Source organism: Spermophilus citellus, assembly GCF_964194105.1.
Source record: "Spermophilus citellus genome assembly, chromosome: 12".
Classification (NCBI taxonomy): Eukaryota; Metazoa; Chordata; class Mammalia; order Rodentia; family Sciuridae; genus Spermophilus; species Spermophilus citellus.
This window is the reverse complement of record NC_138198.1, coordinates 7,813,958-8,102,315: the sequence shown is the minus strand read 5'-3', so window position 1 is coordinate 8,102,315 and position 288,358 is coordinate 7,813,958. Positions and strand designations below refer to the sequence as shown.

The 288,358-nt window shown below is 47.6% G+C and overlaps 3 protein-coding genes across 12 annotated transcripts; 1 reads left to right on the top strand and 2 right to left on the bottom strand.

The window, feature by feature from the left end:
* Positions 1–74,511: 74,511 nt before the first annotated feature.
* Positions 74,512–168,790, bottom strand: PHF2 (PHD finger protein 2). Of its 2 annotated transcripts, XM_081263244.1 has the most exons (23): positions 168,657–168,790; positions 117,737–117,822; positions 113,792–113,906; positions 102,934–103,094; positions 99,112–99,253; positions 95,545–95,731; positions 94,552–94,714; positions 93,417–93,504; positions 92,885–92,991; positions 92,320–92,411; positions 91,123–91,212; positions 90,218–90,586; positions 89,231–89,350; positions 88,749–88,864; positions 86,650–86,828; positions 86,468–86,538; positions 85,559–85,719; positions 84,728–84,841; positions 80,839–81,113; positions 79,132–79,227; positions 78,524–78,633; positions 77,362–77,740; positions 74,512–76,550 (listed from the first exon to the last, which is right to left on the bottom strand). In XM_081263244.1, the coding sequence occupies exons 1-23, from the start codon at positions 168,752–168,754 to the stop codon at positions 76,462–76,464; spliced, it is 3,408 nt and encodes a 1,135-aa protein (XP_081119370.1). In that variant the 5' UTR covers positions 168,755–168,790; the 3' UTR covers positions 74,512–76,461. The 2 variants fall into 2 exon arrangements, with proteins under 2 accessions (XP_081119370.1, XP_081119371.1); XM_081263245.1 differs by lacking the exon at positions 84,728–84,841.
* LOC308631772 (uncharacterized protein) lies at positions 167,743–176,640 on the top strand (the record flags this gene model as incomplete). 8 transcript variants are annotated; one of them, XM_081263248.1, is made up of 6 exons in its annotated part: positions 168,753–169,231; positions 170,790–170,973; positions 171,859–172,012; positions 172,223–172,322; positions 174,804–174,965; positions 175,652–176,640. In XM_081263248.1, the coding sequence occupies 2 exons, from the start codon at positions 168,753–168,755 to the stop codon at positions 170,791–170,793; spliced, it is 483 nt and encodes a 160-aa protein (XP_081119374.1). In that variant the 3' UTR covers positions 170,794–170,973; positions 171,859–172,012; positions 172,223–172,322; positions 174,804–174,965; positions 175,652–176,640. The 8 variants fall into 8 exon arrangements, 7 of the variants coding, with proteins under 7 accessions (XP_081119374.1, XP_081119378.1, XP_081119372.1 ...); XR_014018333.1 differs by lacking the exons at positions 168,753–169,231; positions 171,859–172,012 and adding an exon at positions 167,743–168,092 and having other exon boundaries at positions 170,790–170,966; XM_081263252.1 differs by lacking the exon at positions 171,859–172,012 and having other exon boundaries at positions 168,753–169,204; positions 170,790–170,966.
* A 3,957-nt stretch (positions 176,641–180,597) lies between these two features.
* Positions 180,598–284,640, bottom strand: FAM120A (family with sequence similarity 120 member A). Of its 2 annotated transcripts, XM_081263047.1 has the most exons (18): positions 284,032–284,640; positions 268,065–268,311; positions 265,007–265,089; positions 246,011–246,139; positions 245,141–245,237; positions 230,100–230,197; positions 229,612–229,895; positions 219,437–219,524; positions 216,456–216,683; positions 213,713–213,887; positions 203,282–203,531; positions 197,299–197,413; positions 191,949–192,158; positions 190,517–190,700; positions 189,800–189,937; positions 187,613–187,754; positions 186,770–186,866; positions 180,598–182,479 (listed from the first exon to the last, which is right to left on the bottom strand). In XM_081263047.1, exons 1-18 carry the CDS (start codon positions 284,503–284,505, stop codon positions 182,168–182,170), a joined length of 3,351 nt encoding a protein of 1,116 aa, XP_081119173.1. In that variant the 5' UTR covers positions 284,506–284,640; the 3' UTR covers positions 180,598–182,167. The 2 variants fall into 2 exon arrangements, with proteins under 2 accessions (XP_081119173.1, XP_081119174.1); XM_081263048.1 differs by lacking the exons at positions 180,598–182,479; positions 186,770–186,866; positions 187,613–187,754; ... (1 more) ...; positions 190,517–190,700; positions 191,949–192,158 and adding an exon at positions 195,823–196,004.
* Between the last annotated feature and the right edge of the window lie 3,718 nt (positions 284,641–288,358).

The window sequence follows — 288,358 nt, the reverse complement described above, 5'->3', positions numbered from 1 at the left end:
TTGTTCTGTAGGGTATCAGGTGGCTTGCTCTTACCAACAGCACCATTTCCCACAACAATCTACTTAATTGTATTGTGGAAATAGTTTTATCCACTTTAAATATTTCAGATTTGGTGTTGACTTCAGCTTCTCCACTGGGGTGTTGACAGCACTTGCCCCGTTTCTTAAAGTACCTTTTAATTTTAGAACAGTTTTAGGTTTGCAGAATTATTGTAAAGATGAGTGTTCTCATATATCCCACACTCAATTTTCCCTATTACTAACATTTTGCATTGATGTCACATTCATCATAATTAACGAGTATCAACATTGATACATTATTATTAGCTAAAGTCCACAATTCATTCATATTCCTCATTTCCTCCTAATCTTTTTAATTCCAGAATCCCATGCAGGACGCCCTGTTAAATTTGGTTGTCATGTCTCCTTAAGATCCCCTGAGTTGTGACAGTCTTGTTTTCGATGACCTTAACTGTTTTTGACTGGCCCTGTGTTTTATAAAATATCCTCAAATGGGATTTAGCTGATGATTTTTCTCATAAGTACACTGGGGTAGTGTATTTTTGGGAGGATACCAAAAAATACCATTCTTATCACATTATGTCAAGTGCACATTCTCTGAATGAGTTATCCTGTGGATGATAACCTTGGTCACTTGCTCAAGATAGAGTTGGCCAGCTTTCCCCAATGAACCATTGCTCTTTCCCCCTCCCCTTCTGTATTGCATGCTCTGGAGGAAAGTTACATGTACAACCAACGGGTGTGGAGTGTTTTACCTCCCTGATGTCAAAGTACCCACACAAATTATTTTCAATTCTTCTGCACTATAGACTTGTCTAATCCTTCTATTTTAAATCATTCAACCATCTATTTTACATCAGCATGGTCTTGTGGACACTTATTTTTATACTTTGGGCTATAATTCAATTCTGTTATTTGATTTCTTGCCCAAAGTGTTCCAACTGTGGCCTTTGGGAGCTCCCAGCTGGCTCTGAGTGACATACCCTGTGAGATAAAGATGGTCCCTGACTTGTGATGTGACTTAAAGATTCTCTACTTTACAATGGTGCAAAATCCATTTGAATCCAGTAGAAACTATACTTTGAGTTTTGATCTTTTTATGGGGAAGCAGTATGTGTGACAGTACTCTCAAAATGCTGGGCAGTGGTGGTGAGCCACAGTTCCCAAACCAGTCATGGTGTCACAGGATAAGCAACTGATACTCCATAGTGTACTGTGTGCCAAGCCATGGTGTTTGGTAGGTTATGTGTGTTAAATGTTTCAGAATTAATGATATTTTCAATATAGAATGGGTTTACCAGGAACATAGATCAAGGGGCATCCAAACCTCTACCATAGATTTTTTTGGTAGAGGGCTTCGGAGGATTGAACTCAGGGGCACTTGACCACTGAGCTACATCCCCAGCCCTATTTTGTATTCTATTTAGAGACAAGGTCTCACTGAGTTGCTTAGCACCTTGCTTTTGCTGAGGCTGGCTCAGCCTCCTGAGCTACTGGGATTACAGGTGTGCACCATCGCACCCAGCTTATCATAGATTTTTTTAAAAAATATTTTTTTACTTGTAGTTGGACACAATACCTTTATTTTATTTATTTATTTTTATGTGGTGCTGAGGATCAAACCCAGCACCTTGCATGTGCTAGGTAAGCATTCTACCGCTGATCCACAACCCCAGCCCCTCATCATAGATTTTTTAAAAGCACTTCCTTACTTTCTGATACTACATAATACTCCAGGATAGTCTTGTGTATTTTCCTGCCCCAGTCCTAGAATCAACCATATCTCCAAGGATGCCTAGTTCTTTTCATTAGAGAATGGATTTAGTACACAATCTGAAATTATTCTAGGGTGTCAATTCTTCTAGGTTCTCTAAGGTGACAGAGTAAGGAAATTATGTGTGTATAGGCTAACCTGTATTTTTGCAAATCTATAAATATGTCTATATTTATATACATGTATCTCTGTATTAAGTTAAATGTATTCATACTAATGTCCTCAACTTTAGGTCATTTCCATATGGATCATTTTAGCTTCCTCCCCTCACTCACCCATAACCTCCCCCTCCAACAGTAAGAAACCTGGCACTCTGGGTTGGCCAATCCTTTTATTTAATTGTCCAATTCAAAAGGTGTTGTTTAACCCGTGCCCGTATGGTATCAATGAGATACCTGTACTTAGATTCAGTTCCTTTTGCATTTAATCTTAATTTCTGATAATTTCCAAAGTTACTTATTTATGCCAACACCGTCTTCATAAGGTTGTTTTCTATATTTTTTAAACATATTTAGCTCCTTTGGTCACATTTTACCCTCCATCCAAGGAACCCCCAATCTATTACAAGATTTTTTCTACTTTGCATGCATTTGATTTACGCTTGTAGCTGTCAAGTTCTGGGAGTTTGGGCAATTGCTTCATGTCCTGTATTCAGCTGATACAAAATAGATTAAATGCCCTAAAATATTTCCTATGCTTCACCTAATCATCCCTCATACCCTGAATCAACTTGAAACCATTGATCTGTTTACTATCTCTATATTGTTTTGCCTTTTCCAGAGTTTGATATAATTGCAGTCATACAGTGTATGCTCCTTTCAGACTGGCCTCTCACTTAGCAACATGTATTAAGGATTCACCCATGGCTTTTATGGCCCCATAGCTCATTTCTTCTTTTCTTTTATGAACAATATTCCTCTGTGGATGTGCCAATTTGCCTATGGAAGGACTTCTTGGTTGCTTCCCTTCCAGTTTGGGGTTATTACAAATAAAGCTGTTACAAGCAGACACAGGCAGGTTTTTGTGCAGACGTAAGTTTCCATCTTATTTAGGTAAAACCTGGGAGGGATTGCTGGATTACATAGTAAAAATATTTTTAGTTTCATAAGAAGCTGCCAAATTGTTTCCAAAGTGGGGATGTACCGTTTTGTGTTTTCTCCAATAACGAAGGAGATTCCTGTTGACCCACATTCTCACCAGTGGCTGGACCATCAGGTTTTTTGTTTATTCATTCCAACAGGCCTGAGGTGATAGCTCATTGGAGTTTCGATTTGCATTTCCTGATTGGGTGTGTGGAGCATCTTTTCATATGTTTACTTGCTATCTGTATATTTTCTTTGATGAGGTCTCTGCTTGGATCTCTTCCCCACATTTAAACTGAGGAGTTTGTTATGGTTGAGTTTTAAGAGATCTTTTTTTGTATGTTGTGTTTACAAGCCTTTCATCAGATACACGTTTTACATATATTTTCTCCTGGTCTATGCTTTCTCTATGTCAATAGGGTTTTCTACAGTAGTTTTAAAGTTTAATAAAACCCAACTTATCATTTCTTTTCATTCAACATGCTATGGGTGTTCTATTTAAACTCATCACAAAACCAAAGGTTTTATGGATTTTCTCCAAGATGTTTTGTAGGTTTGCACATTACACTTCTAGTCTATTTGGAGTCAAATTTTGTGTACAGTATAGTGGTGTCCAGGTTCTTTTTTTCTTCTTTATATAATGACAACTGTTCCAACAACATATGTTGAAAAGACCATCCTTTCTCCATTGAACTACCGTTGCTTATTCTCAATAATCACTGGACTGTATTTTGGCGGGTCTATTTCTGGGCAGTCTATTCTGTTGCATTTATCCATGCATTTATTTTTTCACCAGTGTTGTTATGTATTAATCTGCTTGGGCTGCCATAACAAAATATCCCGGACTGAGTGGCTTAAACAACAGAAACATGGCCTCCCACATTCTAGAGACCTGTGGTCTAAGATCAAGTTGCCTTCAGGGTTGGTTTCTGGGAAGCCTCTCTTTCCTGGCTTGTCAATGGCCACCTTTTGCTGTGACCACGTAAGTCTCTCTGGACCATCTACCTCTTCTTAAAAGAACACCAGCCCTACCTGGGAATTAGAGCAGAAACAGTGCCAGAAGAAGACATGGGCAAAACACTCCAACACATGGCCCAGGTACCAGCAACCCTGAAAAGACTCCTAGAGTTCAGTCAATGGGATAATATTAAATTTAAAAAGCTTCTGCAAGTCAAAAGAAAAAAGAGCATGAAGAGAGAGCCTACAGAATGGACAAAAATCTTTGCCAGGTACTCTTCTGACAGGGGATTAGTGACAAGAATATATGGGAACTCAAAAAATACCAAAACAAATGAACAAACCAACAAACCACCCACACACACAACTCAATAAACAGGCAAAAGTTCTAAAGAGAAATTTCTCAAAAAAGAAGAAATACAAATAAATGGCCAACAAATATATAAAGAATGCTCAACATCTGTAGCAATCAGGCAAATGGAAATCAAAACTACATTGAGATTTCATCTCGCCCGTTAGAACGGCAATCATCAAGAATACAAATAACAATAATTTCTGACAAGGATATGGGGAAAAAAGTATACTTACACATTGTTGATGGGACTGCAAATTAATACAACAACTTTGGAAAGCAAAAAGGAGAGTCCTTAAAAGACTAGAATTAGAACTACCATATGACTCGGCTATCCCACTCCGTGATATTTATCCAAAAGAATTAAAATCAGCATTCTACAAGGATGTGCACATACCAATATTTATGGCAGCATGATTCACAATAGCCAAGTTATGGAACCAGTCTAGATGCCTGTCAATGGATGAATGGATAAAGAAAATGTGGTATATACACAATGAACCTCTGCTCAGAAATAAAGAAGAATGAATTATGGCATTTGTGGTACATAGATAAAAATAGAGAATATTGTGCTAAGTGAAATAAGCCAGACTCAGAAAGCCAAGGGTTGAATGCCTTCTCTCATATGCGGATGCCAGAGGGAAAAAGGAATTTATAAAGGGATCTCATAAAAACAGAAGGGAGATCAGAGGAGCAGAAGCAGAGGACCAAGGGTGAGGGAGGAGGGGAGGGAAAGGGGAAGAATTTGGGAATGAAGTTGACCAAATTATGTTATGTGTATGAATGCGAATGTGCCACAATTCATTCAATTTTATATGTAACTATCAGGTATCAATTCAAACCACCAGAGGAAAGGGATCAGGATGAAAGAGGAGGGGAGGTGGAGGGAAAGTACTGGGGGTTGGAATGAAGAGAACTGTTATATGCATTTATGAATACGTCAAAATAAACCCCACTATTTTATATAACTGTCATGCACTAATAAATAAATTAGTAAAATAAAATAAAGGGCACGAGCCTTATCAGATTAGGCCCCCACTTGTATGTATGACCTCAGTTAACCCTAATAACCCTCCTCAGAATGCTATCTCCAAACATAATCACACTGGGGACCCAGGCTTTGACATAAATTGAAGTTGGGGGGGCACACAATTCAGTCCACAAGCTTGTGCCTTTTGTGCCCTGAATATTCACATCCTCCTCGTATGCAAAATACTTTCACCTCATGCCAAAGGCCTCCAAATTTCAACCCATTCCAGCTTCAATTTCAAGTCCAAAGTCCCATCTAAAAATCACTAAATGAGGCATGGGCGAGACCTGAAGTTTCATTCTGGGACAGAACTCCTCTGTGGGCGTGGATCTCTGAAACCAGACAGGTCATGTGCTTCCCAACTCCAAAGGCAGAAAATCCCATTGCAAAATAGAGAACTAGGAAATATGGAAGAGGTCCTGGGTCCCACCAAGTCCAAAACCTAGCAAGGAGAATTCCATTAGATCTTAAAAAAAGGATCAAGAGAAGTCCTCTTTGCTAAATACTCAGCTTTCTGGGCTCACTGAGGCAGCAACATCACCCCTACTTATACAGGCTTGTTCCCACTTCCTTGTCTCTGGGTGGGAACTCTGCTTCCAGGGGTCTTTGGTAGTCCACCCTCTGAGGCATTGAGCAGGGTTTTCTGTCCTGTTGACATTGAAGAAAGCCCGTCTCCCCATCCCTGAAACCAAGAAGGAACAGGCTCCATTCCAGGGCTCGTGGTGGGAGTGGTGACCCTGATGTTCTCTGAATCAAGTTTGGGATCATTCCTCCTTTATCTAATAGGAAATATCAGGTTCATGACCAGTAGCTCCATAATCCCATCCTGTACAATCCTGGAATTCCTAAAGCCTGCCTTTATTCATCATGTGTTCACTCTGGTGTGACCTGGCAGCGTCTCTCCTGGTATAATCCCTTCTCGATTCCTGGTTGCTGCTGGGGTGTTTCACTCCATGGGTTGATCTCAAGGCATGTTTGTTCACCGACACCTTTAATGTTCTCTTCCAAAAGCTTTTCAGGTTTAGCAATGTGGGTAGGCTGCAAGGTTTTGAAGTGTACAAGTTCTGGATCCTTTTTACTAAATGTTATCTCTCTCTCCCGACAGATGTTAGATAGATAATAAATGATAGATAGATAGATAGATAGATAGATAGATAGATAGATAGATAGATAGATAGAAAGAAGACATATATACATATTTGGGGAGCTTTCTTATAAGGAATTGATCTTGGCAATTTTGAAAGAAGGAAAGGCCCAAGATCTGCAGGGGGAATGGGCAAACTGAAGACCTAGAACCTGTGGTTTAGTTTCAATTTGAGTCTAAAGGCCTGAGAACCAAAAGAATTGAGTTTGTACCTTTTAACCAGAGACTGACAGGCTTGAGACCCAGAAAGAGCCTTTATTTCAGTTTAAATCCAAAAGCAGAGGGGGGAAAAACCCTGATGACCCATTCAGACAGTCAGGCAGGAAGCATTTTCTCTTATTTGGGAAAGGGTCAACCTTTTGTTCTATTCAGACCTGCAATTGAGTGGACAGGGCCCACCACATTTGGGAGGGTGATCTGCAGTACTCCATCTAATGATTTAAATGCTAAACTCATCTGAACATCCTCACAGAAACACTCAGAATAATGTGTGAACAAACATGTGGTTGCTCCATGGCCTGGTCAAGTTGACTCATAATTTTAATCATCACACATGACATTTTGATTATCGTAGTCTTATAGTCAGTCCTGAAATAAAGTAACATGAGTCCTGATCTTAGGGAGAAAGCATCTGGCTTTTCCCCATTGAGTGTGATGTTGGCTGTGGGTGTTTTGCATGTATTATTTATCATGTGGAGGAACTTCCTCTCTATTCCCAATTGGCTGCTAAATACTTTTTCTACTCCAATTGCTATGATCATATGATTTTCTTTTTTAGTTTGTTGATATAGTGGACTCATTGGTTTCTTTCTTTGATGTTGAACTAGAGTTGTGCCCCTTGGTCTTTTTTTTGGGGGGGTGCTATTGGGGATTGAACTCAGGGGCACTTAACCACTGAGCCACCTCCCCAGCCCTTTTTACTTTGAGACAGGGTCTTGCTGAGTTACTTAGGGCCTTGCTGAGTTGCTAAGGCTGGCTTTGAATTTGTGATCCTCCTGCCTCCACCTCCCGAGTTGCCGGGATTGCAGGTGTGCATTGTTGGATTTGATTTGCCAATGTGTTGTTGAGGATTTCTGCCTCTGTATTCATGAAAGATACTGGTCTGTGGTTTTTCTTTCATGTATTGATCTAATTTTAGTATTTGAGCAAACGCTGACCTCATAGAATGAGTTAGGAATTGTTCTTTCTCCTCTTCCTCCTCTTCCTCTTCTTGGGGAAAAGTTGTATGAAATTAGTATCATTTCTTAATTATTTAGTGGAATTCACCAGATAACTCATCTGCACCAGGTACTTTTTGTTTTGAAAGTTACAATTAATCATTCAAGTTTGTTAATAGATAGGGGAATGTTCAGATTGTCTATTTCTCCTTGTGTGAGTTTTGGTAGTTCATTGCCTTTCAAGGAACTGGTACATCTCATCCAGGTTATTAAATGTGTGGACATAGAATAGTTCTCATTGTTTTTATTATCCTTTTAGTGTCCACAAGATGAGTCATCTTATGATATTGGCAATTTATGTCTTCTTTCATGTTTTCTTGGTTAGCTTGGTTAGAAGTTTGTCAATTTTATTGATATTTTCACAGAACCAGCTTTTGTTTTATAGGTTTTTTTCCCTATCTTTTCCTGCTTTCAATTTCATTTATTTCTGCTCTGACTTGCATTATTACTTTTCTGTGCTTGCTTCAGACTTAAATTGCTTTTCTTTCCTCTATTATCCTGAAGTGAAAGTATAGGTTATTGATTTGGGGGAAGGGTACTGAGGATTCAACCCAGGGGCAATTTAACACTGAGCCACATCCCCCAACACCTTTTTATTATTTATTTATTATTTATTTGTAAACTTAGAGACAAGGTCTCACTAAGTTCCTTAGAGCACCCTAAGTTGCTGAGGCTGGCCTTGAACTTCCAATCTTCCTGCCTCAGTCTCCTGAGCTGCTGGGATTACAGGCATGCATCACCATGTCCAGCAGGTTATTGATTTTTTTAATCCTCCTTCTTTTGTAAATACAAAATTAATATTATAAATTTCCCTCTAGGCACTCTTTTTTCGGCATTGCATATATTTTTATGAGTTCAAAATACTTTGAAATTTTCTCTAGACTTCTTTTTCAACTCATGTATTATTTAGAAAGATATTGTTTTATTTCCAAACAGCAGGAATTTTCTAGCTATCTCTGTGTTATTGACCTATAGTTTAATTCTGTTGAAGTCAATTTGAGAACGAACTTTGGAGTGATTTCTGTTCTTTTAATTTGTAAGACATATTTTGTGGCCCCAAATGTGGTTTAATTTGATAGGTATTACATGTGAGATTTAAAACAGTATGCTATGATTGAAAGAAGTAGTCTGAAACATCAATTATATCTAGTTGATTGATAGTTCTATTTGAGTGAACTCATTATTTTTGCCAGTGTGATCTGTCCATGACTGACAGAGGGGTGTCCAACTTCAGTAATAGATTTATCTACATCTCCTGCTGTTCTATCATTATTTTACTCATGAATTTTGATTATCTATTGTTACACACTTACCTGTTTAGGACTGTTAAATCTTCCTGGAGACTCATTATGTATTAACCCTCTTCACCTCTCAATGTTTCCCTTGCTCTGAAGTTTTCTCTGTCTTAAATTAATGTATTCACTCCACATTTCTTTTGATTATTGTTAGCATGGTATATCTTTCTTCATCACTTTACTTTTAATTGATCAGCATCAGTATGATTAAAGCAGGTCACTTCTACATACAGTTGGGTCTTGTCTTTTTACTCACTCTGACAGTCACTGAGTTTGATTGGTGTTCTTAGACCACTAGCATTTAAAGTGATTATTGATGTGTATGGATTAATATCTATTATAGTTTGGATGTGAGGTATCCCCCAAAAGCTCATGTGTGAGACAATACAAGAAGGTTTGGAGTAGAAATGATTGGGTTATGAGAGCCTTAACCTAATCAGTGAATCAATCACCTGATGGGATTAATTGAGTGGTAACTGAAGGCAGGTGGGTGTGGCTGGAGGAGGTGGTGCACTGGGGGCGTGGTTTTGGGGTATGTATTTGTATCTGGCAAATGCAGATCACTCTCTCTCCCACCCCTTTCTGAGTATCATGTGAGCCGCTTCCTTCTGCCACACTCTTGTGCCATGATGTTCAGCCTCCCTTTGAGCCCTGAGGAATGGAGCCTGCTGTCTATGGGCTGAGATCTCTGAAACCCTGAGCCCTCACATCAACTTTTTCTCCTCTACAATTGTTCTGATTGGGTCTTTTAATCACAATGGGGGAAAAGGCTGACTTAAACAATATCAACCATGGTTGTAACTGTTTTTAATTCATCACCAAAGGCCTCTTTTCAACTTCCTCTGGTTCTAATTGAGTGTTTTATGATTTCACTCTTTCTCCTTTTTCAGTGCACTTTAAACGAATTTAGTGGTTGCCCCAGAGTTTACAATATATATTTGTAGCCGGGTGTGGTGGCACACACCTGTAATCCCAGGCTTGGGCTCAGGAGGTTGAGGCGGAGGATCACAAGTTCAAAGCCAGCCTCAGCAAATAGCCATAAGCAACTCAGTGAGCCCCTGTCTCTAAACAAAATACAAAAAAGAGTTGGGGATGTGGCTCAGTGGCCGAGTCCCTTTGAGTTCAATCCCTGGTACCAGATATATATATATATATATTTTTTTTTTTTTCTAACTAAGCCTACCTTTAAATAACACTAATCTTCTACCACTATGAACAGTGCTCGGGTTTACTGCAGGATGCTTGTAACAGCATATTATCAATCCTTTCTCCTGTCTCTTGTGACATTCTTACTCTTTGTTAACCCATTGTATATTGGGTTAACAAAGAGTAAGAAAAGTAAAAGATTTTATTTTACTTTTATTTATTCCATCTTTAACTCTTTCTTTTCCTATACCTGCACATATGAACACAAATGGAAAGATTTCTATGAAAACAACCAATAGTATGCTTTATTAAATTTAAGATAATCAGCAGAGTTCTCATCTCTTCAATCTGTTGCCTGCAGCTCCATTAACGTTTAGAAAGCAAACCTAACCCATGATCCAAGCATCCCTGGTTGTCTGGAATTTGGCCTTTTGAAAAAACACTATTTATTTTGCTTTTTCTAGATTGTTTAGATTTTACAGGAAAATCTTGCACACAGTAGAATACCATGCCCCCTTCTCCTCCAAACAGTTTCCCCTATGGTTAGTACCCTGCATTGGTGGGACCTAAGTATAAACACAAAATTCACTTGTTTCATACGGACCTTATACACATAAGCTGAAGGTAATGTTCTACATTATTTTTAGTGTGCCTGTGTTTTGAATGCAACTATTCACTTTAAGTCAGGTGTGGAATTTTCTACTTGTGACATCATGTCAAAGGGTTTAGAATTTTGGAGCATTTCAGATTTCAGAATGCAGCCTGCAGACTTTTCAATTGCCTTTGTTCACTTAGTGCATTGTTCTCCCTTTTTTATGGCTTCCTAGACTCATTGTTTTAGCACTAAGAAATATCCCACCGTGGCACATTATTCTGTACTGCAATTTGTTCACCCTCTCACCTATTGATGGGAAGCCTAGTAGCTTCTAACTTTTGGCAATTTATGAATAAATTTTATGCAAATATTTGTGTGCAAGTTTTGTGTGGGCATGTTTTCAACTCCTCTGAGTGAACGCCAAGAAGAATAATTGCCGGCTGTATGGCAAGAGTATGGCTAGTCCCAGAGGATGATACTGCCTTCCAAAGTGGCTGGATGAGAGTTCCTGTGGCTTTGCATCCTCACCAGTACAGTGACGTGCATCCACCTTTACAGTGTCCCACAGAACCATTTCACTGCTGTGGGTGTTGTCTGGGCTCTGGACTCCAGCCATTCTGATAGATGAGTAGTGATGACTCATTTCTGTTTTAATTTGCATTTCTCTGATGCCATTCAAAGTGCGTTATATTTTCGTGTGCTTATTTTTGTCTACATATTTTTGGTGATGTGTCTCTTAAGGTCTTTGGAATCATTTTCCAAACGATTTTTTTTTTCAATTGGTGAGTTTTAAGAGGCTTTTGAAAAACAGTTCTTTATCAAATATGTCCTTTGCAAATATTTCTTCCAGTCTGTGTCTTGTCTTCTTATTCTCTTGATCATGTCTTTCACAGAGGAAGTTTTAAAAATTACAGTGCAGTCCAATTTATCCATTCTCTTTCATGCTTTTGGTTTTGTATGTTAAAAACCTGTTATGTCCAGGGTCATTCTAGTTTGCTCTTATGTTATCTTCAAGGAGTCCTAAAGGTTTGTATTTTACATTTATGTCCATGATCCATTTTGAGTTAATTTTTGTGAAAGTTATAGTTTGTGTCTGTATATACTTTCTGCATGTTTATATTTTATTAGTGTGACATAGTTTTCTTTAGATAGATCATACATACATACATAGATGATAGAGGATAGATATCAGATAAAGAAATGAACATGTTTATACACGTATGTGAATATGTATGTTGACATATACGTAAGTAAGCATGAGTCCACTTATATAACATTTAAGAAAAGGCAATGATTATCCATGATAATAGAAGGCAGAATTTTGGTTATCTGTCCAGGGAAAGGTGTTGGTTTGGAAGTGGCATGAGGGAGCTTTCTGGGGTGCTGGAGGTATTTTATAACCTGTTTACACAGATGTATGAAAAAGTAAAAATTGAATTCCACCCTGTTGTATATAGGAGTTATCACTCATTTTTAAAGTTAAACTATTTGCACACATAACACAAAGGACTTTTCCTTTATACCAATTAAATTTTCATGTCACGGATTCAATTTCAAAGCATTCAACCCATGTTTCTTACCACTAAGAAAATGTTGAATCTGATTCTGACATCACTGGCATTAGTTATATACGATCTCAATGAAATAGCAATTGAACCTTGTAGACTTTTGGTGCTAAAGAGCTTACACCAAGACCTTGAGTTTTTTCATTCACTGAAATCTTCCTAACTTTACATGCCACAACCAGTGCGGCCAAACAGGTTCCCATGAGGGTCAAAGGGGATAAGAAAAATAAAGACGAACGCAGATTGTGAAGATATAGTTGGGGTCAGGTGGAACGCTGCTCTCTGATGGAGAAGCAGGTCTAAAGAATTACACCAGAATTTCTTTATTTATATATGTCTCATCATCAGGTTAAAGACTATGTGAGCATTATTCTTTGTATTCAGGAAAGTTACAAAGTTAGCAACATTATGCAACTTATTCTGCAGTTACAGTCTACAGTTACAATGTGCAATGTTAGGAGCTTTTTTCATTAAAAAAAAATTTTAGTTGTAGATTGACTCAATGCCTTTATTTGTTTTTAGGTGGGGCTAGGATTGAACTCAATGCCCACACTTGCAAGGCAAGTGCTCTACCACTGAGCAATGTTAGGAGCTTTGTGCAGCTCTCAAGAAAGTCCGTTGTTTAAAGTTACTGTTATGTGGTTCAGGAGCAGCAGAGCTGGTGGAACATTGTGGTTGTCTAGCAGGAGAGTTCCTCTATTCCCTGGAGCTGTGTGCCTGCGATCAAGGTCGAGGCTTGATCTAATTGCTTTGGCTAACATTTGAAGTACTATATTGAATAGGATAGGTCATAGTAGACATCCTTATCTTGATTTTAGATGAAACCAAAGAACTTATTCATGATGCACAATCTTTTAAATATGTTTTTGAATGTGGATTTTAGATGAAATGCTTTTGGTTCATTCAGTCTGATTTTGATTTGGGTTTTTCATATACATCCTTTATAATGTTGAAGCAAGATCCTTCTATCCCTAGTTCTGCAGTGTTTTTAACATGAATGGGTACTGAATTTAATTGAAGGCTTTTTCTTTATCTATTGAGATAATAATGAGATTTTTGTCCTTAATTCTGTTTATGTGATGGATTATGTTTATTGATGTGTGCATGTTGAACCAACCTTGTATCCCTGAAGTGAAAGAACTTAATTATGGTGTCCAATCTTCTTAATGTTTTTGAACATGGATTGCTAATATTTTATTAAAGATTTTTGCATTTATTTCCTCAGGAATGTTGACCTGTAATTTCCTTTGAAAATACGACTTTGTTTAGAAGAACCAAATACTCTAGATTTTATTTCAAGATGGTTATTTTTCCTCTTTCTCTGTTATAAGAACAAAGGTGTTTTCCTTTGATCTTCACCCTAAGAACTTGGTGTAGTTCTTGGAAGCAAAACTCATGCAAGTATGAACCCCTTAACTCTGGACCCCATGAGCTTTTATCTACAAAGCTGCTCTATTCTAAGTCTCTAGAATTATTCCGTTAATTACCCAAGGTGTTCCTACAGTGGCTGACTTCAACAGTGGCTGCAGTTCACAGTGAGCCAATGCTAGGCATCTTCCTGACTCTGGGTTTCAGGGCAGGAATCTGCCCTCTGAATTCAATCTTCTGACATGGTTATGAAGAATTGTTGATGGGTCCCTTTTGTGTGTGTGAGGACAGAAGTCATGACTTTCAAGCTTCTTGTTGGAAAATCTTTGCATTCATTCTTTTAAGTTGATTATGTTTTTTAGAGAACTTTTAGGTTTACAGAAGAACAGAACAGAAAGCAGAGTTTCCCAATACCCACTTCATCTTTCAAATGCTGGTTCCCCATTATTAGCAACTTACTATGTGATACATATATTTGATGAGTCAATATTGACACATTATTCATTAAATTACCTTAAGCTTCTTGACCCATGTATAACGACCTGTATTCACCATCATGGCGGCATGTGGAATAGCTTCATGTCTTGAATGTCCCCTGGTCTCCACCTAGTGATTTCCCTCTCCCCTTCCCCAGGTTATTACTGATCTTTTTACTGTTTCTATGGTTTCACCTTTTCTAGAATGCTATGTAATTGGAATCGTGCAGTGTGTTTCCTTTCTAGATTGGCTTCTTTCACACAGCATCATGCATATAAGTTTGCTCCTTGTGTTTTGTGCTACGGTGACTTATTCCCTTGGAGTGTCAAACAAAATTCCATTTCATGGGTGCATCATTGTTTTTTTACCCATTTACCTACTAAAGGATATCTTGATTTCTTCCAGTTTGGGGCAGTTATGAATAAAGCTTCTATAAACATTTGTGTGCAAAATTTTGTGTGAATTAAAGTTTTCAACTCATTTGGATAAATGTCACAGTCTGGCTGCAGCAAAATAACCGGGGGCTGACGAACAACTTGTATACATTGATACAGCAGGAGTGGGAGCCGTTTACTGTAGGACAGGAGGGGTATTTATACATTCTACACAGCTTATCTTAATTAGCATAAAATAGATACAGCAGTCAACCAATAAGGAATCTCCACACTTAGTGGCTCGCTGGAGTTACTTCACAAACCACTCCCTCTGGCAAAATGCCAGGCGCCATCCTGACTTGTTTACAGACTCTAACAGATAAATACTTAAGGAAGTGACTGCAGGATCATATTGCAGGAGTATGTTCAACTTTCTAAGAAGCTATCATGTTTTTTCCAAAGTGACTAAACTATTTTGCATTCCCACCAGCTATGTCTGAGACTTTTTGTTGCTCCACATGCTTGTTTATGATTGGTGTGGTCTCCACCTTCATTTTTTAAAGCACTTTTGCTAGAGCTGGATCAGTGGCACACGCCTGCCATCCCAGTGGCTTGGGAGAAGGATCCTTCTGAGGCAGAAGGATCTCAACTTCAAAGCCAGCCTCAGCAACTTACTGAGGCCCTAAGCAACTTAGTGAGATCCTGCCTCAAAATAAAAAATTTAAAAAAGCTGTGCTCCTCCCGAAGCCTCTACACAAGGGTTACAATGAATGTGGTTTATTTGAGGGGTAATTCCAGGAAGCACCAAAAGGGGAGTAGGCACAAGAGTCAGAAAGAGAGGCAAAGAAAGGGAAGGTGCGTTGTCAAGAAAGTGACCGCAGGAGTCTAATGGAGCTCAACCCACGAAAGAACTCTGGGAACCAGGGCAGAACAGGCCCCTCAGAAAGACCCAACCCGAGGGACAAGGGGGCTGCAGGATTCCCCCTTAGTTCTCACCATTCATTGCTTGAGGGTGGTCCTCAGGGCCATGCACTCTTAGATGCTCTGGTCTGCCTCCCACAGGCAGAACCAGCTCTGGAGGCCAGGAAGCCTCAAGTAGAGATTCGAGTACTGGCGTTGGATGTAGGTTGGTGAGGTCCAGAGGACATGGGCAGTAATAGGACGGCAGACCAGAGGGTGGTCACAAGTCAGCACTCACTATCCAGGGGTGGCCAAATTTTATAAATTTTTTTTGTACTAGAGATCGAACCCAGGGGTGTTCAACCACTAAACTACACCCCCAGCCCTTTTTATTTATTTATTTATTTATTTATTTATTTATTTATTTATTTATTTTATTATTATTAATTTTTTTGAGACAGGGCTTGCTAAATTGCTTAGGGCCTCAGAAAGTGGCTGAGGCTGGCTTTGAACTTGAAATCCTCCTGCCTCAGCCTCCTGAGTCACGAGGATGACAGGCGTGTGCCACCACACCCAGCTATGGCCAGATTTTAGAGTGAAAGAGAACACAAATAATACCTCCAAATTGGTTTGCTGTTTGTCTGGAAGCTTCTGCACTCCCTGATTTAACCTTTGGTGGGGCAGGGTAGCTGTCTGCCAGGACCCCCGTAGCAAGTAAAGGGAACACATATCATCTATGTCCCATAGGGCCAAACGGAAGACCCCCAGGGAGAGAGAGGCCCACACTTCCCATTATTACAGGCCGTCTTTACCCTCCACCTGAGAATTGGCATTTTCTTCTGCATTTCACAGAAGACACAGGCTCCGACGCTGAAGTGACTTACATAAGGTCACAAGGCAAGGAAACTGGAGCCAGGATTAAAACCTCATCCTGCCAGACACCAAAGCCTTTTCCCACCTCTCATCCCCACAGGCTCCCGCTCAGGAGCCCAGCCCCCAGCCCCCACTGTCCATAAATGAGTGTTGGGAAGGCCACGGCTCCTATTCATCACCGTGTCTTGTGAATTAAAAACAATGTCCATGAGGTCATTTCCATGGGGCTCTAGGGTGGGTTGTGTAAATATTTGGCCTTCGGGGCTCTTCTCAGCCAAGCTCCTCAGGGTGCTGACGTTAAACACACTCCTTCAGGAAAAATGCAGTTGGTTTCAGGAAGCCCCCCGAGCCGGGCGCTCAGAGGGTGTCTGCTCAGGCTAATGTTTGACAACACAAAGCCCATTTTTCCTCTGACTTTTTCTCATTTAAGACAAGAAGGATCACCCTCGGCTTGCCAACGCACATACTCACCAGTCATTAATACGCAGGCATTTAAAAACATTTGTGATCAGAAAGGTCTGTGTTTTCTCATTTCTTTAAAGAGTCAGGGAGGTTGGAGAGCGAGAGCCAGAGGGGCGTGGAGAAGGAGCGCGAACCAGGAAGGAAGAAAGAGGGAGGGAGGGAGGAAAGAAACAGCCTCCCCATCCACCAAGTGTGGCTCTGTGACCATGTTGTATCCACAGTGGAAAGCCGCATACCCACTCAAGCCACCCTACGAACCCATGTGGAAATGTCCACAGTGCGTCCATGAGTGGGAAAGGAGGTAGGTCTCCGCACAGCCCACGTAGCCCGCCTCAGGGCAAGGGCCATGCACACAGGCACTGCCAATCAGGAGCAGCCGCTTCCTCTGGGTGACAGAATTGGGGCTGTTTTAACTTAATTCCATGACGAGAGACTCACTACGTTAGTTTCCTGGGGCAACTGGAACAAAGGACCAAAAACCTGGTGGCTAAAAAAGATAGAAATGTATTCTCACAGTTCTGGAGGCTGCCAGCCTCATCCTGCTTCTGTGGTGGCTGGAAACCCTTGGTGTTCCTTAGCTGGTGGCTGCAGAGTGTCACTCTCTGCCTGTGCAGTCACAGGGACATTCCCCCCTTTGTGTGTTTCCGTGTCACCTCCTCTTCTATAAGGACCTCAGTCGGGTTGGATGAGGCCCTGCTCCAATATGGTCTCATCCTGGGGATCAGGATTTCAGCAGAACTTTTTGGAAGGGCACAATCCAACCCATAATACTCCATGATAAGAAAGTGGCCATTTGTAGATGGTGAGTGGAGGTGAAGGTGCCCACCATCTGGAGTATGGAACCTCTGTGTTTCTGGGGAATCACAGGTTTCCCCCAGATTTATGCCATTCCCAGCTCCAGGCACTGTGTCCCTACCAGACAGGCTGGGGTCCCTCTCAAGACCAGGCTGAGGGCTCCAGATGAAGGAGCCAAGGTCAGACTGTCCCCACTATTAACTGTGAACCTTGGAGAGCATTTTCCTGGTTTACGGGGAGGGGCACAGGGAGTGGGACATCCAGGATGAACTGATGGGACACTGCATCTGAGTATCTTATCACAACCCCTGCTGCTTCAGAGAGCAGAACTGGGCTCACAGGCCTTCCCCAGGCCGGGTGGGCAGGATTCAGGTGGATCCCAAGGAAGAGCAACACCATCAACTCTTGCTGGTGTGGGTGGGGGGGATGGGGGTGGGGTGACTGAAGAAAAGAGAGACCCAGGGCCCAGGGCAGGGGGCTGTGTCTCAGGAGGGCAGGAAAAAAAGAGGAGCCACGGACTCCTTCTTAATAACACTGGATTCACAGGAGTGATGATCTAGAGCACGTGTGTAGGGCATGAAGCATGCCAGGAAATGAGCACCTTCAAGCTACCTCACAGTGGCCCCTCCCACAGGGCGGCAGCTGCACCCACACCCTGTTCACGGTTCCCTTGTGCATTCAGAGCTCCTCTCACCACACACCTGGGTGCCTCCCTCAGTGATGGAGGGTGCATGTTGCTTATTTCCAGACTTTGTAGAGTTGGAACCACAGGCTAGAGATCCCTCTGTGAGCGTGCGTGGTCGTGAGATCCATGCACGGTTAAATACGTATCTGTAATTTTCCTCAGTGTTTGTGCTGTTGCCGTTGATGGTTTTGTTGCAGGAGTTCACAGTTTGTCCACTCTACGGCCAAGGGCCCTCACTCCCTTGCTGTTATGAGCAAAGTTCCTAGGAACATTCTTTGCCTGTCTCCTGGTGCCTGTGAGTAGGGACTTGCTAAGGAGTGGGAATGGGGTAGCTCTGCCAACTGATGCCAGACTGGCTTCCAAATCCCGAGGCCACCTCACGTGCCCACGGTGTCAGCTTTCTGTTGCTATAATGAAATATTGGAGGCAATTAACTTATAAAGAGGAAAGGCTTATTGGGGCTTCTGCTTTTGGAGGTTGCCACCCAAGATTGAGTGACTTCAGGCCTCTGGCCAAGGCCGCGCATCATAGCAGGAGGGTGTGGGGAGCAAACTCCACCTCATGATCCAAGAAGGAGAGGAAACAAGGCACATTTTTTTAACCTTTGTTCCTTCTCTCAAATCCATGGCCACAACCTTTATATACAGTCACAACCTTTCTTCTTTGTGACTCCCGCAGCTCCTAGGCTGGTGCAGCCACCGCCTACAGCCTGGGCCCCAGAGGACCCTGCCTGAGTGCCAGCTTCCCTGTTGTCCCTGAGCTCTGCCCAGCCGGCCACCCCATTTTGCAGAAGGAAGCAGGGTCTCAGGAGATGACATTGGATCCTGGGGAAACAGGATTGGCACCTGGGTGACAAATCTGGAAATTGAAGGTCTCTCTACCCCAGGAGGCTGTGTGCAGAGCAGGGTGGGCGATGGCTTTGGATGGAGTGCCAGGATGGAGGGCAAGATGAGGCTCTGCGTCCTTGTCCCACGGAAGAGCCAGTGTCCTAGAGCTCAGCACAGTGGCTGGCACAGAGCCACGCTGATGACCCAGGAAATCAGATCCTCTGTGGTCCTGGCTTGGTACCAAGGAGCCACCACTGTCACCATCTGGCCATGTGCCCTGGACACCCATCTGTGTAGTAGGTGGGTAATCCCATGTTCTGAGGGACAGGGCCTTGACCTTACAGCCATCATGGCTCAGCTGGGCAACTGAGAAACTCTGGTCCTGGTTGCTAGAAGGGGGTCAGTGATCCCCCCAGGGACCTGGCCCCTCCCAGGGCTCACTCTACTGGCTCTGGAAATGGCAGTAAGAGAAGAAATCCACCTGCAGGTGTGCAGGTGTGAAGATGTGCAGGAGTTAGCAGGGACCTGGGCACGAGGACCTGGAGTCGGTGTTCACCGGGTGGCTGTGCCCTTAGAAGCAGGGGCATGCAGGGCCTGGAGGAGGGCAGGTCACCAACCTCAGACCACACCTGCGAGAGGTGAAGGAAGGAGCAGGAGAGGACGGGAGCCTCGGAAAGCTGCCGTCCAAACCCGCAGAGCCCTCGGGACCCACCAGGAGCCCTGTCCCTGCTGCAGACTGTGGGGTAAGGATGACCCCACGGTAAGGTAAGGAGGAGGTGGCCAGTGGCTCCCCACAGTGTCCCCAGGGGCCTAGAGCTGCCACCGCACACGGGGGTTCACCTTGTAGCTCTGTGCTCTCTCCCAGGGCCAGCTGGCCTGGGTCCTGCACGCCACTACCCACCTCAGCCACTGGAGTTCACCCAAGCCTCTCAGCTACCAGAGCGTGGACTCAGCACAGAGGAGCGGCCTCTCCGTCCCCAGCTCTGTTCCTCTCGAGGCCTCTACCTTGGCCACAGGTCCCCTCGGTACATCAGTGCTGCCATCTGCAGAGGGGGTCCCCATACCCTCCCTCCTGTCAGCAATGTGTTCAGAGGGGACAGGGATGGACAGCTGGACAGTTGGAAGGACCTGCTAGGCCTCCAATGCTAGGTCCCTGCAGCACAGCCTGGGGACTTGTGCAATGCAGAGGGGTGGCAGCCCAAACCTCAGCCTGCCAGGTCAGACCCAGCGTCCCCAAGACTGTGGGATGCTGTGAATGGAGGTGTCGGGCTGTCTGCTGCCCCCAGGACCCTCCCATCCAGATGCAGCTGTCCTTTCCAGTTCTGTCTCAGATGCTTTCTAATCTGTGATCCCCAGCTTGAAACTGAGTGCTCCCCATGGGCCAAGCTGCACCTATCAGCTCTGGACTCTCTGATGCTCTGCTCCGAGGAGGATGAGGCACAAAAGAAGCATCACATGTCTTTCCACTCTCCGCTCAAACCACACAAGTCAAGCCTGGTCCCTGGATGCCAGTGGCGCAGGAGCTGGCCTCTCCCACTTGCTGGCTCTGGAAATGGCAGTAAGGGAAGGGCCAGGCCTGGGCACAGCCGCCCTCCCTTCCTCCTGGCTCCCTGGAGGTGCTACCTGGGTGCCCCAGGCCTGGCCCTATTAACCCATCTAAGCCTCCTGGGAGGGGCCATGATCCATTGAAGAGGGCTCTGCCCAATGTCCATGAGCAAGGAAGGATAGATCCCCAGGGAAGGAGACAGGGCCCAGCGCCTTGGGCTGCAGGAGAGAGGAGGAGGGGACCACTCCCTCTTGGCCCAGGGGTCTGGCTCAACCTTCCAGGGGTCGGAACTAAGTCCAGCTAGGCCAGGGTCACCCCTGTCCCCAGAATGAGATGCCATGCTCCCGGGAAGTGCTCCTCCTCCAGGACTCCAACCTGCTTCCGGAGTCAGACCCTCCGATGGAGCAGCACGCTCTGAACAAGAGGACTGCTGGGAAAGCAAAGGAGAGAAGGCGCCCGGCTAGCACCTTCCAAGAGCCACAACACTCAGCCCTGGTGCCTGGGAGCCCCAGTCCGGCACCATTTTCTGGGTGACTTCCGTGGTTCATCAAGCCTTTCTGCTCCTAACACGTCCCAACCCGGCTCCTAACTGCTTATCCTCAGTCGCACGAATAAGTCATAAACTCTGGAGCCTGCCCAGGTATTTATTTTAGTTAGGAAAAAAAATGCCTTGGACTTTGCCAAGAGCCATTTGCCTTTAATTGGAAACTTTTGAGGCATTAAGAATGTGCCGAGGTTCAAAACGTGTCCGAAGGCCGTGGAATCATCGATCATTCGAGCGATGTGCTGGACCAGGTGGGAAGAAGGCAACCTTTTAGCAAATCCACCTCCGTTAATGGACTCATTTATAACTCTCAGTAACGCCAGGCCGAATTTCTCCTCCAGAGCTGTATGAACGCCAGCAAGCACGACTGAAAGATGTTAACATCTGGTGACTGTAAATGAGGCACCCAGAAAAACAAAACATGACCTAAACAAAAGGCAGCGAGGAGGGCAACAGGTCCTACACTGTGGCAGGGCGGTCATTTGCCTGCAGTGAGTAGGAGACTAGAGGAGAGGCGCCATCTGCAGCTCACTCCAGAAACCTGTGCCATTAGCTTTGTTTAGAGACTCTCTGGGGGCCAGTCCTGGCCAGGTGGTCTCCAGGGACATGACCAATCCTGCCACCTCATCTCCAGACTGTTCCCACCTGCCTCTCTCAGACCCCATCCCATGTAAGGTCTCTGCTCAGAGTCTTCCTTATGCCTGAAGCAACCCTTGTTCCTCCCCTTATCTGTCGTGGTTAGCTACAGCTGTGTAACAAGTTACCCAAAGCTTAGCAACTGAGAACAACACCTATTATCACAAAATTTCTGTGAATCAGGAAGGCAGAGGCAGCTTACCTACATGGTTCTGGCTCAGGGTCCATCCTAAGGCTGTGGTCAAGCTATCAGCTGGTCTCATCTCTCTGAAGGTTTGGCTGTGACTGGAGGATCTGCTTTGAGCTTGCTCTGTGGCTGTTGGCTGGAGGCTGTTGGCTGGAGGCTGTGGCTCCTCACCCTAGGGACCAATCCACAGGCTGCCTGAGGAGACTTCAACATGGAAACTCACCTACCGCAGAGCAAGTGATCCAAGAATGTGGAGTGGGAGAGAAGGTGTGGGCAGTGAAGGCATGGTCTTTCATGACCTAATTTTGGAAGTGATATGTCATCACCGTCATCATATTCTGTTGTATGTTGGGTTAAATAATGTCAAATTTTAGGTGTACCCAGAAGCTCAGAATGGGAACTGATTTGAAAATCAAGTCTTTGCAGATATAGTTAAAATGAGCTTAGGATAGGCTAGGTTGGGCCTTAAATCTAATTTCTGGCATCCTTACAAGAAAGCCACATCTTCATATATCTGAAGATGGGGCAGAGGTTGGAGTGGTGTATCTATAAGCCAAGTGCTACGTTTCGGCCTAAACCATGCCCTGAAGAACCATGTGTTTAAGAGTTGGCCCCAGGGGGCATTGTTGGGTGGTAGTGGATCCTTTAAGAGGTGGGGCCTATTGGAAGGAAGTTAGGTCTTTGGAGGTGTGTCCTTGAAGAGGATATTCTGACCCTAGCTTTTTCCCATCTCTCTCTCTCTTTGCCTGCTGACTGGCATGAAGAGAATAGGCCTCCTCCACCATGTGTTCCCACCATGATCTGTGCTGCCACAAGGTCAAATGACCATAGACTGAAACCATGAGCCAAAATAAACCTTTCTTCTTTTAAGTTGTTTATCTCAGGCCTTTTGTCATAGTGATGGAAAGCTGACAAACATTTCAAGGATGGCTGACCACACCAGAAGCTGGGAGATAGGCCTGGAAAGGGCTTTCTCTCAGAGCCTCCAGAAGGAACCAACTTGGCTGACTTCTTGATTTCAGGGTCCTGGACCCCAGAGCTGGGGGCAAATAAACTCCTGTTACTTTAAGCCATCCAGTTTGCAGTGTTTTGTTCTGACAGCCCTAGGAGACTCAGACATTTGGTCACATACAACCCTGAGCCATGTAGGAGAATATTAAGGGGTTGGTTGGTTATGAGGCATCCAACCACATGCCTAAGCTTTCTCCCTTTGTTTTTCAGATCTCGGGGACCACAGCTTCATAATGCACTTCCACTTGGAGCCATTTTCACCGTCTTTCCACCCTACTGGACTGGAAGGCCCACAGGCAAGGGTAGGTTCTATCTGGTTCATTTGCCACCTCCTTGCTCTTATCCTGGGTGACCAGAAAATGTCTGATGTACTTAGGTTCTTCCTAAGTACCTGAGTGGCCAGGTGAATGTGCTGTCCATCTGCTGCCTATACCCCTGCACTGTCGAGGATCCTTCTTCCACTTTACAGACTAAGACTGAGCTGGTGGAAACTCCTCCCCTCCCGGCCCCCAGCAGGTGGGCGTCACAGTTGGGGCTCCACCCTGAGTCTGGCTGGTGGGAGTCCTGGGATCTCCCTGCTGCAGGAACACAGACTCCTGGGTCACAAAAGCTGTCAGTGGTGGGTGAGGCCTCAGCATGAGTGTGGGCCTTGAGGAAAGGGTGACTATGGACAGGGACCAGCTCCTATGGAACCAGCTCATATTCTATGGGATACGGCCATGAGCCTTGTACCCCGAGAGTATTCTGCTATGTACTTCTGCTATCAGCCACTAGCAGATACAGTCACACTGAGTGGCCCATCTGGGTCACAGGACATGTCCTTGGCTCTCCTAAGCACAGTGGAGAAAAGACCAAAACAATGAGAATGAATTCAGCAATGGCTCAGAAATGAAAATGGACACACACACACACACACACACACACACACACACCAGCTGTCTCTGCTGCCTCCCTCTGGGACTCAGTGTCCTTTTGTGTGTCTGGGGACAAGGAGCTCACACTTATTTGAGCACCGACTGTGTGAGAGTCCAGGGTTCAGGTCCCTTGTATCAGTTATCTCATGTAGCTCTCACCAATACACCCCAAGATGACTGTACAATTTACAGATGAGGAAGAGGAGGGTCAGAGATGTCACTTACCACTTCACCCATGTTCCCATGGTGAGTGTGTAGCACAGGTGATAGAAACCTGACTAACCTTTGCCCAGTGTGGTGGGGATGTGCCCGGTGAAGGCACCTGGGCAGAAAGGCAGAGAGAAGCTCTCTGCACCGGCCCACATCCCCTGGCTCACTCTGATTGGACAGCTGAGATCACCTACTCCCCTGGCTCACTCTGATTGGACAGCTGAGATCCCTGTACTCCCCATGCTCACTCTGATTGGACAGCTGAGATCCCTGTACTCCCCATGCTCACTCTGATTGGACAGCTGGGATCCCCTACTTCCCTGGCTCACTCTGATTGGACAGCTGAGATCCCCTACTCCCCTGGCTCACTCTGATTGGACAGCTGAGATCCCCTACTTCCCTGGCTCACTCTGACTGGACAGCTGAGATCACCTACTCCCCTGGCTCACTCTGATTGGACAGTTGAGATCCCTGTACTCCCCATGCTCACTCTGATTGGACAGCTGAGATCCCCTACTTCCCTGGCTCACTCTGATTGGACAGCTGAGATCACCTACTCCCCTGGCTCACTCTGATTGGACAGCTGAGATCCCTGTACTCCCCATGCTCACTCTGATTGGACAGCTGAGATCCCCTACTTCCCTGGCTCACTCTGATTGGACAGCTGAGGTCACCTACTCCCCTGGCTCACTCTGATTGGACAGCTGAGATCACCTACTCCCCTGGCTCACTCTGATTGGACAGCTGAGATCACCTACTCCCCTGGCTCACTCTGATTGGACAGCTGAGGTCACCTTCTCAGAGCCAATCCCTCAGGGTCATGCCATGGATGAGGGCCCCAGGTTGGGTGAACGTTTCTACCTCAGTGGGAAAAGTGAGCCCCAGAAGAAAATGGGCACCATGGCCAGAAGAGGGGGGCAGGAGCCAGGGGTGAGGCCAGCGTTGTGGTAATGAGGACCACAGAGCTTGCTTCCTCCCCAACAGCTCTTCCTCCGGAGGAGTCCTGGCTGAGGGCTCAGGTTCCTGAGAAGCCGTGAGGCTTCGGTGAAAGTGCTGGCCTCCAAGATGGCTAGGTGGCTGGGAGCCGGTTTTACAGATGAATGAATATATTTATATTTATACTTGCTTATATATCACATTATTATAATACTGTCAATCTAAACAAAATTAGAGAGAGATTCTCCCCAAAATACTGATTTGGGGGAGAATATCAGAGTATTGCAATGGAAATTTGCAGAGATTGAGGCAAAGAGAAGGTTTTAAAGACAAAGATGAGGATCACACAGATGCTTTGAGACAATAAGCTTTGGTTAATTAACCAATGATTAGTAACAAGGTGGCATCCGTCTGAGGTTGAACAGATCATTGTTGGCAGATTTTTCTTATAAAAGCACATGTTGTATGAGGTTGCGCTGGCCTCTGTCCAAGCTTGTGGTTCTGGAAGAGTCTTTTGTGAAAGTTATTATAAGGTGATCACATGTAAGAACCCTTCTTGCATAACCTCCTGGCTCTATCTACATTTTTTCATAGGGCTGACACAAAGATTCCATTTTGATTTTTTTTTGAGGTGCTGGGGATTGAACCTATGGCTTTGTGCATTCAAGGCAAGCATTCTACCAAGAGAAGGTTTTAAAGACAAAAACTGAGCTACATCCCCAGCCCTCCATTTTTATTCTGACAACTTTCACAATGTGTAATATATTATCACGTAATAATAATTATATTCCTTATAATGATATTCTGTATTATTCTATCATATATCATCTGCATTATACTATTGTATATTATGTAGTCTCTCTTTTTCATAGAGGACACATTCCAGGATCCCCAATGAGTGCCTGAAAGCTTTACTGAACCCTACACACAAGCCCTGCAGTACCAAGACCATTGATCTGATAACTGAGATGGCTAGTAAGTGACTAATGGCTGGGTAGAGTATCAGCAAGGACAGGCTGAACAAAGGGATGATTCACATCCTGGGTGGGAGAGAATGGGACACTTCAAGATTTTGTGTCATTTAAAACTTATTTCTGGAACTTTCTACCTCATATTTTCTGACTGCTGTTGACTGCCTGTGACTGAGAGTGAGCCCACACAGAAGGGAGGCTACAGTGTGATTCAGCAGCAGATCCTTCTATGACTGCAGTCCATGTAGACTCTGTGCACACGAGCTTCTATCAGATTTCTGTTCAGCAATTTGTACATAAAGACCACAGTCCAGTTCCATAGAAGGAAGACATGTACAGTGGTTTGTGCTATGGAATAGTGCAGGAGCTCTGTGCGTGGTGGTTCATATCTTAATTTTTTTTCCTTTTTCCTTTTTTATTTTTATTTCTTTTATATAATTTTTTTTATTGGTTCATATCTTAATATTGCCAAAGGCCCAAGTACCAGAGGTTGGGTTGGCAGCCTGTACCACGGTTGGGAGGTGGAGCACCTTTACAAGGTGGAGCCTAATGGAAGGAAGTTAGTCCATTTCAGGTGTGCCCTTGAAAGGTATATTGGGACTCTGGCTTTTTCCATCTCTCTCTTTGCTTCCTGCCATGAGGTAGGAAGTCCGCTGCCCACATGTTCTTGCCATGATTTACTGCGCCATCACAGACCCAAGCAACTGTGGACTGAAACCTCTGAAATTATGAGCCGGAATAAACCTTTCCTCATTTTAAGTGGTTTATCTCAGGTACTTTGTCACAGGGATGGAAAGCTGACAAATACCAGTTCCTACCAGCCTTGGAAGCTGGGATAGTGTGTGAGGGGAAGATTGAGTGATAGTCTGTTTAATGCCTATCTTTGGTCAAAAGTCATCCAAAATACATGTCTTCTCTAGGTCCCAGCCTCATCTTCCAGAAGCAGATCCTGGAACAAGGACACCTATTCAGAGAGCAGGAAGGCAAGTGGCCCCAGGAGGCACTCAGCAGAGAAGGGTGGCTGCACACCTCCATATGGTGGCCCTTCCTGGCCCTGCAGCTGGGTCAACCAGCTCCTCAGTGTCCCTTTCCCTGCAGTGAGGATGTTGGGAGTTTAGCTTCCCAGTCCCAAGAGATATTGATTCAGTATTGCTGGAGTGTGAGTGTGAGTGTGAGTGTGTGTGGGGGGGTCATCCTTAGCACTCTGACACCCTGTGCAAGTGGCAAAACAGACTCTAGAGCCAGAGGGACCCCTCAGCTGAGAAATCAGGGTCTGGCATGGAAGTTTCCAGCAATCACTGATGTGGAAGGCAAGGGGATTCAGGAGAGCGTCTGTAGCATGTGCCCTAGAACAGGAAGTGGCTCTGCTTTACAGACACTGGGAAGAACCTTTCCCAAGGGATGCAGTTTGGCTCAGTGGCCGCAGCTGCCCAGTGTCCCCTCCTGACCATAAAGCCAGCTCCACACTGCCTGGGAAATAGCTCCTGGGGCTTTTCCGAGGTTAACCTGGCATCTACCCCTCTACCCCCAGTTCTCTTTTCTTGGCCTGGGGTCAACCCTCTAGGACCTCAGACCCCACTGCCCCTTTGCCCTGCCAGGACCTCCAAAGAGAGGACAGGAAGGCTAAACACAGCAGTCTCACTCCTGAGGTGTGCCTGACAGACACTTGGGGAGGCCACCACCAGACACCCTCAGAGCAAGAACACCACAACGTCTTCCCTCACTCTCGCCCGAACACAGGAGCATTCCCTGCAAGGCAGCCAACTCATCAGATGGAATGGGACACCCACCACAAGAGAAAGAGCCAAGTCTTGGCCTGGGCAATAACATGGGAGAATCTAAATGACACCGTGTTGAGCATAAAGTAACCTGACACAGAAGCGTGTACCCTGGCCATTCTACCCACACAAGGTCAAAAGCTCTGATTGAGAGCACAGACGGCATTCTGGAGAACCTTGCCCCAGCCGTACAAGGTACTGCCTCCCAACTGGTGCCATGCCAGGGCTGGGGCTACAGCTCAGTGGGTAAGGTGCTTGCCTTTGCATGCACAAGGCCCTGGGTTCTAATTCTCAATAACACACACACACACACACACACACACACACACACACACACACAAGGCCATTCCACCATTTTGTGAATCAGCTGCTTCAGGGTGGTGGGGAACATGGTAAGATCAGTGAAGCCCATGGGCAGGGCTCACTGCTGCACATTCTGGGCTCTGCAGGGCATTCCCTGGTCGGAAGCAATGCTGTGTGGAGCACCGTGACTGTGGGTAAGGACTGACGTGTCCACAAATGGTAGTCTTGGTGGAGGCAGTCTACACAAGGTAGGCAAATCCCAGTGCTGATCATAGTCCCGAAAGACACAATCCTGAATGCCATAATCCCCAAGAAATTTGTAAAAAAGAATACTAGCAATTTAAAATAGTGTGGAGGGGGGGGGACCAAAAAGAGGGGAAAACAAGAAAAATCTAAAAAGAAAACGTGCAAAAAAAAGTGTATTACCAGGGTAGATTACAGACAATTGAAAGGAGGGAGCTCATAGAGGAGCTGGCCAACACTCATGCTCATGAACTGTATTTTAAAATCTTGCATCATGATGACGGGGTGCTTCTTTTTCTTTTAGGGCATGGTTTACCTCGGAGAATACACTCACATTCATTTTCTCCCTGATCCTCCTTGCTTCAAATTCATTCCATGATGTGACAGACACCGACAGGAGACTTGCCTATTAAATCTTCCCACCTTCTGTGCCCCGCTTCTGTGTTGCTTGGGGTATGTGGAAATGCGTGCCCTCATATGCAGACCCCAGAAGCAGTTCTGGTGATCAAACAGCAAAACCACTGCATGAACGTCTTCTTGTCCTACCAGGAACGTAACATTCAGCAACTTCACTGACTTCTTCAGGCAAACGCATCTTTAACTCATTAAACGCCCCCTGGAATTCCATCAGCTGGAGGGAAAGCTAGCGCATTTTTAAGCTGATGTTTTCATCATTGCTGAATCATGTGGCCAATCTCTTTCCCCAGAATTTAGTTTTCTACCCTCTTACATAACCTTTTCTTCTTTCTTGGGAGTTGCAGTTGTTTGGATTTTGGCTTTCAGTTTCAACCTTTGGGGGTTTAATCTTTTGGAATTGTGATGGGGGAGGGGGTTAGATGTTAGGGATTTCCATTTTTCAGGACTTCACTATTCAGAATTAAGGTTTTGGGGACTGTGATTGGTGCCATATGGGGCACTGCTGTGCACACCCAGCTTTAGGGCTTGGAGGGACAGATAAGGCTTGGTTTGTGGTGAGCATCTCAAATGGCATGGTGACTTGGTGGTCCATGGTCAATCATTCAGGTTATACTAAGACCCAGGAGCAGGCCCAAAGCAGTCCCCCAAAAGGAGAATAGTTATTTGCAGATGTCATTAGGGCCTTGCTCTGAAATCATGATGACATGCACTGGGATTCACCTGACAAAGGCTGCAAACAGCATCTCTATCTGCTAGTCACACTTGAAGCACAAGTGGATCTGCTGGACAATATGGCCCAAGGGATAGCAGCTTGCATAGCAGCCCGGACCTATTGCAGAGACACAACCAAAATCTAGCAGTTGGCCAGGCATCATGGTCTATGCCTATAATCCCAGCAACTCAGGAGGCTGAGGCAGAAGAATTGCAAGTTCAAGGCCAGCCTCAGCAACTTAATGAGGCCTGTCTCAAAATAAAAAAATAAAGGAACTATGGATTTAGCTCAGTGGGAAAGTGCTCTGGGTTTAATCCCCAGTACCAAAAAAAAAAAAAAAAAAGTTAGTAGCTTTTTAGGTCACTCATAAAATGGGCTGGCAGAAAGAACACTGACCTCTAGAAAGTTGACTGGGGTAGAAGTCCCCTGGAATTTTGTGGAATTTTGTCACACTTATTTTCTACCCTCTGGTGTATTAACATCTTACCAAGATGTTTAGAGTAATGCTACTTCACACCCAGTGGGTGCAGTTAACACGATGACATCATGTGCTAGACCAGTATGATGAGCTGTGGTAGGAAAGGCTATCAAGATCCTGTGAGCAGCTGGGGCTGAGGCTCAGTGCACTTGCCTGGCATGTGTGAGGCACTGGGTTCAAATCTCAGCACCACATATAAATAAATAAAATAAAGGTCCATTGATAACTAAAAAATATTTTTTAAAAAATCCTGTGAGCCAAATTATGACACCAGGCTGGATGGGGGGACCATAAAGGTGTATTGCTGGCCTTCCCAGCCAAAAGCAAGCTTCTTCTGGTGGTCCTAATGGACAGGAATGTTGGAAGAGGTGTTTTCCACACCAACAGCCACATGCCAGTACCAGGGAAGGATTCATTTGCTCTAACAATCAAACCACATCTGGAATGGCAGCTGCAGTTGGAGTCACCGCTTGGCTAAGCTTCTGATAATATACAGTCCTTCTCCAAGACCCTTCTGCCTCCTGCACAGACCAAACAGGAGACCAACAGGGATGTGTTAGGAATCATCAGTCCTTGACGGTGGCACTGTATCTGGGCAATCTATCAAAGGATTGCTTTTGGTTTGCTACTTTGAAGATAGAGGCAATTCTAGTGGCTTCTGCTCAGTTTGTTTGTTTTTTTTTTTTTTTTTTTTACATAATATCTCTCACTTAAGGAAGCAGGGAACAGATGTGGGGATTCTACCAATGACTGAGTATGTCTATTCTAATTATATATTCTGGAACTGGAGAATGAATAACAGGATGGATGTGGAAACTCACTGGACCCTCTGTAAGACAGTGAGCTACAACTATTGATCACCTGACTTCCATGAGACCCTTCTCTGATGGACCAAAGTGATCAGGGAGTTGTTGTTTTATAGTGCTGGGGATCAAACCCAGGACCTCATGCTTACTTGGTAAGCACTCTACCACTGAGCTACATCCCCAGTCCCAAAGTGATGTGTTGAGTCTCCTGGAATCACCATCAGTTCAAAGTCAGTGTCCAAGAATCTCCCTAAAATCTGATTTACTTCCTTTCCCCAATCCACCCAATGGCATTAAATGCATTTTACCTGCTGCACACTGTGGTGATTGAGAAAGCTTATAACTATACTAATAGTATAAATTCTTGGCAGTGTACAGGATTCTTCCTCAAAGGAACAAGGTCTCCCCTTCCTTTAAGGAGTTCTGGGTTTGTAAACTGGCTCCAGTCTGGGAATTAATGGAGAAGCTGTGATTCTGTGACGATTCCAGTTGTAAATCTGTTCACTTGACCTAGAACTTTCTACTTGTACAGATCAAGTAAGAATTTGGTAAATTTCCTCATCTATCTCACCTCCATAAAGCACATTTCTAAAATCACCATGGTCAATTAGACATGCCTATGGCATTTCAAGCCAGACTACTGTGATTGCTTCTTTGACTCCCCCCGCCCCCCAGTCCATTGAAGTAACCATGTCCACTTGCCTTCAGTGAATAAGCTTCAGCCACTTGGTTTCTGGGATCTAATCACCCTCATTGCATTTCAGCAGTTCCCACTGTGACTTCTGACTGACAGAACAATCACAGAGCTCTTCAAAGATGCTAGGCCTCTCTTCATAAATTTATTTCTCACAATCATGGTGAAAGACGTGTCCTCTGGACCCCTGTAGGGTCTTACATGAACGATCCACTCTAACACTGCAATCTGCCTAAGTCTTTGGTGGCTTTCCCATAGGATGTACCAAGGAGTTCTTTAGTGTAGTGTTTTAATTCTGTTTCAGCTGACCAGTCATGGTCTGGCTGACATCCTGTTGGAGCTCTTTTTATCCCTTCAATCTGAAATATTAAACCCAGAATATCTGCTTAGTGGACTCATCTCAATAAATTCCTTCTGATCCCACCTATGATCCTCCCACCGTTATTCCACACCCTTAATCTCCATTCATTCCCATATATTTTTCACAGATTTATAGATAGAAAAATCATGGCTTTTTTTTGTTATTGTTGGCTTGTGGGTTGGTTGGTTTTAAACTTTATTTTATTTACTTATTATTATTATTTTTTAGTAGATCCTTGGAGATCATACTTTGTACCTTACCTTTGGGGCCTGCTGTGATTTGAATACAGTTACAGTTTATAAGCAAAGATGAGGAAAATTAGTGTCCTGCAGAACAGCTTCCTGGGGTTAGTGGGAGGGAGCTACAGGTTCTGTAGGCAAAGGAGGGCTAACCTTTTTAGGCAGGTAAAAGGGCTATTTCTACTGGAAAAGAAACTCATCAGACTTTAGAGGTTTGATGTTCCCAGTTTCATCAAGATCTTTCCATACGTCCCCATTCCAATTTTCAGGATTCCTTCCTAATCGATGCCCTCACTTTAGTCCCCAAGACAGCAAAAAGTTAGGAGTTCAATTTGCATTGTAATTCAGCCACTCACAAAATGAAATTCTGGGTTGGATTTTCAGGAACCCCAGTCCTATGGCTCTAGGAGATACGGATTTCAGGATAGATATAGAAGATAGAAGGTCATGAATGCAGAATTTGAGTTGGAAATTTGAAGCCTGATATTATTTTCTTTCCTTTACCTTCTCCAGCACATTAAGGAGAGACCACACAATGTCATTCTTTAATTGACTAAAATGTTCTAAGGTAGCAAATACTACCTAATGTTTGGCTACCTAGACACTCTCAGAGTAATCAATCTTATTAGTTTAATTTTCACTCATTTGTGTGTGTGTGCGTGTGTGTGTTGTGCAGTGTTGTGTGTGTGTGTGGTAGCACAGTTTTACCACGTGTAGGTTCATGAATCTTCCAACACCATCAAGACCCAGAACTGTCCTGTCCCAAAGCTCCCTCCCACTGTCCTCTGTGTTCACCGCCCATCCCCACCTGGCCTTTAGCCCCTGGCAATTACTAATCGGTTTCCCATTTCTACAGTTTTGCCATTTTAATAAAAACATGTAAACGCAATCACACAGTACGTGACCTTTGTGTTGGCTTTCCTTTCGCTTAGCGTGATTCCCCAGAGATTCATCCAAGCTGTAGGAGGGATTGAGAGTTCATTCCCTTTCACGGCTGAGAAGGATGCCCTGGTATGCTGCTGGTGCCAGTGTGGTTAGCCATTGGCTTGTGGAAGGCCTCCTTCAGTGAGCTGGAAAATGTTCCCTCTTCTTCTATTTTCTGCAAGAGAGTAGAGGGAATTTATAGGATTTGTGATCATTCTTCTTTTAATATTTGGAAGAATTTTCTAGTGAAACCATCCGGGCTGGGACATTTCTAGTTCAGGAGACTTTTTAATTGCAGGTTCAACTTGTTCGTGATTATTAGACTTTTGATGTTATTTATTTATCCTTGATTGAGTTTTCATGGTTTGTGGTGTTCAAGAAACTAAATCGTTGGACTTATGAGCATAAAGTTGTTCCCAGCATTCCTTTATCAGCCTCTGAAGGACTGAAGAAAGGTCTCTCGAGATGTCCCCTGATTCATTAACGTTGGTGATTGTCTTATCTCTTTCATTTTGTCAACCTCCCTACAGGTTTATTAGTTCAATTGATTTTTTTCATAGAATTAGACTTCTGTCCCTGGTTTTTCTCTATTGTTTACATCTTCAATTTTATTAAATTCTCCTCTTAGGGGGCTGGGGTTGTGGCTCAGTGGTGGACCGTTTGCTTGAAATGTGTGAGGCACTGGGTTCGATTCTCAGCATCACTTATAAATAAATGAATAAAACAAAGATCCATCAACATCTTTAAAAAATTCTTTTAAAAATTCTCCTCTTACTATCTCCTTGATGTTGAAACATGTTTTATTGACTTGAGACCTTTTTTTCCTTTCTAATGTAAGCACTTAGTACTATAAACTTCCCTTCAGCACATTTGAATCACACATATTTTTATCTTTTCCTTTGAAACTTCCTCTTTGATCCATAAATTATTTAAAAGTGTGGTTTTTAATTTCTAACAGTCTAAATATTTCCTGTTGTCTTTTTCTTGCAATTACACATCATTTAATTAACAACAGGGATGCATCCTGTGAAATTCACCATTAAGTGAATTTCGTCCACCTTTTGTTCTTTTGTGTGAACATCACAGAGTTCTTGCCAAAACTAGGTGATACGGGTCAATCATCCAGTGTGGCCTCTTGATACAATCAAGTGACAATAAACATGAGCTGTATGAAGCCACTGGCAGGATAACATGGCACAGTGTTTTACAGTTAGCTTTTTTATGAATAGAATGGTACCCTCAGAAATGATGACAAACAGTAGAGTGTAGTACAGTAAATAAATACATCCCAGTAACATAATCGTTGATCGTTATCAAGTATTAGGCACTGAACATAATTCTGTGTGTTACAGTTGTATACAACTGATAGAACAGTAAGCGTGTTTATTCAAATATGACCACCAACATGTGAGCAGAAAGTGGCCCTAATGTGTTATGACAGCTGCATTATCACTAGGCAATAGGAGACTTCCAGCACATTATCATCTCTTAAGACCACTTGGGTATATGCAGTCTGTGATTGATGTGTCATTACATGGCACAAGAATGTATTGACTTCTAGTCTTATGCCATTTTGGCTAGAGAACCCACTCAGTATGAATTTGATTTTTAGAAACTTGTTAAAAGTAGTTTTAAGCTCAAGGTGTGTCTCTTTTTAGTGACTGCCCTAAGGGCCCTTGAAAAGCCTGTGTGTTCTGCTGTCTTGGTTGGACTCCTCTATAAATGTCGACTGGATTCTGCTGGTTGGTTGGGTCTGGTTTCTCTACATGCTGCTGATTTGCCGTTTGGTAGTTCCACCCGTTGCTGAGTTAGGGGTGTTGACATCTCTTGAATTGCAGATTAAGATGCAATGTGACGTTCGTCTGCATTGTCAACTTGTCTGGATGAAGAGACACCTGAGATTAAAAGACTTCAGTGTGTGTGGATGGGGCTGTTTCCCGAGATGTTTGGCGTGTAAGACAGCAAACTGAGGGGGAGGCAGAGATACCCATCCTGACCGTGGGCAGCACTGTCCAAAAGACCGGGAGAGGGTGGAAGAGGCAGGAAGCCAACACGGATGCAGCTCTATTCTTGAATTGCTGCTGCAGTGGCCTGAGGACATGGGACTCCAGCTCCTTCACCCTGGCAGAGCTGACTCTGACCAGCAGGAGTTTCCAGGCCTCCCGTCTAGACTGGGACTGCATCGTGGGTCCCTCCTCGGAGGTTCCCACCTGTTGGGATGAGCGGCTACTGGTTCCTCCAGTTCTCAGCCTGCAGACAGCCATTGTGGGGCTCTGGCTTCCGATCCTGTAAGCCAATCTAATAAATCCCTTGTTTATAATCACATAAAGCATATAATCACATAAACTATATAATCCTGTTTGTTCTGTTCCTCTAGAAAAACCTCACTAATACAGTTTAATATTTCTCCTTGAAGCTGTACCAATTTTTCTTCAAGTTTTTTGAGATTCTGCTGTCTAGTTGAAACCATTAAGTTTTCCTGGGAATTCTGTTTTTGTTTTTTGGTACTGGGAATTGAACCCAGGGGCACCTTACCACTGAGCTACAGCCCTATTCCTTTTTATTTTGTCTTGCTGAGTTGCTGAGGGTCTCACTAAGATGCTAAGGCTGGCCTCAAATTTGCCATCCTCCTGTCTCAGCCTCCCAAGTCACTGAAATTACAGGTTTGTGCCACTAAGCCTAGCTGTTGAATGAATCTTTTTCTCATTATATATCATTTCTCTTTGTCTCCAGTATTTATCTTTGCTCTAAAGTCTTTTTTATCTGATATTTATTTATTTATTTATTTGAGAGAGAGAGAGAGAGAGAGAGAGAGAGAGAGAGAGAGAGAGAGAATTTTTAATATTTATTTTTTAGTTCTCGGCGGACACAACATCTTTGTTGGTATGTGGTGCTGAGGATCGAACCCCGGCCGCACGCATGCCAGGCAAGCGCGCTACTGCTTGAGCCACATCTCCAGCCCTTTATCTGATATTTATATAGAAATTCCTGCTTTTAAAAAAATTAATGTTGATGGTTTTATCTTTTCCAATCTTTTACTTTCAACCTCCTTATGCCATTGAAGTTGAAGGAAGGGGCTTGGAAGCAGAATACAGTTGTGTGGTGTGTTTTTATCCACTTTGCCAAGCTCTGATCCAATCTTATGTTCCTCGTGGCAGCTAGGGCATGCCACGACTGGTGCTAGGTCCCAGGGTTGGCTCCACCCAAACCATTTAGATGAGGAGAGTGAGAGATTCGATCTCCAAAGAACGGCAGGAGATGGCAAGATGGAAGTAGACAGCAGAAACCTCTATGGCTGCCACTCCTTCTTCACCAATCAGGGTGCTGGGGGGTGGGCAGGCAATCCTATCCTTTTGCCCCACCTCCCTTCCTCTTGAAGATGAAACGTGGGTACGAGAGGCATCCTCAGAGGATTCTGAATCTGCCCTGTGCCTTCCTGCAGGTCCAGCTTCCATCAAGCCTCAGGACTTGGCAGGTGACCATGTCTGAGAGCCGGGCAGGAGCAGAGGAGGTAGACCTACCTGAAGGCACCTGAGATCATGCACCTGTGCCAAATGATCAGATGGATGCAGAAGGGCAGCCAGTATTCTGAGAAAGGCCAAGTCAGGGGGCTCTGTGCCCCTCATAAAGGAGCAGGAATACCTTCCAGAGGGGAGAGAGCCAGAGCACTGCACATGCGTCAGCCAGGCCTCCTCTTCACACAGCTGGGTGCCTTCAAATCCCCGACCCACAGAATGTGTCCGGAACCCTTCTTCCACCTGGGGTCTACCAGATGCAGGCGTGGCAGCCAAAGGGGGTTTTCAGGAGTGCATGGCTGCTCGGAGTAGGGCCAGGACTTGGGTCAGGTCTGTCTGGCCCCAAAGTTTGGGCTTGGCAGGGGAACTGGCTGTGGGTTCTCCAAGGAAAAACAAAAATGAGGAGCACATTCATGATTCTTACAGGGGGCAGGGGTTGAAGCCCCTCACAGTTGATGGTCAGCTTGAGGGCCTGACCACCCATCTCCTCACCTGCAAGATCTGGGAGCATTTTACCCATCCAGGCCTATGGAAGGTGGCAGGAGATCATGGCCAGGCACTGAACTCAGCCCTCGGTGGGGCTTGTCATAGGAAGGAAGAAAGGAAGGTGTCCTTCCTCCTCCAGGTCTGGTTAGAACCCCCACCTCAGTCTCTCTCCATCCTCTCCCTCTGCTCTATCCAGCTCCATCCTGGAAGGCACAAGAGAACCCTCGGAATCTTAGCAGGGCCTTGAGCCTCCCCAGAGGTTTCAAAGACCCAGTTGGCAAGAGAACCATGTTCTTCGAGCTGGGGAGAGTTTAGACGCAGGACTCAGGTGTTGATAAGAGTTGCTGGGGCCACTGCCCTCTGCCCTGGCTTCCAAAGACCTAATAGAAAGGCAAGGAGAAGAGAGGATAAGGGCAAGTCCTGAGAAAGAATAAGGAAATTCCTTGCATAGTCTTGAGGACTGGTCTTCAAGGTAAATAGAGAAAAACAAAGAAATCAAAGCACATTTGTATGCCCCAAAAGTAAATATTTTAAAATTAAGTAATAGAGAGAGAAAATGCTTATCTGGAAATTCTGGAAGGAAATGCAAAAAGCCATGATGGAGGGACAGGACTGCACAAAGAGGGAAGGAGTATCCCATGCGCCCTTTTTATCTACTGAATTTTGAATAATAGAAAAGAGATTACTGGGGCTGGGGCTGTAGCTCAGTGGTAAAGTGCTTGCCTCGCATGTGTGAGGCACTGGGTTCAGTCCTCAGCACCACATAAAAATAAATAACGATACTGTGTGTTCATCTACAACTAAATCAATATTTTTTAAAAAGAGATTACTGTTTTAAAAATAAAAATAAATGATATTTAAGATGTAAAGCTTTTCATGTTTTGTTTGAAGCCATCTTTGATGAGCACATTGGTGATTCTGCTTCTCCCAGAGTTAAACCTCTGTGGAATTTGACCCCGATCAATTATCTGGATGGCAAGTATCATTCCCAAACTGTTCATCCATTTATCCGTGCATTATTACCTCTAGGTGTCTTAAATTCTAGTGGGCAGATAACTGCCATGAAATTCTACACTTAGAATTTTATGTACATAATAGATAGTTTACTGCATCGCTCCAGATTAACTAGGCTTTCTGATAGCATGGGTCTGTTTCTTTAAATTGAGGTCACGGAGCTACACACACTCACACTGGGCTACCTCCCATCATCCCGTTACTCTGGAGACCAGCAGCCAAGTCTCCATATCACGTGTCTGAAAGATCATGAGGCTCCCCCGCTGCCACCCATGGCCCCACCACCTATAGAAGAAATGGCCTGAAGCAAATCAGCCCCCCTGAGCCCCAGCAGTGGTCTGTGTAAATGAGAATAGTCGTGTAATCAACCTCAAAGGGACACCAACAGGCGCACACGCAAAAGCCTCTTCTCACAAGCAACAAGAAAAAATTGGTCTTTATCAAAATTAAATACTTTTATGCACCAAAGGACACTTTCAAGAAAGTTATAGAGTCATCCTGGATCTGACTAGGGGCTAATATTCATAATAAACAAAGAATTCTTACAACTCAACAGCAAAAATACAAAAAAAAAAAAATGGGTAAAAGACTTGAATAGGCAACGTCTCTGAAAAAGATAGTCTAACAGCCAACAAACATCCACACCACTAGCCATAAGGAAAATGCAAGTTGAAACCACTGTGCGATATCACGCCACAGGCCTCCGTATGACTAGAATTAAGGGAAAACACAGAAATTAATATGCACTGTCAAGGGTGTGGAGAAACTGGAACTCTTGTTGCCAGCGGAATTGAAAATAGTGCAATTGCGATTTAAAACAATGTGTTGCTTCTTCAAAAAGTTAAACATAGAATTACCATGTGACCCAGAAATCTCAATCCTGGCTACAACCTGAGAAGAACTGAGAAGCGTTCAGACAAAACCTTGTAGATGAGCATTATCAGCAGCATCGTTCCCAATAGCAAGAAACTGACACATCCCAACATTCATCAACTGACGAGCGGATACATACAATGTGGTATACGCAGACAAGGGACTATCACTCATCCACAAGTAGGAATGAAGCCCTGCTACACTGATGGTCCCTTAAAAACATTCCCAGACACAAAAAGTCACCTACTGCATGATTTCATTTGTGTGAAACATCCAGAAGAGATACATCCATTAAGACCTAAGGGTGACGAATGCTTGACAGGGAAGGAAGAGGAGAGATGGGGACTAATTGCTTAAGGCGGGTAGGGTCTTCTTTTAGGGTCAGTGAAAATGTTCTAAATTGTATAGTACCACTGGTTTTACAATGTTGCACACATACTAAATGTCATTAATAGTAGATTGTATCATATGTATTTTATATGCACACACACACACACACACACACACACACACACACACATATATGCTTTTGGCTAGAGAGACTTTTTTTCAGCCTGGGTGACTCTTTAACACATTGCTAAGTAAGAGAAACCAGACACAAAGACCAAATTGTTCATCCATTTAGTCGTGCATTATTTACCTCTAGGTGTCTTAAATGTTTTTTGATTCCATGCAAGTGAGATGTGCAACATAGAGAGATCTGGAGAGACAGTAGAGGGGGATTCCCAAGGTCCTATCTGCCTTGTGGATGTGCAGTCCCTCTGGGGCGATGCAAATGTTCTGGAACTAGACAGAGGTGAGGTTTCACAACATTGCAGATGCACTAAATGCCACTGAATTGGTTCATTTCTGAATGGTTGATTTTATGTTGTGAATTCCACGTCGACTCTGTTTTAAAAGGTGAGTTGATCATAAAGTATTGCAGACAAGGTGCAAAGATGTAGGTGCAAGGATAGAAAACACAAAAGGACAGGCGTTTGAAAAGCTCTGCCGGAATCCCTGCCTCTTGAGGGAATGGGGATGTGGATCCCGAGGGACCTGACTGCTCAAGGCCTTTCCTCAGCAGCTGTATCAACGGCCTTGCTCCTGTCCCACTATCAGGAAGGCCACTGATGTCATCTGTAGCTCCACATTTATACCTGGCTCAGGGGAGCTCCCCCCGCCCCCTGCAGAAAACTCAGCCCTGTGGTGCCTGATTCTCCCATAGACAAATCCACCCACGAAACTGAGTCCCCTTGGGACAGGCTCAACTATTTTCAAGATGAAAGGAAATTATGTATCCACCTCACCTCAGTGGTATTAGCAGATCTGAACAGAAGATTGATCTTTGGTTCTCCCTCTAGGAGAAGCAGGTGATACTGATCTAATTTTCTTATCAGACTAGTTTGGATTTGGTATCAAGTGGGCTGCTCATTTTCCATCCCCTGCTCAGAAGAAGCAGGTGATCTCTATCCTCCTGCCAACAGTGTTGGTGTGGTCCAATGACATGCTGAGTCTATATCATCTCCAGGATCAATGGGACTGAACACAGTGATCTGTCAGGGCTCCAAGTATCACTGAGGCCTTTGGGGTGGTAAGCTTGCAACCCTGCCTATAGCAACGAAGCCACTTAAGTCTACCCTCATTCTCTCCATCCCTGATAGAAGTGGGAACCATCAGGGAAGTGGTCTTCTATCTCCACTGAGTCAATGAGGAGCCAGGCATAGTAGCACATGCCTGTAATCCCAGAGACTGGGGGTGCTCAGGAAGGAGATATACAAACTCAATGCCAACCTTAGCAATTTAGCAAGAGCTTGTCTAAAAATAAAAAGACCTGGAGATGTAGATGAGTGGTAAGCCACCCTGGGTTCAATTACTAGTACTTAAAAAAAAAAAGGTAGTTTGAGTTGGTGCCAAGAAGGATCAGCCAGGCCTATATCTAGTAGGTGCAGAGTCTCTGTCTAATGCCTAGGTCCTTGATTAACTTTGAGTTATGTTTTGTGCACGGTGAGAGATAGGGGTTAAATTTCATTCTACTACATATGGATTTCCAGTTTTCCCAGCACCATTTGTTAAGAGGCTATATCCTCCATTGTATGTTTTTGGAGCTTTTGTCAAGTATGAGGTAACTGTATTTTTGTGGATTTGTCTCTATGTCTTCTATTCTGTTCCATTGGTCTTCTTGTCTGTCTGGGTGCCAATACCATGATGCTTTTGTAACTATAGCTGTGTAGTATAATTTAAGGTCTGGTATTGTGATAACTGCTGCTTTGCTTTTCTAAGGATTTCTTTATTTATTCTGGACCTCTTATTTTCCAAAATGAATTTCATGACTGCTTTTTCTATTTCTATGAAGAATGTCATTGGAATTTTGATGGGAATTGCATTGAATCTATATAGCACTTTTAGTGGTATGGCCTTTTTGACAATATTAATTCCACCTATCCAAGAACATGGGAGGTCTTTCCACCTTATAAGGTCTTCCTCAATTCTATTATTATTATTATTATTAATTATTATTATTATTATTATTATTATTATTATTGGGATTGAACCCATGGCCTTGTGGTGCATGCAAGGCAAGCACTCTACCAACTGAGCTATATCCCCATCCCTCAATTTCTTTCTTTAGTGTTCTGTAGTCTTCATTGTAGAGGTCCGTCACCTCTTCTGTTAGACTGATTGCCAAGAATTTTATTTTTTAAAGGCTACTGTGAATAGGATCGTTTTCCTAATTTCTCTATCAGCTGATTCGTCACTGGAGAATAGGAATACAATTGATTTACGAGTGTTAATTTTGTATCCTGCTACTTGGCTTAATCCATTTATGAGTTCTAGAAGTTTTCTGGTGGAGTTTCTAAAATATAAAGGATAACCAGAAGCTATTTTGAAAATTTATACTCAGATAAGTTAGAAAATCTTGAAGATATCATCAATTCCTACAGGAATTTGAACAAGGAGGAGATAGAAACTTTAAATAGAACAATTTCAAGTAACGAAACTGAAGAAGCCATTAAAAGCTTACAAACAAAGAAAAGCCCAGGACCAGATGGATTCTCAGCCAAGTTCTACCAGACCTTTAAAGAAGAACTAATACCAATCTTCCTCAAATTATTCCATGAAATAGAAAAGAAGGGAACTCATTCAAATACATTCTATGAAGGTAGTATCACCTTGACACCAAAATGAGACAAAGATCCATCAAGGAAAGAAAACTTCAGATCAATATTCCTGATAAACACATTTGCAAAATTATCAGCAAAATGCTGGCAAATTGCATACAAAAACACATTAAGAAGATAGCATTCCATGATCAAGTGGGGTTCATCCCAGGGATGCAAGGTTGGTTCAACACACAGAAATCAATAAACATAATTCATCACATAAATAGACTTAAAGACAAGAATCACATGATTATCTCAATAGATGTAGAAAAAAACATCTGACAAAATACAGCATTCATTCATGATTAAAACACTAAAAAAAAAAAAAAATAGGAGGGCTTGAGCTATAGCTCAGTGGCAGAGCACTTGCTTTGCATATGTGAGGCACTGGGTTTGATCCTCAGCACCACATTAAAAAAATAAACAGGGCTGGGGATGTGGCTCAAGCGGTAGCACGCTTGCCTGGCAAGCGCGGGACGCTGGGTTCTATCCTCAGCACCATATAAAGATGTTGTGTCCACCGAAAACTAAAAAAATAAATAAATATTAAGAAGTTCTCTTTCTCTCTCTCTCTCTCTCAAATAAATAAATAAATAAACAAACAAACAAACAAACAAACAAAATAAAGGCATGCTGTTCAACTACAAAACATAAAATAATTTTTTTTTAAAAATCAGGATATAAGGAACATACCTCAACATTGTAAAAGTTACATACAACAAACCCAAGGCCAACATCATTCTCAATGGAGAAAAACTGAAAGCATTCCCTCTAAAAATAGAAATAAGACAAGGATGCCCATTTTTACCACTTCTATTCAACATGGTCCTTGAACCTCTAGCCAGAGCAATTAGGCAAAAGAAACAAATTAAAGCAATACAGATAGGAAAAGAAGAGCTAAAATTATCTTTCTTTGCCAACAACATGAGTCTATATTTGGAAGACCAAAAAACTTCACCAGCCCAGCCAAAGGGGAAACTAAACCTACACACTCACCTGATCTTTGTATTACATATGAACAAAACAGGCCTTGCCAGGCTAAAGCACCGTGAACAAAGGAATAGAGTGGAAGGAATCACTGACTCAATATGAAGGCCTATTCCACAGCTACTGGGAGGAAGACATCGCAGCGCTGCTAGAGGCATGGGACAAAGAACCCAGAAAGAGATCTGCACTAGGATGGCCAAGTGGCTTTGACAAAAGTGCAAAAGCCATTTGATGGAGGAATTATATTTTTTTCAATTGATAGTGTTGGAGCAATTACACATCCATAGGCAAAAATGAATCTTGATCTGAACTTCACTTTGTATGCAAAAATCATCATCAAAATGCTGGCAAATTGCATACAAAAACACATTAAGAAGATAGTGTACCATGATCAAGTGGGTCACTAAATTAAAGGTTAAAACTAAAAATACTTATAAAAACTAAGAGGGGAAAATTTGACAAGTGGCCTGGCGATTGTTGCAGAGGTCAAGACATTCCATGATGTAAGCTTGGAGAAAAAAGGGTCAAGGCTGCTCCAAGTCCTAATAGGATAGGATCTAAACACACAGGGGTCCCAGGCTCTTGTAGGACTATGATGGCCCATGATCTAGATGCGTAGTCAGAAAACAAGACCACAGACAACCACAGCAGGAAAGGAGGGGAGTGGCTGGGTATCTCCAAACCACTCACCATGGAGGGGAGGGCCTCTCCAGAGTGAGGGCTGCGTCCTGGTTTTTTAAACAGAGGGACGACATGGCTTGGCTAGAGGTAGAAATCACCTGGGACCCACTAAGGATGGCATTGCTCTTCTGTTCTCTCCCGGACAGCCAGGCACCCAGGAGCTTTGGGGGACAAACAAACAAATGGCAGGCTTTACCCCAGATATCCTGAAGCAGAATATTGAATTGGGGTCCAGTCGCATTTAGATGGTAGGTAGGTATAGGTAGGTAGATAGATAGATGGTAGATTATAAATAAATGATAAATGATAGGAATAGAGAGAGAGAGGCAGATAGATGATAAACACAAAGTCAGATGACTGAAGATAGATGATAGATGGGCACCATGAGGAGGGGACTCAGGGTCCCCTCTTCTGATCCTGAACTAGGACATCCATAGGCATCATGGAGGGTGGTGCCATCCACTGAAAACAGAGAGGAACAGCAACATGAGAAGGTCACACAGCAAGCTCATGACTGAACCTGGTTCCCCACCTCAGAGGAGGGTTTCCTTCATTCTGAGCAAATTTCTTCACAGTCCCCATCCTGATTCATGGACCCAAAAGCAATGGCAGGTGCAGACACTCATGGTCCTGTCCTGGCTTGAGCCCAAGCCATCTCCCCTGAATACCCTGATTTTCTGTCAGGAAGGGCAGTTGGAGCAGGAGTGGGGACCCCATGCACAGCCTGTGTCCTGGCCTCCGTCCCATTTGGCTCACCGGGTGCAGGCAGGCAGTTTGCTTCTGAGAATGCACGAGGCTTTGGACCTACTGCAGCTCAGCCTGGCTGGATTCCATTCTTAGATCCCCCAGGAGGTTTTGTCAGGAGAGACAGACACAGAGACAAAGAAGTCCAAAATAACCACGCAGCACTCTTCCCAGAGGCTGCAGGGCCACTGTTGGGGACACAGCAGCGTCTGGTTTCCAAGTGGAAAGACACAGAAATCACCAAAAGCCCCTCTATGCTCAGATGATGAAACTGAGGCCCTGAGAGGTAAAGTGGGTTCCAAGATTCACCAGAAGAAAAGGGAAGGGCCACCTCCACCCCCAGCAGCCTCCCAGCTCCAAAGGCAGCAGGAGTTGACAGGGGCATCAGTCAGGGAAACCAAGGCCCAGAGAGAAGATGGAGCTAATCATTGAAGTAACTGTCCCACAAGATGTGGAGCAGTGGCCTTGACATGCAGAGGGCATTGGGAACACTATTTTCTCTCTTGGGAACCCTTCTGGGGTAAGTGATCTATAGGGCTTTCATAAAGCAATAATGACAATAATTCTAATAATAAGCACTCCTGTACCCTGATTCTGTTCTGTTTCCAATACGCTGTGATGCCCTCCTCCAGGCTGGGCATAGCTATTTGGCACATGGTAGATGCTTAATAATCAAGAGAGCATCTCCTTTTCCCTCTGCGGTGATCATTGGCTCAGAACTGCTTCCCAACCACCAGCCCAGGCTCACTTATTCTGTGATGTCTTGCAGGAGGCTGTTGCCCAAATAAGAGTGGTCCTTGTCACTGCTCCAAATTTCCTGGTGTCCTTAAAGCACAGTTGGGACTGTCACCACACACTTTCCTCTTTGGAACCCAGGTAGGTCCATCAGAAAGCTGGTACCAGTACAAAGAACATGACTTTAGGAACAGGTATGTGTTTTTTAAATATGACCACAAACTACCTAATATTGCACAACTGAGAGCCCTCTTTGAGTCGGGGTGGGCTGTACTTACTTTGACCAATGAGAAGGAGAAGTGACACTATAAATTATAAAGGTCCCAGAAGATAGTGCAGCTTTCATACCCACACATGGAGCTCTGGCTCTATGTAAAAAGTTCCACTAGTCTGGGGCCACCATAATGTAAGGAAGCCCAATCCATTCTGAGAGGCATCAGTAGACACTCCAGTCAATAGTCACCCCCAGCCTTTCCCTTGGCCACCCCAGCCCTGCTGACAGAGTCAAAATGCCACTTTAAAGTGGACCTGCTTGCTTAGCAATTCCAGCTCCCAACTGTTGGGGTCACACACGATCCTTTGGTGTAGAATAAACATAAGCTGTCTCTATTGTGCCCTTTCCAATTTCTTATACACAGACTCTATGAGAAAAATTAAATTATTGTTATTTTAAGCTACAAAGTTTTGGTGTTGTTTGTTATGCAGCAATAGATAATCACAACATAGGATCAGTGGGCACTGAATTCTGGTGAACCAGTTTTGTGAATCTCTCTGAGTTTAGTTTCCTTACATTTAAAGGTCAAAGGTGGTCCTAGAACTTGGATGTGTGTGTGTGTCAAATGCGAAAGAACTTCCTGAAAATAGAGCAAATCACTATCAAAATATTAACTGAATATGAGCTAAAGGAACAGAGGCTTCCGTGATCACACATGACAAGGAATAGTATTAACTATTTGGAAAAGCATCAAGACAAACATACTACTATAGCCCTCAGCAATAAAAGCAAAACAAAACAGGAAACCCTAGGGAAGAAAGAGAATATTATTTCCAAAGTTAACATCATAGTAGTCAAATTCCCATTTTTCAAAACAAAAACAACAAAAAAAATCACAAAACATACAAAGAAACAGCAAATGTGGCCCACTTGAAGAAAAAAAATTAAACCAATAGAAACCAAATATGATTTGAGCTCAGAAGTTAGACTTACTAGGTGAAGACTTTAAAACAACTGTTTTAAAAATGCACCAATAGCTAAAGAAAAGCAGAGAAAAAATGACTACAGGAGATCAAGACCAGACAGAGGAACAAAATGAGAAAATCAATAAAGAGAAATTATAAAAGGAAACTAAACAGAAATCCTGTAAAAAAAAATAACCAAAATTAGAAAAATCCACTAGAGGGTTCAATGGCAAATTTGAATGTGCAAAACAAAGAATTAGTGAGCTTGAATATAGAGCAACTGAAATTATTGAATATGAGGAACAGAAAGAAAAACAATGAAGAAAGTAAACATACCCTGAGTAACATGTGAGATGCTATCAAGCAGATCAATAGTTTCATTGTAAGGATTCCAAACAGGAAAAGTCAAAGGGTCCCACACCAAAACTCATTACAGTTAAAGCATCAAAACCCAAAGACAAAGAATCTTCAAAGCAGGAAGAGAGAACAACATGCCAAATGTTATAAGGAATTCATAATATGATTATAAATCAACTTCTCACCATACACCTTGGAGACCAGAACACAATGGGATGCTTATATTTAAGTGCTGGATAAAAAACACTGTCAACCAAGAATTCTATAATCAGAAAAAAACAGGTAGAGAGAGTCTGTTATCACTAGACCTTGTGTAAGAAATGCTAAAGGGAGTCCTCAGGCTGAAATAAAAAGATCCAGTGACCTAACTTCTTCCCACTAGACTCCTCCTAAAGGTTCTATAACCTCCCAATAGCATTGCAGGCTGGGAGCCAAGCCTTTAGCGTATGAACCTTTGAGGACAATTATCCAAACTATAGCAATGTACAAATATCAATAACTTAAAAGGGTAGACAAAGCGGTATAGAAGCACAGAGTGGTATACTACGGAAGTTAAATTCCCATCAAATTGAATTATATTGTTACAATGTTGGGATGTTAAAGATAAACCCCATGTGGAGTAATCGCAAAGTAAATATCTACAAAATATACTAAAAACAAATAGGGAATTAAAGCATTTCACTGTAAAAGAAAAAAAGTTACCTAAACACAAAATAAAGTAGGAATGAAGGCATGAGAAACACAAAGCTGTAAGCTGTACAGAAAACAGAAAACAAAATGGCAAGAGCAAGTCCTTCCTCATCAGTAATTACTTAGACATAAGTGGATTAAATTCTCTAATCAAAAGGAAGATTGAAACTGGGCCCAGTGGCACACACCTGTAATCCCAGTTACTTCGGCAACTGAGGCAAAAGGATCACAAGTTCACAGCCAACCTAGGCAATATAGTGAGACCTGTCTCCAAAAAAAAGTCAGAATGAATAAAAATGATTCAACGGGAGTCTCACTTTAGATCTAAAGAGATAAATAGATCCAATGAAAAAAATACTCCATGAAAATAGTGAGAAATGGATAGCTATGTTTGACCTTATCTTTTTTTGTAACTAGTTGACATTTCACTAGCTGTCCATACTGACCTTATCTTACAACGTCACACAAATAGTCTAAGTCAAAAATTGTTATAAGAGACAAAGAAAGACATTCTATATTGCTAAAAGGATCAATTCATCAAGAATATATAACAAATGTAAACATATATGCACCAAACAACCAAAGCCAAAGATATATAAAGCATGAGAAGAAGTTGTCAAAAAAAAAACAATCCTGACCCCTGAATTTCTCTCTTTCTGACATATCATGTGATTTCTCTCTCTCATACATACTCCTGCCATGATGCCATACGCAAGAGAAAAAAATAAATTGAAAAGAAAAAATGTAAAATTTCTATTCAAAGATGACATGATCTTTTATGTAGAGATGCTAAATTTTGCACACCAAAAAAATTTAAGAAACTATCATAGTTAATAAATGAATTCAACAAAGTTGCAGGGTGCAAAATCAATATGCCAAAACTAATTGCATTTCTATATATGCACAATGAAAAGGAAAGTAAGAAAATAATTTTATTTACAATAGCATCAAAAAGAATAAAGTTCTTAGGGACAAATTTAATGAAGGACATAAAAGACCTGTACACTCAAAATTATAAAACATTGCCAAAAAAAAAAAAAAACTAGAGAATACATAAATGCAAAGGCATCCCATGCTTATTAAGCTTTTTGGAAGACCTGAGATTGCCAAGATTTCAGTTTTAACAAAAGCAATCTATTAATTTGTATAAACCCTATGGTACTTTTTATAGAAATGGAAAAAAAAAAACCTTCTAAAATTCTTACGGAATCTCAAGGAACCCCAAACAGTCAAAACACTTTGAAAAAGATCAAAGTTGGAGGATCCAGACTTCCTAATTTCAAAACTACTACAAAGCTACAGTAATCAAAACAGTGTTGTCTGGTATAAAAACAGACATACAGACCAATGGAATTCAATAGAAGGCCGAGAAATAAATTCTCACATACATGGCCAAGTGATTTTCCACAGAGTGTCAAGACCATTTAATGGGGAAAGAGCCATCTTTTCTTATAAGGTGTTGCTTTAACTGGATATCCTCATGCAAAAGAATGATGTTTGACCTTATCTTTTTTGTAACCAGTTGACATTTCACTAGCTGTCCATATTGACCTTATCTTACATACAAAAATTAACTCAAAATGAATCAAAGGCCTCAACTTAACAGCTAAAACTGTAAAACTCTTAGAAGGAAATAAGGGATAATCTTCATGACATTGGATTTAATGATGTTTTTTATAACACCAAAAGCCCAGGCAACAAAAATAAAAATAGACACATTTGTAGTATATAAAATTTTAAAAAACTTTGTGTATGAACCAGCATTATCAAAAGAATGAAAAGATAACACACATAATGGAAGAAAATATTTGTAAATCATATATCTAATAAAGAATTAATATCCAAAATACATTAAAAATCTACTAGCACTTAAGAACAGAAAATCAAACAAGCCAATTAAAAAATGAGCAAAGGGTTGAATAGATATTTTGTCCAAAGAATATACATAAATGGTCAATGAACACATGAAAAGATGCCCCAACCGTTAATCATTAAGGAAATGTAAATCAAAACTACAATGAGATGCCACTTCACATCCATTAGGACAGATATTATTTTAAAACATGGAAAATAACAAGTGTTGGCCAAGATGGAGAGAAATTGAATACTCTGTGCATTGCTGTTAGAAATATAAATAGGAAAGCTGGTAAAGAATACAGCATGGTGGTTCCTCAAAAAGTTAAAGGCTGAATTACCATCGGACCCAGCAAATCCACTTCTGGTCCTATCTCCCAAAGATTTGAAAACAGAAATTTGAAGAGATATTTCATAGCAACATTATTCTTAAGAGTCAAGAAGTAGAAGAAAACTCAAGAATACACAATAAGTGAATGGATCAATTAAACATGGTATTATGGTTTAGATATGAGGTGTCCTTCAAAGGCTTATGTGTGAGACAAGGCAAGAATTTTCAGAGTCAAGGTGATTAGGTTAATGAGAGTCATAATCTAGTCAGTGGATTAATCCACTGATATGGATTAACTGGGTAATAAGTAGACAGCTAGGGTATGGCTGAGGGAGGAAGGTCACAGAGGACAGGCCTTTGGGGTTTATATTTTGTCCCTTGTGAGTGTAGAGAGTAAAGATTCATTCATATTCTCATATTCTCTCTCTCTCCCTCTCCCTCCCTCTCCCTCTCCTCCTCCCCCTTTCCCTCCCTCCCCTCTCCCTCTCCCTCCCCCCTCCCTCTCCCTCTCTCTCCTTTCCTCTCCCTCTCCCCTCCTCCTCTCCACCTCCACCTCTCCCCCTCCACCTCTCCCCCCATCCTGATTGCCATGTTCTAAGCTGCTTTCCTCCACCATGCCCTTCTGCCATGATGTTCTGCCCCACCTCAGACTGATCCTCTGAAACTATGAGAGAAAATAAACTTCTCCTCTTCTACATTGTTCTTGTCAAGTATTTTGGTCACAGTGATAAAAAGCTATCTAAAACATGGTATAGATATAGAATGTAATATTATTCAGCATAAAAAGGAAGGAAATTCTACCACAGGGATGAACTTTGAAGGCATTAAGCTAAGTGAAATAAGCCAGGCACAAAAGGCCCAATCCCAAAGGCACAGACGGCCCTCTGTGACCTATCTCCTCTAGTCACACCCTACCTGCCTACAGTCACCACCCAGTTAATCCATATCAGTGGATTAATCCACTGATTCAGTTACGACTCTCACAACCTAATTGTCTCACCTGAAAATCCTTACCTGGTCTCACACATGAGCTTTTGGGGGACACTCCATATGTATGCTACAGGATTTTAGTTATATGAAGTAGCGTAAGTAGGTGAATTCACAGACAGAGAGGAGAGTGGTGGTTACCAGGGACTGGGGAGTAGTTTCAGTTTGGGACAGTGAAAACGTTCTGGGGAAGGATGGTGGCAGTGGTCACACAACATTGTGACGTGCTTAATGGCACTGAACTACACACTTAAAAATGGTTAAGATGGTAAGTTTTATTGTGCATAATTGGCCACACCAAAAAAAAAATGGGGGTGGTGGTGAGAGGGACAAACTAAAGAAAGAAATGAGGGGAGAAGAGGAAGGCAGGGCCAGGCCAGCCTGACAGCCCACCAGTGCCAGGTGACTGGGTTTCTGCCTTTCCGGACACAGTTTCCACACACATGGTGCTCTCAGACCAGGCATATATTCACTTCCAAAGTAAACAGAAGGATATTTTAATTCCCAAAGAAGGAAAAGGCGGAGGGGAAAGTTTCTTCAATTCTCATCATCTTAATTCTTCAAGTGCATGGAAAACCCTCATTCTGCTTCCGGATGGGAATCCTAGGGTTTCACCCAGGGAAAACCCACTCTCTGAGTAGCTCTAGGAATCACCTGGGTGGTGAGTGGGTAGCACAACCAACCTTCTCTGCATGAGCCTCACACAGTCTAATTAACTAGCTCCCAGGCACCATGAGAGGGGTGCGCTTGCCCCACATCACAAAGAACCCACGTTTCTGGAACACCTGGACTTGCTCATAATTACAAGACAAGGCACAGTCTAGCTCGGAAGCCAGATCTGCCTGGGGATTCCCTACCGACTTTCAGGCACGGCAAAGAAGCTTCTCCAGGCACAGAAATACTGGATTTGGAAGCAGAAGGTTTGCTCAGAAGGTTTGTCCCAGCAGAAGGTTTGTCCCAGCGCACCGCTCCCCTTAGACCCAGTCGTCCTTCTCAGCCTGGTTTTCCTCATGGGCAAAAGGAAGGTCCAGCTCTTCTCACAGACGATGTCACTGAACTCGGCTCCAGGCAACAGCTTGATCAGCCATGGCACATGGCCTTCTGTGCTCATTGGAGAAGGACTTTACAGTGACTGGCCTATTTCCTTCCACGTTCTTGAGGTGAGTACCCTGAGAGAGGTCATTTCTCTGGGTCTGCGTTTTCCCTCCAAAAATGGGTGACGGAAGTGTAATGAAGGGGCCTCCTGCCCCAACTCTGACCCAAGGTGAAGTGATCACCCTAGGGAAAGTGTGACACCAACAGCCAGCCGGTGGCAGTGTACAGAGGGGATGGCTCTTCTGGAAAGGGGTCAGATTGATTATCCTTTGAAAACCTTAGGAGAAGCAGGAGCACTTTGAGGTGCCCCGGGGGACCCACATGAAAGAGACCCCCGTGAGCAATTGCTTTGGGCCTGTCGCATTCTCTTCTCACTAGCTATGTGACCTCCTCCTGTCTCTGGGTCTCACTGTCCTTTTACTCCAAATGCCTGCTACCTTCTCCTGAGTGCTTAGAATAAAATCTTCCTGATCTGAAAGACGTGGAGTACACGGCTGTGAGTGTAGTCAGACACCTCCACCCATCACCGTGGCTAGGAATTCCACTATTGGAGTGTTTTTCTTCAGTGTAAGGGTTTGTCATGCACAAGTGTTTTTGCACACCTCCGATGCCCCAAGTTCATCTGTAAGCATTGGACACAAACATCCTGAGGACATAACAGTATTCAGGCACCAGGAGTCCCGTATAGATCAGGGTGACTGAGTTTGGGCCTAGGAGTTCTCAGTAGTGAGATGACTCAGAGTGGCACAGCCCTGGGGGAAGCCAAACAAGGACAGTAATGTGCCAACTTTGCTGGAGTGGTAGCTGAGTGAGTGAATGAGCCAGATGGAGGTTGAGGCAAAGTGGAGACACCTTGCCCCCAAATTAAGCTGTTACTCAGCTCTGACACTTATTGTCATGTGGGATATGGGCTTTTCAGGAGCCAGATCTAACTTTTTTCTACAAAATCCAGAGATCCAAACTCTTATGTCCAATGTCCATATTAGTATCATCTTGGTTCACTGCACGAACAAACAACCCTTATGTGGCTTAAAACAACAGAGACTTTTTTGTGTGTTCTGGATAGGCTGCAGGAACTTCTGACCATCATAATCATTTGCCAAATTTATGTCCTATGTGATTCGTTTTGGAGGAGGGAAGTTTGGAGATCTGACCTAGTTCAACTCTTGCTGGAAGAGTGGCCCCCATTTCCAATGCCTTCACATCAAAGTGGGGATTTTCCCCTCGCTGTCAAAAGTTCCATCCCCAAAGGGACACAACACTCTTTCCCACCTTGCCCATTGGTCAGAAAAACAATAACTTACAGTGTCTGAGTCTCTGCCTTGAATTCTTTGGCTTATATACCCAGAAGTGGAATTAGTAGATCACATGGTAATTATACACTTATGCTTCTGAGAAATAGAAATATTTTTAAATCATCTTTTTAGTAATTTATATTCATTGCAGAAAAGTGGAAAAACAGGATCAAGAGAAAAAAAAAATGATTATTTTCCCAACTTCCGGGAAGAAAATTTCTATTAACACATGTCGAGTTCCCTCCCAAGGCATCCCACCATCCCCCACCCCCACCCCTCAGGCTCCAGGGCCACCTGTGTTCTGTTAGATCTGGTACTGGACTCACCCTGTGCACCCTGGAGGGGCACCCCATGGCTGCAGGGTGCCATACTAGTGACTTGCATGGATGTCACTAGTGTCCCCAGCACTCTCCATCCACCACCCCAGGCCTGCCTTGTGGGTGCTGGGGCTGAGCCTGCCTGCCTGCCTTGCAGCAGCTCCTGAGTCAACTGCAGCACAGACTTGGGCTGTCGTGGGGAGTTGAGTTTCTTTTGGCAAACGCTAGAGACTGACAAAAATATTCACGTCAAAACATTTCTAGTGCAAAATTTATGAAAGCATTTGAATTTGGCTTGAGCATTTTTTCCCCTTTTTCCCTCTCCCCACCCCCTCCCTGTCCTGACTTGGGGGTGGGGAGAAGAGATAGAGTCCAGATGTTGGTGGGAATTATTCCCTTCTCCCCCTCCCCCCACCCCTCTGGCCAGAAGGACCTTGGAATCAATGGCCGCTGTGTGCCACACAGCACAAAGGCCCTGTCCAGAGCCCTGGGCCACTCGGGGCTGGTGAGCTCCGAGGAAGTGTGCCTGCCTGCAGCCTGCCCCCTAACCCCAGGGTCTGGGGTAATTGTGTGCAGAGGCGGCCTGAGGCCGGGCAGGCCATAATGATTTAGGCAGGATCGATTTCACTTCAAGCCTTTTCTACTCCGAAGAGGCCTAATCGAAAGTAATCTGAAAATTAGGGAAAATAAAAACCATGCCCACCGTTACATAAATACCCATTTCCTCGCATCGGCTGCTCGAAATCACCTCATTCCAGAGCAGCGTGGTGTTTCCCTCATGGGCAAGCTGGGCCCTGGGGGGGCCGTTTGATCTGCCGCCTGCTGCTCCCTGACAGGGACCAGTGACCGAGGAGGGGAGGGTACAGAGGGAGGGGGAAGCCGGGAGACTGGCCTTGGTACTGGCTGGCCCAGCCTGGTCCCTGTGGGAGCTGGGCCCTCAGCTTGTGGCCTGGGGGTAGGGGAGGGGAGAGAACTAGGTTTGAGGTGGCCTCCATGAGTCCTTCATGAGTCCTTCTCATGTCCTCTCAAGACCCCCAGGGCCCACAGAACGGCTCCAGGTGTCCTGTCTACTACCCTAGCCCTGACTTCCTACGTCCTTGCTTTGACTCTCAGACACTCCCACCTCAGTGGATCCCAGGACCTTTGCACATTCCATGCCCACTGCCTCATGGCCCCCCCCCCCCCGAGTTCTGGGGTAACAACATCCGACTCACAGGCATGGGGGGGATGGGCGGGGCTCTGGCCCTGTGCCAGCTCCTGAATGGCCGTTATCATTACTGCTCTTTCTGTTGGTGTGAAATTTGAATGAGAGTTCTCTGACATGCCTCCCCTGTGGAAGCAGGCTTAATGTCCATCCCCTGGACCTGGCCTGGGCTTGTGATGGTCCATTCCAGAGGTGGAAGAAGCAGCTCTGGGTCTTCCTCCCCAGGCAACAGAAGGAAATTCGCTTTCTCTAGGTTCGCTGGAAATGCTCCTTATAAAAGTCCCACTACCCAGCAGCCACCATGCTGTGGGCAAGCCCAACCCACAGAGAGTCATCTCAGCCCCCCCAGCCAGACATGTGAGCCAAGAAGCTTCTGGAAGATTCCAGAAGTCCCCAGCTGTCTGCATCCTCCAAGTCTGTTCCCAGCTAACACATTTGGACTGCCGCTCTGGAACTGTGATGAGGAACAGATCCCAGGGCTCACCAGGGCCCAGCCTGCCACAGTGGCAGAGTTCAGAGGTGAGCTAGGGGATAGTTCAGATGGGGCTGCCAGCACCTGGCCGGCTGTCCTTCCCTTGCCTTTCAAGGCAGACAGAAGGACGCCCTCCCCAAGTCTGATCTAAGTGATGAGATCTTTGATAGGCAGGGGCTGAGAGCTCAGGGGGTATTTCTGGGACCTACGATTGCTATTTTGTAGAGTCTGCAGTGCTAGGGATCAAACCAGGGCCTCGCACAAGCTCGCCAGAGCTCCACCACCAAGCTACCTAGAACCAGTGACTCTAGCGCTAACTGGTGTGCGTCACTTCCCCAGCAGAAGCTGAGTCTCACACCTGTCACCATGCCCACCCCCACTGCGGCCCTGCAGGTTCAAGCACTGTGCCCCCATGAGAAGACCGAGCATAACGAGGTCAAGTGATGGCCCAGGGTCAGCCTCTGGTGGAGTCCGGTTTCAGGCCTCCATGACTGACCAGAGCTCAGCATCCCACTTCCCCAGCCACTCAGACCTCCCTGAGATGAGGCTTCCCTCCTCTAAGCAGTCTGCTCCATTTCCCCTGCAGCTTGATGGGACCACAGAGGAACGTGACATGTAGCAAAGGAGCTCGACAGTCCCAGCCGGGCAGCCCTGACCCACCCCTGGTGTCTCATGAGGACCCCTGGCATCTCTGCGCACAGGATGACGTCTCCCTAGTGAGAGCTCAGCCAGGGTGGAGGAGACACCGGGAGGGTTGAGGGCCTGTGGCCAGAGAGTGGCAGAGGAGGCAGCCTTGGGCAGAAGGACAGCACCTAGGCTTGGGCCAACCCAGGCCCAGGGGCCCTCAAGCCCTCCAAACCCCAGGTTCTATGGGCCTGTGTGCTACAGGGAGGTGGGGTAGATTTGGAGGCCTCCCCAGCCCCACGCAGCACCACGATCCTGACCACTGTCACAGCCAGGCCTTTCTGTGATGGTCTGGTTAGGGTCATCAGTGTCTATCCCAGCAGTGTCACCTGGTCCCCTTGCAGCTCCCCAGGTCTCAGCCACATGGGAACCTAGGCCAGGGTTCCTCTGGGTGCCACAGCTGACTTCTTTGAGCAGAGCCTGTGTTGGGAACTTTGAAGCATCCATTGCCACGTCCAGTTGTTCAGGCCAGTGCTGGGCCAGACCAACCCTGAGCACTTGGAGATGGGGGCAGCTGGGTGTCGGTGGGACCTGGAGAAGATTCAAGAAATCCCCAAAGCAAGACAAAGGTGTCCCTGCAGGAGATGTGGGGTGTGGCAGGAGCCTGAGTTGGAAGGCACGTGTCGACTCCCACACAAACTCTCCCCAGGAGAGAGGACGGGAAGAGTTTAAGATGGTGGATGTCCCCGGAGCAGAGGGCCCCTGTCAATGGAGCCAAGAACAGCAGATGTGGCCGAGAAGGAGCAGCCAGGGCCAGCTGGGCAGGAAGAAGTGGGCCAGAGATCAAAAGAGTGGAAGCCACTCAGCCAGAAGCTGGGGTAGGGAGGCTACCTGAGGACCTGGCTTGAGAGACCATAGCAGAAGGGTGACCAGGGGACTCACCATGAAAGACAGGACCCCAAAGACCAGAGGCCTGAGGAAGCTGCGAGTTCCCTTTCCCCCAGAGAAAGTCCCTTCCAGAAGGCCTGGCCTCTGTCTGGGGTGGGGGCTCAACTGGCACATTTTAGGCCTTGAAGCTTGGGTACATATTCCATGGGGGCTCCCAAGGCCAAGGCAGCTGTAGCCGCAGTAGTCCGGGCGGGGGTGCCATGCGGGGGCTCCCCAGGCAGAGCTAGTGTTCTGTTGCAATTACCCGTAAGCCTGGTGTTTACACGGGGTTTACAGGGAATTCAAAGCATATCTTCCTGTTGCTTTGGCAATGAAGGCATATCAAGTGAGTGTTCAAAAGGGCTGAGCCGCATTCACAAAAATAAAAACCAAATGGCTGAGTAATTTCCACCAGAGAAGAACTTATTCTCGCAATTGCACGGTCTATTTAGCATGCTTTCATAAAACCTTTTAACGAATCAGCCCTGAACCCCCGACAGCAGGGCCCACCCCACCTGTCAGGCTTGGATTTCCAAACACAGGTATGGCCCTCGCTCGGAAGATTGGATGCAGGTTTCCTTTCCTGCATGGAGCAGAGCAGAGCAGGAACCCCAGTGGGCCGGGCCTCAAGGCTCTGGGCTGGAGATGGAGATCCCTGTCCTGGAGGAAACCCCAGCAAGAGCCGAGTCAGGCTTTCTAGAATCACGAAACACCAGCTCAGCACTGTGACACCCAGGGACTGGAAGGACACACAGGAGGCCCTGCTCAGCCTGGGGAATCCAGGAAAACTTCCTGGAGGGGGAAGTGCCTGGCACAGAAAGGGACAAGGCAGAACCGGAGCACAGGGAAGGGCCTCTGGGTGGACAGCAGCCAACGGCGGGCGGCCAAGGCTCTGCCCAAAGGAGACATGAGGGAGAATGCTTTCATGTCGGATTTTGTTCTGGAAGAGAACGGCCCAGACCATGCCCCCACGCACAGCTATTGCTGCTGATTAACAGACTGAGCTGCAGGCGTGCTAATGAATGCGCAGTGAGTGGACCTCATCAGGGCTTCAATTTGCATTTCCCCTGATGAATAACCCTAAACACCTCTGTATGTGCAGACTGGCCATTTCCATGTCTTCTTGAAAGGGCTTTCAGATCTTTTATTGAATTTTATTGTATGTCTTCTTGTTGAGTTCTGAGGGTTCCTTTTATATTCTGAGTCTATACATCCTGTTTAGTTTTGTTTTCCTCCCAAATGTGGATTGCCTTTAAATTTTTTTTTTTGAATACTGATAGAGTCAAAGCAATTTGCAAAAACAAAATGTCCAGGAGGTCCAACGTCACCCTTCATGTTGCATAATGATGGTAAGATAGTAAAATGAGAAGATTGGCATTGGTCGATGTATCCAGTTAAACATGTATTCATTTGTGCATGTGTGTGTGTGGGGGGGGTGCGCCTGCACACAGTTCTATGCAGTGTTACCATGGATAGATCAACATCACCATCCTTGGAATCAAAATCCTTAACTATACCATCTCCAAAGACCACCTCATGCTCTCCTTTTCTTAGCCATTCCTAACCCCACCTCTAACCCCCACAACCTTGAATCTGTTCTCCATCTCTATAATTATAAAATTTAATGTTATATGACAGGAATCCCACAGGACATGTCCTGTAGAAACTGGCTTTTGTCATTAGCATAGTTCCCTGGGTTCCTGCACATTTCTGGGTGTGTCAATACTCATTCCTTTTTATCTCTGAGTAGCATCCATGCTGAGAGTATACCACAGTGCATTTTGACATTCACTTGCTGAAGGTCACCTGGATTGTTTCCAGACTATGATTATTACAAAGAAAGTTGATAAAATATTCCCGCACAATTTTGGGGGGATGTGTTCTGGGGATTGAACCCAGGGCCTCAGGCAGGACAAACCAGTGCTTGACTACTATCTGTAGTCCTTCCTGCACAAATTTTGACATGCAAATAAATGTTCATTTCCCTGTGATAAATGCCCAGGAGCGCGATCTCTGGATCTCCTGATGATTCCATTCTTAGGTTTAAATGGAACTGCCAAAATTTTCTCCAGAGTAGAAATATCACTGTACACTCCCACCTGTGAGTGGCCCAGTTTCTCTGCATCCTCACAGTATTTAGTGTGGTTGCTATTTCTCATTCTAGCTGTTCTGATAGGTGTGTAGTAGTGTTACTGTATTAGTCAGGATTCTCTAGAGGAACAGAACCAACAGGACATATGATTATAAAAAAGGAATTTATTAGACTGGCTTATGCGACCAGAAGCCGGATAGTCCACAGTAGCCGTCTGCAGACTGGAGAGCTGGAGGAACCCTTAGCCATGCAGTCCAAGAGGCTGAAGCCCCAGAACAAGAGGGATTAGCGGTGCTACCTTAGTTCAAGATAGAAGACTTCTGGAAACTCCCTGGAGAATCAATGGCAGAGTCCACTTTGGAAGAATGAAGAAGCAAGAGTCCCATATCCTCAGATGATCACAGCAGCAATCAAGAACCCAATCAAGAATCTAGCTTGCATCTGTGGCTGCTTCCTTGTTCTTCCAACTTTTATTTCATCCAAGCCACCATCCTATTGGATGGTGCTGCCCACGCTTAGGGAGGGTCTCCACTTCAGGTGGCTATCCCACATGTCAATCATTCCTAGACACACCCCATTAACACACCCAGAAGCCTCTTAGTCTTAGGCATCTGTTAATCCTGTCAAGAAGTTGGCAGTTCAAATTTACCATTACAGTCACAGTCTGGGCTTCATTTGCATTTCTCCAATGGCGAGGGATGCTGAGCACTCTATCATATGGTTATCTGCCATTTGCTTATCATCTTCAGCAAAGCGTCTGTTCAGGGAGGGGAGTGTTGCTCAGTGGTAGAATCCTTGCCTCATATTTGTGGGGTGGCCCTGGGTTCAATTCCCCCCATATACACCAAACATACATGCACAGTTCATTCATGAATTTTGCCTATTTTCTAATGGAACTGGGTTTTACTGCTGGACTTTAAGAGGTCATGATATATTCTCGATCCTTGTCCTTGTCAGCTCTTTGCAAACTGTCTCCCAGGCTGTAGATTGTTTTTCATCCTTTTAATTCCATCTTTCACAGAGAAGCAAAAGTATTTATTTTTGATCAATTTTCATTTTATGGATTGTTCTTTTGACACCAAGTATAAGAACTCTTTCACTACTCTAAAACCTGAAGATTTCCATCTGCATCTTTTTTCCTGAAAGTAATTGTTGATTTTTGTGTGAGGTTTGGGTTGAGGTTCATTGGTTTGCTGAGGAACAACATCAATTGTTGAATTAACCTACCTTTCCTCCATTGAACTGCTTTTGCATTTTTTTTTTCCAAAAACCAGTTGGCCATACTTGTGTGGGTCTCTTTTTTGGGTTGTCTATTGTAACATCCCTAAAGCAAATCGAGACAGTAAAAGACCATGTCCCTGAATACCCCCTTTCTCTTCCCAGAAACATGGTTAAGGGCACGATGACAGCAAGCCTGGGTCGGAGCATCCAGATGCATGCTACCTTACAGGACACCGGCTCTCTCTTATGCACACTGGGAACCAGGGCAAATGGGTGGCACCTGTGAAAAGCTTCTCTCTTGCATGTACACCTGGACAGGTGCTCCTTGGGATGCTGGTCGGAAAAGCAAACTAAGTAAGCAAACGCTGAGGATGTCACTGTCTCTGTAGTCTCACTCTGAAACCCCTCTCTGAGTAGGGACAAGCGTGGAATTGAAGGCACCATGGAAGGGCTACTTGTCACTCATCCAGCCAGCCACCCCCAGACAAAGCACCATGTGGAAGAGGAGGCACTGTCTGCCTGTCACCTCTGAACTCTGAGTCCTGTGTTCTGTGCTATCCATCTGAATGTCCATACCCCCAGCAGGACCTCCTGTCTTTTCCTCATAGTAGCTATGGAATGAACTTGCATATGGAGTCCAGTGGCTCCTCCCACAATGTTCTTCTTTTTCAAAATTGTTTTAACTAATTGTATGAGTTTTCTAGGACCACCATCACAAAGCATCTCAAAGGCGGTGACTTAAAAGACAGAGCTTTTTGTCTCCCAGTTCTGCAGACTCAGTTCTAAGTCAAGGTGTGGGCAGGGTTCCTTCCTTCTGAGGGCTGTGAGGGAGGGATCCGTTCCAGGCCTCTCTCCCTGGTGTGTAGATGGCAGCCTTCACGTTCACAAGGTATTCTCCCTGTGCCTATGTACCTTTCCCCTTTTTATAAGGGTATTGGTCATGCTGGATGAGGATCCTCCCCAATCACCTCTTTTTAACTTGATTACCTCTGTAAAGACCATACTTCCTAATAAGTTTCCATTCCAAGGTCACTGGGGGTTAAGATGTCAACGTATGAATTTGACGCAGTTCTGCCCATAACACTAACTGAAGACCTGTTCTTTTCCACGAACACTTCATAGTGTGCTTTTCTACACCTACTAAAAACCTTGGGATGTTGATAGAAATTGCATGACACCTATAGATCCATTTGGGGAGAACGACATCTTTACTATATTGGGTCTTCTAGTTCATGAACATGGTATGGCTCTCCATTTATTCAGGTCTTCTTTGATTTTTTTCATCAATGTTTTATAATTGTCAGTATCCTGTACAAGTTTTCTTACACTTAGCACTAAATATTAGTGTTTCATTTTCTTTGGAGTGAGTGTAAGTCATAGTGTTGTTTTAGTTTCGATTTTCAAATGTTTATTTTTAGTTATGTAGAAATCCAATCAACAGTAGTGTGTTAATCTGCTATCCTTCAACCTTGCTGAACTCACTGATTCCTTTGGATGCAATCAAGTCATCTGCAAATGGGACACTTTCATTTTTCCTTTATAAACTGTGTGACTTTTTCCCTTTGTCTCATCACAATAGCTAGACTATCCAGTACTGTGTAGAAATAACCCTGATGTTAACATCTTCTCCTTGTTCCCAAACTCAAGGGGAAGCAAAAGCTGTGGGCTTCTTGTACATGTTCTTTAGCAAATCAAAGGAGTCCCCCTCCAGTCCAAGTCTGCAGAATATTTTTCATGAATGCTCTTTGGATTTTGTCAAAATTTTTTCTTTATCGATTGATATGATCATATGATTTTTTTCTTCACTGACCTGTTGATATAGTGGATTGTATTGATTGACTTTAAAATATTGGATTGGCCTTGCATTCCTAGAATAAATCCCAGTTGGTCAATGTGTATACTTTTTGTTGTTTAATAACCAAATTTTTGTTGGTTCACATTTTGTTGAGGAATGTAGGATCTAAGTTCATAAGAGATTTTGACCTATAGTTGTCTACGTTGAACTACATTGAACTAATTTTGTCTGGCCTTGGAATCAGGGTAACAAGTCCCCATGAAATGAGTATGAAAATGTCCCTTCTCTTCTGTTTCCTGAAAGAGATTGTGTAGCAATGATGCTAATTCTTTATTAATTGTTTGGTGCATTTTTTTCCAGTGAAGTTATTTTGGCCTGAGATTTTTTTTTTAAGAGATGTAAGTGACCAATTCATTTTATTTGGTGGTGGATTGTTCTATTGTCTCATTCATCTTGGTTGAATTTCAGTCACTTGTGGTATTTGAGGAATTAGTCCATTATTTTCAGTTGTCAAATTTGTTAACACAAATTTGTTCTGTAGGATAACCTTACTAATTTTAAATGGCTATAGAATCACTCTTGACATTGATGCTTTGGATCTTCTATCTTAATTTTGTTAGAAGATTTAGTGATTTTTTTTCATTAATTTTCTAATTGATTTTTCTCTTCTCAATTTCATAGATTCTTGTTCTTTATTATTTCCTTCCTTCAAATTGTTTTGGAGATATTTTGCACTTCTTTTGCTGATTTCTAAAGGTATGAACATTGTCTCAATGTGAAAGGGTTGCTATAACAAAAAAATACCATAGACTGAAATTTATTTCTCAAAGTTCTGGAAGTCCAAGGTCAAGGTGGATTTGTTGTCTAGTGAGGGTTCATTCCCTGGTTCTTAGACTGTTGACTTCTCGTTATATCTTCGCATGATGCAAAGAGGTGAGACTCCCTGCAGTCTCTTTCATAAGGACTTAGTTCCATTAATGCAGTGTCCACCATTATGACCCAATCACCTCCTGTTGTGATTTGGATATGTGGTGTCCCCCCAAAGCTCATGCATGAAACTATGCAAGAACTGCTCAGAGGTGAAATGATTAGATTGTGAGAGTTGTAACTTTATCCATGAATTAACCGGGTGGTAATTTGGATATGGCTGGGGGAGGTAGGCCACTAGGGGCATGCCTGTAGGGCTTATATTTTGTCCCTGGTGAGCAGAAGAGTTCTCTCTCTTCTTCCTGATTGCCATGTCCCGAGCTGCTTTCCTCCTCCATGCCCTTCTGCCATGAAGTTCTGCCTCACTTGGAGTCCATGTCTATGAAGTCAGCTGATCATGGACTGAACCTCTGAAACTATGAAACAAAATGAACTTTTCCTCTTCTAATTGTTCTTGTAGGTCTTTTGTCACAACAATGCAAAACCTGACTAAAACACCTCCCAACCCACCTCCAAATGCCATCATATTAGAGTTTAGGATGACAACATACGAATCTGGGAAGAACAGCATTCAGTCCATAAACAAATGTATATTATGGACTTAAAAACTAGTCCCACTTCTAATGCAAACATTTAATGTTATATATTTCCCTCTCAGTATGGTTTTCACTGAGCCCTAATATTTTGACATGCCACGTTTTAATTTCTACTGTTCTGCTTATTATCTAACTTTCTTTGAGACCTACTTTTTGTTCCATGGATTACATATAAATGTGTTATTTACTTTCCAAGTGTTTAGGGATGTTCCTTTTGACTTTACATTGTTAATTCCTAAGTTAAATCCATATGGTCAGAGGACATTGTTAATTCCTAAGTTAAATCCATATGGTCAGAGGACATTCTTTTCATAATTTCAATTTTTAGAAAATTTGCTAAAATTTGTTAAATGGCCCATGCCTTCTTGAAAAGAATGTGTGTTCTGTTGCTATTCAGTGGAGTGGTTAATGTCCTCTCAGTTGCTGAGAGTCAGGTGTTGAAGCGCCATTCATAACTGTGGATTTGTCTCTTCATTCAACTTGATCAGTCTTTGCTTCATGAACTTGGAAGCTGTGATGTTCATTACACAAACACCTAGGCTTGCTATGTTTTTCTGATGGATTTATGCTTCTGTTATTATCTTATGACCCTTTTTGTCCCTAGTAATTTTCTTCACTCTTAATTCATTTTTTTTAAATTTTATTTATTTTTTAGGTGTAGATGGACAAAACACAATGCCTTTATTTTTATGTGGTGCTGAGGATCGAACCCGGGTCCCGCCCATGCTAGGCGAGCACTCTACCGCTGAGCCACAATCCAAGCCCCTTCACTCTTAATTCTACTTTATGTTATGTTGACATAGCCACTTATTCTTTTTTTAATTAATGCTTGCCATGCATACATCTCTCTGTCCTTTGACTTTCAACCTATCTTTGTCATTATGTTTGAAATACATTCTTGAGAATCACATATAGTGGGAAGAATTTTATCCAGACTCTCAATCTTTGTCTATTAATTGATATATTCATGTTATGTACATTTAAAGCAATTATTGACATGTTAGAGCATAGATCTGACATTTTATTATTTTGTACTGTACTTTTTTTCCTCGTTTCATTTTTGTTGCCTAGCTTTGGTTACTTAAAATTTTTTGATAGTTTTATTCTTATTTATTTATTATCATTGTATTTATTTTTTATAGTAGCTCTGAATAGTTTGCTTTGTGGTTGCTCTAGGTTATTACCATGCCCGCTTGTTACTTATCCCAGCCTGGTGGTGTGGATGTTTTTCTAGTATGAGTGGTTAAGAGAAACTGTACTTCCACTTAGACTTCCTTCCCAGTCCTAGCTTTCAAATATAATGTTCTTGATTATTTATTCTATATAACATTGGACACCATATCTGAGGGTGCCATGACTTTTGTTTTGACAACAACAACAACAAAAAGATTCAACTTTCATGATGGAGAGTTTACTTTTATTTTGACCTAAGCCATTTACTCCTATTTTTATCAATTCTGTTGTTCTTATTTCTTTTCTGAAGGTCCCTGTCTTCTTATGCTATCATTTTCTTTCTGTCTGTCAGAGAGTCTCCTGCAGCTGTTAGATAGGTGTTCTGACAATGAATTCTGTGTTCAGTCATCTGAGAGGGTCTTTATTCCTCCTTTAGTGGTGAAGAATAGTTTCAGTAAATATAGGATTGGGGATTGACAGTTCTTTTCTTTCAGCACTTGAAAATTGTTGTACCACTTCCTTTTGAACTCCATAGTTTCAGATGAGGAATCTGCTGTCATTTAATTGATCCTTCTTCATAGGTAATGTGCTATCTAGCTCTGACTTCTGAAGATCTTTTCTTTGTCTTTAGCTTTCCAAAGTTTAGCTCTGGTGTTTCTTAGTTTTGAACTTTGGGTTATTATCCTATTTGGAATTCATTTAGCTTCCTCAGTCTGCAGATTTATGACTTTTGTGTGACTTGTTTTTTTGTTTGTTTGTTTTATTTTCTTACTAAAGGTTTACAGGTATTTTTTTGTGTGTGAATTTTAATGTGTCAATTTTTTATTTTATATTTTGTTATTTTTATGTTTTGCCTACACAAGTTCATAAATATTTTCTTCTATGTTTTATTCTAGAAAATGTACTGTTTTAACATTTTGTTTAGGTCTCTGATCCACTGGCCTTAATTATTGCATATGATATGAATTAAGGGTCAAAGTTAACTCCACCCCCTCCCCAAATAGATATCTAGTTCTTCCAGGATCATTTGTTGAAAAGACTTGCCTTTTCTATATCAAATTGCCTTGTAACTTTGAGAAAATGAATTGACCATATGGATTAATTCTATATAATTCATTCAGGTCCATTTTTTCTATATCTACTTGTCTTTTTACTTAGCTAACAAGCCTTTATAACTTCATATCAAATCTTGAAATCAACCAATGTAGTCCTTCACTTTTGTTCTTTTAAAAAATTTTTTTGGATGTTCTAGATCCTTTATATTTCCATGTCAATTTCCCCCGGGGGCCATCTGGGGCTGCTCGGGATGCTCCAACTTCATCTAATTTCTACCAAATATATTGCTAAGAATGGAATTTTAATAAATGTATAGATTGGCTTGGGGAAAATTTACATCTTAAAATATCAACTCTGCTAGGCATGGTGGTGCATGCCTGTAATCCTAGCAGCTCAGGAGGCTGAGGCAGGAGGATTGCGAGTTCAAAGCCATCCTCAGCAACTTAGCAAGGCACTGAGCAACTCAATGAGACCCTGTCTCTAAATAAAATACAAAAAAGGTCTGGGGATATGGCTCCATGGTTAAGTGTGCCTCTGTTCAATCACCATTGCAAAAAAAAGAAGATCAACTCTTCCAGTAAATAAATACACTTCTCTTCATTTACTTGAGTCTTCATTAAGTTCTCTCACCACTTTTGTTAGTTTTTAGTGTATAGGTCTTGCAAATATTTTTTGTTAAATTTATCCTGAAGTATTTCATGCTTTTTTAAGTATATTTTTTAGTTGTAGATGGACACAATACCTTTCTTTATTTGTTTATTTTTATGTGGTGCTGGGGACCAAACCCAGTGCCTCATACATGCTAGGCAAGCGCTCTACCACTGAGCCACAACCCCAGCCCCAAGTATTTCATGCTTTTTAAGCTACAGCAAAAAGTACTGCTTTACAATTTTATTTTCAAGTTGTTCACTATTATCCTATAGAAATCTAATTAATTTTTGGTTCTAATCTTGCATCCTGTACCCTTGATAAACTGACATTTGCTAATCCCTCTGGTCTTCACACTTTTCCCTCCTTATCTCTTCCTTGGGAGATAAAATAACAACAACAACTTGAATTGTGCTCTAGATTTTTGCTCAAAGCAGTTCCAGTAACTATTTTGAAGATTCCTTAGGAATTTCTATGAATGCAATGCCAACTGTGAATGTCATCTAATCCATATGCCTTTTATTTTTCTTGCTTTAGTGCACTGGCTAACTACAGCATTGAATAGAAGTGCAAGAGTGTATATTCTTATCTCAGTTCTGCTCTCAAGAACTTTCTCACCAAAAAGTATGCATAGATGCCCTTTATCAGGTTGAGCACATTACCTTCTATTCCTAAGTTCCTGAGAATTTTTATCTTGAGTAGATGCTCAATTTTGTTAAGAGGTTCTCTTCTTTATTCTCTTAGTGTGGTAAACTACATTGATAGATTTGAGAATGTTAGGCCAACTTTGCCTTCCTGACATCAACTTCACTAAAACATGGTGTATTGTCCTTTTTATATGTTGTTGGATTTTATTTGCTAATATTAGCTGAAGAATCTGTGTCTGTGTACATGAGGAATTTTGCTTGTGGTTGTCTCTGTAATACATCTAATTTTAATGACAGGGTAATGCTAGCCTTGTAAAATGAGATAAGTATTGCATCATCCTCTATCTTCTGAAAAAGTTTATGTATTAAATCATCATAAAATGTTTGCTAGAGTTCACTAGTGAAGGCATCTGGGCCTGGAAGGCCTCCTAATTATGAACTCAAAAATTTTTACATATGAGGGCTAATCAGATTTTCTCTTTCTTCTTGTGTCATTTTTAGTTATTTGTGGTTTTTTTTAATGAATTTGTTCATAACACTCAAGTTGTCAAACTTATTTGGGTGAGTTTGATCATTTTTATTCTTTTGAAGCCTGCTGCAGCTACAGTAATGACCCCAACACTCTTCTCTTTGTGATATTTGTAATTCGCATCTTCTCCAATTTTCCATATCCCATCTTGCTAAAGGTTTATCAATATTATTGATCTTCTCAAAGTATGGCCTTTAATTTCACAGATTTTTCTCTATTGTTTTTCTATCTTCTGATTCCCTGGATTTTTGTGTGGATATTTGAATTTTAAAATGAAGTAATTAAAATGAAGTAAAATTTAAAATTCAGAACTCAGTCACATGAGCCACATTCCTCATGCTCAACTGCACTGAAGGAACATCTCCATCATTGCCCCAGTGCTATTGGATTGGCCCTACTCTGGGGAGTGGGGGGGGTCTTTCTTCAATCTTTCTCTTAGCTAGGCATTTTCTCTAAGCTTCCTGGGGTTCCTAGGAGGACCAGGCAGCTCTCAAATCTTGTCCTTTCCATGACCTGGCTTTGGCCCCACTCTCCTTCTTCCTGGTCCCTCAAATCATACCATCGGTTCCCACGTCTGCTTCCCGGGGAGCTTCTCCCTCAGCAGCCCACACGCACCTGCTTGACTCTCAATACCCCTGTTAACTGCCTGCCAAAGTTTCCCACAAGCCCCGGCTCTCCCACCAGCCTGAGGCACAGTGGCTTTGAGGTGGGCCAGGAGCACCCACATCACTGGTGATCAATTCCCTGTCAAGAGGAGGGGCCGGGACAAAAACCAACAGCCCCAGAGCTTCCCTTGGGCCTGGTTTATACCTGAGCCCTCAGAACTGGCCCAAAGCCCGGGGGGGAGCTTCTCCCCAGGTCCCCCTGCAGAGTCACCCAGCAAGGCAGGTTCTAGCTCACTGAGTCCAGCCAAGTTCAGGTGAGGCAGAGTGTCCAGGAGGTCGGGAGCCAGCCCTCAGGGCAGTGTGGGGTGGAAGCCAAAGGCCAGGTGCCTGGAACGGGCTGGGGCTGGGGATGTCTGGTTTGCCTGACAGGGCGGCCCAGCCCACCAGGGTGAAAACAACCTGGAGCGCCTCCCTGCTGGCCAGGCCTAGCCGCTGACCACTGGGTCATGGCACACCCAGGCTTCACAGGAGGAAACAATGACAACCCGGTCCCACTCAGGGCCACCCGGGGCCTCTCTGTCCTAATCACCCTGCGACTCCATCCTCACACAGCCTGCCCCTGCCTGCCCCAGGGCCCTGTGCAGCTGGGTGTCCTGTCCCTGGCTCCTGCACTCATCCTGGCCAACCCAATCCCTGTCCCTCCGTATCCCCACTCCTGCCCTCGGCCAGGGAACCCATGGGTCCCTCTGCTTGAAGCCTCCTCCTCTCAGGTCCTTCCTCGCTCGGGCCATGGTCACTTCTTGAAAAAGCTACTCAGGTAGCTCCTCTTCTGAAGGTTCCCTCCACTCCCTTCTTTTCCAGGGTCCTGGTCACTCGGGCCCCATGAACAGGGGTCGAAAGGGAAGGACCACCACTGGCTCATTTCCCTGGCCACGACACCAGCCCGTGAACAGTCAAGTTCAGAGACAGGGGCAAAAGGGGCCATAGGGAGCTCCACTTGACCACCCAGAGGAGGCCCTGTCCTGCTGGGGTGTGGAAGTTGAGGTAGGAGAGAAGGAAGGGCCCAGAATGTCGGGGTCCTTAGGGCAGTTAATAGGGAGCCACAGAAGGTGGTTGAGCAGGAAAGCAGCCAGACAGGGTGATGTTTCAAAGCTGCATCTGGGGGCAGCCGGGGAGGGAAGCAGACAGACAGGCCTGGGCTGGTGTCGGGGTCCCTGGGAGAGTGTGCAGCGCCCTTCCTGTCTGAGGAGGAAGGGTGGCTGCAATCCCAGGCCCATCAACAGCCTTCACAGCCGCTTTGCACACTCGCCACACTTCAGTCCAGAACAAGCAGCAGCTGATGGATTGGAAACACCTTCACACAGCGTGAAAACTTGTGCAGGTGCTGAATTCAGGGCAGAGCGAATCCAGGTCAGCGCCCCAGGGCAGAAGTCCCCAGAATTCCTCACCTGACTCTTCCTCAAGTCCTCGATGCCTCCTCCTCCTCCCAGAAGCCACCCACGGCCCCCCAGCCCCCCAGCTTGGCACTGCTCCTGGGCACCCCAAACATTGACGTTTGACACCAGAAATCACCCACCCGCAGGGACACTGAGTCTTGTGTGAGATTTGTGTGCCACGAACGCCCAGCTGCGGATGGGGGATAAACTCACACTTGGCCATGATCACAACACACACCCCCGGAGGCAGAGTGAGGCCGACTGAAGATTCAAAGGTGACGTCGATGGCTTTTTGGAGCAACAATAATGACCCCAGTAAACACTGCGTGGGCCCTTCTGTGAGCTGGCACCCAGCTAATGCGGTCGATCTCTGTAATCCTAGTGGCGCCCGAGGGTCACGTGACTGTCCCCACGTTAGAACCCCATGAGGTCCTCCCCCACTTAAGGGATCAGAGTAGCTGTGACCCCTGGTGCCCCCTGGAGGCAAAGGCATGCAATTTTCCTAAACTGCAAAAGAAAGGGGCCGGAGAAGGAAGCCAGGAAGGAAATAGGGATGTCTTCCTGGGCCTGCAGCTCACCAAAGCGGATTCCATCACAAACGGGACTTGGACGTCTATTTACATAAGATCCCCTTTGACACAGAGGGAAAAGGCATTATTGGCCAACACAGGCTCCACTGGACAACAGTCCTATTAAACTCCCTCTTCTGCATAAAAAGACACACACTTCAAGGTCAAAGCGGCCTTGTGCACTTATTAAATTAACTGAAATAAGGAGAATTGAAGAATCAGAGCTGGTCATACAGCCTCCCACGGCGTGTGCAGGGTGACACTTGCTCTGAACCCTGAGTCCTCGCCCAGGTAATCCAAGAGAACTGTCCCAAAGGACACAGCAGGAGGTGGGCAGTGCTCACACCTGGCAGGTATAATCCCCCAGCACACCAGGCGCTTGCTGTCCCTCTCAACCAGCTCAGGAGGCCAGGGTTGCCGCCCCAATTTTACAGGGAGGAAGCTGTTCCGAGGTCACCCCGCGGAAGGCACCCCAACAGCAGCACCCGAGGCAGGTGCAGGCTCTCCTGGTGCTCCTCCCACCAGCCCCACCACATCCGCTGCTTGGTAAATACAGTTTGCAGGAGGCAGGGAGGGATTTTGATTTTGAAATCGCACTGGCTGGATCTTGGGGCCCAGGGTCTGACCAGGCCAGGAGGAGGACAATTAATGACTAGGATCCTGGAGGCCGGGCGAGGGCCCAGCTGGGGCCGGGTGTTTACACGCGTGCTTGTCTGTTTGGGGCCTGCAAATCCGTGTCAGATGTTAATGGAACAGCGTCATTTTTCTGCAGAGGTGGCATCCCCGGGTTGTTTGGATGAGGCGACTGGCTGGACTCAGATTGGGCGGTGGGCGGATCACCAGGGAGGCCAGGGCTTTACTGGAGGCCATTTGTCAGGCCGCAGACAGCCGCCCCGGCTCCCCTCCTGCAGCCAAGGCCTCTGCACCGGCCCAGCCCCTCCACCCTGCGTCCCCCGCCCCAGGCCTCCCCTCTTCACTGGCTCTGAGGATGAAAATCTGTGAATTGTGAAAACATCAAAAGGATTCACTCCAAAATAGCAGGAAACTGAAACTGGAAATGAGTAAATGTGCAATGAAGCACCAGTTCAGCCAACCACCAGGAGGGGTCCTACGCCCGGGTCCAGGCCCCGCACCCTGGAGACCTGGGGCGCAGCCTCCACCTGCTCCTCACACCTGCTGGGGACACAGGCACCCCAGAAGCTCCCCGGGGGGGGGGGGGCCTGGCCGCCGGAGGCCGTGTCCTGCACCCTGGACTCCTGTGTAGACAGTTTCCTGGGCCATCAGGACATAAGAGCGGCAGGGTCAAAGGGAGGGCAGGATGAGCCGCCCTCCCCTCCCGCCCAGGGGCAGATGTTCCCGCCCCTGGGGCAGGTACAGAGGAGCTGGGCCTGGAGCATCCCTCTGTCAGGTCAAGGCCAGCGTCTCACTCTTCACAAGAGGAAGTCGAGGCTGCCACTAAGACCACACAGCCAGGCCAGGTGAGGGCCTGTCCAGGGCTCCAGAGGACCAGGCCTCTCACTCTGACCCCGGCAGCTCTCAGCCCACATTCTACACTCCCACTGCCTCCTGTGACTCCTCAGCCAGCTTGTTCCTGCCCCAGGGCCTTGGCGCAGGCTGTTCCTCCTACCAAACACTCTTCCCTCCAGGGTCCCAGGGACACAGCAGGGATTTGTGAATCAGCACTGTGTCTTCCCCAACCTGGGCAGCGAGTGTCTCAGCCTCTCTCCCTCCCTCCCTCCTAGGCAGCCTCCTCTTCTCGGGGGACAAGGAGGGCAGAGACCCCCAGCTGCTGTGAATCCCAGTTGAGCTCTGCCTCAGCGTCTCCATCTGCAAACAGGCTCCTCCTCAGAACCGTGCAGCACCCGGGGCGGGCACAGACCCTGCAGGCTTCCCCAGATCTGGGTGTCTGCCCTCCTGGCTACCACCTCTGGCAGGGTCTCTCTCAAAAGCTGATCCATGTGTACTTAAATCCTGCTGCACCAGCTGTGAGACCCCGTGCCTCAGTTTCCCTGGCAGTAAGCAGAGGTACTCCTGGGCCCTCCCTCAGGGCCTGCACACGAGGCCATACTGGTGCTTAAAAGCTGGTGACTGAACCAGATGAATTTTGCCGTCTGCTTCCCAGCACCCAGGCTTGCAATTCTGTTTCCTGAGTCACAGTCCCCTAGCTCCCACAAGCCTCCCGAGCCCCGAGCCCCGTGGGGCCCCCAGCCCCAGGCACTAAGTAACCTAGGGCCACGCTCCTCCTGTTCCCGGCCCTGCCCTGCCCCCTGGTGTTCATTCTGGGCATTGCCCCTGACTCCTGCTTTGGACCTTTCCCTCCCCACAGCAGGTTCAGGGACAGGCCCCGGGTCCAGCAGGGCCCACAGGACCTGAGCACTGGGACCGGCGGGACCGGGCAGACACACTGAGCTGCCACCTTTCTGAGCTCCCCATGAGGCATGGAGAAGATGGACAGTGCCCACCTGCCACTCCATCTTCTCACAAATTGTGGGGTCCCCAGGGCCACTGTACCTGTGGGCTCCAGACCCTCCCTCGAGTCCTCCTGTGGGGCTGTCTGACCAACCTGGGGCCTGGCACCTGCCTCGGAGAGCATCTTCACATCCCCCTGGTCTCTCAGGAGCCTTCCCTGCGGTCCCTTCCTGCCCTGCCTGGCCCCACACTCTGCATGGGACAGGGACCAGGGACAGCATAGGTCCAGCTCTGCTCAGGGTGGCTGGCGCCTGCTCTGAGCCTCGGTGGACTCCTCCGCAGAAACGTGCTAGTGAAACCCGTCCCTCTGGGTCATGGGCATTGGGGAAGACTGGGGCAGCATCTGGACAGAGTCCAGATGTGGAATCCAGCTGGGTTTGGGGCTGCCACCAGAAGGGCAGTTTGTTGATTCTCCCATAGTCCTGCCCCGGGCCTGGAGGACCCAGCCGTGCACCCTGTGGCCCCCAACCCAACAGGAGGGTCAGAGCCAGCTGCTAGGCCACCCACCATGCAGGGATTGAGAAATGATGGCAATCAGGGTCACTTCCAGAGCACCACCATCCTGCCCGCAGAGGGGCTCCCCGGGTCTCCCTGTGCTGGGCAGCCTGAGGAGAGGCGGGGATGGGGTTCTCTGTCCTCTTGTTCAGTGTGCCGTGAACACTCCCTGCTTGAAGACACAGCTCGGGTTTGGATCCTCTGGCCTTGAGGGGCCACTGCCATCCTGAGCTGTGCCCACTGAGGGCAGAGGAGAGGGTCCCAGAGGCAGAACTGGGGCTCCTCACTGTGGCTCATGGAAGCCCATGAGGAGACTGAGTGAAGGTCTCCTCGGGGGCCCCATCCTCCCCTGTGGAGGGACGGGTCTGGCTACAGGGCTTCCACGTATCCGTCCACCTGTGCCTTGAACCCCCAGCCTTACTGTCAGGGGCCCGTGGTCACCAACCCGGAGGTGGGGGGGGGGAAGCATCAGGCTCAGGAGGCCTTGGCCAGGGCCTGTGTCCCCTGCTGCAGGCACAGGCTCAGAGACCCTCCTCCAGGGTCCACCGACACACAGGGCGCCTGGCACAGAGCGAGGGCCAACACATGGCCCAGGCCTCACAACAGGCCAGGGTCGTGCAAGATGGCACCGGGGCCCTGGGAGATGCTGAGTGGGGCCCCGGATCGCCAGATCTCTGACAGTCCTGACGGCAATTAGGATGGTGGTCGGCCAGCACCCAGGAAGCTCAGCTGCAAGAACAGGGGGCTGGGCCCCAGGTTGGGGGCGTTCGGAACCTCACCTGGAGGAGATGCACAGAGCAGCCCAGGGCTGGGCCCTGTCCCCAAGAGGCATGGGCACTGCTGAGAGAGCCCCAGGGCAGTCCCCGGCTGGGGTGCGAGGCCACCTCCATCTCACTGGGGGCCAGGCCATTAGCGACCATGAGGATCCCAGGTGCTCGGCGGCTCAGCACGGCCCAGGGCACCACCTGGTGACAGCCGAGCCCCTGCCCCACCCTGCAGCCCAGAGGGCCCAAAGACACCCCTGGGGGCTCAGCTCAGGATGGGCCACCTTCCCGGAGCTTCCAGCAGGGACTTAAAAACGAAGCAGGGACTCACGCCAGGCTGCGGGTTACAGCCGCCAGCGGCCTCCTGGGTATGGCTGGGGTCCGCCACAGCAGGACTGTCTGCTTGCGGTCTCCCTTGGGGACATCTGCTCTATATTTGCTTAGGGTATTAGTAAATAGGGCTCATCTTTGTTCAGTGACCTACAACCTGGTGGCCTTGGGCGACCTTGGCCAGTTTCGCGCATCTCCAGCTGCTGACCCGAGGTTGGTGCCTCCCGTCACCGGAGACCCCCGGGGCCCGTGTGGCTGGGGCCTGCACAGGGGCTTGCTAGTGGGGCCAGGCTACTCCTCAGCTGTCCCCAGGACCCTTGGGACTGTCTCACCCGCCGTCTTCAGCATGGTCATCGGCCCCCACCCAGGAAACGCGCCCTAAACAGAACGGGCATCACCTACCCCCCAGCAGCCCTGCCCACCAGTGCCAAGGACGGACACCTAGTGCGCACGATGGGCACCCTCCTGTCCTGCCATTTCAGCAAATCTGCCACGGACAGGGCCTTTCCACTGGTTTCTTGTGAATGAGGCCTGCTGAGGTGGGTCCTTGCCCCTGTGCTGACCATCTCACACACCCCAGAGCCTAGTTGGCGCGCGAGGTCCTCCAAGCCCCCGGATTTCAAAGGCCGCCACCCCAGGGTCCTCGAGGACCTCTCCTGTCCTTTCCTGCCAGCGAGCTTGGGGCACTGTGGCTGGTGGAACAGTCCAAGGCTTTCCCCGGGGATCACGGACAGCCTCAGGCAGGGCCGCCACTGGAGGACAAGGGGGCGGCGAACGAGGCAGAAATGACACAGACGTGGTTCTGTACAAAACCTGAAATATTTTTACTTTTTTAAAACTTTGGTCTAAGTGGCCTTAGACCTCATGGACTCGATACAAGAGTAATATGAATCGGGAAATAAAACACTTTAATAGCCACGATAAACTTTGTTAGAAATGTACATGTTGCCAAAATAATAATAAAATTAAAAAGAGAGAGAGAGGGAGAGAAGGAGAGAAGGAAAGAGAGAGGAGAGAGAGAGAGAGAGAGAGAACACAGCTTGATGCCCGGGTTAGATTATATAAATGTTCAACAAGGACAGGGAAAAGGAAACTTTAAAAACGCCAGTTCTGAGTAAGCCTGGGGCCCTGGGGACGGCGTCCCTCCTCACAGGACAGTGGGGGTGGATAAGGCCTCCGCCAAGCTGCTTCTCCCCGTGGACGAAACATCCAGGTAATGGGTATATAAACAAAGCTCATAAGAAATGTACAAATATAAAAAGCTACAAACATTAATAAATTACAGCGTCACAAAACACAGAAAACACTTCACAAGGTGCTAGTAAAATAACTGTCCCCCCCCGACCCCCTCGTCATACAAGAAGGAAAACAAAGAGCTGGTATGAAAGCTGAAGAGTCGTCTTCAGAATGTGTCTGAAATCGGTCTTGTGTGTACTGTTTGCTTCTGTGAAGACAGAGTGTAAGGCTGCACAGACAGCACTTGTTTTTCAGGCAATACCTTAGTTCCTAAAAGAAAAAAAGAAGAAGGAGAAGAACAAAAGGAAAGAAGGAAAAAGAATCAAAAAAAAAAAAAAAAAAAAAAAGCAAAGCACTGGAACCCAACCGTCCATCAGAGTCGGCAAAAAACTCGTATAAAGGTTAATGAAGGACTCTATAGAAAGAAATTCCTAAAGATACTTTTGCTCTTGTAAAAAAGAAGTCGTTTAAAAAGCTATTTACACGCTACATTCTATGAAAAATATGCTTCAGGAAATACATCTAAAATTAAAATACAGGATTGCCTGAGAAACAAATCCAGACCCTCTGCGACGCGGGGCAGCCAGCCATCCGGGGACGGCCGTGCCCGCGACACCCCACGCCAGCCAGCCCGGGAGAACAGAGAAGTGCCATCCCCCGGCCCCCAGCCGCCTGGCCGCCCTCCAGCCCGCCAATCTCGGGGCAGGGGCCTCGGCCGAGAAGTGCTTCTCCCGGGTGCAGCCGGCAGAGTCGGTGGGGCCCCTCCACGAGGCTTAGCCTGGGCCCCCCGGGACCCCGAGACGTGGCCGGGCCCTCGCCCTCCCCTGGGGATCCTACGGTGGCTCCCCCACCCGCTGACACACCAACCCAGCTGCTGGTCCTAGTCGCCCCAGAGAAACGCCCCTGGGCATTTCGGGCGCAACACCCACTCTCTAGACTGCCACCTGCCAGCTGGGGCAGACCTCTCCTGGCCGGCCGGAGCGCTCTCGGGACTTGTCTGAGAAACCTCTCGGGAAGAGAAGCCCAGGGGGCACGTAAACATCCCGCCTGCTCCTCCTCATTCTCTCTGTGTTCTTTGCCTTTTTTTAAGCCTCTGGAGGCTACCAGCCTGTGGCCAGCTCAGACTCTGGGGCTGGTGAGCATTGGCTCACTCTACCTTCCTCGAAGGACTCGTGCTCCCAGCAGAGCTGCGGAGGCCCCCACCATCACACCCATGCTCTGGGTGCCTGGAGGCTGTCCTGAAACTGGAATGATCCTCAAACTGGCAGGGCCGCTTTTCAGGAACTGGTCACTCTAAGCAACTTGAGAAAGGATGTCCGTATTTGAAACGAGGGACGGCCATGCTTGGCTCGCTCCGCCTGCTCAAGGGACAGACGCTCGTTTGGGGGTGTGGTGGCTGGGAGGAAGCGAGGCCCTCCCTGGGTGAGGCAGCTCGACCACCCTCCCGGGGGGCGGATGTTCTAGCGGGGCTCCGGGGGTCCTGAGCAGAGCAGAAGGATCCTGGCTTCCGAGCTCTAAAGGAGCAGCTTGCCGTTCCGATGGATCTTCAGGATCTTTCCGAGCCGCTGCTTGGCCGTGGCCATACCCTTTTTAGTACGTTTTCCTAAGAGGGCGGGGGAGGGGACACAGAACACAAGGGTGAGAGGGCAAAGGGGGCAGCGAGCCGGGGCACGGGGCCCCCCGACACTGGGTCAGCTTGCAGCCCCTGAGCCCCCACCTTTCTCTGCAAAAATGGGCCTCTGTGGCCACAGCTCTGAGCTTCGAGTCCAGCCAAGTGACAGCACCCAGCTCAGAGGCCGCGGCGTCCACAGGGGCCATGGTGGGTGCGTGGACTCAGGCTCGGGGACTCGAGGTCACCCTGGGCCTGGCACCATACGCACCCCGGTCCCCATGGCCAGTGGGGTCCGTGACCAGGGGGCAGCTAGGGAGGCCCGGCAGGAGCAGGAGATGAAGACACAGGGGGGTCAGAGGGGACCTGGCTGACATGGTGTCCAGCCCTCGCAGAGGGGCTGGTGACCCTGCAGGCAGCCCGGTGCGTACCAGGTCAGTCCCAGCCCCACCCTTGGCAAATGGCTGACCACAGCCCAGCTCCGTAGGCCCCCAGAACTTCAGACTTGCGCCTCATCCACAGGACCAGAGGCTGTCCTGGCCCCGATCCGATGAGCGGCCCTCTCCCCTGGTCTCCACGGAGGCCAGCTCTTCCCCACATCGACACTAGGCAGGCCGGCTGCAAACTCTGGTGTGCCTGGCCACGGGGGCAGGCGGAGGCCCAGACGGGAACTAGCTCAGACCCCAGTGTCTGCCGTCCTGAGGCCAGAACCTGCCCTGGCCATGTGCAGTCCTCTATCGAGGGACAGGGGCTGCAAGTCTGGGGCTGCCCCGGGGCCCAGCAGGGGCAGGCAGGACGGGGCTACCTTTGGCAGCAGTGTTGTTGTTGGGGGACGACGCAGAGGGCCGCCTCTGTGTGAGAAAGACTCCAGGGGCCATGGGCTGGGAGGCGCGGCCAGCCGGGGCCCCCGCGAAGGCGCCGGCCGCTGTGTACTCGTGGTCAGCCAGGCTACTGCTGTGTGACTCAGGCGGGGGCTCAGGTGAGCTGCCCTCCTGAGAGGCCTGGCTGCTGGCCGTGCTGGTGGAGGCCGGGGTAGTGGAGGCCGGGGTAGTGGAGGCTGGGGTGGTGGAGGCTGGCGTGGTGGAGGCCGAGGTGGTGCCGGCCGAGGCAGAGGCGGAGGGAGAGGCGGTGCTGGGGGTCAGTTTCCTTTTAGTGCTCTTTTTCTTCCTGCTTTTCTGCTCCTCCTTTGAACAAAACATGCAGGTGTGTTACCTGCAGGGCAGCTTCGGACACACGTCCCCATCAGAACCCAGGGGGCCGGGCTCCGCACATCAGTGCTGGGCCCGGGGAGGGGCCACCACACTCGCCACAGCATGCCGAGCAGGAAGGGCTCCAGGCCTGAGCCTGGCCCAGCTGGGACATGCGGCCGCTGCGGGCCCCCCACACGGTGTGCATTCCCCTGGTGGGTGGGCACAGGGGCCGGGCACTCTGAGCTGCCACGGGCCTCTCAGTTCTGAGGGGACATTCACTCTGATCCTACTAACTTCTGTGGGTGGTACCCGGACGGAGTCAGGCCTGGGGCTCCAGGACCCTGTCTGGGCTGGGAGAGCAGAGCCCGAGTGGACAGGCCACCATCCGTCTCCATGTGGACGGCTGGAAAAGGCAGGACCCCAGGGGAGGGGAAGGGCCAGGACCCCAGGGGAGGGGAAGGGCCCCTCCCAGGGGCGCCAAGGGTGAGAGCCATGGAGGTCCCTCGGGGGCATCCCCTGCACCAGAACAGCCCAGCCTCAGCAAGAGGCGCCCATCCAGGGCGAGGGGCCCAGGGTGAGGGGCCCAGGCCTTCAACGCTGGCTCCCCCGTCTCCCCGAAGGATCTGGGCTTGGACGGAATGGGCCACCCTGTGAGTCAACGTCCCCAAGCCTGAACCCTGCAGCCCAGGTGGTCTGTGTGTGGGGATGGAGGACTGGGACTTCTGGGGTGAGGTGCTAGGCCCAGCTCAGGGAGTCTCTCCCCCAACCCCTCCTCACCTGCTGGGAGAGCTTGGCCGCCGCCGCCGCCAGCCCGGTCTCAATAGAGGCCACTCTCGTCCCCTCCCGCACAGGCCGGTCCTGTCTGGGCACCGATGGGCCGACCCTTGCTGTGGAAGAGAAGGGTCAGCCCCTGAGCTTTCAGCCACAGTCCATCCACCCCTCACCCTGGTCCCTCCCCGAGTCCAGAGGACCCCGAGCACCAGGCCTGGCTGGGGAGGAGACACAGCACTGGCCTGTCCACGGTGGGCACCACATCAGGTTTCCCGGGCAAAGCCTGCGAGTCAGGCAGGCCAGCGGGGGCCACCCGGGAGGTGGGCAGGGCTGCGCCCACCAACCACCTCAGCAGGCATCCCTCCGCAAGCAGGCCCCTCCCATGGAAAGAGGGGCCCACCCCGGGGGCTTCCCAGTACCTGGCCTGGGCCCTGGGACCCAAAGAGGAGCCCCAGTCATGCTCTTGCAGGCAGCTGACCAGTCCCTCAGGACAGGCCCCCCAACCATGGGACAGGACTAGCACAGAGCAAAGCCCACATTCCCAGTGGCCAGAGGGACGGCAGACGAGGACACAGCCGTCCACGTCGGTGTCGCGTGGCCCCCCTCGGCACTACCTGTGGGGCTGTAGGGAGCGTCGTCTGAGCCTTTCCTCTTCTTCGACCGGGACTTGAAGACGGGGTTGTCTTCGTCAGACTCCAGCGAGGGGTAAACTGAGGGAGGCGAAAGGAGGATGGGCCCCTGAGCAGCTGGATACAGCTGGGCTGCAGCGCAACAGACCTCCCTGACTGGTGCCCCGGGGCCCAGCCCCACGCAGTGACCACCCCACATGTGGGCCCAGACGAGAAGGCGCCTGCATCCACCTGACCAACCACGTCTGCCCCACCTGGCCTCCTGCTCTCAGGACCACCGTCTACACAGGTGTCCACAGAGCCCGGGACCTCGGGAGGCCCCACCTCGAGGCTAGCGGTGGCAGAGGTGGGAAGACCAGGGAGGGACGGCCCCCCAGCAGGGCACCCGGCTCTGGGGACAGAATTCTGGGTCTCCAGCTTCCTCGTGAACCGTCCACCATCCAAGGCCAGGAGCTGGGTGGGCTCTGCAGTGAGTCTCAGAGGAGGGGCCGTGCACAGCAGTATGGTGGCCAGCAGGAGCTGCCCCCGGACTGTGACTTGCCGGGGACCCTGGCACTGTGGGTTATGGTCCCCCAGCCTCCAAGGCCTGCAGAGGAACCCCAGGGCCTGTGACTTGGGAGGCAGCAGCAGGAGCCCGCACTCCACACCCCGAAGGAGTGCAGAGAACAGGAGTCCGCCGAGCTGTCAGTCTGCCTGTCAACAGGGCGGGCCCCGCCGCAGGCCCAGATCTGTCCACCAGATGTGGGGCTGGGCCAGCCTGGTGTGTGGGAGCTCTCCAGCTCACAGCAGCCCAGCTTGGCCAGGCCCCAGCCTCTGGCCGGTAGTACGCGTGTCGGAGAAAGTTCTGGACCCAGCAAGGCCTGTCTGGCCCTGGGAACAGTGGGCCTGCCCCAGCACCCCACACCCAGAACCTTCTCCGAGGCACGCAGACAGGCTCCTTGCCCTCTGGCCCTCTGGACGGGGCTGAGGACAGCGCTCTGCAGCCTGACCACGTGTCTGGTGGGAGATGGAGGCTCTGTCACAGCAGGGGGCCAGAGCTACAGCCCATTTCTAACTCCCTGCCACACCTCCGACGTGGCCACAGTGCCACCGGGGGTCTCACACAGAGGCAGAGTGGACACAATGATCCCAAAGTCCTGCCCCTACAGAATGGTAGAGCTGCCTGGGAAGCCCTGGGGCAGGTCCTAGAGAGCGGAGCACCCAGTGACCTACAACCCCGCCCACCCTCCTAGGCACGTGCGGGAGCCACACAAGCGTCCCCGGATGGACAGACAAACGTGGGCTACATCTGGAGGAAGAGTCAGCCTCAAAGAGGGAAGGAACCTGGCACAGGCCCCGGCCATGGGGGGACCTTCAGGACACAACGGTGACGTGCAGGATCCAGGTGTCGGTCGAGTCCAGAGCAGAGGGGCCACAGAGCCCCACGGCACTCCCGGGACAGGGAAGCGGGAGGGGCGACTGTTAGGGGTCAGGGATTTCTCCGGAGACGTGATGAAGGTGGCTGTGGGCGCACACACCTCTGAGGACACCAAATGAACTGCCAACCTTTACAGGTGGCTTTTATGACGTGTAAGTGACATCTCAAAATCAAAAAGGGCTCAGCTCCAGGAAGAGCTCCCGGTGGGCACAGCCCCGGATGTGAGGTTCCTGCCCGCCACGGGCACCGGCCCCATCCCTGGCCGCACCACACACCGTAGTCCGAGTCCTTGAAGCAGGCGTCCAGGTGGTCCTGCTCCTCCTCGTAGTCGTCCAGGTCCACGCTGTTCTTGGCGGCCCTCTTGAGCAGCCGCTTGCCCGAGCTCTTGCTGCCACCTCCGTTCTTCCGGCCACCATGGGCTGCCAGTGAGCTGCCCTTGGCCTGGCCGGCGCCCCACGTGGTCTGCAGGCAGGAGTCAGAGGCCTGCAGGTTGGCCATGGACAGCATTCCCTGAATGGCTTCCTGTGTGCTGGGGGACGCCGGCGGCTGGCTGGGGACACAGAGACAGGGACTCAGCCACAGCCCCGGGTCCACAGCCCAGAGCATCAGCCCACAGCTCACTGTACACAGTGGTCCTCAGCCCAGGACACGACCGAGCCCGCAACCTGCAGCCTGTAGCCCAGGACTCTTGGACTTCCAACAGCCCACAGCCCAGGGGCCACACAGTCACTGGCCTGGGTGACAAGCAGAGGACATGGAGCGGAGAGGGTGGTGTGGCTGATGACTTCCGTTGGACAGAAGTCAGGAAGCCCCTCTGCTCACCCAGCCACACTCTGGGGAGGGTAGAGGCCTTGGGACAGAAATGGGTCACAGAAGGGAGACACACAGGGGGACAGGGTAGGGCCAGGTCCTGCACGATCATGCTCCAGGCTTTGCCATCTCAGGGCTGGCCAGCAGGACCAGCCCTCCCCCTCCTGCACTCCTGCCAGCCCTGTGCACCCCTCAGGGCACCCTGGGCTGCTCTCCCCACCACAGACCCCCAACTTTAGCCCTCACTGAGGACATTCCTTCCCGGCACCTCCCACTCACCACGCTACCCGGAAAGAACAGCACTCCCTCTCAGGCATAGACTCTCCCCACACCTACACCTACATATCTGCTTGCATGTGCACCTGCATCCACACCTGCATCCACACCTGTCCCCTATCTGCACCTATGCCCATACCTGCATCCACACCTGTCCCCACATCTGCACTTACGCCCTCACCTGCATCCACACCTGTCCCCACATCTGCACCTATGCCTACACCTGCATCCACACCCCCACCTGCACCTATGCCCACACCTACACCTACGCCCACACCTGCATCCACACCCACACCTGCACCTATGCCCACACCTGCATCCACACCCCCACCTGCACCTATGCCCACACCTACACCTACGCCCACACCTGCATCCACACCCACACCTGCACCTATGCCCACACCTGCATCCACACCCCCACCTGCACCTATGCCCACACCTACACCTACGCCCACACCTGCATCCACACCCACACCTGCACCTATGCCCACACCTGCATCCACACCCACACCTGCACCTATGCCCACACCTGCATCCACACCCACACCTGCACCTATGCCCACACCTGCATCCACACCTGTACCCACACCTGTACCTACACCTACACCTGCATCCACACCTATGTCCACACCTATGTCCACACCTGCATCCACACCCACACCTGCACCTACGCCCACACCTGCATCCACACCTATGTCCACACCTGCATCCACACCCACACCTGCATCAGACATGCTCCTGTTCCTGTGCCTACCTGGACAGGCACAGCTGCACCTCTGCCCAACCCACACTCCCGGTCTCTGGCAGCTTCCACGCAGACTCCCAGGCTTTCTGGGGGCCCCTTGCTCCCCAGTCCTCTGCTGCCCTCTAGCTCCAGGCCTCGCCGCCCACAGCAGCCAGCTGGCATTCTGGCCAGCTCCTCGTCCCCTGCCCCATTCCTGTGCCTGTGCCTCCTCCTGGCTGCACTGGTGTCCCTCCTTCCAGATGCAGCTTCCAAAGCCAGGCTCAGGGAAAGGTGGGACGGGATGACCATGGTCACTCCACAGAGCTGGGGCTGGAAGCTGCTGGACGGCAAGGCCCCTTGAGGCCAAGTTCTGGGATTCTTGGGGAGCCTCCCACCATCCACACCATGGAGCCCAGCCCCAGTGTCCTTGTGGGGCCTGGCCCCGCCCAGGCCATGTCCTGCCCCAACAAGGACCCCCGCCTATCTGCCTCAGAAATGGCTGAGCAGCTTAAAAATGCCAACGCCCGGCCCCTTCTGGAGATGGTGAGTCAGGCTCAGGCTCCAGACACCACAGGCGGCCGGGACGGAGAGCCTGCATTTCCCCATAGCTCTATGCGGGCCTCCTGTCCACTGCCCTGCACTCCTCCAACCCAGGGTGGGATGGCCCACTCTAGCCTGCAGAGTAGTCCTGCCACCAGTGGGGATCAGCCCCGCCCCGACCAGAGGCACACAGTACCCTGCTCCCCTCCCTGCCCGAGCCCACTGCTAAGGAGGCTTGTTCTGCGACAGCATCCTCTCTCCAGCCTCAGCCCTCCCCTTTCCCCCAGCCCCTGAGATGTGAAGGCAGGACAAGCTGCTGAGAGGGGGGGTGAGCAGGGCGCGGAAGGGGGTGTCAGGCCCAGGACAGGACACTGACCACAAGCAGAGGTGGGCGCACACCAGCCCTGTGGAGAACTGCACGGCCTTCTGCGTGGGGGAGAGAGGCTCGTGGACCTCAAGCCCCTCACGGGAGGCAGAGCACACGTGAGATGAGAGAGGCCGGGGCAGTGGAGGGCGTGTTGCCCAGACACAGGCTGAAGCACCAGGGACCTGGAGACGTCGCTGCTCAGAAGCAAGTGAGTCCCCAAGAACGGGGTCTGACAGAGGGTGGCGGAGCCATCTGGCCACGGCATGCATAAATGGCCCTGCAGCCGCCAGGCAAACCTGCGAGAGACCCGCCTTCAAGGGACGTGCGGGAGGCCCAGGCCCACAGCACTCTGAGGGTCCTTTCCCCGAGCCACCAGTCTCAACAGCCCTCCACGAGAGCTGCCTCGCAGGCCCCCACCACGGCCATGAAACATCAAGTAAAGACAACGGTGCTGAGCTCCCTGGGAGGTGCTCCCGGAGCTGCCCCTCCGCTGCCCCCCAGGGCTGCGCTGTCACGCTGCCTGGCTGCGGTGCCAAGGCCAACAGCTGCCCGTGCTCTGTCACCACTGTACCATCCTCACCGACCTCTCTGAGCAGGGACAGGCCACCAGTAGGAGCTATTTGCTCTTGAACCCTCTGCACTAGGCCCTATCCTGTCCCCGAGACACCCACCATGAGGTTCCCCAACACAGGTGGAGGGGCCCCCACTGGAGCCCGTGCAGAAGTGATCTGTCCACCCAGGCCATCTGGGCGACCCCAGAGGGTGGGGACCTCACGCCCAGCCTGTCCGTCCACAGTCACTGGTGAATTAATGAGCAAAGTTTAACCAGTCAACATGGAAAATAATACCTTAATCCTCCAATTATCATACCCGAATCCTCTCCTTTCTTCCACAGCAGTAAACACTAAGCAAACCATCCACAGAAATTAACATATTTTCCTCCAGTTCTCTTTAGCTGTTTTTTTTTTTTTCCAAACAGCTAGTACTTACAGCAGAGCAAATGGACCATCAAAAACTGACCTACACTCCAAATGGGGGACTGCAGGAGAGGAACTGCCTGCAGCAGGCTGTGGGGGCCACCTGGCCCTGGAGGCCCCCGCGGGCACGTGTGCTTGTGCATGCACGTGCAGGAGGTCACATGAGGTGTCTTCAAGGCCCATCCCCAAGAGGCACAGGGGCCGGGGCAGCTCTAGGTGCCTCCTTAGCAGATGGGCCTCCCGTCCTGGGCACAGAACCTCCCCATCTCTGTCCCCACTCTGCCCTTGAGAGTCCCCTCTGTACAGCATCCACAGCAAGGTACCTGGTGACCCAGGCCAAGGCTCCATCTGACCTCATCCTGGGTGACTTCAGTCTCACCCCAGCCCCTGGCCTTTAGTCCTCTCTGTGGAGGCCATGGGGGCTCCAGGGTGTCCCCAGGGTCAGTCACGGAGGCTCAGCCAGCACGTACCTCCTCCTGGAAGGCAAGCAGCCCCTGCCAGGCTGCGGGGAGCCCCTCGCAGGGCTGCAGCCTCCACTGGGGAGGGCCAGGCGGCCAGCCTTCGCCTCCTGGCTACAATCATCTCTGCAGTAAGGACAGAACAGAAATGACCTCATGCCAAGCAGGAAATCTGTCCCCCAAGGTGCTGTGGACCCCTCTAGTCATGCTTCACTCCCGCTGAAAGACAGGGCCTGCAGCTGGAGGGGGCGAATGTGATACTGCACGCAAACAGCCATTTATGAAACAAAACCCAGCCGACTGATTCAGCAAAATCTTCTCAATCAAGCTCTTAATTCGCCTTTCCAGAGCCCCTCCGCCATCTAAGAGCAGGCCGGGCCTTCTGCATCCACCTGCCCCAGAGCAGCCCCGAGGGCCATGCTGAGCTGTCAGTAGCTCCATCTAAGTGGTCACCTCCAGAAACCAGAGACTAAAACGCAGATCTGGGCGAGGGCCCTGCCTTCTTCAGGCCAAGGTGTGACAAGGGACCAGAGCTCACTCCAGGACAGCAGAGCCCAGCACCAGACAATACTTCAGGAACCCCCAAAGCTCTGGTTCTCAAATCAAGCAGACCGTGACCCTAGGCCTGTCTGCTACCTTGGAGCTGTGGTCAGGCAAGAGGGTTGAGCTCGCTGCGCCTCCGTTTCCCCAACTGTGTGGGTCTCTGCGCTGTCCTGAGACTAGGTACAGCCCAGTTCCTAGAGTCTCTACCCTGTGGCACGCCTCGCTGCCCGAGCCTAGGGTCTGGCCGTGCGCCCGAGGTCGGCCGCTGCCCGGATGCTGCAGGACGTGGCCGGGGCCCACCTGTTGGGGTTGTACTCGAGCGCCCCGACCTCCTCACTAGCCTGCAGCAGGTCCAGGATGCCAGCCGCCGAGCCACTCTCCTTCTTGACTTTGGCGTTGCGTCCAGGCTTGGTGTCCGTGTCAATGTGCAGAGAGCCCTCATCCGAGGAGTCGTCACTGTGCTACATGGGGACAAAGGTGCTGGTCAGTGCAGGGGCGTGGAAGGAGGGTGGGGGATCACTTTTTCCCTTCAGGGAGAAACATAAGAAAGTTCTTATAGAGCCCTCTCTTTCTAATGAACATTGCCAGGGTCTGCCCAAGGCCCCCGAACTGAGGGAGGAGCCAGCCAGACACGCGGGGCTGGCAAGGGTGCCGGGCTGTCTCCAGGACCCCAGGACCACCTACACCATTTCTACAGCAAAGGTCTCACATGAGAAAGCCCAGTGTGAGGCTGCCACGGCAGGAGGAGCAGGGCATGGGGGAGTACCTGCAGTCCCCCAGAACTCCAGGCCCTGGGCAGCAGCCTCAGCTCCAGATCAGCCCCCTGGCAAGTGGCTCCTGGGGCAGAGACCCCAGATCCTCAGAGAGGGCCTCTGCATGGTGGTCTTGGAGGTCTTCTGAGTACAAACCCCCTCCTGACCACAGTCGCCTCCCACAGACTTCCACCCCGGGGCGTCTTACTGCACCTATCTCCCCAGTGGTGGCTCTGACTGGGGCCAGGGGGGTGGCTCTTCAGGTGGCCAAGGGCTCAGGCAGGCACTTGTGCCTCCTGTGCCAATCCCACATCTGAGCCCAACCCACAGCCTCTCTGTAAGAGCACTGAGGACAGGGCAGGGCGAGGCGGAGGCCCCTGGTTGCCTCAAGCAGAGACACAAGGACCACCCCACTGAGCCTTGGGGGCCCCCGAGCTGGCCCCGGAAGGGGGCTCACCTTGTACACTGCCGACTCCAGCTTTGGCTTCGTGACAGGCGTGGGAAGAACCTCCTTCTTGTCCAACAAGACTGAAAGCAGAGCAGATGTGAGTCCTCCTGCACGGAGCTGGCCAGGTACTGACCTCTCGCACGGCCAGGATGGGCTGCCCGAGCCCCCGCCCACGCCCACGCTGCACTCACAGGACAAGTCCCTTTTCGGGGCGTTCTTCTTCCTCCTGATGGGAAACTCGTCGATCTTAAGCTCCCCGTCATCTGACACGTACTCGTACTCATCCCGCACGGGCTTGGCCTTGTCCTCCTTGAAGTTCTGCAGGGCCCCAAATACACCAGGGCTCGTCGGGGGCCTGAGGGCCTTGGAGCTAGGGGGCAGAAGGACGCAGGTCAGCAGGCTATGAGGGTCTCCCCTGGAACCCTGGTCCCAGCATCACTTGGGAGCAGTTGGTGGCAGAAGACAAGACTGCATTGTAGGAGGTCACCTGTCCATAGAGAGGAGACACTCCCCAAGCCCACGGCCACCTCCTCAATGCCCTGTAGCCTGGCGTGTGGTCCTGATACGCAGCTCGTGGGGTACAGAGAAAGTCCTTCTGAGAACAGGGCCCCCAAACACGCACGGGCCCTCTGCCAGCCTGCTAGACCATCCTGACACACACTGAATCCGGCCTTAGATGGGGAACTAGCCAAGCCTCCCGTCTTTTTCTGCAAGCTGTTTTGGAAAGATGCCTTCAGGGCCACGGGGTACGCTCCCTGGCCTAAGAAATACGGAACTCATCTCTGCTGGGGCCAGGAAGGCTGCTCCAGGCAAGACGCACCCACGTGCTCAGCCCTCGCAGCTCCAGCCTGGGCCCCGGGGCCTTAGGACTCGATCAATGGCGGGGACAGCAGGGAGAAGCAGAAATGCCTGGAACTTCAAACAGGCGCAGCTGAGTTCTAAGTGAAGGGGAGGCTGGTGCGCGGACAGTGCGTGGGGCAGCCGCTGCTTCCAGTGCTCTTGGAGAAGGGCAGCATCCAGACCCTGGCCTTAGAGCTGCACATCCAACACGCGCATGTGCACAGGGGCACGCCTAGCCAGAGTCACGCCCACCTTTCTCATCCCATCTCTAAACTCTAGGTGCAATCAAGGAACCAATCCCACTGAAAAGCCTCCCGAGACCTGCAGGCAGTGCACATCAGGGGCAAGCCCGGGGCCATCGGGTCAGGGCACCAAGACCAGACCATGCAAGCTACCACCTGCTGAGCAACTGTGGGCTCACCCAGGAAAGGACGCTGCATCTCACCAGGCTCAGCCCTGGCACCTGCCTGTTTCTTCACCACCCCGGGGGGCCTCCTCCCATCTCCTGGGTGAGGAACCTGAGATCCAACCATGTCACTCAGTGGACACTGAAAAAAAGTGACCACCACTCCCACCAGGACCTGTCTGATTCAGCAGGCAATGGAGACACCTTGGGGACATGTCTGTGCCCAGGACAGGCAGACCCTGCAGCCAGAGCCTGGAAGTCCACAGCCTGGTTCACACCACAGCACCCCTGGCTCCCATCTGAGCTCCGAGGCTGGTGCCCTCCGCCTTCTCTAGGAAGCCGTCCTGGCTCCCACGGAGGACAGGCCTCCACACCTAGGGGCCCACAAACCCTTCCCCGTGGTGCCCCTCACAGCCACGATTGCAGGTGCACTCAGGAGACTGCTGGGTTCACACTGCCCCATCCCACTGGCCACTGGGCTCCCCTGCTCACCACCTCAGTGCTTTCATGACAGCCAGGCAGTCAACTGGGGCTCCTTCCCTGCCCACTGCAGGCTCCCTCCTCCCAGCTGCCCCACGGGCCGAGCTTGCTGGAAGCAGAGGCTCAGCTTTCCTGAGGCCTGGCCCTGACCAAGGCCTGGCCCTGGCCCTGACCAAGGCGTGCCATGTGCAGAGCTGCAGTGAGCGAGGTCAGCAGCTTGGAGGCAGAAGAGCCCAGCTGAGGGTACATCGGCCAGAGGCTGTGAGTGTGTGTGTGTGTGTGGTGTGAAATGCATGTATGGTGTACGTGTGTAGTGGAGAGTGGGGTCTGTCCATGCGGGGAGCTGTGTGCACGTGCTGGGCAGGGAGTGTCCACTGGGTTTCCCCAGGTGTGACGGACGTGCTGCCGTGTGCAGGAGTGTGCCGCGGGTGCCTGTGTAGGGTGTGTGAGGCACAGGATGCCTGCACAGCATCTGCATGTGCGTGACGCGGTCCCTGTGTGGCATGTGCGGTGTGTGTGGTGCGGCCTGTGGGGTCACCCCCTGACCTGAGCCCCCTCACATACCCCAGGAGTTTCTTGTTGGAGAAAGAAAAGGAAAACTTGTCCTTGTTCCCAGCCAGGGGCGACTTCTCCAGCTTCTGCTCCTCCTCCATCTTCAGTAGGGAGTCGGGTTTGCTGTTCTGAAAGCAAGAGCGGGGCCGTTGCTGAGCCCCGGGGCGGAGGCAGAGGCACAGGCCTGGAAAGTCACTCACAGTTGGGATGGCTGGCCAGCCCCAGGCCTGCAGGGCCCTCCTGGCTCCCAGGGAGCAGCGACACACACCAGGGCACTGATGGCGAAGACAGTGAAACGCCACCCACCCAGCATGGCTCGTGGGCTCTGCATCCATGCTGCCCCCACAGCAGGTGATTCTCAGGGGGGGCGTGCGCCCTCCAGACCTGCAGAGGTGCCTCAGGGCACCGCCTGTCCGGTACCTCACCACCCTCACGCATGCAGGGAGTCATGGACCGACCTCGGCTCACACTCACACACACACACACAACCGCACCTTGTACTTCCACTTGGCCTCCGACTTGCTCTTGGTCTGCTCGCGGATCTCTAGCCGCTCCACGTCGTTCTGTGTGTGGACCATGTCCTTGTTGGGAACACTCAGGACACTCTTTGGAGCCTAGAAAGCAGGGCATTTATGACTCAGAGGCAGACGAGGAGGATGAGTAGGGCTCCCTTGGTTTACACCATTGGAGCCTGGCCCCCAAGCCCTGGCCTCCTGGCCCCCAAGCCCTGGCCTCCTGGTCCTCAAGCCCTGGCCTCCCGGCTCCACAAGGCCCCGCCTCCTGCTGCCCTCATGTGGCTCAGCCAGCCCCTCCTCCACCTATCTGTCCATCATTCATCTGTTCATCCCTCCATGGTCCACTCAACCCGCCTTCATCCATCCATCCATCCCTCTATCCATCCGTTCTTCCACGTTTATCCTGAGAAATAAACTACCAGTGTGTCCCACTGTGACCCTGGAGGAGGGCCCCCAAGAAGCCGGTGACAGCCTCCCCCTGGAGGTCATTCACCCTCAGTGGTGCCTGGTCTCAGGGTGGAGGTTCCTGAAGCCCAGACCTAAGACCCTGGAGTCAGAGTGGGTGCCCCAGCTGGGCCTGTCCCTCTCCGGGCTCCAGTGCTGTCCACGCTGCTTCTCATGGACACTTCCTCCACCCTCAGGTCTCAGCCCCAGGAACAGCTCCTCGATTCCCAGCTGGGCCACCCTCCCGGAAGCCCACCCCTCTCCCTGTGCTGCTTGGCCCTCCTGAGCGCAGCCCCTGCCCGACACCAATGGTGCCACCTCCCTCTGTGCCACTGCTGGCCGGGCACCGTCTGGGCCTGACACACAGTCCGAGTGTCAGCAGGAAGACTGCCACAACATGACCCTGGCATGCTCTGGGACACCACCTCATGGCTGCCCGCTCCCCGCACAGGCACAAGCCCCTGGGGGGCAAGGACACGGCGGCCCCAGCCGTCCCGCCGGCCCGGCACCCAGCAGGCCCACCTTGCCCTTCTTGGGCGGCTCCATCTTGGTCAGCGCCTCCTTGGTGTGGGCCTCGAGCAGGTCCAGGTTGGGGATGGTGGGCGAGGATGACTCCCGGCACTTCTTCCCTTTCTTCTTGCTTCCATCCTTGAGCTTCAGCGTTTTGGGGGGCTTCGGGGGCTTGGGGGGCTTTGGGGGCTTGGGGATTTTGGATGGCTTGGGCATCTTCACAGTCTTGGGAGTCTTTTTTTTGGACACTTTCTCCAAGAGGGACCGAGGTGGGGTGGCCTCGACGGGAGATGGGGGCTCCTCCTTCTCCCTGTCCCCGTCACAGACCTCGTCCGAGGAGGCGACAACATTCACTTCTGGTCGGACGGTCTTGGAGGCATTCTGGGATGGGAAAAGGGCAGGGTCACGCAGGTCCCTCGACCATGGCCAGGAGGGTCCCCACAGGACTCAGGAGAGGCAGAGAGAGTCCCACCCACCCCACACCACCCTACGATCTGCTCACAACACTCCATGCCAACACGTGACACACGCCCGCCCCACGCCACCCTGTGATGAGCTCCACTGTCCTGGGCCATCAAGACACTCAGCCCCCCCACATCCTGTGACGCCCTCAGCACCAGATCCTCACCCACCCGGGCTCCTCAGTCCTCCCCGAGCAGGGAGGCTGCCAGGCTCACAGGGGCGGGCATCGACAGGCTGGACACAGGGGGTTCCCCTGCTGGACGCCCCGCCACGTGGGAGCTGCGAGGCCCCATCCACCTCTCACTCCCTGTGCGCCACCACCAGAGCCCAGCCCAGCTCCAGGCCTGGGAGTGGACCCTCAGGCAGGTGAGCCACCTGGAGGGGCAGCTCTGGTCAAGCTGGCTCACAGGCCCGGAGGACGGGTCAGCCCACCCTCATCCCAGGGGTGTCCTCACCTCACTGAGCCGGATCTCTCTGGCCAGGTCCTTGATGAGCTGGGAGGGCCTGATGTGCTCGGGGAGCTCATCCTCATGCTCTGCCAGGGCCTGCGGGACCCGGGTCAGCACCAGCTCTGCCATCTGTGGCTCCGCACCCCCTGCCCCGTCCCTCCAATCTATTCCCCTCCTTCCCACCCAGACAGGACCCGGGCCACCCAACTGTCCTGGGGTAAGAGGCGGCCATGGAGCACTGGGTCCTGGAACCTGCCTGCGCACCCCACTCCAGAGGCGATGCACAGCGCTAGGACCCCACCTGAGGCTCCCGCGAGCAGCCTGTGGGGCATTTGTGGACCTAAGCCTTCTACCTGGCCAAGCAGCTGGGGTGAGGTGCAGGGGCCCCCGGACTACCCCAGTCATAAGGCCCGAAAGAGATGGTGGCCACAGGAGGACACCAGCTGCGCTCTCCCCACTTGCCTCACCCATGAGCAAGTGAGCTGCACTGAGCTCCCTGAGTGGACTCCACCTTGTGAAAGTCCCTGTGGACTTGCTGGCAACCCCAGCCCTGGGAGGCAGCCCTCCTCCCTCAGGCTGCAGATGGCCAGGTAGCTCTGCACAAGGACAGCCCCAGGAGGAGACAAGGTTCCAAGGGTGCCCAAGGCTGAGCCAGACCCGCACCCTCTCTCTGTAGCCACAACCCAGGCAAAGAGAATGCAAACGGGAAGCGGGGTCCTCTGGGCCCTGTTTGAGAAACAGCATCCACTGCTCCAGGGGGCCAGCACCAGGGGGCATGGGGAAGGCACAGCCGGTGCAGAGCCGAGGCCACTGCAAGTTGGCTGGGTGCCTGCACCAGGTAGTGTGGCTCCTAAGTAGGAGGACCCAACCGTGTCCCTAGCACTCCCTGTCCAGATCCAGATGCCTGGTCATTGGGCCAGCTGCTCCCAGGTCCTCCTGTCCTCTCCAGGTTCATGGTGCTGTCCCCACCATAGCCCCAGATGGGGGGGGGGAGCACTCTCAATCTACCTATGTCTTACCCCTTCAGGAGTCCCAGATGGTTCCATCAGTGGGCAGGAGACAGCTGTCTGTGAGTGATGTAAAAGTACTCCCTGGGCCAGATTGGGCCACCCACCTGTCACCCACTGAGTAGGACATCCTTGGGTGTTGCCCCTGCCTGTCACCCACTCCCCTGTCCAAGAACACAAGTGACCTGCTACCTACCTGCTTCTTTGTCCATGACCTGAAAGCACCATTGAGAATTTTAGCTCCTTGGACTAAATGAGGGGGCAGCTGTTTCCCAGACTTGTGAGAACCTGGAGAGGAGACAGCTCATTAGCTTGGGTGGGCACCCAGCCCAGCAGCAGGCTGGAGGGCGCCCAGGGCCCTGCCTCCCAGAGGCCTCCTCCCACAGCCACCTGCCCAACTGCCAACGGTTCCTCTTGGAACCTGGGGCGCCCACCCACCTGGTGGCCTGCCCTGCAAGGGGAAGGGTCGGCCCTCCACCAGCCTCCTGCTACCTTACCCGCGGCTCGCCCACCAGGCTCCTGAAACAGGCCAGCTGGCTTGCCCTCTCCACCCAGTATCCCAGCCCTGCCCCAGCAAAGGACTGTGGGAGTGCCAGGAGATAGGCCATGGGTTGTCCCCACGGTCCTGCACCAAGCAGCCCCAAGCGCCTTCTTATTCCCAAGGGGCTATGATCAAGCTACACAAAAGCAGTACCCAGACCAGGTCTGTCCACCCCACAGCCAAAGGCACGGCTCAGTGCCTGCCCTGGGACAGCCGGTACCTTTGAAAGCCTCCAGCAGGTGCTTCCCCATGTACCAGCAGGCAGTTTCAAAGTTGGGAAACTGAGTCAGGCTGCCCAGTTTCAACCTCCTTTCCACCTCATATGCCCTGGAAGCCACAGCAAAAAAACATTTAGTGCAAGGAATAACAAGTCGCCACGCTAGAGGGCGAATACAGGCCACGGCCACGCTACCCAAGCCACGCCACAGCCACGAGGACCCAGAGGAACACACGGGGAGGACCGACCACATCAGGAGGATGCAGTGGGCTGCAGCTCCCGGGACCTCAGCCAAAGCCCAGGAGAGGTGGCAACAGCTTTTAATGACCTCAAACCATCACTAGCCTGCCCAGCCCCGGCCCCTCAGGGACTGTGAGACCATGGAGCTCGCGTGCCCTCCCGCCAGCCCAGCAAGGCCAACAGTGGTGCCCAGAACCAACCACAGGTTGGGCCCAGCCGGCTCAGGCCACGATGTCCGTCACACCAACCCAGCCGGGGGAACCCCGCCGCGGGCAGATGGCACTGCTGGCACTACCTCATCTGCATCTCCACACTCAGGCTGTGGAGAAAGTGTCCCGCGAAGGCCAGGCAGTCCACAGGGGTGAGCGTGGCGTAAATCCAGCCTGCGAGAGACAGACGGGCTCCACCTTGCTCCGTGCACTCAGCAGCTGCCTGTCCAGGCTGCAGACCGGTGCTGGCCTCCCCGGCCCAGGTCTTATCAGCCCATCCTGGCTGCTTACCCCCTCTGAGGGGACTGGGGACAGAACGTGACTAAGCTAGCCCGGGCGGCTGGATCGAGCCTTATACCACACGGATCATGAGCTAGGTCCCAGGCCTCCATATGCAGGGGCAGGAGAAACCTGCTGAGAGCTGGCACTGGTCCCCAGGTTATCCTTGGGGATGGAGCCAGGGCCAAACCCCGGGAAATCCGCAGCTCTTCCTAAAATAACTGTGGCTGTGAGGAAGATGGGGAGGGAAAGAGGGGCCCTGGAGAGTACAAAGATTTAGAGGCTTGGAAACCAGTCAAACTCAGAGGACATCTGGATCCTGAATTTAAATGGAAAAAGAAATATCACCATTAGAAAATCTGAGCACTCTGGCTACTTGATGATACCGTGACCTTGTGATTAATTGTTCACTTTTAAAGACAGGATACCAGGATTATAACTGTGTTACCTTAAAGGGAATGAAGGCTTTCAGATAGCAGACTACTTATGGGTGAGACCATGGAGCTAAAAGGTCTGAAATTTACCCTCACAGAAGAATCTGGGGGACACTCAGCTGCTCGGGACCTGCTTTCTCCTGCGCTCGGTCAACACATCCCTTAACAGACATCCAAGTCGGCAGCTACCTGCCCTCCTTCCTCAGCACTGGTCTCGGTGTCTTTGATATGTGGCTGCTTCTGCCATCTTGGGGTCTCTGAGCCAGGTCTCCCAGGCTGGTGGCTCAGCCACAGGGAGTCGAGCCCCACAGCCCAGAGGCAGTCCCAGTGTTGACCAAACGGGATTGGCACCCAGGCCTCCAGCTACCGCAGAGCCTGCTGCTGTTCCTCTCTAAGGACTGGGTGGAACAGGCAGCCAGTGGCTGGGACACAGCACAGGGGACAGAGCAGGGACCAGGAGAAGGGCTCGCAAGCCCAAGCCCCGCATTCCCGGAGCCAGCGAGCTCACCTGAGGGGATGAAGAGAGTCTGGCCCTGCTTGACGGTGCACCGGTAGCACTTGTCCACCTGGTCGGCAAAGAACATCTCGCTGTGGTTGGAGGCCGACCGCCAGCGCTCGTACAGGGAGATGTTGGCCGAGGCCGGCCTGATGAGATAGAAGATCTTCTCCCCCTGTCAAGAGAGCCCGTTGGCAGACCCACAATACCAGGGGCACGGGGGCAGCTCCCACCCAGGGCTGAGGATGCTGTGGGGCGGGCAGAGCCTCCCTGGTGTTGGGGACACTGAAACCCAGGGTGGCAGAGCCCCTGGGGAGACACAGGGACACAGCCCCTGGTGCTGGAGACGACACAACACGGGGGAGCAGTGTCTGCCCAGTGCTGGGGACACTGGGGGACCGGGCAGCAAAGATGTCCTGGTGCTGCTGGAGGACCTGTGACGAGTCCTGACTTGGAAAGCACCCTGACAGGCACGTCATTCCTACCTGCAGGACAGCCACCAGGCAGGGCTCTGCACAGAGCAGTCAGACCCGAGACGTTGTGTACTGGGTCAAAGATGGGCCAGAGGATGCTGTGGCAACTGGCTCAAGGCCATCACCCCCAACCCAAGCCCCGGGGGGTCTGGAGAAACTAAGCTTAGGGACTCGGCTGTCACTGGCATCTGGCTTTTCTCCTGGCTTCCCCCAGTGGGAGGCTCCTGCTGGGCTGGCTGCCACGGGAGTCCGGGCTGTGGCTAATTCCCTTCCGGGACGGCTCCCCAACTCCTCTACCTTCTCTGCACACGGGACCCCCGGGGGTCTCACCCAACTGTCAGTGAGCCTCGGTCCCATAGGAAGAGGAGACACAAGCATGTCACAGGTCTCAGTGCACCCCTGCCCCTCTACCCAGATATGTCTCCACAGCCTCCTGTCCCAGGCCTGATAGTCCAGGGTCCCTCTTGGGAGGTAACTTCTGGGGGAACTGCATGGACCAGGTGTGCCCTGAGTGGGGTGGGGCGGGGCTCACCTTGAGCACGTGGTACCAGGCAGAGGCTCCCCCAGAGTCGATGTGGAAGTCTGTGTAGCTGTCCTTCACACAGATCAGGCAGTACTTGGTCACTTTGGGCTTGGCCAGCAGAGCGTCATCAGGCCAATAGTTTTCTACCCAAGACAGTTTCTTCACAATGTCAGGCGGCTCCACGAAGCTGGACATTCTGGGGGCAGGAAAGGCGAGTCAGTGGGGATGGGAACCAGTGCTTCCGTTTTGTTTTAAACTTGGGGCGGGCAAGGAGCATGTCACCCACTGTTTCACAGCCCATGGGCCACGTGGCATGGCTCCCATTTCACAGACAGGCAAACTGAAGATGGCAGACGGTGAATTGAGCCCACTGGCTGTGGCCACGCAGGCCAAGACTGCTGTTCTCCACATGCAGCAGAGAGGGAGAAGAAGGCCTGGGAACCCACCACCCCAGGAGGAGAACCCCTTCCCAGGGGGACTGGAAAGCCGGCCACCACTCCACGTCAGCCCACATCCATGTTCCTAAAAGGGCCTGAGGGTCCAGGTTTCTCACCAGCAACCCTCCCTGCACACCAGGGCACAGTCGGATCCCGCTTACTCATACCCACGGGGTGTGGGGGAAGGTGAAGAGAGCCGTGATTCCATTGAATGTCAATGTCCTGCATAAACTGCATAATACTGCATCAAAATGTCAAGGCCAGCAGCAACTGGGTGGTGACATTTTGGCCACCCTGGAGAACCAGATCTTGGAGCTTTTTACTGCCTCAGGCCATACAGGTTCTCCTGTTCCCTTTGCTCCATCTGAAGCTCCTTCCCAGCGACCCCCCCCTCCCCGCATCCCCATCTGCACCTCGGTGTGAAGCCGCGCGCACTCTGATGACATCCTCTTTAAACAAAGGCTGGACTTTCCCACACCACAAGTCGCACTCAGTCATCCCGCACAGTCTCCATTCCCAGCCTCCTCCCACTTCCTCAATGTGGTCGGTCCAGATGTCCGCCCTGGTGACCACCCCCCCATGGGAGAGTGGCATACAACATGCTTGACTGGCCCTGGTGGCCTCTCTACTGGTCTGGACTATGCACGACTGCTCCCACGACCACCTCTTGGTGATAGTGTGACTCCGTGGAGCCCAGGCCTGCCTGCTGGAAGCCACCAACTCCAGCTCCACACAGGAAGCCGGCTGGAATTAGACCTGGACCCCTAAGGTCACTGGCTCTCGGGCCCCCTCTCTCCCCCTCAGTGCTCCCTGACCTCCATGTGTGACTCTTCTAAGCAGATGCTCTAGCCCCAGGACCGAGAAGAAATAAAATATTTTTATCTGTGTTTCTCCTGATCAGTGGAAGGGAGTTCTCTTTTTTCTTTTTCTTTTCTTGAGCCCAGGGGCATTTTACCACTGAGCCACATCCCGTGGCTTAGGGTCTCACTTTTGCGGAGGCTGGCTTTGAACTCACGATCCTCCTGCCTCAGTCTCCTGAGTTTCTGGGATTACGGGCGTGTACCATCGCACCCAGCAAGTTCTCTATCTTAAAGACCCTAAATCAAAACAGTGTCACAATCCCAAGCCTGGTCCTGCCACCCTGACCTCAACAGGTCCAGCCACAGACCCTCACCCTTAAATCTCCAGCCACCTTCTCACAACCACCCCCCATGAGAGTTCTCAGGCCCCCAGTCCATGCCCTGAGCTACTGCTGCACTCAGGAGCGGGTCCCTGGCCTGTAAGAGGGTCCCCTGCCCCCAGTGAAAGGCGCTGCCTGCAGGAAAGGGTCCCTGCTTCGGCAACCTGGGTCTTCCTCATCGGGATCTGGCCTGGCCTTTTGCACAGGGCACAGTGAAAGTGCCGGCTGACTCCACGTCCTGACACAGCCCGGAAGTCCTCTCTTTGGCTTGGCCCCTCGGTATCCAGTCGGCCCTTCCTCTGAGCTGGAGAGGATCCCAGCCTCCTGCGGGCCCCCGAGGCTGCTGTGGTGTGAGGCCTGCGCTTAGAGGACAGGCAGCTGGCCCACGGCTCTCAACCCACTGCACCATGGGCATCTGGAGGGGTGGTGCACACTGGTCACCGCAGGCCCTGAGGGCTGCCCCAGATGCCCGTGGGCTTGGGCCTCATCTTGGTGGCCTGGCCAACCTCTGGAGGATGACCGGCCAGCCAGACATGGCACACTCCTGCCCTCCCTGTCTTGCCGCGGCCCTGGCCCACACCAGGAGAACACTCAGGTGCACGAGTGCTCGATAAGAGCCTCAGACTGTGTCTGGGGACACAGGTGGCAAAACACATCCCTGAGAGGCCCAAGGAGAAGCTCCAAGCCAAAGCACCATCTAATTCTGTCTGTCACCAGGTGTCTCTGGGGAAGGACCCCAAGAGCAGGGCAGCAAATGAAGCTGCTGGAGAAATGACTCAGTGTGTCCCAGGGACCAGCGCAACACACGGCTCGGAGTGCAGCCTTGGGAAGAGTCTCGTGCACATACAGGCAGCTGCCCTCTCTGTGACCAAAGGCCATCCCTTTGTGCCTTTGCTGTCAGGAAGCTCAAACCAAACCCAGTGTCCAGTCCCCTTCCTTCTGTGGCCCTGGGCCCAGCCTGTAATCTTCCTTGGTGTGGTTTTCTTTGATTTTTCCCCACGACCTATATGCACATGGGTCACCTCAGGAGCTTTTTGGAAGCAGACATGGTGGGAATGATGCAAGAACAAAACCCCTCCACGCCACTCCTGCCCATGGTGACGGGTGTTCCAGGTCTTTCCCCAGGGGCCAGCTGGAGGGCAGTGGAACTGAGGGTCGGGGGTGGGCAGGGCAGGCTCTGACCACGGCCAAGTACACAGTCCTGGAGGCGAGCAGGGTCCTGAGGAGAGGACGGAGGCCCGTGTGACCCGCGGATAGAGACGCTGCCAGCTTAGTGGCTGTGGGATGGGGACTGCGTGGCCCGAGGACTGCGTGCAGCTCCTGCCCAGCAAGCAGGCCCTGGGTTCCAGCCCCAGCATCACCAACAAAACCAAAACCACCATCTGGAACTCTGGAACCATGGGACGAGGTCCACAGGGCCACCCATGTGGGGGCTCACCACCTAAGCAGTGAGGGGGGCCAGGCTGGGGGAAACAGGGCAGGCGGGCGCAGGGTAGGTGGGCAGTGGGACTTCCTGTGAATGCAAGTGTCTGCGTATGTGTTTGAGGGTGTAAGTGTGCCAGGGATGCGTAGTCGGTGTGTCAATGGGTGAGTGTGACAGTGATTCAGCATCTCAGTGACATATGGGTAGATGTGTGGTGAGCGTGCCTGTGGTTGTATGTGAGAGTGTCATGAGTGTGTTGGTGAGTGCGTCATACATTGGCGTGTCAGGAGTGTGTCACTGTGTTCATCCTGGAAGAGACCACTCCACACCTCACCAAGGGTCCCTGGCCGGGGACGGGCCTCCTGTGGTTGCTCTCTTATCCACACTATTCATACTTCCATACTTGAAAAGAGAAACAGGAAGAACCAGCGTGTGCCGCGGCCAGCACGTCACACTCCCGTGATGTTTGCCCTGTAGCAGGGGTCGGTCCCCAAGCCAGGCCCCTCTAGCCCCCACTTCCAGGGTGGCTCGGTCACCTGGTATCGGAGAACTCGAGGTTGGTGACGTTGAGGACCCGCTTGCGGTTGGTGCTGTAGTAATAGTCCACGAACTCCTTCAGCTTCATCTTGCAGTCCTTCTGCTTAGTGACGTCTGTCACGTCCACGCTCCGCTCTGGCCCTGGGAAGCCGCAGGAGGACATGAGAACACCAAGGAAGTGATGTGGCTTCCCTTGAACCCAGGGTGGACACACACCCTCAGTGCCTCGTATGTGGCGTGGGTGGGCCTGGCCCTGAGGCTCTGGGTGCTGAACTCTCCTGCCTGCCATTCCCCTGGATTCAAAGTGCCCAGTGTTCCCTTCCCCCATCACAGGACCCAGAGACGCTGTGAGGTGGTGAGCGTCGGGCCTCAGGCAGGGCAGCCGGGTCCCCTGGTGAGCATGCAGATGCTGAGTCAACTGGCATCTCAGACCGACAGTGCGTTTCAGTGTAAGCACACCCTGAACGCCACCCGGGACACGTTAGTTCTGGACTTTAAGGACTATGAAGTCAAAACCCTTCAATTTGAGGGCCATGCCATGGTTTGGATAAGTGTCCCCCAAGGCCCATGAGGCTTTGTCCTCAGCCTGTGGTGCCACTGGGAGATGGCAGAACCTCTAAAAGGAGGAGCCTTGTGGGAGGTCCTTAGGTCATGCCCTGGAAGAGGACTGTGGGATTCTTGTCCTTCTTTCTTCCTCTTTTCCTGGCTCGTGACATAGCAGCTTGTTCTACCCACTGTGACCTGGCACACTCATCAGAGATCCAAAGCTATGGAACCAAACCAAAATAAACTGTTAGGGGTTAGATGTGGTGTCCCCAAAAGCTCATGTGAGAGACAACACAAGAAGGTTCAGAGGAAAAACGATTGGGTTGTAAGAATCTTAACCTGATAGGGATTAACTGAATGGTAACTGAAGTGGTGGGGTGTGGGCTGGAGGAGGTGGGAATTGGGGGGTGGCTGGAGGAGGTGGGAATTGGGGTGCGGCTGGAGGAGGTGGGAATTGGGGGGTGGCTGGAGGAGGTGGGAATTGGGGGGTGGCTGGAGGAGGTGGGAATTGGGGGGTGGCTTTGGGGATATATTTGCATCTGCCAGTGGAGTTTCTCTCTCTGCTTTCTGATCACCATGAAAGCCACTCCCATCTGCCACACTCTTCCGCCATGCTGTTCCTGCCTCACCCGGAGCCCTGAGGAATGGAGCCAGCTGTTTATGGATTGAGACCTCTGAAACTGTGGGTCCTCAAATAAACTCTTCCTCCTCTACAGTTGTGCAGGCAAGGTCATTTAGTCACAGCCGCCAAAAAGCTGACTAAAACATAAACCTTTTTCCTTTTTAAGTTATTGCTCAGGCATTTTGTTCTAGTGACAGACAGCCGACTAAGATAGGTACTTCACTATTCTAAAAATCAATCAATTGAAAAATTAGGGGAAAAACATTGATCCTGCCTTTTCTGAGGTTGTGATGGAGTTTCCATCTTTTAAAGGTTCCACCATCTCCCAACAGTGCCACAGGCTGGGGACCAAGTCTTTAATACATGAGCCTTTGGGGGACATTGATATAAACCATAGCAGTGCTCCCGGAGTGCAGGATTCCTGACTTTCTGATTTCTAAAGTGTAGCTGTGTGCCATGTCTTCTCCAGGATTACCAGATAACTGAAGAGGAAAAGTTCTTTATGGAAGATCCATGATCAAGAGAAGGAGGAGAACAGAAGGAACTGGCAAGCTGGCCCCTTGCCAGGGTGCAGCGGATAGTTGGAAGCCAGCTGAAGGCCACTGGGGGGACCTCCAGGGTAGCATCACCAGGTGTACGGCAGGTTACAGGTGTCCTCACAGATGGGGGCACACCCATCCAGAAGGAGATGTGCCCAGCCTGAGCTCCATCTCCACAGGACCCTGAACCTGAGTTGACAGGAAGCACCAAGGACAGAGAGACCCAGTGAGCCACGCCACAGGGACACTGGCCACCAACTCCCAGATGTGAGAAGTTCTGCTGACCCACAGTCCCTTTCTCCAACAAACCCAAACCATGGGAGCAGGTGGGAGCTGTCAGAGAGGAGAAGAGACTTCGAGGACACAAAAATGCAAGGCACCGTGTGGATGTGGTCTGAATTTGGATGCCAACAGCCACACGGAAGGAGGCTCTTTGGAGGGAACCGGGGAGAACTAACCTGGGTCTTCAATACTCTGGAGGAACTGTCATTAGCACTACGGAGTGTGAGGACGAAATTGTGATTACACATTTTTAAAAACCTGTTACAGCTACGCACTGAAGTTTTTATGGGCAAAAAGATGTATGTGGAGATTTGCTTTAAAACCCTCCAGTGGTGAGGAGAGTGGGGTTGGCAGAAAATCAACAGAAAGCTGGGGGCTTGTGGCCAGTGCCAGGTGCACAGGGCTCGCTGTCACTTTGGATGTGTTTTTAAAAAATCCCACAATTTTTTGTTTTAAATTAAGGGGAACAAGAAAGACTGTAGGAAGCAATAAATACCACTAAGGACCAGTTCTTCCTGCCTCCGCAGGGACACCCATGGAGGGGCCAGGGCCCTTGTGGGTCCCCACTTCTCAGGGCTGCCAGCAGGATGAAACCTGCTCCTACGTGGGAGGAGCCCGGACAGGGCCCGGTGCTGGGCAGTGCGCACTGGAGACTGGCGCTCCCACTGCGCTCCATGCCCAGCAGGACAGCCAGGCCTGGTGTTAGAAAGAGGAAGGCAGCCCTGACAGGCAGACTGGCCTCCTGTGCCTCGTAGGACAAATGCGCCCAGAGACGGCCAAGACGAGGCCACTCTCCAGCATGGCGGAGCCAGGCGGCTGTGAACTGCCAATGTCCCTGTCTACGCATGGCTGCGAACACAGTGGCCCAGTGGCCCGCCGCCTGCCCTCCCTCTTGAGGAGGACTGCACAGAATAAGCCTCTTCCACAGAGCCCAACACCGCCAACCGGCAGCCAGGGAGGAGGCCTCCCTGACCCCTCTCCGAGACTCCCCAGCGGTCCCCTCGGGGCATGTTCTTCTCCCTGCGTGAATCTGAGGGCCCATCCTGGGAAGCCCCAGTGTGCACATGTGGCCCCTGTCCACTGCCAAAATGGAACGTGGCAGCGTCCTGCGGGGTGCTTCTGTGTGTCTGGTGGCTTTCACAGATGATCTCGCTTTAACCCCCAACACCCCTGACCATGGGCTTCACAGACGTCAAGGTCAGAGCGAAGGGGCTGCTGGGCTGCAGGGCCTCGCCCACACCCACACCCTTTCCCATGCTGGGTGCTGTGTTTCCAGGATTTCTCCTCCTTCCCCACCAGCCATTCCCAGGACCCCCTCCCATGAACACCTGAGTCCAGCAACCGAGGAGCCCAACCTGCCAGAGTTACCCCAGGGGTGCTGCCTCATGTCTGCCACACAGACACCCTCCTCCACCTGCACGTGCCCTGACAGAGTGTCACAAGCTGCAGCTCTCTACGGACACGCCAGGCAGCTGCCACCAGCGTCAGCAGAAACTAGCAGAACCCAGGAGAGGTAGGTGGCCCTGGCACTGGGGAAGCAGATCATGGCGTAGGGAAAGCAGGCCTGGACCCAGCTGGCAGCCAGGGCAGGGGAGGGACCCACGTTCCCACCACCTGATACCTAGCCATAGTGGAATTCAAGACTGGGAGAATCAGGGGGCCCCGGACCAGCCCCATTTTGTAGCCAGGGTCATGCGGAAGGAAATGGGCCTGCCAGGCTCCGATGTCCAGGATGTGGCCACAGTGCTGGGGAGGTCTGCCCCGGGCAGTGGCTGACCCCCAATGCCTCACAACTTCAGACCCCCATGAGATGGGAAGGGGACAGCACTTACCCACGTAGTTCTCCACGTCACTGACATAGAACGTGGGGGCGGGGACAGCCAGGCCCAGCCCATCTTTCTTAGGGACAAGGATGGGTTCAGTGAAGCCACGTTCCTCCATGTAACCCAGGGTGAGCTGGCTGCCGGGCACGCGGGACACCACATCTTCAGCACTGCGGGGGAGGGCAGGTCAGGGGTCCTGTCACAGCTGCCGGCGCCAGACAGGTCTGGACAGGGCCCCGGGGCCAAGCACCTTCTGGCCAGGAGCCCCCCAGGCCACTGAAGGAGGCTGGCCCACAGCACCTCCCTGGGGCCACCAGCGCAGTCACAGGCAGACATGGTGCCAGCTCTCGTACCCCATCATTGAGATCAGGGCCCATGGTGACAGGGGACACTGACACTGCCACACCCCTGCAGACCACTGCCCATCCCATCATCCCCACAGCCTGGCGGGCAGCCCCTCTGACTGCCCAGCCCCAGCCCAAAGGGTGAGGACAGAGCAGGTTCTCCCACGGCCTCTGGGTGGGCTGGGCCAGGAGGCCCCAACAGGATGAGCCACACAGGAGCAGTGTCCAGGGAGACCCCCACCAGTAGGACTCAGTGAGCCCAGGCCTGAAGCCCATTCCCACCTCCCACCATAGCCCTGGGACACGGCGGGATGACACCATGCTTTGGGACCACCACCTCTTCGCCCTGGGTTGGGATCCCTCACCAGAGCTGGCAGCTGCCCGGCGCGGCCACTCGGAAGGCCCTCGCAGCCTCTCCCTCACCCGCCTTGGGACCTGGTCTCCCCATCACCTTGACAGGGCTTGCCCAGCTCCAGGCAGCCGGACTCCACCCAGCTAAAATAGTGGCCACCAGGGTCAGTGCTGACAAGGGAAGGAGCCACCAAAACGGTGGACAGAGTCCATGACCCCAGAAGGGACCCAGGAGAGGCTCCATGGCTGGGAGGGCCTTGAACAAAGCCCCACAGGGAGGCGGCTGTAAAAATCAGGCCTCTTCCACCTCCCACACTGCCCAGCCCCGTCTGCCCCACACTTCCGCCCCAGAAAAGGTGGCCAGGCCAGGACCAGGCATCCACCAGGAAGGCCACTGTGACCTTCACAAGGGTATCCAATCCTGGCCTGCCCCCTACTGGACACTGCTGCCACCACAAGGCCAGAGGCATGAGGAGATCCACAGGCAGAGGGGTCCAGTGACAGTCTCAGAGCCTGGACAGGTCCTGACAACCTTCCAGGGGAAGCGGGAGTCCAAAGAGAAGGTGGGTTCCTCGGCCACCACACAGTGGACGCCTTCCCCGCCCCACCCCGGTGTGTGGGTACTGTCCTGGGTCCAGGCTGTGCTGGAGGAGCCCCTGCCGGGAGATCCTGAGAACAGGCTCCATCAGAGAAGGGGCCTAAGGAGTGGGGACAGAAGTTGCGTCACCAAGGCCTCAGGGCGTAGAGCAGAGGGCAGGTGTGAGGAAGGACAGGGGGCTGGGGACTGGAGGGCCCGTCCACCTGGCCAGGGCTCGTGTTGCAGGCACAGAGCCTGGACAAGTTTCAGCAGGGTGGTGACAGCCTGCGGTTCTGTCCACTGCTGGGGGGACAGGGGACTACAGCAGAACCAAGACAGGAGCAGGAGGAGGCTCAGGACCTCGGCGGGCGCCTGGATAGTGAGCAGGCGGGAACGAGGGGGCTCAGGAGATGCCAACACCCACTGCTCCATCACACGGGGGTGAGGGAAGAGGGCGCGGCCAAGGTGGGTGGCAGGGGACTGGTGTGAGAGGAGGGACCACGGAGAAGGGGCCGGAGTGGGGAGCAAGGAGCAGACCTTGCTGAGCTGGGGACATGTTTGGTCTGAGGTGTGTGATTCTGCAGTGGAAACACAGGTCAAGAGCTCAGGACAGCTAGAAGACGGAGACAGGAGTGGAGCCTCAGGACGGGGCCAGGATCAGAGCCCCTGGCAGGTGATGCCACAGGGAGGGGAGTCTGCAGGAGAGAAAGCAGGTGGGGGAGGAAGACTCAAGAAAGCACAGGACTCCCGTGAGAAGAGGGCAGCAGCCTCCAGTGTTGCAGGGTTGGTTGGTTGGTTTGTCTGGGTACTGGGGATTGATCCCAGGGGTGCTTAACCGCTGAGTTACATCTGCAGCCTTTTTAATTTTTTGAGACGAGGTCTTGCTAAATTGTTTGGGGCCTCACTAAGTTGCAGAGGCTGGCTTTGAACTTGCGATCCTCCTGCCTCAGCCTCCCAAGTCACTGGAATTATAGGTGTGTGCCACTGCTCCTGGCCGAGTTTTGCCCAGAAGTCAGTTAAGATCAGGATGGAAGAGGGCCCACTGGCTGGACCACATGGTAACAGTGCTAAAGATAAACCAGCAGGAGTAAGAGGAAGGTGAGAAAGAAGAAAATGTACGGAGACTGCTGTGGGGTGGCTGGGGAACACCAAGGTCACTCAAGGAAGCTTTGGAAGCCAAGAGAAATTTCTCCTCTACAGGGTCATACGTGGAAAGCTGCCCTTGATAATCTCAACCTCTTTCATCCCTGGGGAGAATTCCAAATTCACATTAATCCACAGAGCAGGAAGCCCAAATGGGATCTGGAGCTATGAAGTTCACGGGGCCACAGTAAAAGGCACTTACAAAACCAAGTAGCAGCTTGGGACATGCCAGCCACCCTGGAAAACCACCCCTCTGAAGAACCAAGCCCCACAGAAGCAAGTGAACACCAGGAGGGAGTCCACAGAGACACCAGGCAAGAGGAAATCCCAGGAGCTGAGGGAAACAGAACGGCTGAAAAAGAAATTTTAAAACCTATCCAACACCTTACAAGTCAGAAAACAAAAGGATCCGGTAAAGAACAGGGAGTGTGAAAAAAGAACAGAAAAGGACACTGAAAAGGAACTTCATAGAAATTCTAAAAATAGAAATTTGACTGAAATTTTCCAAACCCAATGGATGCATTCAATGGCAACTTGCTGAACAGAAGAAAGTGAATTTGAAGAAAGATTTGAAAAATGACAAAGGTCATGCTGAAGAAATGCTATTGAAAGGGAAAATAGAATACAGAATTCAGACATGACTTCTCAGATTAAAAATGTGTACAGAGTTCCAATCAGGAAAAACAAACAAACAAAAAAACGCATACACAGAGTTATCAGCATCCACTATGGTACATCAAAGACCAGACTATCTTCAGTGTTTTCAAAGGAGCGGGGAAATACCACATTATTTATCAGGAAAAACAAAAAGCCCAGCAACAAGACTGACAGCAGACATCATGAGCAACATGAGATGTCAAAAGATAATAAAATAGTATCTTCAAGGAGTAAAAGGAAAATAACTTTAACTCTAGAACTAGAGATCAATTTCAGGATATTAGAATCATTCAAGAATAAGGATGAAATGAAAACAAAAAGAGTATATTTTTCATAGGCTTTTGCTAAAAGAACTAGTAAAGGCTATTATTCAACAAGAGGGAAATCAAAACTAGAAGGAAGGAGTAGGATTCAAGAAACAATGGAGCCAGGCATTAGGAGCATCTTAGGAGGATCACAAGTTTGAGGCCAGCTTGAGCAACCTTGTGAGAACTTTTCTCAAAAGAAAAATGAAAGGGTGGGCACATAGTTTAGTGGTAGAGTGTCCCTGGGTTCAATCCCCAGTGCTTCCGAGAGAGAGAGAGAGAGAGAGAGAGAGAGAGAGAGACAGACAGACCAAGAGATAGAGAGACAGAGGAGAGAGAGAGAGAAAAAGAAAATTAAAAAAAAGAAGAAGAAAGAAAAAACAAATGATGGAATGTTGATCTGCAGTCCATTCAATTCCTACCAAAACATGGAATGCTGAACGGAATGCAAGGCACCCACAGGACACCTCGCAACTTCTAAATTCACTTCAAAGCTTATGACAATCCAGACCATATAGCCCAAGCGTACGCAGAGACATGCAGAGCCACGGAACACAACAGAGAGTCCAGAGGTCCACCCTCACATCCATGGTTAAGTGCTTTTCAACCACAGTGCCCAGACAGACCAATGGGGAAAGGGCAGCCTTCTCAGTGAGAGGTGCTGGGACCCTGGAGATCTACATGCTAAAGAACGGCAGAGCCCCCACCTCACAACATACACAAATTAAAGCAAAATGAGTCAAAGACCTAAATAAAAAGCTCAGACTACAAAAACTGTAGAAGACCAAAGCCTAAATGCTCAAGATCTTATATTAGGTGATGCTTTCACAGAAGTGGCACCAAAAGCACAAACAATAGAAAAGTTGGACTTCAGGGCTGGGGATGTGGCTCAAGCGGTAGCGCGCTCGCCTGGCATGCGTGCGGCCCGGGTTCGATCCTCAGCACCACATACAAACAAAGATGTTGTGTCTGCCGAGAACTAAAAAATAAATATTAAAAATTCTCTCTCTCTCTCTCTCTCTCTCCTCTCTCACTCTCTCTTTAAAAAAAAAAAAAAAAAGTTGGACTTCACCAAAATCAAAACTTTAGTGCTTCAAAGAACACTATCAAGAAATCAAAAAGATGGGCTGGGGATGTGGCTCAAGCGGTAGCGCGCTCGTCTGGCATGCGTGCGGCCCGGGTTCGATCCTCAGCACCACATACAAACAAAGATGTTGTGTCCACCAAAAACTAAAAAATAAATATTAAAAAAATTTCTCTCTCTCCCTCTCTCTGTCTCTCACCCTCTCTTTAAAAAAAAAAAAAAAAAGAAATCAAAAAGAGAACCTGTAGCATGGGGGAGAAAATCTGAAAAGGAATGAGTATCTGGAATATGTAAAAAGATATTTTCCCCCCTTTGGGCCAGAAATTGAACCCAGGGGCGCTCAGCCACTGAATCATATCCCCAGCCCTTTTTTTTTTTTTTTTTTTGAGACAGGGTCTTGCTGAGTTGCTTAGGGCCTCCAAAGTTGCTGAGGCTGGCTTTCAATTCGCAATCCTGCCTCAGCCTCTTGAGCTGCTGGGATTACAGGCGTGTGCCACCACGTCCTGCTGGAATATGTAAAGAACTCCTACAACTTAATTATAAAAAGATAAATAACCCAATTAACGTGAGGTGCTTGGAACAGTGTGGAACTTGACTTCTGGTTTCAACTCCAACACATAAAGAGCTTGAAAGCTGACACTCCCATCCTCACAATAAAAAAGCCAAATTAAACCAAGAATCAACAACTTTTCTCAGATTCATCAGGGAATTGGGGTTACAGGGCAAACAACCCTCACCAAATCTGAGGAAACAGGAAAATAAAGAAAATCACAGGCAAGACTTGCCTCACTTGGAGCAGGAGCTGCTAACTGGTGGGAATTTTAAATGGTAATTTTTTTGGACAAACAGCTGGAAGTTGAGTATAGACCAGCTTATGAGTTAAAAAGTCCCCACCCAGGGTGGTGGTGTGGGGGTGGGGGGGGCATACTTTCATCAATTCAGAAACCACCAAGTACTCAAGGTCAAGATCCCTCTTAGAGGGCACAGTGGCATGTGCCTGTAATCCCAGAGGCTTGGGAGGCTGAGAGTGGAGGATCTCAAATTCAAAGCCAGCCTAAGCAATTTAGCAAGGCCCTAAGAAACTTAGTGACACCCTCTCTATTTTTTTTTTTTTAAAGAGAGAGTGAGAGAGGAGAGAGAAAGAGAGAGAGAGAGAATTTTTAATATTTATTTTTTAGTTCTCGGCGGACACAACATCTTTGTTGGTATGTGGTGCTGAGGATCGAACCCGGGCCGCATGCATGCCAGGCGAGCGCACTACCGCTTGAGCCACATCCCCAGCCTGAGACCCTCTCTAAATAAAAAATTTTAGAAAGGGGTTGGTGATGTGGTTCAGTGGTTAAGTGCACATGGGTTCAATCCCTGGTAACAAAAACAAAATAGAAAACAAAGATCCCTCTTGACCCAGGCTGGGGAAAAGGAAAAGAAATCATTTTTAAATACACCTAGAATGTTCTCCATAACCAAGGTCTACCATCCAGGGGAAATCACTTTACCAGGCCTTTCTATGACAGGAAGAAGGGAAATAAGCCAAGTCCGGCCCCCTCCAGCCATGCCGTCTCAGGTCTCAGGTAAGGGTGGTGCAGGAGACAGAGAAATGCTTCCAAAGGTCACAGCCCAGAAACTCAGGCCAAGTAAAGCACTGAGAATTAACCATGAAATCACAGAACACGTCGGTTCCCCACAGCCTGACCACCTGGTAAAATAGAAGTCCAAAAGGCTGTAGAATGGATAAAATGAGACAAGACTCCTCTCTTGGCCTTAGAGATGCACTTATAGGGGCGGGATACCTGCCACAAAGAGAGGTCAGAAACTGAATCCACTAGAAAGAAAAGTTTCCCAGAACCTAGCAACACCTTGCTTGCAAGGTTTGAGAAATACCAGAGTGACCAGTCTTTGCCCCTGACCGGGGCAGTCCAGTGCATGACAAGGTGCACGAGCATCCTGAGGTGGTGGTTTCCACCCGCTGCATGGGCCTGGGTCCGGCTGACCTCCTCCAACACCAAGTTGCACTTCTCCTTGTTATAAAAGCCCAGATCAACTTTCCCTCAAAGGAATGATAGCGTGATCAAACGGAACTTCTTCTATTCTCTGATTTGCAAATCTATTCTGCACCTTGGCAGAATAAAAACACCTTGGCTTTTATTTTAACCTTGGTCATGATTTCTTAGTCGACAGACCACACGGGGGCCACTCCTTTGGGAGTTGTCCCTCTGCGGAGTCCCTTCTCTTCCCTGTGCCGAGCATTCTAAATTCTAAAGATGAGCAGCACCTAACTTTACAGTTACGGTGAACACACAGTGACACAACTGTAACTTTAGAGTTACAGTGAACTATAACTGTAACTACATTTACAGAACCCAGAACATCTGTCGACTTTCAGATAAGATCTGCGTGTGTGTGTGTGTGTGTGTGTGTGTGTGTGTGTGTAACAGGGCCCTCCTTATTCTTTAATTCTGTGTATCACTAACACAGTCAATTGTATGTTTAACTTCTAGAAAATATGGTTGTAACTAGACCTCGGGGGTCAAGGTCAATTGCAAATTTTCAGTGGGGGGCGGGGAGTCGGCCAGGAGACATGTAACCGAGATGATGAAGATCCTGCTCAGCATGTGACCTCTCTGCCCACTGTCCCACCGCACATCCTTCCATTCCTCCGTAAAAGTCCTTCTGTGTACTTGAGGTCCCCAAAACAGAGTGCCAAGGGGGACAGCCCCCTCTAGCTTCTCAGGCCTGGTCCTTGAATAAACCTGGCTTCCTCTTTTCCAACTTTCCTCTCAACTACTGGCTTTTGAGTAAAGAGCAAACACACCCGGGTCCAGTGACAAAGAGCACATTAGGATAACAAGTTGGTTATAAGAGCTGCAAGACACAGACTCTATTTAATCAGAAAATCAAAGAAAATGAGGGGACATAATTAAACAGTGAAACTAGTAGAAGTGAAGCCTCTGGCACCTAGAGCTATAGCAAATTTAACATGGTCCCCATCCTAGCCAGATCAACCTAACGCCACACGGAAAGCCAGTCACCTCAGTTCCTCTTACACAACACATCACGCCCAGCTCTCAGCCCCAAATTACAAAGTATACTATATGCAAAATCGTAGCATATGCACAATGGGGATATCAGAAGGAAAAGAGACAAAGAAGCAGAAAAATATTTAATGTCGTGTATATAAAAAAAATATCCAGAGGGCCCAGAAGACATCTGTGCCAAGGCATATCACATTCCAACTGCAGAAAACCAAAGACAAAGGTAATGTTTTGAAAGAAACCAGATGAGAGAGAGAAATTCCTAGCATGATAGTGGAACTGGGGGAAATTATTTACAAAGCAATTATTCAAAGCCGGTTCATTCACGAATGAAGAAAATCTATAAAAAATCATTAAGAAAGGCTGTGATACTTCAATACAGAGCATTCTCTCACCCCACCTTCCACTGCTCAGCAGGATGCAGACTCCACTCTAGACACCTACAGCCAAGAACACAGGCTCCATTGCCTGTTCCCACTCCAGGGCTTCTTTCTGAAACCCTGACTGTCCCAGTCTCTGTGGCTGAGGCTAAGCCCTGGGTAAGTACTGCCAGGAAGTGGAGGCTGCCTTCTTGCAGGGGGGCCACGTGTGGAACTGAAGCTCCCCCCTCATGTGGCATGCTCACAGCACTGGGTGGAGCCCTGATCACCCCTGCCCTGCCCCTTCTACTCAGCATCATAGGGAGGTTCTAGAGCCAAAGCAATTAGGCAAGAAAAAGAAATACAAGTCATCCAGACAGAAAAGTAAAGAAATAAGTAAAATCATCTCTATTTTCAAGTCACATGATCTTTTATAGAGAAAATCCTAAGGGACTCGTTAAAAATTAGAGCTAACACACTAGTCTGCAAGGTTGCAGGACACAAGACTGATATACAAAAAACAAATATATGTCTATGCACTGAACAATCTGAAAATAAAATGAACGATTCCATTACAGGAGCACCAAAAAGAATAAAACACAAATAAATTTAACCAGAGCAGTCCAAAACTCAGAAAAGTATAAATCATTGTTGAAAGAAATTTTAAAAGATCCAAATAAGTGGAAAAACATCCCAAGTTCATGCACCAGAAGATTTAACGTGGTTAAGATGGAAAAACTCTATCATAATCTATAGATCAAAAACATTCAGAATCCAAGGTGACTTCTTTGTAGAAATTGACAAGTTGATCTTAGTAAAATGCAAGGAACAGGTAAGGACCCAGAAGAACCAAAATAACCTTGAAAAAGAAAAAGCAAAATTAGACTTTGCTTCACACCTCTTGATTTTAAAACTTACTATGACTTCAGTAGTTGATATGGGGGTGGAGGAAAGGAGGAGGGAAGGGGGACAAGTGGCGATGAAACGGATCAAATTATGTTTTTATATATGTGAAATATGCCACAATGGCACGTACCAATAAAAAATAATCAGAAGAAGAAAAAAGACTGTGTGGTATTGGCATAAGGACAAAAACAGACCAGTGAAACTGAATTAGCATCTAGAAATAGACATGCGCATCTGTGGCAAACTGATTTCGATACAGGCTCCAAGACCACTTGCTAGTAAAAAAATAGGCTCAGTGGTGGAGCGCTCGCCTGGCATGCATGAGGCACTGGGTTAGATCCTCAGCACCACATAAAAATAAACAGTAAAAGAATAGTCTTTTCATCAAAAAAGGACACTGGGACAAATGGATAGCAATATATAAAAAAAAATAAAGTTAGATCTTTGCCTCCCACCATATACAAAAAAATTAATTAAGATATAATAAAGAATAAACTGTAAATGCTACAACGACAAAACTCTTAGAAAGTTCCATAATCACAGAAAAAGATTCTCAACATCTTTGGTCATTTGGTCATGCAAATCAAAATACAATGACATAACAGATCACATCCACTAGGACAGTCAGAATCAAAATGTTAAATAATAACAAGACCTAGTGAGGAGGATGTAGAAAAATGAGAAGCCTCATATACTGCTTACAGGAATGTAAAATGGTACAGCTGCTTTGGGAAATGGTCTAGCAATTTCTCAAACCATTAAACACGGAGTTACCATACAACCTAGCAATTCCATTCTTAAAAAAATGAAAACATGACCCCACAAAAACTTGTACATGCAGAAACAACCCAAATTCCCATCACCCAGTGAATGCATAAACAGAATGTGGTTTAGGCACCAGTGGAATATTATCCAATCATTAAAAAGAAAAAAGCACAATGTGGTGAACCTCGAAGGTGTGACACAGGACACAAGCAGCCAGTCATAGACTGTACAATTCTATTGATATAAAATGTCCATAGTAAGCAAATGTATGAATAAAAGAAAGTGACAGTAGTTGCTTAGGGCTGTGGGGAGGGGGATAGAAGATAAGGGTGACAATAAACATTGTGGGATTTCTTTTTGGGGTGACAAAAATGTTCTAAAACTGACTGGTGAAGATGCACATGTCTGTGAACACACCACAAACCACTGAACTGTGCACTTTAAGTGGATGAATTTTGGTCTGTGAATTACCCCTCACTAAACGGGGGTGGGGGGGTGGTTGGAGAAAAAAAGAAAGAAGTCCGAAGAGAAAAGCACTTCCACAGAGGGGAGTAAGGATAAGGTGACATTCTATTTCTCATCAGAAATCCCAGAAGCAAGAAAGGAGTTGGCGGAAATACTTAAAGTGTCAAAAGAAAAATCCACAACGGAAAACTTTTTTTTCCAGTGAAATTATCCTTCCAAAATAAAGAAGAAGAAAAAAGGTCTTGTCAGACAAACAGAAAGGAGCTCTCAGCCACGGGTAGCTCAGGGGGCCTCTTGTGAATGCCCTTTCTCACCAGGGGCCATTCTGTGACACCTCCTCAAGGTGCTGGCCTCTTGGCCATGTGGGAGGCAAGAGGGCTCCAAGGCGGGGTGAGGAAACCAGGGAGCCAGGCACGGGGCGCACACCTCTATCCCAGCGACTCAGGAGGCTGAGGCCCCTCGCAATTTAGCAAAACCCTGTCTCTAAAGAAAATGTAAGAAAGGCTGGGATGTAGCTCAGTGCTGAAGCACCCCTGGGTTCCATCCCTAGTACCAAAAAGAGAAAGAAAGAAACCCACAGGAAAAATGACATAAAGGTGAAGCACTTGGCAGGAAGGGTGCCCTCCACCCAGGGGAACAGTGGTTGTGCTTGTCCCCCTGGCCATCACCCTCGGGCTGCAGGTGGGGGCTCTGTGACCTCCAGCACAGCATAACCACTCCCCCCTCTCCTGCAAGAGGGAGCCCCAGCCATAGTCAGAAGGATCACCGGGGACAGAGCATATGGCCACTGGCTGCAGGGGGTGAAAGATGAAGGGAGAAGGCAGGGCCACAGGGTAAGGACCAGACTCTGCAGGGCCCCCCACCCCTTCCTGGCCCCACCTGGGGAAGGTCCGGCTCCGCAACTCCTTGATGAAGAGCTGGCTGCCGTTCTGCACGGGCTTCACGTCGGGCGTCTGCCCCGGGCCGTGCTTGTGCCACGTCCGCTTCTTCTTCACTGCAGGGGGCGGGGGGGAGGACAGGAGGTGGGGGACAGGAGGTGGGGAATGTCACCAAGTGCAACCCCTCCTCCGGGGCCCTCATACCTGCTGCCCTGCAGGGGGACCCAGCAAGGCATTCGAAAGGTGGGAAGAATCTGGGGAGCCTGTGAGTACTCAGACCTCCTGAAACCCAACCCTCACACCCAGCACCTCCTCACCCTGACCACTCACACACACAGAGGAACTCGGACCCCACCCTTCCTCGTCAGCCTCCCGTGTCACCCACTAAAGTGGCATCACCATCCATTACTCTGACGCAGAACCTGGGGTCTCCCAGGACTCCTCTTCCTTCAGGCAACAAATCTACCAAGATCACCAGAGACACCTCCTGCAAGGTCCCTAGCCAAGGGAGCCGGCATCCCAGAGCTGGGTGACGCCTTCCACCTGCCCTCCATATCAAGACCCTGACACCTCCCTGCTGCGACCTTTGGCACCTGATAGCCACCACCACAGGGGACCCTTCTCCCCACCTCCTTCCCCGTAACACACCCCTGAAGATGGCTTGGGGCATGGGGTGAGGTGTCCCCCGGGCCCAGCACGGAGCCCTCTGTTCCGGTCTGAGCAGGTGAGGATAGTGCCTGGACAAGCAAGCTCTCACCCCAACCCTCAGAACGTGACGGTGACAGAGAGGGGAAAGTCAGTCTGACCATTTAGTGACTTTGCTTGTCACAGAGCTGCAACTCAGAGCTGCTGCTTCCCTGCTTTTCCTGTGCCTTTGTCACACAGGACACCTTGCCAAGATTCAGTCTAGGAACTCTGAGGCCCTACATCTACTCTGTGATGGTCAGATAAACCTGTGGGGCCCATGGTTCAAAGTCAGTCCCAGGAACATATCAGGACAGGGGACAGCTCAGGGAAGCGCCCTGCAATCCCACCACTGTGGCCTCTATAAAGAGAAGGTGATGCTTGGCCACAGGCATGGGTCCCTCTTGTCCTCGCAATGTCCATTGAAAGCCCCAGTGCAGGCCAGAACAGCAAGGGCAGGAAGGCAGGAGGCAGGCCTGGGGCCTCCAGAGGGCTTCACAGGCCATAGGCTGCACCAGGAACAGGACCCTCACCAGACACAGGATCTTCCAGAGCCTGTTTCTTGAACTTCCCAGTCTCCAGAGTGGTGGGAAATAAATTTGATGTTATTTAAGCCATCCAGTCTCTGGTATTTTGTTACAGCAGCTCAAATGGACTAATACACACCCCCCCACACACAAACAAAAACACAAGCAAGCAAGCAAGCAAGCGAGCGCGCACACACACACACACACACACACACTGCTCCCTAGGGGCTGGGCTATAGGAAATGGGATGGGGAGCTTGCATGTGAGCTCTTAGTTGACGGCCAAACCTTGGCCCAAAATCTCCCGAGGCACAGGAGTGGGGCCTGGGTAGATTGGGTACACATGCATCCCACAGCAAGTGGGTTGTCACACTGAGTGTTTCAGAGGACACCCAGGGGCACTAAAGACATCAACACCATGTGCTCGTCAATGTGGGTAACCTGTTCAGCTATGCAGCCCCCACCCCACCCCAGCTAGACTCACAAGAGTCACCAGGCAAAGACACCTGGAACACGTGCTGACTGTCAAAGCAGGAGCCGCAGCCTGTGGTTTCCAAGACCTCTAAGTCTAGAACTTCTTCTCAGGTGACACTCATGTGCACCTGTGGCATAAACCACACAGAGCATGTGCTGCCCCCAAAATCCTCTCACCGGGGCCTCCTGAGTGAGCAGGTAGATCCTCCACCCCAAGGAAACACTTCTTGGGATCTCCTAACGCCAGCCCTGCTCTGCCCTGGCCACCTCCCAGGTCCCATGGTGCAGCCCTGCATCCGCCCAGAAGCTCTGCCTCATTTGTCTGGGTCCTGTTGCAAAGATAAGGAGGCCCTGAGATCTCCAGGTGTGCTCGGCGAGGTCCCTGGACCCAGGAGAAATTCTTCCTCCCCTAATTCTGATTTGAAGCGGTCACCAGAATGTAGGGTCACCGTTTGTCCCCAGGGTTGCCAATGGCTGGGGAGGGGCTAGGAAGGTAACTTCCCCCAGGCACAGCCTTAGCCTAGAAAGCTCAGAAAGCATCACCAGACTTCTCATCTTCACCACGCCCCCGCCACATATTTGGTGGCATTTGACGGGGCTGAGGATGTGCTAGGGAGCCAGGACAAAATCTGGAACAACTGCAGCTCCTACCTTCAGAGCAATGGACACAGGCAGTTAACGGTTTAGATCTGGAATGTGCCCCAAATGCTCACGTCTTGAAGACTAGGTTTCCAATGTAGCAAAGACCAGAGTTGGGCTTTGGGGGAGGTGCTTGGATCAGAAGGACTGTGACCTCCATAGTTAGTCCACTGAAGGCTGAATAGATCACTGGGAGCAGGTGGAAACGGCAGGCAGGTGGGGCATGGTTGGAGACCTGGTCACTGGTTTGCCCATGGGAGTATATCTTGTCCCTGGCCCCTTACCCTTCCCCCACCTCTGCTTCCTGGCTGCCAAGAGCTGAGCAGTGCCCCTCTGTCACTCCTTCCACCATGATGCTCTGTCTCACCTGGGGCCCAGAGCAGTGGACGGAAACTATGAGCCCAAATCAACTTTTCCTTCTTTAAGTTGTTTACTCAGGTATTTTGGTGACAGAAGCAAAAAGCTGACTAACACACAGCCCTAGAGAGGCCAAGAGACAGCAATGAGGTCCCCAGAGTGGGGAGACCTCACTCTACAGCGCCAGCTTCACCAAGTGCCAGGCCAGCCAGAGCTCCCCTGAGATCAGGCTGGACCCCGAGAACAAGAGCGCTGGGGCCTTCTCCCACCTCTGCCTCCTCCCTCCAATCCCACTGTGTCTACAGGAGCCCACGGAGCCTGGGGGTCTGGCCCCCCAGGCTTGCAACAGGGACCTGGAGGGAACTCTCTTGAAGGAGACTGACGCCCCAGCCCTGGCCCAGGGCACCATCCCACTCAGCCCAGCCAGCCCAGGGCCAGGAACGGGAGTGTGGTCAGCCAGCCAGCCCAGGCCACGTTCAGCCACAGTTTCTGTGGGTACAAACCCAGGCAGGAGCCCTGAGGCCACACTTGCACACTTGTGACACTGGTCCAGTCCCCAGCTCACTTCTCTCCTGAGGTCTTCGCAGAACATGGCTCTGACCCCCACTTGCAGCTCAGGCTTGGTCTTGGAGCTGAAAGGCCACTTGGGTGAACCTGCCAAGCATGACTGAGCCTGTGCCTTGGGAGCCCCCCAGGACCCACTGAACCTGAGAGGGACCAGAGGAAAGGGGAGGGGAGGGACAGCCTCAGCACACACAAACAGCAAGCTCTGTGCGACACAGGCCTCTGAGATGCCCTGGGAAGGGGGGTGCTGTTGCTGGAGGAGCAGGCAGAGCCCACCCACAAACACATACGGATGACATGGGCCCACCTGTGCCAGTGGCTAGTGCAGCAGGGATGGGCTGATCTGGGGGCCCTGATGCACCTTCATCACCATTTACCTGAATCCCCAAGTCTGCACCCCAGACTCAGGCTATTGTGGCCACTACCAGAGTTAATTATGCAGCCCTGTCTGGGCTTTAAATCTAGTGGGGTTTTTGCATAGCTCTTGAGGGCACGAGCCAATCAGAAGAGGCAGGTGAGGCCTGAGGGGTTCCCAGCTTTGGAGTCCTGAGGCTGTGACACTGCCATTTGGTGCCACCCAGGGCGTTTCAGCCCTAGCATCTCGGGGCCGAGGCCCAGGCCTAGCAGGGCCCCGGCCCTCCCTGCAGCCAAGGCGAGTATTTGCCACTCCAGATGGCAAGAGGCGGCCTTCCAGGTACTTACGGGTGGACTTCCCGTGGGTTTTCTCGCAGTTTGGGCAGTGGTAGATGTCAATGTCTGGCGCCTCCTCCTCTTCCACCCCAACACAGCTGAAACAGGAGGAAACAGATCGTTACCCTCTCATTCAAGCCCCCTCAGGTGACTTTCATCCACCAACTTTGAGGTAGGGTCCCAGCTCACCACCTGAGGACTGAGGCCAGATGGAGTAGTTGCACAGGACAGGGTCCTTGGAGGGCAGGGGGAGCTGCAGGGCTGCCCTCCTAGAGTGGATCTGCAGCCCAGACGCAGACAGTGTTGGACATGACCACCACGTGGACCCACTGGATGGGCTGGGCCTCACATCCAGCAGGCCTGTCTCCACAAGGCCACCTCCACCCTGTCCCCCAGGGTTCAGAGAAGATGAGGGGGGGATCTCAGAGCCAGGTCTTTCCCTGGAGCAGCCCGTGAGGACAGAACATACCAGCAGCAGCCAGGAGCACCCCATGCAGGGCATACCACGGCCACCTGCCCAGCTCAACCCCAGAGGGCTCCGGATGACACCTGGGTCACAGGAATCATGACCTCTCCAACCTCCCTCCCTGAGTTCCTGCCGAGAACTCAGCCCAGGAGAGAGCTGCCTGCTGAGCAGACACCGGCCTGGTCACAGGCCAAAGCCACTTAGGGAATGAGGACAGTGAGCACCAAAGGCTATGACACAAAACATCAAAAGCTTCTAGCGTATCAAACCCAGCAAGATGGAAACACATGGCTCCATTCCGACGGCTTCTACTTTTTTGGTTAAAAGTGACCGAAAAGTGGCTATCTGTTCCATGCAATAAATGGGAATCGAGCTGATGAAGGGCGGGACGTGGGGAAACCTACCCCCACAAGGAAAAGCAGTTGATGGGCTGGGAACACGCTTCAGCGTTTCCTTCTCGTGAGCCAAGAAGTGTGAAGAAAACTGACCAGACATTTTTTAAAAATGACATTTTCCCCAGGGGCACATCCAGAATTTCTGTGTAGGGGGAGTTCAGAGGAACAAGCTATCCAGGAGCCACCGATGTCCACCAAGCAGATGGTTTTGATGGAGGGCAGGCACTCCCAAACAATTAAAGCCAAGTTTCCTAAACCATTTTCAGTCACATTTAGAATGACCTTTTAAATGTTTTCTTTCGTTTAATTTTTTTTATTTGGGGGCCGATAGAGATTCATTGCTATCAAAAATTAGTAGGAATCTTTTAAAACACTAAAACGCAAAGGTGATGAGACTGGGAAATAGGGACAGGACGGCTCCTGTGGGCAGGGCATACTGCCAAAGCCAGCCAGGAGCCCGGTTCCCCACACACCCTGGGCAGGACACACACCCCCACAGGTGGACATGGGAACATCCTGAGAGGAAAGCACTGTATGAACTGCGATGCTTGTTCAGCATTCTGTGTTAGAAGAAGATTAGAAACAGCTTAAATGTTCTCTTTAGAGACAAACTTTGCCATCTAGTGTCCCTCCCCCTAATGGAATCATCAGTGACCATTAAGAGTGATAAATGACAAGACCATGTGGGGACAGGTGAGTTACCAGCTGGAGATGAGGCCAGAACACTGGGAGTTGACAGGCTACATCAGGGTGGGAGGGGGTGACAGTTCCCCTTTCAAACTGCCTACACTTGAACCAAGGGAAAGCAGCATATTTCAGTGCAGATGCTGGACCTGGTCTCACACCTGGCTCTGAGCTTGTCATTCTTCTTCTACATCTGCTAAGGACACAGGCTGCATCCCCCAGCCCACTCAGTCACCTTGGCAATGCCAGGAGGGCTGCTGGAGCCACAGGGCACATGGGTCCCTAGAGAGGGAAGCTCAGGGCAGCTGGACTCATCTCCAGGGAACCCATGCTCTTCTGGGTCTGAACCACTGGACACTTTTCCTGACGTCTTATAGCCCGGAGCTTTCTTTGATGATGGAACATCATATCTATCTCTGAACTTGTTTTCTCCTCTGAATGGGGGGCCCTCCAATGTTAAGTGTTGGGAGGGGAATGTAGTAACCTATGCAGAAATGAACTCAGCGACTTTAGAAGAGGATCAACCAAACCAAAAGCTGGTTCTTTGACAAGTCTTTAGATAGACCAACCAAAAAAAAAAAAGAAGAGGAGACTCAAATTACTAAAACCAGAAATTACTACTGACCTTAAGGAAACAAAAAAAGGATTCTGAAAGAACAGGCCAATGAATTATACAACCGAGGTGAAATGGACAGATTCCTAGGAACACACAAACTATCGAAATTTAAAAAAATAGAAACTTTAAACATATCCATAAGAAATAAAGAGATGGAATCAGTCATTGAAAACCTTCCTAAAACAAAATTCCAAACCACCACCAATGAATTCTATCAAATATTTAAAGATGAATAATACCAAGCCTGGGCTGAGCCAAAAATAATTCAACACCACCAATTCTCTCAAACTGCTGCAGAAAGTTAGAAGTGGAGGGAATATTTCCTAGTCCATTATAAAAATTCAGCATCATCCTGACTCTAAAGTCAGGCAAACACTACAAGAAAACTACCCACCAACAACCCTGATGAACACTGGTATAAAATCCTCAGCAAAATACTAGCGGAATAAAACCCAGCAGCACCTTAAGGGGACCACATACCACAAACAAGTGAGATTTATCACAGGAATGCAAGGGTCATTCCACACAGGAAATGAGCCAATGCTGCAATCCCTGAGGCATCACTGCTGTCTGTTAGGAAGGCAAGCATCCCTGGGCCCTCCCTGGAGGCTGGGACAGCAGATTTCTGCTTCTTTTTCCCCCACTTGAGAAGACAGAGCTCTGACGGGGGAGTGTGGCTCACCTGGCCCTTTCTCTGGGGCTGCACAGCCTCTGCCTCGCCCTCTGCTCCCTCTCTCCCAGTCCCCTTCCTTCCACACCACACCCCATCAATGTAACGAAGAAAACCACATGCCACTTCTGTGTCTCTAGATTGATACAGAGAAAGCCACTTGACATAATCCAACACCCTTCGTGATTAAAACACAGCAACAACAACAACTCCACAAACTCTAAATAGAAGGGAACGTCTTCAGATGATAAAGGCCATAAGTGAAAACCCACGGCTAATATCATACACAAGGGTGACATTATACACATTGATAAAAGGCTGAAAGTGTTCCCTAGAAGATCAGGCAGGGGACAGGATGTCTGCTGTTGCCACTTCTATTCAACACAGTGCTAGAAGTCCTATTCAGAGAAAGGAAATGAAATTAAAAGCATCCAAATTGGAAAGGAAGATGTAAAATGATCTTTATTTGAATGACATAATCCTACAGAAATTCCTAAAGATTCCACACACACACACACACACAAAATGCTAGAGCTAATAAATTCAGAAGTTGTAGAATGCAAGATCAACACACAAAAACTAGCTGTATTTCCATACACTAGGAATGAATAATCCAAAAATAAAATTAAGAAAGCAATTATGATAACATAAAAGGAATAAAATACTGAGAACCAGGCATAGTGGTGCAAGCCTGTAATCCCAAGCCATTTGGGAGGTGGAGGTAGGAGGATCCGAAGTTTAAGGCCAGCCTCAGCAACTTAGCAAGATACTGTCTCACAATAAAATAGAAAGGGCTGGGGTTGAGCTGGGGTTGTGGCTCAGCAGTAGAGCACTCGCCTAGCACATGCGAGGCCCTGGGTTCGTTCGATCCTCAGCACCACATAAAAATAAATAAAATAAAGATATTGTGTCCAACTACAGCTAAAAAAATAAATATATATATAAAAAAAGAAAGGGCTGGGGTTGAAGCTCAGTGGTAGAGCACTTTCCTAACATACATAGGGCACTGGGTTCAAGCCCTACTTCTGGAAAATAAAATAAAATATTTAGAAATAAACTTAACCTAAGCTATACAACACTGAAATTTTAAAAGGCAGAAATACATGAAAATACATCCCATGTTCACAGGTCAGAAGACTTAATGTCAAGAGAGCAAGAATACCGAAAGTGATGAGATCCAATGCCAGCCCTACAAAATCCCAACACCTTTGTTCTCGGAAGTGGAAAAGCGTATCCTTAAATTCGTATGGAATAATAAAGAACCCCAAAGAGCCAAAACAACCTCCAAAAAGAAAAATAAAGAGACTTACACTTCCCAATTTCAAAACTTAACACTTAAACTTAAAAAGTCATTTTTGACAAGGGTTACCAGACCTTCAACAAATGACAGGCTCATGCAGAAGAACAGACTTGGATGCCTACCTCGCTCCCTATACAAAAATTCAGTGAAAACAAAAACAGCCTAAATGTAAGATGTGAAACTGTAAAACTCTTAGAAGAAAAAAAAAATGGAGAAAAATCTTTGTGGCTTTGTTATTTATCAACGGATTCCTAGATATGACACCAAAACCACGAGCAACAAGAGAAAAAATAGATAAACTGGCCTCATGGAAATTAAATGTTCTTTGTGCATCAAAGAACACCGTGAGGATGGCTGGTGCCTGTCATCTCAGGGACTCAGGAGGCTGAGGAAGGAGGACCACAAGTTGGGGGACAGCCTCAGCAACTCAGCAAGACCCAGTCTCTAGTAAAAAACAAAAAGACTGGGGACACAGCTGAATGGTAGAGTGCCCTTGGGTTCGATTCCCAGTACCAAAAAAAAAAAAAAAAAAAAAAAAAGGAGTTGGAGGAGGAGAAACGGCGCTGAGAGAATGAAGGGAAATATCTGCCAATCATATACCAGATGAGGACCGGGCGTCCATATGAAGAACGCTTACAGCTCAACAATAAAGACAAATAATCCCATTTAAAAATGGACAAATGGTTTAAACACTTTTCCAAAGATTGGTAAATGGCTGACAAGCACATGAAAAAATGTTCACCATTGTTATTAAAGTGCAAATCAAAACTAAATGACGGATCACTTCGTACCCACTAGAATGGCTATAAATTTGCTTCTATAATTTTTTTTTAGAAAAATAAGTATTTACAAGAGTATGGGATAATTGTAACCCTCTTCCAATTCCTCAGTGGAGAAAATATAAAATGGCACAGGCACCTTGGGAAAAAAGTTTGATGTTTCCTCAGAAAATATACATAAAATTACAATGTGTCCCAGCAATTATTCCACTCATGGGTATATACCCAAGAGAACTAAATATAGGCTTCAAAAAAAAATCTTTGAATACAAGTAATAAGAGTATTCACAAAAACCACAAGGTGAAAACAACCCAAACAGCCAATGACAAATGAACAGATAAACAATACGTGGTCCTACATACAGTGGAATATCATTGAGCCCTAAAAAAGGAATAAAGTTTGAGTATGTCAGAGAGTGTGTATGAATCTCAAAACTATGTCAGTGTAAAATGCCACACACACCCGCACTGACACCGTGTGATTCTACTGATAAGAAATGTCCATAACAGGTCCATCTAGAGAGACACAGAGTGGTGCGTAGGCTGGGAGCAAGTCGAGGGAATGGGAGGCTACCATGTAGTGGCTGTGGAGCTTCCTTTGGGAACTGTTCTGGAACCAGATACAGGCAATGGTTACACAGACTGAACGTACGAGGTGCTACTGACTTGTTCACGTTAAAATGGCTAATTTCAAGTTATATGAATTTTAGCTCAATAAAAAAGAGAGAAAAAAAATAAAGACCTGACTCTGCCTGAGTGACATCACCACCAGCATGATCTCCCTCATCACCATCACCTTCATCCCCACCATCCTCATCATCATCCCCTTCATAATCACCATCCTCACCAGCTTCACCATCATCATCACCATCATCACCATCACCATCATCACTGTCATCCCCAACACCATCATCACCATCATCACCATCACCACCATCATCACCATCATCTCCACCACCATCATCACCACCATCTCCACCACCAACATCACCATCATCCCCACCACCATCATCACCGTCATCCCCACCACCATCGTCTCCACCACCAACATCACCATCATCCCCACCACCATCGTCTCCACCACCATCATCACCATCATCTCCACCACCATCATCACCACCATCTCCACCACCATCATCACCATCATCACTGTCATCCCCAACACCATCATCACCATCATCTCCACCACCATCATCACCATCATCTCCACCACCATCATCACCATCATCACCATCACCATCATCACTGTCATCCCCATCACCATCATCACCATCATCTCCACCACCATCATCACCATCATCTCCACCACCATCATCACCGTCATCCTCATCACCATCATCACCATCATCTCCACCACCATCATCACCATCATCTCCACCACCAACATCATCATCATCTCCACCACCAACATCACCATCATCCCCACCACCATCATCACCGTCATCCTCATCACCATCATCACTGTCATCCCTATCACCATCATCACCGTCATCCTCATCACCATCATCACCGTCATCCCCAACACCATCATCACCATCATCTCCACCACCATCATCACCGTCATCCCTACCACCATCATCACCATCATCTCCACCACCAACATCACCATCATCCCCACCACCATCGTCTCCACCACCATCATCACCGTCATCCCCAACACCATCATCACCATCATCTCCACCACCATCATCACCGTCATCTCCACCACCATCATCACCATCATCCCCACTACCACCATCACCATCATCCCCACCACCACCATCACCATCATCCCCAACACCATCATCACCGTCATCTCCACCACCATCATCACCGTCATCCCCATCACCATCATCACCGTCATCTCCACCACCATCATCACCGTCATCTCCACCACCATCATCACCATCATCCCCAACACCATCATCACCATCATCTCCACCACCATCATCACCGTCATCTCCACCACAATCATCACCATCATCTCCACCACCATCATCACCATCATCTCCACCACCATCATCACCATCATCCCCAACACCATCATCACCGTCATCTTCACCACCATCATCACCGTCATCTCCACCACAATCATCACCATCATCTCCACCACCATCATCACCATCATCTCCACCACCATCATCACCATCATCTCCACCACCATCATCACCATCATCTCCACCACCATCATCACCATCATCTCCACCACCATCATCACCATCATCTCCACCACCAACATCATCATCACCGTCATCCCCATCACCATCATCACCGTCATCTCCATCACCATCATCACCGTCATCTCCACCACCATCATCACCGTCATCCCCAACACCATCATCACCATCATCTCCACCACCATCATCACCATCATCTCCACCACCATCATCACCATCATCTCCACCACCAACATCATCATCACCGTCATCCCCATCACCATCATCACCGTCATCTCCACCACCAACATCACCGTCATCTCCACCACCATCATCACCGTCATCCCCAACACCATCATCACCGTCATCTCCACCACCATCATCACCGTCATCCCCAACACCATCATCACCGTCATCTCCACCACCATCATCACCATCATCTCCATCACCATCATCACCTTCATCTCCACCATCATCATCACTATCTCCACCGTCATCATCACCTTTTCACCACCATCTCCACCACCATCATCATCACCTTCTTCACTATCACGAACCCCGTCACTGCCAAGACCCCTAAATGTGATTGTGAAGCAGTACTTCAATGATGGGGATATTATTTCATCAGCCCTACTTATCAGAACAGAGAAACTGGGCCCCGGGGTTAAATGTGGTTCTTGCTGGTTCATGGGGTCAGTACTGCCCTTGCAGATCCAGGAGGCAAACGGACGGATGGGCCTGACCCAGGGTGAGCACTCCATAGATGGAGTGGTCATTGCCACTGCCCAAGGTACCCGACCAACCCTCCCAGGCACAGGGCCTTGTCCCTGTGCAGGTGGCTCTGCCAGAGCTGTCACGGCCGTGAGTCTGAGCGAGAGAGCCCGAAGCCCAGAAACAGACCTTGGAAATGTTTAGAAGTACAGGGTTCCTCTATCTCAGACCGAAACCGAAGAGCAATCCAGGTAGCCTAAAAAGTCCAGCAAAAGACAAAACCAGCTAGAGCAGAGTGAGGACCTTCGTCTGCTCGCAGGAAGCCAAGTGGCTGGGTGATCACACAGAAGTTGGGAAGAAGCGGAGGGAACGCCCAGGATTAACACCGTGCTCCCAATCATCAGAGCTGAAAGCGCACCTGCGGAGGACGTTTCCCATGCCATGTCAGGACCGCCCTGAGGCCACTAGACTCAGGGATCTCCCCAACAGACACGAAGGCCAGGCCACGAATACAGGAGGAGGGCGGGGACAGAAGCGCAGCCAGCAGGTGGAGCCGGGGGATGGAGGTGCAGCGTGACACCCGGTGGCACTCTGCACACCTCCCCTTCACAGTGACCCTGGGCCTCAGCAGGCCCAAAGGCTTTTGTGGGGCCAGACACGGAGCAGGCTGGGAACAGCACCTTTGTCGTGACTGCCATAATTCATAATGACGAAACGAGCCAAGTCACCCTGCAGGGGAACGGGCTGCATCCTGCTGGTTTCAGAGCTGAGACCACCTTGGTCTGTGGAAAGCCCCCAGATGTCCCAGAGAGCAGGCGATGCCCCAGCAAGCAACACGTTTGCCTCAGCCCAGGACCAGCTGCGCCCCGCGAGCAGTGGAGGGGGTTTCCACAGGCGAATCTCAGCGCGTGGGGGATCCACCCTGTCACAAAGCCACAGTGGAGCTTGGGCTGCAGGCCGATCCTCAAGGACAGAAACCAACACGTTCTTCAAATTCACCTCCCCACTACAGCACCGGCCCCACAGCTCCAGGACCAGGACGGGGCCTGGGAGCACCCACCAGGCCTGTCCTGGCTCTGCCAGCAGATCCCTGGCTCCTCATCCTGACGCCAAGGGAGCAGACAGCGTGAGCCCAGCTCACAGGCGAGGAAGCCGAGGCCAAGGGCACAACCCGTGGCAGCCAGCACCCCGACTGGGAGCACTGTCCAGGGAGTCAGTGCATGACCAGGTTCCAAGCACCTCAGGGCATAAAGGGCAGGGGTGTTGACGCTCACAGGGCCACAACCTCTGGGTCCTCCACACAGCATGAGCACCAGCCACAGAAGGATCCACAGGAGGGTCCACCCACACATCCGGGCATCCAGGCCTGCCACCCCACGCCACGCAGCCAGGAAATGAACTGACGGCACAGTGACGGGGCAGCCTGTCCTCGGCCAGAATGGCCACCCTGAGCTCCAGGGAAAGAGAGGTGGTTAGCAGGTCTGAGTTTGCCTGGATGAACCCGACCACCATGTATAACCATGAAGCTCTAATTGAGAGAGAGAGAGAGAGAGAGAGAGAGAGAGAGAGAGAGAGAGAGAGGTGGTTGTCGCAGGTTGGTCTCTCTGCTTCTGCTCCAAGTAAGCTCACAGAACTGAGGGCCTTGGTGCCCTTCAACCTGAGCCAGCCAGGGCCTGGGCCAGAGGTGGGCATAGAACGTGCAGGGCTGGCCCAGGAGTAACCACAGGGGCCTCCCCATCACCTGCCACACTGAAGGAGCAGACCTGCTAAGGGAACCGGGTAGGCTCCCTGCAGACCCTAACCTCGAGTCACTACGCCAGGCCCTACTGCCCGGGCCACCAACCCTGACCACAACCACCTAGGGGTAAAATCCAAGCTACCCAAACGAGGCTCAGGAGTAGAGGGACACGGAAGAACCCAGGGACCTGCTGTGAGCCAGGTCCCACTGTGGCCACCACCATCCTCACAGGCAGGCTATTTGCCAACACTGGTCACTTTATTTTCTTATCCCAAAGTTAAAGCTTTCCAAGGGCCCTAAGAAATCATTAAGAGCAATAGCCACAGCACAGAGGGAAAGAGTTTCCTAAGCCAGGAGCAAATGACGCTGGCATTCTGAAGGGGGCTTGGTGGCTTTAGGACTCCGTAGTCCCTGCACTCCTGGTGTGAGTTTAACACTATTCACTGAGTAACAGGAAATGTCACTCAGCGGTGCTGCTCTGTGGACACTCCTCGTGGCCCTCGCCCACCGTGCCCTCCAAAAGACACCCTTTGTAGGCCACCTGCCGTTTCAACGGCCAGATTTAGCTCATTTTAATGCCACCTCCTTGGGGAAAAGCTGGCTCAGGTGAAGAATGAGCCCCCAACAGGACCTCACAGGAGGCGCATGGCTCCGAGCACCCGGCCCACTGGTCACCTGTGCCCTGCAGCAGGGTCCTCGGGCCTCGGCTGCCCTCCCCTCTGACAAGCCAAGGCGGATGAGCCCTAGTCCCTGGGAAAGAGCAGAGACACGGAGCCTCAAGGGTGGCCCCGGGCCTGACGCCTCCTTCAACCTGGCTGAGAGCCCTCTGCCTCTCCAGACCTGGGGGAGAGGGGAGAGGCAGGATCTGACCCCAGGGGAGTCAGAGACCTCCGAGGCAGGGAGGGCCCAGGACACCGCTCCACAAGAGCCGGAAACCGGGCAGAGTCGCGTCCGCCGGACAGCCACAGCGGTTCTCCCCTCTCGGGCCTGGGGGAGAGCCACAGAGCAGGCTTGGTTACGGGAGAGCCCAGAGCACAGGCCACGGGGCCACCTAGGAACGGATGCTGCTGGGACTCTCCCCCCCGGCCACTGCCCCCTCCACAGCTCCATCCTTTAGACACTAGGAATGACCAGCCCCATACTTTGGTGATGCCGGCACATGCTGCTCCTGGGCACCAGCTCAGACCAGTCAAAACTTCCTTCCCTGCCCTGGGAGCATCTGAGCAGCTCAGTCCCCAGGGAGAGGCACGGCAGAGGAATGAGGTTTGCACCAACTCACAGGCCCCTGAGTCTGGGTCTCCGTTGTGGTGCTCCAAGGGACTGGGAGATGGCTCGGCAGGGGTGTCCACACCTGTGATGGCTGAGGGGCATGGGACAAGGACCAAACAAAGACTCAGACCTCAGAGCTGTAAGGAAAAAACAAAACACCTGCCCTGAGAAAGGAGAAGCCAATGTGGCGCAGGGTGGGGGGTGTGGGGGTGTGGGCACAGGGAGCCCAGTGCTGCAGGTCCCAGCAAAGTACCACAGTGATGACAGGAGAGGCAGCTCCCAAAATGTCACCACAGAAGGACGCCGAGGCCCACATGGCCACGAATAGGCACCAAGCACACAATCCATGACGTGGCTTCACACTCACACTGGCACACGCCCCACACAGACACACACTATGCACACACGGACAGACACACATACACGTAGACAAGCAGGCCACAGTGCTGCAAAACTAATTTACAACAAAAAGAATGAAGTCACTTTTCCATGCTGATGAGAGTGCCACAATACAGTAAGTGCAGAGATGCAGGTTAGAGGAGAAAAGCGGCCCGATCCCTTTTAAAATGAGGACATGCCACGTGTGTGAGAATCCGTGTATGTCTACGTGCTATGTGTGGCCGTGTGTGCATGAGTGCCTTGCGTGTGCATGAGTGCCTTGCGTCTGTGTGTGCATTTGCCCAGGGATGAGTGTGTGCCTGGGAATGTGGGCAGATGTGCTGGCTTGTGTGTGCATGCACACGTGTCCAGTTCTGGGTATATTCATGTCGGTGCACACGTGTACCCATACTCATGTCATATGTAGGGATTCGGTCCATCACACTCACCTTGGCCCTGAGGAGGGCCTTGTGGAGAGGACAGGGTGGAGGGAGCCGCGTTCCAGTGACACGGGTGCGATCGTACCACTAGGTGAGGCCGACCTGTCTCACCTGAGCCAACTGTGACCCCAGCACCACAAACTGAGTCGACTCCAAAGAAGGCTAAAGCAAATTTTGGGCCAGAAGCTCAGTAACTAGGAAGATGGTAGAATTTCCAAATCCAGAGATGGATGGGGTGGGGGATGCGACCAAAAGAAAATGGCCAAGATCAAGGAAACTGAACGGGGATGAGGCAGGAGGGCTGGATTCGGTGACTTGCAGGGGCCATGAAACCCCCATTTAGATGGCTCACGAAGCTTGTCAACTCCCAGGAAGCCTTCACGCAGTTCCTTGGGTGAACACCAGACTCTGCCACTCGGCACGGCTCTAAGACCCTCTCCGTAGGACAGGCAAGAGGGGCCCCAGAGAGGAAGTGATTTTTGAGAGAGTATCCCGTTGTCCTTCAGGAATCCCTGCTCTGCAGATGGTGCAGCGGCTTTCTTGAGGGTGACATGGAATCCCAGCTTCAAGTGGGTCAGAGCACAACACCGAGCAATGACCGGTGCCCAAGGCCACGGTCAGCAGTAAACCACAGGGCAGAGACCCCTGGAGGGCTTCACGTTGTCTTGGGCTCCCTCCAAGCAGAGTCAAGGGTCCAGCACAGTAGCCCAGGGAGGGAAGACTGGGTCCTGACCCTGGCCCACAGCAGGGCACCCCTCACCATGTAGCATTCCCTAATGCTTTAAATCCTGATTGGAATTAGTTTGTGAGCAACACAACTGGACAGCAGTCGAGCTTTTCCTCCTGCTGTTAAAAGCACTGACTTCCGTTAACCTCAGTTCTTGTAACCTTGCTCTGACAGTTTTTTGTTTTAATTATAGGAAGAATCTCAGATCCTCTTTTAATCCCCTAGGAGGGGGGCAGAGGCGGAGCGCTCATTGACCTTTGGCCCTTCCGCAGCATGGGGCTGGCACAGGACCACAGAAGCTCCCCCAGTGGTGGGTGTGCATTAAGGCAGCGACCACCACCGGGAATGGCCCTTGGCAAAGTTCATCTTTAAAAACACCAACTCGTGACCCAAGTGGGAGCGCAGGGTGGGTGATCTGGTCCTCCCAGGCAGGGTGGTAAGTTGGCAAGGGGCCTCCTAAACTCCAGCCACATGTGGCAAGAGCTGTAACAGATTTGTGTCTTTTAGGTCAGTAACTCCACATTTACAAACCTTAGGCAAAGAGTAGACATGCACACAAAGATTCGTGGTTATTTTAAAATCACAAAAGTTAGGGGTAATGTACATCTCCAGCCAGCAACCGTCAGGTAACCAGGTCATGCTGTGCTCAAAGGACACAGTAGTTAAAACAACAGGTCTTGGGTGGAGGTGTGGCTCAGTGGTAGAGAGCTTGCCTAGCAGGCATAAGTCCCAGGCTTTGATCCCCAGCACTGTCAATACATAAATAAAACTGTGGTCTTCTAAGTGTCTGAGTTGAGAAGTTTAAGTTTCTATGCAACACACTAAACATGACAGCATACCCCCTACACTTTCCTAAATCACCAAAAAATACCAGGTTTTTATATCTAGCAAAAGAAACCCTGCTTAAGGACAGCCGTCTTCCTAGTCATCTCCTCCCTCCTCCTGTGCCCTGTGCCCTCATAGAACACCTTCTGAGCCATCCAGCCTGGAGTGAGGCTGGGGACCTCTGTCTCAGGACGAATCGTGGTATAGACAGGTTCCTGCTGCTCAAGATGCCCTGGGTGTCAAAAGGAGCCTGGTGGTGATGGGGCAGAAGTAGGCATGAAGAGGCTACCAAGATGTCAGGAGGTCCAGTGGTCTGGCCCCTAGCACAGCACCTGGGGTATCTCAGATCCAGTGACACCCAGAGCATGTAGAAACCCTGGGCTGTGATTGCCACCACCAACTTGGTGACCACCAGATGTATTGAGCCACAGTGAGTCTCAGATTCTTTACCACAAAGAATAGACCATCAGATCTTAATAGAGTTAATGAGAGAATTACAGGAGGGGTTGTATGTACCACACCAACCACAGTGCCTAGCACACAGCAGGTGCCTGAAAAGATAGTTCACTGCTTGTCATATCATCACCATCACCACCATCTTTACCATCACATCACCATTAGGATCACCACCGCCAGCACCTCCATTATCATCACCACCATCAGCACCATCACCATCACCACCATCAGCACCATCACATCACCATTAGGATCATCACCATTAGGATCACCACCACCAGCACCTCCATCAGCACCACCACCATCATCCTCACCATCATCACCACCATCACCACCATCATTACCACCACCACCACCATCACCACCATCATCACCATCACCATCAGGATCACCACTACTAGTCTCCATACAAGCCAAGCACCACCATCATCCCCATCATCCCCATCACTATAACCGCCATCATTTTCTCCTGCTGGGCTGACAGAACATTACAATAACTTTCATTTCTGGTAGTGAGTGGCTGAAAAAGGGCAAAACTCCACAGGGAAACAGAATCTGGGTGGGAAGAATGCCAACATCTCTTCCCTGTTACCAGGTATGCCAAGTGCACTCTTCTAGAACCCTGAGTTGATGGAGCCCAGCCCAGCCTCTTTCTCACTCCCAGGAGAAGATGGAGGGGTAGGGCAACATCTGATGAGCTGGGCCTTGCCCCGAGCTGCTTCCTGGCCATGCTGACTTCATGTGAACTCTTCTGTGCTTCTCTTCAGCAGGACAGGTGGCCAGGGGAGCAGAAGCCACAGGCAGGGAAGAAGGGAGAAAATCCCTGTGGAAAGGGAAGAAGCTGGGCCCAGGGAGCCTGTGTGCATCTTCAAGTTCTCACTGTGTCACAACCAAGCGAAGCACGTTTTGCATGTTGAGCAGCACTCGGGTCCACGCACGAGAGACGTCAACACCCAGGGACACGCCCCGGGAGGCTGCTCTTCTCTTCTAGGTCAGTGGGTACACATGCTGGGTGACAGCCCTGTGAGCCAACATCCTCTCTCCTTAGTGGACACGACCTGGCACTGGAGGGCGAGATCTGACCCCTGTGCCTCTTCTGCTAGCAGCCCTGGGGCACGTGACTTCTGCTAGCAGCCCTGGGGCACGTGACTTGGCTCCTTCACCTGGAAAGGGGCCACAGCACCACCTACTCCAAAGTGGCTGTGAGGACTAAATCATGAGAAGAGGACCTGGTAGGTCTTCAGATTTTCCCAGGGGTCCCCACAGTGGTCAGTGTAGACATCTGTGCATTTGCTCCAAGATCACATGCAGTACTCAGCCTCCAGGTCTCTGAGCTCCTTAAACTGACAGGTTTTTGTCCTTCACAGCCTGGCCTTCTGAGGGCCCTGGGCTGGTGGTCTCCTGCAGAGACACTGTCTGGGTTTCTCTGGTGTTTCTAGCACTGAGGCATCAAGCCTGCCTGGCAGCCACTGGACAGGCTGCTGCAGGACAGTGTGAGCAGCGTGGACTGGCCCTGGGTGTGGGGTGGACAGTGCCCCTCATTCTCTCAGGTCAGATGCCAGGCAAGAAGTCACCCCCCGGCACCATTCCCCAAGTCCTCCTGACAGCCCAGGACAGTTCCCCCTTTTATGGAAGGTGCGGCACACAAGGTTGGCAGCAGGCAGGGATGGACCCCCAACTCCCCCAAGACCCTTCCTTGGGTGTGGGCAAGCAGAAGGACCTGGGCCCTGATCTGGCACTGGTGAAGTGTGAGGCAGAGGAGAAGATGGCCACGGACAGACGGGTGACAGTTCTCCGTGTCAATGGCCTCCAAGAGGACTCTTCGTTCCTCTTTCTATTTTGAAACTTTAAAATCTACAGAAATGTAGAAAGATTAGTATGAGGAATACTCATCATTTCCCTCAGATGCTGACATTCAGTTTTATTTGCTTTCTGTCTGATTTTGGTTTTGCTTTATTTTGGTTTGTTTTTTCCTGTATTGGGGATCAAGCCCAAAGGGACTTTCACCACTGAGCTGCACCCCAATCATTTTTTTTCTTTTTTTTAATAGGGCCCCACTAAGTTGCTGAGGCTGGCCTCAAACTTGTCACTCAGTCTCCTGAGGTGCCAGGTCTTTCACTGATTAGGGGACCATCCCCCTAATCGACCAGCTGGCAGCTTCCTAACCACAAGGACACTGTCCACCCCAACCTCAATACAACATCAGACAAAGTGACACCCTGGGATGAGCTCCCTCCTCTAGATATCTACGTCTTCAGATTTTCCCAGGGGTCCCCACAGTGGTCAGTGTAGACATTGGTGCATTTGCTCCAAGATCACATGCAGTCCCCAGCCTCCAGGTCTCCGAGCTCCTTAAACTGACAGGTTTTTGTCCTTCACAGCCTGGCCTTCTGAGGGCCCTGGGCTGCTGGTCTGATGCAGAGACCACTGTCTGGGTTTCTCTGGTGTTTCCACGTGATTGTGCCAAGCTGTGCATTTCTAGAGCAGGCGCTGCGTGGTGCTGCATATGCCAACTGCAGGCACAGGCCAGGCTGCCCCGGATGGGGACAGGATTGGGGTCTCTTGGTTGAGGTGAGCCTCCCAATCCCTCTACTGTCAGGATGTGAAGAAGCTCTGATTTGAGGGCTCAGGGTGGTCCTGCTAGACCCACGGTAGCCTCAGGGGCTCTGCACTTGGCAATGTGTCCTGGAAGTCATTCCACACCAGGTCACAGAGACATCTGGGAAGGGTTAAGAAATCTGGACACCAACTTCCACCCTGCCCCCAGGTCCTGCTGGGTCAGAGCCTGTCCCTAAAGTCACATCAGGCCTCCTCGATGGATTTCTCATGCGCCATTGGGACTAGCCCAGACACGTGCCGACCCACATACCACCCTTGCTTTCCCTCTGGCATCGTTGCGCCCAGCCATGCAGCCCGTGCCAAGGTGCTGGCTTTGGCTGGCTTATCTGGGAATCCCCTTCTTAGCCACATTTCTAGAATGGTTTGCTTAAAGAAAACCCCAAGCATGACTGGTGGAAATCAGGCCAGAGCAGACCTCCCCTAAACTCCAGAGGTGCATTACTTAGTGTGACAAGGCCCAGTTACTGAGCTCTAAAGCCGAGGGCTTTGCTGGGCTCCTCTCAGAAGTCCCCATGACAGCTAATGTTCCATGACCACGAAACCTGAAAAACCTGCCCCAGGCTTGAGCACTCGCAGAGGAAGCAGGGAAGTGATCAGGTTCCACCGGGAGATATCCCCAAGTCCAGAGGCAAACAGGAACCAGGAAGGGCAGGCCAGAGTAGCCAAGGCACAAAGGCCCCAGTCGCTCTAGGTAACTCGGCTGAAATACGGCATTCTAGGGCAGCCTGTTGAAAGTCAGACCTCTAGGGCATTTAAAAGTGCAAAAACACCGCTGTAGGTTTACTTAAAATAAATATACGTGGGAGAGACACCAGCAGGGCACACTGGCCTACTGCTCTGATTGAAGCCACATCAGGGATGGCTGTGGAGTGTATCTGCACGTGAACTAGACCTTCTTGCACCTCCATAGTGATGGGGGTGGGGGGGCTCCTCTCCTGAGAGCCTGGGAGCTCCACCACATCGTGGATGCAAAAATCAAGATAATCCAGGACAACAGAACAGCTGCCCATTACTCTGAAAAATATCAAGGACCAACATCAATGACTGCTCGCAAATGAGTTTCATGCACCTAAGGCAGGCCTCAGCCTAGAGCTGATGCAATGTTAAGGATGGAACAAACAGTAAGAAGAACCTCTTCTGTAGGAAAATTGCATAATGGAATATCTGCCTGACTAGTGATTTTTTGCTGCACTGTAGTTGTACATGACAGTAGGATTCCTTTTGACATTCATAAATGCACATAACAGTTTTCTCCACTTCAGGCCTAGTACTATCTTCCCTTCCCCCTCCCTCCCTGATCCCCTTCCTCTCCCCTACTTGTCTTCCTTCCCTCTATTTATTTTTAATTGGTGCATTATAATTATATCTAAAGTGGCATAATCTGGTCAACTTCATTACCCACTTCTTCCCCTTTGCCTTCCTTCCACCCTCACCCTTGGTCCCCTGCTTCTACTTAGTGAATCTCCCTTCTATGGTTACAAGATCCCCTTTTTTATGTATTTTTTTTTTTCTCTCTAGCTTTCATATACAAAAGAAAACATTCGACCCTTGACTTTCTGAGTCTGGCTTCTTCTGCTTAGCATGATGTTCCCCAGCAAATGACATCATTTCATTCTTCTTTATGGCTCAGTAAAACTCCATTATGTATCTAAACCACATTTTCTTGATCCATTTGGCTACAGATGGGCACCTGGGCTGGTTTCATGACTTGGTTAATGTAAATTGTGCTGCTATAAGCATTGTTATGCATGTGTCATTTTAGTACGCCGATTTCAGTTCTTTGGGATATATATCAAGGTGTGGGATGGCTGGGTCATATAGTGGTTCCATTCCTCGTCTTTTGAGGAATGTCCACAGTGCTTTCCAGAGTGGTTGTACTAATTTGCAGTCCTACCAGCAACCTATGAGAGTACCTTTTTCCCCAGCAATGGTCTTCATTTGTACTCTTGACGGCTGCCATTCTAAGGTGAGATGAAATCTCAGAGTACTTTTGATTTTGCATTTCCCTGATTGCTAAAAATGTTGAACATTTTTTCATACAGTTTTTTGGCCATTTGTAGTTCTTCTTTTGAGACATCTGACTGTTGATTGAAGCTGTGACTTAAACAGCTTACAGAAAAGGACATACAAATGGCTTTTTAACATATGAGAAGATGTGCAGCACCACTGGTAGGAAGAAATGCCCCCTGGAACAGCAGTGAGATTCCTCACCATGCGGCTGGTAAAGGTCGACAATTTCAGAGGGTGCTTGGTGGTACTGCTTGTGTCGGCAGCTTTTCATCACTATAACAAAACCCCTGAGATAATCAACTTACAAAAAGGAAAGGTTTATTTGGGCTCAGTTTCAAAGCTTTGAATCAGTGGCTACTTGGCCCTGTTGCTTTGGGCCTGTGGCAGCATGGTACATCATGGTGGGACCCGTTTGCCCCATGGCAGCCAAAAAGCAAAGAAAGAGGGAAGAGAGGGGCCAGGGTCCCAATATTTCATTCCAGGGCACATCACCAATGGCCTAAAACCTCCCGCTAGGTCCCATCTCCAAAAGATTCCACCACCTCTCAATAGTGCCACAGGCTGAAGATGGTGCCTTCAACACATGGGCCTTTGGGATACATTCCAGACCCAAACTCTGAGACTGATGCTACAGACCAACAAGCATCCTCATTGATTCCTGGCAGGAACCTGCATTAGTGTGAGCTCTTGGGTGGGAGCAGCCAATATCTGAAACACAGATACCTGTTCTATGTCCTCTTCTGAGACTCTGCCTGTGGACATGTGGCACACCTGTGCACAGGGCGTCTACTGCAGCAGCTAAAGTTAGAACCAGCATAAGCATCCCCCCATGGGAAACAGGTAAAAATACTGGAGTACCAAGAAATACAAACTCTACACTTGCTAATCTGGACAAACTCCAGGAGGTTCAGTTCAGCAAAGAACATAAGTTGCAGAACAGTGTAAAACCATAGCCAGTTTTTGTGTGTGTGTGTTGGGGGAGGGGGGGAAACTGAAGGAAATCCAAAAACATGCTTCTCTGTGATCACAATGTTCAGGAAAGATACATCTCTGGAGAGGTCTGGTAGCTGCAGTCTGTAGAAAGGAGGGACAGACTCTTCATAGCAAAGTTTTAACTGTAGCGTTTTTTTCCTGTGTGTATCTATTGCTATCCACCCAGTGAAAATGTTAAAGTGTTTTTTGTTTGTTTGTTTCTTTGTTTTTTGCCTCCAGGACTAGGGATTACTTAGGACCTTGCACATACTAGAAAAGTACTCCACCACTGAGCTACGTCCCCAGTCCCTAAAGAATATTTTTAATCATAATAAATTGATTTGGTTTCAATCAGAGTTATTTGAATTTAAAAGTATATAGAAACTTACTTAAAAAAAATACTTTCTAATCCTAAAAGATCAGTCTGTACAAAATGCAAGTCAAAAGCAAGGACTGGTTCAGAACTGTTCAGAACTTTCAGGTTAAGTAGCTTATGACAAGTCAAAACTTGAGGCTCTCGAGCACAAAAAAGAAATGATCAAGAATCTTCTCATCCTGTCTCTCCCTCTGGTTTGTGAGGCAAGGGCACAAAAGTCAAGAGTGGAGACTTCTCATGACAATTTCACCTTCAACCAGGCACCACTCAGCACTGTGAGAAGAGGCCCCATGCACAAGGAGAAGCCGTCTCAGATACCACGCCAAAGAAACACAGAGACTAAAGCATCAGAGATCTCACAATCACAGGGCTCCAAATGGGAAACAGAGACTTCACATGATCTCAACATCCACAGGGAAGACTAGCAGGATGAGGCAAACACATGCAGATATCCTTCAGGGGACCTCCCTGTGGATGGCAATGGACAGGGGGTTAGACTTCTTGTTTTTAAAATTGTTGCAACAAAAATCACAAAGCTCACTAAAAACAAAAGCAAACAAAAGAACCCAGAGTCTGAAGACACAAAGCAAGTGTAAAGAACCAGACCCAGACACGGCTGGGAAGCTGGAATTAGAACAGGAATATAAAACAACTATGATTCATTCGCTAAGGAAATTAGAAGACAAGCTGTAAGATCAGATTCAATGTAAGGAAAGAGATGGGAACTCTAAGAAAGAACCAAAAGGGGGCTGGGGTTGTGGCTCAGAGCGCTTTCCTAGCACATGTGACACCCTGGGTTTGATCCACAGCACTACATTGAAAAAATAAATAAATGAAATAAAGTTATATATAAAAGAACCAAAAGGAAATGCTAGAAATAAAAAATGCTATAACAGAAATGGAGAACGCCTTTGAGGGGCTCATCAGTAAACGGGACGTGGCCATGGAAGAAACAAGGAACTTGAACATCTGTCCACAGAAACTTCCAAGGCCATAAAGCTCAGAGGACATTAAATGGGACAAATGCCAAAAGTGTTTACATTGACCCAGCTACTACTTGGAAGGTTGAGGCAAGAGGATTTTAAATTCAAGGCCAGCCTGAGCAATTAGTAAGACCATGTCTCCAAAATATCTTTTTTTAAAGGTCCTGAGATGTAGTTCAGTGGTACAGTACTTGCCGAGCATATGCAAGGACCTGGGTTCAATACCCAGTACTGGAAAAAAAAAATTACACTGAGAAAATCACTTTCAAATTGCAGAAACTCAAAACAGAAAGAATACGTTGAGAAAATCCAGGGGGTGAGGAGAAATACCTTACCTAAAGAGAAGCAAGGACAGAATTACATGACACTTCTCTAAAATCATGGAAACAAGAAAGGTGGGGAGTGAAATATTAAAAGTGTTGAGAGAAAAACCTAGAATCCTGAATACAGAAAAATCATCTTTCAAAAGCATAGGAGATCCGGGTGTGGTGCCACATCCCTGTAATCCTAACGATTTGGGAGGCTGAGGCAGGAGGCTCACACATTTGAGAGGAGCCTTGGCAACTTAAGGAGACCCTTGGCAACTTAGCAAGACCTTGACTCAAAATAGAAAAGGGGTGGGATATAGCTCAGTGGTAAAGCCCCCCTGGGTTCAAAAGCAGAGGAAAAATAAAATCTTGATAGGTTATGAAAACTGGTCGCTGGCAGACCTGTCTTGCAAGAAATGTTAAGGAAAATTCAGAGAAGAAAAATGAAATAGGTTAGAAACTCAAATGAACATAAAGAATGTTGTTAGACAAGTAACAAGGGAGGATAAAATTAAAGGGGTTAGTTCTCATATTCTTTTTTTTTAATGAAAGCTTTTTTATCTTTATTTTATTTATTTATTTTTATGTGGTGCTGAGTATCGAACCCAGGGCCTTGCACATGATAGGTGGGCGCTCTACCACTGAGCCACAACCCCAGCCCTAGTTCTCATATTTTTATTGCTCCAATAGACAGTAGTTTGTCCAAGATAATAATAGCACAGTACACTTCATGATTGTGGTTTCTGGATAAAGCAAGTGGGTAACAGCAATGTTATAAAGTATGGGAAGGAATAATTAGAAATATGAAGACTCAGATTAAAAGTAAGGGGATGGAACAACTCCATGTCCCAAAATTTAATGACCTGGATGAAATAGACCAATTCCTTGAAAGATACACTTTGCCAAAACTCACGCAAAAGACACAGAAATTTGAATAGACCTGTATCTATTGAAGAAATTGAATCAACAATTATATAACCTGCTAAAACAGAAAGCACCATGCCCAGATGGGTTCACTGGTGGATTCTACCAAATATTTGAGGAAGAAAGTGTACCAATTTTCACAATCTTCTTCAGAGAATAGAAGCAGAAGCAATCCTTCCTAATTCATTCTATGAAGCCAGCACTACCCTAACATCCAAACCAAAGGCATTACAACAAAAGAAAACTACAGACCAATAGCTCTCATGAACATACATGCAAAAATCCTCAATAAAATATTGGCAAAATGAATTCAGCAATGTATACAAAGAATTATACACCACGACCAACTGTGATTGACCACAGTAGGCAAGGCTGGTTCAACATTGGAAAATCTGTTTCTGCCATACACCAAAATCCACAAAACCATATCAAGAAATGCATAAAAAGCATTTGATAAAATCCAACACCAAATTTATGAAAATAAAAAACTCTCAACAAGCGAGAAATAAAGGTAAACTTTTCAACTTGATACACAACATCTACCAAGAGAAAACAACAAACAACAACAAAACCCACAGCTAACATCATATGTGATGCTCATGAAAAACTAGAAGAAGGCCACTAAGATTAAGAAAAATATAAAAGCCAGGCGCGGTGGCACACACCTGTAACCCCAGCAGCTCAGGAGGGCTGAGGCAGGAGGATCGTGAGTTTAAAGCCCACCTCAGCACCTAAGCGAGGCACTAAGCAACTTAGCAAGACCCTGTCTCTAAGTAAAATATAAAAAGGGCTGGGGATGTGGCTCTCTCCCAATTGCTTTTCTACATAATACTGAAAATATTCAGTAATGCAATAAGAAAAGAAAGAATGTATTCATATTGGGAAGGAAGAAATGAGATGGTCATTGTTCACAGATGACATGATGGTCAATGCAGAAGGTCCCAAGGAATCAGTAACTAGTAAGCAATTATATAGCAAGGATGCGAGATCCAAAGTTAATATACGAAAACCAAGGGCTTTCTTATATACCAGCAATGAACACTTGAAATTGGAATTAAGAAATACTATACTAGTATCCCCCAAAATGAAATGAGACAGAACTATAAGAAAATATCTAGAAGATCTACATGGGAAAACTATGACACTCCAATGAAATAAGTCAAAGAACTAACAAAAAAAGTGGACAGTCCATGTCCATGTTCAGACAGGAACTCAATATTGTCAAGATGTTGGTTCTTTCCAACTTGATCTTTAGAATTGACATGAGACCAACGCCTGCCAGTTACTTTGTGGAGATTAACAAACTGACTCTAGAGTTTATGTGTAGCCAAGCAAAAGGCCCAGAATAGCCAGCACAGTATTAAAGGGGAACAAAGTCAGAGGGGTAACACCACCTGGCTCTAAGACTTACTATAAAACAGCAGTGATCAAAATAGTGGGGTAAAAACAGGGCATGATGGTGCAAGCCTGTAATCCCAGTTACTGGGGAGGCTGAGGTAGGAGGATCAGAAGTTGGAAGCCAGCCTTAGCAACTTAGCAAGACCCTGTCACAAAATATAAACCAAAAAAGGACTAGGGAGGTTAGCTCATCCCTTAGTAAAGTATCCCTGGGTTCAATTCCCAGTATCAAAAAAGGGGCGTGTGTGTGTTGATGAACTCACAGTAAAAGAGGTCAACAGAGCAGGAAGAACCCAGAAGTGGACCCACACAAATATAATTAACTGATTTTTGACAGAGGAGCCAAGACAATACAAGGGAGAAAATCGTCTTTTCAACAAATGATGCTGAAACAACCAGACATCTCCTACAAAAAGAATGAGGTGGAGGAGGGACAAAGAGGAGGAAGAAGAGGAAAAGAAGAAGAATCTAGACACAGAATTTATAAATTTCCCAAAAATTAACTTTCCATAATAGACCTAAATATAGAATGTGAAACTACTAACTCCTAGAAGGTGACACAGAACACATACACAGCCTCGGGTTTGTTGAAGACTTTTTAGATGCAACGCCGCCGAGGGCATGATTCATGAAAGAATTGACAAGTTGGACGTAATTAAAATTTTTTTTTCTAAAGATAGAGTGAGAGAGAGAGAGAGAGAGAGAGAGAGAGAATTTTTAATATTTATTTTTTAGTTATCAGCGGACACAACATCTTTGTTGGTATGTGGTGCTGAGGATCGAACCCGCACGCATGCCAGGCGAGTGCGCTACCGCTTGAGCCACATCCCCAGCCCCGACGTAATTAAAATTTAAAATTCCTGCTCTGCAAAAGACACTGTTGAGAGAGAGAGAGAGAGAGAGAGAGAGAGAGGGAGGGAGACAAGCCACAGACTAGGAGAAAATATTTGAAAACATTTTTGTTAAAGGACTGGTATCCATCCAAGATTTGCAAAGAACTCTTCAAATTCAACAATAAGAAAACAAACAATCTAACTTAAAAATGGGCCACAGACCTTGACAGACACTTCACCAAAGAAGATATCCAGATGGCAATTACAGAAGCATATGAAAAGATGGCAGCGTTGTATGTCACCAGGGAAATGCAAATTGAAACAACAATGACCTCCCACTGCACATCTATTAGATGGGATACTGACAACAGGAAACGCTATGAAGCTGTGGAGCCACAGGAACTCTCCTTCCTTGCTGGCAGAAATGCAAAATGGCACTGCCTATTTTTTTGCAGTTTCTTACAAAACTGAACATGCTCTTAGCGTATGATTCAGCAGTTGCTCCCCTGGGTATTTACCCAAAGGAACTGAAAACTTATGTCACCGCAAAAACCTGCACATGTGTGTTTATAGCAGCTTTATTCATAAATGCCAAAGTGTGGAAGCAACCAAGATGTTCTCTGGTAGATGAACAGATAAATAAACTGTGGCAGATCCAGACAACGGAATATTATTCAGCACTAAAAAGAAATGAGCTATCAAACCACGAAAAGACACAGGGGAAACTTGAAGGCCTGTGACTACAGGAAAGAAGCCAGTTTGAAAAGGCTATGCGCTGGATGATCCCAACTATATGACATCCTGCAAAACTATGGAGACAATCAAAAGATCTATCGTTGCTGGGGAAGAGGGGAAGAGGGGAGAGACGAGCAGGTGGAGCACGGAGGACTTTAGGAAGATCTATTCTGTATGACCCTGCAATGGTGCATGCATGACATTAGAGTTCAAAGCCATAAGTGGTCTAACATAATGAGTGGATTTTAATGCAGACCAAAGATCATAACAAATGTACCATCATAACAAATGTACCACCCAATGCAAAATGTAAATCATGGGGAAACTTAGTGGAGGGAGAGGGGTGTGTTCGTCTCACCCCATCTTTCTGTAAATCTAAAAGTGGTCTAAAAGTTAAGTCTGCCAAAAATAAATCACAGTGCACATAATTCTTAACTGAAAACCCCCAGAGAAACATGCAGCGCCATCAGTAGTCATGGTGGCAATGCTGGGAGATGTGGGCAGAGCTACCCAGATGGGAAAAATCTCATGAAGGTGACACTATATAAACACTCGGAATGCAACCATTCTATCTCATGATTCATTCATTATTCATTATTTATTACTTAAAATAATGAAGAACGAGCAAGCAAAGGGACAAAGATGAAAAGGTAAGGGATACTGATTTATCGGCTCAGGAGACCCTGGAGTCTGCTGCTAGGTAGCCTACACTCCTACACAAACGCAAAGAATGCTCATCTCGCTCAACTAAAAGGCAAAGCCTCCTGCCCCTGCCAGAGCCCACCCCCCTGTCCAGGGCTCTGCAGGAGCAGAGTGGAGAGGTGCAGCCCTGCCCTGTGTGACCTGTCCACAGGCCAGAGACACACGCCTCTTCCCTATCGACTCGATGACCTGTCCTTCCCATGTAGACTGGGCCTCTTCATCTCAGGTCCCCTCTGTGCCTCCTCCCAGGGTCACCTCATCTGCTTCCAGGGTCAAACCTGGGTTGCTGTCTGACTCAGCAGAAATGCCCCTCAGCTGGCCAGTGGGGCACACAGGCCACTTCTGACACAGGGCATATGCTGCTGAGGCCACAGCTGGCCTCAGGTGGGTGATCAGGAGAAAGGCAACAGCCCCTGGGTGCTCAGACCCACAGTGGCCACGAGGTTGAGTGCTGGGCCAGGGTTCAGAGAACCGTATGTGGAGGGCACAGGGGAGACGACACTGGCCACATCTGACGGCTTCTCCAAGGAGGCCCTGCGCTGGGGCTGGTCCCGAGGGCTGGGTGAGGCCTCTTCAGGCAAGTGCACAGGTAAGGAGCCCAGTGGACCAAGCAGGGGTACACCAGGAGGTACCACCTATGGTCCCTGCTGGGGACGGCCTGGCAGGATAGAGGGCTGCATCCAGCATGTGCGGACTCCAGGCATGAGGGTCCCTGCTGGACTCTGCAGACAGCGGAGTGTCTGTCAGCCCCACAGGGATCTGCACTATGTAATGGCAGACTCCAGCTGTGGTGGAGGGTGACAGGGAGGGCTGGCCAATTGGTGGCTGGTCCCTAATCCCCCTGTCCAACACCAGCAGTCCTTTGGAAGACCCAGGAGCACCTGAAAAAACAACACAAGGACACAGACTATGTCCTCACTTGAGGGCACCGAGGGTACTCATTGCAGCTAAGAAGACCAGGCCGAGCTCGGAGCCCACAGTGCTTCCCCGCCGTGGACACGCAGGACAGCCGTGCACAGGGCACCCACGGGGTCCAGGAGACTCACTGCACCGATGTGACCATTCAGCCCAGCTGCCTCAGCAGCCCCGGGCCCCCAGAGGGGAGGGCAGAGCTGCACAGCCAGCCCGTCTCCCAGCCCCTGACCCCTGCAACCCCTGGTCAGCAGTCCAGCGCCCTCTAGCTCCACGCCACTCACCTCTGCCCGCTGGCTTCTAAGACTCCCATGCAGAGCCCCAGCCCCAGGCTTGGGGAAAACGAGAGGATCCCACCCCAGGTGGGCCTCACCAGCCTGGCTCAAGGTGATCCTTTGAGGGTCAACATCACAGCAAATGAGCCATCAAACAAGACTGTTCCGCTGTCCAGGTAACATAGCTGCCGAGAACCTGCCCTAAAGAGTGATTCCAACCAACATTTTTAAATACTCCTGGCAGTTTATAGCACTCCAGGGCCCCAGAGCGAGAAGGCAGGAGGCTGGGATTGAGAGGCAGCACAACCCTGCCCGCCCTGGGGGAAATCTGAGGCTCTGATGTCGAGAGTCTAAGAACTAAAGCCTCCTGTCTGGTGCAGGGAAATGCTCCGGGGCTCCTCTCCTCCTAGGTGATGGCACTGTGGTGTCTTGACTATCGATGCCTCTTTTCACAATCCTGCCACTGCCCAGCCCCTAACACCAAGGCTCCAAGGGGCCTTGTCAGAAAACCAGGTCAACGAGGGCAAGAGGGAAGATCGAGGGAAGAGCAGCGAGCAGGAGCCCGGACATCTGGAGGCAGGTTTGCACAGGGCATCATCCAGACCTGGGTGGGCACCAGGGCATAATGCCAGGAGCCGGAGAGCCAGGCCTTGCCTCAAAAAGCTTGGCACGGGCAGCAGAGGATCCCAAAGTGGCGTCTGCCAGGCTGCTCTGCAGGAATAGCTCTCTCCTGCCAGCTATGGGCTCAAACTGCACAGCCCAGAGGGACACAAGTGGGGTACGGCAAACACCCCCTGAAATACCCAGCCAATCCTCAGCAAAGACGGGAGGTTCCTGCAGGGTGCCGTGGTGCACGCATGCGATCTCAGCAACTCGGGCGGCTGAGGCAGGAGGATCACAGGCTCAAGGCCAGCCTCAGCAACTTATCAAGGCCCTATCTCAAAATCAAAAATAAAAAGGGCTGGGGATGGAATGTAGCTCAGTGGCAAAGAAGCAAAGGGGCTGCGGAGAGGAGCTCTGGGGTCCGTGGTGGCAAGGGACGGGAGTCTCGGAGCCAAAATCTCAGGTATTGAGATTGATGTGTGTCAGAAGAACAGCAATGTGATCCCCCCACACCCACACCTGTGGGAGGCCAGGCCCCTCAGAGCACCATCCCTCAGGGAAAGTCCCACTGAGGATGGCAGAGATGGCCTCCGTCCAAGCAGGAGCTCTGGATGCAGAAACAGGGGGCTCCTTGGGCAGGCACGGGCCTCACCCACCTTCCAGGAGGCAGGGCGCCCATCAGCACCACCCCGTCGGCCCAGGCGAGAAATCAATCCCCAAAGTCTTCATGTATAACTAGAAAGAATTAAAAAGTCTTCCTGCGCAGGCAGCCACCCCGCAGACACCCCGCCTTGCTGCAGGGCCACACTCTCCGTGGGCTAGCACTGAACCCCAAAGAGAGGACGGGCCCCAGTGAGTGGCAGCAGACACGTCACCTGACCGACAGTGGAACATGGTGTGTTAAAGGACTGGCAGAAAAGGAAGATTGGAGGCCAAGATGGGAGGCCAGGCAGCACGCACTCTCACACCAAGGGAACGACCGTCAAACTGGGAGAACAGGGACCTCCAGATCTAAAAGGGCTTTCCAATGCAAAACTCGTGGCTACTTTAAACAACAGCTCAGACACTTTTGCTCCTGACTTCCAACACTTCCAGGGTCTGGTGAGCCGGAAGAGAGCTCTAAAGACATCACCCAGGCATGAGGCTGGGAGGAGGCGGTGAGAAGGTGCAAATGCCCAGCCGCAAGCTGGAGCAGAAACAGGAAGGGCCGAAGCAGGCAGAGGGAGCCTGGAAGCTACGAGCAGCTGGGGCGAGGCCCAGGCTTTCACGGGTCACAGAGACACATGCAAAACACAGTGACCCCCTCCCAAACGCCGGGAAAAACCTCTAAAGCCAGCCAGGTCCTTGGCCTTTTACGTCCACGCTGGCTAACTCCTCTTGTCTTCCTCAGACAGACACTGAGACGAAGAGAGGCTGACCCAAGCTGCGTCCACAGCCCACGGCCACCTGCAAACACAGCACCACCGTGGTGTCCACGACGCGCCTTTGCTCCCGAGCCCAAGCAACAGTGACTATTTCCTGAGGTGTGGCTACTCGTCACTGGGGCCCACGCGAGCGCCCCACCTGGACTCAGCCCACCAAACACGGAGGTCCAGCCAGACCGCAGCTCCAGCAGAGGGAAAGAGAGTCCCATAAACACTGGGATGGGACCGTTCAGGGGAAGTAGGGACCGTCCACCTTCTCTTTCCCCCAAGGCCCGTGAGGGTCCACGGGACAAAGCTAGCTGCACTAGTAAAACTGACCCCAGGAAACCCCTCCCACCAGTGTGTGGCCGGCTTGTCAGTTAGGACAGGAGCAGCGACTCCACACAATGTCACCCTGTCTATCAGGTGTCTGTGGAATTGCTCCAGGATCTCTCTTCACACTCACAGATTCCCAGGAACACTACATCATACATTAACTATCCCCCAACGCGCTGGACAAACGCCCATGTCAGAAGCTGGGAGCCCCGGGAGCCCGCAGTCTGGCTGGGTTGGGGCCTGGGCATGGTTCCTGGGGCTGCGTCCCTCTGGGCCATCGGGAGGACTGAGAGCTCAGCAGGGGGACGGCGTGAGCACGGGTCTCCCCCCACCGCACCCTGGGCACCGCCCGAGCCTCAGTTCCCCAGACCTGCCCGTGGCCAGTCACTGTCACAGCACACCTGGAGTGGGGGCTCTCTCAGGCCCCTCCTGCGGGAGCAGCTTAGGAAAGGGTCACCTGTGCTCACCCCAGCACCACGGTGGGTACATGAGGTGGCAGCCGGGTCCTCACAGGTGAGTGCACTCCAGACAGGAGAGCATGGAGTGCAGCTCTGCCAGGCTCCCGTCCACCTCTCCAGAGAAAATGTGTAGCTACAGTGCCTGCAGGTGACACCTGCCTCCCCCAGATTCTCGGAGAGCGAGACGAAGGTGACAAGAGGCCCACCGTGCCATCGCCAGGCACAGCGACGCCATACACACACCACGCACATACACCACACACAGCCACACACATAGCCACACCACACACATACACCACACACACCGTACACCACGAGCAGACACACACCACGTACACACCGTGCACAACACCACACACACGACATACACAGCACATCCCTACATATACTACAGACACAAAGACCCCCCACACACACACACACCCCAGGGCGCTCCTCTGACGGGGCCAGGCGTCTGCTGCCTGCTTGGGGCAGGGGAGTCCCCAGGGCTCAGGGCCTTCCAAGTGCCCCTTTTCCTGGCACCAATGTCATCACTGGCAAAGCTAAAGAGCTGGTCAGCACTCGGGGACCAGACTTGGCAAAAAAATACAGGACCCCAGTTAAAGCTGAGCCTCAGATAAGGAACGCAACTGGTGTCCTGGTGATGTGTGCCTCCTGCATCCAAGTCCAGAGCCCACACGTCACCAGAGCTGGGCCAGTGTGGCATGTGGCTTAGTAAAGTCCAGGACGAGGGTCCCCTCAGGTGCCCACCGACTCCCCCAGCTGGCAGACGTCCCTGAGTCTGAAGCACTGAGGGTCACCGGCTGTGGACCCCTTCCCTCAGACTTGTAAAGTCATGGTTTCTGCCCTCCACACCCTGTCCCCTGCTCCACCCCCCACTGCCATGGCTCATCTGGAATTCTCTAGAACTTCTGCCTGCGTCTCACTGGGTCCCCCCTGTTAAACGTGCCAAAGCAACAGGTTGCTAGGGGCAGGGGTGTGGGCAGTGTGGAGTGTGGTGGGACGCTCGTGTCGCGCACACCACCCTCCTGCCCAGCCGATGCCACCTCGTCCCTGGTCCTCGTTGCCCCTCGAAGATAAACATGGTGTTGGCAGTGAACGTGTGCAAAGAGCCAGTTCAAGAAAGCTCACCTCCCTTGATGGTGGACTCACACGGAGAGGCCACAGCTCGCCTGGGGAGCCCCTGCAGGTGCACAGAGGACTTCCCTGCAGCGGATCCCCAGGGACACCACTCGACGGAGGGGCCATGAGACTTGCGCAGAGCGTAAGAAACAGGCTCCAGGAGAAGCAGCCCAACGCAGAACGACTCTCACCAGCCCACGCCAAAATGGGGGCCGTGGGAAGTCCCTGAGGTGCAGGGACCAGGACCAGCCAACAGGAAGGAGCTGCGTGGAATGTGGCCCAGGTTTTCTAGGTAAATGGAAGGATTCTCACTGACTTGGAGTGGTTTAAAATTAATCTAAAAATAGGAAAGGCCCTCACTCCAGCGCCTGTGCCAAAGGTCAGGGAGGGGAGCCGAGCCCAGGGTCCAAGTGGCCTCCAGCCCATCCCAGCTCAGGGTTCTCTGGACATTCCCTCCTCGGCAGGGCCGGCTAAGGCCTCCCCAGCCAGCGGGAGCCCCTCCCCACACTCGCCACCGCCCTTCTGGGGACTTCTTCCTGCCCCGGCTGACAAGGTGCCCAGAGGCCAGGGCCAGCATGGGCTTGACCCACTTCAGGCTGGGGCTGGTGGCTTTATTTTCTTATAACTGCCATTCTGGAAGCACATGCCCAGCCCTGACTACCCTGCAGACCGCCTGCCCCCTCCTGACCACTGTCTCCAGGAGGGTGGGAGCCATGGCCGCCGGCCCAGAGTATCATCACTAAATGTGAAGTCTGACTTTCACTTGCCAAAAATGAATGGTCCCTGGGCTGGGGCTGGGGCTCAGTGGAAGCGCGCTCGCCTAGCATGCATGAGGCGCTGGGTTCCATCCTCAGCACCACATAAATGTAAAATAAAGGTAATGTGTCCACCCAAAACTAAAAAAAAAATAAATATTTTCTTTAAAAATGGCCCCTCAGGCGCTGTGGGGCACACCTTTAATCCCAGCAATTTAGGAGGCTGAGGCAGGAGGATCCCAAGTAAGAGGCCAGTTTCATCAACTTAGCAAGATGCTGTCTCAAAAAAAAATTTACAAAGGGCTGGGGTGTAGTTCAGTGGTAGAGTGCCCCAGGTTCATTCCCAGTGCAAGGGGAGAAAAGAGGGAAGAGGGCTGGGTTGTGGCTCAGTGGTAGGTGCTTGCTTAGCATGTGTGAGGCACTGGGTTCAATCCTCAGCACAACATAAAGTAAAATAAAGACATTGTGTCCACCTGTAACTAAAAAATAAATATTAAAAAAAAAGAGGGGAGAGAGGCAGGAGGGGAGGAAGAGGAGGGGAAAAAGAAGAAGAAGAGGAAAAAATGGCCACTCCCTGTGCAGTGTTGCCAATGGAGCCCCTCCGGCTGCAGGCAGGGGGCAGGTCCCCCTCAGTCCCTGGGCTCAGGAGGTCCTGGAGAGCCTCCCAGATGGCCTCCCTCCCCGAGGCTCGGCAAAGTTGTCACCCTGGGCTACAGTCAGCTTTTGGGACATCACCTGCTCAACCTGGCCTGTCCAACCCCCCAACCCAACACACAGGAGGAGAAGCCGCCTCTCACACACAGAAGGGCCAGGTGTGGTGGAGCCCAAGGCCTCAGGCCAGCGAGCAACTGGCTGCTGAGGGCATGAGAATTCAAACTAAGACCAGTCACCAGACCTGAACTCGGCATCCCCCAGGCCGCGAGCCAAGAGCGAAGCTGACATGACCCCAACCCACGTGAGTAAGTGACCCTGCTCGGCTGAAGCAGAGAAAGGGGACTTTGGTCTCATGAGACCAGCTCAGGAAATGCAGCTGTGCCTCCTCAGGGAACTGCCACTGCGACCAAGGCATCTCTGGATAGGAGCACATTTAGCAGCAAACCAGCTGCGCGCAAACACGTATTTATAGAGGACACAGACCTAGCCAGCACCCGCGGCCACCGTCAACCCGCCGTCAGCCTCAGTCAGCGCCTCTCGGGCTGTGCACGGCGCGTCTGGCACACTCGGGATGGACCTGAGCACAACACGCAGGTGTGTTCACAGGCATTTCAGAACGGGACTTTGTGTCCACAAATGGTCACAGAATGAATGGGACCAGCCAATGTTTTCTGTGACTCCAAGTCTTAAATCACTAACATTAAATTTTCAGAGATTCATTACTGTTGTTCAGAAAGGTTAGTGGCTCCTGGTATTCTGGCCTGACTTTCTACTTCCAGGGGGAGTATCTGTACGTAATCACCTAGCAACTGTAAGTGTTCAAATATCTGTAAGCAATTGTTTAGTATCTGAGTGACCTGAACATCAACAGTGGGTTAATACCTGTAGGTACCCTGGTACCTATAAAGTAACTTCCCAACATCTCTGAGTACCCATGTGCCTACAAAGAAGCATTAAAAAAACTTAAAAACCAAATGCAGTATCGCAAGTGCCGCTGCGTTCAGGTAATCATTCAGCATCTGAAGGTGTTCGAGTACCTGTAAGTAGTCATCTGGTATTTACAAGTACCTGAGCATCTGTAATGGTTCAGCGTACGTGAGCACCTGAAGAGCTGTAGTTGTTTGGTACCTGTGACCCCCAACTATGTTAGAAGTCACCTCGAGTCTGTCAGCACCCGGGTAACGGTGAACATTACTTGGAAGCCCCACGCAGGAGGGATCCACATGTTGAATGTCTCCAGAGCAGAACTAATCCACGCTGGTCTGTGCCCTCGGCCGGTGTGGTGAGAGGCTGGTGCTTGCTGTGCTGCCCCCAGGACCCTCACTGGGCTCACCCGTGCACCCTGAAATCCACGTGTGCAGCACAAGGTCCCAACTTGCCCCTGTGTCGTCAAAGGAGCAGTAACGGGAGCTCCGCTGCCCACACACAGGAGGGGAACCTGCCAGAGGAGGCTTGGTCACGCAGGCCCACGGTGGCCTCTGCAGCTGGCCATGCACTTGAGTCCCCACTTAGAGTGGACACCCAGGGTGAGAGAGCAGAGCTGCTGACAGGCTGGCCCTGCTGCTCCGGGCTGTGCGAGGACACTGCTGGCCCTCTGGGACTAGGACACCTCCAGAGGACAGTTCAAAGGAGGTGAGGGGCTGGCTGGGGAGGCTCTTCTGAACTAAAGGCTTCACCTGCAGCCCCCTGGGGCCAAAGGAATCGACAGGCTGATGTGCATAATGGGGTGGGGGGCTCACAGCAGAAAAGGGGGCACGCGGTGCAGGAAAGGGGGGACACCCCAGTCCCAGCCTTCAGTGTCAAGAGGCTAGGGTCAGCAGCTCTGGGACAGGGAGTTTCTCAAACCCCAGAGTCTATAAAACCCAGAGTCCATAAAATCTGTAAGGGGAGGCCAGGTGACCTGACCTCTAAACCCTGACAACCTTACTTCCTTGCCTGCTTTATTCCTGATTATAAAAGTAATATAATGGGGCTGGGGATGTGGCTCAGGCGGTAGCGTGCCCGTCTGGCATGCGTGCGGCCCAGGTTCGATCCTCAGCACCACATACCAACAAAGATGTTGTGTCCGCCGAGAACTAAGAAATAAATATTAAAAATTCTCTCTCTCTCTCTCTCTCTCTCTCTCTCTCTCTCTCTCTCTCTCTCTCTCTCCTCTCTCACTCTCTCTTTAAAAAATAAAATAAAATAAAAATAAAAAAATAAAAGTAATATAATGGGCCTGGGAAGCAGTTGGAAAGTGTAGGGAAGTGTAAAAGTGGTAGGAAAAAAGCAGCCTTAACTTCTAATAATCTTAACCTCTAAATGTTTTAGTTTTTCGGGCTGAGGATGTAGCTCAGGGATAGAGCACTCGCTCTGCCTGCTTAAGGCCCTCGGTCTTACCCCCAGCTCCTCACAAATACTTGAAAATTGATTTTTCAGTCTATTTGTTACCTTAACTGATTAAAGCCTGCTGTCATTTCACTTATTACATCATAAATAGTCCCCCGGGTCATTGAAACCTGTTGTCAATACCACTATTGATGACGGCATAATCCCCTGTTGTATGCATACACTATCATTTACTTGAACATTCAACCTTGTAGGATGCTTGGTATATTAAATGAATATTCAAACTGCCTCCATATGTACTTTTAAACTTATCCTATGAATCTTTACCAACTATTCTCAATAAACGGCAGGGTCTCTTTAAAAATCATTAGCAGATATTCTGAACATCCACTCCAGTGGTTTCTAAGGAAACCAGTTGTATGCAGATTTAGAGCAAATATCTCTTCTAGGAAGCTCTGGGATCTGGATAAAATCCTCAGAGACAAGACAAATCTGATGACAGATTTGAATACAAATGTGGTCCAGGGTCTTATTAACAGAGATAGGGACTCCAGACCAAGGGAGGTGAGACCCCTGTCCTCAGTTCTGTGGTGGGGTTAGGAGAGGAGGTGAGGGGGGAAATCTCTCCACTGTTGCTCTCCAGGCAACATTAGAATATGAGGTGAGAATCAGGAGACCCTCCTGACAACTCTGGGACCTAGAGGTTCCCCATGGCTATGCACCTGACTACAGCCCATCCTGTCTGAAGAGTCAGGCATCCGTTCTTGGGCCTTTTCGTTGTAGCTGTGTTGTTGTTGTTGAGCAGTCATAAAGGACAAGGCAGATTAGGAGACAGAAATGTGGATGCAGACAAGCAGTTTGGGGCCCTCTTCCTGGGGCCTCCGGATAGACCCTGCCCCTGACCCCATGAGGATCTGGCTGCAGGACCTGGGCCTGGAGCGGGGGCAGAGCCGCGGTCCTCCAGGATGAGGCCAGTACCTCCTGAAGGGCGCCCTTCCATGAGAGGGGACAGCACACGGTTGGGCCAGCACCTTTGTGCTTCTCTAGAGCTACAGCAAGGAGACCAGGCAGACGGAGAGGCCCAGAGCTTCCACCAGCTGGCTCTCCACCGTGGGCCACACCTGCTGGGGCTCTCCAGCTGCCCACAGCCTCGGGGTCTTCCCAGGACGGGCAGCACGCAGCAGACCAGCCTGGACACCCAGCCACGCCTCAGGGAACCGGCACCGACACACAAGGGATGGACAGACAGCAGCAGAGCTCTGCTTGGGAAAGACCCTGAACAACCAGCGGAGAATCTCCCCAGGCAACTGCGAGAACCAGGTCTTGTCCCTAAGCCCAGCCATCCCCCCGGGGTGGGATGGCAGCCCACCCAGACGCTGCCAGGGCCTGGGGACTTCTCGGGATGGCAGCTGATTCTGTTACAGTGATTTCCTTCAGAGAAGAAAAGGCACCAAGGCCCAGAGAGAAGGTGGAGCATGGTCCCTGCCCACCCCAGACGTGACAGTAGCCCGTTTCCCATTTGCAGAAAGAGGAGTTGAGACCAAATGTCCCCTGGGCCTGTTCAGCTCTCACACCCTGTTCAGAGGAAGCCCAGAGAGGGCGACAGCCCTGGAAGCAACCCAGCAAACCTTCTGCCTAAGGAGGGCCTGGTCCAATCCAAACTGTTCTAGAGTCCACTCCTAACAGATGAGATTCGGAAGACCCAGGTAATGAATTCTCTCCTTTCCAAAGAGTAGTTTAAAATTTAACAAAATAATACATTTGAAATCTAGAAGACACCGTAAACAGGAAAAAGCATTCATGGTCATCAGGGCCATGGTCACGACCAGGAAGACACTGGCATGGGGGGCAGCCACAGGGACCCGCGTTCCCGCAGATCGTGAGAGCACATGTCATGAGACCACCACCTCTGGTCACCACACACATGCCAACTGGCACCAGCTCCCTCTCAGGGCCACAGCAGTCTGCCACCTGGAGAGCCACCCAGAGGTGTGTTGGAGTATCTGGGGACAGGCAGCCCCTCAACAGAGCACCAGCCATAAAGGGATATTCTGGCCTGACCCGTGCCGTCTGGCCAACACAGGGAGTCCAGGAAGTTGTCCCAGAACCCAAAGGGACCACGAGGTGTGAGGACAGGTGTGTGGCCTTCAGGGTGGGTCTTGGCACAGGGAGGACCTGCAGGAAGGGCTGGGGCCCCAAGCAAGCCCACAGCCTCATGGATGGCGACGGACACTGTCTCCTACTGTGGCGACAAGATGTGAGTATCCAGGGAAACTGGGCCAGGGCTGTGCAGAGATGCTCCGCACCAGATTCGCAACTTTTCTGTAAAACGATTCTAAACTGAAAAGTGTATGAAGGAGGAAAACCAGTGAGTTCGGACCTCACAGCAGGATTCAAACAAGGAAGGGGACAGTCAGCCCTCAGGTAGGAGACAGACGGCCACCCAGCCCTGGGGGAGCACTGCAGGGGGAGGAGACAGTAGAAGGGTCGTCCCCAACCCAGTGGAGGACGGCTCCCGTGCCCTCTGGCTTTGCAGATTAGACCTGTTCCTTCTGTCCACAGCAGACAGAATGCACAGCTCCGGGGAAGAGGAAGTTAAATGTGAGCGAGCTCAAGAGTTAAACAACTGCAAACCCCTGAGAAGACTGTTTTTCTAGGTTAATGACAAAGGTGGAAGGAGGCTGCCCGCGTGTAGAGAAATCAGAACAACCTCTCCGGCAACTGAAACGCCTGAGACCCCTCCAACCCCGCCACTTGCTTCTTGAAACACAGGCACAACCGGCGCTGGGCAGGGTGGCCGCTCAGGATGGGAAAGAGCTGAGAGCCCAGTGCATCTTGCTGCAGCCCAGGGGAGAGGGGGAGGGGACCCTGCATCACCTGCAGGGCCACATTCACAGCGCCCCTCGCCTCTCCTAGTGTGAGGGAAAGGGGAAGGGGAGGCTGTCACCACCAGGGACCTCTGGGGGGGACAGGGGATGGTAGCTGAGGCACTGCGATTCTTTTTTTTTTTTTTTTCTTAGTGGTAGTTGGACACAATACCTTAATTTTATTTATTTATTTTTGCTTTTTAAAATATTTTTGTTTATTTAGTTGTAGTTGGACACAATACCTTTATTTTTAATTTTTCTGTGTTGCTGAGGCTCAAACCCAGGGCCTCACACACACTAGGCGAGCGCTCCACCGCTGAGCCACAACCCCAGCCCCAAATGCAGCTGATTTCTTAGGTAAGTAAATAAATGGAAGCAAAGCCCCGTGTCACTGAGCTTTTCTTTTTTCTTTTTTTCTTTTCGTTGTCAATGGACCTTTGCTTTATTTATTTGTATGTGGTGCTGAGGATTTGAACCCAATGCCTCACACATGCCAGGCAAGCGCTCTGCCACTGAGCCACAACCCCGGCCCCTGAGCTTGATTTTCCATCAGATAAAACAGTACATTCGGCAGAGGTGAGTCTCTTCTTGCCTCAGCTGGGCCTCACCGTGTCTCCCGTGGGACATTTGGCAATATCTAGAGATACTAGTTGTCACAGCTGGGATGTTGGGGGCTGTTTCTGGCATCTGGGGGGTGGACACCAGGATTAACCATCCTGCAGTACACAAGAACCAATACACAAGCCCTGCCACCAAGAATCTCCAGCCCAGGGTGTCCACAGCACTGAGACCGAGAAACCTTGTTCTCCCGCAAACCTCATTTCTCTAGACAGTGTCCCTTGGGGGCCAGTTTCAATTACTAGAAAGCTTCTCAAAGTGCCTACTGACCATCTTCCTTCTCCTCCCCTGGTTCCTCCCCGGCTCTGTGAACGGGTGCCCACTCAGCAGAAGGAACTGGAGAAAGGAAGTGCATCTAGGCGTGGCCGGGCGGTCCTAGACCCAGGTCCCTCCCTCCGTCACACCATCACCCACAGGCAGTCAGAGGGTCACTCCCGGCTTTGCCACACACAGACACTTCAGAAGGACTTTATGGGACCCGGGGAAGAACTGGGGGAAGGTCAGCAAGGCTGGGCTTGGCTTTGTTGTGACACGCAGAGCAAGTTATTCTCATCACTTCTCTAACTTTGTGCCTAACACTAAGAGGCTGTATCTGGTCTGGGCGTGTCGCATGGCCCTCAGGCTAGAACGGAGCACGCACCCATGCTGGCACCAAGTTCACCTGCTGCTGTCCATCTCCACCCTCCGCCCCCTGGTCCCCATCATGTGATGCTGGACACAAAGGCAGAGCCACCCCGATCCCAGTGTTACACCCACAAGAGCAAGGGATCCGCCCCGTCACACGTGCAGGACACAGGCTGCCCAAGGCACCCTCCTGAGAGGGCCCTGGTCAGGAAGGGAGCATCTGCAGCAGCACCTGGAGATGGGAATTCAGGTACATGGGTCCTCAGAGCTCCAGGCCACCAGAGCTGCAGCCTCAGGCAGGGAGCAGCCCCCAGGCTCACAAACTCGTGACTGCCTCAGGCACCCGGGTGACTCATGTAGGTGACCACCAAGGAGACCATGAGCACCAATGGCTACCACGGGCTCCACACCCAGGGCCCAGGAGCAACTCAGATGGCACAAGGCCACCGCAGGGGGACAGGCCAGAGAGGCCAATGGGCACACAGGGGCAGATCAGAGGGTCAGCCACACAGATAAGGACTGCACTGTGCAAACCTCAAGGCCAAGGGCAGCTGTCTTGGGACTGGGGGTGGGGGGGATGGTAAAGCGCCTGCTAGCACCCAGGAGCCTGTGTTGGCTCCCCAGCACGGCAATGACAAGGGCAGCTAGTCTCTGTCCTCTAGTGGAGTGGACACTGGTGGAGCCCAGAGCAGGGGCAGACTCAGACCTTCCATGGGGCAGGCAACCTTTGCCCAGCCCCAGCTCCTGCACCCTGGACCCAGGGGTTCTCTCAGCCAGGGTTCCTCCACTCCCCGTCCCAGGGCCACCCCAGGGCCACCCCAGGGCCCCGGGAGCTCTCACCCCAGGGATCTTCCGCTCCTCCCCTGACGCTGTCAGCTTCTAACCGGCCTCTGGTCTCTCTCCATCTTTTTTTTTTAAGTTGTAGATGGACACAATGATTTTATTTTATTTATTTATTTTTATGCGGTGCTGAGGATCGAACCCAGGGCCTCACATGTGCAAGGCGAGCGCTCTGCCACTGAGCCCCAGCCCCTCTCCGTCTTGTCTACCATCCTGGCAACCCTCTGAGAGACCTTTGTAAAAACACCGACTAGAGAACGCTGGGCCCCTGTCCTGGTCCTACTATTTTTTGCATTGGAAATTAAATGCAAACTCCCACCCATGGCTTACAGGCTCACCCACAGCCTGTCCCCTCTCTTGGGGCCAGCTGTCCCCTCAGGGGATTCCCTAGCACAGACTTCTGGGTGGCTGGCAACAAGAGATGTGCCCGCCTGATGTGCCTCCCAGCCATGGTCCCTCAGTGGAGTCTGCTACCGGTGTGTGCCACCCATAAACACAGGGACCTTGCTGCCTTCCTCATGCTACATCCCAGTGGCTAATAGACATCCCCCCCCCCGCCCCAGGGAGTTCAGCCAATGTGGCCAGCTGGATGGACAGACAGATGAGGACCCATGTCCAGTCACCCGCATACCTCCTGCCTCCCAGCGCAGTCTGTGCAGGATGCTTGGGCCCTGAGACCAAGGCATGCCCGGTGGGGGATATGCAGTCACCAGGCACAGCCAGGAGTGGCCCAAAGCCTCCCTGTCCCTATCTAGCCCGGGTGTGAGCTGGAATGGAAGGAGTAAGGGCCTCAGGATTGGCCAGGTACCTGGCTGGCAGCTGGGCCACCCCATAGCGGGTCTCTACAGAGCAGCCTCAGGTCGGGGCCCACTGCAGAGCTGCTTCAAGGCCCAGGGTGGCATTGGAGGGGCCTGATGGTTGTGTACAAACTGCAGGCAAGAAAGCCCCTCCCTGTGTGTGGCTCTACAGCCCCCCAGTACAAGCAGCAGCTCCAAAGCCACCAGACAGAGGTCAGCGCCATTCTGTCCACTTTCAGGAAAGAGTAGCCCCCATGTTCCCAGCAAGTACTCCCCAGCGGCTCTCCCTGCCTGCCTACCCCTTCCCAGGTCCATACACCATCCTCCTGGTGGGGTGTTCTAAGGGGAAGTGGTATTCTAAGGTAAAGTCACAGAGCCACACGCTGATCTTCCGTCCAGCCCACTGGTCTGTGACAGTCCTCCAGGGACTTGGAACGGTCAACAGCAGTGGTAGTGGGCCGGAGTCCAGTTCTGTGCTCAAGTCTGGCTGTCCAGGGTCTGGGTGTGTCTAGTCCTCACCCCAAACCCTGGGCCCATAACACTCCCCAAGGCCAATCAGACCCTTGCACTTGTCCCAGCCCACAGCCTTTGGGGACCAGATGAAGGAGGAGGGCTGGGGTGTAGCTTGGTGGTACAGTGCTTCCCCGGCATCCCGAAGGCCCTGGGTTTGGTCAGTAGCACCACACACACACAAAAATGGGAGCTTTATACAGTCTCAGGGCTGCTGCTGGCCACCAAGCATTCTGTGTGGATCAGAAAGTGGTGCTCCCACTTTGGAGGAGTCAGCCTTACCATGCACAGCCAGAGCCTCCTAAGACACAGCCCTGCTCAGCACGCGGCTCCTCCCAAGGCCCCATGAGGCAGGGAGGCCTGTATCTCAGCAGGCTCTCTTTCTGCTGGCCCTGTCAAGCCTTCATGACCTTTGCTCTCACTTGCTGGCCCTCCAGCCCCCGCAGGCCATGTGACCTCTGACAGCCTGCTTCCCTCTGGCTGCAAGGACCTAGTCAGGTACCTCCCCTCTCTGACCCTTAGTGAGGTCTTTGGATGGACATTACAAGGAGCGGGAGAGGACGCAGGTCCCTCCCCAACCCAAGGCTCTGCATGGCCTCAGCCTTCCCTCCTGGCCTCCCTGCAAGTTTCTTGGGTCCCTCCACCCAAAGGAGCATACCCTACCCACGCCAGGCTAGGTCCTCTGCCACCTCCTAGCCAATCTGCCCCTCCTGACCCACTCAGCTTTAGCTCCAGGTATCCCTGACCCCAGGACACTCCAGGTGTCCTCTTCCTAGCCTGGTGGGCTCCCCTGGCTAGTCTTGGAGCTTCCTGACACTTTTACCAATGAAGGAGTACTACTGGAGTAGCCTACTGCACATCCGACCTGCCACTTTGTCATATTGACTCTGGCAGCTGAGCCCTCTGAGCGCTGGTTGGCTTGGGAATAACCCGCCAAGCTCTCAATGCTGCATCGAGATCCATGAGGCCGTGTGCTGCCACATGGAACACCAGCACCGCTCCAAGATCACTCACTGTCTTCACCCCAAGCTCTGGAGGCCAAGGACTGGCACCACCAAATCTCCAACCACAAAGGCAGGGCTCGGGGAGGATGGCGGTCAGGGGAAGGAGATGGAGACTTCACAAGAGGACCCTCAAGCACAGTTCAAGAGGGATCCCACATGCATGCAGAAATGCCTGCATCTGGCAGAGAGGGTTGACACATGCTTATGGTCAAAAAGGAAGATAGCATCAGGCATGGTGGCACATGCCTATAATCCCAGCAACTCAGGAGGCTGAGGCAGAAGGAACACAAGTTCAAGACCAGCATTGACATCTTAGTGAACTCCTTTCTCAAAATAAAACATAAAGGGGCTAGGGATGTAGTTCAATGGTAAAGTTCCCGAGTTCAAATCCACAGTTAAAAAAAAAAAAAAAAGACAGCACACAGACATGCAGGAGGCACACGGCATCTTGAATATACACACACAGCATGTGCATAAACACACTGCACAAATGTGGTTCTGGAAACCCAGTTATTACATGTTGAAAAGTGATTACAAATAAGGATAAAAACATCAGCAATGAGACTGGGGTATGGCTCAGTGGTAGAGTTCTTGTCTAGCATGCACAAGGTTCTGGGTTTGATTCTCAGCATGTCCCTGCCCCCGGGAGGGGGGCGGGAAAGTATTAGCAATGAATCAAAAAAAAAAAAAAAATTAAGCATTTCTGCTTACAATAGCATCCACAAAGAAAAAACAAAATCACCTAGGAAGAAATTTAACCAAGGAGGTGAAGGACATGAACACTGAAAAGTACAAAATGTCCAGTGGCTTGGGAGGCCAAGACAAAAGGATGACAAGTTCAAGGCCAGCCTCAACAACTTAGCAAGACTCTGCCTCAAAATAAAAAATAAAGGGGCTGGGGTCATGGCTCAGCAATAGAGCGCTCGCCTTCAAGTGAGGGCCCTGGATTCTATCCTCAGCACCACATAAAAATAAATAAATGAAGGTATTGTGTCCAACTACAACTAAAAAATAAAAAATAAAAAGGGGTGCAGATGTAGCTCAGTGATAAAGAGCCCTTGAGTGAAATCACCAGTACCCACCCCCAAACAAAGTACAAAATTTTGCTGAAAGAAATTAGAGAAGACACCCATAAATTGAGAGACATTTCCATGTTCATGGGTTGTCTGAAGACTTAATGCTGTTGAGATGACAATATCACCCAAAGCAATCTACAGATGCAATGTGATCCTTATCAAAAATTCCAACAGCCTTCTTAGAACTGCAGTAGCCAATCCTAAAACACAGGGCATTGCAAGAGGCCACAAACAGCCAAAGGAATCTTAGACAAGAACAAAGCTGAAGGACTCATGCTTCCTGATATTAGCTCAGTGGTACAGAACTTGCCTAGTGTGGATGGGGCCCTCAGCTGCCCCAGAACTGCCCCCTACACACACACACAAATCTACTGCAATGATCAAAACAGTGTGGTACTGACATAAGGATAGCATACAGACTAATGGAGCAAAACTCAAAGTTCAAAAATAAACCCTTGTATATAAGGCCAAATAATTTTCTTTTTTTTTAATCTTTAATATTTATTTTTCAGTTTTCGGAGGACACAACATCTTTGTTTGTATGTGGTGCTGAGGATCGAACCCCGGACGCACGCATGCCAGGCGAGCGCGCTACCGCTTGAGCCACATCCCCAGCCCAGCCACATCCCCAGCCCAAATAATTTTCAACAAGGGTGCCAAGAGCATTCAGTGGAGAAAAGACTATCTTTTCTTCCACAAATGGTCCTGGGACAACTGGATATTCACATGCAAAAGAATGAACCTGGATCCCACCTCCTACCACTGCAAAAATAGGCTGAAAATGACTGAAAAACTTATATAAAAGCTAAAACCATAAAACTGTTAGAAGACATCACAAGTATAAATCCTCATAATCCTGGATTTGGCAACGAGATTCTTAGATAGATAGGACACCAAAAGCCTGAGCAACAAAAGAAAGAGTACATACACTGAACATCATCAAAGTTAAAAACTTTGTATATCAATGGACATTTTCAAGAAAGTGAGAAGACAGACCAGGTTCTCAGGGAAAAAAAAAAAAAGACCCTGCAGATCGTGTAGCTGATAAAGTTATAGTCTGTAGAATATATAAAGAACCATTAAAGCTCAGCAATAAAAAAACAACAATCCAATTTAAAAATGGGCAAGGGGGTTGGCTAGCATGCATCACGGTTCAATCTCCAGTACCTCAGCACCACCAAAAAAAAAAAAAAAGGACTTGAGTAGATATTTCTCCAAAGAAAAATCACCAACAAGCACATAAAAAGATACTTCACATCATTAATCATTATGTAAATGCAAGTAAAAACCGCAATGAAATGCCACTTCACACCCACCAGGATGGCTTATGATGGAAAAAAAAAAAGGAAAATAACAAGTGTTGGTGAGGATGTGGAGAAGAACACTGCCCCTATGGAAAATAATTTGTTGGTTACTCCAAAAGTTAAATATAGGTCTGGGGGTGTAGCTCAGCAGCCGTATGCCCACGTGGTTAGTATGCGGCAAAGAACTGAAAACAGGTGTTCAACCGAACATTTGTGCACACATGTTCACAACATCACTATTTACAATGGCCATAGGTGGAAAGGATCCAAATGTCCATCAACTGATAAATGGATAAACTTTGGCCTCATACAGCAGAATAATGTTCAGCCCTTAAAAATCAATGAATACTGACCCAGGCTGCAATGAGGAGGAGACTCAAAAACATCACTCTCAGTAAAAAGAGGCCAGATTCGAAAGGTTGCATATTGTATGAGTCTATTTATATGAAATAACAAAGTACCCAGAATAGATAAACCCAGAGAGCCAGAGAGCAGACGGGTGGTCGTCCAGGGTTGAAGGGACAGAAGGGAACAGGGAATGGCAGCTTACAGAATGGAGATCCACTTTGGCATCATGAAAATATTTGGGGACTAGAGGTGATGGCTGCAAAACAATATGTATGCACCGAATGCCACTAACCTATACTTTAAAATGGTTCATTTTATGTTATCTAAATTCTACCTCAACTTAAAAAATAAATAAATAAATAAAGAGATAAGACTGATTTCTCCATTAGCCTGGACAGACAGCACAGAGACCTTCCATTCCCAGGCCTGAGATGAAAGCCGTCCTGGCTAGAATTCTGTTTTCCTGTTTTCCCCAGCACTTGGGTGGCCAGGTGGAGACACAGTGAGAGTCCTCTACCACCACCAAGCCACAGAGCTGGGACTCCAGGTAGCAGAAGTTAGGGTGAACAATGAACAGACACAGGAGGGACACAGAGAGGGAGGTGCTGCAATGAGAGGGCCCCTGAGAGACTCTGATGGAGCTGCTTGGAGGGAACCGCGTCCCTTACCTAGCACAGTTTGCAACTCTCCTCTGTGACAATTCCACTCTGTGCATTATCACAACCGTGGACATGAATGGTTACCAGCACCTGGTATTTGTTCAAGTCCTTGAGCCAGAGGAGCATAAGCCAGAAGCCACCTCCTTCCTGCACGCTGTCAGGGTGTGTGCCTCTGCCTGCTGCAGGTCAGAGGACACCTCCTGAAGTCTGGAAACCTGCATGTCACTGAGCTATGTGACATCTCCTCCGGCTGCCTCTGACTTAGTGCTGAGAATGTGGATCATGGTGTGACCTGCCCCGTCTACCATAGGAGAACAAAATAAGATGATGAATGTACAATTGCCCCTAAGGCAGGGAACACTGCCCAGAGGTCAGCCCCTATAGCAATGACCATCCCCATCCATAACTCCACAAACCAATTGGTGGACTTTGTCTTACCCTTACCCTGAATTTTAGGAGTTAGATTCTTCTAGTACACTCCATCAGGAAACATCATATGATGGCCCACGTTTATTCCCAACAACAAATCCCGCCATTCTTTTAAAATAGGACCTGGCAACACTAGCAGGGCATGATGCATACCTATAATCCCAGCTACTCAGGAGGCTGAGGCAGGAGGATCACAAGTTTGAGGCCAACCTCCACAATTTGGTGAGATTCTGTCTCAAAATAAAGTCACAAAAAGGGCTGGGGATATAGGTCAGTGGTACGGCATCCCTGGGTTCAGTCCCCAGAACCGGGTGGGGGTAAAAAATCAATCTGGCAAGTAGCAAGGTACTATGAGGAGATGGCCACAGAGAAGAAATTGCCCAGAGGTGGCAGGGTTGACACCAAGCATATCAAATCTCAGCCCAGATCTTAGGCTATTTGTGGCCATACCTGATGCCCACATGGCTCCAAACAAATGTGGGCTGCAGTTCCGAGGCTCACATCAAACATTCTGGCAATTAGGATGAGGCTTATGTCAAGTTGCTCCCTTCGAGACACCTCTTTTGAACAAAAATAGGGAGGTCTGCTTTCCCCTCTAGAAATCGGCCAAACGTTCTTCCCACCTCCCCCAGAAGTTCAGAAACTCACACAGGGAGAAGTCCTTGTCCTAAATTGATGAATCATTCTTCCTAAACACTTCATGACACTGCCCCCGTGGGGAGGACCCTTCCCCTAGCATTCAGCCTCTGGGGTCCTGGTCACCCAGACTTCAGTGTTCACATCTGACCACGGCAGGGCCTCCTCCCCTCCCACACACTCCACTGGCAACAACACAGCCAGCCCACTGGGCATGGCCACAAGCCTGCTCCACATCCCCAGGTACCCAGACACAGCTCTGCCGCAAGGAGTAGACATACCGACAATCCCATAGTCCATCTCACTCCTAAGGAAGAGGCACACAAAGAAAGAGCCCCCAGCAAGGAGGGCAGACAGAGCCCAGAGCGAAAGACAGACCACAGCGTCAGAGGGGCCATGCCAGGCGAGTCTCCAGCAATTCACCTTCCAGGCATTTCCAGAATCTGACCATCTCCCCACATCCTACAGGAGCCCTGTCTTCTCCCACCTGGATGGTGGCCCTTGCCTATGACTGGCTCACTGCCCCCAACTGCTGGCTACCAGGTTGGACCCTGTCAAAACTCCTGCCCTAGGGGCTGGGGTTATGGCTCAGCGGTAGAGCGCTTGCTTTGCATGTGCAAGGCCCTGGGTTCGATCCTGAGCACCACATAAAAATAAATTTTAAAAAAAGTTATTGTGTACAACTACAAAAAAAAATATATAAAAATATTTTGGGGCTGGGGATGTGGCTCAAGCGGTAGCGCGCTCGCCTCGCATGCGTGTGGCCCGGGTTCGATCCTCAGCACCACATACCAACAAAGATGTTGTGTCCGCCGAGAACTAAAAAATAAATATTAAAAATTCTCTCTCTCTCTCTCTCTCACTCTCTCTCCTCTCTCACTCTCTCTTTAAAAAAAAACAAACTCCTGCTCTCCTTTGTTCAGAACCCCAGTGTGGCTTCCAATCTCAGAGAAGCCCACTTCCCGGCTATACCTACGGGTACCCCTGATGGCCTCCTCCTCTCCCAACCCTATTCTCTGCACTCAGAGCACTCACTCACCCCTCTGTGACAAGACTCACCAGCCTGAGATGGGACTCCATCTGCAAGTGTGATTTCCCTACAAGAAACTCTGTAAGAGACGAGAGACCTGTCTGGCTAACCCCAGAGCTCTCCTGGCCAACTTCAAGCCCCTCGTAGAATTCACACCGACAAATATTTACTGAAAAATAAATGAAATTTTTTTTGTCACCAAAGTCACCTGCACTGCCTTCAAGCTCTTTCAAGCCAATTTAACAGACGATGTTTCCTAAAACCCTTCAAATGCAATAGGACAAGCAGCTAAAAGAGGAGCAGAGAGCTATGGTTGAAGGATGTTGGGTGCTTTAACAGAATCACTCTTCCCAGAGATTCAAATGCTCCAATCAAATCAGCAACCAGGTGAGAAGCCAGGTCATGGAGATATGGCTGAGGCAGCGGTGGAGGGCATGGGGTCTGGTCTCATCTTCCAGATGGAAGGCACAGGCACAAGGAGAGACAACAGCCCATGACCCAAGGAGTCTGTCGGAAAGTTAGACCTCTGAAAGGAGAGGACAGGTTCCCTACACCCGTGCAAGGCACCACATCCCCACCAAACAGAGTGCACAAGACAGTCAGGTGGCGACTGGCCTCCAGCTACCTCCTACCAGGTCCTGCCCCCAAATCCATCCCAGTTAAGTAAAAGCCTGAATTCCCAGGCCGTACTGCATGGAGGTCAGCGAAGACCAGCTGGCTGATGAGGTACCCAGTGCCACGAGCACCAGCCAAGGTCAAGGTGAGACTGGAGGAAGAATCTTGCAACGATTTGGGAAAGAGGTAACTCAGGTATGACACTCATGTCCCAGGGGCTGAAAAGAGGGTCTCCTTCCCCATCTGCTCCCACCCCCACACTGCCTCTTCCAGGGAATGTAGGATGAACCATCCCGGGGATGGCACCCATGCCCAGCCCAGCTGGGCTGTCCCCCCTTCTCTGCCCTCAAGGGGTGCTATGGGGCTTGGCGTCCCTGCAGCCGTGAATTAGAAGCAAGATGGGGCCCTAGAAAGAAGCTGCCCCCAGTCGAATCCTCAGCCCCAGATGCTGCCACTGTGAGGTGGGAGACCCTCTCTCCAACTCTCCCCAAAGCGAGGTTCACTGAAGGAACATAATGTGACCTAAGGTAGGACAAACGGAGGCTTTTGACTTCAACAGTTACTGTATTTATTTTTACAGTCACTGTGTATGGCTAGTTACACTAATGTTCTATTTCAGGCAATGATACGAAGTTTCCTTTTAAAAGAAATATTCACCAGAGCAAGGAGACCCAGGGAACTAAATGTGATGTGAGATCCTGGAACAGGAAAAGGACATCCAGGAGGGAAACCTGGTTAAGTTGATCTGAATAAAGCCTGCCGTTCAGTCAACAGCGGTGTGCCAGGGCTCTCTCCTTGGTTTCGACGCTGGCGCCGTGGTTACCATGTCAGATGTTAACTTTAGGGGAAGTGGAACGGAGGGCACAAGTAAGGAAACTGTCGTTTTTAAGCCCTTCTGCAAGTCTAAAGTTCCCGCAGAACACAAAGTGTAAAAACATGCAAACTTTTAAAAAGTGAGTTGAAATGTGAACTGTGAAGTAAACAATAGGCAGGTGGTCTGCAGGGCCAGGAAGAGGTCTGACTGTCCAAGAACACCTGGAGGTTGAGAAGCCCGAAGGGCTGCCCCACGCCTTCACTTTACATACAAGCAGTGATGCCGAGGGAGGCCCAGGGATCTGCCAGGGCTGTGGGAGCTACAGTGCCCTGCCTTGCCCACCAGGCCCAACTCCAACCTTCCCCCCACCGCAGCTCCGGCCCCAAGCCAACCAGGGATCCAGACCCACAACGGGGCTTTCCCTGCTCAGGGTTCACTTGGGAAAGGGACCCTTGATTAGAGGAATGAGAAAATATGTCCCATGGCTGACCCCCTTTCAGAACTCAGGGCCACCCCAAATAGGTGGCAGCTGATCAACTGCCTTTACTGAATCAAATTGCAAACCTCAGATAAGGAACAGGAGATAAGATCCCCCCCAAAATCTTCCTTCAAGCGTCTATCTCCTCTGCCTCTGCCTCTGGACCAATGCAGCAAAAACACCAACCCCTCAGGCCAGCTCCCAGTCCCTCTCCCCGGCTTGCCCTTTACTCCTGGGTTTTCCCCTGGCCTGAAAGTCCAGCTCAGAACTAGCCTTGCCTTCCCAGAGGGTCGCCCTGGGCACATGACAAAACCCTCTTACCTACCCCAATCTGGGCACTGAGTATACACAGCAACAGGGAGCTGACAGGTACCCAGCTGGTCCTGGGTGGGGACAGGGGAGAAGGAAGGGACCCCACCACTTTCAGGGACATTCAGAGCCAGCTTCCCAGCATATTGAGATCTGAGTACTACAGGCTCTCAGCCACTGTGGTGTGTCCAAGAATCCCTCTGAGGTGGGTGGCAATTGGTGGGTGTTGGTAGTGGCCCTGTTTGGGGCAGAGCCACACCTGGTCTCCCCTGTTCTGATAGCCTGGGGCATCTCAGGAGGGCCACCCAGGAGGCTCAAAAGATTTCAGTGAGCCATAGAGCCCCACACCCTCCTGAGGGATATCCCTATGACAGGCATGGAGATAGGATGCAGGCCCAGGGCTGACAAATGTAACCAGGCCAGGTCACATCCTGACCACCCAGCTCCCCACATGTTCAGGAGCCAGGCTGGACCAGAGGCCTTAGCTCACTTTTAAAAGCCACTGACCAATCACAGTTGAGAATAAGCAGGAGGGTCTCCTCTCTGGACAGAGGATCAGGGACCACCTACTGCCATACCCCCTGCCCTCCCTCCAGCCTGCTCCCGGGCATTGAAGACTGGAACCCCAGAGGGCACACAGCACTATCCAGCCCCAGGCCAGCCCCCACCCCCACCAGGCCCAAACACATCCCACAGGCAAAGTCAGATTCAAGAGAACCTGTTGGAGCAGTTTAGGCAGGAGGATCACCTCTTCCTCCTCCTCTTTTTACTTCTGGGTGGGAAGGGACCTCATCTTTGAAAACTAGGCACACGGCCAGATGGTGGAAATGGGCAAGGGCCAAGAGAGCGAGTTTCAGTATCTGGGCTCACCTCCTTCCCGGCTCCCCGTTTTCCTTAGAGAGCATAAGGTCATGTCAAAACTGGGGTGTCCCTGCCTGGGACAGAGAGGAGGGAAATGGGGAACCGCGAAGGCCAGAGAGGAGGCGGCAAAGCCACAACCCCCACCCCCCACACACAGAGACACCGTTCTGTCACCGCACTCCCGCCCAGGCCCGCAGGCCGCCGGGACTAGGAGCTGCGCGGAGACCGGGGAGGGGTCCTGCCCGCCAGGACAAGGTCCGAGGGAGCTCCCGTGCCCCGGCGGAGGGTGGGGGCCCCGGCCGCCACCTCGCCAGAGTCCCCTCGGCGGCCCCAGCCCTGCCAGCTCCGGAGCCCGCCACTCGCTCCTCTCCGGGGACCCGCGCCCGGCTGCGCGCCTGCCTCTCCCGGCCCGGCCGCCCCGAGCCCGCGCGGGGAAAGTTCCTGCAACTTCGCAGGGGGAGGCGGCGGGGGCGCCGGGCCTGGGCCTCCCTCCGGTGCCCGGCCTCCACGGCCGCCGCGGCCCCGCTGTCAGCCGGCCCGGCCCGGGCCCGGAGCCCCAACTTCCCGGCGCCGCGAGCCCACCTCCCGGCCCGCGGGCCTCGCTTTGTGCGCGGCGGCCGGGGGCGCCCGGCGCGGGCCCAGCGCCCAGCGCCCCCGCCCTGGGCACAAAAGGGCGCGCGGCCCGGCCCGGCCAGACCCGGGCGCCCGGAATGCGGCGGCGGCCGGTCCCCGAGCCGGGCCTGGGGCGCGCAGCCGGAGGCGCGGGGCTTGGCCGGGCGGGAGCCGGGCCCGGCCAGGCGGGGGCCACGGCGCGCTCACCTGCCGTGGAACCAGTCCTTGCAGGCGTCGCACTCGATCATGAAGCGGGTAACGTCGTAGGGGAGCCGGCAGACGCAGTACACGGGCACCGTCGCCATGTTGCCGCGCCGCGCCGCCGCTCGCCCCGCCGCTGCGCTGCCCGGGTCGGGCCGGGCCGGGCCGGGGGCCGGGCCGCGCGGGGGCGGCGGGGGCGGCGGGGCGCAGGCGGCGCCGCGGCCGGGAGGGGACGGGGACGGGGGCGCACGACAGCCCCCGCGCGCGCTCCCGGCCGGGCGCGTCCACACAATGCCGGCGCGCTGGCTGGAGGGGCCGCGCCGGGAGCCGCCCGCCGGCCCGCGGGGCGCAGGGCGCGAGTGTGCGCGGGGCCGGGCCGCGCGCGGGACACAAAAGGGAATGGACGCGCGGGGGCGGCGGGCGGGGAGCCGCGGCCCCACCGAAGGGACCCCCGGCCGCCGAGCGGCCTCTACGTCAGCGCCCCGGGTGGCGCCGCCTCCGCCCGCCGGCCTGGGCCCCGCTCCCGCCGCCGGGAAGGCGGGCCGGGGGAGAAGGTGGGCCGGAGGGTCCCGGGGGAGAAGGTGCGCTGCGGGGACCCCTTGGGAGAAAGTGGGCCGGGGAAATTCCGAGGGAAGAAGATGGGCTGGGGGCACCCTGGAGGGAAAAGGTGGACCCGGGGCGCCGAGAAAAGGCAGGCTGGGGAGCCTTCCCTGTCCCTGGCTACAGGAGGAGAGCCCGCAGGATGTCCTTCCTCGTCCAGAAAGCCAAGAAGCAACTCCTTCGCCCTAACTTTTTTCTGACCCCAGAGTGAGGCGGAGAGGGGACTGTTCCTCTCTTTTCTTGGGCCTTGCTGCCTCTCTCCCATCCCGAGTTCCGAGAGAGTTTCTGGCTCGGCTACAGCTTCCCCTTCCCCTCCTCACTGGCTGGGGGCTGCTCCACTCCCTCCCTCGAGCCCATGGACTTCCCTCATGCTCAGCCCCCCGCCCCCCGGACGAGGGGGACAAAAATCAGGGGACCTGAGAGCGCGCTGGCATGGGTCAGCTCTGTAACGAGACAGCTTACCTGACGTTTGTGCTGCCAAGAAACCTCGGTTCGAGCCCCCAGACTTAGGGTCTGGGAGGACAGCCTAGCCACCGCATCTGTGCAGCAGAAATGGGGAGGCAGAGCCCAAGGGCTAGGTTGTGGCTGTCGCCCCTGCAGCCTGAGCCCCGAACTGGATCTCTGGCCTCACCTGCTGTGTTCAGGGGCTTTGGTGTGTGGGGGAGAGAAAAGGTGTCCTCTGGGGGACGGAGGCCCTTGACCCCTCCCTAGCTGTGGCATCCTTTGGGCACCCCTGCTGGGTAAGAAATCTGCCTGCCTCCCTCACCCTCTTCTTTCCCTTTCCCCCTGTGGCACAATTTACATAAAATGGGGAAATGCTGATGGCTGCAAGTGAATCCCAAGTCCTCAGGCCTCCAGGTCCCTCACAGCACCTGGAGGAGGCACAGTCCAGCACGACTGCCCAGCGGGCACCTGCCTATGGGCTTTGCATCCCAGGGAGCTCCATGAAGGTCCTCCCTCCCACTGAGTCACAGACTGCCCTCAGAGTCCACCACCCTCCCCAAACAGGTGGCCCCTTAACCTGTGAAAGGGCCTAATTAGCTCCAGGACAAGCATGAGGAAAGTGAAGGGTGGGAAAAAGAACCTGGGAATAAGGGTAGGGGCACCCCCCCCACACACGCACACCCGAAACCTCTGAGCTGCCCAGGATGAACATAACCCTCCCTGCCTCCTGCCTCAATTCCAATGTCACCTTTGGTTTCCTTCCTCGTGGGTGGTTTTTTTACTTACTTCGGCTCTGGTAAAGGAATAACTATTAAGCCATTGTCCAGCATTAGCACCTTGGTGTGAATTCCTGCAGAAAAGGGGGGTCTGAAAGGAGGCCCAGAGGAAGCCCTGCTGGGGAGGGTGCTGCCCAATTACCTAAAGGACACACTTCCTTTCCTGTGACAGCAGTGCCAAAGCAGTAGTAGAGCACAGTGGCCAAAACCCCGAGTTGTCTAGTCACCAAAGCTAGAAACTTCTGGAGGCCCTTGTGTGCAAGGAACAGCAACTGTGGGCAGTCTTCCCTTTTGAACTCTTCCATTTTCTTGTTCACAGATGACGATTATAGTCACCAACACTTACCAAATGCCTCCTAGACACTACGCTCCGGTTCATCACCAGGGTTACTAGTCTTAAGCCATACTGCCTGGGTCATGGTGTCGGTGCCATTTTACAGAAGTGAAAACTGAGGGCCAAAGCAATTAAATGCCTAGCCCAAAGAGGAGCTGCCTGGTAAGAGGTAGGAGGAAGTAAGCAAGCAAAGCCCCCACATTTCCCCAATGCTGACCCTGTGGCCCCTGAGCCTCTCAAGCTTCAGCCTGCCTCCTTTCAGAATGTGCCTGGAAAAGCCCTCCCTCTGCAAGTTTCTCAGGCACTGATCACTGAGATGCTGTCCATCCTCCCTTCCCACAGGATGGTCCCCTCTCTGCAGCTGACCACGACCAACACACCTGCTCTATGCATGTCCACCTGACACTTTCCTGGTACTCAAAAATTTTCCAGGCCAGCTGCCATCTGCAGCACCAAACAGGCCTTCTCTGATACCTTCCCTGTTTTCTCCTTTCTCTCCATCTCCTGCAAATGCACCTTTCCTCCCTTCTCCCAACACCCCCCTATTTAGATATTTGTTGAGCACCTACTGTAGACATTGAAGGCTCAGCAGAGTCTCAGCTTTGTTAGAATCCTCCCTGGAGTGAAGGGAGCCAGTGGGTGTGTGTATACATTTGTAAATGCAGGGAACAGATGGGGAAAAGGAAGGAGTTGAGGGGTGCACAGAGATGCCTCTGAGAAGGGGATCTGGGAGAGGGGGTAAAGGGAGGGAAGTGAGCTTCCCATACTGAAGGGGGTGGGAGGAGGACCCCCAAGCAGGGGGGATCAGTAGTCCCCAAAATTCAGGGGGCATCCTGACCCTCAAAAGAATGGGTTAACGTTCATGTCTGTGGTAAGGGGAGGAAAACGCCTCTGTCTCGGTCAATGGCACAGGGCTGCAATTGGAGTGCCAGGGAAGGCCCCAAAACTTGGTAGCCCCATCTGCTTGTGCTATCTGGACCCCAATGCCTGCCCACCAAGCCCTCCCCGTGCCCTTGGGCTCAGGGGCAGTTCAGCATCCACGAATCTGTTGCAGGGGTAGGGAGCATGGGCTCACTAGCTGTGTGGCCCCCCACACTGTCCCTGCACCCTGGCACTCCAGTGGCAGCATAGTTGCAGCCTACACGCCAGGCTGCACACCAGCACAGCTGTTTGAGGCAGACCCATTTTTTTCCCCTTTCAACTCAGAGGTAAGCGTCACCCATTCCAGTGCCTGTTTTTCTCAGGCATGCACCCTCTTGCCCCTTTGCATGACGGAGTGCTAGTGCAGGTTTCTTTTAAATTGTGGTTAAAGATGCACAATTTAAAATTGACCTTTCTGGGGGTGGGTACCAGGGATTGAGCTCAGGGACACTTGAACACTGAGCCACATCCCTAGCCCTATTTTGTATTTTATTTAGAGACAGGGTCTCCCTGAGTTGCTTAGCGCCTCACCATGGCTGAGGCTGACTTTGAATTCGCTATCCTCCTGCCTCAGCTTCCCAAGCCATGGGACTACAGGTACGCGCCATCACACCCAGCTAAAATTTACTGTTTTAACTTTTTTTTTTCGATGATGGGGATTGAACCCGGGGTTCCATGCATGCTAGGTGCATGCTGTACCATTGAGCTACAACCTGGCCCATATGAACCATTTTAAATGTGCAGTTTTGTATTAAACACATTCACACTATGGCAGCCACCAACAACCATCTCCAGAACCTTTTTCATCTTCCCTGAGACTTTGTCTTTCTTACAATAACTCCCTACTGTCCACTCCCCCTGTCCCTGGCAACCATCATTCTATATTCTCACTCTATGAATTTTACTACTCTAGGGGCCTCATACAAGAGGAATCACTCGGAATTTGTTTTTTCACGACTGCTTCTGTCACTTAGTAAAATATCCTCAAGTTGCATCCATGCTGTAGCACATATCAGAATTTCCCTCCTTAAGACTCAAAAACATTCCATTACATGTGTGTTTGTGTGTGAATGTGTGTACTGTGTGTGTACATTGTGCAGGTGTATATTTTTATTGCATGAATATATATATATATATATGCATGTATACATATGTACACTATACACACACACACACATACACATACCACATTTTAAACATCCATTTGTCTATCGGTAGACACTTGGGGTTGCTTCCACCCTTTGCTATTGTGAATAACACTGCAATGAACATTAATATGTCAATGTCTATTCACTTCTTTGGGGTATATTTTTAGAACTGGAATTGCTGGATTATGTGGTGATTTTTTTGAGGCACTAACCAGACCATTTTCCACAGTGGCTGCAGTGCATTCCCACCAACAATTCATGAGTTCTAATTTCTCCACATCCATGCCAACACTCATAGATTTAGTTTTCTCTTAGTTTTGTTGTTTTTGTTTGGTAATAGCCACCCTAATTGGTCTGAGTTGGTATCTTATTGTAGTTTAACTTTACATTTCCATAATGATTAATGATGTTGACAACTTTTCCTGTGCTTTTTGGCCATCTACAGATTCTTTGGAGAAACATCGATTCAAATCCTTAGCCCATACTTGAATTGGGTTGTTTTCTGGGTGTTAAGTTGTAGGGATCCTTTATTTATTGTGGATATTAATCTCTTAGATGTATGATTTGCAAATGTTTTCTCCTGTTTTGTTAGCTGCTTTTTACTCTGTTAATAATGTCCTTTTATGCACAAAAGTTTTTAATTTTAATAAAGTCCAAATTTTCTATTTTTTTTTTTTTTTTTGTTACTTGAATGTTTGGTTTCATATCCAAGAAATTGTCACCAACTCCAATATCAGGAAGATTTTTCCTTATATTTTCTTCTAAGATTTTTCTGGTTTTGGCTCTTGTGTTTAGATCTTTGATACACTTTGAGTTAATTTTTTATATGGCATAAGGTAATGCTCCAAATTCATTGTTTTGAATACAGATATCTGCAACCATTTGTTAAAAAGATTGTCCTTTCCTCACTGAATGGTCCTGATCCCCTTGTTGAAAATTATTTGATCCCCTTTTGAGATTTCTGGTACATGTGGGGGTTTATTTCTGGCCTCTCACTTATATTTCATTTGCCAGTATATGTGCTTTTATGTCAGTACCACATGGTTTTGATTACTGTAGCTTTGTAGTAAGCTTTGAAATCAGGAAGTGCGAGTTCTCCAACTTTGTCTTCTTTTCCAAAATTATTTTGGCTAGTTGGGGTCTCCTGAGGCTACATATGAATTTTAGGTTGGATTTTTTTCTTAAAAAAAATGTATTTCTGAGGGTTGGTTTGTGGCTCAGTGGTAGAGTGCTTGCTTGCCTAGCATGTGTGAGGCCCTGAATTCGATCCTCAGCACCACATAAAAATAAAATAAAGATATTGTGTCCATCTACAACTAAAAAAAAAAAAAATTATATTTCTGAGGGCTGGTTTGTGGCTCAGTGATAGAGTGTTTGCCTAGAATGTGTGAGGCCCTGGGTTTAATTCTCAACACCACATGTAAATAAAATAAAGGTCCATTGACAACTAAAAAAATATTTTTAAAAAAATGTATTTCTAAAAACCAGATCATTGGGATTTTGATAGGGATCACTGTGAATCTGTAGAGTGATTTTAAGAGACTGACTTCTAAACAATATTAAGTCTTCTAAACCATAAACACAAGCTGTCTATCCATTTATTCGCATCTTCTTTAATTACTTTCATCAATGTTTGATCATTTTCAGTGGATAAGTCTTTTGCTTCTTTGATTAAGTTTATTCCTCAGTATTTTTTATGCTTATAAATGAAATTATTTTCTTAATTTTCTTTTTAGATTGTTCATTGCTAGTGTATGGGGAGGGGACTGATTTTCATATGTTGATTTGTATCCTGCTCTTTGTTGAATATAAGTTATTAGTTCTTTTTTTTTTTTTTTTTTTTTTTTTTTTTTTTTTTTTTTTTTTGATATGAGGGATTGAACTCAGCGGCATTGAGCCACATCCCCAACCCTTTTTGTATTTTATTTAGGGACAGGGACTCGCTGAGATGCTAAGCACCTTGATTTTGCTGAAGCTGGCTTTGAACTGGTGATCTTTGAACTCGTAATCCTCCTTCCTCAGCCTCCAGGGCCGCTGGGATTACAGGCATGCGCTACCAAGACTGGTGTGTTATTAGTTCTAAAAGGTGTGTGTATACATGTGTAAAATCTTTAGAGCCATCCTGACATCCCATTTGGGTAATTGACCCTGTCCTCCGAGGTCACTCCCTGTGAAGGCTTCCCTGATGCCCTCTTTCCCCCACCTGGTGTATGCTCCTCACTTGCACTGCTTTTCTCCTCCACAGAACCTTCTACTGCTGGGCGGGCGCAGGCCTGTAATCCCAGCGACCTGGGAAGGTGAGGCAGGAGGATCACAAGTTCCAGGCCAGCTTCAGCAACTTAGCAAAGCCCTAAGCAACTTAGCAAAACCTTATCTCAAAATAAAAAATAAAAAGATCTGGGGATGTGGCTCAGTGGTTAAATCCCCCTGGGTTCAATCCCAGTATCAAAAAACAAAATGAAGGAGTCTACTACCATTGCTGTTGTGGTTGTCCTTGAATTTCTTCTTCTTTCTCCTGCACAGGGCATTGAACCCAGGGCCTCCTGTATGCTAGGCAAAAGCTCTACCACTACACTGTATCCCCTGCCTTATTTATTTATTCGTTTATTTATCTTGAGACAGGGTGTCACTAAATTGCTGGGGCTGGCCTTGAACTTGCCAACCTCCTGCCTCAGCCTACAGAATAGCTGGGTTTACAGGTGTGTGCCATAGCACCCGGCTTGGATTCATTGTTTCCTGTGTGTTTTCACATGACTGTCCTTTCCCCACTCAGTATAGTTCTACAGCCCTGGGAGGACACCGTCCCCTTGGGAGTAAGCACAGCACTGCCGCCTGCAGACCCTCCAGAGTGACCAGCTGGTGGTAAAGGCCCAAAGGACATCTGTCTTCATGGGGAGACCCTAAGTCATTCTTTCCAGATGCATGGGTCTGGGGTGCTTGTGTAGGGCCTACTGTGGTCACTTGGTTAAGACCTTCAGCCTGAATCCCCTTGTCAGCTAGCAAGGCAGGGCTGGCTACAGTTCTTGCTACCTAGGCGGCCTTACTGTCCGTGGAACCCTTTGCATTCTGGTTGGCTTGGGCCACTTCCAGTTTGGGAGGCCAGAGGGGGGAAAATGGGTGCATGCACTGGCTGAGTCCCAACCCTGCTGAGGGTCAGGGAGCACGGTGGCCCTACCATGGTCTCAGACACCTCCACTTTCCAGGACAGTGGCACATTCAGTGTTGCAGAGTCCTGGGCTGCATAAAAAAGGACCACAGACCTAGACAGCAGACATTTAGTTTCTCCAGTTTTGGAGGCTAGAAGTCTGAGCTCCAGGTGTCTACAGGGCCACACTCACACAGGTTCTAGGGAAGGATTTGTTCCAGACACTGTCCATCTTCTGGTAGTTGCTTGGCCTATGGTAGTCACTCCAGTTTTCCCAGAGGATTCTCCCTGTGTGTGCCTCTCCTGTGTCCATATTTTCCCTTTTTATAAATTCACCAGTTGTCCTGGATAAGGGCCCAACCTACTCCAACATAACCTTGTCCTAATTCAACTAATTATATCTGCAAAGAACCTATTTCCAAGTAAGGTCACATTCTGAGTGACTGGGGGTCAGACTTTACCATATGAATTTGGGAGAGGGCTGGGGATGTGGCTCAAGTTGGTAGCGAGCTCGCCTGGCACGCGTGTGGCCCGGGTTCGATCCTCAGCACCACATACAAACAAAAGATGTTGTGTCCGCCGAAAAACTAAAATAAATAAATAAATAAATGTTAAAAAAATTCCCTCTCTCTCTCTCTCTCTCCCTCTCTCTCTCTCTCTCTCTTAAAAAAAATGAATTTGGGAGGGACATGTATCTACCCTAGCACAGGGTGAGGCATCTTATTGAAAAACCTCTTCCTGTCCCCACCTGTAGGCCATTGAGTCACCTTAGCCTGAGCCATGCTAGCGGGGCACACAGGGCCTGGGTAGGAGGCCCGAGCACCCCACCATGGTTCCCCAGGGCACAGAGCAATAAGTGAACAGCTCCCAGCACCACAATGTGAAGGATGCAGGCAGGGTTGGCAGGTCAGCAACCAACGGGCTAGGTCCACTCCGTCAAGTAGCAAATAATTTTTCCGCCCAAAATATGATGTGTGGGGATGGGAGTGGGACAATAACAAATTAGTGCCTTCTTGGAAGAAGTGAGGCTAGATTAAATCAATAGAAGAGAGAGCCTCCTGATCCACCTAAGGATGCCCTCCATCAGGAAAGGACTGGCCCCTCCTGTTTGTTCCTGTAGGGCAGCTGGAGGTGGGATGCAGAGAGAGTCCCCAAGGCTGAGCCAACACTCCTGTTGTCTCTGCAAGTGGTGATATGGATTAAGTTATAGACCGTGAATTATTTCTTAAAATGCTTGCCTTTGGCCTGACGGAGGGATCATAAAAGAACCAGGGGACATTTGAAGTTCCTGTCAAAAGAAAAATAAAGAAACAGAGCAAATTAGACATAAGACATGTTCACCAGCGCTAAAAATTAAAGTCACACAAATGAAACCCCATCTTTACCTGTCAAATTGGCAAAGGCCAGTCTCCCCCTTCCTAGCAGGCAGGCCTCTACAGACAAATGACTCCTGGGCCCCAGCGGAATGGGGGGGAAACAGGGGCGATGCCATGTTGTGTCTTGGGGCCATACTGGTGAGAGCAGTTCCTTTTGGAGAGATGTTCACCAGGAATAATGGCATTGACAGTCACAGGATCCACCCATACAGTGGCACGGACACCTGGAGTCCCCAGGCTTCTGAGCACACCCATCTTGTCTCTCAGTGATACCCCAGACTCTGGCCTGAGGATGACCTTGGATTCCCCCCCACCCCAATCAATGACTTACTGTCAGACCTCCATCCTCTCCTTCTGGCCTGAGCCCTCTCATTGCTCTGTCACTCAGCAATCACCCAGCTCATTTTCCTCATTTTCATGCCTGAAATACTCTCTGCCGGGCTGGGGATGTGGCTCAAGCGGTAGCGCGCTCGCCTGGCATGCATGCGGCTTGGGTTCGATTCTCAGCACCACATACAAACAAAGATGTTGTGTCCGCCGAAAACTAAAAAAAAAAATATATATATATTAAAAAATTCTCTCTCTCTTTAAAAAAAAAAAACCAAAATATTCAATATATGAAATACTCTCTGCCATGCTGGGGATCAAACCTAGGGCCTCATGCATACTATGTAAGTGCTCTACCACTGAACTACCTCTCCAACCCACCTGAAATATTTTTAATTGTACACACGGTAGGGTACGCCCCCCATTCAAATGTAAATGCCACAAAGGCAGGGTCCTTATGCCTTCTACTCCTTGGGGCCCAGGGCAGGACCTGACACCGATGCTTCTTAAGAATTTGTTGAGGCTGGTCATGGTGGCACACACCTGTAATCCCAGCAACTCTGGAGGCTGATGCAGGAGGATTAAAAGTTCAAGGCCAGCCTCAGCAACTTGGTGAGACTCCCCATCTCAAAATCTAAAAAGGAGTTGGGGATGCAGCTCAGTGGGTGGAGCACCTCTGGGTTCAAAGCCTTGTAACACACCCACACCCACCCACCCACCCACACACACACACACACACACACATATGTGAGCATGTACATGTTCAAAGAACTTGTTGGATGACAAATAAGTGGAACGTCCTGCTGGGCTACCAGATAAAGACAGGGAATCCACTGTGGTATAGCAATCATCAAATGATGCTAGGTGAGAAAAATGTTAGAAAACATATATGGGCAGTATGAAATGTTTTCTATATAAGAAAAAAAAATCCATAAGGGAAACCCACTCTTCACAGTAATGGAAGAGTTGCTGGTGGCTTTTCTTTTCCTTTTTATTTATCTGTATTTTTAAACTTGCCAAAATAAGCATAGTTCTTACAAAAAAGTGTGGGGTGGGGATCAATAAAAGCTATTTTTTTTTTAAAGGAAGAAAATAAACACTAAGCCAGGAGCAGTGTGTGTGACCTGCCTGCCCCAAGAAGCCATACATCCAGGACAACACCAACCTCACAGTCAGTCTTGAGCCCTGGCCAGATTCACCTGCAGCTGCAGTCCCTCAGCCCAACTTGGCATTGACCTTTGTTTGGGTCTTCCCCTGCAATTCCAGCGGTGTGGGAGGAACCGCCAGCGTGGTGTCCTCAACCTCCCTGTTCCAGCCCCTTAATGCTTGGAGCCTCCAGCACCCTTTCCCTTTTTCTTTCCTGTTCAAACCTGCAACTCAAGGACTTCAGAAACAGGAAGAGAGACCCTCCTTGCAGTCAACTTCCAGGGTCTACAGCACTTGCCACTCTCCAAGTGACATGAAAACCTGCAGGGGGAAGGTTATCAAGGAAAGGATGGATGCACATCTTTGAGATGACGGCATTCCTGCTCCTGGGAATTGTGCAGAAACCCATCCTGTCCCCTCTCCAAGCCAGAGGTCAGTTTGCTGTTCTCAGGTGGGATGAACCTAAGCTTACAGAGAACCCAGTAATGGGGGAGTTTGTGTTTGTCACTGGCAGTGGGGGCAACACTGCTGGCACTCGGTGGTTGGAGGCCATCAAACTGAAAAGTCTTCCTCCAAAAATCTGCCCTTCTACCAGGCGTTTGGGATCCAGAGTGTTTCAAACTTGCTCCTCAAAGGCCTCCCGGGAGTGGGGGTAAGATGGAGTGAGTGTTCCTTGTTCCACCAGCCCTGAGAAGGAGCTTTGTGGTGTGACACCCTCAGGCAGCCGGCACACACAGAGAGGGAGTGAAACTCAAAACTCAGCCACTGAGAAACCAGTGGGATCAAAATGATAGATGACAATCAGGGTGAGGAAGAGGATCGGAGTGAGGCTTCAGTCCTCCCAAATCTCAAGCCCAGTCCTGTGCAACACAGAATTAAATTCATCCGGGTCTGCATACAGGCAGGCCCTGGACACCTCCCAGGGACTTAGGGACGACGGGGCCCTAGGTCGATGCGGCCACCCAGGGCGGGTTCCGGCGACATCGAAGGCCTGGTCAGTCCCAGGTCGACTCGGAGCCCTCCCTGGGAGAGGGCCGACTCGGGACCGAAGCGCTCGGCCAGGGTCCCCCGGGAAACGGGACCATCAGGGGCCGCCTCCGGCACCCGGCTCCACGGAAGCCCTCAGGCCGCCGCGGGCCGCAAGGCCCCAGCAACTGGGCACCGCCCCGGGCTGCGCGCGCACCCGGCCTGCAGGGCGGCGAGAGAGGACGCCAACAACGCCCCGCGCGCCCGCCGCGCAAACCCCGCCCCCGAGTCCCCGCCCCTCGGGCTGGCAAAGGGCCTCCTCCCCGCCCCCGCCAGGTGCGCGGCCCTTCCGCAGAGAGCGCGCACCACGCCAGGTCCTTGCCGGGCTGCAGGTCAAAACGTGGCTCGAAAAGCAGGCCACACATTGTAACCCCGAGTTGTAAAAACGTAATTTTATCAAGATCAAATTTATTTCTACCACGGGACTTAAAAATGTTTCCTATTTCTAAGCCTGCTTTATCAGACAATATCTTTTTTGGTTGCATGAAACAACTGCAGAACCCCAAAGCTGCGCAGTCGGCATAATTTTCACACTGACCATATATTCAGATTTCCCTAAAGCTAGAACTGTGGAATCAACTTTGAAAGGGCACAATATTTCTACATTTTGGTTGTCTGATGGAACTCTTCAAAAGCTATCTGAATTTGAATTAACCTCTGTAAAATGTATGCTTTTACAAGTGAATTTAAAAGCCACACCATACTTTATACTAAAAGAATAAAGATTTTTATTAAGCATTGTAAGTTGCATTCAATAGCCTCCAGATACGCCACACCACAATCCATCGACAGTCAATCAGACCCAACAGCAGTTCATTCTTCACAATCCATGAGTTAGGGCAGAACTCCCTTCAACTTACAGTAAGATCCTACTTAGCTCTTGCGGGCAGGGGTTGGGGAATTACACCTCATTTCTGATCACTAATGTGATGAAGAGCATCAGAAGTATATGAAAACGATAAGAAGTGATTCTGATTTCAAAGTACATTGTTTGGAAACATTAACAAAAACATCAAAATGATAGAAGTATACCTGCTTCTACTAAATTCTTGATGGGAAAGTTTTCAAGAACAAGCAATTTGTTTCCTGCTACAGAAGGGGGGGTGGTTTTTTTTTAAGATCAAAGGGTTTTTTTTCTTCACAGAATTTCATATTTTGCTAATATGAAGGCATAAAACAGCAACAAAGAACAATAATGCATACAGCAGTGAATACACCAGGGTAATGTTGATATTCGAAAACGGCTAGATAATTTTTGGGGGATTTTAGAATAAATGCAACAGAGGTCAATAATCACAAAATTTTAAGGTTAGAGCAAGATCAGTCAATGACTAAACAGAGTTAACATCTTTTATAGGACTATTACTGATTATTAGCATTTTTGTTTTGCAAATGGGCACATACTGGTAAGAATGGAAGAAAGGACAATAACATGCATAATATTAACTACACACTTTAAAAATTATGAACCATGCAGAAGTTTAGCTCAAGTAGTATACTAATGGTCTACGTCCGATTCAAAACCACATAGTTCATTGATCACAGATGCATGGTATTAGTCACGAAGTTTCAGAACACATTGTGTTGATTTTGAAAGGTCATTTGCATCTCTATGATTTCAACTTTATCTCCATTTAACTTGCTTGTAAAGTATGTATGATGTACTGTATATTTAAAATCAGCAGAACGGCAATATTACTCTATAATTTTTTAGTTTCGATAGTTGCACTTTTTTTTTTTTAACACAAAAGAACCACATCAACGGTGATGAAATTTAAGAAAGAAAAACTGTGGTTGTGTCTTATTTCTTTCATAATCATAAAAATCAAAGCCTTAAACAAAGCTTCATTGTGAAACAGTAATGCAAAATCAAATATAATGGCATACATATGGTGCCAAATGCTAAAAATTATATTTTAAGCTATATATAAAGACTGCCAAAATTTGTTTTCTTTATAGTTCAAGAAATACAACTATAGGCTTTTGTCATAACCAGTTTAAACTTTGTGTGTACTTCATTTTAAATGCGGGAGTCAAATGCTCTTCATTTTCTTTCTCTCTTTTTTGTTTTATTGTAGCATTTTGACTACAACTGGTTAAAACTAAAAATGTGTTGTTTAAATCTCTGATATCAAAGAGGGATCTGAATTTCCAAAGTCCTCATTTTTCTCTTACGGAAAGGACAAAATGTACATAACTGCAGGCTCTCTTTCTCTCCAGATATTCTTAAATCCTTACCCTTCCAGCATCCTTCACCCTCTATAAAAAATAAGTTTACTCTTCTTTATTTAAGACAGCTGCCTCCAGAGCAGCCTCCCTGCGGCAGGCGCTGTCTGTACTTAGTGCATTTAAGTGAGGATTTGTATTGCACGTTTTAGAGTCATTGTTCAAGGCACTTTCGGAGTGGCTGGGGGCCCTGGTGTCACCCGCGCTCCCGTTCATCTGGGGCACTGGCTTCTCCTCGGCCATCACTCCGTTTTCAGCCAGGGACCCGTCTGAAAACACGGCAGAGGACTTGGATTCCCCGGATTTCGACTTCAGCTCTTTGGCCACTTCTTCCGCTGAAGCAGCATAAGGAGGTCTGCCCTGTTTAAAGGAAAAGACAAATGGTGAGACAGCCTGGGTAAGCGGTGGGACAGCGGGCCGGGTTCTGGCCTAGCGACTCTGACTACAGACTCCGAGCACACAGAGACTCCTGACTCTGACTTCGCCCTGAGTGGCCTTCAGGTGGTGCAGCTTCTCCTATATCAGTTCGTCCCTCCTTGGCCCCTTTCCTTGACATTTCTGCAATTAATATCCTGAAAAAGAGGGAGATTCCCATTTCAGGAGCTCTAACTAACCCTTTATATAGCACCCAACCCTTTTTTTGTTTAAATAGTTTTAGTTGTAAATGAACACAGTGCCTTTATTTTATTTATTTATGTGGTGCTGAGGACTGAACCTAGGGCTGCACACGCGTTAGGCAAGCACTCCACCACTAAGCCCAGCACCCAATCTTTTAAGGTAACGAATATTCCTCATGAGTCTCCTCTGAAATTGAGGCTGTGCCCATGCCCTCCAAAATGAACAACTGGATGGGCACCCCCCTACCGCCCCCACCCTAATCACCAGGATAGGGTGGTGCCCTCCAGCACCTTCCTGTCATCCTATCCTCAAACCCAGGGGGGCTTTACACTAGTGCAGACTAAGTCCACTGGCTCCACCTAGAAGAGGGAGCATGTCCAGTGACCCTTGTCAAAACACAGGAGTCCCCCCTTTCTCCCACAACAACACTTCTTACTTTAGATCCTGACACTTGTGTTCAGAAATACCCACACTAGTCAATGCTATTCTCACAAATCAATGCTATTGTTATTTCCTTGGAACTCAAAACAAATAATTTGTTTTGTTTTTATGATGCTGGGGATTGGACTAAGGATCTTGTGCACGACAGGCAAGTCTCTACCACTGAATTACACTCCCAGCCTGAGACGAACACTTAACAACAACTGACTTCCCCACATGTGGACACACGCACTCTACAACTGGTTTCTCTTTCTTTGCCACCACGAGGCAGCTTCTTCTGCCATCACTAAATGTGCCATCGGAGCAAGCAAGCAGCGCGGCTTCCTCCACTTCTTGGTACCTCCTCTATGAACTGACCCACAGGGATAAAGCTCTCCAGGGAAGGAGAAGAGCTGGGAGTGGAGTAGCAATGGAACAGGATAGCAAAAACAAGGAAAGAGAAGATCTAGAAGCGACGATAAGCCCTTTTCTTTTTTTGGTGGTACCAGGGAGGGAATCCAGGGCCTTGCACATGCTAGGGGTACATTCTAACACTGAGGCACATCCCCAGTCTTTCTGCCATACTTTTAACATTCTGGAAAAGGCAAAACTATGGGGAGAGTAAAAAGATCAGTGGTTGCCATGGGTTTCCAAGGAGAGAGGGAGGGATGACTCTAAGGTGCACACAGGATTTCAGGACAGTGAAACTACCCTTGGATATCATAATGGTGGACATATGGGACATGTGTCAAACCTGTAGAATGTGTAACACTGAGAGTGAGCCCTAAGATAAGCTAGTCCTGATGAACTCTGTTGATCATGATGCATCTGTACGCTCATAGCTCTGATAGGGGTGAAGCAGGTGGTGGGGAGCCTGGGGGAGGGGCAGATAGGAATTCCCTGTACCTTCCTCATAAGTTTTGCTGTGAACCTAAAAACTGCTCCCCAAACTATCCTTAAAGAACCAAATTACCGAATTGTGCACTTTAATCAGGTGAGTTATACCAAGAAGGGAAGAAAAAGATACAAAGGAATTGGGCTGGGGATGTGGCTCAAGCGGTAGTGCGCTCGCCTGGCATGCATGCAGCCCGGGTTCGATCCTCAGCACCACATACCAACAAAGATGTTGTGTCCGCCGAGAACTAAAAAATAAATATTAAAAATTTTCTCTCTCTCTCTCTTAAAAAAAAAAAATACACACACACACACACACACACACACACACACACACAAATCAAATCCTGAAGGCAGGTATAGAAGAACCAGCACGAGAGCAATGCGAGCACTCAAGCGAAAGATAAAGACTTTCCTGATTCAAGATAACTTTTTAACACAGAATAAGATCTGAAATCACCTATGGAAAGAGTACCCCTCACACTGTGTATGGTCTAGGACAACCAGTGCCAGGGGATGACAGAGAGGTACTAACTCTCAAGGAAGACCAGAAACAATCTGGGTGCTTAGGACAACATCATGAGTGGCTTCAAAGGGAAAAGCATTAGATGTCTTTGACAGTACACACAAACAGAATGAAATGATGTGAAGATCATGGAGAAGAAAAACTGTTTCCTGGTCAGGAATTCTGTTTCCTGAGTCCTTCCTGTGGACGTTTCCTGCAGGATCCACTGAGGAAAGTCTTTGAAAGACCAGAACAGAGGTACAGACATGGGCCTAGAGAGGACGTGGAATATGAAGGTATTTACGGAATCAAGAAAAATAAAGCAAAAAGGGAAAGTATAGTATCTGATGGCTGCTTCCAGATACTGTGGATAAGAACAGCACAGCTGGTGGCTGGGGTGTGGCTCAGTGGTAAAGCACTTGCCTCCCACATGTGAAGCAATGAGTTCGATCCTCAGCACCACATAAAAGTAAATAAACAAAATAAAGATACTTAGTCCATGCACAACTAAGAAATTAAAAAAAGAAGAAGAAGAACAGCATAGCTATCTTAAAACTGTGCGTGCATATGTGTGTGTGTGTGTGTGTGTGTGTGTGTGTGTGTGTGTATGAATAAGTGTTAATATTTTCTTTCTTTTTGAGACAGGGGCTCACTCTCTTGCCCAGGCAGTCTCAAACACCTAGGCTCAAGGGATCCTCCTGCCTCAGCCTGCCAGGGAGCTGGGACACGACGACAGTGGATACATGTCAAGCCTATAGAGAATACAACACTAAGAGTAAGCCCTAATGTAAACTCCCGACTCTGGGTAATTATGACCTGTCAGGAGGGTTTGACAATTATAATAAATGTTATCACTGTGAGAGGGGATGTAGTAGATAGTGGGGGAGGCTGGACACCAACCCTGCTTACAAAATTTTTTTTTTTAGCTATTTGCAGTGAATAATGTTGGCCATGGTAGTGAGAACAGGTATTCTGAGCCCATGTGTGTAATATGGGAGAAAGCAATGATGCATTATAGCATATTCTAATTTAATTAACCCTGTTTTCTAAAGAACCAAGATTCTCAGAATAGAAAAAAAAAGAACATTCAGAGGTTGTAGTAGAGGGTAAGTACATTTCTAAGCCCTAAGCCCTTAATTGGAACTGGAAGATTCAACAAAGAATTCATGAAGTATTTTCTGGGGTGGGAGGAGGAATTACAGGTATGAATCTATGGGGTATGTTTGTACAGGCGTGTATGTACCTTCTGTCTCTGCGACTGTCCATAGGAGAAACCTAAAAACATAGACTCAGTCCAGAGGACATAAGGACATAAAAGAGAAGAGGTAAAATAAAAGTCCACAGCCCTCAACTTGGACAAGAAACAACAGCAGGAATTCACAAGGATCTTATCCTAGAAAAGAAAAAAAGAAAACCAATGGGCACAGTGGGCCAATGGCCAAGCCTCAATCCCAGGAATTTGGGCAGCAGACGTAAGAGGATGGTAGCTTCAAGGCTGGCTTGAACCTTAATGAGACCCTGTCTCCAAACAAAAAGACTTGGTATTTCAGCTCAGTGTGAATCAGAACTCCTGGATTCAATCCCCAGTACCAGGGGAGTGGGCCCCCACAAAAGCCAGTATATGCTGTATGTGTATTTATGTTAAAACAAACAGGACACCAATAGAACACCAGGACCTGTGACCAATCCTGTGGTCAGTGCCTAGGCTGTGGTCTTGAAATGACATTTCCTACTAAGAAAAAAAGAGGGGCTGGGGATGTGGCTCAAGTGGTAGCGCGCTCGCCTGGCATGCGTGCGGCCCGGGTTCGATCCTCAGCACCACATACAAACAAAGATGTTGTGTCTGCCGAGAACTAAAAATAAATATTAAAAATTCTCTCTCTCTCTCTCTCTCTTCTCTCTCACTCTCTCTTTAAAAAAAAAGAAAAAAAGAAACCAATAGAAGCAGATGTCCTGGGTTTGGTCCCTCTGGGTGCAGTAACATCCCAGGGAGCATGGGATTTTGTGTCCCACCAGACAAGAAGCTGCTGAATGCCAAAGGGAGCACAGTGAGAGACAGAGGCTCCCAAATGAGAAGGAAATGGCTCAGCCTCCAGGGCCTGCATGTCTGGCAAACTCCCATGTACCAGAGGGCCTGGTGGCACAGGCACTGAGAACCTGGCTAAGAAAGGAGACACACACAGCGAATGATAGGAAACCTTGCAGGGCATTACCTGAATTGCTCCCTGGCTTTTATAACCTCGGCCATAGTACCTTCCACCTCTACCAAACGTCCGTATCACTGGGGTGGAAATAATTCCTCTTGGACGCCTAGGTGAATAGAAAAGGACAAGAGTAAATGCACTTAAATTCATCACAGACAACATGTGCAATAACTTTAAGTGGATGTAAAGGTGTCTGATCTTATGCTCCGTAAGGGATCGAGTTTATTGAATATGGTCACGCTAAAATTTATTTAAGAAATCAATCTCATTTTCATCATATTCAAGGCTTTTGATTTAAAAATAGTTAAAAAATAGTCTTAAAAAGGCAACTGATTGGGGCTGGGGTTGTGGCTCAGTGGCAGAGCGCTTGTCTAGCATGTGTGAGGCACTGGGTTCGATTCTCAGCACCACATATAAATAAGTAAATAAAATAAAATCCATGAACAACTAATAAAAATATTTTTTAAAAAGGCAACTGATTAGCTGAACGTGTGATTATTTGATAATGGTTAAAATACAAAATGAGCTGAGCATCATAGTGCACACCTGTAATCCCAGTGGCTTGGGAGGTTGAGGCAGGAGGATGACAAGTTCAAAGCCAGCCTCAGCCAAAAAAAAAGGGGGGCTGGGGGTGTGGCTCAGTGCTGCCCTCCCTCCCCAGTTCAGTTCAATCCCTGGTACCTCAAAAAAAGAAAAAAAAAATTTACATAATGCTATAATAGGATCTTATGATGTTAAAGTGTACGTAATGATACAAAAACATTCCTGCTAAGTTCATCATTTAAAAAAAAAGCAATTCAGAGGCTACTGTTTTGCACTAGACAAGATACATTTTCCTGGTCCAGAGCTTACCCTCTTGCTGGTCCTCCCACAGAGACCACTTGTAGTGGGAAGGGCCCTCGGCCTCCACGGCCCCGCCTGCTTCCTGCCCAGTGGCCAACCACAGTGCCAGCAATTTCTAGTTTCCCTCCCTGAGAAGGTATAGGTTGGACTCCTGCACAAAAAATACACAAGAAGACAAAATCTTTATAATCACAGCATTAAAACTGGTAAACAGAAACAAACAGGCAAATTCTTTTCAGTTCTGGTTTCTATTTAGGATGAAGCCATTTTATCTTGTTTGCAAAGACTCCTTTTTTAAATTATGTAGACTCTATGTACACACTGTGATTTTAAGCTGTTGGTTCCAACGGCAAGGGTGCAGGCCCTTCAGAGAAAGAGATTCAAGAAGGGACTCTGCAAACTCACATGATTTTCTCTCTTTTTTGGGGTGGGGTGGGGGTTGGGGCAGCGTGCTAGGGATTGAACGCATGGCCTTGGGCATGCAAGGCAAACACTGTACCAACTGAGTTGTATCCCCAGCCCTCATGCTTTTCTGTTTAGACAAATACTTCCAAGTTTACTTCTTTAGCCAAACATTATAGAAAATTATTAATAAATGAAACCCAAAGTTCAGAATATTAAGTAGTCACTGTATTTACCAACTTCTATTAATTATAGGTATCTTGAATGTTCAAAAGTTTTCTGACCTAAAATAATTCTCAAACTATTATCTGATAGAAAAAATTCTAATAAAACAAACCAGAGCCCCAAGATTCATGTTTTCTGCTGGGGGTGGATCATCACAAACCTTCCACCATATGGTGGGCTGGCAGGCCATGGCCACTGCAGTGACTGCGTAAGCAAAGGCCAACAGAAATCCAAGATAAAACTTAAGTTTTCTGGTAGCCACATGGAAAAAGTACAGACAGATGAAATAAGTTTTACTAGTATATCTTATCTCACCCAAATAACATTATTTCAACATGTAATCAAGATAAAAAGTAAATGGACTACTTTACATCTATTTTTATTTGAAATCTGGCGTACATCTGCACTTACTGGTCACAGCTGGAATGCTCAGTGGTAGACGTGGCTACTATGCAGGACAGCCCAGGGTCTGGGTTTCAGACACCGTGGCAGGAAAGCCAGGAAGCCGGTTCCTTGGCCATCATTACCCACACTATCCAGAATGGTACCTGCCCTACCCTCACTCTTTCCCCAACCACAGGCCAGCTTCAGTGGTCAGGTACTGCAAGGAGTTGAAGCACCTCAAGAAGCAGAGGACGGGGCTAGGGACATAGCTCAGTTGGTAGAGCGCTTGCCTCGCATGCACAAGGCCCTGGGTTCAACTCCCAGCACCACTACCACCAAAAAAAAAAAAAAAAAGAAGAAGAAGCAGAGGCTGCAGGGCCGTGAGGTGCAAGAGCAATGGCCATGGAACAGAAAAGCCTTGTGGGAGGCTAGGAGACACAGGAAGAAGAGGGGCCTTCTGGGCTGCAGACAAGCAGACCCACAGTCACATCTCCTGCCTCCTAGCACACCACACCTCCTGCCCAGGTCACTGAGTTGAGAAAATATTGCCCCCCCCCCGTCCCCCGCCCAGAGAAAGGTTTGCCTACCCTAAAGGTTATTCCAGATTTGTCAGAACAATCCTGCAATGTGACTTGATGGCCAGATTTAGACATGCAGTCTAAAGCTGAAGTCACAAGTTTCAAATGACAGCAGCATCACAAGATAGTAAATGTTAAAAAGACTTTTCTCTCCCTGGAAAGACTAACTCAAATAAAAAGAGAAGCAACAGGAATTTAAAGTAAACTAACTTATTTATATACTAGACACCAGATCTTTCTTTCAAAATGTTTTCATGAAATAAACTGTGACAGCCTTTTTGTCAGGAGTTCTGTGCCTGCAACCATCTTCTACACAAGTGTGAGCACCTTGACCAGGTTGCTTGGGTGCTGGTCAGGTCACCCAGGTGCACCAGGTCACCCAGGTGCACAAAAGTGCTCGGCTCTAGGTGGTTTACCCTGAAAGGAAAGATGACCACCACAGAGCCACTCCGGAGACCTGAAGGCAGGGAGTCAGGTCAGGGACCCATGAGAAAGGGAGCTCTGATGGAGCAGGTGGCTCACGAGGACAGTCAGGGAAGGCGCCAGATGATGGAGCAGAGAGGAAGGGCTGGCAGGCGGGAGCTCTGGGAGGGGTGAGTGTAATTACCGCCCTGGGACTTGCTAGTCCTGCTGCTGTCACTGCCTGAGAAGGCTCCGCAGTGTCCTGATGCTGCCGCCACCCGGAAGGCACGGTAAGGGCCTGATGCTACCGTTTCCCCATAGGGGCCGCCAAAGCCACAGACTCCTGTGGGGACCAGGATAGAGAGAGACAGGGAGAAGCATGAGGGACAGGGGTCAGGGCCCCCCCCCGCTCGGTGTGAGACCTGGCAGAGCGACCCCCATCTCCTTAAGCTGCAGGGAAGGGGTATCCTGGCCCCCCTCACCACCTCATTGCCTTGCACCCTTTGCACCCAGAGGCCACCACTGCAGGCCACCTTCCCTGCAGCAAGTCATCCAACAGGGTGCTAGCCAGGGGATCACACTAGGCCCCAGGAGGCGGATGTTGGAAGATGGCTTTCTCGCACCCAGGTGGATTACTTTCCCACACTGCACACAGGAGGAAAAAAACATCTTCAAAACATGAGCAGCGCTGTAAGCTACATTCACGGATTTTAGATCAACCCTCTATAACAGCGCTGGTGGCTGCCATCCTCCCTTCTTACAACCACCTCTGGGGTCTAGCTCGCTCTTTGCTGATTCAAAGAAATACTGCTGTGGCCCTCCCAAGACTGACAATTACCCAGACTTTGCACGGCAGGCTACATCCCACTAGGAGGACAACATGTCCCATTTCCACCCAACAGCGTGCCAACCCATGACTTACCTGCAAAGCCTCTGCCCCTGCCCTGAGACGAGGGGACGGGCCCGAAGTGCCGAGGGTACACAGATGCGGGGTAGAAGGGCAGAGCAGGCGGTGGTGGGAAGGGGAGTGGGTGGTTCTGCCGGGAGAAGTTGAGCCCCTCCAGAACGCTCTGCCGCATCTTCTCTACCTTGGCGGCCTGCTCAGCCTGGAAGGCAAGGACCCGGCAGGTGAAAATGCCACTCAAGAGTCGTGACCAGATGTGAACGAGCACTGACAGATTAGAACATGCAGACTCACTGCTGGGAGTCCTGTCTGCACACCCTCTACTTGCTGACGTTTATCTGTAACCACCCAAATCAATCCTTGGCCATTCGCAGTCCTGTGTGGAGCATGGGGTGGCATATGAGCCCAGATGAGATGAAACAAGACAACACCGACCTGCCAGACTCAGCTCATGTTGAAAATGAGCATCCTCTTTGTGGCCTGTGGGAAGCCATTCTGACACGTGATTGGGTGACTCCCGTTAAGGGCCTGAGGCGCTTTGGCTCTGTCGAAGCTTTCCTGACCCTTTCCTGATGAGAGAGCCCATCCGTGTGGGGGTGTGCCTGACCACTGACCCCGGGGACCCAATCACTGACCCTGACCTTGGAGTGCAGCCCCCCCTCAACCTTCATTGGATGGAATTCTCCCCTGAATCTCTTGTTCCCCAAATAAAAGGCTACTCCCAGGTGTGTTCGCTCTCTCTCTCTCCTGCTAGCCCTGAGTAATCCTCGCTGCCCTGCTGGGCGGCTAGAGGTGGGAACCAGAGAGGTGAGCCGTCTCGGACCTAGCAATAGAAATAAGGTAACTGTCTGTGTGTTTTATTTCGATCTCTTCTAACTAACTTTATGCCTAGAACCTCATTAATGAAACCACTGCGCAGGCCGCGTGGTAGAGTGGCCTGTTTAGTGACTTCTTGTTTGCAATCTGTCCTTGCAGTTGGTGGTTTTGGTGTTTAAGATGGACCCCAGTGCTGAGGCGCTGCCCAGTGTTTCTCAGCACACACAGGACTAGACGTGTCAGAGCAGCTTCCTGCAGCTGGAGTTACAGTGCTGCTGGTCATGAGCTTGAAGGCCACGAATGGACAGTATGTATTAAATGAGGTGTCTGTAAGCAGAAACCCTCTAGGAACAAGGTTCTGAGCTGACTGAGGCAAATGTGCAGGTGGAATCTTGCAGGTACCTAATCCTAAATTTCCGAGGAGAAATGGTTCATACTCGCTAATTCAGGGTCTGAGGAGAATTCTGGAAGCTAACTACCAGGAGTAATGAGGATCAAAGGCCTACTAAGAATTCAGTAATACTGGGCGAGGCCCTCTCACAGGTTTCATGGTGAGTATGGTATAAAAGATGACATAGTCAGCCTGTGCACCGTATTTCATTAAGGTCAGGGGAGGCTGTCCCGCCCAACATACCTGACCATCACAGAGGTCGATGAGTGGGGTCTTTTCCCGGCTGGCTTTGAGGAGTTTGGACTGGAAGAGCTTCCCATCGAAATACATCCAAGGACAACAGTGTTCCCAGGGGATGGGCTGTCCACATGCATCATTGGCAAACAATGCCATGTCTACTCCACTCATGAAGAGAGCTGACAGTTGAATTCCGCGGGGGTCTAGGTTCTCAATCTTTAAATTGAAAAGAGTAATTTCTATGGAGTAAGAGCACTTCAGTATTCTCCCACTGCTCTCCAAAGTTAATAGAGATCACTCCTCAATAAAAGGGTACCACTAAGCAGTCCTAATTTGACCTAGCACTGGTCTTATTTAAATAGAATTACTTCTTATTATTTAGCATATTTAAATCTAAGAACATGTTTTATGAACATACTGAAGTATTCCAGCTTGGCATCTGAAATCATCACCTAGGGTGTATAAGTACTGTATTTAAGGCAGGACGTTACAAGGGGACCAACGATGCGTGGTCCCCTCAGCAGCTGGGACTCTCACGATCCCTTCACGAAATAACACCTCAGATCTGAACACAGGTCAGGTAAATTACCTGGGATAATTTCATTCAGAAATAAATTTGTATTTAGTTTTTATTTTTATATGTTTATGTTTCAGATAGCTACTTATTAAAGAAATTGTCAAAACATTTCAGGAGACATGAATAGCTTATAAATGAAAGAACAAAACAAGAGAAATACTGTATTGAACCATGAGCACTACAGAATTTGCACAGCTTGTACGTCCTGTGTGAGTGATGATGCCTGCTCTGCCCATAGCCCTTTCCTCTCCCAGCACAGGTTGGGCAAGAGACTCCGTGGGAATATACAGTCAACTCTTGATCATCTGACAGAAAGACCTTGTTTGTGGATTATCCAGGACAGTTTTTAAACTCTGCTCTTGTTTCTATCGTCTACCTGGATGGCTTCTCAAGAACGCAGTCTTTATGGGGCATCAGTCTAAATAATGCCTAAAGGTGGCAGTAAAATGGTTTCGTATGAAAGAGGAAAAAACAGACCATTCTGGTGCCAAATGCTAATGAAATTTATGATTAGCTGCTATTTCGTGCTGTTTATGTCAACTTTTCCCATTATTAGCTAACACTGTGTTTTCTAACCTTTTTAAAAATTTTAAGTCAATGCAAATGAACTTCCAAAATAAGTCTGCTCACAATAAAAGTGGTTCATCTACATTTCCTGACCCAACTGTGCATCATGCCAGCTCCTACGTGCCCCATGCATTACTGGGAAGCAGCTGGGGCTGGATGATGGAATTAGACGTATATTCATTATTTATGTGTATTGTGGAGAAAGAGAGGGTCTAATCGGAACAAAATGGAGAAAATCTATTTTATTTATTTAGATACCAGCCACCCCATCTCTGAGCTGTACAAAAGAAGAAAAATCATCATGACAGAAAGAGGGAAGCGGCTCTACTGGAGAGGGGTTTAAAGCAGAGGTGGAGCCTGATGAGTAAACAGGGCCACCCCAGGACACTGGTCCCCTGTCCCCTTGCATTTTGGGACAGTGACCACAAAACACTTCCAGCCAGGTGAGGGCCCACCACTTTTGGCCCAGGGCCTCATCCCCCACTTGGCCCACATCAGAGAGCAGAGGATCTGGGTCAAGGGCGAATGCGAGAGGTGAATGGGCTGACAGAGCTCTGAAGAGGTCTGCCTCTGTCCAAGCGTCCTGCACAGAATGCCATGCTCGGCCATGGATCGTGGCTGGTCACCTCCAGACACAAACCCCTGCTAACACCCTGGTAAACTGCCATCTGCACTGTGAGTTAAAAAACCCTCAGCAGGTGCACACAGCATGGAGGGGTGGTGTGAGGCAGCACTGTGTATAAACATGCATGTATCAACCAACTTCAATACTGGTTGATAGCTATTTTTCATGAATTTAAAAAATGATGTTTATAGTTTAATTTTCAATTTCAGGAATAACAATTAGAATTAATTTAAAAGTTCTCAAAAGCTACATTAAAAATGTTTTTGGAGTGGGGGCAGGGGGAACTGGGCTTGAACCCAGTGATGTTCTGCCATTGAGCTACATCCCAGCACTTTTTACTTTTTATTTTGAGACAGGGTCTTGCTAAGTTTTCCAGGCTGGCCTCCAACTGGCAAGATCCTCCTGCCTCAGCCACCCAAGTCACTAGGATTACAGGTGTGTGCCACTGCAGTCAGTCCTTTGAAAATTATTTAAAACTTACATTTGCATAATATTTTTCTTTCCCTAAATGTTTACTGTGCAAATAATAATGTGATACTTGTAGGGAACTTAAAAAAAAAAAAAGATGTATCAGACACCACCCTTTTTTTCAAACATGTACTTTTATGGGTACTACCTCATTTCCATCTCTCAATACCTATAGGACACATGGACTTCTAACAGTATTCCACTGTAATAGACAGTCACAGACTTCAAGGTCACAGAGACTGCAGAACCCCAATCTGAACCCTTGACTGTAGAAATATCTGCCAGTAATATTCATATTCGAATTTTATTCTCTTATATAAACTGAGATAAAGTATTCAGCATTATCCAAAGTTCCTCAGCTAGAGAAACAGAGCAAAAAATTCTGACTTTATGGGAAATACACACATGAAACTTGATCTATCTAGTTAGCTCAGAACCCAAATCCAGCACAGTGACTCTGTGTGTCCTCTAACTACGGGGCACAGACTCTTACTGTAATTTGTCATATTTACCTATATGCAAAATAATTCTTACAGGTATCACAGACATGCTGCACGCCCCTAATACTGCCTTTAAAGCTCTTCATTTTCCATCTTTTATATTCTGCACTTGGCATGTGAAACTGTTAAAAAGAATTTAAGGCAATTATAGGGATGTCAAGAACAAGGGAGAAGAAACTGGACAGACATTACAACTGGACAAAGTTCCTTCTCCTCGTCCTTTACCCACCCTCCTAGAAACCCAGGCTCAGGGCTCATTTTACCTTAGTTACACTCATGCTGTTAACCTAGGAGAAGGGCTTAAAAATATAAAAAGAAAAAAATGAGGGTCATCAGTCACTGTCACAGGTGTTCAAGGAACCACACAGAACTCTCAATTATTCATGAACATGGCAGACGGAGAAAGCATGGATGAAATGAAATTCTTAAAAAATTCATTTAAGGTAATGGTTGCAATGTCTTTTCCCACTGAACCTCCCCGCAGAAAAGCTAACAAGAGCCCAAGCTGTCAGAACTGGGTCCGTTCTTCCTCTTTTCTTCCGTTGATGGCAAAGCATGTGGTGGACACTAAGGGGAGAAGAAAGAGGGGCCTGGGCAATCCACAAACTGGTCACGGCCCCGACACAGGAGCAGCGACAGTCAAGAGGCGACTGTGTCTTAAACAGTGAAATGGCATCTCACAGGAAAGGACTGTCATTGCTTTTGCTATGCTGGAAAACTTTAATGTTTACATGAAAAGGCAATTTTAATTTTAATTTCCCACCACTGAATTTTGGAACCATTGGCTCTGCCTATGAATTTTGGTTAGCACTGAAATAAGGATTGTTCTGGTTCTGATTCTCAGTCTGATCGCTGAGAGGAGCTTTAATCTTTACAAAACAAATGACTGCCTTCCCCTCAAACGCTTTTTCCTCACAGCTCTTCCAGAGTCTGCACCGATCCTGACAATGACGCTGTTCCAGTGTAGGCTGTGCTCTTAACCGGGACTGTCGCCCTGCACACAAGAAGACCCCGGGCAGCAATGAGTGAGACAGAAGGCAGCGGCACATGGAATGTGTCCCATACAGCTCTAGAAATGCCTGGCCTCAGATGAAGAACCGGGAGAAAACCATGAAGGCACTAAGACCTCAAAAGAACCAAAATGAAAGCTTTGAGTGACTGGGTTTCAAAAGTTATATCCTGTGTGTGGATCGGAAAATGAAAAGGATATGGGAAATAAGATGGACTTGGTTAAAGTAACTTGATGGTGAATAAAGCTTGGTGGGCATACCTGGTCCCTGGCGGTGTGACTTTCAGAACTGGGATGTCAGTACTGAAGGAATAATCTATACAAGAGAAACAGGAGGAGAGGTAGGGGGTGGCACCACACTCTAGGAAAGTGTTTCCACCCCCTGAAGCACAGCCTGCAGCGAGCACGGTGGTGACGGCACCGGGGAGGACCTGACTGGGCCCGCCACACTGCCTGACACCAGAAACAAAAGCGTTAAAGACAATAACAATTTCTGCCTAACAAACAGAAAAGTTGATCCACAAAGTAAAGAACACAATTTGAGGGGTTTCTACGTTTTGGCTTTGTACTTAGCTTGTTTCAAAGTCATCAGAAGCCTCAGGTGAGCTCCACTCTGCACCAAATTTTGCAATTTAACACAGTAATTTAGGGAAAACCAGACATTTATTGAGCACCACCTGTTGAATACTGAACTTCTATAAAGCAAGTCTAAAATTCCTCTGCAGGGCAAGATGCGTTCATAAAGAACAGCAAAAAGATCTAAAAGCGAAGGCAATTTTGTCAAAGGAAACTAACTGATTATAAATAAAACTTTGTAAAAATAAATAAATGAATAAATAAACAAATAATAAAAAACAAATAACAGATGGCAAAGAAACAACAAAAACCCTGTGCATTAAAAAGAAAAGGCAGACCTATGAGTTTGGCTAACTTTGAAGTCTTGAACATTCTAGCATTTAATAGAAATTAGAAAGCAATTAACAATTGTGAACACAGCAATAAAAGTGTACTGAAAAAGATGTGCACACTCAAAAACTGGGTGACAACTTAGAGAAAACAAACCTTGTCAAAACAAAGAACAAAAGGAACTACTAGAAGGCAAAATTAAAAGGAATATGATGTTAAACGCTGACTAAAAAGGGCATTGGGATGATGGTGTCACGTGGTTCCTCAAGTGGCTGTTTTAAAAGGGATTTTACAATACTAGAAGGGCAAAGAACATTTTTTAGAGAAAACTAAAGTTGTGACTAGGAACAATGGAATGAAATAAGAAAAAGAATCCTGGCTAGATGTTAGAAAATCCTTAAGATCAAGCCCTCCCACGATTTGGAATCCCCTCTTAAAATAAAAAAGAGAAGTTTATTTCCTGATGTGAAAAACAAGATTAAACAGAGGGAAAAATCTTTCTCTCAAGGTGGAACTGATCATTTCCAACTGGGGATGGCAAATCTGTATAACTAGGTAGGAATGTCCCTTTTGCCCTGAAGGCTCTTGATTCACATCAAATTAGTATCATTAGTTTAGTGCACAGAGCAAGTCTGCCTGGTAAAGGTTAGCTGTGTTACACCAAAACTCAAAGCAAAACTTCCCGAGACAGGCTGGCACGCTACCTTGAGCTCCTGTAGCTGGTCTGGCTCGTAGAGTTTGGGGGACAGCGCTTGGGCCAGGAAGGCGTCCAGCTCCTGACGCCGTAGGATTCGAGCTCCCGGCCACTGCACCATATACCTAGGGAGAGACAGAAACACCGGGCATGACTGTGTGCTCAAACCTAGTGAGAGGGTCTAAGCACATTTGGGATGATGTGATCACTGAGAAAGCTCCGAAGGCTTTTATCCAGCCTGTTTTCACCAGATGATGCCAATTAGAAATGAAAATGCAGTCATCGTCCAGGCTGACTGGAATGGTTTACTTTAATTAAAAATGGCACCTTAAAAAAAAAAAGGCACCTAAATTGTATATACTGAAGACTACCTCGTCAGTGACACCCCCACCCCAAGTTCTGGGGATTGAACTCAGGGGCCCTCAAACACTGAGCTACCTCCCCAGCTCCTCTCAGGTTTTTAAGAGACAGGGTCTTGCTGAATCACCCAGACTGGGCCTCTTGATCCTCCTGCCTCAGCTCCCAGAGCACCTGGGATTACAAGTGTGTGCATGTCCCACTATGGCTGCCACCAGTGATTTTTGATACAACTTCACTCTTGTGAAACATTTAAAACGCGGAAAGTACACTATAGACACCAATTCACATGATTGGTTCATTTTAATTCAGGCCAGGATGCCCTGGAGGCAGAACCTAGGTCACAATAAGAAAGATTAATCTCATGAGTGAAGAAGGGCTTCTCAGCAGCAGCCCAACAAGGGATAAGGCACAGGCGGGTCCACGGGGGTTGCCGGGGAAATGCACAGGATGCTCACCAAAGCCCACCCCCTTCAAATGAGGAGCACCCTGGTGTGGGTAGCTGAAGGGAAACCAACACCCAAATCTTCAATATCAGCTAGAACAGATCTGCCAAGAGCAATGGGCTTCCTGTTTCTGTAGCAACACTGCTCAAGAGACAGATAACGTTGTTTCACTACACAGGACACAATCCCAGGTAATGTCCAGAGAAAATGAAATGCTAACAGTACAACTGAGTCACAAACCTGCAAGTCCAACGATCCCAATTCTCTTCATTCAACCAACCTGCAGGTGATCTGATCAAGTTGCCAGCTGATCACTAAAAATAACTTCTGATGACAGAATGCTATATGATCTCTTGAGAACAACTCCAAGGAGTCTGGAAAAAAGTGACATGCCTAACAAGGCTCGTTCCACCCCCACCTGCTGAGTCAATTTTTTCAGGGCTTAAAACCAAGTTTACAAAAACCCAGGTCGGGGTTGGTGCTGAACCTAAACTCCTTTTTATAATAATTAATCCATGGTAATACAGACTAAGCAAAGAGATGTAGGTTCCACACCTATAAACCCATTAAGAGCATGCTCCTATTTATTTAAATATTTTACACACATAAACTCATCCACTGTCCTAGCAAGAATGATTACCATCTCATTCTAGAGATGGGTAAACAGAGGCACAGGGAGCTTATAAAATCATGTGGCAAAAGCAGGGAAATATAATTTCTTTTTCCTTCCTTCCTTCTTTCTTTTTTTGGTACTAAGCATTGAACCCAAGAGCACTTGACCACTGAGCCACATTCCCAGCTCTTCCCAACCCCTTTTTGAGATAGGGTCTAAGTTGCTGAGGGCCTTGCTAAGTTACTGAGGCTGGTCTTGAGCCTCCTGCTTCAGTCTCCCAAGTAGCTAGGATTATAGGTGTGTACTACCACACCCAACTCCAGGAAATGCAAGTTCAAAATGAACAAATAGTAAATGTGTCTATCATATTTAAATAAAAGAGTGGCCTAAAACTTTTATTTAAGTAAACTGTCAACATTTGCAATGAGGAAATATACATCCTTTCATTTGAGCACCACAAGCCTTAAATACAATGGTCTTTCTGAGTTGAGTTTTAATCAGGGCTTGATGCAAGAAAAGAGTTAGCTCAGTGGTAAAGCATTGCCTACCATGATGAGGCCCTGTGTTCCATCCCTAACCAACAAAAACAATGACTAGGACTGGGGACACAGCTCAGTTGGTAGAGTGCTTGCCTCACATGCAGAAGGCCCTGGGTTCAATCCCCAGCACCATACACACTGGGGGTGGGGGTGGGGGGCGGAGGGGCGGGCGAGCGTGTGTGTATCAGTCCTCAGAGTTGTTTGGGAAAAAAAAAAAAAAACACTGTGGAGAAGGTTATGCTCAATTATACAATGTGCTTTGTCTTCAGGATCATGGTTTATGTTCTTTTAACTTTTTAATTTTTGTTTTGTGTTTGTTTTTATTTTGTTTAAACTGTGTTAAAATACACAGCTTAAATGTACACCTTTTCCCAGATATCAAGCGTCCATTTTAGTGGCCCTGGGTACAGTCACAGTGTCCTGAAGCCACCAATCCTCCCAAAGCCAAACTGAAACTTTGACCCTCAGGTACTACTTCCCCAGAGCACTGAACCAGCTCTTGAACAGGCTGGTTTTCTGGAGATCTTCCCTGTTTTTCTGACAGGGAAGCTGCTCAGAACTCAACACAGCTGCAGGAATACACCTGCACTGGGCAGAATTCTGTTTCCTCCATTTGGCTCTCTGAACCAAAGGTACCATCAGCTCTTCTCAGGGGCAGATGTTAGAAGAATACATGGACATAAACGCATGGGTCAATCATCAAGACCCACAGGCAGCAGTCACAGCGACTCACTCCTGTTTCATTTATTTAGGCTGCTCCTACCTACACTACTCCTCTATAGAATGTCTTTAGATCCCTTTTACACTGCCAAATCTACCTGTGCAATTTCTGGAAAAATTCTCTGGATATTCTTTTCCATGCAACTGAGCAGAGTGTAAATATGTTACGTGAAGAGCTTATCAGCAATGACCCTGGGAAAGCTTGTTACCCTTCTTTTCTTTCTTACCATGGAAGGATATGGACCGTCTCGACTGTTCTGGAGTCTTCTAAGGCTGATCTCCTTTCACTGCCCTTCTCAAACAGGGAAGCTGGGGAAAGCCAGAGCTCCAAGAGCAGAGCAGGGGCCCTTACACACCCCTGGGGACAGCACGGCCTGCACTCCATTGAGGGAGCACAGCTGGTATGATCTGCAGCATGTCCAAACACACACACTGGCCTGAGGGCCATTCTGGTGCCTCGAGCTTGCCCTCCCTGATAACTCATGTTGACTCTAGCCTTTCCAGGAGTCCCCGAAGTCTGTCTTTCCACCTTTGAGGAGGACCTGATCGATTTTGTCCACATGTTTCTCCAAGACCTTCCAGGCTGGAACGTGGCTCAGTGATTGAACACTTGCCTACCATGCATGAGGCATGAGTTTGATCCTTGGCACCACAATTAACAAAACCAAAAAACCTTCTGCCTTCACAGTCATGCCATGACAACTTGTGCTCTGACTCCCTCCTCTCTCTGCTGCTGAAATTCTAGAGACTGAACTGACACTTTTCTTTTATGCACCTCAACTGCTGCCACAATGTAACATTTAACATTGGAGTACCCCAGCAACTTTACCAAGGAGCCAAGATTAACAGCAGTAGCAAAGACAAAAACTGCCTTTTGGAGCCTTGAGTGTACAGGCTGAATCAAATCGCGAAGAAAATACCTGTCAAATCTACAACAACAGTTTACACAGGAGTTGAAAAACTACAGCCACAGGCTGGCTCCTGTATTTATGAATAAGCTTTTACTGGAGGCCTGCCTCTCCTGTCCATCCCATGGTCTTGCCTGTGTCTCCTCCTGGGAATAACATCGAGAAGAGCATGAGGTAGTTCCTGCCAAGGAAAGGGTTCACACTGCAGCTAGTAGGGTAGAAGTGCAGTGGTGAGAGTGGGCACAGAGTGAGCCTCCATGTGGCACCAGCCAGATGAGAGGCTGAGGGAGCCAAGAGCCAGGATACAAGGGCAGTCGGAGTCTATGCTGCAACACCAAGGAGCACACACTGGGACTTGCAGCTGAAGCGTGGACATCAAGCTCCACTCCTGACCAATGCTGTTCAGCGGCACCTGTATACTATACTATATCCCCCATCTGGGGTCCAATGTACTCTTGCGTCAGGTGGACAGTGAGTACTATATATCACCTCACTTTTGCTGGGTTGATCTCAGAGTACCCAAAGTCTTCATCTTAAACTTTCACTAAAGTACTAACGATAAAAACTTGTCTTTAGTTGAATTTTCCAGCATAGAAAACCTAGTCAGAGAATGTTAACCAATTGGCACACTATGTTCTAAGCTGATATTCTCACCTTCAACAAGTTATTGGCCTTGAATTTTGTTTCAAATTTAAGAAACTTCAGGAATAAGAATAGAAAGAAAGTTCTATCTCTGACTTCCTAAAGCCCGGTAGGAGGGGCGCAAAGGGCCATCAGGACCTGCATGAAGATGGCCTCTGAAGGGGGCCCATCCCACATAGGGAACATGAACAAGCAGGGAGCCAGGAGGGCCAGTCCCAAGTCTCACTGTCAGAGCCACAAGTTACACACAATGGAGGGGATACCACTGTGCCAGGTCAGAGGGACCAAGGTGAATGCACTGTTTTCAGCGAGAAATAGGAGAGCTGAGGCATCAGGAGCCACTGGCTGAAGAGTCTGGTCTCTCAATCCCACCCCCCTTCTTGCAGGGACCCAGGACAGCTTGAAGAAGTGGGGATCCTGGAGCTAATGCAAGGAGGTAGGAGGAAGGAGAACACCTGCAGAGAGAAAAAGAGATGCTCAGAGAACAAGGGGACAGTTGGAGACCATGGAGGTCCAGTGACATGGTGACAAGTGCCAAAATAAACATTGGTACCATGGTCTGAGGCCCTGGGAGGCCAGTCCATATGGAAACAAACACATGGACAGCTAAAAAGGAGGGCACATTTCCTGAGACCAGAGCACCTCCCCCACGGGACATGCATCACCTGGAAGGCGAGAACAACTCTGCAGGGAGAAGCTGCATATGCCCCACCAAGTCCTCTGCTGGGGAGGACTGTCCAGTGACCCAGCTGGAACCTTGCACCCCCAGGTGGGAAACTACCCCCGAAAGCACACAGGACCTGTAGTGGGTCCCTTGTCACAGAGGACACTGTTAGGACAATTAAGAAATGAGCCTGAGATGAGATGGACTAAAGGATCCATATGGATTTGAGTCTGGTGGCTACTTGGTGGTCCTACAGAAAAATCTTGCTAGAAAACTACACTAAAGGATGTGGACTGGATTTAAAACAAAGCTTTTTGTATTGTATTTGCAACTTTTCTCTATGTCTAAATGGTTTCAAAATAAAACAAATCCAACTAAAACGTACCAAACATCCAATATGTACCCCAATTCAGATAAACTTCAAAATATCCCATTCACCCATCCTCGTGTGCTGCAAGGGCCCAGTGGAGGTGCCCCAGGAGCACAGCAGCCTGGTCCACATGCTGCTCCAGGACCGCAGACAGCTGGTGGTGGAACAGGGAAATACGAGGCCCACAGAAGTATCTTGTTGGGCAGGGAAGCAAGGAAGAGCCCCACACCAAAAGATGATGTGTGCCTCAGGGCCAACCCGACCGGGCTCCCAAGGCCAGAGCCTGGGCAAAAAAGTGATTACGACCTACAAAGTATACTTATGTCCATTACCAGTTAGATAAATGATTAAATAAATGAAGGGGGGAAGAAGAGAAATTTTTCCAACAGAAGAATTCCAAATAAATCCCCCTTCCAGACTTCAAAATCTTCAATATTTAAAGAATAAACTGTCTAAAATCATTATGTATCTACAGGCCATGTGTGTTTACCAAATATACCTACATTATAAACATAGTCTACAGTATAAATTAAACCATACATTGCATTTCTGTGGGCCTACATTCCCAGAACATATGCAAATACAGGACCAGGACAAGTCTCAACAGACAATACACAATTCCTACAGAGTGAACTTTCCATCCTTCCTAGAAGGCTGGACACTGTGATTACCCTGCCCCCCTCCCCAGGCCTTAGTCCCTGGGTCCACCCCTCCACCCATGGCTGGGGACGCACCGTAGGACGCAGCAGAGCACCATGAGGTGAGTGGGCACGTTGGCGGGGTTAAGCATTGCTGGGGTGTCGGACCTCATGCAGGCCAGGAAGGCCCTCATCCTGCGGTTCTTGTCCTCTACGGCCTTGCCCAGCCACAGCCTCTTCAAATTGGGGCAGGTCCACTCCCGGAAGGCCAGGGCTTCCACTAGTTCCGGGGTTTGAGGAGACTTCCCCTTGTAAGCTGCCCATTCCTTAATGATCACTGGTGAGACTACAGAAAAAAGAGAGAGAGAAAAGAAAGTTCACTGAGGCACATGACTTACCGACCGTCAGCCTGCACAAAAACAACCTGCTCTACCCACGAGCCTGGAGATATGTCCTTGCAGGTAATTGAGGCGTCCTCACCTTAGCAAACTACCAAGCACAGAGCCCTCATGCTCAAGTACTTTGTGCCCTCTACTCTGTGATTAATGGCTCATTCAGATTTGTAGTGAGGTCATATGTAAATTTCTTCTCAATCAGATCATGACTTGACTTTCCCATAGACCCAATGAACAAATCAAGGATGTAAGAATGTACCAAGAGTTTAAATCTACTAAAAGTTTTAGTAATATTCACAGAATAGGTAAAATTCACAGAAGTACGTGATTATGTGGTTATGTTAACATGGAAAGCCCAACTTAGACAGCTAATCTCTTCTTCACAAATTGGATTTGAAAAATAATTTGCATTTGGCAACCACTTTACTCAAGGACTTCCTTCTTGAATAAACAGCGGACTCTAAAGAGTGGCCAGGAAGACACAAGTAGAAAAAAATTTCCAAGTTCTGAATCTAGATGATGTCAGCACAATGACTGTATCCAGCAAGACTCAAGACACTGCCAGAATCTCTAACATTTCATTTGGAAAAAGGGCAAGAAGTTCTGAATTCATATAGTACAAAACAATGACCTCTTATCCACAGTGTGAATTCTTACAAACACAAAAACATGCACATTTTCCCCACATCATTTCCAAATAAATTAAGGGAAAACTGTGAGAGTGCAGATACAATGAAGGTGCTCCATGTGCCAGCAGCATGTTAAACTTCCTCGTCAACTGCACTGAGGTGACGGCCTGATGGTAAAGTGTAGGTATGCATTTCAGAAGGAACAAGTGGCTCACTTTAGTTCAGTAAACACCAGAACCAGAGCAGGGACCTGTGTGGTCCTGTGCCCAGTGCGGGACTCAACGTGAGTCCAAGGCCCCACTGCTAGCCACCATACTCCACGGCACGGCCCACAGGCCAGCAGCAGGGGCAGAAACCAGGATGGTATCGTGAATTCTAATTTGGTCTTCAGCACATTATTTCTATCCAGATAACATCAATCCCCCGGGGTTCATTTTCTCTAAAGTAACACCTAAGGCAGGTGAAAGATTCTGAAGGTTCCAAAACCGCGACAGAGTTACATGAATAACTGGATGGTCTCCAGTTCCACTTCAAGTGTAAATATATCAGGCAATACAATAATCTCTTAAAATGTGAAGAAAACTGTCAGGAGTTAGATACGTGGATGTACAGTTTATCAGCAACAGAAAATGTAAATACATTTCAATACCCAACAAGCCAAGTAACAGTGTCACACACAGGAACATGTCATGGACATGCCTTGGGGAAGGGCTCCAGACTGTGCCCCTACACATCAAGCTCACTGGGATGAACAGGGGTACAAGTCAGGACAGTCGCTGAAAAGTTAGCCTTTTACAAAAGTATTATTGCTGTCATTAGACAAATTCCTTCCATTGACATTTTGCTATCTTAGTGTTTAAATGTTAAAGGGATATTTAAAACACTCAAAATATTTGAAAATCCATCAACTCAAAAAACACAGGTAATACATATATAAACATACGCTTATTTGCTTTTATTTAATATTTTTAGGTGTCAGAAAACCAAAAAAATCTCCATCAAGCAGAACCTGTCTTTAGACGCACAATCTAAGGTGCCCCTCCCCCACACCTAGTTCCCACTGAGCTCCAGCACAGCTCAGCCTCCAGAAGCACCCCCCGCAGCAGTGTCAGAACACAGAGGATCATCATCATCATCACATGAGCAGCCATCCTGGGAGCCCACTCCCCTTCCTGGCTCCTTTCTGCATCCAATGCAAAGGAAGTATGGGCCAAGAGGAGCAAGCCAGGCGAGGAGCTTCAGAATGAGCTGGTGACCAACGCACCGTTTGGGATGTGCCAACAAGCACACACCCCCACACACCGTTCCATATACACCCCACCCCCCTCCACAAACACCCGCCACACCATTCCACACACACCACACACATGCACACTAGCATGGGTTCTAATGAATCACAAAAAACAGAATGTTAGAAGCCCCTTGGACTTTCTCAAAAGAGGCATTCTTATTAAATTTACCTTTATCTTCAATGTTTCTTTCCCTTCTGTCAGCTGTGTTTGCCCCCATTTAGTCATATTTAGCAATCATTTTATCTTATTATGTTATCTTCATTTGGGGAGGTATGGGAGGTACCTGCCCTGCCTGGTGCCCTTAGAAACACTTGCCAGGCTCTGGGTCTGGCAACTCTCCTACCAGGGTGCTGAGGGCTGGCAGCGGCCTGAGCTGGCCTCATCTGACACTGTGCCTCAGATGCATACCTCCAGACTCAGCGGGCCACAGTGGGTGCCGGGAGGAGCCATGCTCTCTATCACAGCACCAAGCATTTATGTTCCCACTGAGCTCCAACACCGCTATTCACAAACACAGCTCACACCTAATTTAGAAACTTGTGTCTGTACCAGAGGAAATAGGTACGATGAACACAAATCTTGCTCCGAATGCAAAGCTGCTCTGGAGTTGCTTTGTCTTACAAGAGGCTCAGCTGCTTTTAAACAGTCTAATAACCTGGAGACCATTTAAATACACTGCCACTCAGCAGCTCAGCCGTGGAGCCTTTGGCAAACCATTTACCAAGTACTCAGCCAGCCGCTTCTGTGTCCAGGCAGGGCCAGGGCAAGGAAGGCAGGTGAGCAGCGACCTGCATGTGCCTGAGCCTAAGGGAGGGTCTTCTTGGGTTCCCCGACCCAGCCTGGTTGCAGGGATTAAGAAAAGGGGCTGTAACCTCGCTATGCAACACAAGCCTGATGATTAAACATAACAAGCACCTAGCAACCCTCACCACGCAGGAAAAACTGTGAGGCCAGCCAACATTTTATATATTATTTACAACAAATTAATATAAAAATAGTTTACAGATCGAAGAATTCCAAGGCTTGTCCAATTTTCAGGTTGACTGTAGTAGCGTTGAAGGTGCTGGGGGCCAAACAAAGCAAAAGGCTTGGCTCTGTGTGGTAAGTCTCTGAACTGGGCAGCTAAAGGGTACCAGTCAGGATAAGTGAGCTGGCAATGCCTACTGCTCTCAGAGAATCACGGTTGCCCAGAAAACAGGTGTCTCCACTCTCTGCTCTAGCTCATAGCAGCCAGTTAACAGAAAGGAGGCTGAATTCTCATCGTTTTTGCAAAAACCTCTGGACACACAGGATTGCCTGGAAGGGTGCCAAGGAACCGAACCACAGGAACATCTTGGATGGGCACAGATCGGGCTTTAGGAAAAGCATGGTGGTATGAATGACTCTGTGCCGGTAGCAGGGCAGAAAAATAGACACATATTCCAGAGGTCCACTCATCCAGCTGAAGATCTATGAGTAAATCTTGTGTGTCACCATCAACAAATATATTTATTTTGCTTTTCCTACTGATAGGAAAACTATTTCAGGAACAAACTTTTTTTGTTTTTGGTGGTGCTGGGGATGGAACTCAGGGCCTCAGGCAAGCTAAGGCACGTGCTCAACCACTGAGGTTCAGCTGCAGCCTGAGAGGCTCACTTAGCCGTCACACTAGCGAACAACTCTAGGACATCCACTTCCTATGTGACTAGAGGCCAAATTCAGAATGCATTTTCTTTATAGAAAGGACCCCTTTAAACTGCAAGTTGGGGGCATAAAACACTGTCATACTTAAGCTGTCCTTAAAAAACAAACAAACAAACAAACAAAAAAACCCCAGTATTTCCCATTGGATCTTAATCACATTTTCCTAGCATTGCACTTGACATGACAACCAGCCACCTTGGAAATCTGTTATAATGCTGACTTGGAACCAACCCCAGCCAAGGAATAAGAAACGTGGTTCTTTGTAAGCCAGTTCCTACAGACTGGTAGTGGCTGCCTATAAGGCCACATTATATGGTATGTCCCTAAGCTCAGTGCCAGGGTACCACCACCAATGAGCAATACTTGCTCAGAGCTCAGGAAGGGGCAGCCTGCATTGTGCACAGGCCACCTTGACAGGGAGGGACAAGAGAGTGAGAAGAGTGACCTCCATGACCTGGCCAGCTAGCCTGCTATGCTCGTGCACCTGTGTCTTAGGAGGCACATCCTGAGCACTCCTCCCAGTTACGAGCTCCTTTGTCTCAGGTCAGAAAGAGGAAACTGGATACAGTGAAGCTGGTTTTTCCTTCTAATAGGAAAGCTTCCTGCTCCTTCCTTCCCAAGCAGCACCAGCATGTGGGCAGCAGGGAAGCCCTGTGGTTCTTAGCCACTCAGCTGCACACCTGTGAACAGTTCAATGGATCCCAAAGGTGAAAGGCTGAGAATGCTCTTCTTAAAACTTTGCTACCTGAGGTTGGGGCAGTCCACTGCCCTCAGAAATATCAAGCTTATTAGTAGGACAGAGGCATGCAGTAGACCTGATATTGCAGATGCGAAGGTAACTTGTTCATAGTCCTCATTCTCCCCATGTACGTGATAAAGCCAGGCATGGTGGCCTGCTGCTGTTATAATCCCAGCAACTTGGGAGGCTGAGATTGGAGGACTGAAAGTTTAAGGGCGGTCTCAGCAATTTAGTGAGACCCTGTCTCAAAAAAAAAAAAAAAAAAAAAAGAGCTGGGAATATAGATCAGGGATAAAGCACCTCAGGATTTAATCACCAGCATCAGATTTAAAAAATAAAAAAAATCTCAAAATAAATACTAATCCAAAAGAGTAACATCAGACTCTGATGGTGGTGATAGTCTTAAGTAACCATATCTTGGGCTGGATCAATTAAAAGGTTTGTGAGAACAATATTGCAAATACTAAATCAGCATACTACTATTGATCAGTTATGCTATTTCATGAAATAATCTACAATGGCAGACTGACTGACTTTTAATCCCAATGGTCACATAAGCAAGGCATTTCTAAAGCAAAGGGGACTAGGGGGAAAAACAACAACACTCCTTTTGGTAGCCAGAAAAGAGTAATAAACACAGGGCTGGGGCGTAGCTCAGGGGTATGCTTGTCCAGCATACACAGGGCCCTGGGTTCAATCCCCAGCACCACACAAACAAACAGAGAATGAACATAGACTTAATGTCCCTAACCTAAAAATGTGAAATTCAAAATGCTCAGAAATTCAAAACCTTTGAGTTCCAACATACAGTCACAAAGTTTTGGGTTTGGGATGTAGCTCAGTGGCAGAGCATGTGTTTAGGTACGCTGTGATGTTGTAGGACCTCAATCTATCCCCTAGTCCTCCAGCCCCCACCTCAAAATGTTGCAGATCTTGGAGCATTTCAGATTTAGGGTTTTGGGATAAAGGATGCTTGATCAGCAAAGTTTATGCAAATATTCCAAAAATCCAAAAAACTCTGAAATATGAAACATTTTTGGTCCTTTATTTTAAATAAAGGAAACACTCAAGCTATATAGGGAAATCCTTTATAAAATAATACAGTCTAGAAAACTGCTCCCTAGGTTCTATAAATTTATCATGAGTTTATAATTTACTTCCACCTATTTTATAAGCCTGTTTCTTTTTTTTTTTTTTAAAGAGAGTGAGAATTTTTTTTTCTAATATTTATTTTTTAGTTATCGGCGGACACAACATCTTTGTTTTGTATGTGGTGCTGAGGATCAAACCTGGGCCGAACGCATGCCAGGTGAGTGCGCTACTGCTAGAGCCACATCCCCAGCCCCTAAGCCTGTTTCTTTTACTTACTTAGAGATAATGACAAAGACTTGTTATGGGAAATGCAAAGTGAGCAAATAATGGCCACTTTTGTTATTAATTGAATGTTAATTTAAAAAAAAAAAAGTTAATCACTGAACTTTACACCATGAATTCTTCACTCTTATTGTAACTGAGGCTCCACAATGCAATATATCCTTTTAAAACTTAGGCCTTGCTCATCCTCAAATCATTGCAGCCCCTCCCCTGGCCCTTGGGAAGAATCACTGATTGAGGGTGGCCCAGGGCACCTGAGGACAAAAGCGACTGGGGCAGCCAAAGCTCTGAGGAGGGAGGCCAGGAGGAAGAGAGGGTGCCAGGACCACCTGCTCCACAGGTGGCCCTAGGAACTTGCCAGAGCCTCAGCACTTCCACAGGGTGAAGCCTCCAGTCAGGAGCCTGGCTTCAGAGCCTTGCCCTGTCTCCAGCAGCAAGAGAAACAAGCCTCTGGGCTCCGGCCTCCCCAACCACAGATGCTCCTGGTCCTGCCCTGGGTCGGTTAGTGCTGCCACAGTAGGCAAAGGTTTGATGCATTTCCTGACAGAACCTAGGGATGAACACAGAGGAGTGGAAAACAATACTCCAGACTGTCCAAGGCTATAATTCTTAAAGGGTCTGACATCCTATTTCCACCATACAGCAACTTAAATGATGGCTAGGTAAGTCACATGAAAACTGTGAACATTGATCACCTGCTTTAATCAAGACTAGGTTTCTACATGAACTCATGCCTTACATTAAATGACAGTTAAATACTTTGAAACAACCCTTTACAACTTTAATATACCCTTTGAATAGTTTTCTCTGATAATAAAGCCCTCTTGAAGTATTATTTTCATAATGGTGACCGTGAACTGGAACATACATCTCTACAGCACAATTCTCAGATCCCTGCCTCAGAAATGGCCACCAAAGCTGTCTAAGCGGAAGGCTCCTTCTGGAGCCCATAGAAAGAACAAGCCTTCTCAGGAGCCTGCCCCCTGTGGCTTATGGCTCTTCTTCCATGAGCCAATGATGTAGCACAATCTGCATGTAGTCCAGGAGTGACCCCAGGTTAGACTGTGAATGTCCACAGGTGGCAATACCATCATGACCCACCAGTCACCACGAATTCCTGGGAACCTTCCTAAGTCCGGCTTCACTGGAGCATGATCAAGCCTTCTCCTGTCTCACTCAGAGCATCAAGAAGCTGCAGCCCTCTCCCTACTACTAGCAAAATGTGTGATCGATTAATAGATATTTCAAGTGATGAAGCCTAAACTGATGGTCTGAGCAGCCAGTATTTAGTCAGCCGCAATCTGATGAGCATGTCGAGGCAGGCATTTTAGTGCTCACACCGCAGTGAGCATTAGTAGATGCCACTCACAAACAGCATTCAAACACAGCACTCACAAGAGATTCTCAGCATGAAAATCTCCCTGTGGAGAGCTGGGGTCAGCTAGGGTTCTCATGGGTGGGGGTGGATTACTGCCATAAAATCCCTTTTACAGGCTGTTTGCCCCTCATGAACGTAAGTAATGGATGAAGGAGCTCCCCATGAAGATCAAGATTCCTAAGCTGCTGCCTAAGATCTCTCACACTGAAACTCGGGTCAAGTTTACACATCATTTCCACTGAGCAGCAAGTTTTTATTTATAACAGCACATCATGAATACATTTCTCCCAACACTTAAATTCTAAGGGCTTTAATTAACTCAGCCTAGGCAAAGTCCACCTGTATGAGCCCTTTCCTTCCCATGTACAGACCTGTCTTTTTCAGTTCAGTCTGTACATAGCTGGCAACTCACCTTGCTAAATAGCAATATCACTCTACCAAACCTCCAGTGGCTCCCTCATCTCTATGAAGAGTCAAAACTGGAGTCCCTAAATCACCCAAGCAAAAAATGATTTGTTCAGCACCAACCCTTAGAAGGACCTCACCACATCTATGTACTCTCTCACATGCGAATTTAATTTTCTAATGTTCCAAATTTCAGATCTTCACCTCTATTAAACCACAGCCATGTCCCTATATCAATTATTTACCCTTTGTTTTAATAACCTGCTAGATACTCCAATAATAATGGATGTGTTTTAAAAATCACTTTTAAAGTCTGATGAATCTGGCAGGTGGAGTCCTCACTCCTCCATGATCCTGGTGTGACCCAGCTGGGTCTCATCCTTTTGTACATTGCTAAGCGGCTACCTTCTCCAAAGCAGGCCTGACACAGCCTCACCCCCCATTTTCCCTGCCCTCACCCAGAATGGCAGTCCCAGAGCATGCACTCCTCCCTCTTCCTCCCTCCCACCTAAGCTCCACGAACATCCACTCCTTATCCATAACTTTCGTAATTTTCTCCTATTCTCCCTGGCACATTCACCTACTCTCTCCCCCGGTCCTTTCCACTGATCAAATACCACAATAATGATCAAACTTTAACTTCCCATCCTTACCAAGGAGGAGGAGGTGAAGAGAGGAAGGGGGAATAGGGTAGAGAAGAGGTGGGGGGAGGGACCAGACCAACCCAGCTCTGAAAAAAAAAAACGGCAGCAGCCCCGCCTATCTTACCTGCATTTGGAGATAAGAGTACCTCCACCCTTCTGCACTCTCCCAAGTCCCTTTCCTCCTCCACTAGGTCTACGGCACCCCCACCTGAGGTCTTGCATGCCTGCCTGAGTCACCTCAGACTTTTCCTCCTGGTCCTTCCTTCCTCTGATGGCTCATTCTCACAACTTCTGACCCTGGCTGGGGTTGGCCTGCATGGAACAGGGGTGGGAGCAGGCAAGCACCTCTGGGGCCAAGGCTCTGCCTGACGACTCCCCTCCCTGTGTGCTCAGCACACTTCCGCCCTTGAGAAGGTTTGGCCCCACTGCCTATTAGCACTCCAGACCCAGGCACGGGTCAGCTGTGTGTGCGCACGGGTCAGCTGTGTGTGTACACGGGCTGGTCGCACACCCACAGCAGGGGCACGAGGTGTTAAGACTACTCTCTGAAAGTGTCTGGCACTGCAGTACACACGAAGCCAAACATTCTGAGGCCAGAGGGAAAGGGGAAAGTCAAGTTGGCCTCCATGGGATGGCACAGGTGATCACTGGAAATTCCTCGAGGAGCCTGCTGTGGAAAGGTAAGTCTAGTTTTGGAACACTTAACCAAATAAGTCAAATACTTTCTACCACAAAGCAGTTTTTCCCAGGATAGAAGGCTGGGCGTTATTAGCCACCAACCCAAGCCAGGCTACAAAGTGAGAAATGCCATTTTTTTCTGAGCAAATGAAACACGATATGAGGAAAGAATGAGAATGTATTGAGAAGATGCCATTTCTAACACTCAGTGTTCCTATCCATCAAGGACACAGAGGTGGAAGGTAGCGACCCTGTGGGGCCAGCATCACCTTCTATCAGCTCTGCTCACAAAAGCAACTCAGCAGTGGCTCTCAGGACAACTATCTCCAAGGAAGGAGTGACAGGTGCTTGGTTTAAAGCCTTACGGATCACCATTTTGGCACAGAAACTGCAAACAGAAAATTGAAGAATCTACTTAACTTTAAACTAAGTTCTGAAACTCAGAACTACACAGTCGGTACTGATCATGAGTTTCACCTCTAATGAGGCCTGCATTTCCCCACCACACAGCAGGAACTCTGTAACCAAACGTTCTTCCTTTAAAAAGAATGATGTGGTAATTTACAATTTCCACAACTCATAATATTCTTATTTTAGACTGTATGTTTTGGGGATATTTTCTATTTCCTAGTAAACACACACTGGTTTTTATACTGCTTACATCAGGAGATCAAATTACTGAGAGTAGGAAGGCACCATTTTCTTAAAAATATGACATAAACCCACTAGAAGATAAAAGAAAATGCTTTTGACCTCAACTTTGATCCGAGTTTCAAGTTAATACTTTCCAGCAGCCCCAGTCTATCTGCTGGAAGCACACCGCCTCTCAAGGGCTCTGAGGTAAATCAGCGCAATCCTGGGACAACCCACTCAAGTCCCACAACCTCTGCCATGGATGCAGAGCCCTGCAGGACCTGTCTCCAGACGCCAGCCTGCTGGGGAGAGCAGATCTGCACCTTGTCAACACCACATCAGACACACAAGTGTCCCGGTTCCTAAGACGGGTAATCACAGAGAGTGACGGCCATTCAAGAGTGCTTCCAGATCAACATTCGTTTAAAGTGTAAACCTGCGGTTTTATTATTTTACTGAATAAGCACCATTACTGGAACATTACTGAGGAAAGTCTGGCTTCTCCTCCTGTCCTCAGGGCTCTACCCTGGCCTACTGCCCAGTGGGCAGGCCGGCCCACCTCCTGTACACGCAGACTCTTGGGTCAACTCAGTCAGGATTCTTCTAAGGCTTTAGAAAATGCACAAGAGATTACGAGGTACCGAGGAAAACAAACAATGGATTGTTACAGTACATACATTCTGGTGGAAGTCTGTTCTTTCTAAAAGCAAGTCTCTCAGTTTTCTTTCTGCTTTCTGCCAAACTAAACAGGACTCCGTAAACATACTGACGAACTGGCCTATAGAGCAGGGCAGCCGGAGGCAGGTCTTTGTTGGCTTCATCTTCAATAGAAACAGCAATTTTGATTTCACCCTTTGCATGGAAGAAAGCAGAATAATATTGCACATTTTTCATGTTGAATTTATAATCAACTCACAGAAACATACTGTATTATCTCCATTAATGACATTGCAATTCTATTCCAAATCAAAGGCTTAACAACTGCCCTACCCCACGACGTACAGAAGAGTTAATTTGGCAGTCTGTGTCTAAATGTATGCTCAAAGCCTCAAAACAGATCCTACACTACTTTATACTGAATCCAAAATTAATAACAAAACACGTAGAAAATCCAAAGTCTTTGAAACAACCTAGACAGATCACACCAGACAACAAATAGAATAGAAAATGTTGAGAACTTGGAACTTTTTTATTTAAGGGATTAAGATGGTCATAGTATAATAAAATTTATAATTTTCAAAGACCTGATGCAATCAATCCGAGGAATTAAGTATTCTGAAAATGAAATGGTCATATATTTTTAATTAGGCTCTTTCATTAAAAATGACCACATATTAAAAATACTCTACCTAAGAGAATGCTCCGTTTTACAAATGTACTAGGTCTCTGCATTAGTGTGATAGGTGCTCAAAGAGCATCTCATTGTGAGTGAGGTCATGAGCAGCTACTAGGGCAAAGGATCAAAGCACCCCACCTCACTCAAGTTCCAGTTAATATTGTGACTCAAGAACATGCCTCCCAGAGGCAAAGGACCCACTGTGTGGCCTTCAGCAACCCAGACTGTTGCCAAAATTCTGTGGTCCTGTCTGGGGCATTTTATAACACCAAAATATATCTCAGAATATTTTGTGGAGAAATTTTATTTATGTATATTCATAACATTAAAATATATTTGATATCTTCAATGTCTGTTAAATTTATTCCCTTAATAATTTTATAACATTTTCTTTCATAAAAATTTAATTTCAAAACTGGTCATTCCCTTTTCGTCCACTACTCTCATATTCATTCATCCAGTAGCTATGTGTATTCTAATTCTTTTTCTAAATCCAGTAGCTATGTGTATTCTAACACTCTCATCTCTTAAGATTATGACGCTTTGACAATTCTCTGTACTATCATGAAGTTTCAGGTAACTACACATCTTAGCCTGTACAATTTAATGCCAGAGCTATTCAGCTCATAAGAAATAGTATGCACTATACTATTCCCTAGGATGCTTAAAAAGCTGAACATTCTAAAATCTGAAAAGACAGGTTTACTTTTCTCCAAGTCATTATGTCAACATTTCCCCCTTGATATTTGTGAGAACCGAAGAGTGTCAGCTAGAGTCTGCATCCCTCATGTGGATCTGAGTAACTGTTGGGGACAGGGCTCAGATCCCATAGGGAGGGTGCAGCAGATGGCTCCAGGGTACCCTACATCTCCAAGAGACCCACAGGGAAATTGTGCCATCTTTTTACATGTTATTTCCCCAAACTTTGGTCCCTTAAACTTAGCAAAATCCTTTTCCCACAAAGTAACTTTCACTTACCCTTTATAATTTACATTGAACCCCAAAATAATATTTACCTTACAACCACAACCTGAAAGTGATACTATTCATGCATATTAATATCAAACAGTAAGATGAGTTTGGAGGCAATTACAACTAAAAAATAAATGAACCAAGTAAATATTACTAGCTAAATATTCATGTCCTTTTTAATTTATAAAAGTAAGCAATGTTTGGACTAGTCCATCAACAGTCTACCTCATGAGTACTGTGGAGTAGGAGTCTTTTATACTTACTGACTCCATTTCACAAACCACAGATGAATTGCAAAAACCAGAAAAGCCTGATTATATATAGTGGCACAAATACTGAGGAAAGCACATAAATAATACATGATAGTAACAAACCAATTCTGCATGATAACTGGTCACTTAAGTAACTTGTTAAATTGTGGGCCCATGATTACAAATGCCAACATAAAGACTACAGATCACTGAAGAGATTTAAATACACATAGATGCACTGGAAACACCCAGATTAAAAAACAATGCCACACTATATGCACATATTTAATCATGCAGTTGGAAAGATACCAGTAAAGTGAAATTATGACGCTGTGTAAAAAGGTCACTTTGTTTTCTGAGTGTGCATATGGTAACAAGATCCTGTATTCCACAATGCTATTAGCACCATTAAAACTGCACTCAATGAAGTAGATGAACAAGTCAAAATACATGAAGTTATTACTACCTACTCAAAAGGGGAAACATTACTTTCTAAGGACAAACAATAAATAAATCAGACATTATATCTTACATCAGAATTAATTCTGACATTACAGCACAAATATGGAAGAAATTTTGAAGTTGAAATCAGGACAATATAATTACCAGTAATAAAACAATGTGATGTGTCATTATTTCATTAGAAATTTGAAAAATATTTTAAACTAAGTTGAAGAAGAAAGTAAGACTTTCAAAAGGTCTTTACAGGCATAAACTTTCAGCTTTTGTTTAATGTTTAGAAAGGAGAACGTAAACTCTGATTACAAATATTTTACTAAGAAAGAAAAATGGTTTCCAAAATGAAAAAGTACAAAACACCTGTCAAGGAATGGGAGCCACTCCAGGGCCCCTGGATAATACCTTCGTCAGGACATGGAAGATGTAGGGGTACATCAGCCCCTTCTTGTGCCTGTGCTCGGCCACTCTTAGCACCTCAGGTGCGACGGGGGGCAAGGGAGGTGTGGTGATGTCCATGTGGTTCCTGGTGGGCATCGACAGGAGGCAGGGGATTGGCTGAACTGTGCCCATCTGGCTCCCTTTGCCTTCCACTAGCTGGCTTCCTGAAGAGGCAGTGGAGGAACCTTCTGCCTACAGAGTGACGGACAGGAGAGAGAACAAGTTTGCATCACATTTCCACTTTCTCAAGGGTTCCAGATGCTTGTCTACCTGACATCCATGGAGGGTACAGAGTCCTAGCTGGAGAGACCAGATCTAGTGCCAACCTGAAGACAGAGCAATCAGAGAGCTCTTATCTGATCCTCTCCTCAGACTGCCTCGCACACAGAAATGCCACTAACACCCGCTGTCCTCAGAGGACAGCCCTGTGCTCCCAGCTCCTCTGTGTCTATGTGACTCTGCACTGGGGGTGGGGGGATGGTGCTGGAGGCTCAGGAAGCCACTGTTGCTCCCCCACCCACTGTGCTCATCTCTTGGGACCTCCTGCTCTGTCACTGCTTCACTACCTCACTCGGCTCTCACTCCCCATCACCACTTGGCCAAGTCCTCCGTGTTTCTGCTGTCCTCAAGAAATTGCTAATATTTCTACACAGCAAGAAACTAACACTCAGAGAGGCTACACAGTCTGCCTACCAATATGCAACCAACAAGTCAGAACTGAATTCATATCCAGCCCTGACTTCAGTCTTGCTCTTTACTGCCATCGCTGGTATTTAAAGAACAGAATCCTACTGGGTATAGTGGCACATGCCTATGGTCCCAGCTACACCAGAGGCTAAGGCAGGAGGATCACTTGAGCCCAGGAGTTTGGGGCAAGCCTGGACAACATAGAGAGACCCCAACCTTAAAAAAAAAAAAAAGAAAGAAAGAAAAAGAAAAAGAAAGAAAAAAGAGAGAGAAAGAAAACAAAACCCCAAACTCAATTACATGCAGGCAAAAATTAAAGCAAAACCAAAACAAACCCAAGTAATCCTATCAAACACAATGGCTCAAATCTATTAGATGGGAAATACCCAATTTGTAATAACTGCCACCAAAACCTGGAATGTGTGCACTGAGACCCCAGATGATTAATGCAGAGCTGGGCTAGTGCCAGGTGGTGGTGCCGACGAGATGCAGGAGATGCTCTGGCATAATCTGTATCTTCTGAATAACGGCCTAAGAGCAATCATTATTTGTACAATAAACTTCTTTTTCTTGATCAGAATAAAAGTTGGAAATGAAAATTGCTTATTGCTTGATTCAGTGCCACCCTAAAGACACAAATTTTTCTGTTTTGGAACAAAATGTCTTTCAAATGGGTGCAGTTAAGTGCTTAATTTTACTCTTTAATACACAAGTGCAAAAATAAGTCTTAAGAAGAGTAACTAGTGGATAATTCACAAGTGTTTTCTACATTCTCCCTCTTCCAGAAGTGCTGAGGGCCATTGCCAAGTAGGAATGACGCATCGATATTTCCTTGCCAGCGTACCCCATGTTAAATGGACTTGCCTTGGAAATTTGCTGTGACCTTGCATGTGTGTTTGAGAAAGGTGACCCTGCTCAATGGCCAGGGTGGATCCAGGTTTTAGGAAGTATCCGGGTTTAAGATAATTTGGTTTTAAGGCGTTCCCGGTTTAAGACAATAGGGGTTTTAGGGAAATTGGAGGTTGAAGATTATTGCTGCCGGGATTAGGGTGTTCCTGCTGCTTGTTCCCGTTGAGATTCAAATGGGATATTGGAAAAAAAAGCCTCGTGGAGTAGGTGAATTGGGTGGAGGAGAACTGGGATTGCCCCAGAACGTGTGTGTACGTGTGTGTAGAGGCCGGTGTGAGTTCGGGAATAAAGATTGCTGTTTGAATCTACAAAGCTGTGGTGGCTCGTGATTCTGTGCCAGGCCGAGACATTGGCACAGAAGAAAACAGGAGCAACTCAAAATGCTTTGGAAGGCGCTTTGAAAATAACAGGTATCCACACTGTGATTCTGTTACTTATTTGTAGGACAATCATTCAACAGTTGAGACTACGTAACAGTTGAGTTCAAATGAATTTCTGATATTCAGATAACCCTGTATATAAACCAACCCTCTTCCAGCAGGAGTCCTGCTCCTTCTAGGGCCCACAGGTGGCAGGCGTGGCTTTGAAAAAAAAAAACAAAAAAATTCTAGAGATCACTATTAACAAGTAGAAACAAGTAAGATGGGAGAAGTGAAATTTAGTTTGTTTCTTCTGGGGAGGGGGACAACCAAGGATTGAACCCAGGGCACTTGATTACTGAGTCACATCTCCAGCCTTTTTTTTTTTTTTTTCTTTTTTAATGATTAATTTACTGTATTAGCTTTTTCCTCTTTGGCTTTATTTATTTATTTATTTATTTATTTATTTATTTATTTATTTATTTATTTTCTGTGGTGCTGACACATGCCAGGTAAGTGCTCTACCACTGAACTGTAACCCCAGCCCCATCTCCAGCCCTTTTTATTTTTTCTTATTTTTAAATTTGAGACAGAGTCTCATTAAGTTGCTTAGGATACCACTAAGTTGCTGAGGCTGGCCTGGAACTTGTAATCCTTCTGCCTCGGCCTCCCAAGTCTCTGGGATTATAGATGTGTGCCACCACACTTGGCAGTTATTTCCATTTGTAATGAACACATTCCAGGTGCTCACAGAAATCCCCCAAGACAGGCAACTCAGGCACTATGCCCCAGAGCAAAGAGAGGTGCACTGGGTAACCCCGCCTTGCTGAGACAGACAGGCTGGAGGTAACTCTCCACAATTGCTTCTCCTCCCCTCTGAAAAGACATATGTGACCTATGAGCTCAAACGAAAAGGATTCTTATTTAAACTGACCATTCATACAACATACACAGAATTAGAACTTAGAGAAAGAAGGTACAGGCTTTTACCTTTGCTTGGTCTCCTGGGTCTCCCCGCGTCTGAGGTTCCGTGTGGCTTCCGGTCTTCTCCCAGCCCATCTTGTTCCCACTGATGTGGCTGAATGTAAAAGGAACACCATCACTGACTCTGTGAACCACCATTCAAACAAGCTCGTGATGACAAGAAGGGCCCAACTAAGTCTATAGACTTGTGACAGCAACAGTAATACCTCCCATGCTTCACCCCACCCCAGAAATTACCTCTAGAAAGAATTCTGTTCTAGTACAGGAATATTTCTTCCTGCTTCAAAGGGACAAGTGGCAACCATTGATAAGGAAAAGGAATTCTCAAGGGGCCAGACAGTACAAAGATGGCCTGTGACATACTCGGCACCATGGAGGGTGCAGAGGAAATAAAGGCAGTCCTCGCCTCCAAGGAGCCTTCTGTTGTCACAGGGAGACCAGGAATCACATCATGTAAGTGACAACATTCAGGCAGCAAAAGATTCAATGTTCCCAACAAAACTAATAAAAAGTGTAAGGTAGTGACACACATGTAGGGCGTCTAGTCTACTCTGCAGCCAGGGCCAGGGAAGTTGACCATCAGGAAGGCGCGGGAAGAGCAATACAGGAAGGAGAAGACGATGAACGTGGCGAGTTTAGAGAACAGAAGGTTAATGGAAACTTATTTGAGGAACAGCTTTATTTGGCAAAGTAGTAAAAAAATAGGGTAGGGAGAGGGATGAGGCAGGCCCAGCGGAGATGTCTCTATCAGCTTCTATTAGACCATGTTGTGACCCTGAGGTAGTCTGGTAAAACCACATAGTGGGTTGAATTAGCCTGTTGCAAAACGAAAATGGAACAGACCAGAACAAGTGTGAAGAGTAAGCACCATTTCTTAGTTTTCTGCTGACTTGTGCATGTGGACTACAAGGCTACTAGAGTGGTTTACCATGGTGCCCAGCAAAGTGAAAAGCTTTGTCCTATAGGTAGCAGGTATCTGAGGGGCCTTGAGCAGGATGGGCAGGGAACCACTCCACGCTGCACACCCAGCAGACACGGTGACTCCAGGTGGGGATGGCCAGGGCAGCTCTGGGCATTTTGCCCCTGCACTTGGTCCCTCTGTGGCAGGCCTAAGCACTCAAATGACCTCATGAAAAGAGTGCTGACAACAGGGCATGCCAGCATGGGACACTGAGACCTGGCTTATCTAACTGACCTGTGTGACAAATGGACAGACTTTAAGACCCATTAATTCTCCTATCTTCTAATCAACTTCATTTTAGTTCTAATTTTTAAATAAAGGTACAAAAAGGATAGATGAGAAGATTATCCCATCCATCTTAAGCCAAGAACACTGTCCCACAAGGTGACACCCCAGAGTCTCATTCCAGCTCCTCAATCCCAGTCACACGACAAGCCCTTCTAGTCAAGGACACCACACACTTGACACAAAAAGACTGCTCTGTGTCCAGGTTCCCAGAGTTGTCAGGGAACCACTGCTCTGTGCAAGGTTGTTATGAACTCAGGTGCCACTGAACCAACAAGAGGACCCCCAGCGGCGGCCAGGAGGCATGGAAACCAGGGCAAGCATCCCGGGAGAAGGAGGGTCCCGACCACTAAAAAGGCCAGAGGAAGCAGCTCTATTGGCCGAGTGTGAAGAGGCCTGGACAGCGCGCTGGAGGCAGACCCATCAACGACTGGTGAGCGTGCTGCTGGGGGTAGGGTCAGAGAAATAACAGGTGGATAAATGCTGTGAGGCATGCAGTGGGGACACACGGGGAGATGAGTCCCTTCATCATGCCACACACCAAGAGTACACGACGATGGTAGCACAGACGACATGAAGAACAGCCAAGATTCTCTAACCGCTGTGAAGACGCGTCTGGAAGGTTCACTGACCACAGAGGCAACCAGCACTCCCCCACCCCCAGGATCAGGAACCCCAGACAGAGGGCAGGAAGGCTGTACACCAGTCGTGAGAGTGACAGGAGACAGACAGAACAGTGGGAACACGGGGTTAGGGGATAATTAGCTGACCCCCACAAGCTTTCTTGTAAAAAAGCGATTTATCTGCAGCACTGCCTGGCTTAAGTCAACAGAACAGGTAACATTCCTCAGAAAACAAGCTGCTATCTGCAAGAGAAATGCAGGCCCAAAATGCCAAAAGGGGGGACTTATCTGACCTTTACCCAGATCAGATCCCAGAACTCAGCAAGACAAGGATAATTCTCCCTACCATAAAACCTGTGAGAACAGGTTCCAATTAGAACTGGCTGGCTTGGGCCAAAGTGGCTTAGAGCTGGACTGCAGTGGGGACGCAGTGGGGACGTAACCTGTTGTCAGTCTCAAGTCAAGACTGTCTGGAAATTTCTCCGGGATCCCCCCCAAAATCTGGAGGGCAAGGCAGGAGAGACTGTCCTTTCCCTGAGATGACCCACCCTCTCCACTGAGGGTATCTGTCCCCTTTTCCCCTTTTCCTATCCCTTCAATAAACTCATGCTTGCTCCTCAGAGTGACGTGTCTGAAATCTTTCTAATGTCATCATGAGAACCAGTGAGAAGAAACTGACCTGACCACCTCAGTTTTATGGCAGAATCACATTTTTCTAGTGACCCTGGAACTCGACCCACTGCTGTGCTACCAGAAACCCCACAGAACCTACACTTGCTAGTATTAATGTTTGTTCTACATAGTGGATCAAACGGAAAATGTCATCTAGATGCTCCTAGAACCTTCTAATGATACTATAAAATCTAACATTTTCCCTGAAAAGCCTCTTGATAACAGCCAATTTTTTTGGGGGGGGGGTATTGGGGATTGAACCCAGGGGTGCTTAACCACTGAGCCACATCTCCAGCCCTTTTTATATTTTGTTTAGAGACAGGATCTCACTGAGTTGCTTAAGGCCTCACTAAGTTGCTGAGGCTGGCTTTGAATTTGCGATCCTCCTGCCTCAGCCTTCCAAGCCACTGGGCCTGTGCCACCACACCCAGCTGACAATAGCAAATCTTAAAATAAATCCAATATACTTCAATGGGATAACTCTATTACTAAACAACTTAAGACAGCAATTATATAAAGTGACAAAGGCCATACTTGGAAGAACAGATGGATTAGATTTCACAATTCTTCCATGCACATTTATATTTCATCTTACACACTGATATGATCTTAAAACTGTACTTAAATCAGACGTCTCCCCTCTTTCCTTTTGGCCAGGGGGAGAGACGGTGCAGTGCTAGGCTATTTGAGGAGGGAGGCTCCCTCGGACCCAGACCGAGTTTACATCCCTCTGTATAAGCCTCTGGTGATAAAAATTCAGGCTCAGAGAGAAGGGAACTAATCGAGGCGTGTGTGTGTGCGCGCGCACATGTAAAGGCACTAGTTTCAAATGAGACCCATTATTCCAAACTGTGCCACAAGTAGCCTTGGGAGAGCTGGCTGTGGATGGAAGCTGCACACACATGAAAAGATCCAGCAGGTGAGCAACAGGAAGACCACGTGCACTCTGGCAAGTCCATGTGTGGTAGGGGAGCCCAGCAGGGCAGGGTGGGCCTTGCAGTTTGTCAGAAAGCGGCAACACAGCCTGGCTTCTCCAGGGACACTTGGGGCTGCTTCTGCATGAAAGCATGCCGAAGGCAGCAAACCACGCTAGTCCCTGAAAGACTTCCTCCCACGTTTCTTAGTGAATGTGCTGGTTTGCCCACCCCCCATCCCAGAGTATGATGTCAGACAGAAGAAAAGGGGCAGAACATGGAGTAAAACCTGACTCCAGCAACAGGAAGAGCAAAGGCAAATAACACCAATGTGGAAGAAGTATTAAATTTTGAAAGGTAACAGATACCATCCACAGTAGAAATGTCTGAGGAGAGAGTGTGTGTATAAAGTCAGACGTGGCCAAACTAGCAAGGCTGACTTTCAATAAGAGTTTTCAGGGCTATCTGCTCCCTAACTCAACTGGGCGGAGAACAAAAGAGAGAAGGCTCTAGGTCCATGTGTGACAGGAGGGTGTGGGCCCCAAGGCACTTGGCAGGACTTGGCCTCACCAGACAGGCACTCAGGGTTCTCCTTCGAGGCCTGGTCTGGTCAAATGCCATCCTTCAGAATCCTGATGACCAGGAAGGCCACACATGCAGACTCCTACAATGCCCTCTTGCCCCTAATTATGCCAGTGTCCCTGCACTCAGTCTTCTCCATGGAACAGGGTTGGGAGCACAGAACCAGAGAGTGCAGAAAGCGCATCCCAGGCAACAGTGAGCATGGCTCACACTTTTCTCACTGGTATCAGGGAGATATGTGGTCACAGGGCGCTCCTTACAGAATGTGAGGGAGGGTCCCGAGGTGCCTCACCATGAGCCACTGGTGGCTGCTGTGACAAATGAATACAAAACACCTTCAGAGGGGAGTGGGTGGCTAGGACATCCACGGACGGACCCTCTCACTGCAATGGCACAGATCAAAACTAATTTTTGCCAAACAAAATTCAGAACTGTTTATGAGAAATTACTAGAAAAATCACTATGTGTTAAAAAGCCAAGATAGAAATCTATCCAACACAAGAGCCCAACAATTTGAAAGACAAGCCTACACCTGCTCATTGTAAGCCATTCTCCTAGCTGCTGGCCTGTGGGTGTCTCCATATCCCAAAGCTGGGAAACATGATGTTCTTTGTGAACCACAAGGTTTCTGAAAAAACTCAAAGTGGAAGAAAAACACCCGGACCCCCTTAAGGAAAAAAAGACACAACCTCAAGCACATACTGCCTGGGATGCCAGGTCAGAGCTAACAAAATGAGATTCTTTATCTATACTACATTAAAAACCAAAAATATATTTGGGTTTTTGAAAATAAATAAATTATTTATTATCTGCAAAATGATACAATGATATATTTTGATCTTATATTGTTGTAATGGTTAACTTTAAAATAATAGTGATAGCTGCCACTTATTATGCACATTCATCAGTTTGTATAATTCACGAACAACCCTGTAGACCTCCCACTGACACAGGTGGAGTCTGAAGCCAGATAACACAGACCAGGAGGCCAGCCCTTGACAGCTGCTGGGGTACAGAGGCTCCCCAGGGCCCTGAGCTCCTACACGGAGCAGCCTGCCTTCCCAAATCATCCTCCACAGCCCAGATGTGGGCTTCCAGGAGCTACACACATGAGCTAATGGGGTGTGAGCATGTGCAGAGTGCACACAAGAGATGCCACCATGCAAGCATAACCCAAAACCAACAGTACATGCCAAAAGACACTCTGCGACACTGGGCGCCCTTCTCCACTTCAGGCACACATGTCAGTGTACAAGAACATGAAACAGCCCATGTGAGTGAATAAAGTCACAAAGCTGAAATGTCTTCTCTCTGAATAGGACTTTTACCTATCCACTTAAAAATGTCAGCAATAATATGCAAAAACACTAAAGCAATATTAAGTGTAATACACATATTTACACTTATATGTACAAGTAAGTACACACGTAAACTTACATGAGTGTATAGAACATAAAAGAGGGAAGAAAAGGGGAAAAGGCAAGTTGCTATCCCTAAGACCAGACCTCAATCTTGTATATGCAGAGAAACATAAGATGTCTGAACTCTTAAAAAGAGAGTCACCTCTCTAGAGGTGGAAGATGGAAGATTCTCGATATTGTATTTCCAATGTTTTAATTCTATAACTTTGTATCGAGATGGTAATTTTTTAAAGGATGTAAAAAAAGAATTAAAAATATAGCAACCTCATTTTGATTCAAATTCCATGAGCCCAAATAAATCTACAAAAAATAACATAAAATAAACATCTCCATAAGGACCTGAATGTAATTCTTAATTCAATCAAAACAGGACTGACAGAGGCCACAAAGGGAAGGAAAAACAAGACCACCACCTTAATTTAAAAAAATTTAACCAAGAATAGAACAAGTGTGTGCAGATGCTACTCTGACAAAAAGAACAGAAGAAAACACATTTCTTTCTTATTCTCCTGCTAAACCAACTGTCATGGGCCTAGTAACTGGCTGGTCTGATCGTGGCCCAAGGCACCTTTTCCTCCTACGGCAAACAGCACACCGTGGAAGTCCCAGCTAGACCCAGGCCTGCTTCCCACAGGCTTGCCCCCATAGCTAATCTCTGTTGGAAACACCCCCCAGCAGCAGAGGCTGTGGCTGGGTGGCTGGGTGGCAGGACAGCCCCGTGCTCCAAGAGCCCTGCGCAGAATTGTCAGGACTCCCATTCCACAGAACCGAGAACAGAGCCACTTGACAACTCTCCCAACTCAAGAACCTGAAATGCTGAACAAGACATCAAAAAATAAAAATAAATAAATAAAATAAAGGGAAACAAAAGGATGAAGCACAGGGACTGCCCAATGCATGTCATGATAGCCTCTGGCAGTGTGGCTGCCTGTCCTTAGGGTCAGCTGGGTCAGCTCTGCACTTTCTCAGGACATTCCAGGGGCACTGGGTAATGCTCCCTGGGCACACAGCCCACACCCACCTTCCTACAGGTACAGAGCACATCTCCACAATCGGTGCTTAGTGCCCAGTGCCCGTGGCTCTCAGACTCCTATGGGAAGGGCTGAGGGGCAAGGAGGACCTGCAGGGAGAGCCACGTCTCACCCTCTCCACCCACGGCACCCTCCATAGTTTATCTTTAAGAACAAATGTTTGACAATTTTATGGGTTTTAAAAAAGATACCTTTTTATGTTTTAAGTTTCATTCCTTGATCTTCTTAGTGAGGGTGAACATCCTTCTACGTGTTTAGTGATGTCTGTATTTCCTCTGAATTGCATGCGTCTATCTTTTGCCATTTAAAACATTTATCTTAATTTGTAGGAAGCATTTTTCTTTCTTGGTTGCCTCTTTTATTCTGTGACAGTCCCCATCACCCATCACCAACACCCTTAAAAAAAAAATGCCATTGATTTACTGTTGGGAGAACTAGGCCATTTCTTTTGTAAACTGTCCCACATTCTGCATTTGACTATCGCTTCCTTGTGGTATCATCTAACATGTATTATGGGAAGGATTTCTAAATTGTAGAAGCTGACCTTTGTTTTCCATCACAGCATCTCAACCTATCCAGTAAGTATTTACTGAGCACCCCTTGGCCCCCCAGGCAGTCTTGTGGGGGGACAAGTTGTGAGGCAACTAGAAGGCCGCTCTCCATTGCTATTTCATGGTCTAGAGATTATAAGCATTTCCACAGTCCACCTGTCAAAGGGGTTAAGATTAGATCTCTGAGGCTCAGCTGCTCAACTGTCTAGAGACTTTTCTGTCCCAAAGGAAAACAGCACAGAGATGAGAATAAACTCATGTCCAAAGAAACACCAGGCCTCTCCAGCCCAGGCCCTGCTTGAGCACACTCAAGGCTGTTTCCTATGGCACTGAAGGCCTCCAGCTCCACAAGGCCCAGCCCCGGGGACCAGGTATCAACCTCCTACCCTGCTCTCCTGTGCTCTGGACAAGTGCTCCTCTTGAAGTCTTCCTCACACACTTTCATTTGCTCACTGTCCTGCCTCAGAACATACCACATGAGCACAGCCCTGTCTCTCCCACCCACTGCCCTGCTCACTGTAAACAGCAAGTGCTCAAGCATTTCTTGGCTAATAAAGGATAACTTTTTTCCCCCTTAAGACCATCCTAAAAGCACAGAGTAGGTCTGGGTTCTAATTTGAGTTCAAACCAAGAGTAACTAAAGTTCTGACTTATTACTCCTGGTTTATTTATTTATTTATTTATTTATTTATTATTATTTTGGTACTACAGATTGAACCCAGGGGCACTTAACCACAATGAGCCACATCTCCAAGCCCTTTTTATTTTGAGACAGGGTCTTACTAAGTTGTTAAGGGCCTCGATAAACTGCTGAGGCTGGCTTTGGACTTGTGAGCCTCTTGTCTCAAGACTCCAGAACCGCTGGGATCATAGGCATGGGCCACCACCCTTAACTATTTGTTTTAAATGTAGACAGGGTCTCATTGCCCAGGCTGGCCCCAAACTCCTAAGCTCAAGTGATCCTTGTGCCTCAGCCTCCTGAATAGTTGGGACTATAGGTACATACTACCATGACCTGCTTTTGAGTATTTTTTTTTTTAACTACAAAATTCCATTCTCTTACGTAGTCTGGAACTGCATAGAATACACACCACATACAACACATTCAACAAACTAGAACCTTCACTGAAAACCATGAAATTGACTCCTCTTGGCCCCTGCCACACACATAAACTTAAGTTGAACCACAGCACAAGCCATAAGCAAAGCACACCCCCAGTCTAGGGTCTAACGCTGAGGCTTCAGGCACTTTTCCTATCTGCCTGCTTTCCTTCACTTCTGACATGATCTCTATGTATTAAAGTGAACATGGAGAAGATTCAAGGAAATTAAATCTCAGCTGCTGAGTGAGACGTCTTGAGTCCAGCCTTTTGATGTGGCGCTGTGTGTGCACTGTGCCTTCTCTTCTGCCTGACACTTCACGCTGCAAGGATGGCAAGACACCAACCACAAGACTGAGCAGTTCACACCCCAGCTGCAGAAATAAGATGTGCCTGCAAGAAGCAGTAAAAAATGCCGTGTCTGGGGTGAAGACTGGGAATTTCAAGACTTCACAGGGAGACCAGATCCCAGGGCACAGGAAGAGCTGACCAGACCCTTTATGAACAGGTTAAGAACTGAACACACAGAAAAGCACAGTGCCCAGGCAGCTGTCCTTGCTCCAAGTCCAGCTCTCACCCTCATGAAGACAAATCAGACAGGTCTCCTGAATGCCCACCCTGGTCCAAGCAACCACCTCAATCTGGTTTCTAAACTTCCTCCACTAGCATGTAACTCTTGGGTATAAGCTTACTTCTTTTGCCTTTTTTTGGGTGATGGGGACATGGGGGACATGAACCCAGAGCCTCACACATGCTAGGCAAGCACTCTACAAGAGCTCCATCTCCATCCCCAGTCCACTTCTTTTGCGTTTTTAACCTCTGTCAATGTTCCAGAGTCTGTTCAGATACTTTGATCTCGCTGACACAAGTGAATTTTAAAAAGAAAACACACGATGACCCAGAATTCTAGAGGGAAAGGGCTTCTTGGACCACCTGTCAGACTTCCATGTGAGCCTGAGACTCCATGAGGTACTTATTTAAAATGCAGATTTCTAGGCCCCAACCAAGAAATTCTGGTTTAAAAGGTATTAAATTTATCATCCTACTAGAAGGCCAATTTAAATTTTGGAATGCTAAATTATAATCCTTAACTTCACTTTGGAGTTTCAGGATTGCGTATACATAGCCCACTTATGAATTTTATATTTCTCTGCTACAGACAGGATGTGCAGTCCCAGGGGGCAGAGAATTCTGCCCTGATCGCCACCAAGGTCAGCTGACATTTGCTCCCATTGTACAGGTGGACACACGGAATATTACAGAGAGGAAACATCACTTGCTTCAGGGGACACATCAGCAAGAACCTGCTCAAGGCTGGACACTTTCTCTAACTTCTTCTGTCAGAGGTCAGAGCTAGAGGTAACATCCATCGGCCCTGTTATAACTGAAATATTATTAACTAGCCTTGGTCATCTGCCCGACAAGATGGGAGTTCAAACTAAGGAAAAAGAAACACAGACTCAATAGAAAAGACACTTCCTGTTTCTTTTTTCCTTACCTTTTTTTGAAACACAAGACAGTTTAAGGGAAGGGGTAGTATCCATTTAAGGTTTTCTCCATCAGATTTTAATCAACTACGTATTTGCAACACTCCTCTCCTGGAAGAACTCCGGCCTGGGTCCAGGCAGCTTTCCGTGGTTTTACTTGGGCAAATAGTATAGTATTATTTCAAGAACAGTTCTATGAGCTGCTGAGTTTGGAGAAGGAGAGGAATTCAGAGCTCCCTGCAGCCAGGGGCCCAGAGGTTAAGGCTGTTGGAACAGTGGGGCTGATGCACATGAACCCCCATATTCTACGTGTCACACAAATCCCTCCCCAAGAGGTTTCCTGCAGCTCCGGCCTTGGTGCTGGCCTGGTGCAGATAGCCACAGTGGAGACCTCACAGACCAGGCCCTCTCTTCTCTCTCCTCCACAGCCAAGGAGCACAGGGCGCAGCACCTACCTGCAGTGGACCGCCTGAGTTAACACCCAAGCAGCTGCTGGCAGAGGGAGCCCCCCAGGTCACAGGCACCGGGAGTGCTCTGTGAGCACGCACACTCACTTGGTCGCCCCTCCACTGCCCTCGTCGTTGTCTGATGATGATGATGTAGAAGAGCCAGGGAAGTAGGCGGAATCCACGTGATTGGGGCTGCCACTCTGGGCTGGGTTGATGGGCGAGGACCGCTCATACAGCGGCGTGTGCTTCCCCTCGTGAGGAATGTTGCTGTAGTTGTTCTGCTCTGTCAGGTTCTTCCCGCTTGTGTCCAGAGTGAGGGCCGGCTCAGCGAGGCTGTATGGGTATGGACCCTGGCCCGGAGCCCCCCCAGGGCTGGGCACCTGTGGGGCCTAAAGCACAGGGCATAAGTCATCACACGAGGCTGGCCTGGCCCAAGGCATGTCGGGGCTGCCTCCTCCTGGGTGATTTTTTAATTTGACCAACATTGGCACCTATCTCATATATCATTCCAAGAATTTAAGAAATCATTTTAGTATTCATTAAAACGAAATGCCCAAGGCCCATTGCTCCACCCATCTCAGGAAACGCCTTACCACGGGCTTTGCTTGCAGAGAAGTCTGTGGAATGTTGAGCATCTGAGGGGGAACATAAGGTGGCACCATCCCAGGCATTCCAAACGGATTTGGTCTGGCTGTTTCATCAATATAGGAAGAAATAATAAAACAACTGTGAACAGAATGCCATCTCCCTGGGACATCCCTGGAGCCAGCCCACGGCCCATGTGTCTAACATGCCTCAGATGTTGACACCACTGGTCCCACTTCTCAGAATTCTTTATAAACTGAGGTTTAACACGCAGCTCCTGATCCACAATCTCACTGGAACCAGAAGCCCAGCAGGCAGCACAGGGACCAAGCACTTCCCCTTACACTCGGAGAGCAAGAGAAATTTTTTGTCTCAACCACTTAAATACAAATTCAATTCGCAGCTAACTAGCAAGGTTTTGTTTTTTTTTTTTAAATGGAAAAGCTTGCTTATTTATTTATTTATTTATTGGCACTGGGGTTTGAACGCAGGGCTTTGTGCATGCAAGGCAAGCACTCTACCAACTGAGCTATATCCCCAGCGTAAGTTTCTAAGTATAAAAAATGTGTGGTACTAGTTGCCTGTACTTTTGGGTTTTTTTTTTTTCCCCAAGTTGTAGATAAACACAGTACATTTATTTATTTTTTATTTGTTTTTATGTGGTGCTGAGGATTGAACCCACATGCCAATCAAGAGCTCTACCACTGAGGCACAACTCCAGCCCTCGGGTTATTTTTAATTGTTAAGCAAAACCAATTAAGCTTATATATTTTAGCATGCATCCAAGGATCAGTAATTGGGGATTTTGTTTTCTCTGAAAACCACATTTTGTAAACGTGTTCTGATGCACAGTGGCACTTGCTATTCATTTATCTTATACTAACTTGTATTTTCAGAATTCTATCTGGGAATAGAAAACCACATGGAAGAATGTCTGAAACACAGCAGCAGAAAACTGCGATAGACAGGCCGAAACATCCCCACCTACGGGGTCCAAGGAGAGGCGGGAGTTCAGGGCAACGTCCGCCGGCAGAAGGGAAACCAGGCAGCGGGTGGTGCCTCATGCCAGTTGCTGCTCAGGCAACCTAAGGTGGCACCAGGACTGTGCTGAGGCCTAGGAGGCAGCCCCAGTGCAGCCACCTTGAAAGACCACCCAGGTAAGCACGTGAGTAATGCGAGTCACGGGCCCTGCAGAGCCTGGGAACACCACCAGCCGGAGGGTCCGAGACTCACTCTACCAGGGACGCGGAGAAACAAAGCCTGTGTAGAGACACAGCAGGCCCCAACTGGGCCCTCATGGCTGGGCCGTGACCCCCTCTGCTTTCTTAAAAAATAGAATAAAACCAAACTCCCTGAGTTCCATTTTCCATGTTTAAGCAGCAGGAGGGCTGATGTGAATAGCACTGGGCAAAAGGAGCACGGCCCACGGCACCACGTGACCTACTGCTATGTAAAAAAAACACAGGAAAATCCCCCAAGCATGGTTCACTCTCTGCAAGCGAACTCTAGTGCAAAGCTAAGAGGCTTTCTAATACTAGCATGGTGAAACCAGGACTGTGAACATTGTCCTGGACACGCTGTCCTGATCCTGTGGACCTGCGGCCTCCTGAGTGCTAAGCCCACAGAGGTCAGGAGAGAAGGGCAGACTGTTGCTCGCTTCCTTCCACCCTGATGCCCCACCAGCCTCACACACCTTACCTAACTGGTACCTAGCTGGAGTTCCTGTCTCTACGCTCAAGTTCTGAAAAGCCACAGGCCTTTGACCTTGGCTTTCACAAAGAGAATCTTGATACAGCTTCTACCTTTGCATTCAAATACAAATAGCAGGGAACAGTGAGACTGGCGTGTGTGTGCTCACAGAGCACAATCACACCCATGCACACAAAGCCACATCATGTGCACAATCATCTGCACACAAGAAGGTTCCTAAACAAGCAGCAAGTCCAGTAATTTTCACCTCTGAGTATAAGGTGAAATTTGCTATGATTATCACAGTCAGATTTGGGCCAAAGAACATTGTAAAATTCAGCCAAGCTCTAATATTGTAATTTACAACCCTGTAAAAGGTCTAGTATACAATCTCTTATAGCTGATCTTCCACACCTAACTTAAATAATTTTTGTGTGCAGTACTATGGATAGAACCCAGAGGTGCTCCACAATTGAGTCACACCTGCAGTCCTTTTATTTATTTATTTGTCTATTCATTTATTTTTGTGATGCTTATTTTTTGTGGTGCTGGGGATTGAACCCAGTGCCTGTCTATCTATCTATCTATTTATTTATTTTTTATGGTGCCGGAGATGGAACCCAGGGCCTTGTGCATGCAAGGCAAGCACTCTAACTATATCCCCAACCCCAGCTCTTTTTATTTTGAGACAGGGTCTCACTAAATTACTTAGGGTCTGGCTATGTTGCTGAGGCTGACCTTGGCCTCCTGAGGTCACTGGTGGCTTGTACCACCATGCAGAGCCATACCTAACATGAGAGAAATGAAAGGCTAGACTCATCAATATGCAGCAACAACTTTCAAGTGAGGATGATCATTTTTGTTTCATTCTTCTTTGGCCACTACATGCTGAAACATCCTACAAAGCACAAACTTTCCTTAAAATAAACAAATAATATTATAGCATAAAACCAAGGATTTCCAAAGAAAAAAATATTTTCTAAAATCACACTGAAATTAATGACCTCAAACAAACCTTTGTGACTCCACAGGGTGAGTCACTATTCTCTCATCACATAGTCCTATAATAATTGAACTAATTTGTCTACATCTTCCTGAAAGCTGCAGAAATGCCTCATCTCCCAAGGCCTGCCTCTGTAGCCTGCAGCCTTCTTCTAAATTGGTTCTTGTTCTCCATGCCACGTGCAGCTGAGCAGAACCAGTGTCTCCCTTCTCCAGGACAAGAGCATCTTTCTCAGAAAAGGCACCGTGCTGAGTGCAGGCAACACTGCTGGTCCCCCATTCTCTGCCTATCACTGACACGAGCTAGAGAGAGAATTCTTTGTTTGTTAGAAAAGTAAGCAGACCAAAGACAGGCTAAGACAGGGGAGAGAGAGGGGAAAAAAACAACAATAACAACAACATACACACACCACAGCAAGAATGTTCAATTACTATATTAAAAGTATTTTTATGGGGCTGGGGATGTGGCTCAAGCGGTAGCGTGCCCGTCTGGCATGCGCGCGGCCCAGGTTCGATCCTCAGCACCACATACCAACAAAGATGTTGTGTCCGCCGAGAACTAAAAAATAAATATTAAAAATTCTCTCTCTCTCTCTCTCTCTCTCTCTCTCTCTCTCTCTCTCTCTCTCTCTCCTCACTCTCTCTTTAAAAAAAAAAAGTATTTTTATAACTTTAAAAGTACTTGTTAAATACTATGGACTTCCTTAGGAATGCAAGAGAAAATCAGCAGCCACAGCAGACTTCAAGGTGCCAGCTGACTTTGCTCCCTGCAACACCTAAGTGTGGCTCTGGGCCCACCTCCTCCAATGACTCATGACACCTACACAGAGCTACCCAGCTTTTGCTCTCCGTTAAAGATAATTTTAAAAAGGAACAGTGTTAAACTAGAATCTCTACTTAGATCTGCAGGCAGCTACACTCCAGGTGGCGCACGCCTATATCACCAGGGGCTCAGGAGGCGGAGGCAGGAGGATGGCGAGTTCAAAGCCAGCCTCAGCAATTAAGGGAGGTACTAAGCAACTCAGTGAACTCTTATCTCTAATAAAATACAAAATAGGGCTCGGGATGTGGCTCAGTGGTCGAGTGCCTCCAAGTTCAATCCCTGGTACCCAAAAAACAAAAATTAAAAAAAAAAGACTCATCTATTAACTTAATGTTACATTAAACAAAACAAACAATAACAAAGTGAATTTTTTTTAAAAAACAAAATTCTATAACTTAAGACATTTAGAATATTTTATATTTTATTGAAAGTTTAATAAATCAATACAGGCTACCACCAACCCTAGTTTTCAATGTTTGGTTTAAAAAAAAAAAAAGCAAACATTTTCTAGTATTTTAAACATCTTTCAATGGCTATTCTTTTTTTTTTTTTAATTATGCTTTTTTTTTTTTTTTTAGAATTTTTTTTAATCTTTATTTTTTAGGTTTCGGCGGGCACAACATCTTTGTTTGTATGTGGTGCTGAGGATCGAACCCGGGCCGCACGCATGCCAGGCTAGCGCGCTACCACTTGAGCCACATCCCTAGCCCCTCAATGGCTATTCTTGCTGAACATCAATATTCAACAGAAACGAAGGCACAAAGTTACGGGGAGGAGACTCTCCTGTGATCTGTCCCATTATGCTCCAGATGAAGACTTTCCAGAAAGGCAGGGATGGGGCCTGTAGCACAGCGGAGGAGAAAGGAGAGTCTGGCTGTGGCTACAAGGAGACACCTGGCTGAGAAAGCCAAGCAGGTCAAGCTCAAACCAAGGCAATGACAAGGTGAGTGCCCAGAGCTGAGGATGAGCCGGACCAAGGGAGAAGGCAAAGGCCAGGATGGTCAGCTTGGAGTTCAAGTTGCAATCGTTAACTTTAAAAGAACTGTGTAGCTACCACTGACTACGCACATTTATCAGTCTGTATAATTCACGAGCAACTCTGTGGACCTCCCACTGACACAGGAGTGCATGGAGTCTGAAGTGAAAAGTCAAATCCTAAGTAAGTGCTAAGTAAGTGAGCAGGTACATTCTGTGTGGCACCTGAAAAAACTGGGAACAATGTTAAAAACTGAACTAAGGCAGGCTATTTCCAGTCAGCAGGAGCGTGAGACTCCTCAAACGGGAAGCAGTGCTGACAGCTGGGCCGACCCAGGCCTCCAGGGCAGAGGGCACCCTGGCACGTGCGCGCGCATCCTGAAGGGCCTGGGCTCCTTGGTCACGAACCCCAACTTCACCGCCGCACTCTGTGCTTGCCTTTCTCTTCTGCCCAGAGGAGCAGTCTCATTGCGCCACACTCTGCCCTTCATCTGCCATGCTGATGGGCGAGCTAGGCTCCAGAGCACATGGGACGGGCCTATGGTGGCTGTGTTAGGAGGGAACAGGTGCCTGCTCCTTCCCTGTCATGGAATATACATACCAGAGCCACCATGTGTCTCTAGCCTCCTCGCGATGTGTTCCTTGTCCCCTTAGCAATTCAAACTTGCTCAAGTCTCCCCTTCATTTAAAAATCCCAACCTTTATGAAAATGATCTGAGGCAGACTAGGAGGCCCAGTGTTTCCCACCCCTCCCACACCTTTCAGAGGTAAAGAAGGAGAAAAACGAGATACATTTTTTCCTGGAAGCCCTTTCCCCTGCATGAGGTCTGGAAGTGGTGTGTCCCTGTGAGGCCTGACCGGGGCTATTCTGTGACAACTAGCAGTGTGTGGTCTCACCCTGCCCTGCCCTGCCCTGAAGCTGTTCTTAGGACACTCTGCTGCACCATTCTTCAGTCCGCCCTTCCCTAGGTCTCCCATGTTCTTACACCTGGCCTACACTACAGTCTGAGGTGCTCCTCACCCTCTAACCACCGCCACGGCCCCACTAGCACCATGAACCACTGAAGCCCCACCCAGGACCCGTTACTCTGCATAGACACACATATTCAACTATGTGTTACCATCTCCACCTGGATCTGAGAAGGTACATTAAAACTCACATCCAAAACTGTCCCAAGTCGGCTTCTCCTTTAGCAGCACCTGTCTCACAATGGATACCAATCACCTGAACTGCGCATGCCAAAAATCTGGGAGCTCTCTCTCCCTGAATCTTTTCCACTAAGTTCCCACACTCAAGTTCAATGCATGCTCATTCTGTCTCCCCGGTAATCTATGAAAGGTCACCTTTCCCTCTACCCCTCACCAGACTGGCCTCATTTATGGCAAGAACTCCCTGCCCCTGCCCATGCCAACTGAAGTGACCAGGATGAACCCCTGAGCATACTGTTACCCAGATTACAACTTTTAGCAAGAATATTTCCTTAGCCTGGAAAATGTGGGGAGATAATGCTAAATGTTACACAGGCAAAATGTTTAACTTTCTCCTTAAGATCAAGAGCTAAATAAGAATATTACCCATGACTACTGTCTATAAATATTGTGTCCTAAGTCACAGCTGGTTCAGAAGGAAGGAAAAGGAAGACACTGAACTACAGACAACATAACTACCCAAAGGAATTTACAAATCAATTATAAAAATTATTTAGAATTGAGCAAATCTGTTTAATATAAAATTAATCTGTAAAAGCAGTTTGTATTCAATACACAAGCAATTTGGAATATAATTTAAGATATAAACTAATAGTACCCCCAAATAAAATACTTAGCAATGTACCTAACAATATATAAAGGCTTATCTTTATGAAGAAAATTAAAGTTCACTAAAGACATTCAAGACAATTCAAATCAAGAGAAGTATAATATTTTATTCAATATGCAAAATCAATAAAAAATTTATTCTCTCCAAACTGATCTATGGAGTCAGCTCAACTCCATGAAAACCTACCCAAGGATCACAAAATATATACAAAAGTGAAGAGTCAAGAATAGTCTCGAGGGACTGGGGCTGCAGCTCAGTGGCAGAGCACTTGCCTACCACGTGGGACTGGGTTCGATCCTTAGCATCAAATAAAAATACATAAAATAAAGGCGGAATGCCTTTATAGTCCCCATGTCTTGCAGAAGTATTAAGTGGGAAGATCTGCCCAATCAGATATCTATTATCACAAGGGCCAGGATGGTATAGCATGGACATAAGGATAACCAGAAATTCAACAGGATCAGAAACAGACCCTGTGAAGAGACTCTGCTGAGGACAGCATGGGGCAGCCTGCTCCTCAGCGGGGCTGGGGCAGCAGGTATGCATGTGAATCCTGCTCATACCATAAGCGAAATTCAGTGCAGATAGGTTTAAGGCAAAAATCCATAAATAAAAATGTTTAGAAGAAAAACAAAAAGTACGTTTGTGACCTCAGACTAGACAGACGTCCCTCCTTTACACTGTCTTTTTTTCGTTCTTCTGCACAATAATGCACAGCAGGAGTGAAGGGATGCACAATGAGCCCTAGGCACTTGTCTCCCCTTCAGAATGCCCAGCCCGACTGCGCTTCCTCCCCCCACTACCATATGACCAGAGCAAACCTCAGGCATGGTGACCCTTTATTTATAAATACAAGAAACGAATTCTTGGTGTTTTGTTTTACAGGTGCCTTACCACTGAGCTACATCCCAGTTCACCCCTTTTTAAAATTTTTTTTTATTTTTTTGATACAAGGCCTCACTAAGTTGCTTAGGACCTGAGTTTCTGAGGCTCTCCTCAAACTTGCAATCCTCCTGCCTCACCCTCCTGAGTTGCTGGAATTATATGCATGTGCCACAGGGCTGGCTAGGAGAGGGATTATTAACAGAGCAAACAAAAAAAAATGCATGGTTCTGATTTTAAAACTAATAATCTAGTGTCAAAGCATGTCATCAAGAAAGAAAAATGCAAGCCACAGCCTGGGAGGTTACACTTGCTATCCATAAAAGTGACAAAGGACTGTATTAAGAATTCCTATGAATCAACACAAAAAGAAAAACAACCCAACAGAAACACAGGCAATCAAGATGATCACGATTTCCAATAAAGTAACACTACACGTCCATAAACACCGCTATAGATTCTCAACCTCATTAATAATCAGGGAAATGAAACTGCAACCATCCTGGACTATAATTCAACAATCACCAGATGAATAAACATGTGGAGTTAACTAGACAGCACCCCATTTCTGGGAGAATAAACGCACTCATGCTGGGCAACAGTGCAGGCATGAACAGGAAAGGCAAGTCTGCCTGGAGTGCTGTGCATGGGCACAGCAAGTCACATGCAGGAAAGCTTACAGTGACACTGTCTGCAATGGCCATCAGCGGGAAACAACCAATTCTCTATCCACAGTAAAATGCATAAATAGTAACACAATGAATTTATAAAAAAAAGAACTATGCTGAAAGAAAAGAAACACAGTAATAGGAGTATTGAGCTAGAACAGTAAGTCAGAGAATACATGTTATATGATTTCATTTAATAACACAAGTGAACCTATTCAGTACCCGGGGATACAGATACGCTAAATAGATAAAAAGAATGACTAGTATGAAGTTTAGGGTACAAGGGTGGGGAACACAGAGCGAGCTATTAGTAGAGTTCTGCTGACAAATATACTGCAGTGTGATATTACACGGTTACTTAAAGCTTTATAATTAGGATTCCTTCAATGAGCTCTTGTCAGCCTAAGTAGAATGGAGGGCAGTGTGTGGCCTCTGCACTGCAGCTCTCCCCATCACCCACCATTCTTCCCTGCTTCCTGTGCTCCAAGCAGGATCTTCTTCCTTTTCTTACACCATGTATTCTCACCTCATGCTCTTGGCATGTGCATTTTCTCTACACGGAATATACTTTTTTCCATATCTTCACCTTCCTAAACTCTTACCAAATATATAAACCTCACTTACAATATTAATCAATCAGAATTAACCCCTAATTTAATTATATTGACTCCATCAGGTTGGGCTTCCTTGACTTTCCTGTTTTCACTTAGGATTACTTTGCACCAGCTGCACACTTGTCCATAAGAGCAATAATGATGACCATCTGTTAACCACACTGGCCAACACCCACAACAGTGCTTGGCATGGAACAAACAAATCAACAAGTTTCTTCATCCATTGCCTGCTTAAGCACAACTTGGTTGCTTCCAAGTTTGGGCAGTTGTAAATAAAGTTCTGTTATAAACATCCAAGTGCAGGTTTTTGTGTAGACATAAGTTTTCAACTTCTTTGGATAAATGCTCAAGTGACATGCTTGCTGGATGTTACTGTTTGGATATGAGGTGTCCCCTAAAAGCTCCTGTGTTAACGTGGGAGAGAAATTGTTGAGGTCACGAGAGCCATACCTAATCAGTGATCAGTCCATCTGATGGACTACTGGGTGGTAACTGTAGGCAGGTGGGGCATGGCTGGAGAAAGTGGTCATCCCAGGGGCTTCCCGGCTGCCCTGAGCTTAACAGCTTTCCTCTGCTATGCTCCTCTGCCATGATTTCTGCCTCACCAAGTCCAAAACAAACTCTTCCTCTTCCAAGCTGTTGTAGGTCACAGCAACTAAAGCTGGCTAACACACTGGACCATAGAGTAGGTGTGTTTCATTTGTTTCATTGTTTAAAAAAAAAAAAAAAAGTCCAACTGTCCTGTAAAGCGTCTGCACTATTTTACATATGTACCAGCAATATTTGGTTGGCGATGGCAAGTGTTTGTATTCAAGCCATTCTAGCAAGTGGATACTGGAAGTTCATTTACTCTTCACAAGGAAGGCCAGTACAGTAGCCATTTCTTTAGCCTCAGTGAGCTTGGGCTTCACCTGTGCAGTCTTAAAAGTGTACATGAGGACTCAACTATGTGCACAGAATCTACATGCACAAATCTGGCAGTCCCTAATACCTATTATTTGTTGCTTTAAAAATTCTATCAGTGATTTTGAAGGCTCTGGCTTAACTAGGAAAGCAAATCTTTTGAGAACTCAACTGTGATGTCTTATTTGTGCTTACATTTAGAGTGACTTACTGGGGAGCTACCGCAGACCAGGACAACCTGTGACAGGACAACCACAAGCATCCCCTGGAGCCGCAGGTCTCAGCACACTATTTATGACAGTAAATGCATAAAAAAATATGTACTCGTCACATCTGTACTACTTTTTTTATTTTTATTTTTTAAAATACTTTTTCATTGTAGTTGGACACAATACCTTTATTTATTTATTTATTTTCATGTGGTGTTGAGGATCGAACCCAGCACTTTGCCATGCTAGGCGAGTGCTCTACCGCTGAGCCACAACCCCAGGCCCTGTACTTTAAAAAAAAAAAAAAAGTTGACGTCTTCGTTATTTTTAAATTTTTTTTTTAGTTGTAGATGGACATGACTTCATTATTTATTCGTTTGTTTATTTTTTATGTGATGCTGAGGATCGAACCCAGCGCTTCACATGTGCTAGGCAAGCACTCTACCACTGAGCTACAACCCCAGCCCGTGTACTTATTCTTAAAAGTCTAAGAGTAGCTTGTTTCTGGGAGTCATAAACACATTCTTCCTTCATCCCATATTTGTAGCCAGGGATGGTGGTGCACATTTACAATCCCAGCTACTTAGTAGGCTAAGACAGAAGAATCACAAATTCAAAGGTGGCAGGTAAAAAGGGTAGGAGAGGCAGCTCAGCGGTGGAATACTTGCTTAGTATGGATGGGACTCTGAGTTCAATCCCCAGCACTGTAAGATATACAGGATAGACAACAGGTAGATGATGATAATAAATAGTAATAATAATAAAAAAATACATTCATTAAATTTTAAAAATACCCCCTAGCTGTAGCTGAATGGTGAAGCACTTGCCTGGCCTGCACAAGGCCCGGGAGTCCATTCCCAGCACTACACAAAACAAGCCACACCTACCCAGGCTGTTCCCCGGCGACAGCACTGCCGGGGCAGGGCAAGGTGCGTCGTGCATGCCTACGTCCTTCCTTAGACCCTCAGTAACTGTTGGGAAATCAGTGGGGGTGGGGGTAGGGGTGAACCCAGGGGCCCTCAACCACTGAGCCACATCCCCAGTCCTGTTTTGTATTTTATTTAGAGACAGGGTCTCACTTTTGCTGAGGCTGGCTTTGAACTCATGATCCCCTTGCCTCAGCCTCCCCAACAGGAGTGCACCACCGCACCCAGCCTGAGTTTTCTTTTCAACACTGCAAAGGCCCACAGGTTAAAAAGGAGGAAACAGAGGCTGAGTGGTGGTTTCCAAATGCCAGGATGGACAGCCAGGCCAAGGAAACTTGTTTCTTTAAATACAATGCTATGGTTTGGATGCTAGATGTCCCTGCAAAAGCTGATGTGTTAGAAGCCTGATTCCCAGGGTGATGGTGTTAGGGTGGTGTGGACCTTTAACAGGTGGGGCTTGGAGGGAAAGCTTCGGTCCACTGAGGTCACTGACCTTGGAAAGGATGCAGGTGGTTCTCACATGACCCTCTTGGTGGTGATCTCCAGAGGCTGGTTATCAAAGCCTGGCCTGGCCCCACCCAGCTCACTGGCTTCCTGTATCTGGATGTGATCACCTGCTCCCACACACGCTCCCACACGGCCATCTGCCATCATATGATGCAGATGAGAAGGCTGTCCCCAGAAATGAGTCTCTGTAGCACCACACCCTTGCACCTACCAAACTGTGGGCTAAATACACGTCTTTTCTTCCTAACTAGACTCCATGCTCGTTATGGGGACAAGAAGCTGAACGTTACAGACAGACACCTGAGTCCCAACTGAATTCCTGATATAGCAGTTCGAGGGAGAATCTAAAATTCCAGCCAGGTTTATAAGCCTCTGGCTAGAGCCAATGCACACCATTTTACGCCCCATAGATATCTAAACTGCTAGCATGATTTTCTTAAAAAGGTTTAAAAAATTCTTCACACATTGTAGTTTCTAAAATAATCAATGAAGACAGGTTTCAACAAACATGAAAATTATGCCCTCACATCGGCTGTTCAAAATTCACAGTGATTTCCTACAGAATGGCATGATGACATCCGCTCTGTTACAGGCACGCTCACCAAGAACCACTCACCACTGCCTGTCACTTATAAAAAACACCCCCCTCTCATCTCACTTGGGATGCCAAGAAAGCAGCTCCCCAGGGAAGTAGACACCGCTTCTCCTTGTCCTGTTGTTTTCACTGAGAGGACACACCGGGAAGGAACTAAAACCCAGCAAGTGCTCTCTCCACGCTGCTGTGTCTCTAGATTGATCAGAAAAAAACTAAAAATCCATGTTTGCAGGTTTCAGATTGTGTCTATGCAGCTTGGGATGAACCTGCCTTCCCAGTCTCACCTCATTTCTCTGTAGCCTCACCTCCAGCCACACAGCAGACACCCTGAGTTCCACACCGCCCCACGCCCTGCCCCGATGTTGTGCTGTGTCTGCACCTGTTGGCTGGCCCACAGGCATGCAATTCTGATTTCTGCAACAGCTGGCACCACAATGAAAGGCTTTATACAGGGGATATACAGGGAGCTATCACCTGTACTAGCCTGCCTGAAAATAACACTCTAAAATCTCAAATTCTTTACCAATATACCCCTGTCTTCATGAATAACTGTGTGGTTAAAGAGAAAATGAAACTGAATTCAGAGTCAAATCTATGAAACAACTTATCAAGTCACTTAATGATTAATTAAGAAAATGAAAGCACTTGGTAGAACATTTATCATTATTTGTGGTATTGGAGATTGAACCCAGAAGTTCTCCTGGCCACTGAGCATCATCCCAAACTCTTTTTATTTTGAGACAAGGTCTCACTAAGTTACCTGGACTGGTCCCTTGCAAACTTCCTGCCTCAGCCTCCCAAGATGGTGGGACTACAGCATGTGCCACCAGCTAAATATTACATATTTTTAAATTAAGTTTTAAAACTCACCTCACTTATAAAAAACATCTTCAAACTGGTTATCATTAACTCAGATCAATCCTAAATGTTAGGTGTACAGGTGTCCCTCTGTATCCCCAGAGGACTGGTTCCCCAAAGATATCCAAACCACACATTTTCCAAGTCCCATATATAAAATGGAATAGATTTGCATATAACCTACACACTTCCTCCAGTGTACTTTAAATCACCTTTAGATGACTTATAGAACCTAATACAAGATAAATGCACATAAATAGCTTTTGTTCTGTGCTACTTAGGGAATAATAATAAGAAAAAGCTTCTGTGTATATTCAGTACAGGTAATTTTTTCCCCCAAAATACTTTTGACTCAATTGATCGAATTTGCAGAACCTGTAGATAAGCAGAGTGACTATACTGTGTTTCTCCACAGTTACTTTCCTATTTCTCCCCTTCTGAATAAAAGTTCTACTCCCAAGTAAACTGTAACAACTGCTTAAGCTACAAATGCCACAGAGATTGTACCATATGCTATGGTTTGGATGTAATTTGTCTCCTGAAGGTTCATGTGCTGGAATCTTGGTCCTCAGTTTGGTGGTGTGGGAAGTGATGGAACTTTCAAGAGAGAAAACTTTAGTGGGAGGTCGTTAGTTAGGCCACCAGGGTTGCTACTCCCAGTATAGACAGTGGAACCTCAGTCTATCTCTGGCGGCATGCTTTGTGATTTGACCTCTCACTTCAGCAAACACTCCTGCCTTTGTGGTCCCACCTGCCATAAGGTCCTCAAGAGCTGAGGTGATGTCAATGACAGGACTTTGAATTTCCAGAACTGTGAGGTAAATAAACTTCTTTTCTTTATGGATACCCAGTTTTAGATATTTTGTTATAGCAGCAAAAGAACAAACTAATACACAAGAGGAGCAGAATATCAATGGAGATACTTGAGGATGCCAGTCTACCTCCATTAAGTGTGTCCAGGCTTCCTTCACTTTAACATTCAATCTTTTGGGGCCTTTTTAGGTTTACAAGAATAACAATAACGGCATCTGCTATTGAACAAGTTCTTCACATATATTCTTTTTAACAGTCAGATAATGACACCATTCTAATAGTACAGGGAGCCTGAGGCCAGGAAGTGGTGGGGCCCAACACTCAGGTACAGGTTCTAGAGCTCAATTCATGCTCTCTGATGTACCAACAAGCACTTATTAAACATCTTCTGTGTGTAAAGTATGATACTGACATAAAAGCATACTCTCTCCCCTTCTCCAGGGATAATCCTCAAATATACCATATTATTTCACTCTGCTGATTTAAAAACAGTTAATGGATTAATTATTCATTCAGTCAAGGCTTCCTCTACCAGGGATACAAGACAGGCCCTGGTCTCTATGTTCTCAGGTTGGGAAGAGGTGAAGCAGCGCGGCTGACCAGGGTACAGCAACGGAGACGCCTAGCAGCCTTGGAGGAGGAACCAGCAAGCCTGGACGGACCCAAACACAGGAGATTAGGGAAGGGAGCCCTCCAGGCCCAAGAGCTAGTGAGAAGGCCCCAGGCAAAAGCCAGCTCAGTGCATTCACGGCAAGAAAGAAGACTGGGAGGTCGCCTGGGTCTCAGTGAGCAGGGTAAGGAGCTGGAGGTTACTCCCAGAGCAGTGGGAAGCCAGGGGAGATTGTACACATGATCTGGTTCACATTTTTAAACACTACTCTGGTTGCTGTGAGGATAATGAACTGTAGGGAAGAAGAATGAAACAGGTATCCCATCAGAAGGCTACTGCTACCTGTGTCGCCAAAGATAGCCAGGCAGCCCTGGCTCTCTGGCCCCACACCTTCTTCATCCCCATCTGTGCAGTCAGCCCAAGCCTTCATGTCACTGAGCTATGTCCCCAGTGTCCAGCACACAGGCAGCACTGAACGGAGTCCGTGGAGAAAAGCTCCTACAGTCAGAGGCAGCTCTTAGGGACATTTTCAACCTTGGAATTAAACTTCAGGAACCAACAAAAAGTCTAATTCCTACAACAATCTCTTGAACATGCCTTCTATTATTAACAGCTGACATGAAGCAAATGAGACGACTCCAACAGACTTGGGCACTACTGCACAAACTTTACCACTCTGGACCGTTTTAAGGCAGATTAGATTTAGAAAAGAGGAGCATGCTCATGGCTCATTGCCCAACAGCTTCTTGTGAGACATCATATGCAAGCAGGCTTCAGGCTTACAATTATTTTGGGTCCCCAATTTCAAATATGATCTTTTTGATCTTTCTGGTCTTTTTGAGAAATGAAAAAAATAACTACAAATCCACTGTACTTATGAAGTCATTTACAGACCAAGAGGCTCTCTTGTGTCCAAAGAGTCAGAGACACCAAGATCTCTAGCCTGTGACTCGATGGCCTCCGCTTTTCTCTAAGAAGTCTGTCAAGTTTGCCCTTGCTCCTCAATATCCTCGGGGATTACTAGCAAGTTCAGCTACACTTATGGGCATAAATGCAGAAATTCACCCTTCCAAAGAACAAGACTTGCTTGGTGAAGTTGGCAAACCTCTGCATTATTGCAAGGTCAATATGATACAGAGAGGCCTTATTTACTTACCTAAGTAATGTGATGGATGAAATGACATAGGCTTACTAGTCGCTGAGTAATATCCAATTGCTCTCTTAAATCGAATAACTTTGTCATCTGTTCTAGACTGAAACAGATGTAGGAAAACCTTAGTTATGCCACTAGTCATGTGTATGAACATACTTTTATAATTCAGCACATGTATAATAATCTGTAGCCTTTCAAGTTAGATAAGAATTTAGAATGACATTAAAACCTTTAGGGAAAAAAAAATCAAGAGGTTACTACTGAAAAAAATCAAATCAAAAATTATTTTAAAGCAATGCAGTTAGAAAAGCAGAACTGTGAGCTTGTGGCAGAGTTGGGCCCTGGCTCTATGACTTACTTCTTTGACTTCAATTCTGCAGTCACTGGTCCTACCAAGAGACCCAACCTGCCACCTGCAGCTGGTGGAACAGACTGCAGCACACTGATCAGGAATATGTCTAGACAAAAACAAGTCCCCCAAACCTTACCTATTCCACTAACACTGACTTGTTCACATGCCTTACTTTCCAAAGAAGAAAATCCCTGACTATCCCCTAAAGGATACAGACAAATCGGGAATTCACACCATCTGACCAATTTCATTCAGTTGATCTTCTGCCCACTCTGGAATACAGGTCTTTTTAAGATAGAGAACTCGGAGCAGCAGACTCAGCCATCAACTACTTGAAACCCTTATAATTTGGAACTGACTCAGACCATCTGGTGGGAGCCTGGCTCCTTAGCCATGGGCTCCTTCAGAATGGCGTGTATGGCCCAGCCAGACATACACAGTCAGTTCGCACCTCCTAAGTCCCCTTCCCAAACCAGCCACACCACCATGCAAAGGCCCACCCTGAGTCTTGCTTTTTTTACCTGTGAATGCTGGAAAACATCTTTAGCTATGGCATCCAGGTCAGAGGTGTCTTGAATGTTGCGGACATAGTCAGCAACAGCTTTGATCACTACATCGCAGGGTGGCAAGACCAGCTGGTGGGCCCGGACCTGAGAAGCAAATGCACATGTCAGCAGTGGGCATGGGACACAGAGCAGGGCACATCAGGATGCAGGGTCCAGAAATTCCAACATGGTGCTGCCTTCTAGGTTCCCCTGGGGCCTCCTAGCATCCATCTCAGCCCTATAGCTTCCCTAAGTCTCCCATGCTCTGAAGCTCCAGACCTGGACTTTCCTTTCAGTTGATGAAATACAACTCAGCTGCTAAAACTCTGTTAGATTAAAAGAGCACTGACAACCTTTAGTTAGCTTTCGAAGTCTGACAATAGGAACTGTGCCCCCCGGATGCTAAGCACAAAGCAACTCATGAGAGAGGCCCTGGAGCCATCCGCAGCACTAACTTAGGACTCCCTACAAAACTACAGGAATAAAGGCAATCACCAAGTGCTGGACCCACAGTAAAAGGCCAAATTTAGCTCTGAACTATGGAACAATGGTACCACTGCCTGATGAAGGGCATGTCTGACTGAAGAATGACAGAACATGAAATACAGTGTAGGAACATCTCATTATCCAAGAGCTGGCATCAGAAAAAGTTAATGGATTTTTTAAAAAGGCAAAGACATCTGATAAAAGCTCTGGGGTCAGCAGAATGACAGTCTCCAAACACCAACCACATCCCGCTCTCCAGAGCCTATGAATATGCTGCACTGGGTGGCAAGATAGAACTGAGATTACTAGTCACCTGGCCTTAAAATAAGAATACTGTTCAGGACTACATGGAGAGGTCCCCCTAATCACAGGGTCGGGCTTTGACGACAGAGGAGGGGGCCACAGGCCCATGAATGCGGGCAGCAGCTGAAGGTGGCAAAGACAAGGGAACATTCTCCCTGAAGCTGCCAAAGGGAACACAGCCTGCTGATACTCTGACTTCAGCCCAGGGAGACCCATTTTGGACTTCCAGCCTCTAATGCTGAGATAATTATGTTGACATGAGGGACAGGGGGGCGAAAATAGGATAGAAAAATTCAACCTAAGCAAAGAAAATGAAAGAAATCTCTGGCAGACATACATATTTATACTTTGAAGTTATTATCATACAAACTTTCAGAGGCACAAGACTACATTAAAAAAAAAAAAAGATTCTTTCATTAAAACATGTTTTCCCCATGGTTGAGTAGCTGCTCCTCACCTCCTAAGGCAGCACATTCCCTTCCTTTAGATCACGAGTATCCAGAGGAGGAAAATGGAATAATAAGAGCCTCCAAAGCACCACACCTTCCTAGAAACTCAAGAGTTCTCTGCAGAATGTGAAAAGCTACTGTCACACTCATGCTCATAGCAGACACGTGGTGAACACTAGGTCCTAGGTCAGCCTGTCCATGCTCCAACTTCTAAGGGATGTTCCAACAATCCCACAGGCAAGTGAGAAGGCTGCCGTGACCACAGGGAGAGCAGGGTCAGAACGAGAGCCTTGAGCTGCCCCGCCCTATGTTCCTCTCCTGCTCCTGCTGGGAGACACTGGGCACTCTGCTCACAGTGAGCATGCCACCAGGAGGGGCAGCACATCTGTGGAGGATCCCTGGTGGCCAGGCCTCAGCCTTGTTCTCTGTGTGCATGTGACCAGCTAACTACTCAAATCCCTCAACTCTACAAGCCAGTGACAACTCTCTTTCCCTGAAACACACAGTAATTTTAGATGATTTCACACACAAAACAAAAACATGACAGTTCTCACCAAGAAAAGAAGTTACTAGATATAAAAATGTCCAAACTATGGACCCCTTCATCCCCCCGTCAGGAGGGAGTACAAACCTACTTACATGCCTCAAGCACCTGGGCAGCTCTGTCAGACACCATTCTGCTTCAAAAGGAAACAACGGAATCTGCTGCTTTTATTCCCATGTGCAGTCTTGCCACACCCCCACAACACTGCTGCTCAAAGACCCTTGAAGTGAACAGATCCTATCTATATAGATATATAACCCAGGGGTGCTCTACTACTGAGCTACATCCCAGGCCTTTTTTATTTTTTGAGGCAGGGTCTCACTAAGCTGCTCATGGTCTTGCTAAGTTGCTGAGGCTGACCCCAAACTTGTGCCGATCCTCCCATCTTAGCCCCCCCAAGTCATTGTGATTACAGGAAGGTGCCATAGGGCCCAGCCAGATCATATAAAGTGTCCTCTAAACTTTTCTGAGTGGCTAGACGACACTAGCTTAGCTCATGCTGCAAACACTACCCTTTATGACATGCTAACTGCACAGCCATACTCCATCCCATCCTCCATGACCGTTCTATAGCCAGACCCACCTTTCCCCTGGATGGCTCCCAATCTAGCCTTCTAAATACAGCTCAGGATAAAGCCCCTGATCTACACTGTATAAGAGGGGGGCTCTGAGGCCTAAGGGCCTGTTCACACCACAGTCCCTACCCTTCCTCAAGGAAGGCAGCCAGTGGACAGAAAAAATGCACTAGTATAGGGATACCCAGCAGGGCTTTACTGTACCCAAGAGCTAAAAGCACACTGCCTCCAGTACATGCTAAGTGATGCTTTTACCATAGCAAAACGTGCAATGAGTTTCAAAAGGATTTACCATGGAATTAATTTTGGTGCCAGGATCCTCTAGCACACTGAAACAAAGGTATGCATATAGGTATCCATACCATGTAGATGATGGTTACCCATCAAAATAAACGGGGTGGGGGGATATCAAGACCTGTTTATTCAAAATCTTCCCAAATAGCAAGTGACTCAACATCAGCAGTCACCACACAGGAGGGTTACTCTGTCCTTGTCTGCTCATAAAAACAAAATCCACGCTCAAACCAAGTAACAGAAGTGTTTGCCATATAGTGAGTGGCAGGCTACAAAATATTAGTTCCATTTCCTCCTTTCCTTTATTCAGCTTTTGTTTTAAATTTTTAGCTCAAAAAGTTAACATTTGGGAAGAAAAAAATCAAATAAACTGCAACAGTTCCAAAGTTGGAAACAAATGTACTTTCTGTTTGTTAGAATAGAAGGTAAATTGTTTCATTAAAAATACAAATGTTGCCAGGCGTGATGGCACACGCTTGTGATGGCAGCCACTAGGGAGGCTGGGAAAGGAGGATCGCAAGTTCCAGACCAGCCTGAGCAACTTTATGAAATCCTGTCTCAAAATAAAAAGTAAAAATGCCTGGGGATGCAGCTCAGTGGTACAGAGCCCCTGGGTCCAATTCCCAGTAGTGGAGGGCAGGGGGAGCAAAAAAATCAATTGCCTTTTATCATGGCACTTCATGGCAATTTCACTGTTATTTGCTTTGCCAGAAAGAAAAAAATTTAGGGCTAGAAAAGACCTCCAAAATATTTAACCCAACCCTTTGCTTTCAGGCAAGAAAATTAAATAATAAATAGGCACCATTTGCCTAGAAATGATCATCGTCTCTGTGCAAAAATATTCTTCTGTGAGAGATTTCACTTTTGGCATCATCTCTTTCCAAATTTCCAGACCTAAAGCTTTGTACTATGATTTTTACACATCATTGACAAACGAGAACAATGTGGGAAGTGCTTATAAACACTGGCACCATTAGACCTTACCCAGCAACCTGCTGCTGGCTCTGTGATAGGTCATGGTTGATAATCCAGTAGGTGTCCCTGTGTCACCCATGATAAGCTGTCCTTTGACCACTCTGTACAACCTTTACTTTGGATTTTAAAAAACAACAACAACAAAGACCTTCTTGGACTCTAAAGCCCTGGGGCTGGGTGGTGGTGGGGACACTGGCTGGCCACACTCATGGAATTGGCCCTGAGAGGGCACTTGTGCTGAGGCCATACAGCATGAGGTTTCAGACCCATCCACGAGCAGCTGGACATGCCCAGGAACACCTTCTGCAAAAAGCTGCAGGTGTTCTCACTGATGGAGGAGAGGGAGGGACCCTCAGGGTGGTGGAGAGCACAAGACTGCAACTTAGCAATGGGACCACACCCAAGGGGACTTCAGGAAGCCTCTCTGCAGTCATTTGCTGACGACCCCTTGAGATCTTTCATTCTTTACAGCTGCTAAACTCAGTCAATTGTTTTAGCCTTTCAAGAGCCATGTTAAGGGAAGTTGGGCACAGTACACTATAACAGCTGAGACCCACAGAAAACAACTGTCAGGTTCCTGAAGGCAAAGTATTAGAAGAGCCTGCTGAAGAAGCATTTATGTACTTATTCACTGCTTCCAAGCAGTTCACTGCTTGCGATTCTGCAGTCTCATTCTTGGTTATATTTTTAAAATAAAACATTTTCCTACAGCTGTGAATTCATTTAAATTATGTCACCATATCACAGTCCAGCTTTTAAATCAAGCCTATCATACCACAGGACTCAGAGGAGCCCATTTAAATCCAGTATGCTTTTTCTTGTAATACTGTTGATTAAAAACTCTTAAAAGCTTTCTAAATTTACCATTAGAAAGAATAACTTGAAGGGGTCTTGACTTTCACATGATGGAAATACAAGACTTCTGCACAAGGGCAAGATGGCAGGTCCCTCTCCAGAGATATGAGGGTCCTCCCCACACAGGTCCAATCTCAGGAATCTGCTTCCACTGCTCACGTGGCTTACAGGGAAGCTGCCCCCCAGAAAGACTGGGAGGGGGTTGGTTTCCAGATACAGTATTTTGATACATCAGGATGGACATTTTGTTTTAGGCAGACATTTACTTCTTCAGGAGGCCAAATCACTGTACCATGTTCCATTTTTGTATTGATGATGTTTCAATTCTAAATAGCCTTAAAACCTCACCTTGTCTGTTTTACAAGACAAAGAAAATGAGCATTTTCCATATTAATTGGTGTTTTAGTTTTACATTGGGTCACACTTTCCCTTTTTAAAGAACAGATATTCTCATTCAAGATTTTTCTTCATTTTGGTTCTTTTTTCCTTTAAACAACTGTTAATGTCAGTGTTCTTCTATGTAGAACACCTCATAATTATGCACTCACAAGAAACTGAACCTGTCTACCATTTAGTGTCCTTCATCAGGGGAAGAGGGACCACTCTTATATCCACATTGCATCAAATATCATTTATTTATTTTGCACGTCTTCTTCTCGCTGCCTCTAAGGTTCGGCTGCCACGGCCCAGGCTCCCTCCCTCTCCTGCGTGCCCCGCTGCCTGCTCCCTGGCCCTGGCTCTGGGGCTCTGACACAGGAGGGCAAGCACTAGGAACACAAAAGGCAGCAGGACAAACAACCACCTGGGGCCATCTCTGGTCCTTCCCAGTGGCCAGGCTTTCCCTACTCCGAAGACCCCTTCCCTTCCCTCCCAAGGTCCCACTTTCTCACTACTGTGAGGATGACTGCTTTCCCCCCGATGCACACTTAGACCTGAGCACTTTGGTGTCCAAGGGCTGATCTTGCCACATTGCATTTTTAAGGAAAAGAACTTCTGAATCAGGCTGGCCACAAGACTCAGATGAACACATGTATACACATGAGTTTCTTAACACAATCAGGTTAGTTCCCCCACCCAGGGAAGAATGTAAGAGCCAGTGAACTCCCCTGGAAATGAGGGTGTGTGAGTAATCTCATGTCAGCACCTGTGGCTCAGGAAGTCATCAAGTCTTTAAATAATCTTCATCCTCAGCATTTCGCCTCAGACAGGATATATGGAGTTTAGCCCCCTGAGTCTTTTTTCTTATACTGGTAGAAATTTGAAATCCTTGGATGTTCAGGACACTAAAGCGACTAACTGTGAGCCTGTGAAGTGGTAAAACCTGTTTAGTTGCCCACGTAAGAGTGTGTGTACTCTGAGTGGGGGGAGGAAGTAAGTGGAGGATGATAACAACTCATTACAAGTCAGTTTTCCCCGGGGCATAAACGAGTTAGAAACTCGTTTATATGTTTATAAAGTACATTTTAAATTGTGGTCTAAAACTGACACTGGAATAGGGGAAGATGAATGCATTTAGTTACACTATGCTGTACTTTACGGCATATTAATTCATGGTGAACAAAGAACATTTTCTTTACAAAGATGTTTAGAAAATATTAACTTGATGTTAGAAATCCAAATACTAAAAGAAGCAAAATTAAAAATAAGTGTGCAAAATGTAAAAACATGTGCTTGTTTTGCTTAAATCAGATTATAGTTCCATATCAACTCTCTTATTAGGTCCTCCTAAGTTCTTTTACATTTTCTTGGTATTTGGTATTTTATTCTGCTTTTGGAAACTTTAAATTTTATTTATTAATTTATTTTAATTTTTTAAAATTTTTAGTTGTAATTGGACACAATACCTTTATTTTATTCTTTTATTTTTATGTGGTGCTGAGGATCGAATCCAGGGTCTTGCACGTGCGAGGCGGGCATTCTATCGCTGAGCCACAACCCCAGCCAACTTTTAATCCCCTTTCCATTCCAGTCCTAGGCAACCTCTGCTCTGCTTTCTATCACTGTAGTTCTGTCTTTGCTAGAATTTTATATAAAGGCAGTCATATAGATTTCCTTTGGGTTTGAATTTTCATTGAAAATAATGCTCCTGAAATTCATGCATATTTCAAGATCAGTAGTGGGTTCCATTTATTGCTATTTATCCATCCATTCACCAGCTGACAGATGCTCGGGCTAACTCCAGAATCTGGTTATAATGAATAAAGATGCTATGAACATTCAGACACAAGTCTCTGTGTAAACATGGTCTTTCAATTCTTCAGGGTAAATATTGAGGAGTAAGACTGTTGGATATATGGCAAGGGTATGTCGAAACTTATAAAGAACCGCCAAGCCCTTTTCCAACTGGCCTTTCCTCGAGTTCTCCACTCCACAGCACGGAGAAATCTGCACTTGCTCAGGTCCTCCATAACGTCTGCATTATTAGTCTCTTTCACTCAGTCCATTGGTTGTTAGTTGTGATATCTCATGGTGGCTTTAATTTGCATTCCCTCAGCTATGTGAAGTATTTCTTTGTGTAATTATTGAACATTTTCTAAAATGCCTGCTCAAAGTCTGTGCCCATCTGTTATTGGGCTGACTTCTCATTGTATCATTCTTATATTTTGGATATAAGTACTTTTTCAGAGACATTCTATTCTGCAAATAGTTTCTCTGTTGTTTGCTTTTCATTTTTTTTAAATTTATATATGACAGCAGAATGATTACAATTCCTATTACACATATGGAGTACAATTTTTCATATCTCTGGTTGTATACACAGTATATTCACACCAATTCGTGTCTTTGTTCCTATACTTTGGATAATAGTGATCATCACATTCCACCACTGTCAATAACCCCATGCCCCCTAACTTCCCCTCCACTGCTTTTTATTTTTAACTAAGAAATCTTTGTGTGACTCAAAGTCATAAAGATTTCGTTACATTTTCCTATAGTTAATTTCTGCATTCTTTTTATTTCTGCATATAGATATCCATTTGTTGTAAAAATGATTCTTTCCCCACTTAACTGACCATTTATTTCTACCTGGGTCTACTTCTGGACTCTAATCTGGTACCCTGATCTATACGACCAGCCAGAATTATTATGGTAGCCTCAGAGTGAAATTTGGTAGTATTAAGCCATCCAAATTTGTTCTTCCTTTTGAAAAGTGCTGCTATCCCTGTCCTTTGACATTCCACATGAATTTTAAAGTCAGCATGTTTTCAGTGTCTATAGAAACTCCTGCTGGGATATGATTGGGAAGAAGGGACATCTTCACACCAGAGTCACCTGACCCCTGAACACAGTTCATCTCTTCATCCACTTGGACCCTTCTTTCATCTTCACAGTGGCATCCACCTGCTCGAGTGAGCTTCTCTGCGAGCAGAGGGCACAGACTGGCACTTGTACAGGTCGAGACTCCGGGCAGGCAGATAAGACAGGCCATGTGGTGTAGCCGGTTTAAGATGCTCTACCAGGAGGCCAGTGAGGCTCTAGAAAGCCAGCACCAAGTGTCACCTCTGTCAGCAATGGAGGCCGAAGAGAAATGAAGGAGATTCAGGTTTAGGATACCAAGAGCGTCCTTCCAGGTGAAGACAAGAACCAGCTGGTGGCTCTAAGGACAGTGCTACAGTGGAGTACCAGAGGACCAGGAACAATGAAACCCAGAGGACGTGGGCCCTCAAGCACTGTTTAAAGGGCCAGGGGAGCAGGGAATGACAAAGTGAGGACAAGTGAGTGACAGACCCACAAGCAGTGTAAGTGTATGCTGAGAGAGCTCAAGTCTGAGAGCTATCAGAGGACACCAGCAAGAAAATAAAACCATGGGCTGGGGATGTGGCTCAAGCGGTAGCGCGCTCGCCTGGCATGCGTGCGGCCCGGGTTAGATCCTCAGCACCACATACCAACAAAGATGTGGTGTCCGCCGAGAACTAAAAAATAAAATATTTTTAAAAAATAAATAAATAAATATTTAAAAAAATTCTCTCCCTCTCTCTCTCCTCTCTCACTCTCTCTTTAAAAAAAAAGAAAAAAAAAAGAAAAGAAAACCATGGGAGGAGAGAAAATATTTGCAAATCATATATCTGATAAAAGACTTGCATCTGGAATGTATTAAAAATTCTTACAACTCAATGATAAAAAGACAAACAACTGTCTTTAGAAGTAGGCCAAGAATCTGAATAGGCATTATCCAAAGAGAAATGACCACTAAACACAATAGCTCAACATGACTGTCATCAGAGAAATACATATCAAAACCAAAATGAGAAATCTCACTGAACTCAGCAGGTGGCTAAAATAAAACAGCAGACAATAACAAGTGTTGGCACGGATGTTGAGAAATCAGAACCTTCACCCATTGCTGGAGGGAAGGTAAACTGTGCAGTTGCTGTGGAGAACAGAATGGTGGTTCTTCAAAACATTAAACGCAGCATTTCCACGTGACCCAGGCAAGTCAATTCTAGGTCTACACCCAAGAGAACTGAAAACATAACACACAAAAGTTTGTGCACACATGTTCACAGCAGCATTGTTTAGAATCACCCCATAGTAGAAATGACTCGAATGCCCATCAGCTGATGAATGGATAAACTGTGGCATATCCATAAAACAGAATGTTATTCAGTCATAAAAAGGAATGCAGTGCCAAGATATGCCACAAGGAGGAACTGAAAGCACTATGCCAAGTGAAAGAAACGTGACATGAACACCACATATTATGTGACTCTTTATAATGAAATGTCCAGAATAGATGAGCCACAGAGTCAGAAGTATGCTAGTGTTTGCCATGGGGTTGGGGGGGGGGGAGAAAAAGAACATTATTGAGTATATGGTTCCTTTTGAGGGAAACAAAAATATTCTAAAATTAGATATGAATAATGATTGCATACCTCTGAATTCTAAAAACCATTAAATTGTTTGAAGTCCTGGGATTTTATGGTATGTGAACAATATATCTCAATAAAGCTTTACTGAAAACAAAGAGGGAGAGGATTACTCTAGTAGTAGCTGTGGGAGCACCCAGTGTCCGGGCAAGGAGAAGAAGGGACTCCACTAAAGAAAGCTGAGGCAAAAACAACCTGCAGGCTGTGGGTCCCAGTAAAGATGAAGAGAGTTCATGCCAAAGACAGAGAGGCCAGTGTCTCCCAGACATGGCAAAAAGATGAGGAAGGGAAGCCAACCTGGATAAGGCGGGGGGGGGGGGAGGGGGGGCAGAGGCATGAAGCCAGAGGGCACACACACTCAGGCCTGGAGCTGCTGGGACCAACATGTGGTCGGGTATCAAGAAAAGTGACCTCCTCCAGGGTGAGAGCTGCCTGGAGCCTCCAACGTGTGGTTGGCAGGTGAGGGCAGAACCTGTCACCCACTTGGGACAAGGGGCAGTGCGGGACAGGGATAAGGAAGCAGTGCTGTGATGACATTCAGAGCCAAGTGGGTATTCTGAGCAGGAAGTGCCAGAGGCAGGTGAGGTACAGGGCAGAGGCCTCAGCCTTGAAGGGTAGGAAATGAGCTGGAAAATGTTTACACGGTTATTTTTAAGACTGATGTTATGCGACTTATTCAAAATAAAACCAGAACATTCCAGCATAATGATTCCTCCGTCTCCTCCAGGGCCCTCTGAAGAGCTGAACTCGCTTGCCAAGCGTCCATGAGGTCCTGCGTTCACTCCCTAACCCCAGTGCTCCATCGCCCACCACATCTCAGACCCACTCAGACTGAGCAGGTCTCCTTCTGGGGGCCCTGCCCATACTAGCCAGCCATCTACTGCAAGAAGAGGACCACAAAGAAGTCTGACGCCCTCCATGTAGGAGCATTCTAAAAGAAATATGATGTCCCTCTCTTCCCAGCATTGTGACAGAGGACCCATCTAAAACATAATCAGAAAAGCTACTCCTGCATCCCAACATATTCCAGCAAATTCCTCAGAACTGCACGCCTTTCACCTTTATTTTTAAACAGAGAAGGAATCTCTGATTGGAAGGTATAAGGAAAGCAGTCTTGTTTAGTCTTGTATTTAAAATTATTCCATTTAACAATTCCACATATAAATAAAAAATGAGCAAAGAATAAATTTCTTACTAAATGCAGGTTTTCAAGACCTCAGAGCTTAAAGCCCCGCACAGCCAATTTGTACTCTAAAGGGTTTACGTGAACCATTGAGAACACACAGGTAGCCAGGCATGTGGCATACACTTGTGATCCCAGGGAGAGGCAAGAGGATCAAGAGTTCAAAGCCAGCCTCAGCTAGCACTTGGCAACTCAGCAAGACCTTGTCTCTAAATAAAATCCAAAAAAGGGTTGGGGATGTGGCTTAGTGGTTAAGTGCCCCTGGGTTCAATCCCTGGTATAAAAAAAAAAAAAAAAAAAAAGAATACATAGTTAATGTGCGTGACAATAGTGACAACTACCAAGAGAATGTACATTTTTTAAAAAATTCTGGAAGATCTTTTAGAAGTGGTTGCCTCTCAGGAGTTGGATTGTAAGTAGCTTTCATTTCCACATTACCTATTTTTATGTTGTTTGATTTTTTTTCATATTCTTTTTGTAATCAGAAAAAAAAGGTAACACAAAATTCTAAAAGCAGTAAAAATGGAAAACAAATGTCAAAACTGTGATGATCAATTAATAAGAATAGAAGGTTTAGTAGAACCACTTCATTTTGTCTGTCTCCATTTTTCCCCACATTCAAGTTATGTAAAAAGAAAAAAAAAAGACAAGTATTTCATCTATTTGTCTTTCAGCATTATTTTCTCTAGAACTCATGGAAGTTCTTAGATTTTAGGAAGTTTTTCTTAGCTCCTTACTTACTGAACAACAGGATGACTTAGTGGGAAGGGACTGCATTAAGTTAACTTAACACTCATAAGCCAGCAATGGGTCCTTCTCTAGAAGGTTCATGAAGTCAAACTACACCCTGCTATGACGAAAAAGGCAAAACAAATGAAGCCCATCTTTTTATTTATTTACAATTTATATTCAACTTAATTTTCAAAAGGATTTCAGAAAGATGAAGCCACATGCTCACCAACCTATCTCCCACGAAGAAGTTCCCTTATGCATCACACAATGATGCCTCCAAGTGCCTGACACTCAGCAGCTCTTCTGGGACAAAAGGTGCCTCCATACAGTACCTGAGACCACAGGCTCCTCCAGCCACTGCTCCCTGCACAAGGGTCAGGCACAGCAGGCACTAGGCTGCAACTGCAGTGCTGGCAGCAGGGGTTACAGCACCCAGGGCGTCCATCTGAGAAGCCTCAAGAGATGGACCTGAGCTACTATCAGACTTCAAATGACAGTAAAAATAGCAAAGAAATATAAAAACTATAAAGAGCAACTAATAAGACCAGAAGGGTTAGCCGAACCACCTCATCTTGTCCTCCTCCATTTTTTCTCCATATTCAGGTTAGGTTTTTGAAAAACAGGAAGAATATTTGATATATTTAAAGGTGTCAAAGGTGCCATGATCCTACTCTGAAAGGCAAGGCTGAGGGCTGGCTGCTCTCTGTTCCTGGGTCCTGGAGACCCTGTAATGCCCAGCCTCCTTACTACTCAGAACCAGACCCAACTGCTATACCCTGGCTCTGAGGGACACACAGCTTGAACACAATGAAGACATAAAAAAATGTAAAGTCGGAGAAGGCTTCTGGTAAAGCACATTTTTAAAAAAATATTTTTCCCTTAGTTGTTTATAGATCTTTATTTTATTTATTTATATGTGGTGCTGAGAATTAAACCCAGAGCCTCACACACGCCAGGCAAGTGTGCTAATGCTGAGCCACAGCCAACGCCCCAAGTAACGCACATTTAAAACAAAGTTTTCCTGCTGTGCCTTGACAGACTGCCCTCAGGATAAGGTGCTCCTAAAGGAGATGACTGAGAACTAGCCACTGCTAGGACAGCCTTAAGACAGAGGCCAGGCCAGGCCAGGAGCTGGAGGACATTCCCTGAACTGCAAGAGGAAGCACAGTGAGAGGGTCAGGCAGGGGAGTCCTGTGGTGGAGGACCCAGGGGAGGGGAGGACAGACACCTCCAGGAGTCTCTGGTTCGTGTTTACCACTGAAACGGGAGAGGAGTTTCTCCAAGAGTGGACAGGGATATCTTCAAAGCAGACCCAGTTGTCAGAAAGCCATCGACTGCTGGCAGCGAAGCTGGGGGCAAGGACAGCCAAGGCAAGACAGGAGGTCCAGGAGAGGAGGCAGGGTTACTGGGGCTCCAGAACAATGGACAGGGACAGAGACTAAAATACATGAAGCTGAACATGAAGTTCAGGAACAGAAAACTAGTAAAATGAAAACAGTGATCTGCAAATAACAGTCTGGCTGAAGCCTTCTAATACCCAAGTGAGAAAGCAGAACACCCAGATGAAGCAAGCATTCTAGAAAGTGAGGCTCAGGAAGACCACCGGCAACAAGAAATTACGATTTAAAAAAATAAGTAAAGCCAGCAAACAACTACAAATATATATTTTTAAAAAAATTAAAACAATAAAATACCCAAAATAAAAAAATTCTTATATCTGAAGCCCTGCGCCAGGGCTGGCAGCCGCAGCTTCACACCCTCTGGGAGCACCCATCGTGCCGGGTTACAGAGGTCCTCAGCAACCTGCCAAGCCACTGTTCTTCCTACCCAGGCAGACTGGCTGCCCTACCACTGGGCACTAGCAGAAGTCAGGCCCAAGCTCCAACAGAGACAGCTTTTGGAACCGTAGTCCACCCAAGGCCTCCCATGACCCTTACAGAACATTCTGCCCCATCAAGACCAAGCAAATGGACACAGCAGTCCAGGGTAGGACTAGCACTGGGCGCCTCTTCAAAAGGCCAAAACACAGACCTGGTTTTTATTATTGTGAATACAGCAAGGGCTCACCATGATGACAGAGTCAAGACACACACAAGGATGTTCCACTTATTTAAGTCTATGACTCTTTATAAACCTTGCATCAGGAAATGTGAGGATCTACCCATTGTTTAGAAATAGAATTTCCAACTATTCCAGGTAAGTAAAATATTCTAAGTGTCTATAGCCAATGAAAGTAATTTACCTAAAGCAAACAAAGCACAGGTTCAGGTTTGGGTGACCATCCCTCAGGCCCCACCCAATGGCTCTAGTCTGCTGTTTCTGCTGCTGCCAGACTCCCTGCTCAGAGGACTAGCCCAGTCACTGGGCCACCAGGACTACAGTGAAGGACCTTCCATCTCCAGAAGAATAGGGGTAATAAAACACTATTTTTCTTTCTTTCATTTATAAAGCTTACCAAATCTTAGAAGGTCCTCACCCGATCCTGCCCTAGAATTGTATAAGTTATATGAAAAGGCTTTCCATTTTCCTGAACACAAATGGAATATTCTTTACCTCTAAATCTAAAAATGTGAAGCCCACTCTTAAGGTTTGGATCTAAAGATGTCTCCCCCAAGCACACTTGTTAGGCAATGTGGGAATATTCAAAACTAAAATGATTAGATTATGAGGGCTGTAAGATTGCCAGTGGATTAATCCACTTAATGGATTAATAATTTGAATTGATATATTAATTAACTTGAATCAAGTTAATAATTTGAATGGACCACTGGGTGGTAACTGTAGGCAGGTGGAGCATGGGTGAACACTATAATCTTGTCCCTGGCACTGAGCAGCTTTCCTTCGCCACACCCTGTGCCATAATGTTCTCAGGCCCCAAGCAATGGAGTCAGCTGACCATGGACTGAACCTCTGAAACTGTGAACCCCAAATAAACATTTCCTACTCTAAGATGTTCTTATCGGCTATTTGGTCACAGCAACAAAAAGCTGACTAATACACCCAGCTTACTAGCAGTTCTTAATACTTACAATGAGCTCAGAAAAAAACCTTAAAACTTGAATAACCACGTTATTTCCTATTGCCTTCTCACAATTTGGGGTCCTAAACATGTCCAGCATCTCATTCACAATCCAATAATAAGCATGATTCACTAACTAATAGGGCAGCACAAAATAGGATTTATTCCCGGTCCCAGCTTTACTCATTGCAAATATTATCCAATGATTTAAACATTTCAGCTTTCTTTCCTGATCGATTCAGATCATTTTTGAGAATTTCAGCACATACAGCCCCAAAGTAAACATAACATTCTTTTAGCAGAACCAGAGCTGTAGACAGTGAAGGAACCTCATGGCCTCCAGATGTTGTACGTGGTTGAGTGAAAGCTCAGTGATGGCAAGGCACATGGTGAAACGGGAAAAGACATGTTTAAAGATGAACCTCAGAGCTGGGTGTGGGAGCCGGGTAGCTCAACAGTAGAGCACATGCCCAGTATGCATCAAGTGCTGGGTTTGATCCCCACACCACAAAAAAATAAAATAAACAAATGATGAGTCTAAGAATGCTACTTATCTACAAGACAAATTTTTAAAAAATTAAAATTCACCGTTGCCAGTATACTGAGGATTCCAAACTAAGTAAATTATAGACCACGGATGACTTCCTATCTACAGTATTTTGTGATTTTTTTTCCCCTCAGATGGTAAAAAAACAAAATTTTCTTGGAAATTTTATTAGTTGCTTATTTTTTTTTTAACATGGTATGTAGGATAATTTTAAGGCTATCTGGTTCTGCATCCTTAAGTTTGAGCCTTCTTGATCCATGCCTCTTATCACATTATGCAGCATTTTTCCAAAGTCAATCTGTTAGATTATTGTTTACAGAGGTGGGTATTACATGAATTTATTACCTAATCAACTCAGAGCACTTAATGTGTAACACACAGTAAGAAATGAAAAAGAAAAGCTGTTTTATTATTTTTTTAATATTTATATTTTTTAGTTGTAGTTGGACACAACACCTTTATTTATTCATTTTTATGTGGTGCTGAGGATTGAACCCAGGGCCTTGCACTTGTGAGGCGAGTGCCCTACTGCTGAGCCATAACCCCAGCCTCAGAAAAGCTGTTTTAAATAGTAACGAACAAAACTAGAGATGGGGCAGAGGAAGTCTGCTTATACCTTCAGGAATCAACAAAGTTTTAAATGTAAGTTAATATGCAGGAAGAAAAGCTCCAATGTAAAATGCCAATTAAAATTCTCAAGAATATTATGAATATAAGCAACTATATAAATTTTCAAAAGATACATTTTATAACTGACAGAAAAAAATAGCTAAAATAGCAGATGGGATATATGCAATTCTGCAAACCAGTAATGCTCGTGGTGGAAAAAAAATCTCATCTAACTCCCTCCATCTACATTAAGATGACCAAAATGATGTTGCGCACAGAAAGTGTGTATAAAAGGTCAAAACATGAGCCGGGTACAGTGGCACATGCCTGTAATCCCAGTGGCTTGGTAGGCTGAGGCAGGAAGATCACGAGTTCAAAGCCAGTCTCAGTAAAAGCGAGGTAGTAAGCAACTCAGTGAGACTCTGTCTCTAAATAAAATACAAAATAGGGCTGGGCATGTGGCTCAGTGGTTGAGTGCCTCTGGGTCAATTCCTGGTAGCCCTTCCCCACCCCCAAAAAAGGTCAAAACACAGAAGTGGCAAGAAACGCAATTTCTAAAATCATCTCAAAGCCAGAGTGCTTGTATTTCAGAATGTGACTAAAAATCCTACAACTTATCAAGTAACTGGAAAAGTTTCTTTGAACCACTGCTCCATTTTGTCATAAAAATACCCAGCTAATTTCAAAAATACACATAATTACAATGCATAACACTTGACAGGATCCTGACTTAAAAAAAATACACCACGACCATAAATAACTTTTGGAGAACTGAAAAAATTTGAACATGGATTTAATATTCAAATTCATGGTTCTAGGGAATTATTAATAATTCAACTGATGCAATAAATAGCAAAATGACTGAAAGAACGTCTTTATTTTTAGGTGGTGGAGATGCAAGCCAAAGTCTCCATAGGTGGAGCATTTTAGTATCTGCAATTTGATTCCAGTCTGAGTAAAAACAAAGCTTTTTATTTTAGTTTATTTTAAGTGGGGGTTTCCTGGGGATTCATCCAGGGGCACTTCACCACTGAACTATATCTCTAGCCTTTTTCTTTTTTTTTTAATGTCTTATTTTGAGTCAAAGTCTCGCTAAGTTGCTGAGGCTGGCTTCAAACATGCCTCATCTCCAGAGTTGCTGTAACAAAAATACCCAACAAGACAATTTACAAAAGGAAAAGTTTATTTTGGCTCATGTATTCAGAAGGTTAGTCCATGGAATGCCAACTCCATTGCTCTGGGTTCAAGGTGAGGGAGATCCTCATGGCAGAAGGGTGTGGTGGAGGAGCACTGCTGTTCTCTGTGGCCAAAAAGCAGAGGAGCCACAGGGAAGATGAACACTTCCTGGGCACAGCCCCATTGTCTCACCTCCTCCAGCCACACCCCACCTGCCTGCAGTCACTACCCAGCTTAGCCCATTCAAACTAGGATCAAGTGACTAGGTTACAGCTCTCATAATACAATTATTTCACCTCTTAAATATCTCTGCACTGGCTTGGGAACTTTTTTCATACCTAAACCCTAAGAGCCATATATATACACACACACACACACACACACACACACACACACATACACATACATACATATACACATACATACACACACACACACACATACATACATACACACACACACACACACACACACACACACACACTTTATTGCAAGATACCAACAATTATTGAGCCAAAATTGAAGACTTGAATTGGGTGTCAACATACTTTATATACAGAGATATGAAAAATTGTGGTATATATGTGTATTAAGAATTGTAATGCAAAAAAAAAACAAAGTACATGTATAGAGGCATAAATAGGCGTGAATATATTTTATATACAGAGATATGACAAATTGTGCTCTATATGTGTAATAAGAATTGTAAGCATTCCACTGCTGTCGTGTATTTTAAAAAAATGAGATCAATAAAAGATTAAAAAAAAGAGAGAGAGAGAGAGAGAGAGAAGCAAGCCTCCATGAGTATCTCCACTTGTAAAAGCACAGTGCTTACCAGCCTCAATGCGCATGGGTGCAGCTCTCTGAAGCACCACTGATTACAGACTGCACTCTCCCAGTCTACAGGTCAGCCATGGTATCCCGGAGAGCTGAGGGGCAACACTTCAGACCCTACCACTTCAATCCTAAGAACATATAGGAGGGACTCTACTGCCCATAACAAATAGAAACTTTTCTCCTTCAAGGACCAAAAAAGATTAAAAAAAAAAAAAAAAAGAAAGAAAGAAAACAAGTGATTTCTAATAAGAGGGGGCGGGAAAGCCAACTTTCAAACACAAGTTGAAAACAGTTTGAACCTAAAACTATTAGAGTAAAAAGAAGAACATAGGCTGGGGTAGTGGCTCAGTGGTAGAGCACTTGCCTAGCATGCGTGAGGCACTGGGTTCGATCCCCAGCTCCACATTTGGAAAAAAAAAAAACTAAATAAACAAAATAAAGGTATTATGACCATCTATAACCAAAAATAAATAAATAAATAAATAAATAAAGGGAGAATGTTCTGCAGCACACCAACAAAAGATGAAAAAGGAACAAAATGAAAGCTGTAGCAGACAGAGTATGCTTGAAACTTCAGGAATCAACAGTTAAGTATAAATGAAAGTATAGGAAGAAAAACTCCAATTTGAAGTCAACACCAATGAAAACTGTTTATAGAAAGAGGGCCATTCTGAAGAACTAAGAACTTCGCAAGAAAGTCTGCCGGTAGAAAACATTCATTTCCACGCTCCTTGCCTAGACCAAATAGTTAGTTTCAGAGCTAGAAACAGATATAAAGCCCACCTACCTGTCTTCCTAATTCCAAGGCACTTATACCCAACAAGTGACAATTACAATCACAGGAATCACCAGCGAGAGCAAGATGAAGTGTCCTGGCGGCTCCTACCAATCTCACTCATTACTATTAGCTCACATCAACACATGAACTGCCTCACTTCAGAAAATCAGAGTGAAGTACCTCTTGTCTGATGTTCATTACTATCATAAATAGGGAGAAAATTGAACGAAAGGTAAGAAAATATATTGTTAATTAAAAAAAAAAGAACAAATGAACCAGTTCTCTAATGAATTTGGGTCTCCCTTATCATCCAATAAGCATTAAATTATACTGTTTTATAACTGCAGAAAATTGGTAAGAAAGCTATGAAATTTCTCAGACTATACTAAAAGACATTGATATGAGTAGCAGATATAACACTTGTTGAAAGTGAATATTGCAAGTAAAAAAATTAATATCCAGAAACTTTAGCTCAAAGATTTCCTTCTGAGTAGGCACAAAGCATTCCTCCAGGAGAATTCAGGGAATTGATAATTTACTAACATACGGGCGTTGGAAACAGGGAAGAAAGGAGGATTGTTCTTTTTGTTCTTTAAGGCTGCTCAGTTCCTGAGATGGGGAAACATGACACTGCTAACTGCCATTTCCTTCTACAATAAAGGGCGTGACTTATAATATTAGCGTAAAAGCAAAAGTTAAGAGTTGACTGCTATAGATGGTGGAGATCAAATGAAGTCTGTACCTTCAGTGAGGCTAGTGGATGTTCTGGACCAAGTAAACTCCAATGAAAGGAAGCCAGATCTTCATCAGGTAGTATGTGATTTCCTAGAATACAAACATGAATCACGTAAAATAGTAACAAATGACACAGAAATGCCTAAATAACTCACTACATGCTTGCTTGCCAATATATCACTAAAATTTCCAAACAGAAAAGGAGAATATTTCTTTACTTTTTAATATAAAGCAGCATACAACCAACTCAAGTACAATGTGAACTTCCAGTAGAGTTTCAACAACATTCACACTAAGGACTGCATAGAACTACAAACCTAAGCAACTTTCCAGCCCAGAGTTAAACAAATACCAATTTGCAAAAAGTCAGTCTGATAATATCCTGATGCCAAATACCAGCCAAATCCAAGTGTTCATCTTTTTGAGAAACAGCTGTGGCTCAAAATTTTGTGCACTCAGGAACAACAATCAAATGTGGAATCGGCACAATTATAAAATCTTCCTTAGCAAAATTAAATGACAAATGTCAATGACTATTGGTCACCACCCGATTACATGTGAGAAGGCACATCCTAAAACAATTCTCACCCATGCCACCTATCACTAGAGTGCTGTCAGTCACCAAATAAGAATAGCTTTCAACTGAGACAAACTGCATTTTTGAGGGAATACTGTTTGTCCAGAAGTGCTTGAATGCCTGATACACTAACATCTGTAGGTTAGTTACCTCTATGCAACTTAAAAACAGCAATTTCCTAAATAACTCTTGATTTTTCTAACATGACTTAATCACCTCCACATTAAGACAGCAGATTCATTAATTAGCTGCTAATAGAAAGCAAAAACAAGCTGAGATCATATGCAACACTGCTACATCATAATATTCCAAATGCATCACCACATAAAACAGGCAATGAAGTAGCAGGATGTCCCGTTGATCTGCTCAGGCTGACTGTGCTTTGTGTTGCTTCCTGCTGTTACTGGACTGCACTATTTTACTTTGAAATGAAATGTCAGAGGTCTTTTGTGAAGATTTAAATTGAAAAAAAATATTAAGCCAATTCTAACATCCACAGCAGACTCTGTGAAAACTTGAGTTAAATATATGAATGATTATTACACTCAACTTTCCTAAAACCAAAGTATAAACTTTCTACTATGGGAGGAAAAAAGAAAAATGAGCCTTCTCTTTTCTAAAATAGAAAACCTCGGGCTGGGGTTGTAGCTCAGTGGTAGAGCACTTGCCTAGCATGTGTGAGGCATTGGGTTCGATTCTCAGCACTAGATAAATAAATTAAAAAAAAAAAAAAAAAAGGTCCATTGACAACTAAAAAATGTTTTTAAAAATAAAATAAAATAGAAAACCTCACTCTTAAAATTAAGAGTTTAACCTGTAACTTGCCTAACCTTTCTGAAGAGACTCCAAGACTCAAATTAACTAGGTGAAATATTATTATTGATTTTCATTTATTTCGAAAGTTCACAATGTAGTTAGCTAGAAAAGTATAAGCTGGCATTACCTCCCAAAAAACATATTCAACATTTCTTAAATAAGATAATAAAAGTATCTTTCACATTTCAAATTAGTTCAGGTATCCATGTTCTAAGAACATGCAATTTTCATAACCTTTGAAAGTTCACTAACATACAGAAGTCATTCTTCATAACCTAAGCAAATACAGAACTTTTCATAAAATATGCTACCCATATACTCACTTTTAACATCAAAGGAAGTATCCTTTTGTATTTTAATATTTGCAAACACACTTAGATTAGTTTTAAACCTTCAAATCCCAAAAGTCACAAGTTCTCTAAAAATTTACATTTGAAATTAGATCCACATAAACACACTTGTGAAATCAGAATTTTGTTGATTGGCCATTATATAATAAAACTTAAAACTGTTTTGGAAATCATTCTAACAACTAGAAATTTCTATGAATTCTGCAATGTAATTTCCCTCTCAAGCAGCCCACATTAGGCTGCTAACCTCTATAGAATACAAACTAAAAGATCATGCAGTTTCCAAAAGGTCTCTCCCATGTGCCCAAAAAAGCCCCAAGTCCCATCAGAATTAGGAAGTCTAATCACAAGAGTGCCTCACTCCTAAATATACTTTATATGTGGAAACAATTATTACACATTCTGCAAATTAGAGCTTGAGACATTCACACAGCAAGCACAGAAAAATAATTGACAGAAGAGATAAGAAAAACAATAACCACACAAAGTCAAAGAATAAATATTACTCTTGGAAACTTATTAAGGGAAAGAAATTAATATATAAAATCTTAGTTAAAACAAGATTTCAGGCTTGGGTTGTAGCTCAGTGGTAGAGTATTTGCTTAGCATGCACAAGACACTGGGTTCAATCCTCAGCACCACATAAATGTAAATTAAAGATACTGTGTCCACCTAAAACTAAAAAATAAATATTAAAAAAACAGATTTTAACATTTATTGATTATAACATAAGTAGTTCTCCCAAAGGAATTTTAATTTATAAATTTACTTAATTTTTATTCTTCCTTTTAAGGCAATTGTTTTTCTTTTAAGTAGTGAGTATCCTAAAGATGATTGAGAACATAACAGTGCTAACTGCATGGCATATTTTCCTCTATTATTAACATATTTTATGCCAAAGGCTTAAATGCCCTAATATTCATAGTAGGCATACCTGTAATTAAAAAAATGTTATTTTTCCAAAACTTTTAAATTTATTCACAAAGTAAGTTTTCAGCCCAGATAGAACACTACATAAATAAATTCTTTTTTCTTTTTCTTTTCTTTTTTTTTTTTTTTTTTTTTTTTTTTTTTGTGGTGCTAGGGATTGAAACCAGTGCCTTGTGCATGCAAGGCTATATCCTCAGCCCACGTAAATGATTTCTTAAGAACAAAAATACCCCTTTGTCAGTCATGCCAAAAAATCTGAAGTAAAGAATGCTAAGGAAGAGCCTATTCATTGGTTCTTTTAAATTTAAGATATACAACCAAATGATTCAAGCACTGAAATATTTCAAAGATCAGAATACTCACAGTATATTTTTTCACAATGTTCCACCTACCTAACAGAGCAGCAAAAATAGGAAAACGATTTGGGTTCAGGTCCAGTTGCTTGGCAACTTCATGCATCAGATATTGGCTTGTCGTGAGACTTTTCCCGTTTCGGCTCAGCTTGAGGGCATGGGCACTGAAGTAGTAGGGGATGTTGCACAGTGCATAATCGGAGTCGTAGGCCACCAAGCCATGGAAACCGTTCTCTCTGCAGAAACCAATCACTTCTTGATGGTGATCCTCAATGCTCTGTGCAACCTGCACAGAGAAGAAAACTTCATCAGATGTGGTAAAACTTGCAGCAGAATGTTCAACAGCAGACATGTCTGTACAGAAGCTGGAAAATTACAGACTATCCAAAAAAGCCAAATAGTCAAAAAGTCCACTGCTCCGACAGAAAGTCTCTGTGGGAAATCAGATTCAAGTCACCTCCTGTCAGTAACTTATGATCCCAATCTAGACTGCACGTTAAGTTTCCATTTTGTGAAGTTCAAAGATCACCCAGCTTGAAAATATACAGAGCAGGATGACCCATGATACTATTCTGAAGGAAGGAAGAGAGGGAAACAGAACGAGGGAGGGAAAAGGGAAGGAAAATAGAGTATAGAAGACAAAGAAGCCATCTGCCTTCCATGCAAACAAAACAATTTCTTCAAAATAAACCAAATGTGTCAAATAGGTACAAGAATCAGAAGGGTTTTTAAAAGAAGCAAAGGCTGAATATTATCCCTCTCCTAGCTCTAAATCATCGTCACTTTAGTGATGAAAAATGTAAGCCAAATGTTCTTTATTTCTATTGAATCCCCACCGTGGAGCATACATACCAGCTCAGATTTCTAGGACACCGCGGAGGAAAGAGAGAAGCAACGCCTCTGAAAAGCAGAAAGTCCTCTGCAATTGCCACAGTCCCAGAAATAACTGGGGAAAAATGTTCTTCTAAAATATTTCAAGTCCAAAGCCACTGATTTCTTTTCTGCTATTTATTATGCTCACTTTTCCAACAAAAATCCTGGAAGGTTTATCTACTGTTTCTACAATAAATAAGGTATCGTTTTAAAAATATTTTTAGTTGTAAATGGATTATTTATTTATTCATTTATCTATTTATTTGTATGTGGTGCTGAGGAATGAACCCAGGGCTTCACACATGTCAGGCAAGTGCTCTACCACTGAGCCACAACCCCAGCCCCTAGATAAAGTATTTTAAAGAACAAACTTTTATACTAAATCAGGTGATTCAGTTAACAATGGAAAATTAACTCTCTACAGAGCCTTCGTGGAGGAACACATGTGCCCTTAACCTAAAATGACTATACTAAAGAAAAAAAATTAAACTCAAAATCAACTTACAGCATTAGACAGTGACATGACCAGTACCTAACAGAAAACCTGGATATCAAAGAATAGAACATTTCCATCAGTTCTGAAAATTCCACTGGACAGCACTTAATCTCAGTTCTCAGTGACTTTCATAATACAAGTGGTTACTAAATCTTATGGAAATGTTAGCTGTAATGAAATCTGAGAGGCAAAGAAAGCCTATTGGAAGATGCTTACTTAAAGCAAACATAACTTCCTGAGTTTTCTTCCTTAGAATAAGAGGATGCTGTTTTATCCCTAAATCTAAAAACACTAAACACCAGCTATGACCGAAAAGTACAGCTTAAAAAAATTCTAAAATCAGGCCAGCTTTATTCTCTCACTTCCAGATATGGTAATCTCCAAGTTCAAGTTCTTTACCTTAAATAATGTTACTACACAGAACTTTGTATTTAGAGTGGTGTTATAAGTGTTTTAAAATCACTAGAAATCACTGGCTGTTTTCCAGATATCTTTAATAGTAAGTCTGTGTACTCTATAAACAGGCCCGAAAATGAGAGGAGACAGTGAGTCACCACTCCCACCTCTCCTCCCAGGACTTCTAGAAAAGGCAGGTGACCACTGGTTCTTTAGATCCATGCACCTTATAGGTGGTGGTACAGAACAAAAACACAGGAGTATGCATATTCCAGATTTATATCTGTGAGGTAGTTTATTAGCACCCTTCCTCCAAGAAACTGACTGAGAGCAGATCCACCTCCATGCTGAGGGAGTCCAGCTGCCCAGGGCTCATCTCCCAGTTGCTTACTCTTCGCAGTCCTTGGGCTACAAATTCATGGGATGGAGAAGAACTCCCACAGGTGCTGTACCAGAATGGGATGAAGCCTTCTAACGCAGGGTGGCTTTCAGTGAAGACCTGAAGAAAGAGGAGGCCCTGAGAGGGTTTCCAGGAGCCCGTCCACACAGACCTGGGGCAAGTGCAACGGCCCCAAAGTGGGCGTGCACATGCCCAGCAGACACACAATGAACTCCGCCTGGCGTCAAAGATGAAGTCTAAGAGTTGGCTGAGGTCTAACCCATTACTTTCAAATAATGCTGTGAGCGCTGTAAAACGGTGGCAATTATATCTCAAGAGCTGTAAAACATTCATACTCTTTGACCCAGTAACCTCACTCCAGGAAATAGAGCCTGAAAAACCAAACCATCAAATAAAATATTAGAAGCATAAAAATGATCACATTAACTTCTACAGGAAAGAAGCAAATTAACACTACGGAGACAGGCACATACAGCAACCACAGTGGATGTGGAGAAACGTGGGGAAAATGCCACAATAAAATATCAAATCATTCCAGAATACAATATGGTGACTGTACTGAATGAAAAATTAAATTCAACTTTAAATCAACTTCCGGCTGTACCACAACGGGATGATGTATTCACAACTATGTAAAACTGTATTTATGGAACCAGGGTAGAAAGGAAAAAGCAAAACCCAACACAGTTGTATCCGGGAACATAATTATGCTTAAAAAGCTGGTGGTGTCCTATTAGAAAGCACACCACACTCTACAGCACTTTGGGCAGTCTGACCTGGCTCTCCCCAGGGGACAAGGACCAGAGTGCATCTTTATGGACAGCAGACACCCAGTAAAAACTGAAAGAAGTAAAAACTGTCACATTTTTGTGGGTCTCTGAAGATTTCTTAAATTATCTAAAGATTAATAAGACAATCTTCTATTAGAGACGGAAATCCAGTAGAACCTTATTAAAGGAAAATGGTACATGGAGCTCTTCACAGTCACCTCCTCTCCCCAGCCTACAGAATGCTCATTCAGAACATTCAATTTCAGATTGACATTCAAAAGCAAAGTGCATAAACCATTAATAATTCACTACAACTCTAATTTGCAAATGATTAACAATACCTTAACCCTCCCCAAAGTACACAGAGCATGAGACAAATAGCTGACTATGAGACCTAATGTCCTGAAACAAAAGATAAAGGAGCCACTCCCAAGAAGGGAGGCATCCAACCTACAGCAAAGGCAGGAGCAGGTCCATTCTCCTGAGTCTCCAAGAAGCGTGGAAATGTCTGGCTCCAGCTCAGACTCCATACCCAACCTGCCAGATAACCTGCACAATTCCCAAGGTAAAACCTGATGGCTCTTCAAGGATCTTTCAACTTCTAGAATTCTCATACACCCCTCCACCTGTTAAAATTCATTATGCCTTATCTGAGAAAATGAAACTCAACAGGACATTAAAAAACACAAGAAGGGGCTGAGGCTGTAGTTCGGTGGCAGAGCACTTGCCTAGTATGTGTGAGGCACTGGGCTTGATCCTTAGCATCACATATAAATAAACAAATAAAGGCGTTCTGTCCACCTACAACTACGAAAATTAAAAAAAAAAAAAAAAACCCACAAGGGTAAGGCTGGGGTGTAGTTCATGGTAAAGCACATTCAGCAAGTGCCAGGTTCTGAGTTCAATCCTCAGCACCAAAAACAAAACAAAAAACCCCACAAGGATAACTGCTTAACCTTCTCAATGGGTGAATAATGGAAGTTTGCTTCAGCAATTACTCAATTAAGGAGGAAAAAAGACCTACAGAAGAAAACCACAAAAAACATGAAGCGAAAAGTTAAATGTTGACAACCCAGAGATGGTGGGGACAATGTGGGGACAAGACAACTCCCTGCATTTATCAAAACTCAAACAACTGTTCATCACAAACAATGAAACCCGTATGCAAATTAAAAAACAAATCAACCATGATGTGGGAGGGGAGTGCCAGAGAGGAACACAGACTGACCACTGCATCGTACAGAAGTGAAGCAACCTCACTGAGGAAGCCCGAAGGCTAGACAAACACCGCCTCTGCTTGGCAAGGTCTCCCCCCAGGGCCCTGTTAATGATTTTGAAACTGCTTTGTAAGAACACCTGGACAGATGCAAAGGGTACCTGGCAGAGGAAGAGGGTACAGATAAGCGGAGGCAGAGGCCACACCGGGCCAGCCTGGAGATGTGGGGGAGGGGCATTCACCGTGGAGCTGCTGGAGGCCCTGGTGACGCACAGATGCCAGGAAACACGACACACCTGAGGCATCTTGTAGGGCCAAGGCAAGGAAAAGCCCCCAAACCAAAGGACAGGGAGTGTCCCAGAACCAACCTTATAATGTAAGCAACCAGGTGGACAATGTGACTGGTCACAGCCCCAAGTAAACTGCTTCGGACTGATATGCTGATGAGATAAATGAGGGGGGAGAAGACACAAATGTTCCCTAGAGAGGAGTCCAAATAATCCCTTCCAGAACAGAAGCTGATCAACCCTGCCGGCCTCCACCCCCACTGTATGTGGGCCTGACTCGCCTGCCTCCAAAGGAGGGTGCCACAAATAAGCAGCCTCTCCTCCCAGCCTCTCCCGGAAAGGATAAGCACCCTTAGTACTAAAAAGTCAAAGCCGCGGCAAAGTCCCATTTTGGGACCCAAGGAAGTACTTTATATTTAGTTTAAGATAATAATTTTATGCTATTATAAATTACAACAGAATCCTGGGTGAATCTTTCTAATCAATAGTTTTAATGTCATTATTTTTAAAAGACAGAACCATCAAAACTCCAATTTTACCAGGAATAAAGGCTAAAAAGTTCCCAACCTTACTTGGCAAGTGTTAATTATTTGTCAATTCTTAAAAAGTGACAATGGGGACAGTCCTGCACAAGTAACACTCAGCACTGTTGCCGACTCCTGATCCCCAGGGAAGACACTAGGACAATGAGGTATCCGCTGCCAACTTCAGTGACACTTTCTGTACTTCCACTTCTTCATCTGCAAAAATAATAGCATTCCTCCCCTCACAGGGTAGCTCCACCGCGCATCCTTCTGAGTACTGAACACTAGATACATGTCACTTACTATCTCTTAAGGAAGCTACATGAAACAGGTCTCTGGATACTTTTCACTAGGGCTTGTCACAGAGTTTTTTGACACAAAGAAGCAATGCCCTATGTGGCTTTTCCTCAGAATAATTTTACACTAGCTCCAAGAATCAAATGACATACCCTCCAGCCAGCTGCCTGAGTTAGGAGATATAAATTAACCCCATCTTATTGCTTACAAAAAAAAAACCAGGCTTTGACCTTTAGTCAACCAAACCCTAATCAACAGGTATTAGGTGGTAAAATTTAACTCTCAGGCTTCTGTTCTCTACTGTGATCCAACTCATGAATGAGAACAGAAAAGTCAATTCCAATCTGATGGGAGATGCTTGGGTTGACTCTCTTTAAAAGGGCAATTTACTGTTAGGATACATGTGGCAGTCTCTCCCCTCAAGAAATCTCAAATCAGGGCTGCACAATCACAACTTGCAGACCTTCTTCATTCCATAAGAACTGAATGCAGTGAGCTCTGAAACAAAGAAAAGCAGTTCTCTTAAAACAAGGGCATGATGCATGCAAAGACACTCAACTTCGCTAGTGACCAAAACCCCAAGACACCACCTCACTCTCAGAGTGGCTACTACCCCAAAACTTAATTTAAAAACAGGTGATAAGAAGTGTTGGTGAGCATGTGGAGAAATGGAACTCTTGGGCGCCAAGGTGGGAAAGTAACAGCTGTGCCGCTACTGTGGCAAATGACATGGTGGAGTCTCACGAGGTAAATAGAATCAACCTAGGATCCTGCAATTCCACTTCCAGGTTGAAAGCCTGGTTTCAACTGCACACCCACGTCCACAGCAGCACTGATCAACAATCATGGAAAAGTGGAAGTGACCCAAGTGTCTGTCCACACATGAATGGATAAGTAGACCGTGGCTCTCCATGCAACGGAATATTACTCACCCTTTAAAAAAAAAAAAAAAGGAAATTCTGACACATGCTACAACATGGAAAAAACCTTGAAGATACTACAAAAGGTATATAAGCCAGTCATAAAAGGACAAAAACTATGTGATCTCATTACATTAAGTTCCTAGCACAGCCCAGCTCAGAGTCAGAGGGTAACACGGTGGCTGCCGAAGCTGGGTGAGAGGAATAGGGGCTGTCGCTTAATGGGGATGAAGTTCCAGTTCAAGAGGATGGAAAAGATGTGGGGTGACAGCAGTCTGGATGGTGACGTGGTGATGTCTGTACAACACTATGAATGTGCCTGATCTCACTGAACTGAATGATTAAAAATGGCTAAAATGGTACATTTTATATTATGTATATTTTACTATCATTTTAAAAAATAATAAGGGTATTGCTATGTCTTCCGGTCTTCTCAGAAAGCTTAGCTTCTCAAATATAACTTGGCTCTAAGACATAACCTCCTACTTATCAAAAGATACAAGTTTTGGGCTGGGATTGTGGCCCGGCGGTAGAGCACTCACCTAGCACGTGCGAGGCCCTGGATTCGATCCTGAGCACCACATAAAAATAAATAAATAAAATAAAGATATTGTGTCCAACTACAACTAAAAGAAATATAAACATTTAAAAATATATATGTAAGTTTTATTTTCCCTTTGGATAATGACAATCTGCATGCATGTAATGAATTGTGTGTCCCAGCCTGGATCAAAGGGTGACATTTTTTTCCTTTCCAGATTGCTTGTGGTATGACTGCAATCTGGTTCAATGCTTATTCAACAATAAAACCGTTTCCTTTCCCTTCTTAAAAAAAAAAAAAAAAAAAATAGGAGAGCAAATGTCATAAAAGAAATGCAAATTAAATTTTATAAACTTTAAAAAAGGAATTCTTATATTTGTAATCTATTTAAAATAGTCTGCTATATTAATCTCCTGATGACTCAGCTACATCATAGTGAGATTATTCTTGTTAAGATTTCATTCCAAGCTGCATGTGGCAGTGCACGACAACAGTCCCAGCTACTCAGGGAGGCTGAGGCAGGAGGACGGCTTGAGCCTGGGAGTTTGAGACCTGCCTAGGCAACATAGTAAGACACTGTCTCAAAAGACTAATAATAATAATACAAATAAAATTTAATACAAAATGTCAAAATTTAATTTCCAGAATTCAGGAAAAAGGAACATCAGATTGATAATATTGACTAAAAATGTCATCGACCAGTTCACTGAGGCTCTCGATGGAGATGGAAGACAATCCACGCTCTTCAGACCTGTGAGGTCAACCCTCCAGCTCTGAACCCTCCAGCTACTGCCCCAACTGTAACTGGTAAAATGCCAGTAACAAGGTAAATCCACTGTCCCCAAAGGCTAATTTATTCCTGAGACAACTAAGAAATGTCTAATGTGCTAAAGTGCTATTTCTGAGTTGCAGATCCTTCAGTACTATACCCTAGACTTATCTCTACTTGCTGTGACAACTCCACCCTCAATATGCACCTCAGAAGCAGGATATCAAGAGAAGCAGCAGCAGTTGACCCAAGCAATCATTCCCTTACCTTCCACACGCCTCCTAAGAAGGATAAAAGGCTTATCAAAAACAAAAACTTCCACACCAGGTGGCCAAGCTGACTCTGGCCTTGAAATCCTCCGCTTCCTGCCACCACAGTGCCCTGTGTGAGGGACTACAGTGACTGCGGAGGCATGCATTCACCACACACTGTTTAACACCTGTTACAGGTCAGGTATTGTTCTAAGTGGACAACAGGCAAGGTCTGCTTAGAACTTACTTCCTTGGGTAAACATACAAATAGGCAAAACTGAAATAAATGATGAGCTATATAAGAAATTCAGAGAATTTAAGAATATTTTTATCTAAACTCTGATTTACCATTTTATTTAGAAATTTTCGCCTATAAATACATTAAATAGTCCAGTAGTTCAAATTCTAAAATATCTCTTCTTCACATTACATGGTATTTGACATGTACTCCTATGGCGACTGCTGAGGTTGGGATATATAGTGTGTGTTAATTAGTCTCTTTCTATTAGCATAAATTTCAGAAAATTAAAATGAAGAGCATGTGGGTATAAAAGTAGTTTAGGAATAGGATGCACATATGTATGTATTTTAATTAAGTTGGCCAGGCACAGTGGCACATGCCTATAATTCCAGAGGCTCTAGAGGCTGAGGCAGGAGGATCTCAAGTAAAGCCAGCCTCAGCAATGTAGCAAGGCCCTCATCAACTTATCAAGATCCTGTCTCAAAATAAAAAATAAAAAGGGCTGGGATGTGGCTCAGTGGTTAAGCACATCTGGGTTCAATCCCTGGTACAAAAAACAAGTTGTACTTTTTGTTTCCTGGTGTACTTGGAAATATCTATTTCAAACAGTTAAATGGCTTTCTGAAGACCCCAGGCTTAGAGTTCTTTGACTTGCCCATACCAGGATTTCCTTGCCTTGGCACTGCTGATATTTGGGGCCAGATAATTCTTTGAGGGGGGAGTATTCTATGAATTGCAAAATGCTTAGCAGTACCCTGGCCTCTACCCAATGCCTACAGTTAACAGCCCTGACTCCCCAACTCTAATAAGCAAAAATGCCAGACACTGCCAAGTCTCATCTGTCAACCTCAGTTGCAAACCATTCATAGATCTTCACTGAGTTTATTGTTTTATGGTATCAGAGAAAGTTCTAAACATTAACATGCAAAAATGATTTAAATGCCACTCCCCCTCACCATGCCACACCATACCCCTGCTGGCAGTAGTCTTCATGGAGGTGTCCCTCTTCCTGCTTGGTTCACTCACCCATGCCTAGGCAGTCACAGGCACTTGGAAATTTACTGAAAGAAGAATTAATCATCTCAAAATGGTCTGGCTACATAATGGAACACAGCAAATACTCCAATAGAGATGATGCCTTCATGAACACGCTGGAGAGCCCCCATGGGGTGGGACACAATCCCTTGCCTCAGGCAGCTTACAGTTTAGTGGGGGAGGAAAGCAAGCAGGAGGTCACCGAGGACAGGACGGGACCCCCACTGCACAGACACTGTGTGTGCGGTTCTGGCACACCCTGCCCCAAATCAGGAGGGACTTCATGAGGGAAGCTGACGTTTGAGATGGGCTAACCGTGAGTCAGGTTGTGACAAACCAAAGCTGAGTAGTAGTTAGAAACCAGGAAATGGCATAAGCAGAGCTTGGAATATTCTTGAGGAAATGGTGAGCAGTTGGGTTGAAAGCATTTAAAAAGTAGAGAAATTATGAAACATGAAGCAATGGGTTCCAGTTACAGGTGTCTGCATGCCTCAACAAGAGCTGGGCCTCCCTGGAAATGCAGGCGACTGCTCTGCGAGGGTGGCGCTGGAGAAGCCAGGCAGGGCAGCAAGGCTGCTCTGGTGAGTCCACGTGCTGGGGATGTTGGAAACGAGGGAGAGCACAAGTGTGGAGACTGGAGCGGCATGGCACGACTCGACCTCACTACAGGACCACGGGATGGGGCTGAACTGGCAGAGGACTCTGGGGTAGCAGGGCTTACTCCAGCGTGAATGGTCACGGGGCTCAAACCAGTCAGGGCTGAAAGTGAAACCAGAGAGTGGGAGGAGGAACTGGACAGCAGGGAAGGCCAGGGTGGGGACTAGAGGAGCCACAGGTGTGCTGAGGGGACAAGATGTGATCTTGTGAAAGCAGGTGCTGGAGACTCTGCAGTGAGTGGCCTGGGAGCTGTCAGATACTGAATAAGGCGTGGACAGGGCCCACCCAACAAAAAGGGGAGCTGGCGACTGTGAGAAGGAAGAGTGGACAACAGGGAGGGGCGAGGACTGTAGCATTCAAAGTCATTTTCAGCAACCCAAGGAAACACGAAAGAGCTCTGATCCTTGAAAAGGACTCAAGGAGGCAAATGAAACAGCGGGCTTCAGGGGTCTAACTTCAAACTTAGATCTAGACAAGAATGGTAACTGCTGATAAAGATCAGTGTTCAGATAGTAAAGAGATGGTTCAAGAACTGCATGTGGCCTGGAGCCCTGCTTGGCTTGGTACTTTTTAAATGGGATAATCTCAAATAAAATCCAGATTTATGGCTTTCTTAAAAAAAAAAAAATCTGAAGATCTGACAATATGGACTCACAGTCCCATGTGGCTTTCAAAATGTGTGTACCATCTGTGAGGGCTGAACAAATTATGGAACACTACACAGGCATTAAAAAGAATGAATTCTCTATAGAAACGGAAAGAGGTCTTACACCGTGATTACGTTAATGTTAAAACTTAGAACCATATTGTAATATCAGATAACATACAGAATGACAGAGCACCTATAGCTTATGCAGTCCCTGTGAAAACTGTGTAGAGACTCTTTCAAAAGGTTAAAACACAGGACCGTGGATGTATCCCAGGGGGGTAGAGAAGTGCCCAGTAAGTGTGAGGCCCTGACTTCGGCTCCCAGCATTGAGGGGGTGGGGGACAAACACAGAATTACCATACAACCCAGCAATTCCATTTGAGTACATACCTAAAAGAATTAAAAGCAGGGACACTCAAACAGATAATTTTTATACTTTGTTCTTAGAAGCATTATTCATTATTAACAAGTCAAGGGCTGGGGATGTGGCTCAAGTGGTAGCGCGCTCGCCTGGCGTGCGTGCGGCCCGGGTTCGATCCTCAGCACCACATACCAACAAAGATGTTGTGTCCGCCGAGAACTAAAAAATAAATAAATATTAAAAAATTCTCTCTCTCTCTCTCTCTCTCCTCTCTCACTCTCTCTTTAAAAAAAAAAAAAACAAGTCAAAAAGTGGGAGAAACTCAAATATTCATAAATAGGCAAATGGATAAAAAAAATGTGTAATATACACAATGGATTATTATTTAGTGTAAAGAAGATGGCGGAATTATAACACATGCTACAACATGACTGAACCCTTAAGACAGTCAGCCATCTAAGCAAATTTAACTACAGCCATATGCCAAATAACAACATTTCAAGGTCGGGCTGCATAAATAACCATGGTTCCATGATTATTATAGGGGTGAAAATTTCCTGTTCATCTAGCAGTTTCACTGAATCTTCTCTATGTTTAGGTACATAAACACGACTGTGTTACAGCTGCCTACAGTATACTCTCTACAAGTTTGTAGCTTAGAAGCAGGACATTTACCATACAACCTACAGGCTGCACCCTCTAAGTATCCAGGAAATCACATTCATCAGAATATTTCTCTGTCATTAAGCAACATGTTACTACAGTCACAAAACTGATACACTGGAGAAAAATACCCATTTTTAAGCGATGACTGATTTGAGTTATAACATGATCAATTTTGAACACTAAGTATTTCCTGGTCAACTAAAGATCCTTAAGAATAAAAACTATAGTCAATTAATTCTCAGGGTCTACTGTTGGATGATTTCTTCTACATAGAAACCCTGCTGCTCCTTTTATAACTGGAAAAAGAACATGGGCGTTTTGCTATCCCAACTGACACAGGGCAAACTGCAGGTAGGCATGCCCCAAAGTACTCTCACAATGAAACTGAACTTGGACTTTAGCACTGCACTTCCCTCTTGAAGGGATGATGAATGGCTTGTCCACAGATGTCATTGAATCAGCAGATCCTATTTCTCTGCATGTAAAATGGGGTAGGGAGGCACTGAGGCCTAAATGACCTAGCAAGTATGAGGAAGGACCTAGCAAGCACCTGGTCAGACACCAGTTACTTCAACAAGGACGAGAGATCATCATCTCTAGAAACAAACATGTTATTATGCTAACCATGAAAAATCTGAAAGCATGGTCTAATCTCACATTCTTTCACTGACTTAAAACATGAACACCATTTTACATAAGATCTAAGTTACACATCAAAGAATTGATTTAACAAAATTCCAATAGAAGCAAATTCAAGGTACAATCTGAAGGACTTCATGATATACTCTCCCATCTCTACCACCTGTCTTACAGAAGAAAGATTTACAAAAATTTTGGTGATTTAATGCCACCAAGATTTAAAAATAAACATCAGTCATTCACTGAAGCTTCAAAGGTTATGATGACTCACGGTGCACAAGAGGAAATACTCTCAGATTTAAGTTAAAGCCAAGTTCAAATTAGGCTGTTCAATGTTCTAAACAAAACTAGTTCAAGTAAAGGTGAACTTTTAATGGCCAAAGAAATACAATTATAACTGTACAAAAAAGTACAGTTTTTACTCCATCAAAGAAACATTCGGTCCCTGCACAGTGATGCACACCTGTAATCCCAGCAACTCAGGAGGCTGAGGCAGGAAGATCACAAGTTTTAGGTCAGCCTGGGCAACTTAGCAAGATCTTGTCTCCAAATGTGAAAAGAGCTAGGAATGTAGCTCAGTAGCAGAGCATCACTGGGTTCCTTCTCCACATGGAAAACAAACAAGCACACTACTGCCTGAAAAGGGAGTTCTCTGAGCAAGGACAACAGGAAATTATACCTTTCTGTCCATTCATAAAACATCAGAAGACCAACAAGATGGTAAATTTTTGTATGAGAAATGCCTTTTATCCAATAGTTAAGTGTTCCTATCAATTCTTTTACCAGTGTTTAACCTTCTTTTTAAAAAACCGTCATTGCCACACTAAAATTTTTATTTATTTTTGATGTACAATTCTTATGTTAAAACACATTACCACCACCACCTCCAGCAAACAGAACAGTTCCACTAACCCAAGAAGCTCACTTCTGCTGGTCACATGTCCACACCTACTCCTCTCTACTCCTGATGCCTGTGAGTGGCCCCCAATGTTACGGTTTATCTTCACAAGAATGTCATGTAAAGAGAACCACTCATTTGAACCTGGCTTCCTATACTCAGCCTAAAACCCCTGTAAAAGATTCTTATTTGATTCACATATCAATCAATAGTGCCTTCCTTTTAATTACTAAGTAGTACCCTACAGAATGGATCTAGTTTATTGCACACACTTACTAAACGATATTCTGATTGTTCCAGTTTGGGAGTGGGATTGCTGGGTCACACAAAAATTCTTAATCTCATAAGAAACCATCAAACTATTTTCTAGAGAAATGGTCTCATTTTGTATTACCACCAGCAAGTAGGTATAGATTCCAGATGCTCAGCATTCTTGCTAGCACTTGGTTTTGCCAGCTTTTTATTTTTCCCTTTCTAATAGGCATACAGGGATATCTCATCATGGTTTAAGATTTCTAACCATTTTAGTGGTATCTTTAAAATAACAGCATACACTGCCTCACTCCTTAAACAGACAACACTGAAGATACAGTTTTCTAACCCACTCAAATCATCATTGTAGAATAAACATTGCACTACCCTCAGGGACTACTGAAGTGCATACATAGGGCTGTTCTTCTTTTTCTAAAATAGCCCCAGAATTATGTCTGCTTTTTATAGCTTTTAAAATCTTCTCCCTTGTCACTGCTTGCTATTAATGGTGCTCCTGCCTCTGGCAGACTTTCCTCTTCACCCTCTTCTCAAGCTGAGTCGAGAAAATAGATAACGGAGCTTATTAAATTACATCTAAAAAGGAGAGGGCAGTCTGGAAGTGAGAGAGCTTAAAGGGTTCTTCAGTGAAGAAAGAGAAGGATATTTTTTCCTGTTGTTATACCTGAACTTCCTGACAACCCACTTGCTTGCTGAGAAATTTCTAGGAGGCAAATTTATTAAGCATCTTTTTAAAAAGGTGAGGTTGCAAGGGAAGGGACCATCAGATAGTGAGGTCATGACAATATCAATCTGTGCAATTAACACTATGCTGTGATTCTGTGTCAGGAATCAACAGCTCATCTAAAATAAAACCTAGACAAAATTACTCTGCAACCAGAAATCTAAGCAAAAGATCATCTTAAATGCGGTTTAAATCCAGTTTCCAAACATAGATCAAAATTCTGATCAAGTCCTAGGTGTATGAGGCATTTAAAGGGACAAAAGATAAAGAGAATTTACAGTTAAAAAAAAATCCGATAGTTCTTTCAAAAGATACAGCAACCCTATATATACAGACTGATTCTAAGCCAAAGTAATATTTTTAGTGTTCCCTTGAAAGTCGCTGACTAGTTAAGGCCACAGCCTGTAATATCACCAAAAGCAAATGAGTAAAGCTCCTGCTGTCTCCTAAGTGGTGTCTCCCAACTCTGAAGACAAAACTATGAACACTTAGACGCTCCACTGGAGGTGGATCACGGAAAAGAAATGGCACCACTTTCCCTCTCCCAGAGCCCAGGCTGCCTCTGAGAAAATGTGAGCAGCACACACTGTCTCTCACCCGAACTTCCTGAGGAATGGCAGGCAGAGTATCTGCCAGGCTCATGGGCCAATCACCACTGCTCCAGCCGCTTCTATCTACAGCCTTAAAACCATTTCACCAATGGGATTGCAACTGGTGAAACTGCAACAGAATCCTGGGTGGGACTTCCGCTATCATTTTAGGCTTAACTACCACCATCTCATCACGGGCAGTGGGGGAAATCAGGAAGAGGGAGAATTTCACAAACTTTGAACTCGGGCACAGTTTCAAGAGAAATAGAAAGGACAAGTTGGAAGACAGTGGAGCAAGTGCTAAAAAAACCGATACCATACCCCCCCCCAAAAAAAAACTGTTTTAAGGAAAAAGCAAGCGATCAAAACTTTAAGTTCATGATCATTTATGTACTTATTTTGCTAGTTAATTGTGAGTCCTCACGTTCCTCTGGCCCAGTTTTGGCCTCACAACCCTCTGCCACAGGAACAGCAGAAGGCTGACAATGTGGAGCTCTGATTACCCACCAGTCAGGGCACTGCTGAAGGTCACTGAACACTTAACTATGCACCAGAAAAATAAATCCTGCAAGTTCAGGCCTGTAATTGCCTGATCCCCAAACCTTTACCTCTAATTTTGAACTCCTTCTGCATCAGATACATAAAACTGAACTAGTTTAAAAACAGTCTGTCACAAAACTGACAAAAATCTTATCCTGTCAAGTTTTACAACTCCTGGGAATCAAACGCAATAAAATAAAATAAAATAAACCACCACCACAGACACAGACACTCTCCAAAGGCACACTCCATCTTCAACGGCACGGGGGCAAGGTTCTGCGCTCTGAATTAGAGGCCAATGCGCGGGCCTTACACAAGTTTCGCCTCCCATAGCTATGGAGGCAGCCCTGCCATTTCCAACTGCTTCTCCCCATGGCCCTGGCGATGCCCCCACTATTACTACTCATCCTTCAGGCTTCCGGCATAAACCTGTTGCTAGGAAAGGAAGGACTAAAACCGAAGAATGCACAGACTCATATACTGTTCAAATCAAACGCGAGTGAGTAGCCTGCCCACCTCCAAAAGGAGAGGAAACACTAAGGACATGAGTATCGACACCACCAATGCCAGTTCTGGTGCAGGACTCTCACCGACGCTCGGTATCCTCAGTCGTCGGTGAGGCCCGAGCAGGCCAGGGAGGAGGGACGGCTGCGGGCGGACTTGAACAGTGCGCGGCCCGAACTGCCGGACATCCATCTGGCCCGCCTGGGGGCTGGCTCCAGGCACGCTCTCCCGAGTCCCCCGCGCGCCACTTTGGCGACACGCTGCGCCCGGGAGAGAGGCCTGGGACACGGAGGGAAGGCGGTGCGGCCTACTACCCAGTCCTTGCAAAAAGGGAGGACCACCCCAGGCCCAGTCCAGGCTTTCCCTGGACTCCGGCCCAGCCCTGACCCTGGGCACCAAGGACCCCAGGCGGAGGGTCCTCGGCCCCCCTAGACCCTGGCCCACCCGGGGCCCCCAGCCCCGAGGACCCCCGGCCTCGCGGCCCGGCCGCACCTTGACGTGGAAGCGGATGAGCGCCAGGCGGATGCAGTGGGCCATGCAGACGGGCGGCAGGAACCAGACCTTGGGCGGCGGCGTGCCCTTGTTCTGGACATGGCTGACGATCTGCTGCGCCGTCTGGCGCTCGTTGCCCTGCCGCTTGACCCACTCGTGCAGCCGGGCCTTCTCGAGCGCGCCGTTGAAGAAGACGAAGAGCTCGATGTTGCCGCCGAAGCAGGCCTTGGCGAGCGCCGCCAGGTAGCCGAGCATGTGGTTCCACTGGCCGCCGCTGACCCAGTCGGTGTAGAAGCCGCCGTACAGGCGGTGCAGGCAGTTGTCGGCGTCCACCAGCAGGCGCAGCGGGGTCTGCGGGGGCCGCTGCCGCCCGCCGCCCACCAGGCTGCCCCGGGCCAGCTTCTGCAGCTCCACCGGCACCACGGCGCTCGGGCAGTGCTTCTCGATGTAGTCCTGGAAGCCCTGCACGCCCATGGCGGCGGCGGGGCGGGCGCGCGCGGGCGGCGGGGCCGGCGGCGGCGGGGCGGGGGGCGGCGGGGCCGTGGCGGGCCGGCGCGGGCGGCCTCTAGGGCGGGCTGGGGCGGGCCGGGGGCGCGCTCACGGCCGCCGCGGCCGCCATGTGCTGCCGCCTCCCAGGGCCATGTCTGGGGAGGGACCTGCCGCCGCCGCGCTGCGAGGCCGAGGCGAGGCTGGGCCGGGCGGGGCGGCGCTGACGTCGGGCCCGCCCGCGCGGACGCCGGCGGGGCGGAAGAGGCGGCGCCGGACGCGGCCGGCTCCCGGGGCGGCGGCGGCGGCCGAGGAGGAGGAGCGGGAGGCGCGGCCTCGCTTCCCGGGCCTCGGGGGCCGCGGTCGGGCGGGCTGAGGAGGCGCCCGGGCGGAGCCGGCCGCGTCCCGGGGCCACGGGCCGCCCCGCCCCGCCCGCGCTGGCCCTGAGGGCCCGAGAGGCGAGGCCGCGCCTCCTGCGCCCCGCGCTCCTCCTCCTCGGCCGCCGCCGGCGCCGCCCGCGGGGCTCGGGCGCTGGGAGGCCGGGCGGCGCTGCGGAGGGCGGCGGCAGCAAGATGGCGGCGGCGCTGCGCGGCCGGGCCCGGCCGTGGGGCAGGTGTGCGAGAGCCGCGGGGCGCGCCGCTCGGCACAGGCGCACAGCGGGAGCCCCGGAGGGACGCCCCGAGCGCGCAGGTCGGCGCCGGCCGTGCGCGGCCGCTGTCACCCGCGCCTCCAGAGGGGGCGCCGCGCGCCCGCGGAGGCACGGCACCTGCGCTGCCGAGCGACGTCGGTGCCGCGGGACCCGGGTGCGCAGGGACCGCTGCTGCGGCGAGGCTGGGACCTGCGTGCGTGGGACCGCCACCACAGGTTCAAAGAGACGAATGCCTTTGATAATCTTCCCAGGCGCCTAACGTGGCCTTTGGCTTACCTTCAACTCTCTGCTTTTTTCTGGAGAGACCTGGGGGGGAGGCGGGATGCACCTGACGCGCAGGTGACCCGCACCTGCGCCGGCCTCCACCCTGCGCGCCAGTGCAGGCGGAGGCCAGCCGCACCTTAATTTCTGTGATGACCCCAAACTCATGCAGCCACTGTGGTAGGTATGGAACTCAAGTGCGCTGGGTGTTCTGACTAGTTCTCTATCACTTCACCTGCCACTCATGCACAAAATAGTGATGAATTACATGTTATTTTTTTAATCTATTTAAAGCCATGTTAAATAAAAAACGCCCAGAACAGTCAGTAAGATTGACCAGCTGTTGTAACCACTCGTGTTATTCTCGTTAGTAGCACTGCGTTTCATATATTTATTCGTTGTTGTTGGTTTTTTTTTTTTTTTTTACGTTGCTGGGCCTGGACCCCACGTGCTAGGCCAGCACTCTACCACTGATCTACATACCCATCCTATTTTTATTTCTTTAAAATGTTATTTCTTTTGATTTTTAAAAATTGTCTTAGTGCCATTATCTGGGATTCTGGAAATTATTTTCACCTTCAGACAGTGTAAAATGCTAAGATTCTGGAGATAGACCACCAAATCTGTCTCATCTTAACTCTGTGCTCTCTCTAAAAGCCTTTAGAATGCAGTTTTTATCATCTGTAAAATAAGGATACTCAAAGGTCTTACTTCCCAGTTTATACAAATACTCAATAAGTGTTGGGTTTTATACCCACTCTTTCAATATACTATAATTGTGTAGACTTTATGCTTGAGAACATGGACCGTTTATTTTACTATTTGAAAGTTTAAAATGTTCATAAATTATGCTTACTTTTCCTATTTAACTGTTGACCTTTATTTTTAAAAAATTTTAGTAGCATTATTAATGGCTGACAAAACATTTTAGATACACTATGTAAAATTTAGGGGTTGGGTGATATTTACATTTTCTAAATCTCAAAATGAAAGAAAATATATTTAAAGTTGAATAAAAAGTCACATGTGCTTGAATTTATAATAGAACAACTAATGATTGGGGATTTTCGTTTCCATCCATTTAATCTTTGGAAATCATAAGAGAAACTTTAAAATTCAGGAAGAGATTGCCATACCAGTGAGGGGGAAAAAAAGAAAAATGCTAAAAAATACATGGGGATGCTTCACAAAAATTATGTTTTTGAAAACTCAGAAAAAAGTGATAATTAATAGAGCCAACCCAGGATGTTCAGAATGTGGCAAACCAAGGAGATATTCTTTCAGCTTTTCCTTCATTTTCACTAGTTGGTTTCTTTCAGTCAATTCATCTATAACCCAAAGCAGGAAACAATTGTTTTAATTGTTCAATTCTTTCCAAACCAATGTGTTTTATAGTAGAATGATATCCTAAATTTATATTCCACTAAGTTGAGTCCTGTATTCACCAGCAATAACAGGTGAGTTTTCACTTTTTCAAGTAAGATGACAGAGACCTGGCTCCTACCAGGTCTTGCGGTAGGATAGAGGAACTGGACTGGGGCTAAGCTTAAACTCTGTGACCAGGGAAAAGATAGAGTAATCCATGCTTGGGATTTGAATGCCTAATGTTTCCTAGACCCAGGCCTAATCTGTTAATTGATTGTCATCTTAATTTACCTGGAAGAGCACAGGCTTATCTCTACAGTCTGAGGATTTTGATGTTTTGATGGTTTTTTTTTTTTTTTTAAAGAGAGAGAGAGAGAGAGAGAATTTTTTAATATTAATTTTTTAGTTTTCAGTGGACACAACATCTTTGTTTGTATGTGGTGCTGAGGATCGAACCCGGGCCGCACACATGCCAGGCGAGCGCGCTACCACTTGAGCCACATCCCCAGCCCCATGTTTTGATGGTTTTTATACTCTAAAGTTAGAAAGTTTTTTTCTTTTTTTTTTTTTTTCTTTTTTCTTTCTTTTTTTTTTTTTTTTTTTTTTTGTCTTTAGTTGTGTGGATTAAGAGTCCTATTCTCCTAGGGCGCTTGTAATCCAGCGTCTGGGAAGGCTGAGATAGGAGGATTGCAAGTTCAAAGCCAGCCTCAGCAATGGTGAGGCACTAAGCAACTCAGTGAGACCCTGTCTCTAAATAAAACACAAAATAGGGTTGGGGATGTGGCTCAGGGGTTGAGTGACCCTGAGTCCAATTCCTAGTACAAAAAAAAAAAAAAAAAGAAGAAGAAGAAAGATGTGAAGAACAGGACATTTAGTAGTGCTTTGGGCATTTCTCAGTACTGCCACCACAAGCAGTATTGAGTGTCATTTCACTCTTCAAAGATGGAAGAGTCTTTACCCACCTACTCATTTCACAGATCTGAATATGGAGGTTGAGAGGGGAAAGTGCCATGTCCAGTCAGTGATGTCAATAACAAAACAACAACTCACTCGCTGAGCACCTGCTATGTGTAGGCCAGCTACTGGGATTATGGACATAGAGAAATTGGTCTATTTTTCAGGCAGCTCAGCCTAGCACAGGAGACAGCTGCATAAACAGATCACAGTGTACTCAGGGGTCTCAGATTCAGGAACACAGTCATCCTGGGATTAGTGGAAACTCCCTGATTGGGGAGAAAGTTCTACCTCAAGTGCAAATAGCCTCAGTGTGGTGCTATACCCTGAGCCTAGGAGAGCCCAGTGCTGGGAAAGAGAAGACAGTCCTGGCTCCCTTCTGTTCACAACTGCCTCCACCTAAACCTGCAGCTACAGTTTGTGGTGCAGAGAGAACTGGCCCAGTCTGGGAGCTGAGAGCCTGGGGCATCCACCTACCACATCAGTGTAGTCAGGAGTAAGAATTTCAGCACAATTATTTGTGAGGTCATCATATACAAAGGCACCTCCAGTTTGTTAAACTAGGAAACAATAAAATGTTTAAAAATCAAAATTTCTATGTCACTAATACAT

Bases quoted from the DNA above. Each gene is read 5' to 3' on its own strand.
- FAM120A (XM_081263047.1), bottom strand. From the start codon at position 284,505: ATGGGCGTGCAGGGCTTCCAGGACTACATCGAGAAGCACTGCCCGAGC. The intron at 245,238-246,010 runs GTAAAAAAAGCA...CATCTGTTTCAG, and splicing joins ATGTTTTCCAGCATTCACAG to TCTAGAACAGATGACAAAGT. The intron at 230,198-245,140 runs GTAAGTAAATAA...TTGATGAAACAG, and splicing joins TCATCCATCACATTACTTAG to CCAGACCAAATCCGTTTGGA.
- PHF2 (XM_081263244.1), bottom strand. From the start codon at position 168,754: ATGGCGACGGTGCCCGTGTACTGCGTCTGCCGGCTCCCCTACGACGTT. The intron at 99,254-102,933 runs GTAAGTGCTGTC...GCGGCTTCCCAG, and splicing joins TGACGTGGAGAACTACGTGG to GGCCAGAGCGGAGCGTGGAC. The intron at 85,720-86,467 runs GTGAGCCCCCTT...GTCCCCATGTAG, and splicing joins TGGAGTCGGCAGTGTACAAG to CACAGTGACGACTCCTCGGA.